Below are 283358 nucleotides of genomic sequence, written 5' to 3' on the forward strand. Positions count from 1 at the left end.
CCTGCCCACTGCCCACTGCGAGCTTCCAGCTGGCTGGGCGAGGGGCTGGGGGGGCAGCAGGGGCTGTGCAGGGCAGCTGCCTGGCTCTCTGCCCCTGCTGCTGGGGCTGTTGCCAGCATGGCTGCGTCCAGGCCTTGAGCTGGGTGCTGCTGTTCCCCCGGCTGCTGGCCCCGTCGCCGGATCACAGCTGCAATCCCGCTCAGGGTGGCACGTGCCACGCGCTGCAGCGTGTCCAGCACGGCGGGGCAGCAGCCTCTGGGGCGCTGCGGGGCAGCAGCTGTTGGCTGGTGGTGCCTGGGACCTGCCGGGGCAGGAGATGTGCTGTGCAGGTCCCTGACTACCTCTTCTGCTGCCCCTGCACAGATGATACAGGGACATTTGGGCCCTTCCTGGCCAGCAGGCTGAGGCTCCAGCAGGACCGGTATGAGGGAGGGCTTGACCCAGATGGTGTAGATTTTGACAACTTCCCCTTTCTTCTCTGCCAGCTCCTTGTTGTGGCTGTCTTCTTCCTGGGACAGCGGTTGGTGTGCATTTTCTTCCCTTCGGGACTCCCTGGAGACCTCTGGGAGCCCTGCCCACTGCCCAGTGAGAACTGACAGCTGGCTTGGCGAGGGGCTGAGGGGGCAGGCGTCCGGGCTCGGGGCCTGTGGCCTGATGTAAGGGCTGGTGAGGCACGGGCAAACTGGGGCACGGGCTGTCCGTGTGGGCGCTTGAAGGTCCCAGGGCTCTGACCATGCCTCACGTGGCATGGGCACGGGGAGCCTCTTTTCTCTACTCCTCCAGCTTTGGCCTCCGCTGCATTCTTCTTGGGGCAGCTCTAGGAGGCTGCAGATGTCTGAGAGCTCCTCAGACCAGGCCCCCTCCTTGCTCTCTGCCACTGGCAGCGCTGCCCCTGCTGCTGCCCCGGCCCACTGCCCACTGAGAGCTTCCGGATGGCTTGGGAAGGGGCTGGGGGGACAGTAGGGGCTTTGCAGGAAAGAGTCCTGCCTCTCTGACCCTGCTGCTGGGGATGTTCCTGCTGTCGCTACCTCCATACCTGGTTCTACCTCCCTCTGTGGCTCCGGCTCCTGGCCACGTCGCCGGATCCCAACCGCAAGCCTGCGCCGGGTGGCGCGTGCCACGCGCTGCAGTGTGTCCAGCACAGCGCGGCCGCAGCCTCTGGGGCTCTGTGGGGCAGCTCCCTGGCTCTCTGCCCCTGCCGCTCTCACCTGCTCAGCCACGGCAGCAGAAGAGGTGCTGTTCTCCTCTTCCTGCGCTGCTGCCTGCGTCTGCCAGTTGTCCACCTGTGGCGAGGAGGAGGAGGAGAAAGCGGTGTGAGATGGAGGCACTTGCCATGGCACGTCAGGCCTCTCCACGCCTGCAAGCCCAGCCCTGGCACCAAGGCAACTCCCTACTACCCCATCCTTCACCTTGTGCTTCCTCTGCCAGCTCGACAGCCACTTGCGTGGCTGCAAGTTGGTAAACTTCTTCATCTTCCACATCGTCCACGTCGGCTACTTCGTCTGCCGCTGAGGCCCCCGAGAGAGATGCTGCCTCCTGAGACAGAAGCTCTCCTGGGAGAAAGAGGGCACTCCAGGCCTCTGCCCTCCTTAAATAGCCTCCCGGGCAGGGCGGGGCCCCACACTGTCACAATGGCCTATGTGCCCAAGGAGGCCCTGCATCACAAAGGGCCCGGCAATGCGCTGCTGTCACAATGGGCCATTTCCCGGCACCCCTAGGACAGCAGCGTAGGGGGCACACAACTGGCTGCAGCTGGCTGGAACCAGTTGGAACCAACTGTGCCCGGCACAAGGCTGCCCCGCTTTCCCATCACAGACGCTCCAGCCGGCCCCAGCCAACAGCTCCCGCACGGCCTCGGTGCCCGCGGCCTCCCCAGAGTTCAGCCCTGTCTGCATCCAGCAGCTGGCGGTGCCACCACCCTGGGCAGCCAGCCGTGGCCACGGCATGTCCCAGGGTCAGAGAGACAAGTTACTATGTGTAGAATTGCCTTGCTAAGGTTTCGGGCTTGCCAACCAGCTCGCCCTTCTGTGCAGGACTGTCAATAAATCAAATCCCTCGACCGTATGTGTGGATCGGCCTCTCGCACGCAGCGGGAAAGAACCCGCTTTGGACAACAGGGGGGTCCTGGGCACTTGCTGGGGCAGGACATTTGCTGTGCAGCTCAGCATCTCTGCCCGCACTGCTGGGGTAACTGGGCCCTTTCTGGCAACCAGTGTAGGGGTTCAGCAACACCACCGGCTACAAGGGCCCAACCCAGACAGTGTGCCTTTGGCTGGCTTTCCTGCTTTCCTGAGTCAGCCCTTTCTCCTTGTTTCTTCCCCATGGGACAGGGCTTGCTCTGGGATTTTTTGCCCTTGGGACAGCTCTAGGAGCCTGGAGATGTCCCAGAGCCACTCGGATCAGGCCCCATCCTGAGTCTGTGCCACTGGCAGGACTGCCTCCGCTGCTGCCCCTGCCCACTGCCCACTGAGAGCTTCCAGTGGCCTTGGCGATGCTGGACTGGAGGTCCAGCAGGAAAAGTCGGGCCTTTGCCCTGATTGGAGGGCTTCTGAGAGGGAGAGCTGGGCCATCGACTGTGATGCTGCACCGTTGAAGGTCCCAGGGCTCTGCCCATGCCTGGCGCTGGAAGGAAACTCAGCTCCCCTCCTGCCCAGTGCTCCAGCTTGGGTGTGTGTTTTCTTCCCCTTGGGACAGCTCTAGCAGCATGGAGATGGGAACAAAGTAACTAGAGGGTAGAACATCCTAGCTATCAGTCCTAGATCCATGGGAGATCCACCTAACAAGAAGCCCCAGAGGGCAGAGCCACCACCACCAAAGAACCGCATGATGCTGCTTTTCTTTGCTCTGGCCTCCTGTGGTCGCTGCCGCCCCTCAGGCAGCGCTTCCAGGGTGCCAGCCATTCTGAGACTGGCTTAGGGGCTGCGGGGGCTGTGCTGTGGGGCAGTGCTCCCGGGCTGCTTTGGACTTCCAGCTGCTCCAGGCAGCAGCTCCAAGAGCCTCCAAAGGAGGCTCCAAGGGGCTGCATTGGGGCAGGGCATCCTTTCACCCTCCTGACATTCCACCTCTCCATTCCGCACACGTACGCACTTGAGTTGCTCTGAGCCAACACGAATAGAAGAATCCAGCGTCTCCCAGCTGCAACCCTGCTCAGGCTCACCCCTGCCCCGCGCTGCAGTGTGTCCAGTGCAGTGTGGCCGCAGCCTCTGAGGCGGTGCGGGGCAGCTGCCTGGCTCCCTGCCCCTGCTGCTCTCGTCTGCTGGCAGAAGGCAAGAGACTCTTGCGACTTTGCCCCCTTGGGTGCCTCGGCAGCGAGAGGCGCGCGGTGCTCCTCTGCCTCTGGAGCTCCTTGACTTCCTTAGGATAAACACAACTGAGCAAAGCACCAAAACATCAGTGTGTTGTTGACACCATTCTCATTCCAAATCCAAAATACAGCCCTCTAACGGCTCCTGAGAAGAAATTAACTCTGCCTTAGCTAAAACCAGGACCAAAGGGGAAATCACACCTGACAAATTTGGTGACTTTCTGAAACGGGGCTACATCAGTGGTGGCAACTAATCCAAATACTTTTGAAATGGTCTTAGAGATGTCCATCTCATTGCTAACAAAGCCAAGAGAACACACCACAACACCTCTGTATTTATTCTCCACCACCGGCACGCGTGGGACCCCGCTCTTAAGTCAGACGCTTGGACTGCGTTTGCACACAGCACCCGCAACTCTCCTTGACGGAGATGGCAATCTTGTCCTCTGGGAAGCCCCCTGGCAGATATTCCTATTCCTCTTCCCTTGCCAGAACCCTCCAAGAGAAACTGGAAGAGGACTTTGGATTTCAGAAAGAATATGAAGCAGCTCCAAAGCAGCTCAGGCTTTGCAGGCCCTTAAGTCAACTGTGGAAACTGCACCATGAATTTGGTCTTCAGGTGAAATGCAAACCAAGCTGGCTTTCTCGCCGGTAGGCAAGAGGGAGATGAAAAAGACCTAAACCAGGGGCAGGTTAAACCCATCCTCACAAGCCCAAGGGCTCAATTACCCGCTCTTGACACAGAGAAGAAAACAGCTTTTAGCAGACCTTGAGAAATGAGCACTGGCGGCCAGCAAGTGTGGATCAGACCCAGTGCAAGGACACGTGTCTCTCCAGTGACCAGAATCGGAGCCCATGTGACAAACAGCTTGCTGCAATTGCTTCACCCAACCAAAGCAGCAAATCTGACTGCAGACTAGAGAGGGGATCTGAGGGATGTGGGATGCCACCAGAAGCAGATCAAGGCCATCCCCGAAGCAGCAAGTTAGGAGCTGTCAGCCATAACAACAGCCTTTTGGGTCAAACAGCTGACTGCTCTTGCACAGCAGCTTATGGTATTGCATGATGCTGGTTGTCACTTTCCTGTTGCTTTGTAGAGAAGAAAGGTCCATCCTCACAGAACGTGCTCTACTAGGGCAAAGAGGGTATGGTAGAAAGCAAAACAGTCATGAGCTTGTTTTAGGATAAAACCAAAAAGTCTCATGAAACAGCAAATTACTCGTCAGTGTTTTGAAAGGGACCTACTCCATATGTGTGTGACTTAGAAAAGAGTAAGAAAGGGCAAAAGGTAAGAAAGAAGAGAAGAGAAGAAAAGCCAAAAGGAGAGGCAAGAACTTCAGGGAAAGGGCATCTCTTTAGTTGGTTGGGAGAAGAACTCCAATGAGCTTTCTCCTGACTTTCAAAGCAGCAGGCGCCCGGCCCTCTCCTCTGCGTTCCTCCTCGCCCTCTCTCCAGCACGCTGCCTCCCATCTGACAACGACGTCTGCACGCAACAGGCAACGGGGGCTTGCCCAGCAGCTTCAAAGCAGGCAGATGGCCCAACAGCCTGCCGCCCCTTCCCGTCAGCCCTCTCCGGCACCGCCGGCCGGGATCCCCCCACTCACAGGCCCAGCCCTGCATGGCCACACTGCCCCAGCCCGCAGCAGGACTTCCCCCTCCCGTCCACGCATCCCTCCCTCCGCCCCAGGCAGCGCCCTTCTCCTTCGCCCCACCCAACACACGCTGGCCCCAGCAACTAAAAGGCTTGGCTCTGCAGGACGCTTTTTTCCTCCCAAATGCAGGACTACGGTGTGACGAAAAGAACCAGCTCTGCATATTGGTCAAACCAGTAGTTTTATTTCAACAAAGGCTTCTAGATATCCTGTTGTAATTTAGCAGCGGCCCAGCCCCAGAAGGCACGTCTTCCAAGAACTCCTCCATATAAAATGGAGGGCAGCAACACACGAACATCAGGAGAGCCTGAAAAACAAACTTCTACTTCCAAGAAGGAAAGACCCACTCGGTGGCTGTTACCCAGCTGTGCTTACAGACGTCCCTGTGCTGCCTTCGGCCTCCAGGACAGCTCTATTGCACACGCACTTGCCAACGGACACAGCTCAGCTGCCTAAGGAACAAGTCCGAGCCCAACCGCTAAATATTTTTCTCTTTCAAAACACAAGCTTCCTGACACTTTTCTTGCAAAACCAATCTTTATTTGAAACTCTCACAAGTCTACCTGAAACACTAGGCTCTCCTAGGTCACCGCCCATGCTAAAGCACCGTTTGTAATTTTGGTCAGGAAACGGGAAGAGAAAGCATGAGACGGCCTTTACCTTGTACTTTGAAAGTCAAGTGGAGAGCACTGCTAACACCTATCCCTACTTTATCCTATGGAACTTAACTCGACTAATTCTTCCCTACCCCTACTTAAACCTACAGAACTTAAGGGGACTTATTCTCCTACTTCAGGGAATGGAAAGGACAGGTGGCCTGGGAGGATGGGGACAAGGGTAGGGAAGCTGGGGACAAGGGTGGGAAAGCCAAGGCCCGGCTCGGCTTGAGTCTGTCTCTTAAGGAGAACAGGAAGGGCTTCTACAGCTGTCTTGCTAAAGACAGACTAGGGATAAGGTGGGCCCTCTCCAGAAGGAACTGGCAGACGTGGCTATCATGCACAAAGAGAAGGCTGAGGCTCTTGAGGACTTCTGTGCTTCAGTCTTCGACAGCAAGTGCTCCAGCCACGCCGCCCAAGTGGAGAAAGGCAAAGGCAGGGACTGGCACAAGAAGAGCCTAAGTCCCCTGCAGCAGAGGATCAGGTTCGTGTCGGGAACCTGAATGTGCACAAGGGACCCACTGAGGTTCATCCACAGGTCCTGAGGGAGCTGGCAGACAAAGTTGCTAGGCCACTCTCCATGGTTTTGGAAAATCGTGGCAGTCAGGTGAAGTCCTCGCTGACCGGGAAAAGGGCAATCCAAACCAACAGACCAGCAGGACTGGCCCCAACACTGAGCCCTGGGTGACACCACTGGTGACCGGTCATCAGGTGGATGTCGTTGCGGTCACCGCCACACCCTGGGAGCCGCCATCCCGTCCCACCAGGCAGGGTCAGCGGAATGCCCTGCGCAGAGCCCGGAGCGCCCGCCCGAAGAGAGAGGGCCGCTGTGCTGAGACAGCTGTAGGTGAGGGCTCGACTTGCCAATGCTCAGTGCGTGGTCTGTCCCATGCCAGCAAGTCGTCCTCGCAGCAAGTGGCCCCCCTGACGGCCTGCAGTTCTTGGGATTTCTTCTTTGAGCTTTGTCTTGGTTGGAAAAAGGCCTTCTTCCTTCAAGTGCAGCTGCAGGTGGTAAGGACACGTCTCAGACTGCCCCCAGCAGCTCAGTCCGTAGAGGTGGAGGTGGATGTGCCTGATGAAGAGTCCCAGGGCTCTGCCCATGCCTCAGATGGGAAGGACACAGAGCTACTTGCTCCCCCGGTACTCCAGCTTTGGGCTGTGTTTTCTTGCCCCTGGCACCGCTCTAAGAGGCTGGAGATGTCCCAGAGACTCTCGTCCTCTGACCAGGCCCCCTCCTCAGTCAGTGGCAGGGGCAGGACCGTCTGCGCTGCTGCCCCTGCCCACTGCCCACTGCGAGCTTCCAGCTGGCTGGGCGAGGGGCTGGGGGGGCAGCAGGGGCTGTGCAGGGCAGCTGCCTGGCTCTCTGCCCCTGCTGCTGGGGTTGTTGCCAGCATGGCTGCGTCCAGGCCTTGAGCTGGGTGCTGCTGTTCCCCCGGCTGCTGGCCCCGTCGCCGGATCACAGCTGCAATCCCGCTCAGGGTGGCACGTGCCACGCGCTGCAGCGTGTCCAGCACGGCGGGGCAGCAGCCTCTGGGGCGCTGCGGGGCAGCAGCTGTTGGCTGGTGGTGCCTGGGACCTGCCGGGGCAGGAGATGTGCTGTGCAGGTCCCTGACTACCTCTTCTGCTGCCCCTGCACAGATGATACAGGGACATTTGGGCCCTTCCTGGCCAGCAGGCTGAGGCTCCAGCAGGACCGGTATGAGGGAGGGCTTGACCCAGATGGTGTAGATTTTGACAACTTCCCCTTTCTTCTCTGCCAGCTCCTTGTTGTGGCTGTCTTCTTCCTGGGACAGCGGTTGGTGTGCATTTTCTTCCCTTCGGGACTCCCTGGAGACCTCTGGGAGCCCTGCCCACTGCCCAGTGAGAACTGACAGCTGGCTTGGCGAGGGGCTGAGGGGGCAGGCGTCCGGGCTCGGGGCCTGTGGCCTGATGTAAGGGCTGGTGAGGCACGGGCAAACTGGGGCACGGGCTGTCCGTGTGGGCGCTTGAAGGTCCCAGGGCTCTGACCATGCCTCACGTGGCATGGGCACGGGGAGCCTCTTTTCTCTACTCCTCCAGCTTTGGCCTCCGCTGCATTCTTCTTGGGGCAGCTCTAGGAGGCTGCAGATGTCTGAGAGCTCCTCAGACCAGGCCCCCTCCTTGCTCTCTGCCACTGGCAGCGCTGCCCCTGCTGCTGCCCCGGCCCACTGCCCACTGAGAGCTTCCGGATGGCTTGGGAAGGGGCTGGGGGGACAGTAGGGGCTTTGCAGGAAAGAGTCCTGCCTCTCTGACCCTGCTGCTGGGGATGTTCCTGCTGTCGCTACCTCCATACCTGGTTCTACCTCCCTCTGTGGCTCCGGCTCCTGGCCACGTCGCCGGATCCCAACCGCAAGCCTGCGCCGGGTGGCGCGTGCCACGCGCTGCAGTGTGTCCAGCACAGCGCGGCCGCAGCCTCTGGGGCTCTGTGGGGCAGCTCCCTGGCTCTCTGCCCCTGCCGCTCTCACCTGCTCAGCCACGGCAGCAGAAGAGGTGCTGTTCTCCTCTTCCTGCGCTGCTGCCTGCGTCTGCCAGTTGTCCACCTGTGGCGAGGAGGAGGAGGAGAAAGCGGTGTGAGATGGAGGCACTTGCCATGGCACGTCAGGCCTCTCCACGCCTGCAAGCCCAGCCCTGGCACCAAGGCAACTCCCTACTACCCCATCCTTCACCTTGTGCTTCCTCTGCCAGCTCGACAGCCACTTGCGTGGCTGCAAGTTGGTAAACTTCTTCATCTTCCACATCGTCCACGTCGGCTACTTCGTCTGCCGCTGAGGCCCCCGAGAGAGATGCTGCCTCCTGAGACAGAAGCTCTCCTGGGAGAAAGAGGGCACTCCAGGCCTCTGCCCTCCTTAAATAGCCTCCCGGGCAGGGCGGGGCCCCACACTGTCACAATGGCCTATGTGCCCAAGGAGGCCCTGCATCACAAAGGGCCCGGCAATGCGCTGCTGTCACAATGGGCCATTTCCCGGCACCCCTAGGACAGCAGCGTAGGGGGCACACAACTGGCTGCAGCTGGCTGGAACCAGTTGGAACCAACTGTGCCCGGCACAAGGCTGCCCCGCTTTCCCATCACAGACGCTCCAGCCGGCCCCAGCCAACAGCTCCCGCACGGCCTCGGTGCCCGCGGCCTCCCCAGAGTTCAGCCCTGTCTGCATCCAGCAGCTGGCGGTGCCACCACCCTGGGCAGCCAGCCGTGGCCACGGCATGTCCCAGGGTCAGAGAGACAAGTTACTATGTGTAGAATTGCCTTGCTAAGGTTTCGGGCTTGCCAACCAGCTCGCCCTTCTGTGCAGGACTGTCAATAAATCAAATCCCTCGACCGTATGTGTGGATCGGCCTCTCGCACGCAGCGGGAAAGAACCCGCTTTGGACAACAGGGGGGTCCTGGGCACTTGCTGGGGCAGGACATTTGCTGTGCAGCTCAGCATCTCTGCCCGCACTGCTGGGGTAACTGGGCCCTTTCTGGCAACCAGTGTAGGGGTTCAGCAACACCACCGGCTACAAGGGCCCAACCCAGACAGTGTGCCTTTGGCTGGCTTTCCTGCTTTCCTGAGTCAGCCCTTTCTCCTTGTTTCTTCCCCATGGGACAGGGCTTGCTCTGGGATTTTTTGCCCTTGGGACAGCTCTAGGAGCCTGGAGATGTCCCAGAGCCACTCGGATCAGGCCCCATCCTGAGTCTGTGCCACTGGCAGGACTGCCTCCGCTGCTGCCCCTGCCCACTGCCCACTGAGAGCTTCCAGTGGCCTTGGCGATGCTGGACTGGAGGTCCAGCAGGAAAAGTCGGGCCTTTGCCCTGATTGGAGGGCTTCTGAGAGGGAGAGCTGGGCCATCGACTGTGATGCTGCACCGTTGAAGGTCCCAGGGCTCTGCCCATGCCTGGCGCTGGAAGGAAACTCAGCTCCCCTCCTGCCCAGTGCTCCAGCTTGGGTGTGTGTTTTCTTCCCCTTGGGACAGCTCTAGCAGCATGGAGATGGGAACAAAGTAACTAGAGGGTAGAACATCCTAGCTATCAGTCCTAGATCCATGGGAGATCCACCTAACAAGAAGCCCCAGAGGGCAGAGCCACCACCACCAAAGAACCGCATGATGCTGCTTTTCTTTGCTCTGGCCTCCTGTGGTCGCTGCCGCCCCTCAGGCAGCGCTTCCAGGGTGCCAGCCATTCTGAGACTGGCTTAGGGGCTGCGGGGGCTGTGCTGTGGGGCAGTGCTCCCGGGCTGCTTTGGACTTCCAGCTGCTCCAGGCAGCAGCTCCAAGAGCCTCCAAAGGAGGCTCCAAGGGGCTGCATTGGGGCAGGGCATCCTTTCACCCTCCTGACATTCCACCTCTCCATTCCGCACACGTACGCACTTGAGTTGCTCTGAGCCAACACGAATAGAAGAATCCAGCGTCTCCCAGCTGCAACCCTGCTCAGGCTCACCCCTGCCCCGCGCTGCAGTGTGTCCAGTGCAGTGTGGCCGCAGCCTCTGAGGCGGTGCGGGGCAGCTGCCTGGCTCCCTGCCCCTGCTGCTCTCGTCTGCTGGCAGAAGGCAAGAGACTCTTGCGACTTTGCCCCCTTGGGTGCCTCGGCAGCGAGAGGCGCGCGGTGCTCCTCTGCCTCTGGAGCTCCTTGACTTCCTTAGGATAAACACAACTGAGCAAAGCACCAAAACATCAGTGTGTTGTTGACACCATTCTCATTCCAAATCCAAAATACAGCCCTCTAACGGCTCCTGAGAAGAAATTAACTCTGCCTTAGCTAAAACCAGGACCAAAGGGGAAATCACACCTGACAAATTTGGTGACTTTCTGAAACGGGGCTACATCAGTGGTGGCAACTAATCCAAATACTTTTGAAATGGTCTTAGAGATGTCCATCTCATTGCTAACAAAGCCAAGAGAACACACCACAACACCTCTGTATTTATTCTCCACCACCGGCACGCGTGGGACCCCGCTCTTAAGTCAGACGCTTGGACTGCGTTTGCACACAGCACCCGCAACTCTCCTTGACGGAGATGGCAATCTTGTCCTCTGGGAAGCCCCCTGGCAGATATTCCTATTCCTCTTCCCTTGCCAGAACCCTCCAAGAGAAACTGGAAGAGGACTTTGGATTTCAGAAAGAATATGAAGCAGCTCCAAAGCAGCTCAGGCTTTGCAGGCCCTTAAGTCAACTGTGGAAACTGCACCATGAATTTGGTCTTCAGGTGAAATGCAAACCAAGCTGGCTTTCTCGCCGGTAGGCAAGAGGGAGATGAAAAAGACCTAAACCAGGGGCAGGTTAAACCCATCCTCACAAGCCCAAGGGCTCAATTACCCGCTCTTGACACAGAGAAGAAAACAGCTTTTAGCAGACCTTGAGAAATGAGCACTGGCGGCCAGCAAGTGTGGATCAGACCCAGTGCAAGGACACGTGTCTCTCCAGTGACCAGAATCGGAGCCCATGTGACAAACAGCTTGCTGCAATTGCTTCACCCAACCAAAGCAGCAAATCTGACTGCAGACTAGAGAGGGGATCTGAGGGATGTGGGATGCCACCAGAAGCAGATCAAGGCCATCCCCGAAGCAGCAAGTTAGGAGCTGTCAGCCATAACAACAGCCTTTTGGGTCAAACAGCTGACTGCTCTTGCACAGCAGCTTATGGTATTGCATGATGCTGGTTGTCACTTTCCTGTTGCTTTGTAGAGAAGAAAGGTCCATCCTCACAGAACGTGCTCTACTAGGGCAAAGAGGGTATGGTAGAAAGCAAAACAGTCATGAGCTTGTTTTAGGATAAAACCAAAAAGTCTCATGAAACAGCAAATTACTCGTCAGTGTTTTGAAAGGGACCTACTCCATATGTGTGTGACTTAGAAAAGAGTAAGAAAGGGCAAAAGGTAAGAAAGAAGAGAAGAGAAGAAAAGCCAAAAGGAGAGGCAAGAACTTCAGGGAAAGGGCATCTCTTTAGTTGGTTGGGAGAAGAACTCCAATGAGCTTTCTCCTGACTTTCAAAGCAGCAGGCGCCCGGCCCTCTCCTCTGCGTTCCTCCTCGCCCTCTCTCCAGCACGCTGCCTCCCATCTGACAACGACGTCTGCACGCAACAGGCAACGGGGGCTTGCCCAGCAGCTTCAAAGCAGGCAGATGGCCCAACAGCCTGCCGCCCCTTCCCGTCAGCCCTCTCCGGCACCGCCGGCCGGGATCCCCCCACTCACAGGCCCAGCCCTGCATGGCCACACTGCCCCAGCCCGCAGCAGGACTTCCCCCTCCCGTCCACGCATCCCTCCCTCCGCCCCAGGCAGCGCCCTTCTCCTTCGCCCCACCCAACACACGCTGGCCCCAGCAACTAAAAGGCTTGGCTCTGCAGGACGCTTTTTTCCTCCCAAATGCAGGACTACGGTGTGACGAAAAGAACCAGCTCTGCATATTGGTCAAACCAGTAGTTTTATTTCAACAAAGGCTTCTAGATATCCTGTTGTAATTTAGCAGCGGCCCAGCCCCAGAAGGCACGTCTTCCAAGAACTCCTCCATATAAAATGGAGGGCAGCAACACACGAACATCAGGAGAGCCTGAAAAACAAACTTCTACTTCCAAGAAGGAAAGACCCACTCGGTGGCTGTTACCCAGCTGTGCTTACAGACGTCCCTGTGCCGCCTTCGGCCTCCAGGACAGCTCTATTGCACACGCACTTGCCAACGGACACAGCTCAGCTGCCTAAGGAACAAGTCCGAGCCCAACCGCTAAATATTTTTCTCTTTCAAAACACAAGCTTCCTGACACTTTTCTTGCAAAACCAATCTTTATTTGAAACTCTCACAAGTCTACCTGAAACACTAGGCTCTCCTAGGTCACCGCCCATGCTAAAGCACCGTTTGTAATTTTGGTCAGGAAACGGGAAGAGAAAGCATGAGACGGCCTTTACCTTGTACTTTGAAAGTCAAGTGGAGAGCACTGCTAACACCTATCCCTACTTTATCCTATGGAACTTAACTCGACTAATTCTTCCCTACCCCTACTTAAACCTACAGAACTTAAGGGGACTTATTCTCCTACTTCAGGGAATGGAAAGGACAGGTGGCCTGGGAGGATGGGGACAAGGGTAGGGAAGCTGGGGACAAGGGTGGGAAAGCCAAGGCCCGGCTCGGCTTGAGTCTGTCTCTTAAGGAGAACAGGAAGGGCTTCTACAGCTGTCTTGCTAAAGACAGACTAGGGATAAGGTGGGCCCTCTCCAGAAGGAACTGGCAGACGTGGCTATCATGCACAAAGAGAAGGCTGAGGCTCTTGAGGACTTCTGTGCTTCAGTCTTCGACAGCAAGTGCTCCAGCCACGCCGCCCAAGTGGAGAAAGGCAAAGGCAGGGACTGGCACAAGAAGAGCCTAAGTCCCCTGCAGCAGAGGATCAGGTTCGTGTCGGGAACCTGAATGTGCACAAGGGACCCACTGAGGTTCATCCACAGGTCCTGAGGGAGCTGGCAGACAAAGTTGCTAGGCCACTCTCCATGGTTTTGGAAAATCGTGGCAGTCAGGTGAAGTCCTCGCTGACCGGGAAAAGGGCAATCCAAACCAACAGACCAGCAGGACTGGCCCCAACACTGAGCCCTGGGTGACACCACTGGTGACCGGTCATCAGGTGGATGTCGTTGCGGTCACCGCCACACCCTGGGAGCCGCCATCCCGTCCCACCAGGCAGGGTCAGCGGAATGCCCTGCGCAGAGCCCGGAGCGCCCGCCTGAAGAGAGAGGGCCGCTGTGCTGAGACAGCTGTAGGTGAGGGCTCGACTTGCCAATGCTCAGTGCGTGGTCTGTCCCATGCCAGCAAGTCGTCCTCGCAGCAAGTGGCCCCCCTGACGGCCTGCAGTTCTTGGGATTTCTTCTTTGAGCTTTGTCTGGGTTGGAAAAAGGCCTTCTTCCTTCAAGTGCAGCTGCAGGTGGTAAGGACACGTCTCAGACTGCCCCCAGCAGCTCAGTCCGTAGAGGTGGAGGTGGATGTGCCTGATGAAGAGTCCCAGGGCTCTGCCCATGCCTCAGATGGGAAGGACACAGAGCTACTTGCTCCCCCGGTACTCCAGCTTTGGGCTGTGTTTTCTTGCCCCTGGCACCGCTCTAAGAGGCTGGAGATGTCCCAGAGACTCTCGTCCTCTGACCAGGCCCCCTCCTCAGTCAGTGGCAGGGGCAGGACCGTCTGCGCTGCTGCCCCTGCCCACTGCCCACTGCGAGCTTCCAGCTGGCTGGGCGAGGGGCTGGGGGGGCAGCAGGGGCTGTGCAGGGCAGCTACCTGGCTCTCTGCCCCTGCTGCTGGGGCTGTTGCCAGCATGGCTGCGTCCAGGCCTTGAGCTGGGTGCTGCTGTTCCCCCGGCTGCTGGCCCCGTCGCCGGATCACAGCTGCAATCCTGCTCAGGGTGGCACGTGCCACGCGCTGCAGCGTGTCCAGCACGGCGGGGCAGCAGCCTCTGGGGCGCTGCGGGGCAGCAGCTGTTGGCTGGTGGTGCCTGGGACCTGCCGGGGCAGGAGATGTGCTGTGCAGGTCCCTGACTACCTCTTCTGCTGCCCCTGCACAGATGATACAGGGACATTTGGGCCCTTCCCGGCCAGCAGGCTGAGGCTCCAGCAGGACCGGTATGAGGGAGGGCTTGACCCAGATGGTGTAGATTTTGACGACTTCCCCTTTCTTCTCTGCCAGCTCCTTGTTGTGGCTGTCTTCTTCCTGGGACAGCGGTTGGTGTGCATTTTCTTCCCTTCGGGACTCCCTGGAGACCTCTGGGAGCCCTGCCCACTGCCCAGTGAGAACTGACAGCTGGCTTGGCGAGGGGCTGAGGGGGCAGGCGTCCGGGCTCGGGGCCTGTGGCCTGATGTAAGGGCTGGTGAGGCACGGGCAAACTGGGGCACGGGCTGTCCGTGTGGGCGCTTGAAGGTCCCAGGGCTCTGACCATGCCTCACGTGGCATGGGCACGGGGAGCCTCTTTTCTCTACTCCTCCAGCTTTGGCCTCCGCTGCATTCTTCTTGGGGCAGCTCTAGGAGGCTGCAGATGTCTGAGAGCTCCTCAGACCAGGCCCCCTCCTTGCTCTCTGCCACTGGCAGCGCTGCCCCTGCTGCTGCCCCGGCCCACTGCCCACTGAGAGCTTCCGGATGGCTTGGGAAGGGGCTGGGGGGACAGCAGGGGCTTTGCAGGAAAGAGTCCTGCCTCTCTGACCCTGCTGCTGGGGATGTTCCTGCTGTCGCTACCTCCATACCTGGTTCTACCTCCCTCTGTGGCTCCGGCTCCTGGCCACGTCGCCGGATCCCAACCGCAAGCCTGCGCCGGGTGGCGCGTGCCACGCGCTGCAGTGTGTCCAGCACAGCGCGGCCGCAGCCTCTGGGGCTCTGTGGGGCAGCTGCCTGGCTCTCTGCCCCTGCCGCTCTCACCTGCTCAGCCACGGCAGCAGAAGAGGTGCTGTTCTCCTCTTCCTGCGCTGCTGCCTGCGTCTGCCAGTTGTCCACCTGTGGCGAGGAGGAGGAGGAGAAGGCGGTGTGAGATGGAGGCACTTGCCATGGCACGTCAGGCCTCTCCACGCCTGCAAGCCCAGCCCTGGCACCAAGGCAGCTCTCCACTACCCCATCCTTCACCTTGTGATTCCTCTGCCAGCTCGACAGCCACTTGCGTGGCTGCAAGTTGGTAAACTTCTTCATCTTCCACATCGTCCACGTCGGCTACTTCGTCTGCCGCTGAGGCCCCCGAGAGAGATGCTGCCTCCTGAGACAGAAGCTCTCCTGGGAGAAAGAGGGCACTCCAGGCCTCTGCCCTCCTTAAATAGCCTCCCGGGCAGGGCGGGGCCCCGCACTGTCACAATGGCCTGTGTGCCCAAGGAGGCCCTGCATCACAAAGGGCCCGGCAATGCGCTGCTGTCACAATGGGCCATTTCCCGGCACCCCTAGGACAGCAGCGTAGGGGGCACACAACTGGCTGCAGCTGGCTGGAACCAGTTGGAACCAACTGTGCCCGGCACAAGGCTCCCCCGCTTTCCCATCACAGACGCTCCAGCCGGCCCCAGCCAACAGCTCCCGCACGGCCTCGGTGCCCGCGGCCTCCCCAGAGTTCAGCCCTGTCTGCATCCAGCAGCTGGCGGTGCCACCACCCTGGGCAGCCAGCCGTGGCCACGGCATGTCCCAGGGTCAGAGAGACAAGTTACTTGTGGGTAGAATTGCCTTCTTAAGAATAAGAAAGGGCAAATTTAAGAAAGAAGAGAAGAAAAGCCAAAAGCAGGGCCAAGAACTTAAGGGAAAGGGCATCTCTTTAGTTGGTTGGGAGAAGAACCCCAATGAGCTTTCTCCTGACTTTCAAAGCAGCAGGCGCCCGGCCCTCTCCTCTGCGTTCCTCCTCGCCCTCTCTCCAGCACGCTGCCTCCCATCTGACAACGACGTCTGCACGCAACAGGCAACGGGGCCTTGCCCAGCAGCTTCAAAGCAGGCAGATGGCCCAACAGCCTGCCGACCCTTCCAGCCAGCCCTCTCCGGCACCGCCGGCCGGGATCCTCCCACTCACAGGCCCAGCCCTGCATGGCCACACTGCCCCAGCCCGCAGCAGGACTTCCCCCTCCCGTCCACGCATCCCTCCCTCCGCCCCAGGCAGCGCCCTTCTCCTTCGCCCCACCCAACACACGCTGGCCCCAGCAACTAAAAGGCTTGGCTCTGCAGGAGGTTTTCCCCCAAAATTAAGGACTAGATCGTGATGAAAAGAACAAGTCCTTATGATTGGTCAAACCAAGACTTTTATTTCCACCTGTTAAGAAAACCCTTTGCTTACCAGCAGAGTCCAACACAGATGGGCAGACAGACTCGAATACAGTTAAATACAGGAAAAACTGAACTATATACAGCAAGACAGACATCTACATGTTATAAAGAGTTTTTTCCTGTATCTATGAGTTCTTGCCAATGCAAAACATTACTGGAACTCAAGTATATTAAGATTTTTTCCTTTTTTCCCCTTAAAAAGAAAGCATGTAATGAATTTCCTATTTTCTTCCATTTACTGAGGCATAATATTCATTTTGAGATGCACAAAATTTGTGGCACTTCACTGGGTACACAAAAGCTAAAAATGTTTTGTCTTGTTATTTTATAGTTTATGATATCTAAATTTCAATTAAATCTATTTATGGAGACACTAACTGTAAAGTGTTATTTACATGGAGGGAGTTGTGCAAAGTCATTTAGGCTATGGCTAGTACACTGTGAAAGATGCATGGTTAAGGAACTCACCCTCATCCCCAGAAGTAATCCCTTAAATCCTCTTTTGATCGTTTTTCTCATGGAGCAGTCACCCAAGGAAAACTGGCCATAATTTAGTATTATTTGTTTCTTAAGCTACTTGGAGAAAGCTGTTCCTGTGACCCTTAAGGGTCTTGACTGTTTTAATGTTGGATTTTTTCTTTTCACGCAGTTAATGCTTTAAGCATTGACTATCTGCTTTTTGGGACACAAATGCAGCCGTCACTGTCACCACACTACCCTACGACAGCCGTAGTCCTTGCCTGTAGTTTATATTACCAGTGGGAGCACACAGGAAGTGAATGTGTGTAACTTTGTAGGAGTCACTGTACTGCCACAATGCAGAAACTGCATATTCCTGCTAACAGTGCTGAACCAAAGCTATTCCAAACCAGGGTACTGCATTTCTTCAGACAGCCTTCACAGAACAAAACTCTGTATTACTATATCCAGAAACATCCATAAACATCCTCATTAAAAAAAAAAAAGAAAGAAATCAACTTTACTTTGGGTTGCAAACTTCAAGAAAGATCTTGAAACGGCTAATTACAAGAACTGCTGTAATTAAGGACTTCCTACAGATCCCTAGGACAGGTTAGCAAAGACACAGCCTACAGTTGTGCTGCACCAGGGCACAGAATGGTTCTTATAATGGTTTCCATAATCAACCAACTGCCAAAAGGTGTCCAAGGTTAATTCTGGACTTTTTCACAGATATGCCTACTGCAAATGTGGATCATAAAACACTGATTTTAATCATCTTGTCTACATAAACCTGTTTGTATCAGCTCATCTACATCAGCTTGCACATTTAGTAACAGACTTGAAGGATTTAGAACTGAGTTCTGGGGTGAAAAAAAAGTGACTTGATAACAGTACATAAACTGGTGTATTCCTGCCTTCTGAAATAGAGGAATTCTCTCTCCTAGGACATATACCCGCCTTCTCTTCTTTTTTAAAAATACACATTTAAAGAAAGCTGGGCAACCCTCAGGGCAAAGAGTGATTAAACTTGTCTCTCAAAAAGCTGTCAAGTTAACATTGCTACCAAACACCTTCTAAAGCCTCCGCTTCCTAAATCCATGGCAGTACGGTTCTTTAATTTTCAATCCTATGCACCAGGCTACAACCAGTCAGGTATCAGTGTAACAACCAGAGAGAACAGCAAAGCAAACACACTCAAAGCATTAAACAGGGAACAGCTGACACAGTAAGAAGACCTGCAGGTAGTTTGGTATTCACCTGACAAGAGGACAGCATACAGTTTGCTTCTTATTCATCACTAGGAAGCCTAGAGAAGTCTATATTCTCATTGGTTATTAGGAGAGAGTGTTACAGTACAGCAGTAAACCCAAGAGACCACCTCATCATGTCAGAAAATAAATTCAGTGTTTGGATTCAAATACAGGAATTCTTGGCAGTTAAAACAATCAAAGAAGTATTTTTACATTGTACATGTTGCAACGTTCCTACATATTTTAGATCTCACGGAGTTCATAAAAACATCTACATGTTCAAGCCTTCTGCTCAAAACACCTGACTGCCGGTCAACAGCAGGTTATTTTATTGCATAACCTTCATTGTCAATTTAAGCCTTGTTTATGAAAACACAAGCCATCACTACAGAACTTACTCTACTTGGGCAAAGACAACATGCAGGAAAGTAAGAGTCGTGAACTTCTTACAGGACAAAAACAAAAGTGTAATTAAATGATAAATTGCTAATCTGTCTTCTGAAAAGGAAACTGTTTCATATCTATATGTGATGGTGGGAATAATTTATAGAGTAAGAAAAAACAAAATATTCAGGCCCCCTCATTTTTTAGCATTAGAAAAAGTAGAAGAAAATTGATTAACTGCTTCCTTCCTGGTCTAGGCTGCTGGTCTAGTTTATAGACAGTCATTGATAAAACATTATAACAAGGAACATAAAAAGAAGCAGCTTGGACCATAAAAAAAGTTGTCTAGATACATACCAGTCGTTCTCCAAAAAAAAAACCAAAACAATTTTATTTGGATTTGTGCACAACCTGTTGCTCTTTAAATCTTCAAAGCACTGAAAACATGACATTTTCCCCCAAAATCCATTGAGACTGTCCTGAGAAGTAAAAGTACTCATATATAAATGGGATGATATTGTCTGTGAGTGAGTTTCTTCCTGCAGGTTGGGCAAGAGTTGGCATTCCTAAGGGAATCACGGAGGCACTGACTGCAGAAGACATGGCCACATTTTGTTGACACAATCAGTCGTCCACTTTGCACAATCTGGAAGAAAGGAAACCACAAGAGGCACTGGAAGTAAAGAATTCAACTTTGCTGGTCTCCTGACACCAGGCAAACAGGACTTGGATATCTGGAATTGTCTTTTACTCTTAGAATAATACGGAACTGAAAGATCTTTCAGTGCCATCCTGGCAAAAGTTTCTCCCTCTATCCATGCCACCAAGAAGTGACTTGGAGTGACAAGTTAGTATGAGCTTCAAAACAAGCTCTGTGCTTCAAGTCAGATCTCTGCAACATCCCAAACAGGCCAACTGAGTTGTGCAGCTCCCCCTCTGCCCCATTCTCCCTCCCAACAAGACAGAAAGGATGACAGCATGTGGACTCTTACCTCTGAGTAGACATCCATGCAAATGGGACAGCTAACAGTACCAGACGGCCTTGTGGCAGAGAGAACAGAACAAGAAAGAACATGCAGCCATTAATCTCACTGCATGTCGGGCGTTCCCGACACACAAAACGTCCCGTCACCATCTGAGCACAGACCAGCCATGACACATTTCTTTTGAAGATCCCCATGTATCTTTAGCTCCCTCAGTTTGTGGCATGTAATAAGGAGTTTGGGTCTCCTTGTTGTAAGGGAAAGGTTTTCACTAGGGGGAAGATGCAGTCAGTCACCCTGCTCTAGCACTAGAAGGGACAGCAGTCTCTAGCACTGGGCCATCAACAACATCAGAAACAGCTCTGTAACAAAAGCATCTACCTGTGCCTTGGAAACAAGTCATTCTAGAAAGGGAAGAGGCTGTCAGAAATTCAAATATCCCCTGTTCTAATTTAGCAACACACACATTCCAAGAACTTCTCCTTATAAAATGGAGGGCAGCAACACACGAACATCAGGAGATACCAAAAAACAAATTTCCACTTCCAAGAAGGAAAGACCCACTCTGTGGCTGTTACCCAGCTGTGCTTACAGCTGTGCCTTCAGCCTCCAGGACAGCTCTATTGCACACACACTTGCCAAAGGGATACAGCTCAGCTGCCTAAGGAACATGTCCTAGCCCAACTGCTAAATATTATTCTCTATTAGAAAGAGTTTCCTGCTGCTTTTCTTTTGAAACCAATCTCTATTTTAAACTTTCAGACCTCTACCTTAGACACTTGGCTTTATGTCACAGCTCATGCTAAATCACAGTTTGTAATTTATTAATCATAAGGAATAGAAAGCATAGGATAGCTTAAATTCAAGCAGGGAACCCTACAACATCTACCCCTTGTTTAACCTACAAAATTTAACTCCACTAATTCTCCCATTTTTACTCCTCAAATTCTTTAGGCAGCAGCTATAATAGCACCTCAGTAACAAATCATAATTAATGATAATCTTCTTAGAAGGAAGAGGAGTCCAACACTACAGATGGCTCTGGCAATCTCCAGCACCAGGGAGAACCTTTTTGTCAATGTTAAATGCTGCAGCAGTGAATTCTTTCAGCCTCACCTACACAGAGCAGGAAGGCACAGTCTTTAACAGAGAAGCCTGAGGCTGAAGAAACAAACTAATATTTTTCATATTATCCAATTAGTGGGATTTGTTCTCTGAAATACTTAACAACCAAAATTTAAACATCTATAAATCCACCATCAAAATGCACTATGAGTTAGAATAGTATAGGCCCTTTCAATGGAATATTTATGATCTGACACCCAGAAGTTCCATACTCAAGTTCTCTCTCACATTGCCTTTCAGTAATCCAAAAGGCTCAAAGCACACCAGCTTCATTAAATCCTGTACTTTTCCCCCTCCAAAGAACCACTTTAAAAAAAGTTTATACAACAATTCTTATGTCCTTTGTGTTCCCTAGTCACAGAAAACCCAAGTTCTCTTAATTAGTCTAACACAGTACAGCAGGACTTTACTGTTTCTCTGCACAATGGGGTCTTTACTGACTGAAACAGCAAGATCCCTATCTCACATGCAGACATGCCAGGGCTCCATAACATCCATGGGACAGAACAAGAACTGGCCATAAGAGCACAATCTCCACAATGGCCTTGCAAGGATACCTTGGGGAGGATGGCTGCTGCTTGGAGAAAGGCAGCAAGTGGCACAGTGTGCAAAACAAGCAGGGAATGCAGAAGCATTTTTACTGGAATTTGCCAGGCTGCTGCCTGCCAGCCTTGTGATATCAAACCTCATCGACACCAACAAAAGTATTTCCATATCTAAAATAACTACTAGAGCTTTGTATAAAAAGCAAATGCGATACATTGTGAGCTATGGCCTGTGACTAATCCCCCTTCCTTGCCATATCCCCACACTCATCTTTAAGGCTGTATACAAAGTTGTACATCTGTCTTGGGCTGGCTTTTCATCCTGAAGTGGAAATGGTATCATTTGATCATCATGCAACATGGGATGTTGTACTCATTGAAAGAGGGAACTAAGTGAAGGCTTCAAAGACAAGTCAGGTGATGGCCATACAAGTCAGTGCTGTCTGTATCAAAAGAAGCACAGCTCAATGTTTGGTAGGTCATGAGGCATACGTACTTAGTGCTTTCAGTTTCCTCTTCCAGTGCTCCCAGTTCTCGAGACACTTTTTCGGTCACATACACATCATTATCTCTTGTTTCATCTTCATCATCACTACTCAGTACACAGCTGTCCGACTGTCGCTGGCTTCTTAGTCTAAGATTTCTCCTTTGTCGTTGATTCTCTGCAATTTAATTTTTTAAGTTAGCTATACTATTATCTCTATCTGGAACTACCCTTGAAATGCAAGATTAGAAATAGTCTGTAAGGGTTCCTATTTTAAATGGACCATACTCAGCTGGGTTAAAAGCAACCTTAAACAAACTAGTTTCCTAAATATTAAGGCTGAACACGTCCAAATATTGTGAATATTTTGCTACGTACTGACAGAAAACATTTGCACTCCTCCCCCTACAAAGAGCTAAAATGCGACCTTAAAGATTCTCAGTGTCATATGTTTCATGTAATTACACCACCTGTGAATCAATTTCCCCTGTAAAAAGAAGATACCCCTCCCAGTCCCTGCTGACAGAAACTGCTACGATCCTATGGTGAGGAACTGCAACAGCTGCTGTGTGATAGGGAAGGGAGAAGACTGGAGTAAATTATCCCTGCAACTCCAGTGTCCATGTAAAAATAATCAAGCATTAATCAATTAAAATGACATAAAGAGTCACAAAATTAAAGTCCCTTCCTGTCTAAGTGATCAGCTACAACTTTTAATGTCAGTACTTTTCACTTGCTCTTGCTTCATTTAGAGCACAGAACAGATTACATTCTAGGTAAGCAGCTGACAACATACTAATGCATGTCCAATAATATAATCAGAACAAGGCTGACAGATATAAAGGATTAACTTCTTTAGACCTGTAACTATTTTAATATCTAAAGTAATAAAAAAACCAACTTGTTAATTAACACTTGTTAATACTACTCTCTACAAACTTTGAAGCATGTTAGAGTAGATAATGAAACTGAATACTATGACCACAAATCCCTTTCTCCTTAAGCTTCTTCACTGCAATACAGGTTAAACAAATCTTTTGATGTTTTCTTTTTTATTCAAAGCTGATATTCCAGTGCTAATTAAAATTATGGTCAACTTGGGGCTTAAAGAAATTCTATTTTTAGAAAGTAAGAAGCAATTAAAACAGCTTTGATGTATTTTATTTCAGGTACTTTCTACAAGCTCTGATAGTGACTATGAAACACAGACTGGATTCATTCTCTTAAGACACCAGCTAGATGCTTTATCAATATCCTTTGCCTTTTCCTAAATGCATTTTCAACTCATGCTGCTCAAGCTCATTGAAAAAGGCAAACAAAAATAATAAGTCCATTTAAGACAATTCCATTACCAATTTTAAAATGTCCACTCACCTTCAACAATCTTGCATCAATACATATGGGAAAGAAGAGAAAACAAAATACAATTAGACTTTGTTGTGCACCCCTGGTATTACATACAAACACCAGTTAAGCAAAGCAGTTACAACAAAACAAGCTAAGAATGGTAGGCTATTGCTCTTGTTTTGACTAAGAATGTTAAAAGTATTATATTAACTGCTGCTCTAAACAACCAAGTGGATGCTGATGGTTCTGTTCCCAGTGCTCCAATGGGGTAGAAATAAAGGCAGCTTATGAACCACCTGAGCCCCCTCCTCCCTGCTCCCCCATTTCAGTTCCATGATTTATGGTTTCAGGCTGGAGGTGATTCTTTCCCTCTTTCTCCCCAAACAGGCCGATTCAGCAGTGATGTCCATAAATGCTTCATATGAGAGCAGCTGCTGAAGGAAAAAAAAATAATCCCCAACCCACTGTTGTCTTTGGTGGAACTGGAGCAGGGACAGTGCAATTGTGAAGTTTGAGGCCTTTCCTTTGCAAAGGCTAAGGAACAACCCCATCAAGAAGTACCCCCATGCTATTCCTGCTGCTTGTTTCTGATTTGCGTAGCAGCAGTGGCATCCCAAATCTGAGAGGATAAACCACACTACTGGCTGGATCAAAGCTTTCAAAACAGCACTAAAGGAAAAAAAAAAAGTAGATTTTTTTAAGACTTGTTGGAGTAATGAGATAACTCGTTTGCACCCAGTCAGCTAAAGTTGTCCTTGGCATCTCTGACAGGAGTACCTCAAACCAATGCAGCAGCTAAACACTTCATATAAGAATAAGTCAAAGACTTACTCTTCTCTCTTGGCTTTTTCTTTAAATCACTAGGGATATTTGAAAAAATTCTTCACCAAAAGGATTGGCAAGCACTGGAAGAGGCTGCCTAGGACAGTGCTTGAGTCCCCATCCGTGGAAGTATTTTAAAGATATGTAGATGTCATGCTTAGGGACATGGTTTAGTTGTGGACTTGATGGTGCTGGGTGAATGGTTGGACTCAATCATCTTAAGAGGTTTTTTTCAACCTGAACAATTCTACAATTCTATCTTTGATATATCTAGAAAAGCTTCAACTATCTCTTTATGTTACACTACTCATGACTGATATATATTCATGTCGGGTTCTGGAGCAAAAAGTTATTTTATATTATCCTATCACTACCTGCAAGTGCACTTCCAGAGCAGCTTCTGTGTTATCTGTAACACAGGGCTTCCATGCACTGACAAGTCAGTTTTGAACTTAAAGTCAGGTTCTGTGAGGGAGCACAAGAGAAAACTCATTTGACTACAAGATTTAGACAAGTGTGCTGTTCACTACTTACCACAACGGAATCATTGTGAGTTAGATCAACGACCACAGGATCTGAAGATTCACATGTGAGATCTACTACTTCTTCACCAGCTGAAAAACAGAATGTTAGAATCAAGATCAGAGATTGCAGAGGAGTAAAATTGCCTGCCACTGTACAACAGGCCAAGGTTCAACCACGTTCTGTCCATTTTATCTATAAGAATGTGTCCAACACTTCACTCAAGTTTTGCCCTCAGCAGTCCACACAGAGCATTACCTGCCCTGTCTTCTGCAAGCTGCAATGCAAGGGGAACAGCAGCTGAGCTCCTCACACAGTTCTGTTGGATAATACAGCTTGTGGGAGGCACACAGCAACAGACAACTCATCTGACACAGCAGAATGTTCATCACACAGAAAAAAAATAATAACTTTAAAGTACCGTGCTGCACATGTTCCCTTCAAATGGGACACAACTAATGACAGAGCTTTTCTTATCTTTTTCAAACCTAGGAGTTCCCAAACTTAGTTTGCCACTCTCTGTAGTGGCAGCTGCAGTGACTCCCAGCTCACCAGAGTAGACTTCCAGATGTTTGAGCAGCTTTTGAGGACCTTTCCTATGCAACTCATCCATCACTAGTGGTAAATGTATCGTAGCTCAGTACTAAATCAAACCAGTTGTCAGTAGGCTTGTTATTTCAAGATGCCATACTAGGGGCTTCCATACTAGGTTTCCCTTCCTGTATAGTAAAGGGCCCAGGAACTAACATTTTCCAGGTTAAAACACACTTTCAGTTGAACACCAAGGCTCCAGAAGCAGTTTCTGTTCTTACCAAGTTCAAAAGAAAGCTTACCGCTTTCTTCAAGTTCGATTGGCTCTGCTTCTGACGCCATTTCTGCAGTGGAAGCCGTGAGCCTGTTTCTTTTTCGACCTTGCCTGGAATTAACTGCTCCTCCACGGCGCTTTCGTTGAGTCTAAGAGAGAACAAAGACTTAGCATTTTCTGTGTGAGCAATAGTAATGTGGCCCTCGATTTTGCAACACCAACGAAAGCACACAAGGATACAGACAACAGTCCTGGAATGACTGGGGCATTCATTGAATGGTGGTATGAGTTATTCCTACCTGAATGCATGGTATCCATGAAAAGACATCACCCCAGATCTCTTACCAGTTGCCTCATCAAGAAAAAGCCTATCATGATGGTTTGGAAATGAGAAGACTAGTTCACAATTTATCAGGTTTTTGCTCACATTGTAAGCATTTCTGAACTACTGCTAAAACCTAGAGGGATTCAAAATCTTCATTACCACTGAACATAAAGTTACATGAAGATTTAATATACTTATGTTCCTGTGTATTAGCTACAAACTCTTAAAATAATTTTCAGAAGTACCATGGAAAACATATTTCAAGAATCAGGATTGCATTGAGTAGTGAAATACTTACTGTGCTCATAGTGTTTCTTGATCTAAAACCACCGATCAAGAGGTACACACAACAAAAAAGTAATGGCAAGGAAGCTAAAACTATAAGTTCCTTGGATTCCTTTAAGTAGGTCACTGATAAAAAGTCCAGATTTTTCAGGGTCAGAGAACGATGTTCTTCCAAACCTATCAAAGAGAAGAGAGATTACCTATCTGCAACGCTTGTTCTCTTCAACACTCCTACTCCAAGACTCCCATTTCTGAGTCACCAGCTTCTGCCCAAAGCCAGAGGGGAGGGAAGTCCCAGAGTTCAGTATTTGAGCCTCAGACACCTGCAGCAGAGCCTGAAGCCTCAGTCATTGCTACCCATTAACTAAACACCAGAATAAGTGAATTTGACAGCAAACTAGAAGAATACTAAGGAATCCCAATGACACTGAACTGAAAAGCAACTGATTGACTCTCGAGGCAATGTCCGTGGGCAGCAATCACTGGGAATTGTGTCATAAGCAGCCATCTTCAGAGAACCAAAAACTCCAGATGAGCAGTTCTCTTCTCCAACCCACCTTCAGATTCCAGCAGCTGGGAGCCAAAGAGCTTGGGAGGAATCTAAAGCAAGTGGAGCAGAGAAATTTCAGTTTCAAAATACTTGCTGATGTGCAGGAGAACATGTGCTCCCCGTAGCTGCTCTGGTGCCTGCAGGTGTGTGTGCCCAGCTACCTGCCAAGGGGGAGAGGGGAAAAGCATAAAGGCAGCTCTGAGTAAGTGCCAGGGTACTGAAGGGTCCATCTCAGAGCTCGGCTGTGGTACAGTTACCACAGACCCAACACACAATGAGGAGCTGTGGGAGGGCGTGAGGGGAGACAGTGGAGGGGCCAGGAAAAAAACAATTATGTTAAACAAGAATTGCTGAATTGTCTTCCTGAGCTGACTTTGATTTTCACTGCAAAGACCAGCACACATGCTGTTAGCCTACTCACAGATGAGGAAACACTGAGACCATGCAGTGGGATATGGGATGGCACAGCACCAGTAGTCAATCCTAACTTTGAATTAAAGGAAATCTGACTGATCTTTTTCATTTTCAACTTACTCTCTCTATTTCATAAATCACTTTCTTAAGAGACCCGTTAACACTGAACTGTAATATTTTAAAACAAAACTTGAGAAAATGCTTGAGAAAAATGCTTACACTAAATTTGTTACTTATTACTAAGCCCAGAGATACATTTATGTATAGTTTTAAGCAACACATCACTCAGCAATTTTCTCACATTTTTTCATTTTAAAACTGGCACAAAAGCCACAATTAAAGTTGACACATCTTCCCCCTCTCCCCCCCAGCTGAATCATTTACTACATGCCAGATTTAATGCTCAGTGAGTCCACAGGCAGATTCTGGTCACAGTAGATCTCATTTTCAGAACTGTTATGTGTAACATCCCCTCCTACTGCGAACCTATTCAGTAACCAGTTCCTTTTAGGAATCTAAACTGACATGTACAGTTTTTCTGTCTCACCTGAAGACTAAGGCTCAGAGAAAGCTGGGAACTGACTTTGTCTCTTGCTCCCCCACTGCAGGACTCACCTACACATTCCTTTCCACAACATTCTGTGTCCAGGTAGTGTGAGCTCTCTCTGAACACTTCACACTGTTCTTAAGGTCTAGATTTTATTTCACTTGTTAAGAAAGAAAGCTTTTCTGCCAACCTTACCAACATCCTTGGGAAGAGCCTATTTGACTCACTTTACTGAGTTTCTGGGATAGAGGACAAGAACTTTTAAAACAAGACCATGCCTAATGATGCACTCATACAAAAAAACCCAAACCCAAAAGAACAGCAGGACTGTTCTGTGAGCACATTTTCTGTGTGCTATAGGAGTTCCTAGTTCCATACAATTATTATTCATGGGTTTGGAGGTTTTAGGAGACAAAGGGAAGAAGGAGGTGAAGGAGGAGGACACAGCACAGGGGATGAGGGATGGGGGCAAGGGAGAGAATCATCCCTAAGCCTGGCACATGTGCTGTTTCAAACTAATTTCTGAAAGACAAGCTACCATCTTCATCAACCAGGTACAAAGGAAATGAAAAATAACTTGGGCAAAGTAGTTTTCTGCACACAGCAAAAGAAACAATAGACAGCAACACATGAGGTACATTAGGAAGTTAGGACATTAGATTCTTTTAAAAGTTTTATTTCATCAAGAAAGTCAAGGATGTTTTCCTTGATTCTCCTCAGATATGGAATTGGAAAAAATATTTGGGATCTTAAAAAGCTGGGAAATGTTAGTTGGTACACACACCTGAGGATTACAAAGAAATTAACTTTATATAAGCTTATTTTTAATTACAGGTTCTTAGAACTGTTTTAAAACAGAACCTTTTGGAGCAACCTGATACACTGACAAAACTGCACTGATAAAAAAGAAGCTCATTGTATTCACCAGACAGCACAAGTTTGGATATAAAACACTCAGAAGGTTTTCCAAGACCTGGTGCTGTTAGGATTTAACACTAAATACAACCCAGTGCAATGGTTTGTTGACAAAGTATCTTTAGAAAGGGTTAAAAACATGGGATGAACACCTGGGATGACTCCAAACAAAAAACGTTGCACAGATTCTCTTTGGCCACAAGTGGCTTAAATTCCAAAGAAGAGCTAAAACAGAAGAAAAAATGAAGCCAACAAACAAACAAACTTATATTTTCAAAGTTATGGTGAAAAGAAAACCAAAGTAATACACAATAGAAGACCTGTTGTGCTAAGACCACCCTACTCACTTTAAATATCCACTTACTTCTTTAACAAGATATCAAGGAACAGATTATTTACAGGATTACTGTGAAATGTCTCAGAGGATCTAGTATCAGACCTCAATGGCAAGAGCAGACAGAACCACTTTTTGACTTAAATGACAGAGAGTATGATTGCTTTCTTTGTAATTAATGCAGAGAGTACATATGAGGCACAAACGTTCTACCTGCAATGGCTCAAATCTTAACTTCTTCAGGAGCTGCTTTGAAGAAGAAAGTTGAGAATTATACCCATAGGGAAGCTCATCACTGTAAAACTACCTCAAACTAAAGCACCATAGGCAGGCTCATCAGTATCAACACGACCCTTCTCAGGAGAGTCACGTTTACAAAGCAAATCAGACTACTGGAATTTATTAAGACTGCGGAAGTAGCCTCATGATCCAGCAACATTTCTGTTTTGCAAGAACAAACCTCTTCTGTGGAACTACAGATTTCCACATGTTCTTGGCTTACTTGGGAAACTTCACTGAACATTAACTACCTGAACTGTAAGAATGCATACTGAAAATAAAGCAAAGTTTGCCTCCTTAAATACACCACAGACCGAGTCCAGCAATGCACAGGAAATACACCACAGGTCAAGTCTAGTAATGCACAGGAACAGAGGCAAACACATTGCACATCAAGAGATACACTCATCAGTAAGAACTCCTCACAATTTTCAAAACATCAGGACCACTCAATTTAATAACACAATCTGCTACACAGGGCTGGAGAGGACGAGTTAAATGATAAGGCCCATACACTCCTCTTCCAGCAGCCACCATGGAACCACCCAGCACCCAGAGTGGCTGATACAAAGAGTTATGCATCAACCTCCTTCCCCTCAACCCCTACAAATCCAATGACTCACAGCTTCAGCTGGACTTTTTTTTTTCTTTTGTATGTGAAAACTTAGTAGATCAACTTAGGAAGCCAATAAATACTTTTAACTTTTACATACTTTTTATTGCACCACTGCAGGATGATAACAGCACCAGAAAAAGCCACTCCCCTTCCCCTTACAGGCAGAGCTCTGCACATGCAGTTATTGTTCCTATCATTTAGCTCTCCCAAGGGCTTAAGCAGTGTTGACCTCACAACAAACAGCATTTTAAAGACTATATCCACCAACTTTTCTCTGTACAGGTAGATACTCGAGAAAAATAAAGGTCAAGCCATTTAAAATAAGAATATTTACACCAGGAGTGGTAACTACCCCCATTCCTCATTTAAGTCTCCTGTTACATTTTTTCCTCCACAAGAAAATTAACACTTTCAATGAGTTCAAGTTGACCTAATTAAACATGTTTGAATTACCATCCAAAAATAATTGATTTTCTAGACAACATAAACTGAAAACTTTTTTGCACCACTCTGAAAACAAAGTCTTGGTCTCCCATGTCCTTAGCATGAATTGAGGCAAATTGTCTTAAGCAAGAAAAAGACATTTTCCTTACGTCTGACTAACACAAACAAGACTTTAGTTCATAATCACCCTAAACACAACAAATACACTGAAGTACCTGCTTGAAGGAAGCAATTATGTCAATCCAAACGTTGGAAATGTGCAAGGCACAGCCGACAAAACCAGTATACACTAAATATGTCAAAAGGGGTTATCCCATGCCTTTAAGACTTTGCTTCTTATTTCTACCCAAAATGTCTCTTTGTACTACTAACAACAGAAAACACAGTATCAAAGATGCAGCTGCATAACAGGATTTCCGTGGCCAGAAGATGCACATGCCAATCACAAAGCGCTAGTCTTAATTTTTATGTTTTTTATCACAGAGAACACTAATCTGATATTTTACTCTTACAAAGCTTCATATTCCTGTACTTCCAGTACCTGCAAAGATGCTCCCCTTTTCTCAGATGCCCTACAGCAACTTCAGTTGGAAGCAGAAGTTGAATCTATTATGTGTTACCCAAATTAGGTCAAACACTCCCACACTACAAAAGTTTGGTGAGAGGCACTATAAACAGAGTAACAGGAGAGATAACCAGCCAACCAGAGATACACCAGTCTGCCTGCTCCAAGCAGCCAGTTACATCTACAGACAAGCATGGCATGTTCACGATCAGCCTAAGAAAAACAAAACATTAAAACACCCACAGAACAGAACACAGCAAACCTTTCCATCAGTCAGATGTCCTATTTCAGAAACAGCAATGAAAGATGGACAATGGCCAGAAGAAAAGCTCCTCATTGCTCTTACCTGCACAAGTTTTTCTGAGAGGACACAGCTTACTTTCAACAGTCCCAAAAATCAGATACAAAGAAAGGAAAACAAAACCAGTTGAGTCTTTCCACATTCTGTAACCGAAGTGCAGAGGGGGAGCGCTGAGGCAGAAGAGAAACATTCCCCTCCCCTCCTCCTGTCATACCATACCGGGGGGGAGAGCGGCAACTTCACTCAGCTACATCCACTGAGCCCCTGCGGTTCCTCCGCGGGAGAGGAGACCCACCTTCCCAGGAACACAGGGCAGAGCCGGCGGGAGCCCCGCCGTGCCCGCACCTCGGCCCTGCCGGGCAGGGCAGGGCAGGGCAGGGCAGGGCAGGAGCGGTGGGGCCGCCCCGCGCCCCCCGGGCAGCGCCGCTCACGGCCCCGGAGCCCCCCGAGCCCGGGGGGGGAGCGGACCTGCCACGCGGCTCCCGGGCAGGGCCGCGCCCGGGGCAGGGGCTCGGGTACCGTCCCCAGGCCGGAGCGGCGCCGGCCCAGCCCCGCGCACCGGCAGGAGCGGCCGCATCGCCCCCGCTCCCCCCGCTGCGGCCAGGAACGCCTGCTTCCTCTTCCTCTTCCTCTTTCCCTTTCCCTTTCCCCTCTCCCTTTTCCCTCCCCCTTTCCGCTCCCGTTCCCCCGCTCACCTGCCGCCCGGGCTCTCTGGCGGGTGGGACGGGCCCGATACCACCACCGTCCCCCGGCCGAGCCCCCGGCCCGCCGCGCTCACCTCAGCGCCGGCCGGCAGCGCGCACGGCAGCGCCCGCCCCCTCCCGCCCGCCATTGGCGGAACTGCGGCCCCGCACCCTGCCGAGTGGTCGGCGCGCACGTCAATCAGGGAGGTTGACCGGTGGCCCCGCCTCTCCTCCGGCCGCAGGGCGTGCTGGGAGCTGTAGTTCCGCACGGGCGTGCGGCCTGTGCGGGGCTGTCGGGGCCCGTTGTCCCTTGTCGCTGTCCCTCGAAAGCTCTCCTCAGTCCCCGTGTTAGTTCGGCCCTGACCGCACTTTTGCTGTGTTCTGGGGTGCTGTTGTACCTGGAGATAGGGTGTGTGTGATCTCTGGGGTGCCCCTCATCCCCCTTCCCCTCCCCCCCCGCCAGTATTCTGTAAACGTTTCAGTCACAGAATCGATGAGGTTGGAAAAGACCTCTGAGATCATCGAGTCCAGCCTGTGACCGAGCACCACCTTGTCAATGAGACCATGGCACTGAGTGCCTCGTCCAGTCTGTCCTTAAACACCTCCAGGCATAGTGCCTCCACCACCCTGGGCAGCCCATTCCAATGTCTAATCACCCCTTCTGTGAAGAAATTATTTTTGTCAGAGTGTTTCCAACACACTGAGCAAAATTTATCAGAGCCATCAACGTGGGAGATCGTTACCTGTTGCCCATGGCATAATTACTCCAGATCCAGTGTGTAACTCATTATAAACAATGGCAGAGGTGTTTCAACTCACCTCACCTCACCTCACCATCAAAAAGGGGTTTTCCCAGCTGATTTACCTTAATGCAAGGACCATCTGTCTCTCCCTGGTTTCTTACTGCCCTGTGCCCAGCAACTGGGCCGTTTGTAGCTTTCCCTGGTGACTTCTCTTCTTCCCTGGGTGAAAAGTGCTGGAGGTCTGTACTGGGTATTTTTTTTGCTTGCCATTCCAACATAACTGTCTTTGGTTTCATTTAAACAAGAAAACGTCTGTCTCTCTGAGAGAAAACATCATGTTGTCTAGGGCAGGTTGCATTACCTGGCCTGGCACTCATGTTACTGGGGCTGATGTGGAAGAGGGAGCCAAATGCCACCCAGCAGTGACCATGCTACGTGAGCGGTGAGCACCCTGTGCCTGGTGCTTATCACAGGGCAAAACCCCCTGGTCTTCCTCAGGTCATCTGGGCTTTGTTACACCTCCTTACACCATAGTGGCATGTGAAGGCTTCTGTGGTCTGACCATTTACACTGGAATGAGAGATTTCTGGAATGTGCAGCTTTTGGCACTAGAAATGTTTCTTAATGAGTCTGTCACTATGATCAGACAGGTGAAACCTCTGTTGTTAGTTGGGGTTTTTTTGATAGATGATTTCAGAGTCAGCCTTGTTCACTTAGGCTCATCTTCTTGGCTGCAAATAGTGTAACAAATGTGTAAATGAATGAATCATGAATTATTCATCCACCTGTGTTTCCATGAAGCAAGGGTAGAGGCATTGCTTGCTCAATTATCTGTGAGTGGAAGAACCAGGTGCTGGCTGGTCCCTGCCACAGACACCAGGCAGCAGTCTGAGTAAAGCTGTGTGGCTCCAAAGCTCACCTGGCTCCAAGGGCATTACAGCTGCTTTTGTAATACAACACTAACAAGTCCCACCAGGCCTTTGATGGCTCTGCACTGGGTCACCTCAGGTTTTGGTGTACCCCACACTGCTAGAACAGGAATACTAGAGAAAGTGCTCTAGAAGGCAGGGCCAGATCCTGAATAGGATCTGCTGTGTCCAGCATCAATTTATATGCTTTTGTCAGGAGGAAGGTGGTGTTTTTTATGTTGTTCTGTGTATTCTGTTGCAAGGCCTGCCTTCACTGAAAAAATCAATAGCCTACATTGATATAAAAATGATGAATATATAGATATAAAAATAGGAATGTATTGTTATTTTCTTCAAAATACATTCTTTTATATTCCTCAAAACATTGAATCTGAAGATGACTTTATGCACCAGATCCTAAAGTAGCAATAGGGCTATTTGTGACTTCTGAAGGTAAAAATTCCACAGCTGGATTATTGAGATTCCTTTATTCCTCAGTCCTTTCATTTGAGAGCAGGGAAAATATGGAGAAGGAAATAGTTATGAATCAGCTTGATTGCAATTCAGTAAAAGTTTTGAAAACTTGGTCCAAAATGACAGGGGAAGAAGCTTGCAGTATGATGGGGGTTTGAAATTTCCACATGACTTCCCTATCTGCTTAATGATGCTTTTTTCTTGCATTTTTAAATTCTCTTGAAAATGTTTAAGAAGAACTATTTGGCTATGCAACATCCTAGACTGTGACTGTCAGCTGTTAATTGCTGGCTTCTGGAAAATCAAGGTGTTAGAGTCACCACTTAGCTTTGTTGCTCTGGAATACAGTGCAAAAGAATGCTGAACAACCACAAGGGAAGACAAACTCCCTGCCACCAAGGGTTTGTCATTTAAAGATATTACAATCCCTTACTTGACATGATGTCATAGTTCCCTTTTCTCTGTAGTTTTGTTTCTATGATTCCTTCTTTTCACTCAGCTGTGTTCCTTAACTCTTGTTATGGAGCATGAGCCCTACTTGCATTGCTTCTGTGGACTACTATAGCATTTACTTCGAGTGAAAAATACAACACATTTTATCAACTTGAGGGTTGTGGAAATGATCTTCACAGCTAGATGGCAACAAAAGAATTCCATTAGACTTCCTGCAATAAAAAGTGAGAAATGCAATGTTGTGAGAGCACTAGAAGCAGCTGCCTGACTCTAATGTCAGTGACAGTCTCCGTCAATTTAAATATTTGCAATAGCCATAATTAAACACTTAGTAACTGGCATTGAGTTAAAATGGAAATACATTACATAGCCTTACTGCTGTGTAGATTTTAATTCCGATTTATATCCTCCTTGGCTTTGTGCCTGGATAAGTCTTGTGATTTAAAGGCTGTTTTACACAGTATAGCAATTGTCATAGAGGGCAAATTATCTTCTAAGTGAGTAACAGAATTTTGACTTTTTCTGGAAGCAGCTCCCTAAAGAGATCAAACAATGTTATGTTCTCCTTCCACTGTTTAAATACTGAAGAGATTTACATCTGCAAATAGAGAGATGGTCTGCCTGGGTCACTGAATCTAGACACTGGCTCCTGGAGGCTATCACATCACCTAAACCTTCTAAACAGATTTTCCCTCATCCTCTAAAACCAGTGTTGAAACTGGTGATCCTCTTACGCGCAGTTACTGTCATGTAAGAAGACGTGTTAGAACCTTGGGCTGACTATGCCTTCTGAAAAGATGCATTTGTAAACAAATGTTCCTTGGGTTTTGCCCTCATTTTTATCCTTTTGGAAGATGAGTGTAGCAAACCATGGCATACTTTACAATACCAGAAATACAGGTCTCAACATTCTTACCCAGATATTTGCCATTCTGCTGTAGGATCTCTGATGATAAGGTTTCAGTTTCTTAAAGCTTTTGATTATACCAGAAAAAAATCATTATATTGTAATTATTCATTATATCATTATAAAATAATATAAAATAATAAAATTATAAAGAAACACACCCATTTTTATTCTATTGTGCTTGTAAGACCTATGTTTTTCTAATCACACTGTAAAGGTGAAATAAAGAATAAAACTCAACCTTGTAGTACATAGGTACGTTGGGAGATTTCCAGCAGGCCTGAATTGGTTCCAAGTGTATTTTACTGTATATCAGAGCGCAATATATAGGTTGTGGTTCCAATTCTTGCAGCCACACAGGCAGCCCTTTTCTGAGCTGCTTCTCTGGCCATGAAGCCATGTTGAAGGAGTTTGAACTGTCTTTCCTGAATCTCTTCCAGTTCTCTCCAATGGTTCCCTTCTGAAGAATCCTGCAGGAAAGACACACAGATGATCAGACTGTGGGTGATACAGTGGTCTCCTCTTCAGAGGATACACTGAATTTCTATTTGATCCTGCTGGCTGACAACCCGGTTTGTTTTCTAACATGATTGGGAAACTTGTCAACATCAAAGTAGGTGTGTGATGAACAGAAAGGGAACCTGAGCGGCTTGCCCAGTTTAAGATGACTTAAACACAGCTGCAACACTCCACAAAACCATGGGAATGATGAACTGTAATATACCTCGGGTGAGAGAGGGGGTAATCCCAGTTTGGGATGAGGTGTGTGATGGGAAGCTGGGAAAGACGAGAGTTAGAGAGAGGGTAAGAGGCTGTCTTGATGGGATAATAAGAGTGGGAAGGCAGGTGTAGTATGGGTGAGCCCTGCTCCGTGGTGGCAGAATGTGTGACAAGAAGGTGAGGTCAAGGCCGTGGCTGGAGAAACTGTTCCTGTGCAGGAAGCAGGGTGTTGCTATTGCCAGTCATGCATGGCACCATCTGCCTCTGCCCCCCTTGCCAGTGCTGGCAGTTGAGCAAAGGTCTGTGAACAGCAGGTCTATTGCAGAGCCTTTCTCCTTATGTAATAACCAGACCTTGCTTGGCATGATGCTGGTTTTCTGGGGGATAATCTTTAAGAGTCCTGCTTGCTTTTTACGCTCCATTTTTTTTTCTACAATCTTCCTCTGCAGGTTTAAAATGCGTTCATCTTTCATGGGCCTTTCACCAGACTGGGACTTTCTTTTCTTTTCTTCTTGCCTGCAAAATCAAAAAGAAGCAATGAGAAGGCAAAATAATATCATCCCACAGAATAAATCCATCTGAGCATATATTACCTTGATAATAATGAATTTGCTCTTGCTTCTGGGAACCAGCTAGACTCAAAACAGATGTAAATCATATAACCTGCATGTGGTATTTGCAACTTGCCTCTCGTTGTTTACACCATAGCATTACTAAACCATATAGAATAATTTTTTCCCACAGGATGCCATGATGACAATATCTGAAGTACTTCAAGCTTGACATGATATTCTTCAGAAAAAAACGTGCAGAACCTGAGATAATACTGCAGCACTTTGCTTGTGAAAGCTATGGAGTTTTCCTTATATGGTCATTAGTATTCATCCTGATCGCTGTATTCCTTGGCAAATGAAAGATATTCTTTTCTGTGTAATCCCAATGCCCAGACACAGAATCTCTGGGATGGTGATGATTAATTAAGGTTAGTTGCTCTAGGTGAGCATAAATTGATAGCAGCATGTGCAGCATAAAAGTAAGGCATAAGAGAGAGGTTTTTTGACAGTCTTCCTTTTTCCTCCCCTTCTATTGTAGTCACTTTTCTGTCCTCTGGAATTTACATTTGATCTGGTTTTGCTTACTTTCACACAACTGGCACAATTTAGTCACAACTTCTTCATGCAGGTTGCACCATGTTACGTAGTGACTCAACACCCAACTTTCTCATTTATTCAACATTGCACTGGAATTTGGCTTAGTATGATCAAATTGCAGAGTTAATATTCTATCATGATCAGCTGTGATTCTCTGGCCAAATTGAGAGCTAAAGGAAATGTCAGATCTTCCAAAGAATGCACAAAATTATATAACATATAATCAGGTTAGATCTGATGCAGCTGGTGGGGATAGTTTATAAAAGATCTTTTTATATAGTGCAGTGGTGCAACATTACAATTGCTTTTATTGGAAAGCAGATAAAGACTCCAAATGACCCAGAGCAGAGTGCACCGGGGCATTGTCCAGCTGATTCTGTAACTGTCATTCTGCCAGTGGCAGGACTAGTTTCAAAGACAAGATGCCTCTTGGAAATAAATGTTTTACAACTGAACTCTACCCTTATATCTTGGGTCTTACATCAAGTGTTTTCAGTATAAGACACACTCTCTTCAAGAAGCTGGCAGATGGGGAAGAAGGAAGAAGTTCCTTCTGAGGCTAAATCCACCAATTTGCCTTAAAAAAGTGTCTGTATTAAGACTCCAGGGATCCAAACACTTCTTTCATCTTGGGAGAGATGGCTTTTGCCTGCCTTGTTAGCTTCATCTTTGCTAACAGGAAACTCTCCATGACAGCAGATTTTCTTCAGAGCAGCCATTCCAGACTAGAGGGCCCAAAATCCTCAGGGAGTGGATGAAGGGGAGATATGACCTCTGCTACATTCTAAAATGTGACTGAACTCTAAATCAGGGACACAGTTTAGCTTGGCTTCTCATTTCCAGTTGCTTTCCTGAGACACTTCCCAAACCTCTCTGCTTCTTGTGTCATACTGTCTGGTTAGGATAACATTTCCTTATCCTCCTTAATACTGTGATATACTCTGCTACACTGAGATTAATTTTTAACACTATTCTGTAAATCTGAAAATTACGTACTATCACTTAATCTAATTAAGAACATGGTTTATTTCTACTTGCACTGTACCAAGGCATTGCATTCCAAAGGATATAGGAGAACATAACAGTAAGGTTTTATGTAAATACTTGATGATTAAATCTTGTCAGTGGGAATAAAAAACAAAACCTTTCCTTACGTGCAAATCCAGATTCTTGTAAATACAATTAAAGGAAATACAGCAAGAGGTTTAACATCATGAAGCAGCAGCAGCTGCTTCTGTATTAACATTGTAAATAGTTCCTTATCCCCAGAGTAATATTTGGTCCTCTTCTACAGGAAGTCATGTGCCAGTCATCTACACTATTCCAAAAAGCTGCCAATCCCATAGATTTTCAGATGCCACACCATATCATAATGGAAACTCCAAGAGGGGAAGGAATGAAAAACAAAATTTTAAAATTCTGGTTTTCTGTGATGGTCAGTTGAGAACTTTCACGACTCAAGACAGAAAAACCTCTTATGATCTCTGTCACCTCATATCACGTATTTCCGAAGGAAATATGGTAACAGCCAGTCAGAAAGGGCTAGTACATAGTTAGAAAAGTCCTATCCGGATTCAATATAAAATTACGTGATAATTTATGAAAAATCTTCTGTGTTTAAAAAATGGAGAATTTGAGGATTTGCACAGATGATTCCTCCTAGAAACTACATTTTGCTCTTCATTTACATTTTCAATCTCCATCTTTGCATCAAAAGTATAAAGAGATAGATGTATGACAGCTCTTAACTGACTCAATACTTGTAGGAGATAGAGTAAAAATGATGACTTTACCATTCTAGGGACCAGAATATCAACCTAAGCAGCTGAGACTGTATTTATAACCTCATCTTGCAAAATGGAGTCTTGTGCAATAAACACATTTTGTTAAAAAAAACCCAAACCAGGATTGCCTTATAGTGCAATAAACATTTTTTTGTTTCCTCATACTCTCAGTCTCCCTGTACTTCCCTCCTTGCCTTTTTCTGTCCTGCACCATATAATTCTTAGTTACTGCAGTAAGTAAAGTGAATGTATCTAACTGTTAACAGTTCACTTTTAAGGCAGTAATTATTTTGAAATTTAAGAACTCTACACTATTAGACTGATTACTATTTTGTATTAATGTGAGGGATTTAAGCACTCAAAATCTGACTCCTTTCCAAAATAATCAACTTATTAAGCACCTAATTTTAGGTGAGGAAGTGATTTTTATTCATAACAGTGTTTTCCTCATTTGAAATAAAGATTATGAGGGTGTATAATCAAAGTTCATTCACTGAATCACAGAATGGCTGAGGCTGAAAAGCACCTCTGGGGGTCATCTTGTCCAACCTGCTCAAGCAGAGCCACCTCGAGCTGGTTGCACAGGAATGTGTCCAGATGGCTTTTGAATGTCTCCAAGGATGGAGACTCCACAACCTCTCTGTACAACCTGTGCCAGTGCTTGGTCACCCTCACAGTAAAAAGTGTTTCCTGATGTTCCTCTTTTCCTTTCAATGGTCACCACTGAGAAGAGCCTGGCTTTGCTTTTTTAAATGTCTCTCTTCACATCTTATATTTCTGATCCATCATTGCTGATAAATCTCCTTCTGTTTGAATGCTAGTGAAGAACTCATTACCAGCGTAGGAAATGAGAAACTAAATCTTACTTCCTTACTGCAAACATACACAGGACTCTTTTATGAAGTATTTCTTAAATTTGTGAAATCAATGAAATCATGAGTATTGTGAAGTACCAAACCAAAGTCCCTTATATTGTTAATTATTCAGCTTTTTTTCATTATTCTAGGCTATATTTTTGAAGATCTGAAGGAACAACCACATACAGCCATAGCATAGCACTATTTTTTTCCCCCTCCATGTGCTGTTTGCCCCTTCCCTCAGTTCTGTGCTGTATCTCAGGGTTGTGCTGCTAGAGTGCCTTATGAGTTTTGAAGGATGGGCCTCCGTTCTCCAGTCCTCATCCAGAAAGCTTTTGAACCCCTAAATCAGACCTGGACACTCCAGGGAACACCTGCTTTAGGAAGTTTGTTCTACTTGGATAGGACCATCACAGCCATTCATCCATAACCCTCCCTTCTGCTTGTCCTCTTTCTCTTTCTCAGTAAATTAGCATGTTTTCAAACACACAGAAATCTGCTGGTGCTCAAGTTTGAAATCTGAGAACTCAAATGTTCATCCACTTCATATGCCAGTGCTGATTTTCAAACTGTGTGAAATTCTAGCAATTAAAGGGATGTCCTGCATATGAACTGCATTCATTGTTAAGTTTCTGCAAGCGCTCACAAAGCCACTGCTGTGATGGGTGTCACGGCTTGCAGTCTGTTAAAGGCCAATGTCTCAGTAATTTGTCATGTTCCATTTCCTGTTTTGTTAATATGACTCACCATAGGCCTGCTCAATGTGCTTCTTTTGTGTTGATGTCTGTCTGTTTGTTAATGACATTGAAAGGAACCTGTTTGATAGGGACCTGATTAAACTCCAGCGGACATTAAAGCACTTTTTTTAGCAAAGTTTAGCTGCCATACTTCAGCTGATTAGCAGTAGCCTTCAACATAATGCAATTTAAGATATAAACACCTAGTTTCATATTGATGCATAGGGCTAACTTATGAGGACCATTGGTAAGGTTTGCTATTCTATCCCTATAATGAATTAACTCTGTAAACATAAAAATTTGCTTTTTACATCTCCTGTGCAGCGTACCAAGAAAACAACCCAAACAATTAATCTCTCACACTGATTTGATCGATATTTCAGAATTCAAGATCTGCAAATAAGGTTTAATATACTAAGTCTATATTTTCTATAGAGAGGAATAAAAACTGCTTCAAAGTGTCTAACATTTGTAAATGCTATGGCCAGTGTGCCATATTTCTGTATTAACAGAAATAACACCAGAGATTTGGATTCTAGATGAAAATGCTTGAAATACACTCCTAAAGAACAACATTTTTTATATACTTTTTATAGGAGAGTCTTCCAAGTTTCATACATAGATTGCCTGGGAGCCATGAAAGGAAAATGTCTTACAACATCTATAATGAAACTTTATATTTTCTTTACTTGGAGAGCAAACAGAGCACATTAAAATTACTGTATTATTTATCATAAGTCTGACCAGAAGCTTGCAAATTTAGTGTTTAACTTCATTTGGATTCTACTATCTTTGGCATGCTGCTCTGTTCTAAAAAACATTTCAAATGACAGGACAAAAAAGTGAATCAAAGTTAGCTTCTCATTCAAGCATAGCTTATTTCAGGATCAGAACAGTTTTAGGTCTGAATTAAGCCAAAGAGTTTAAAGTTTAAAGGAACCCAGTGCAATACAAAATTCACAGACTGCACATCTAGCAGGACAGATGATTCTTTAAGCAGTTAATAGTGAAACAGGTTTCACGTAGTACACAAATTCTTAATGTCCAGTTTGTGTCTCTACTGGAAAGCAGTGGCTTGAGTTGCTCCCACAGGGTTTCACAATATTGAATGCTTAGCAATGAGGGTGTATTTCCAGCTCCAACTCCATTTCAAGTTCTTAAGTCTTAAAATCTTGTCTTGATATATGCCATAGAAAAGAGGGTCACTGATCTGTGCAGTCAATCCACTGCAGCCGCAGTTATTGATTCATTAAATTCATTAAACTATCTTCTTAAGTACTAACATACTAAAACCCAAGTCTTTGGAGATTAACTATCAGCAAAAAAACAAATTAGAGCTGAGACTAGTGTAAACTAGTTAAAGGAATACATCAGTACTGCCTTCTGTAATTGGGATTTAGAACTGGATGATTAATCAATAACATGAACTGAACTCTAAGAAGCCACCTTTGGCCATAAACATGAATCTAAGAAATGTCTGAAGACGTATATTTGTAGCTTGATAAAATATGTCTTCAGAATGTCAGCCTGAAATAAGTTTGCAAAATACATATAGCAAGACAAGGACTAACCTCTCAAAGCCACAAAAGGGAAAAGGTGAAAGACAACTTGCAAGAAAACAGTGGCAAATATTCCAGATGCAGTAAAAATGATGTAAGATGTGTGCCACATTTGATTCTTTTACACAGGCTCAGCTTTATTTGTAAATAGCTTTAACTTAGATTTTAAACCCTTTGTGGAAGGGACCTGTCTTCTGCATATGTGAGGCATCTATGTTAGTTATGGATCCTTGATGACAATGAATAATAAATATAATAATTAATAATAAATATGAATAATAAATGCAGAATTTTATCAGAGAGCCTGTAAGCAAAGAATTTCCTCTTTGATCTAGTGCCATATTTAATTTATAACTTATTATTGCTATCAGAAAATATTCTTCCTAAAGTATTTTTAACTTCTAGAATAAGGCCTGGCTTTTCACATTACAGATGATATTCAAGGAAGAAAGCTACAGCCTTAATATTGGTTTAGATGAAAACAAGAAACCACTTTAAGTGGTAAGCTAGAATGATTCTAATAACATCAAATTAGTTCTGATTAGCTGAAAAGGAACAGAAGAAAGGCAAAACTTCTTTCTAAATTTATATTATTGGCTCTGAATCCTGGGGCAATACTGTCAACACTAGCCTATGGAGTGTCTTCAACCATAAATGATGAAAAAGATTTGTTAAATCTGATGCAAATTATTTTCAAGAACAAAAAGGAAATCCTGTCCCCAGTGTAATCCTTGACAAAAGTCATACTGATTTACAAAAGGGCAGTATTTTGCTCTCTACTTGTTCTTCTCCTCAAGGGGCTGGCAAAATATTAACAAAGTCGCAATGTCTTAAATGTCACATGCTGTTTTATACTGACTTTAAAGCAGCTGCTCGTCCAAGTTCTGCTCTGAATTGGGAAATCTGGTCCAGTTTTTCTAGAATAAGTTGTTCCTTAGCTTGTTTTTCATGAATTATCTGGTCTCTCTTCTCTTCCTCTGCTGCCTTCTGTGCTTCTTTGAGTAGAGCGAGGCGTTCATGTAGTTCCACTATTGACATTTCACAAAATAAACCATGGCCACCAGTCTATAGAACACGAAATATACGTTTAAATAACACTGTAAATACCAAGGGGAGAGTAAATGAGTAAAACCAGAACATTTTGATTGTGTTCCAATGCATGCTGAATATATTCTGACGTCCAGAAATATAGGGATGGCCCTAAAGTTACTGGTATTTAAAAGCTGTTTTTAAAATGTAGAGCTTATCTCTTGTATGTGTGATCATAAAATATTTAAAGAAAAAGCATTGAAATATACAGAAGATTAATCATAAATACATTTGCTCTCCAAAAAAATTCTACTTGACTTTTAGTTTTAATTACACATTCAAATTTTAAAAATGTGCAAAACTACTTTTCTTTTTTAATGTGTAAAACTAGAACAGACTTTAAACTAAAAAATAGGTACCACCACAGGTAAATGAAATGATAAATGGTCATTTATCATTTATCATTGGTGGTGAATGGAAATAAATCCAGTTGGTGGCTGGTCACGAGTGGTGTTCCTCGGGGCTCAGTATTGGGGCTGGTCCTGTTTAACATCTTTATTGATGATCTGGACAAGGTGATCAAATGCATCCTCAGTCAGTTTGCAGATAGAATCATAGTATCATAAAATCAGCTGGGTTGGAAGGGACCTCTGAGATCATCAAGTCCAACCCTTGATCCACTACCTCTGTGGTTACTAGACCATGGCACTAAGCGCCACATCCAGTCTCATCTTAAAAACCTCCAGGGATGGAGAATCCACCACTTCCCTGGGCAGCCCATTCCAATGCTTGATTACCCTTTCTGTAAAGAATTTCTTCCTAATATCCAACCTAAACCTCCCCTGGCGCAGCTTAAGACCCTGCCCTCTTGTATTGCTGATAGTTGCCTGGGAGAAGAGACCAACCCCCACCTGGCTCCAACCTCCTGTCAGGGAGTTGTAGAGAGTGATGAGGTCTCCCCTGAGCCTCCTCCTCTCCAGGCTCAACAACCCCAGCTCCCTCAGCCTCTCCTCATAGGACTTGTACTCGAGTCCCTTCACCAGCCTTGTTGCTCTTCTCTGACCTGCTCCAGCATCTCAGTATCCTTCCTGATACCAAGTGGGGTGGGAGTGTTGATCTGCTGGGGGGCAGGAAGGCTCTGCAGAGGAATCTAGATCAGCTGGATCAGTGGTCTGAGGTTCAACAAGGCAAAGCCTTGTTTCGGTCACAACAACCCCCTGCAGTGCTGCAGGCTGGGGGGAAGTGGCTGGAAAGCTGCCTGGAGGAAAAGGACCTGGGGTCCAACAGTGGGTGAACATGAGTGTGTGTGCCCAGGTGGCCAAGAAGGCCAATGGCATCCTGGCCTGTTTCAGGAATAGTGTGGCCAGCAGGACCAGGGCAGCGATTGTCCCCCGTGCTGGGCACTGGTGAGGCCACACCTCAAGTACTGTGTCCAGTTCTGGGCCTCTCATTTCAAAGAGGACATTGAGGTGCTGGAGTGAGTCCAGAGAAGGGCAGCAGAGCTGGGGAAGGGTCTGGAGCACAAGTCTGATGAAGAGCGACTGAGAGAGCTGGCGGGGCTCAGCCTGGAGAAAAGGAGGGTCAGGGGGGACCTTATTGTCATCTACAACTTCCTGACAAGAGGTTGTAGTGAGGTGAGGGTTGGCTTCTTCTGCCATGTCTCAAGTGAAAGGATGAGAAGAAATGGCTTTAAGTTGTGTCAGAGGAGGTTCAGATTAGATATTAGAAAAACTTTTTTCACTGAAAGAGTGGTTAGGCATTGGAATAAGTTGCCTAGGGAGGTGGTGGAGTCACTGTCTCTGAAAGTGTTATTCTTCTTTCAGTGTAGATAAGAAAAATGGAAAAGTATTTTCAGCTAATCTAGTTCTGATTTAGTGGTAAGTTAACAGATTTCTGGATGTTGCCTAAGTCTGGGCATTACAAAGCCCAATCTCAGGCATATCAGTTGTTGTGCATCAACAGAAGTTTAGGATACAGTTCCTGTAGACTTAAACACATTCACACAAGTCATTTGCACAGTACATACGTAACAGCTCAGAAGGTTTTCGGTTCTCTTGACCATCTCTTTCATATACCTAAATGTTGACAGTTTTAAAAGCAAAGGAAATTTATTTTGCTAATTACCATGGCTATCACCACTGCAATATGAACAGCTATACCTCAGTCCAGTGTTTGTGTTCATTCAGTTCTTATCCAGGACTGACAAATCTTTGAATCTGTTAATATGGGTAGAACATCTTGTAATCACTTGCTAGTTTCTTTTTGTAAGATATAGGGAAACCCAGATTCTATGGGCAAAATTCAAAGAAGGTTCAAGGGAACTAAGTTTTCACTTACCATCAGAATATTGCTCTTGATAAAATTTTTTGGTTTATAACTTTGGGAAAGTTCCATTTCAAATCTAACCTTTGTGTTATGGGGTCACTTTGTACTTAATGCACCCAGACTGTGATATATCTGCATGCAATACACGATTCCTCTTAATGTGTGAAACATATACAGGACACATTTATGTAAAAACAGTAGTTCTGCTTTTTGAGTTTACCTCTGTTAAGTCAACAAACTTATGTCTGATGCCAGGTATAGACTCAAGAGCTCGTATTTGTTGAATTAGTTCATATCTTTTCTTAGCCTTCTCCTCCTCTTCTTTTAAAGCTTGCCGAAGAAGTTCTCCACTTTCTTCAGAAACTTGCTGAGCTGAAAGATAAGAATTAATCTCTGTTAGCTGGTTTCCTATTTTAACAAGTAGTCCATCTGGAGGAAAATTTATATGCATTTGTGAATAATGATAATAATACTGATCTGAAGGTACTTGAGGGAACAGTCTGGCATTGGTGGGAGGAATCATTAGAGAAACAAATGAGTACTTCCCACCTCCACTATCTATCCTTCTATTCAGCTCATAAATGGACTGTATACATACACAGGCACTTTGAATTACTGCTTTGTAGTTTCTGTTCTCATCTGTGCATACTATTTCATTATTTAATCAAAGGATATTATACAATAGAAAATATTCATAGTTTTTCAGGCTATGTATATCCTAGAAATCACTGAATTGCAAAGGCTGGTGGGCTCTGCTAGTCCATTTTGGAGTGGCTAACACTGTCTGCCTCAACCCTTACGGATATAAGTGTGGAGATACACAAGCAGAGAAAATTCTCCTCACCAAGATATGCCCAACTAGGGGCAGTCTGTTCATACAGTAGATGTTAAACATGGCATTGCATTGAAATATGTACAACCACGTCAGTGAAACAGCCTGGGCTTTATTAGCTAATGCATTAACTGAAGAATTTTCTTTAAGGATAATGGAGGATGAGTAACATTATTTCCCTTAATCACAACCACTGGTCTATCTTGGAGGTGTTACATCCTTCTCCCTTGTGATACTGTCCTTCTAGAAGATGGCTTTTCTTTAAATAGGTACAGTCTTCTTCTCTGGATGGCCTTCTCTGGAGAAGACAATAATCTTGAGCCATGATTCTTTCACAGCAGTTGCCAGGCAAAAATGATATGAATCACAAGAATCTGAGCTTCATGACTTGACAAAAAGTAGAGTCATTCACGAGTTACTTTTAGATGGAAGGAAATCTGGTTGCAGAACATTAGTGCTTTATTTCTCCCATTTAAACAAAGACTAAGTCCCATGATCAGTAGCTTAGAATTTCTGATCTATCCAGCTTATTCCTGGAATTCATATTCATACATTCATGGGAATGTACAGCCTGGATCTTTCCCTCAGTTTTACTTTCCCCTCTGTAAAAATTGTAATTGGCCCACTAAAAGAAAGATGAAGTAATTTGGGGACATTTAGCACCATCTCTCATTTTTCTGGCAATATATAAATACCTATCTGCTGTTTGTATTCCTGCAGCTTTGTTTTTACTTGCTTTACATTCTTGTGTCCTTCCATGACCTGCTCCGCCAGCTCTTTCATTTCTTTCTGTTCCTGTAGACGTTTCTCTGCCTGCTGGTGCATCAGCTCTGCTTTCTAAATTGCAAACAAAGAGGTGAACACAACTCCTGATGGCTGGTGACCCGAGTGCCTCAAATCATTGAAACAGGGCAAGGACAATTGGATTCAAACTATGACATCATCCACCAAAGTAGCAAAGGACATTGGCTGGGGACAAGAAAGAGACAGATTTAAGTTCCCTTCTTTGTTTTATTTACTCACAACTGCCCTCCCTGACATTTGTGCTGCTATTTTCCATGATTCCCTCCTACATGTTTCTAAAAGCAGACAAAAAGAGCCATTTCTAGATCTGGTTGTGAGATAGCAAGAGGTGTGGTAATCTAATATATAGCTGTTTATGTGCCTACATAACAGGATCTTCTTGGGCCTAAGCCGTAGCTCTGTAACACAGCCCACTTGTGGCTACCATGTTCCTTTCTTTATCAGAGGAAAGGAACAAGAAGCAGGAAAATGGATTTTCCCAGATTAGATTCCTTCCTGTTCTTTCTGGTTTAGATGTAATACCAGAGTTTTAAAGGGAGGAGGAAGGTCAGCAACAACAGCTCTTGGTGCCCAGTGTGTCTGGAGATCTGCATGTGGATGAAATACCCTGCTGGCATCTGTTGACAGGCAAAGGGAGCTACCTGGAATTGGCCAGCTTAGAGCAAGTCTTATTTGCACATCCCCAGATCTATTCATATTGAGGCATTTCTGTTAACAAATAGAACACATATGCTCTGAAATTACGTTGAACATAACAATTGCAATAATTTTGGAATGAGTGCGAGTGTCACACTATGATCAGTTGTACATAGTAGGGTTCACTGTAAATCCTTGCTACAGTCTGTCTAAACAAACATGAAGACTCAATGCCAAAAAAAGATTGAAAGATTTTACAGGGCAGAAAAGGAGTTCATTAAGCAAGTTTCCCTTTTGCAGCAGGGTCTTTATCAAAATTTTGTACATTTGCTGTCCCATCTTACGTTGCTGAGACACTGAAGAGAGACATCTGTGAGAGATGGTCAAGAAACAATTACTGGCCTACAGGGCATAGCAACATACTGGACTAATAGAAAAGCCTGTGACAGTGGCTATGAAAAGTTTTTAAAATCTATAGTATGTGTTGATTATTGATCACCTGTTTAGTTTATAGAAAATGTAAGGCAAATTTGGGAAAACAATGAAAAGATCTAGCAATGTTTTTGGGAAACTGATTTGCCAGATCAAAAACTGTGTGAAACTGTTTCTTGGCAAAAATACTCGGTTTTCCATATAGGTGGATCCAAAGAGGGTTCTCTGCCTGAGTTTTCCCTTAAGAGAGATCTAGGCATGTCAGATAATATGAAGTCAATTGAATTATAACAGTTGAAGAAAACAAATTCTTTCATATTTGTGGCTCTCATTTTAACAAGATAAAGAAATTAGTCCTATATTTTATCGATTTCATTGCAAATGGTGCTTTGTATCTCAGTATCTGTTCGAAAGGGATTTCCATAATGATGTGAATATAGGGGAGCATGCTTTAACCTTCTGCTTCTATTCAATTTACTTCTTAAGTGTTATCAATCAAATCAATCACTTGTACAAGTACTTTAATGTACAAGCACTGCTGCATCTGGAAGTTATAGCACTATTTTTCCTTTATTTGCAGACTTAAGTGAGTAAAGATGCTGCATAGAATTTTTACACCTTATAGGAGGTCTCATCTGTGGTGTGTTTTACACTGATTGAAAGTAAGCAAAATTTGAGCATCTCTGTATGCATTACCTCTTCCCTCAACAGATCAGCTTTCTTCTTGTTTTCTTGAATTACATTCTGACGGGCTAGAACTGCCTCTTCATGACTCAGTTTCCCTTGAAGCCTCCTACACTCTATTTCAGCCAGCTGTTCTTCCAAATCTTTTCCACGCATCTGTTTTTGCCATTCCAAGAATTCAGATGGGTCTCCAAACCCTTGTTCCAAATTTTCAATTCTACAAGAGAGAAAAGAAGAGCATACCATTCTAAGGATCTGGCTCTGCAGCCCTTCCTTGGTTCATAAAACATTTCCTGTAGTTTTTTGTGATAGGAAGGGTTTGATCTCTGCTGAGAAAAAGTTGGTCATTGCAAAGCCATTTGGCAGATATATTTTAATTCCAGTCTAAGAGGTGTTTCTACTATGAGGAATGCCTGAGAAAGCCAGACTGGAAGAAAGTACATGAGGGCACAGACCTGAAAGTTTTCAGTAAAAGAAAGCCCCAAGAGAGGGCAAACTTTAGCTACATATGGATTCTCATAAGGAACAGAGAGAATCAGGCTGAAGGTATGAACATTTTCTCAGAGGATTGCTTTCCTTACAGGTAGAAATAACAAATAACTTTTCTCTTTGGCAATCTTCTTGGCAACTTTAACACAGAGAACTAAAAACTTCTGCTTAATTCTGTTTCTGTTTTGCATTCTGTCAATTAAATAATATTGCTGTAATGAGGCAAAGAAGTATTCAGCTATTAAGCAAAGTCACATTCTTATTTTTTGTCCTCAGCTGAGAGAGAAAAGCATAGCAAAGCCCTGGGGCAGGCCCATCAAAGTCCTGCAGCAGAGGAGGGAATGAGCCAATAACTAGGGCAGAGACACAAACATGCAGTGAATTGCATCTTAACTGCTGGTCCCCAATGCATATATATGTGTGTGTATATATACATATCTATATATATCTGTTGTGTGTTAAATGCAGCTGAAGATTAAACTTATTAATGTAAAATAGTTACAGGGAAAATCTATTCTTTGCTGAGTAGAACAAATTCTGCCATCTAGAGTGAACAGTATCATATCTAATACAAAAGAGCCTCAATGTACATACATAGCTGATAACAGAACCTGAGTGATGTATAGTATCTTACTGCTGGAATCCTGATGCTTCTACTAAAACCTGAAAGGTTGAAAGACCAAGTCCAACCTTACACAGTCATTCCAGGACTTAAAATGCTAACAATATTTAGTACTTAACCTGGTAAGTCAGGTGGTTTAGAAGTAATACTAAATCAAGATGACATGATAGAGGTTTAATCTTTCTTAAAATTTTTAGTGAAAATGTTCTGTAATTGTAGTTACAGAATACAATCTGTAGTGGCCATCCAGGAGTCACCCTCTCCCTAGTAAACATCCTGTGAAAACCTATCCTGCTGAATAATGATTCCTTATGTCAGAGGAATCCTTATGTCAGGATTCCTTAGAGCCCTAAGTGCACCAAAAGGACCTGCAACCTCTTATTCCCACCCCACCACCACTGCCCAGGATTTAGTGCTTGTGTTCAAAGACAGCTCTGTTGCAGTGTGACCGTGTAACACGGGACTGGGCTGAGTGAAAAGAACTGTGTGAGGGAGAGCTGTGAAAAGTCCTGGTGTGTGTGGAGAGTTTCATCCCGGGAGACAAATTTAAGCCAGTGTTAAAAGCCTTGCCTAAGCTATGCTGCAGGTATGCCTGCACCCAGCCTAGGACCTTGTTGACTCTGCCTTGTTGACTTGGCTTCCTGGCTGGACCTCGGTCCTGACTCATCACTTTGGACTCATCCTGCAATCCCTGGGCCCTCAGCTGACCCTGCTGGCTGTCACTGGACCTGCTCCACTGCCTTGCAAGGGTAATATGGAACTGAGCTGCTGTCAGTGAGGACACTGTCCCTACAATGTCTTGCTGTCACCCTCAGCTCCTGGCTTATCTTGCCTAAAGGAGCAGCACATTCTTTGCCCACCATATCTTACTGTGATAGCAATGGACCGGTATTTTTACATACATATGAACAAGTTCAAGTATCAAACTTGGCATGTAGTTGACCACAATCATTGAAGAAAATGGAGATATATGAAATTATTTGGCTTATTACAGATGCACCTTTATGATGGACACAGCAATAGATGTGTATTTGGGTCATTATTTATTCTAGAGAATCAGAATAAACATAAAAGTGATCCCTGTTGGACTTTGCAAGTGGACTCTAACCAGAGTGCTGAATCAGAACACAGTCACACTGTACAGCATCTACAGAAAAACAATTACTTTAATGTAGACTTTTTTTTCAACCCAGTTCTCTCTTTATTTGTCAACCATCTTCATAGAGTAGCTTCCTAATGCTTACAACAGATTCATTAGTTTAGTTTACCTGTAATTTACTTAATTATTTTGAATGTGGTTAATTATCCCACATCCAGAGATGTGAAAAGTCGTTCTTGAAGGAGAGTGGTCATACCTCTTGAGCTCGTCTTCCATTTTCCTCTGATAGAGGGCACCCTCCCTCAAAATAGCTGCAGTGTTTAATTTAATGGGTATATTGTCAATCTGTCAGGAAAGGGAATGCATATACTGTTGTTAGTAATGTAAACCATAAAACAGAGTATAAAAACATTTCAGTGGGTTAAATAAATTGACCCAAGACAGCATAAATTTTGCTTAAAGCATTCATCTAGCATTAATCTGACATTCACAATGAAATTGCATGCTGTTCATAAACCACTCAAGCTGCTTAAGAAATCAGCAAAGTCCCCCAAGTGGATTATAAATTTGTAATCACTCCTGGACCATGTCAAATCCCATAGAATGTCTTCACTTCCCTTCATATCTTCCAGTGCTCACATACACAGTGCGAAGGGATTCCATCTGTTTTGGACAAAGACAATAAACTGCTTCTCTGAAAGACAGTCAGTTAACCAAAACCATTCAAGTAAAACATAAGCAGCATCTTTCATAGGAAGGTCTCAGAGGCAATTCATAAATAATCACAATTATAACTTGTATTTCCAAGACAACTGGCATCACCCATTGCCATATCCATTTTCTAGATAGAAGAAGTAAAGTACAGGTCTCAGTGACTTTCAGGCCTCATGGTGTAACTTGGACTAGACCCTGTGGCTGCTTTGTAGTTCTTCAAAGTATTGCCTTATTGACTACCAGACAACCTCTAAATACTGAGGGAGGAAGGGAACAACTTCTCTGCCAGCTAAAATTGTTCCCTGCACAAGTAGGCTATTCGGAAAAAATGGATCACCTTCACATACACATGTAAGAGACCTGACCTGAACCAGGGCAAAGCACTGCTGCTGGGGTAAAAACTGGGATCATTCCTGCAGAAAACAAAGCTTAATCACAACACATTAGACTTAAATCCAGACAAGTTCTGTGTTCAGAATTAAAACACGTACTTAAATTCCAAATTAAGAACTTAATGAGTGGCTGAGAAACAGATGCACAGAATCACTCAAGCTACATACTGCAAATACTGTATGCACAAATATGCACTGCAGTTTCCTGAAATACATGAGCTAACTGGAAAAAAGCATGTTTCATAATTTCTATTAATTAGGCAGGTTGAGAATAGAAAACACATTCCATCAGAAATTCACTAAGTAGAATTAAGATGTTTCTACGTAGGTGGCATATTTTAATGCACAAAAGTTAAATACCTGTCCGTTTCTTGACAAAATTGTGATAGCTTGAAGAATGTAGAAAAATACTCAAAACTAATGTATTTTATTTCTTTTGTTTGACCCACTATACTTACTCTTCTTAATGCCTAATGATGTTCTACCTTTTGGTCTGCTTCTCAACACATCTCAGAGTTTCTGCATTATATGAACAGTCACTTGCCAGACTGTATTTTAGGTACTCTACTGTGTAAAAAATGTAAATTTAGGCATTTTCTCTGACACATGTAGAAGTTTTCATATTTTTGGCAATTATCTATGTATACAGATTTCATGGTTGGTATTTACCAACTGTAATTTGGATAGAGAACTGAACTAAGAGTGATTATGGAAATACCTTTAGCTTCAGTTTTGCAGTTTATTGACCAGAAATATGACTGTATAACAGTGAAACAGAAATATGGCAATACAGTAAAAAATATCTAGGACTCCCAAGATATATGCAGGCAGGCATGAGTAAAATAACTGAATAGATTCTTCTATGTCATATAGTATCAGAGAAGTTCTGAATTTTACTCATTCTCTTCCTGTCATGAGATATGTTTCTTTTTTTTTAAGATGAGAAAATGGAAATAATTGGGAAAATTGCAGAACACTCTAGGTCTTGTAAAAAAAAAATTGTTTTCACTATTGCCACTTAATGAACACACCATAGCTCACCAAAACCAATAAATATGTAAAGAGCAAGGCCTGATATGAGCAAGAGGCAGACTGAGACAGAGTGATGATGCATTTGTACTGTCTCATTCTCCCACTGAAAAGGATGAATGGATACTTTAGGAGAGCAAGAGAAATAATTGCTGCTGCACATAATAAATGTGCCTGAAATGAAAAAAAAAATATTTAATATAGTGTGGGTGTTCTAAAAAGAGGAAAGGAAAATACTAGTTGGTTAAAACATTATATAATTTCATTAAGTTGAGGATAGGTTATAATCTTATTTGTATATCTTGGATAAACTTTCCTCTTGGGATTTGTCTACTCACAGAGTTGCACAGGCAGGAGGCAACAGGAACAGAAAGTATTTTAGAAGTCAATAACTATATGCCTATCTCTGCTTGAAAGTTACAGCAGCATCTTGAATATCACCTAACCAACCTTTAAGGCAAATGTGTTCAGACAAGATAAAACTGATTATGCTTCTAGAGGAGACACTAGCAGGTTTTAGAAGCGGCCCTGATCAATGCCAGAGGATGCCAGATCCATATTTTTTGTTATGCAATTTGGGCAGATGGTTTGACTCTCAGTAGTCCACATTAAGGTTTTATATTATCAGAAAAGGGAGTGGAATATACAGAGTTTTGAACTGAGCCCACATAATTACAGGTCATGTGTGTTTGGGTTAACTATGTAAATGTTTCCTGTTTTGGGGGGGGGGGGTTGCCTCTGTTTTGTGCAGAAGGAACTGAGATCTTACTACTTTCCTGTACTTTAAATGCTGCTGGACTATAAGCAAGCAGACTGAGTAGCTGATACTGTTATTAAAGATAACTCTGGTATGTGATAAATGCCAGATAGGCTTTAGAAATACTTGCCAGATGCCCAGTTCCCCAAATAGAGTCTTTTCAGGGTATATATGAGCTGTCCCTAAGTACACAGGCAGACCTGCTCACTAGATATTTGAGATCATGATACAAGCACAGTTTCCACCTTAAATTATTCTGCATATGAGCTTGAAACAAATGAAAGGTGACAGATTGAACAAATACAAGACTGAAGATCATCATAGTACAGTTATTGCAGAAACAGCAACGTGAGTTTTCATGTGTTACACCATTAAGGCTGAACAGCCCATTTTCCACGTTTACAATTCCCTGACCCTTGGAAATCCTAGAAGAGAAGCAATCAGTATAGTGGATTTCATAACCTCAGTATGCATCTGAAGGAAACAAGACAAACATCCAGCCTGATTGTATATTGTGTATCAGACAGTCATTAGCTGGAATGATTGCTCAGCATTCTTTAGGATCTCATTTGAAACAGTGATTTACTGATGCAAGATTCTTCTGTCCTTATGCTAAGTTCTCAGCCCAAGGGTTTACAATTCTTTTTTTCCTGGGGATGATTCCCAATTTTTACCATATTATGTAAAATCTTCTCCCTTTGTAACTGAAAACACTGTAAAGGCAATATGGCTACATGGTGCAACTGCACACAATTTACCTGTCAGAGCCCTCAGGGAACCAACAGGTTTTAATCACCCTGACCAGCCTCCCCTGGAACCTCCACTCACACCTTCTGCTCGCTGGTCTGGGAGCCCCACTAAAGCTCAGATATGGCCTTCAGTCCTTTCCCATTGTGCTGGGATTTTTTCCACTCCTGGCTGACTCTCCAGTTCTGTCTCCTGCTGTCATGGACACAGGTTGCTGTTGTAGCCTCATCTCCTGAATGGACTTCTAGGGCAGACTCCAGACCTGACCTGTTGCCTTGCTTTGCCAAAGGGTGACCTGCTGTCAGCGAACCTGTCACATCCTTCTCACGTTCAGATACTGTGTCCTGGTTGGTGAGGGCGCTGCCTGTGCTTTCATTACCTTTGGCTCCTTATTTCTCTTCCCTCATGGAGTAGCCACACTCCTGTTGCTCCCTGACCATTTCTTTGTGGATTGTTCATGGTGCATAGGACAAAATCTATGAGCCACAGACCAACCCATCCCATGCTCCTGGCCACAGACCTTAGTGTAAAAACATGGATTCCACGAGAGTTTGTGTCACCACAGGATTTGCATGTGTGTTTTTCACTCCAAAATTTTCAAGCACATCTGACATCAGTTCCTTAAAGGTTTCTCACCTTACTTTGGATCTTCTGAGCCCGGAATGATGGTTTACTCTTCATACTGTCATGTGTGCTCTGCAGTTCAAACCAAAGTATATGGTTTTCATTTCAGAAACAGATTTTCAATTATTCAGCAAAAAATATTAGATATTTATCAAAAATAACACTTGAATATTCATCTAGAGTAACAAATACATAGGGGACATATTTTGGAATTGTTATATCCACAAAAACTTGCTTTGTACACCCCATTTAGTGGGAAAATTTCAAATCAAATGACCACAGAAATGTAGGTCTAAATATTAACTAAAATTTATTGACTAAGATAATGGTAAAAAGTAAGTGATGCTGTTTGACTATGAAATATTACTTATATATATATTAATAAATTCAGCTTTAAACTGAAATAGATACTGGGAGGACAAAATAGAGTGTCAAAGCACACTTCATGAAATTATTAATTAGTGGTAGAATTCTACTGATGGTTACTAATTTAATTTTACCATGTTCACTATAGATAGTGATGTGAAACTGTCTGGTATCATGGGGATGAACACAGTGAATAGAATATGAAGCAGTGATGCTGAAATGCATATATTACATACACAGCTTAGTGACATAACTGCAAACTGGGAATCAACCAAAGCAAGAATTCTGTATGAGTGGGACTGTTATTCCCTCAGCTTGGTGACTCTGTGGCATAAAAGTTAATGGAAAAATAATAAGTGGATTTACAGAAATATTGCCAGTTTGGAGACTTGTTGGAGGAGTTTCACAGAAAGGCTGATTGTCTCATAATTAGGAGAATAATAAAGCAGCACCAGAAGAAAAGGGGGTTGTGCATTATGCATCCAAAGAGGCAAAGGTTGGTATATGGATGTGAAATGACAGTACAGCTATAAATCACACCACATAATTCCTAAGCCTGAGTAAATATAATTTTTCAGATACACTGAGATCTTTAAATACTCCAGTCGTTTTTCATCTTCATACTGGGGGATTTTTAGGTAAGGAAGTATTTTGTAGCATACCTCTCTCTTTTCAGGCTTCATGGTTGCACACCTGAACCGGTCAGTATTTGCTTTCAGGAGCAGATCCTGCAATTACAACAATTAACTTGAAGAGTGTGGTACATTTAAATTCTCTAAGAATAATTTTGTTTAAAAAGCCTTGCAGCCCTGACCACTATTTTCACAGAATATTCTGGGTTTGAAGGGACCCACAAGGATCATCAAGTCCAACTCATGAATGGCCCCTACTGGGATCAAACCCACAACCTTGGCATTAGCACTGTGCTCTAACCAACTAAGCTAATCTCAGGGTCTATTCCTTGAATCATAGAATGGCTTGGGTCATCTAGTTCCAGCCCCCCTGCCATGGACAGGGACACCTTTCCCTAGACCAGGTTGCTCAGAGCCAGATCCAGCCTGGCCTTGAACACTTCCAGGGATGGGGCATCTACAGTTTCTCTTAGCAACACGTGCCAGTGCCTTACCCCATTCACAGTAAAGAATTTCTTCCTAACAACTAATGAAAACCTACTCTCTTTCAGTTTGAAGCCATTCCCCCTTGCCCTGTCACTACATGGCCTTGTCAAAGGTTTCTCTTCATCTTTCTTGTGGGCTCCCTTCAGGTACTGGAAGGCCACAGTTAGGTCACCCCAAAGTCTTCTCTTCTCCAGGGTGAACAATCCCAATTCTCTCAGCCTTTCCTCATAGGAGAGGTGCTCCATCCCTCTCATCATCTTGGTGGTCCTGCTCTGGACTTGCTCCAACAGGTTGATGTCCTTCCTGTGCTGAGTTGGATGCAGCACTGCAGGAGGGGTCTCACCAGAGCAGAGTAGATGGGCAGAATCCCCTCCTTCTCTCTGCTGGCCACAGTTCTGCTGCTTTGGATACAGTCCAGGACACAGTTGGCTTTCTGAGCTGCAGGTGCACATGGCTGGCCCACGTCCAGCCTCTCATCCATCAGCACCCCCAAGTTCCTCTCAGCAGGGCTGCTCTCCATCTGTTCATCCCCCAGCCTCTGTTGATACGGGGGATTTGCCCCGACCCAGGTGCAGCACCTTGCACTTGGTCTCGTTAAGCCTCACAAGATTCCCATGGGCCCAATTCTTGAGCTTGTCAGGTCCATCTGGATGGCATTCCATCCTTCAGGAGTGTCAACTGCACCACTCAGCTTGGTGGCATCAGCAAATATGCTGAGGGTGCACTTGATCCCTTCATCTCTGTCGTTAACGAAGACATTAAATAACACTGGCCCCAAGACGGACCCTGAAAGCTTGACTTAGTATTTATATGAATTTTCATTCTTGATTAAAGACTTGAAGTAAGCAACTCTTGATTTTCTACACAGTTCTGCATGGTTGTATCCTCTGCACAGGGCATCAGGCCTTTGACAGGTCCATCTGTATGAAACATGTTGCTCATCCAGATTTCAACTTAAAAGCATCGTACTTATCCATGGCACATGAGTACCATTGGTAGTAACTGTTTCCACATAGCTGACAAACGATGGCTTTGTTTTTGAGTTACATTAGAAGATTATGATCAGGGGATCACAGCACCAGGGGTTGCTCCAATGGGCACACCTCTGGCAGTAATTCCCTCTGTCATTTTAAAGAGGGAAGCGCAGGCAACCATGTTTCCAGGTTTTGTACATTTCTTTTGGTTGTAAACCAAATTCCTAATCAGAGCTGTGAAACACAGACTAGATTTTTCTAATGGCTTTCTGGGCAGCAGCTGATGGCATCAGTGCTTCCATAACTGTCTGGAGTGTGGCTTCCAATGTTCTCACTCCTCACAGATGCTCAGACACAGTTCTTATAATGACAGCTACAGCTTCTGCAGAAATGCTACGAAACAAATGGCTTTTTTCATGCATATTTCTGTTAGGACCCATCATTTCAGCTTGCTTAGCAAACACTCAAGGGAACTGACCTTTGTGAATGCTTTGGATGCCTTTTATAACATTTCCAGAGGCGGCAAAAGCTGCTGTTATTGCAGCTATAATTTCTGCAGTGGTTTTCCTTTGTTTCTTGTATTCATGCATTTTCTCTACTGAAGAATGTGGCTGGTTGTAAAGTGATTTTATAGTTGCCATAGATTTTTGACAATTTAGGCACTGTGATATTTAGCTTTTCCTTCCCGGTTTTTCTAAGAAGTTTGTAATGTACAAATAAGCGCACAGACAAATAGAGATGTGCTTCATCAACAATAGGGAAATAACAAAAGAATAAAAAATTAATGTTTTATTGTTTTATAATGAAATATCAAGCATAGGTAGTGTGATGGGCCAGCAAAAGGAATGCAAAGTTTATCCCCCTAGAATCTATCCCACATTAAAGCACTTACTATGGTCTTGGAACAGAATCCAATGCCCCTTTGACAAGGACATGAGGAGAGCCCAGAACAGTGATGAATGGACTTGTACTGGCCAGTGAAAACCAGAGTCAGGCATTTTCAGAATGGAGGTGTGAGAGTACAGTTAAAAAGGAGTCACATGGCAATACCTTTTATCAAGCTTATACCATTATTTAATTGCATATGGTGACTGCAGTGTGGGGAGGGAGAAGGAAAGTGGAAATGGACATTAAATTAATTCCTTTCCAAGGAGAAGATGATAACAATCTGCTTTAACTATGACAGGAGCTAAATCATTGAACAAGATTCGTGTCAAAGTTTGGATAAAATAACTAGATCTGTTTGTTTTTCCAGGCCTCCCTTCTCCTGCTCTCTTAACACACAGACCGTGTACAAGCCAGGATGACTTCCTGCTCTCTCAGCTGCTGAAGGAAAGAGTATGAAGTCTGCACAAAAAGAGAAGTCAGAGTCTGCTGATATTTTAAAACAGTGGATGATGACATGGTTATTTATCATTTACTACAGAAAACAAAAATATTGAACATATTTTGTAATTTGAAGCCTTAATTAATAACCAAATACCTTAAATATCCACATTTCTTGTGGGAGTAAAAGAACCATCAAACTACTTCAAGCTTGAGAAGACAAGGAAGTAATCATGTTTCTGCTGCCTTATATGCCCACTTGCAAAATTTCTCATGTGGTACTTGTATAGTGACTAAAAGGTGTCACTTGCCTCAGACAATTAATAATAAAATAAAGAAGATGGGGAAAGGGTGCTAGAACAGAATAGAGGATACAAACTTCATGACTATAGAGAAAGAGCCACAAGGTGCAAAATTAGGTGCAAAAGCAGATACGTTTCAGATAAAGTTCTAAGACCTGTGAAGATGGAACAATACAGAAGAACAAGTTTAGAAGAAAGGAAGGAGTAGAACAAGAATATAATATACTTACGCTTGCTTTTTGGAAATTTTTATCTTTGATTTCCTCTAGTTGCTTTATTTCCTTTGGAGGTTTGTAGGTGCTTGGAGGAACCTACATTAAAAGAAAAAAAATCTCTAGAACATAGGATATAAAATATTCCAAGTGAAACATTCACTTTTACCATAGAACAGCAGCAATTATTTTTTAAATATTGATTCTTTTCTATTAGTGCCAGTGTAGAAGACAAGGATGGATTCCAATTAGCTGGAACTACCCAGGCTTTTCAGTCCTGTCTAATGTAATATTATCTCTGGTCAAATGAAAAAAAAATGTGAAACTAGTACAAGAAAGGCTAAAACAATAGTAAGTCCTATAGGCCCTATCAAAGGGGGAAAAATGTTGCCAGAATGGGAACAGTTCTGTTTGACATCTCATAAACTTCAGTTTCACAGCACTGACAGCCACATAGGGCAGCTGAATAAAGTTCAGCTGTGGAGCTCTCCGGCACCCTGTGTGGTAGTAGCAACAAGTTACAGGGACTCCAACGAAGTTCAGGGAAGAGAAATCCTCTGAAGTTTAATAAATACCCAGAAACTTCATTGTAACTGAGGAAGTTCTTGAGCTGAAATGGTGGGAGACTGAGAAGGCAGGTGGAGAAAGCAGCAACTGTGCTTGTCCCATCCCTCTGGTCTTCCCAGACATCTGTGTTTAGCCACTGCTGGAAAACACACACTGGGCAAAATGGGCCTTTGCTCTGGTTTACCATGGCTGTCCCAATGTCCTTGTAAGGGAAAACCACTGGAGGTATGGATTAAATGTTTGGAGGTTGAGGACTGAAAGGGCCCTCCTAGCATTAATCAAAGATTTGGGAAAGCATTCCCAGATCAGAAAGTGCTACAGCTAAAATGACCAGGAAGTGACTGTATGGCTGTCATAGGGATCAACAGGAGACTAGGGACTTTGGGGAGATTTCAAGATTTGCCTGAGCAACAAATTTTGACCAGAGCAAACTCTGAAAAAAGACTGAATGTCTCCTTCCTATGTGGGTGAGATAGTCTGACAGTTTAGTGGGCATCTGCTTAAATGTTTATCTTGCTAAAAATGTTCTAGATCAATTAGAAGTTACAAAATTAATTAAAGAATTAATGGGGGAAATGTATAGTCTGTATTGTACTGGAGATCAGTTTAGGGAACATGTGAATCCCATCTACCTTTATTGGACTGTATAAAGAGCTGTGCTTTCAAAAAGTCTTGAATCTGATGGACTGTGATTCTGTGACTTTCTACTGCCTTTACTATGTGACATCTTTGTCTGCAGCTACAATAAATGCACAAACAGAAGAAGCTAGCAATTAAATGCACTGGTGAGACTGCTCAAGTATTTTTGTGAGCTTTTTAAGTAAAGCAGAAATGAAAGTATTTCCCAGCAGTATCTAAGAATTTTTATTATGCTTTCATAGATGGAGAAATTAAAGCCCAGAGGATGTGCAAAGGGTTGCACATGCAGTGAGTATCAGTTTATTTCACTCTCCTTCCTAGTCATGTGCTTTACCTGCAAAACTGCACTTGTCTGCCAATGTAAGCTGGAAATCTCTCCTCAGAAACAGCTATGCTTATTCCAAGTAATTTAAGGAGGAGACTTTTCAATCAGCTTTGTTTCAAAAACGTTCTTAGCCTTGTAATTCAGCCCTCAGACACCATGGTATGAATACCAGGCAGACAGACAGGTAGACAGCAATTACCCAGCTGCTGGAAGAGGATAAGAGGTCACTGTAAGTAAATTGTAAATTCCAGCAACAGAGAGATCAAAAAGGCCAAACTGTACCTACTTAATCCAAATGTGAGAAAAGAGGGCTGGGAGTAAGACACCAACCTTGCTTCCCCTCTCCAGCCAGTGGTCAAGCTCACACAGGCTGTGTGGATATCCCTTAACCAGAGGTTTATTTTGGGAGTAGGTACCACAAGAAGTTTAAGGAAGAACAAAATTATTAATTGCTCTAAACTTTCATCACTCTTTTTTAAAAGTTATTGTTGTAAGGTGGACAAGGACAAGCTAATGCAATGCTATTGTATTAAGAGTTTCTATTTTTATACATATAAGATCATAAATCTATTGTTTGGTCTCTATATTTGCAAACAAAATCCTCTGTTTTGCTTAAATTATTTCACCCATTTAATTATTTTAAACAATCAGCAATTTCTTTCATGAAGCACAGCTGAAATAATAAGGAAAATATCTAAAAAATACATTAAATTTGGCTGAAAGATATTACAATAACATCCCAGTGCAGCCTTTTTGGTTTTTAAAATATATTATTGGTTTTTAGAAAATCTAAAAGTAAAATCATTGCGTAATCTTATTGTTCTGGTACAGTGCTGATACTAAAAGAATGGATTTTTTTTGTCACTCTAGGCCAAGATATCCAAGGAAGTTAAATGTGTCCAAATAATTTTGCATGTTATCAGGTTTAAGCACCTGTCTCTATTTGTCTCCTTTGAAAACTTCAAGGCAAAGCACTCCTTTGTAGAATTGTATTTATGAATGTGTGAGTGCATTTGTGCATACCTGTGTCTGCATCCATGTGCAAAGGCCAGTGGAAACAAGAATTTATGGTATTTAGACCAAATATTTAGAGTGAGTAGTTTCATTGTTAAATTTCAAAAATAAACTCTCACTTTACTGACTCTTGCCATCTGAGCTTGTCTTTTCAGTCTCCCTTCCTTTCAGGATGTGAAATGGTGATACTGATAACAATATGGCAAATTAAAGTGAAGCTTAATTTGCTGAGATAGGCACAGAAACGAGTACAACATGTGTCACTACTACACTATTGGTTTTAGATCCACACAAGCTTTAAATTTGCAGACCTGGCCAGAATGTAAACCAAATTTAGTATAATCCTAACTCCCCAAATGAACTTCACTAAATGCATCTGTGTTAACGCAAATTTATTCTAAGAGGGGCTGCACAGCATAAAGGTTCTAAAATGACAGCAACATGACTCATTCCTGTACTGATTAAGTAGTTATTAAATGCAGTTTTTCAGGGCCTGGTATTAAGCTATTTCAATGTAAAATCCCATTAACTGTATAACACAGTACCATTAAATTGCTCTGCCATCCTAAGATGTAAATGGTTTCTAAGAGCATTCAACACATGTATTATTTAAAACCTGAAGTGCTAATACAAGGTGGCAGATAATGCCCAAATCTATGATTTCCAAGCTCACTTCCCACTGCATTTGAATACAGATGGTTTTGGAGTCCTTATTAAGTTACTCACAGCAGCTTGATCCCAGATCCTGTTTGCTTTACCCCAGAGAGATAATTTAAAACCAGTTGTGGGTCTCTGATTTGTACCAGTGTAACTGAACCACAATCAGAGACAATCAGTAAAATAACAACTTAGTATTTCAAAGATACATCTACTCTCATTTGAGGATGAGCAATGAATTTAAACTGAAAAAACTTTAATTTCAGAGATTCAGCACTAATACAGTTAGAAAGGAATAAAATTCCACCCTCAAGGAGCTGCAAACCTGGAGTCCATCTCATTTCCAGTTAAATTGCTTTTCTGTTTATTTTAAAGAGAGTTCATCTACAAAAAATCTAAGTTAATAAAACATTTTCATTTCAATGTTCTTTTCTTACCTGCTTCGGTGCATTATCCAAAGCAAGCATCTTACAAAGCCAAGGACTATCAGAAACACTTGTATCAATGCTGCCATCAATTTATACCCATTTTGTAATTCTACCTCTGAAAGTCACAAAATGACTACAAGAACCAACCTTTTCCCTTTCCTCTGTTTGGGTTACCACTCGCTTACACAGCATTCACTGAAATGAAAAGAATTAGTTTGTCGGTGGATTTTTTAGAAATCTGACCTTCAATAACATAGATTATTGCCAAAGTCCTTTTTGATCTGTCAAAGGTTGTAGATTTTCTATTCTTACTTAAAAGAGGTTATTAACTCCCCTACCAAGATTTTGTGCACAAGCATACAAAAAATTTAGAGGTTTTCAAATCATAAATCAACTTACAGGTCGTCTTTTTTCCAGTACTGGAAGATATGTTGGCAGAGGTAGAGGAATGGCACGTGGTTTGGGCACAGTCAAATTAAATTCCTTTGGCTGAGTGACTTTAGAAGTCTTGACAGTGGTAGCACAATTATTTAATTTATTTGTGAGTTGTTCAATCAGTTGCTGGACTTTTGGCTGCCATCTTCAAACAAAAACAGAATTTTCAATTTTATTTTATTTTTTTTAATTTCATACAAACTTACACACTATTTGAGGTTGGCATGGGTGCAAATTCTGTAAGGCTTTCATTCATTCAATTTTGATAAAACTGGTCTATGAATCTGTATTCAGGATTTAGTTGCACTGTGTTACTTCACCTCTTGATAGGTGCTGGTCCATTCAGATTACTACTGGTGAAATAGCCACAGTTTTTACAGACTAAGAAACTATTCCTTGCTGCCAGTTCGTTTTGCAACAGGACCACACTATGAATCAGAAAAGCAGCTGTCATAAGCTAATTACACACTTAACACACTTAAATGAAGAGACTATGAACAAACAGTGGTCTGAATAATGTCACTTGTACCAACCAACAGAGCACACACAAATCAATCTCAAAGCACAGGCAGTTCTAGTAAAAAAGATAAAAAGATGTAAGGAGTTTGGTGAGTTAGCAAATGAACCCTCAGTGAACCCTGGGGGCAGCCAAGATTATTTTTAATCTGTGTTTGCATTTGGACTTGTATGAAGGTTCAAAATTCTTCCAAGGAATGACAGGAAGGGGCATATTAAAGGTAAGACACAAACAGTGTACTGTCATTACAGGAGGAGCCTTGCAAGTAACTTGTGCAAGTGATGAAGCTCCACTAAAATAAATAGGATTCTTTATATCAACATAATTGACATTAGAAAGAGGAACACAAAGACACATGTAAAAGAATTTCCACTACTGAACTGACTCATCAATGCATCCTCAGCCCCCTGAAGGAAGTTTCAAACGCAAGAACCAAGTCTGGTCTTTAACATTCTTGTATAACTTACATTTACCACTTCTAGGCAAAACGATTCATTGCACTGAGTGTAACTGACTGTGAAGGACAGCTCCAATAAACTGAGTGCTAATGAAACAAGCAATGGCCTAAGCATCTGCCTGCATGCATGTGTACATATAAAAACGGTGTGAATGTGGATGTGTACCTCTACCTCTACCTTTCTATCTGTATCTTTACAGTATTGTAAGCATATGTTGTAATTAGAGTCACTACACTGGAGTATTTTGAGTCAAATTCTGACTTCAAATATATCCATCCCTGTGGTTCCTGTAGAACTCAGTAAAATTCAGAGTAGTGCAAGCCAAATCTATGCTGTACATTTGCTGGAGTGCTCATAAACTGCACAGTATGAAAGGATTAATTCTAGTGTGACTCTGATATGACAGAACCAGATGCAAACTCTTTTTCAGCTGACATTGTTTGTAGCATGTTTTTGTCTAACAGTGCCTGCCATCATCTGGGTTAATCTATACTGTTCTGGACAAAAACAGTGAAAAAGTGACCCAGTAGGCTGCAGAGCTGGTGTTTGCCCATGGAACATGGAAATGTTCCAGTCTGGCAAGGGTACTGTTGCTACTCTATCACCACCTAACCAGTGTGTAGACACACCTGGCACCTCAGAGCGTTTAAGCTGTTAAATAATGCTGCAACTGTGTAAATAAATAATAATTTTAAAAGACTTGTTTACATGCTTATCTGATTTGCTCAGAAGGGATTTTACGACCATCGGCATAAACAAGTCTGTGCATAAAGCCAAACTCAGAGAAGTCAAACATCATTTTTTCAAATGCCTAATGTCACAGATGTTGAAGTGACTTATGAGGCATGACTCTAACTCGCTAAGATAATTTGAACCTTCTATCTTTTTTTTTTTCAGATTATGATTTTTGATATATTCAGGGGCACCAGGGAGTACATGTACAACAGCTGTGAAAGAACTTTTCTGTGACAGAACCTTCCCTCTGGGTAAGTAAAAGGGATTACTAAAGTCTCATGAAGACAAGAAGAGAGACTTCAACAGGAGAAACACTTTAACAGAAAACTCAGCTTTCAGGGTAAGCCTTCCCCAGCTTTTAAACTTTGAGCTGGCCAGAGACTACTAAGTTCTACTTACCTTAGCAGTGGATCAATCAAATTCTCTTTTACATACAGTGAATCGTAGAAGTGACTCCATTCATCTTTTATCCATGTGTTCAAATGCAATTTATTGAAGAAGAATCTAAGAAACTAATAATAAGTGGTTTATTTTAACTATGAATACTGAAGATATGGTGTACTTAAGACCACAAAAAGATAGCTGTTTCTATTACAGACACTGCTGAAGAGCTAGCTTGTATTTGAAATTATAATCATAGGTGCTCAGTATTTTTAGGTTCTTCTTAGTCGGTGCACACTCCCATGTCTTTCAGCCCTACTTTGTGAAACACCAATAGATACTAAAATATTTTAGTGGCAAAAAAATCATCTAGAGGCTACAGCATACAGATGTGTTGGTTCGTCTTTAATTTGCTTCAAACATTGTGAAAAAACAGTTTTTATTCAAGATTAATTACTACTGGAATACTCTGATTTTAGTATAATTTTACAATAGAGTTCCAGAGTTTAATATACCCAGAGTCAAGTTCTGATTACTTATTACTAGATGATCCATGGAGCCCAGAAACCTGTCAGGCCTGGCACTGCACCTGAATTACTTAAATTCTTTTCATCTCCCTGGGAACTGCGCAGGGAGAATTGCTGAAAACTATAGTAAATGTTATAGAATATATTTTCTTCTTTTATTGGAATATAATTATTTGTCATATTCTCATTAGACTAGAAGACTGAAATTTGGCACACTTATACATTGTATGGTTCTACATGCTGGAGGAATAGCAACTAACATTTGAACCTTTGTTTGCCACTGCAGTTCACCAGAAGGTCAAAAGCTTTTCTTTAAATCTTGAACTATTCAACTGGCGTTTTGAAACACTCTTGAAAAATGGCACTCAGATTCAGCCTGTATCACTTACAGCAATATAAATTCCAAATTTGAACATTAGTTCTTTCATTAAAATTCTTGGAAATGAAAGTACAAGCATCATGCTGAAACAGTCACAGTAAGAGAAAAAAGCACACTAAATAATTTTGATATCATGAGACATCCTGGGAAGCAGTGTGCAGTCATTCTGAGAAGCTTCCAGTGGAGACCTGCAGAGCTTAGTTTAGACTCAGCATCAGCCCCATCTTGAGTTGGTTTCTACAGAGCCATAAAGCTCTTTGTATTGAGTTTTTAGTTCTGCAAGACTACCAAGGAGCTTCTTAATTCAAATGCGGCTCCAGGCACAAGGTGCCTCAGAGCTCTGTGAATAATTCAGCTACAAACCATTCAGATTTGACTCAAGGTGTTTGCTGCAGATGTGCAACAGGTGTAGAAAGCCTTCTACTTGAAATCTATAGTCTTGATATGACCATTTCCAAGGAATTAACTTGTAAATTTAGCCTTATTTTCATCTATTGTGCTTTTGGTAGTCAAAAGACTAATCAATGTTGCAGACTAGAAGAATATTACCCCCTTGGATTCCCATTCTTGCCTAGAAACTACTGCTTCTCCCCAAAACTGCAGATGCTGGCTTATCAGCACATCACCCCAAAAAAGATCTTTCATCCCTAAAAGCATGACTATAAACTAAGTGTTGAATTGTCAAGAAGTTGGGTTTTTTGGTGCTGCCAGATTCCATGGAGTTTGCAAAGTATATGGTAAGGGATGCATTTCATCCCATCAGTCTTTGTCCAAGTCATTCATTGTCCTTATGGAGGATCTTCCTCTGTAGCACTTGCATATTGGATTAAATTTGTCCCGTAACATAGTAATTTGTACTTATGCAATGTATAAATAAAATGTCAGAAGTCTAGACAGAGTTCATACCCTCTACCAGAACAGAGGCACTTTATAGACACTATTTCTACCAGTCATTGTAACAAAATTTCACATCCATTATCCCAGCAGTTATGTGTGATTACAGACCCCGTGAACAGGTCCCCTGCTCCAGAACTCTTCCCACCTTACAGAAGGCCCTGACTACACAGAAAGTTTATAATAACCATGGTTTTAAACCCATCTAAACAAGTTTATAACAGAATGAATTGATCATGAGCTGATACACTTAAAATGAATCAGACCCTGAGATTTGAAGCTGGTTTCAAATTTCTAGATATTCAAAGAGCTCACAGAAGAAGCTGATGCAGAAATACTGCAGGTGGTGATTTGTAAATCCTCCAGTTTTCTTTCACTAACTTCCACTAAGTTAGACTCCTCCCACTCTGTTTCCCCCTCAGTATTCCTCTTTATAACTAGCCCACCCTAAGAAGCTTCATTCAATTTTCTACTTCAGTGGCATGTGAGACTACACCTCTGAATTGTTTCAGCTCTCCCTGACTCTCTGGCTCCTAAACATGTGCTGTAACTATCTTTTACAAAGTACAACTCAACTGCCACTTCCAAGATGAAGAGATGAAACAATAAAAAAGGCTCACAGTGATTTCTATCTGTTGTATTTAACAGCTGGCTGTTACCTCTTTGAGGCCTCCTACTGCAACACCAGTCCTGTACTGGTTATTAACATTTCTCCCTGTATTAAGACAAATGCGTAATCATGTGATTGACACATCTATGATGTACTCCTGGGGTACAGAGAATGGTTAGCTGTGTCATCAGATATCAATACTGTGACGTATTCTTTTGTACTGTTTTAGTCACAGTCCCCAAAGCACTGCTACAAGAAGTATATGCCACAATATGCATCATACTAGAGAATACTTGGAATGCAGCCCCGGAATGGTCATCGAGGCACTGCAGGGATTGCAAATGGCAATGCAGGATGACTGGACATCCTTTCTGACCAGAGCGTGTCTGAACCAAAAGTCCACAGTCTTAGTTTTGATAATCCCTATCACAGATGGTGAATGTTGGCAGAATAAGAGCCACGAAGCCATAGCACATTTCTTTTTTTTTTTTTTTTTAACAACAGAAACTTCTGTGTTTTGTGAACTGAATTGCTAGAACAAATCCCTTATATTTCTATTTGGTCTTTGGCCACATGTGACACAGGTGGCAAACCAAGTATCAGTGGCTGTTGCTTTTATAGCAGCAAAATGGGGCATCTCAGATTTCTATTTGGATTCTCTCAGCATCTGTCTCTTGAGAGAAGCCACTGGACAGACATTTTGGTAACAGCATTATTCTGCTTGCTCTTCTATCTTGAATGTTCCAAAAGTTTCACTACTCACAGAGCATGGTAACCAAGTTTCATTTCCCTTTTAGAAGTGGTGGAATTACACCACAGGGAATTATGAAATGAACTGTACCCATTTTTACTACTTTAATGTACTCTGGCTGTAGTAGGACACGTGTGTATAATTAAAGACTGGTTTTAATGCATTTTTCAGGTGGGCTGAATTAATACCTTGCTTTTGAGAATTTGAACATACCCTGCTAATATTCTTAATGCATTTTTACACAGTGGGATTGTACAGATTTCTGAAAAACAAATAAAAGGTGGGAAGTTTCCTCATTTGGTAATATCTTTACATCCATGTAAGCATTTGCAGAGCTGAAATGCTTATATTCACAATATATGCTCTTGACTCTTGATTTAAGGAAGTAACTGCAAGAAACAGCAGGTTCTGTTTCTCTCTATATATCAGCCACTTCCAGAGAACACTGTTACTGACCCAGCCAGGGCTGGTTTTACCTCCCATACACCATAAGGCTGATCTTGTCCTACTATTCCTACCTCATCATAATAGCTATTACAATGCCCAATTCTTATAGTGATATTCCTTTGAAGATCTCAGAAGTTCATTAGAACAGCTGTTAGAAGCAATCAGAACATGAAACAAAACAAAACAGGTTCTTAAATGCTAGAAACAAAACACTATGTATTTTGCATATTTTACAAGGCTATTAAGAAATTATAAAGCTATTTTCAGCTTCATATTGAATTTTTATTTCAATAGCATATTTTCTTTAATACACAAATCCTTAAATTTTAAAATAAATATAGAACAACAACATGTATGAGTAATAGAACACAAAAATAGGCTTGAGCTAGCAATGCATGGCTACTAAAGTTAGAAAATTGGATTTTATCCTATGGCTCTGTAATTATACAACCATAAAGAATTTTTGCATGTATTTTTAATATTACAAAATAAGAGCTTGTGATTTTCTGTTCAAGCAGATGAACATGTGTAAGTGAGGCAGCATTACTAGTCTGTCTGGATATTCTGCCTAAATGAACATATTTGAACTTGCATCAGACATAGGGAAACACTGCAACTTTGAGTTGAATGGATTCTGTCACACAGTCTTGTAAGAGAAAGGTCTTAAATCTCACACAGTTGATCACATTCACCTGAAGACTACTCCTTTGAGTAAGGTTCATCTGTGTGATTACGAAAATTCCATTCAGCCTGTGACGCACTGAATTTATTTTTTAATTACAGTAAATCTATCCTAGGTAAGTATATGTGAAAATTTTTTTAGTTATCTTAACTGAATGACACAATAGTCATCAGGCAAAATCTACAGGTCAGCATCCTGAAGGAGAATCTCAGATTTCTGATAACTTTTGTTGCTAAGGCTGCAGATCTGCCTTCTGCTGTTTTTGTCTCTGTTGCTGGGGGGACCAAATGCTGCTTCTAAATCCTCTGCTGCAGGTGCATTAATATCATGAACCATCACTTTGGAGACAAAGAACCTCTTCTAATGCAAGAGAAGAAAAACTAGGTACCATGGTGATGAAGATCTGATAAGATACTTAAGCAAAGTTACATCTAAAGGAAGAAAAAGCAGGTGCATACCATTGGAAAACGCAGCACTTTCCTATCAGAAGAGTTATTCCAGACAAGGAAAGAGAAATTATCTAAACTGGAACATCAGGGCACTGATGCTTAAGCCATATAAAGATAGGTGAATGGAATCAACAAGGGATAACTGGCAGAAGTGGGAAAATTGTGTTGCTAGCTGAACGAGCTCAAGATGCACCCAATCCAGTGGCTCGTGCCTAAGATGTTTACCAAAGAAGGGGCTGGGAGGGCATTTTAGACAGAGTGATTTGTCTGTCTACCAGATTATGATAATTCTTCCAGCCACTTCTCTGTTCTTTCTGATAGTTAATGAAATATATAATTTTTGTCTCTGAATGGAATTAATAAAAACCATTCCACACTAAGTCCATCTAAAACCAGACAACCTAACCTGCTCTCTCCCTACATCCTGCAAAGCAACTGTACTCGTTAAAGAGACACTGGCATCCACATGAACATTCAGAGTAATCACTACAAGGATAAACCTTAACCTTTTGACTATTAATTACTAAAATTTGCCTGTCTCTTTAATTCCATATTTGTTATTCAAACAGCGTGTTCAGACTATGCTTTGAAACATCTGGATGATCAAAGGTTACAGATGCTGTGTCACCAGTAATTTAATTTTTAGCCCATTTTCCTGGGAAAACAGGGCTTATGAGAAAGCATTGCCACTCAGTTTATCCCTCTGCCCCTCTTTACAACATAGCTTTTAGGATAATTAGCACTTTCAACCATTTTGAAAGAGAAGCAGAAGATATTTATATTGCTACAGATTTCATGAAAATTAGCAAACAAATAGTGGAGTGAACCCCAAATTCGTGACTCCAGAAAAGGAAAGGCAGGCAGAACTTTGTTGTCCCGCTTTCTATTTGGCAGCAGTTGTTTTGACAATTGCATGTTGTACTGGGGCAATAATAGCTCCAAGTAAGCCATTGTTTTTTGGAAAGGAGAAAAAGTGATGGAAGCACAATAGGCTTGACAATGAAAGTGGTAGTGGGTTGTTCGGAGGGAAAAAGAACACTGATCAGCAGGAACTGCAGGTTTCAATGCAGATTCATTGTGTATGGAAAAAACTTCTGCCTACAGCCAAGGAAGGAATGTGAGCAGAGGCAAGAGTAAGTGTGCAAGTTGGAGGGACAATTGCAAATCACATGAAGTGTAAATCGTGTGATTATTCTACCTTCTCAGATTATATAAAGTATATTTTAAATTGATCTTTGACTGAATATAAGAATCACCCCTTAAGTATAGAAATTTAAGGCGTTTGTGATAACAAAATACTAATTTAATTTCTGAATTTTAACAGCAAATAACACTAATTTCTCAATTTAAGATATTCTCAAAATTGAGAAAAGTCATCTGATTACTCAAACAAAATGAAGAGATAATTATTTTTTAAAATGTTTTGTACTTTCTTACCTTTTGCATTTTTGCAGTGTCTAAGGACTTCACAATTCTGCTGAAGTGCTGAAGACCAAGCTCTTCTAGTTGAAAAGTAGCCAGATAACAGATAACTATCAAAAGATACATACATTTAAAATGCAGCAGGCAATTCTAATAAACCTATACTCAGCATACTCTGGGGTTTAGACTGTCACTTTAATTTTAACAGTTTTGATAGTGATTTTTTTCAACATGCTCTATTTTTAATGTTTTCAGAGAGGATGGCTCTTATTATTCTGTTCCAAATCCACAGTTTATTATACATAACAACATCATACATAACAAAAATTTTAAACATAAAATTTCGTATTTATTTTACCGTTTTTCCCAAGTGACCACTTTGCCTAAAATGTTGTAATCTTTGGTTTTTTTTCTTGGAAATAAAATCAGGTTTTTAAATTGGGAAATTCCAAACCTCATTCTTGCACCCCTCTCTGACAAGTACACAGTTTGATGATCTTTGAGTTCTTTTCTAACCTAAATGATTTATGATTCTGTTCTATGATACAGAAAGAGGCACAGTCAGTACTGTGAAATTTTTGCAGACCTGTAAAGTTCATGGGCTTCTGTATCAGCCTGCATTTGTTCACTCAGGCTTCACTTGCACTGCAGTGTTTTAGCTGCCACCAAACAGTAAGGGTAAAATCAGTAAATTCTGACCAATGTGCTGCAGCCAGCTGAGTGTATTGTCAGGCTTCAATCTCATGTGCTTTAGTATAGCAACATATTTAAGCAGTCTTAGCAGAATATACATTTATCTCCTACAAGCTTTATTAAATTCAAATCTGCTCACACATAGCAACAGCCTTTATAAGCAGCTTTGATCATTTAAGTGTCATTGCAGCTTGGCAAAGGGAATCACAAGCAGCTTAAAAAAATGTAAGCCAATGACCTTAAACTCTCAACTTGTTGATAAAGGAAAATTTTCTGGGGCCTCCCCTCTGCCTATGATTAATGGAGGCTTTTGAGTGGACCAGTCCTGACAATCCAATTATAGCAACACTCAGTTTAAAGATATAATTTATGTGCCCCAGACAATGAAAAACATGGTCCTGGAGAAATGGAGACAATGAAGCATTACCATTTAGAATAAACTCAATACACTAATAATTTTTTCCTTGACAGTTTAGGTTTCCTTCTGTTTGTTGTTTGATTTAGATTTCTGTACTTTTCCAGATTGTGACAGAAGCAACCAGAATTGCCATTAAAAAATTGTAGCTTTTAAAACATAAAATGTAGATATATCTATATGTTTCCTGTAATTTTCCAACACTTTGAATTGACTTTCCAATATACCCACAAAGCATCTGAACATATCTGACTTAGAGGAGCAATGCCAGTGTGATTTGTGATTCCAGCTTATTTAGGGACTTAATAAATCAGCTTCAGAATGTGTGTATTAAATGCATAACATAAAAATATTTTTTAAATTTAATTTTAATGCACTTCCCAATGTCTGAAATAACTTTGGGAGTAGTAACTACCCTAATTAACTAGCTCATAGTATCAGATGCAGCTGTATTGGAACTGATTTTAACCAAGTAACTAACATTAGGAAACCAGTTGACTTCACTCGTGGAGACAGACAGAAGTCTGTTTATGTCATTGTGACAGTCAGGAATGAAGATACCCATGTATGGACAGAAACATCTGCCTATGGTGAGATGTGCTGTTCCTCAGCAGACAGAGCTTTGTTAGAGTTTTGTGTCTGAATGGCAGAGGTAATAGGTTGCATAGAAGAGAATAAAGGGAAATCAGTGAAGAACATTTTTTAAAGGGATGGTTAAATGTCTAAGATGCTTCTTCCAGCCAGTGATGCTTTTTCCACCTGCATCTTACCTGACTTTCTTAGGTAAAATTCCAGTTAACACCTGTAGGCATCCAGACTAAATAACAATTTCAAGTTTTAGACTTTACATTGTAAGGACATTGGAAAATGTCCTGTATTTCATACTGCACTAGGCACAATGACAATGCTCAGAATGTAATATAATACTAAGATCTGTGCTAGTAAAAAGATATTTTTTAAAGTTTTGTGGTAAACACATTTGGTGTTGTAAAAACAACTCACCTATGTAGAGATTACGCTCAGGAATCAGGCAGTATCTCCCATCCTCAGCATAAAAGGCATTGACTACAACATCCAATAAGGATTTATATTCTGTGCATCCTGCTAGTGTATCCAATACAAATTTTTCTTCTGTCATCTTAAGAGTCTATAGATACACAAAATTAATAATGATTAATGTATTCTGGAAAGAAAATGTTTGTTGTGTACAAAAAGTACAATAATTTTGAAGTAAGTTGAAAACAGGAATAATGAACAGCAGTGCCCTTGGTAGGGCTGATGCTCTTCTAATGCTGTCAAATATGGGCAGTCCCAGCAAACTAATGGCCCTTGTTAAGGAAAATGTGACCTTCCCCAGTGTTAAATGTTCAGTTTATCTGCTGACATACACAGTGAGTTAAAGCCCTTGACGTGTGAATGTCAGCAGTTAATGCAAGAAAATCTGAAGTCTCTGAGCTATGAGCAATGGTTAACTTAGGCAACTGTATGAGAAAGTTTCAGCAAAAGTTTGGTTTTCCCATAGGAAACCTGTCCTTTGTCAGCGAAGTCTGTGCTACTTAGGGAGACTAAACTGAGGGGAGAAGCTGAACAGGGATTATGGACAAGACTCTTAATTGTTCCTGAAACCTAAGTTTGGAGAATATGACTAATTTAAACAACTTGTGAGTGCCAGGATTCTTTTTAACGCAGACTGTTTCTTATCCAGCTATGCTCTAGGTCTCTTATAACATTCATGCAATACCACAAGAGAACATGAGAATCAGATGCTCACTGAACGCCTTTTGCATCCTACCACGTAATCCCTTTAAAAAGTTTGAAAGCTCCTGAACTTTACAAAGAGTTTCAGTCATAATAAATAATCTGTGGAATATCTGTTACTGTATGAGATAAACTTCTAGTATGAACCACCTTTAAACAGTGCAATAAAATCTGAGGCCCAGAACAGTTTATTACATGAATTGAAAAAGGGCAGCCATGCAATGACAAAATGACAAACAATAATGATCCTTTGATTTAAGGAGGTTAGACAAGAAGTCAAGAAGAAAGCTAAGTGCCTCTTCTGAAAACACATAGTCCACATTTGATATAAGATCTCTCCCACAGCTCTGAAATGTGGGAACAATTGAACTGCAATAATATATCAGATGAGAGGTTCACCTTGCCTAGGAGGCTCTCTGCTACCCTCTTGATCACTTTATTTCCCTAATGTGATTCATTTTTAGTTTAAGGGTATTATTAGAGGCTGCTGGATGGAACTGTGTGAGTTTTCTGATGTATGACACTATACAGGTCTTCGAGACCGAGCACATACCAGGCAAAACTTTAAAGTTACAGTTCTAATATTTAAATGTAAAAAATAATGGAGAAGTATTCAAAGTGTTATTTTCTCAGGTTGTCCTTCAGAGCAAGCATAAGTTTTTTCACTACTCCTGCTCAAAAGCCAGGTTTTATTCCTTCCAATTTGTGCATATCACCAGAAAAAAAACAGAGGAAAGAGACTGAATGCATCTGAAAATTTTCCAAAACCAAAAAAAACCACTGATGGGAAGCACTTGCTAAGCACTGAGAATTCTTGTGAGGCACAAGTCCATTCCAAATAAACCTTTTATGGATGAAGATTTATGGAAGTTCTTTCGTAAAACTAACAAAGAAAATCCAGAAATCTAAGCCCCCCCTAAATGATCAAATATACATATCCCAAATTTGATATGAGATATCGAAGAATTCACCACAAAAGGCAAAAGCAAACCTAAATAACTGAACTATAAAAGTGAGAGAGGATGCACTCCCAGTAGAAGTAGGATTGTGACATTTTTAATCTAAAATAGTTGGTCTCCTTGAGCAAACGCTCTTGTTCATGAACATATCAATCTGCAGAAAACAGCAGATCTGGAAATAAACAGAAAGTCCATAGTAAAACTGGTCAAGCTCATTGGAAACAAGCCCAAATAGAAACTCTCACAATTATCTCTGCTAGAAAGCTAGAATTTAAATTGTTTTCAAGATCTTTATTAGATTAGAATCTTTGCATTTGCCTTCTGTGTACTTTGATATGTCATACATGTATAAAGTGCTGCAGCAAACCTGTGCTTTTCAAAGGGACTTTGGAGAAATGGCCAAAAGTAGATAAACAGATGATACCACCAGTGCCCAAATCATATCTCCCATACAGTAGAGACTGCAGCATAAAAATACAATGGCATATTCACATTTATTCTACTTTTACTGCTCTGAGTTGACAAATCAGTCACAAGCTAAGTGTTAGAATAAACACAGAAGTAAGTGCTTACTCTTGCTTACTCCTTGAGCAAGAAAGTCCATAACCACTCCATGGCCTCAAGCCAAGCAACAAGGGTACAGGAAAGGCAGCCTGGAGACAGCTCTGCCCCAGAACATCAGTACTGATTGGTAATTCTGTCGACTACAGGCCAAAAAGTCTTACCATGAAATATAATCAGTCAAATATGCTTTCAACCACAAAAGGTACTGAATGTTCTCTTCCTACATGTAAAAATTGAGAATAGTTAAGCAGCCTGCAGCTGTGTCATCTGAGGAAGTGATCTCATCAAAACTCATAACCAACTAAACAAGACTGGGAAGGAGGAGTACTTGGATAGGAAATCTCAAAGGTGAGCCAGTTGTTGGTTAAGCCCTGTGGATAATCTAGTGAGTCAAAAACTGAGCCAGTGCTTTAAACCAGTTAGGATACTCTTTGCATAGAAAGTGCATTGTGTCCTCCACAAATTTCTTCAGGGATATTTAGAATTTATCTGTATATCTGAAATAATAACTGCTTTGGGAAAGGAATATGTTGGGTTGGTGCAATTTCTGGCACTAATTCCTAAATGTATTCTTTCTGTGTGGCTTTATGCTGCAATTTATGTCAGTGAGATGTATTTCAGAGTGGGACAAATGATCCTGAAACAGTACAATATGACAGATTGTATGTTTATAGCACCTGTTGCATGAGGTTTTCAAAACACTTTACTAACATTAATTGCATTTAATGAGATTCTTTTTGGCTACTATTACTCTCTAAATGCAGGAACTATGGCATGGAGCAGGTAAGAGATTTGCCCCAGGCAGCACTAAGTCATTGGTGCCAGCAAGAATAAATAAATGCTTATTTGTGAGCCTTTGATCTGTCCATCAGAGCAACTTCTTACCTTTTCAGGTATACTTTAACTCACGTATTTCTCTGAAACAACCAGCAGGTAGCTGTGTTTGCAAATATGTGTGAGCCTTTCAGCATGAGGAAGGCCAGATAATTTACAGGTCAAAGTAACACATGCAGCAATCATCTTCTGGTGCACTTAATATTGAAAATATTCAAAGACAAAACACATCTTTAATAGATACAAATATCTGACTGTGTTCTCTCTATGGCATTGCATTTAATCTTTTTCTGATTAATAAGTGTTTAAGTTGTAAAAAAAAAAAAAAAAGATTCTGCCTGAAATTATCGTTCAGGATAATGGGAAAAAGATGTGATTGTCTACTTATGTGCTGATTGGTGTTATCTCCCCCTTTTGAGAAATCCCTAATGCCCTTAGCCTGCTTCCACGGATATATTTTCCCTGCTCTCTGACACATACCTGTAGCTGTGAACACCTCAAGTTTCCTCAAGGAGAGAAGAGACTGTGTAAGAAGGTTTGTGTACACAACCAACTTCCAGCATGGGTTAGTACAAGAAATAGCACAAATTAAATGGAAAAGTATCTGCAAAATGAAAGCTTTGCCACCATGGTTGTATCATAATAAGGCTGGTTAGAAAAGGATGGGCGAGGAGAGAAAGAAAAGCTCTTGATTCTGGAGAGAAAGAGAGAAAGAAACATCAGTCATGCTCTCTGTTTGAAACTTCTAAGGCTAAGGATACAGTTTGAGGTGAAACAAACATTTTAGAAAGAAGACAATATTTGCTGAAAAGATAAAATAGCTTTCACCTCCTGAGAGAACCACGTAATAGTATGTAGTGAACCTCTCTACTTCTAGGCAGAATATGCACATTTTGCAGATACAGTCTGATCAGTTTATACTGCTTCAGATATCAGTGCTAGTCCTCTCCAAGTGTTTAATCAAAATGCTGTGGAAAAGAAAAAAAATATTCCTATTGACTTCATCGGGTTTTGAATCACTCACCAGTCTTCTTTCCATTTGAAGTCAGTAAAAATGCTTCCAATAATTTCAGTGGGGGAAAAAACTCCTTGGATCTTAGAATATAACTAGGATCCTGCTTCTACTATTCACAGTAGAATTTTCATCTTCAGGAGACAACACTGACCAGTGCTGTACCAAGAGGTACCATTAACATTATTTCCCCTTGTAGTTAATATTAAATCACATGAGCAGAGCACTGCAGAAAACTCAGATTCCATCCTTGCCTTAGGAAGATCCTAATCTGCATTTATGTCAGTAACTAATAATACAAATTAGACTTCTATAATTTAGTAGGATTTTTTTTTTCACCACACCTATCATTCTTGCCTTACATTATCTTCATATTTAAAACTAAATCTGTGACTTTTGACATTTGGGGATTTTACTCTGAGTAAAATCAGTTGAGTGGGCATGTGTGAGACACAGCTGAACCAGCACAAATGAGAACTATGAAGAGTTGTGCCAAATTACACCATGTTCTTGTGAAATGAAAAGCTTATAAACAGGCTCATCTTGCTATCAACATGGGAGGGATAAAGGAGCAAAACAGTGAATTTGGGGTGGCAGTTTTGATTTTACAGAACTAAGCTTTTCAGTAGCTGAGATGTAGAAAGGTCAATGTGATGGCTCTGATCCTGCAACTCTAATTGAAGCAAATAATTCCACTGCAAATAGAGTGAGTTATTTGCATAGAGAAAGGCACAAACATTGCATGGTAACTCCCGTGTTAAATCTGTCTCCTGTTATGGTAACAAAAGCTTGATCCTAACAGTCACGTGGAAGAACAATACCTGGGATGCTTCAGTTAATTACAAAACTTAATCTTCTTTCAAAATAAGCAGATGCAGTCCATTTCTAAAAAACAGTCTGATAAAACGATATCTTTATGTACAACATATACTGGATGAAACATCACTCTGGATATGGATCATTTTTTATAGATTTAATTGAAGAATGCTTAATAAAAAGATGGGAGTTTAGTACACAAGAATGAAGATATTATCTGGAGGGCATCAGTCTGATAAAAGGAGTATTAAAATGCATTTAGGATGATAAACAAAAAGTAATCTGGCTATTCAAATGAAGAACAACAGAAACAGAGATGTAAATTTGAATGTGAACACCAATAATTTCAGGATCTGAGATAAACTTAGGAATTACTTTAAGTTAAATGTGTTATTCAGGATAATTCAAATTGAATTCTGTTTTAATAGCAAAAACATTTAACTGGACTTATTAGTTTTTAGGAGGTTTGAGGGAATAACATGATTCTTCATGATTGAAGGTGAGGGCTTGTTTGTTGCAACTAGGAATCATCCATCATGTTGCTAATGAACCTATGTTCTTATTGAAAATATTTGCAGTCAAAAACAAGTCCAATATTATGTTATAAACATCATAAATTACAATACAGCAAACACAAAGATGGTAAATAACTGGATTACAACTCAAAGTGTAGTTTTCTTCCCGGAAGAAAATCAAGTCTGATCATTCGCTGAGAACAACAAACAGAAATTCTTTTTATGATGTAAAGTTCACATATAGCAGAAATAAAATGTAAGGAGTTTAACATAGAATCGCCACTAGACTGATTTTGATCATAACACTCTAATTAGAGGAAACTGTGTTATTCATCTTACTCTATTCAATAATTACAAATCCTTCCATATTTCATTTGTTTTTCTCTAAAAACAGGAGGCTAATAATCAGTGAGTTTTCCTACCTAACTCCACTTTTATGTAGAAGCCTGAACTAGGAATTGGAAGATAGGAACTGAGATTGGAACATGTCTTTCTTTCTTGCTTTCTGAGTGGCCTTGCAGAGATAATGTTCTCCCTTGACACATTGGTTTTAAACACTATTAACTACCTGCCACTCAGCAATTCTTTTATACATTTCCATCATACTAAAAGAACATTTTATCTTTAGATGTACAGTGGTTCAGACTGACCTGAACTACTGCCAGAGTAATGGTTTACTGCTCTTTAAAATTCACTTTCTGTTCCTTTAGCACTAATTTTCTGATTTCCTATTTGTATATTGAATCACTGGGTGGTGGCAAAGAGCAATGAGTGAAAAAGAAAAATGTATCCCAACAGTTATTTGATATGGTGTCTGCTTGATCTACCTCACTTACATAAATGCAGGGCAAGATGGGTGATTTTGCAAAGCAGTACACGGGGATTAGACACGCAGCCGTCGTTTCTGTAAATGGAGTGTGTAAAGCTAAATCCTACATACAGCCAGGAAAAAACATACCTCTTGACAGCAGTATCTAATGCCATCATTCCTCTGTAAATAAAGACAGCAAACTACTTATCTCATGTACACCAACATATGTACAGGGTAATGCTTCTGACTTCAGACAGGCTCTCCAGAATATACCCAGAAGCAGAGTGTATGCCCAAATGTTTGCAGGAGAGGTTTCTGTCTCAAAGCTTGAGACAAGATTTCCTACAGTGAGAATATGTGCAGGCGGGACACTGAACAGAATTACAAAGATGCATTCAGAAATAAAAATAATAATAATCAAGAGGCCGCTTCTGCTTCTCTTGAAGTTAATGGATACCCCCCCATGTTATTCAAGAGCAGTAAGACCAGAGTAACTCACATGGCCTGATACATGTAACTGATTTCTGACAGAAAGTTGTCAATTTTCAGGGTTTTAACTGACTATTTGGAAATATTAAGCAGTTTCAAATCAAATGCAGGGAAACAGCTAGGAATGTATTTTCAAAGTGGCACACAGGGGTCAGCAGTGCCTTACAAATTTGGCCATATGGTTTTCTTATGAAAATCCGTGCACATTTTGCCAAGTAAAAAACATCCATTTGCATGTGTTTAGTGTGAATTTACACTGTAGCAGTGAACTCCCCTGAAAATTCTGTGTGCCCTGACTGTGCCTAGCCCAGGGCAAGCAGAGCTTTCACTACAGTACAGGATGAGCCTGGGACAAGCTGTGCTGGGTCAGTCTGGGAGCTCACACTGACAGAAGAGAGCCTGTCTCACCTACCTGCTCTGTCATATCTGCCTCTTGTGGGCTGCAGCTTGCAGAGAGATATTTCTTACTCCATTTAGGAACAGTAGAGACTGGAACTGAATGTGCAAGAACTTTGAGATGAGTGGAACAAGACCAAAGAGCAAGCAGGACTTGCTGCACAGTGACAATAGCAATGGAATCAACCACTTGAAGAGATGGAACTGGGACAGGTTAAATAGAGACCTGAGCAAGCAAACCTGAGGGTAAGAGAAAGGACAGGGATAGAAAGATGACAGAGCTTGGAACAGAACTCAGTTTACCTTTTGCTTCCATCCCCCCAATATTTGGCTAGCAGAGTATTCCAAACCTCTACAGAACAGCCATTGTGCACTGCCAAAATATAAAAATTTCTACACAGTCTTAATGGAAGAGCAAAATGTATTATTTCACACAATCATGTATTTTGGCTTTTGTTTTACTTATATCCCTAACCTTACATACATCTAGAAGTAAAAAAAGAAAATCTTGCTGAAGGGTGACTATGCAAAGCTCTGGATTGTGTCACCTTTCAACAAAGACCAATTGTATTAGTTAATAAAAGATCTAATATCAATATCTACAAGTTCCTTCTTACTGTCATTTGCAAAGCAAGCATATTTTCACCCTAGGGCTTCAACCCATTGTATTTTATGCCTCTTTCTTTTTTTACATATTTATGTTGTACAGTCCTTCATTTTAAAATATATTTGCTTTCCTACTTTCACTTCTCTTCCTGTGCCTCCCTTGAACAGCCATTTTTACTGCCTTAATTTGCAAGGATTCCCACAAGAATGGTCTTATGCCGCTGGTAGATGGATGACAGGGATATTTGGATCAAGACAGATTGTGCCTTCCAGACTCACTCCCTTAGGACTACATCCAGCTTCCTTTCATAACATATTCACATTTATCATGTACACAAATAAGAAGCCTACACTTCGGTGGAGGATGCTGGCCTCTCTCTGTGACACTTCCTTCTTGTTGCTGTCAGCTCAATTTCAACAATGTGAAGACAAAACTTCAGCACTCTTATGCTATTTCTTTCCTCATTTATTGGTACTATTGCCACCCTGCTTGTCAGTCAAGCTCATAACCTCAGAGGTCATTTTTCACACAGATTACTCCCCAGGATATCATAACCAGTTTACGTGCACATCTTCTTCACTCTTTTTGAGCAGTAGGTTTCAAGTAGTATTCTCCTATTGCTTCAGAGCTAAAAATCTAAGGTAGTGTCTCAAAATATTCTATTTTATTCCAATAAACATCTCTTTCCTGAGTATAACTAACCCAGTCTTTAGTGAATCAACCATCTGTAATGCTATTGTTAAGTTTGTTCTGATAGTCCATTGATTTGACCCACTTACTCCACCTACCATCTCACAGTTGATTCTAGCACACAGAACTGAAGCTGCCTGTCAAGACGCTTCACAACTCAGTTCCATTCTGCCTATAATTTCTTACTTTTTACTGATGTCATCTCCCATTTCTGATCAGCCAAGGATGGCCATCTCCTCAGTTCATTTATTAGATTTCCAAAGAAGTAATTTTGTTTACTTTCAATCATACATACATTTATATTGCTCTTAAAACCTACTTTATTCTGACAAAGGTTTTGCTCTGCAAAATGTCATTTGCTCCTTGCTGTTCAGGTGAGAATGTGTGGCTGTCAGAGGCACTTATTTCCAGGATCTGCCACTTAACAAGACTGGCATCACAGTGGCTCCTACAGCCCCTGCTAGTGGAGTACTGAACTCCCTTGAACATATTTTGGAATGACTGTGTGTACTGTGTTTTTATTTGAGGGAAATAATCTAGCCCAAAATTGTTGGTTTCACCAGGAAAAAAACCAGAAAGCTAGACAATAGGCTAAGGAGCATATTTTATGTGGAATATCAACAGGTTATCAAAGAACTAAACAAGACACTTCAGATATTGCATTAAATGGACACAAAGACTATTAAAGATCCAAATACAATAAAGATCTGCAGTATGAATGAAACATACACTGTTGACAGTGACTGGAACCCGATTGCACTTTTAGGGGACGAAAAACCACTAACCAATTAGAAAAGTCTAACAGAACAGAAGATAGCAACTTGTAGAAAAGTCTGATATACTGCATATCTAATCAGTAAATAAATAAACATAGAGCTGCGTCTTGCAATTATTTAGATTTGTGCTCTTGGAATCTGACCCTCCTATTTTTGTCTGGTCAGTACACACCACGAGCTTTGCTATTTGTCAGGCTGCTGGCATGGGGTGTACAGGCACGGGCCAAGTCTGTGATTTAGAGTGATGGCATCATTCAGGATACAAACTGAAGGAAGTTTCTGCATGGGTCAGTTCATACTGGCTAATTGGTAAGTGGTCAAGCCTGGAAATCATGTGTACAAAAATGCTGCAATATTTTCAGGATCATATGCCTATTATGAAACAGAAAAGAAAGAAGTGAATTTTTCATGATGAATTATAATCACCCATTTGGTACTGAAATAAAGATGAATTTTATATAAACACATATATTACTTTTTACTTTCTTGGATTATTATTACTATTATGTAGTAAGCGATCTGAAACTATCCCAGAGATTTTGGCCTTAACTTTGGCATCAGCTATCCTCCTTTTTCTTCCCCTTTTAAAAGGATTTTTAATGAAAATTTAGATTCATGTTTCTGTAACGGAGTTACTGCTTCTTTTGTCTTTGTATCACCTTTCCTGGACTGAGAAGAACAATGATCTGAAGATTCATTTTTACAAGTGTTTACTTTGGCAGCAGTGGTAGCTGAATTTACCTGCTCTCAGCCCAGTGAAAAAAGGATTATTTTGAAACTGGATCAGTTCCCTGATGTAATTCAGCATATGAATGCACAAAGGGTTATGGCAGTACTACAAGGCAGGAAGGCAGAGGCAGAAACTAGGGGTCTGAGTGAAAACTGTTTAAGAAAGCAAGAACCCAAGGAATGTGTATAGAGCCACTGCCTCAGCCTCTGGTTTTCACATCACACCTCCATAATTTTATATTCTTGTACTCATTTGTGTTTATGCAAAATCAATGCAACAGACCATCTAACAGGAACAGAAATGGTTTAGACCTTATTGTCAGAAGTGGAAATGAGTACTGGAGCTACATGGCAGTGTGGAATCAGAGCTCCAACAATGTCATTTGATAACATATGGCAGTCTAAACAATATCACTGCCTTCCCTTAGTGATTTTCTAAAGCTGATTCAATCCAGAAGCTGCCTCAGCACAAGTCAGGGCGACACTGGGGATAAAGAGATGGGAAGAGGTGACAGACCATGGTCAGGAAAGGATGGGAACTGCTCCAGCCACTATAGCTACATACTGGCAAATCGTGGTCTGGTTACTTGCAGTATTTGATTAGAATCAGGGAGTTGATTTACTGCCACTTTCCTTCTATGCCACTGTTCTGATGGTCACTTATGTCCTCAGTGCAAGAGTACCTGATCCTGTGAGTCAGCTTCTGAACTGCATTCGTACATACAAATGGGTGGGGTTGTCAGAAACTTCTGTGTGGAAGGAAGAAAGGAATAAGAAACTACAGAACAGCTTAGTCAGAAGTGGAACAGAAGTTTTCTCTATCACTGTCAGATCCATTTTAGAAGGTTGTTACCTTCCTGTTTTTTGTTTTTATCCAAGCAGTTTTTTAACCATTCTGATCTTTACTGCCTTATTTTTTGGTGGTAACTGTAAGAAATTTGGACTTTACTCATGAATGAAAAATGTCACTGTAAGAAAAATCAATGAAAGTTACAACAACATGTTAGAAAAGAGACATCTTTATATTTTAAATCACATAGTAAAACAAAGTAAGCTATGTAAGATGAACTGACACTTAATATACCTGCAACATCACAGCTGATTCATTCAAGAAATCCTCCACGTTCTGATTTTCAGGGTTAAACTTGTCAAGCTGTTGCACTATTACTGCAATAAGTTCTCTATATCTGACCATCTTCACCATGGAGAATCCTATAAATACAGAAAACCTTTAATTTTTCATGCCCCCTTCAGTTGTGGCATAATGTATGTTGATAGGCTCATACAGAAGATACTGCAGTAACATAGAAGAGAACATTTAGGTCAAGCTTTCAAAATCACAGTTACTCAGAACAGCTAACAGGAGAAAGGAAAATACAGTACAAACATCAATAAAATAAAATACATATTTCTTACATATTTCAACAAAATTACATATTTCTTATTCTGTAAAAATCTTAAAATATCTTTAGGATGATACCTAAATGGTTAGGTATTTGACAAAAGTAACCTGTGCCAGGCTATTTGACAAAATATAACTAAAGGTAATACTAGAGAAAAGTATGAATTTTTGCCTATGTGCCATACAGGTCCTATTTAACACACTATTCTTTCCAGTGAGATGCAACAGAAAGCAAAATTTTAGTCTTAAATCTCATCACATATTGCTGTTAAAACCTAATTTTCCAAAACAAGAGAACAGGATGAGAGAGGAATTATAAGGAAGCAATGAGACAGTGTTGGTCAGTAACTGGGCCACAGTCACATCAGTTCTCTGGGTCACTGTCAAGGTTTCTGAAGGCTCAGCAGGTGGGTGCTTGTTATATTTGATGCTTTGTTTGTGAAATGACTGCATTCTGTCCATCTCAAATGATGTCTTACTCGTATGTCTGAGAATTTGTAGGAGTGGTTACCTTGATTTTAATGTTCACATGGCAAGAACTACAATGCATTTGTTCCTACTCGTGCACATGTGGTGGTGTATGAAAGACAAATGATAGCAATGATCAGGCCTGAAAGTCATTAATCTGGTTTAGCAATGGGAAAAAAAAAATGAGCACAAAAGTAATTTTCAGTGGTGAAAATAAAATAAGTTTTTGAAAATAGCTCTTGTATTTTATATATCATCATATTTTGATGCCAGAAAAGAATGCTTGATCAAGATGATTAATTCCCACTGTGGTAAAGATAATTAATTTCTTGCTTTAAAATGATATCATAACATTTCCAGATACAGTGGTTCTGTACTCTGCCTTTCAGCATTACCATACTCAATAAAAACTGCCTAAATAGCACTTCTAAAGTGCTGAAAAAAGAGTTTGTCTGTGATTATGTTCAATACAGGCATTCAGTTACTTGGTATGATCAACACAAAATGTCCAATTAAAAAAAATAGTCCCTCAAAACAGGGCTGGAACATGACAAGGGATGGCAAATACATAAAGAGGCACTACTGTTTCTCTGTCACAGGGGAGTTGCTGTTTCTCCACTCCTCTGAGAATCATTTGTTTCTCAGGTAAGAACCTGCCAAGCTTCTTACACTCACAAGGGATTCTGGATGAGCGAGAGAGAAATACCTCTGTACTTCAGGCTGAATCGTAATTCAGGCTCCAACAGATCTACCAGCAACAAATATTTTTTCTTCTGGCACAGCAGAAAGAAATTTGAGCTCTCATGCTCTGTACACGCTGATAGTCACTCCTCCCCCCCAAATAACAACAATTGAAACCAAAAACTGGAATACAAAAACTAAGATGTAGTAATGCTTTGAGATCTCTTGACATACACGAGTTCTTAACAGAATTTCACTTGCATTTAAACATGCTGCTATTACTATTGTCAATGTTTTAAAACATACACATTGGGAATAAAATGCTTTTGGTATGACATGCACCCTTGTTTCCACACAGTCGTTTAGGAGAATACTCTAATTGCTATGTATAAAAATTATATAAATTTATACGGGGTATAAAATGGCAGAAATTTTCTTTCATCATCAGCTGTAGATTTCAGTTAAAGGGAGGTGAGAACCTGATTTACCCTTTTCTTACAATGGAGCTTGGAGATATTTTGAAAGCAATTACATAGGATAAGATTATCCACAATTGTAGGGACTGGTTTCAATGACCTGAAAGATTCCTTCAGGTTTTACATTCGCTCCTACGCTCCTGGCCTAGAAAGACTGCGATTGCATTTCCTCTGATGAAAGCTGTCTTTAAAAAGAGCTGAACTAAGCCTCCCTGCAAAATTCAGTCAGATCAAGCAGCTACTGCTCAAAATGGAATGAGGTGTTTCTCAGCTGTGTGCTAGAAACAGGGCCACTAATCCAGGGTACGACTGTCCCGATGGTTTTCATACAGGGTACAGTTGCCCAGTGTTTACATCCTGACATTCTCATTTACTCTGGACTTCTCTGCATTGCTGAGTGTCACTCAGAGCAGTTCTGGGCACGGGGCCTCTTTTTAGCACATCCTTCCCTTAAGGAAGCAAGGCATCAGATGGAAAATGTTCACCCTGAGTATCTATAGTCCGGATCTTCATTTCAATTTGCATGAATGTCAGTGTTTTGCGTACTTATTGAAGGTGGTTTACTTGACATGACATGGCATTTTTAAACTATTGGCTTGTAGCACTTAACAATTAAATATTCATTGTACAAACCTTTTACAAATAAGTTGCATATTTACAAGGTGGGTTAACAAACGGACACCAAGGTTTCCTACTCATCCAAAATCTCAGATAGCAAAGCAACCCCCTCCACAGAGTAACACAGTCCCCATTGATCTTTTCTATTGCATTTATGAAAACATAATAAAAATGAACACTGAAAGAGGGCAGGTTTAGATTAGATATTAGGGAGAAACTCTTTAATGTGAGGGTGGTGAGGGCACTAGCACAGGCTGCCCAGAGAAGCTGTGGCTGCTCCATCCCTGGAAGTGTCCAAGGCCAGGCTAAATGGGGCTTGGAGCGACCTGGTCTAGTGGAAGGTGTCCCTGCCCATGGGCTGGGCTGGATGGGCTTTAAGGTCCCTCCGAACCCAAACCATTCTGTGAATCTGTGATTACATGATAATAAAAAAGTGAAGGAGCCATGAGCCTGCCCAGAGCTCCCGTCACTCTCACACATCAGGGACTGTACCCGCTTTTCTTTCCGGAGGGGTCACGTACGGCCACAGCTGCCTTGCACCGGCGCTCCAAGCTGCCCCCGCTGCTCCCTGTCCTGTCCCTGGCTGTTCCCGCTGCTCCCGGCGCTCCGTTCCCGGCTGCCCGCGCTGCTCCCTGTCCTGTCCCTAGCTGTTCCCGGTGCTCCCTGTCCCGTCCCTGGCCGAACCCTGTGCTCCCGTTCCCGGCTCGCCCGGTGCTCCCTTTCCCGTCCCTGGCTGTTCGCTGCTCTCGCAGTCGCGTTCCCAGTTGCTCTCAGCAGCTCGCGCCGTTGCCAGGGGCGCGCGAGGGATGCTGGGAGCTGTAGTCCTGCCGCGCCCTCCTCAGCGCTGAGGGACGGCGCGACCGGGGGCGCGGAACTACCCACGCGGGGGAAACAAGATGGCGGCATTTGTTTGCCGCCGTTGCCAAGCGTCTCGTTCCGCGCCTCCTCGGTTTGCGCTCACGAGCAGCCAGCGGCCGGTCAGCCGCCAGTTGCCGGTGCATGGGAAGCGCGGACGGGCACGAACAGAGTCTGCGATCCCCCGAGTGGACGCGCGCAGACCAGCCCACAGAGAAGACTACAAGAGACCACAAGGGACTGCGAGTCCCGGCATCCCCCGCGCCAGGGCGTGGCCCGCGAGGCGCGCGGCTCGCCCGCCCCCCGCCGCGTGTTACGCAAATGAGCGGCCTGGTGGGCGGGGCCGCCACCCGATTGGGTGGGGAGGGGAGGGCACGGGGGCGGTACCGCGCATGCGCGGAGGGGGTGGCGCTGTCGCCGGCCGCGCAATGTTTTGGGGGCGGTCGGGGCGGCGCGGAGCGCGCGGAGCTGCCGCTCGGTCCCTGCGCTGAGGGAGCGCCCGCGGCCGCTACCGCGCCTGGAGCGGCCAAACAGCAGGAGACCATCCGGCGGAGCCTCCCGGAGAGGGGCAGGGCTCGCCCCCGGTCCCCCGAGCGGCTCGGGCGGGCAGCCGGCACCCCCCGTGGCAGCGGCGGCGGCGGGGTGTCAGCGGCCGCGGTGATGATGAACAGGTTCAGAAAGTGGCTCTACAAACCCAAGGCAAGTTGGTTGTGAGGAGGAGCTGCCGCCGCCGCCCGGCGCCTCTCTCCGGGGTCACCTCAACCCGCGGGCGCGGGTCGGGACGCGGGTCCCGGCGGATCCCGCCGCGGGTCCCTCCGCGCCGGTGCCGCCGCCGCAGGAGCCGCGCGGGGCGAGCGGAGCCCGCGGGCGCTCGGACGGTCCCGCCGGGCGCGCTCGGTGTCGGGGCTGCGGGAGCGGCGGTGTGAGCGTCTCGCCCGCTGCGGCGGGGGGATGACAAAGCAGAGCGGGAGCCGCGGTGCGGGTCCGGCCCGGCGGGAGCGCGGCCGGGCGGGCTCGGGGCTCTCCCCGCACCGCGGGGCTGCCGGCGGTGCCCGGCCCTGCCCCGTGCGCTGCGCGGAGCCCGGACCAGGGAGACGTGCGGGCGCTCCCGCGGTGCCGGTAACGCTGCCTGGGTGCGCACCCGAGAACTTTTTTAAGTTAAGGAGATTTATTGAACGGTGCTTTCTGTAGGTGTGTTATTTTCTGCCCTTCTCGCTTTGAAATTCTTGGAAGAAATCCAAGAATCGCAGTTTGCTTTGTAATGAAATTACCATCTTCTGGCACGAGTTAAGTAACAACTGTCTGGAGAGTGATCTTGTCTCGCATGTGATGTTCGGGTTGTAAATGAAGGGCATTGCTGGTTTTGAACATCTAGAGCATCCTTTTATTGTCCAGACATCACAGCAGTCAGTATAGTTATTCACTTTATCAAGTATCTAATTTCATTTTTGTCCCTGTTTGTCGCTATCGCCCATTTTTTCCTTATGCTTTAATTTCAGTAATGATGTTAAGTCGCAGTTTTCTGAGCAAAGTCTCAGATTTTTCTCAGTAAATCTCCTGTGTACTCACTCCTTTTGGCTGAATTACGCCCAGTGTGTTGCAGTTTAAAAAAAGAAAAAAAAACTCTAGGCAATTCTGCAGAATAAAAGTTCGTATTGTGCTGGCTTTATGGATTTTGTATGTAGTCATAATTCTGGGTACTGCTGAAGAATACATACTGTCTGATGTTGCTGTTGCCGCTAATAGCTGAAAGGAAAATAATGTAGAGATTAAGTAACTGAAAATACAGTAACAAATTGTAGGTAGCTTTCATTAAACTTTGTTATTTGTTTTTGGTTTATACCAGGGAAAAAATGAGAGGAACAGTTAATGAACAGAAAGAAATACTGGTATTCTTAAATGCAGAAGAAATCATTGCAAAAATCGCTTCTGTCACTGCTTTTTTTAACCAGAACTCATTAGATTTCATGTTATTTTTCTTTCCAATGGAGATTTCATCTTTTTGTGATAAAATTTACATATTAATATACTGTCTCGTTGTTGTATGATGTGTGTTCAGCATTCAGGGTCTGTATCAAACAATGTATCATTATACTTCTATGAGACCTCTCTGGTGAAGGAACTTTTCAAGCCTGTTGCATGACACTGGACCTCATAAATCAATGACATCTATTACTGTTAGTTTAAAACCAGCACCAGGTCCTTTTTGTTGCATATTTATGCTTTCTTTGCCAACGGTTTTTGTTAGTTTCAGTGGCTTCCTGGGTAATTTTTGTTTGGTATTCAGAATGGGCTGCTGGCGAACTGTAGTAGCTTCAGAAACAGGCATTTTTCCTGGTGTCCCTATTGAATCGGTGTGGGTAGTGTCATTAAATCCAAAGAAGTTTGAATAGCACTTCTCTGATAGACTGTAAGATGGAGGAGCTCACATTTGGAGGCTGTACCTTTCCTGGTTGGACTACTTGCTTTTGTATTGGGTCAAGGAATCCTTAGGATTCCTTCCCTAAGGTTAATGGGTTCCATAGGCTGTTTTGAATATACTGTATTTTGAAGATGACTTTCCTGAATATTTATTCTTTTGGGGGTTATCACCACTCATGACTGATGTTACTTACTTGTAATCCTCTGTTAGGTACTAAGCATGATACATTATATCAGTTAGATTTTGCTACTCCCAGTGATGGGGAATGCTGCTTCTGAAGCATTCCAGATCCTACTGTCGTATAATAGGACTCGTGCATGGCAGCAGATTTTGGTGGCGCTGGGCATTTGGCCTACAGCTTTGGTGGCCATTCAGAGAGACTTTTGAAGGCAGTGGGGGATGACATCAGAGTGCAGCAAATTCACAGTGCAACCTGCTCAGAAACCTGAATATGTGCTTTAGTTTAATCCCAAGGGAACTGTTTCATAATTCATCCCCCAAAAACCCCAACCCCAAAATATGTAAATTAATTCAGTTTAATCTTTGTAAATGGTGGAGATGGGGAAACAGAGCAGAACAGATAGTGCATAACAAGATGGAATCACAAAACTCTCAGGATAATCATCAGTTCCTGTAAGATGCAGGGACCTGCATCGAGGCAGGGATATTTACTTGGTAACTGCTGCATCTGTTTGAACATACCAAGAATGGGAGAGAAAATGTGGGTGTAGGAGGTGGAAAGTCTTGACTAATGTTGCGAGCTTGTCACGGGAACAGCACGGCTCTCCTAGATCCTGGTGCAGTCTTCCTGTCCAGCTCTATTCCTCAGGTATGCTGATATGCCAGATTTTAATAAACTGGATCAAATGCCGGGGTGGAGGTAACCGGAGAATGAAATAAATAGCAGAGACATGATCTGTAGAGCTGGTAGGGCGCAGACTGTTAACTGATGTATTGGAGACAGAGCAGAGATGGGATTTTGTTTCCAGCCTCCTGTGCCACATCGATTGTTTTTTAATTTTTAAAATGTTGTCTGTCAGATGTGTTTTGCTTTGAGGGCCTGTGGATTCAAGGTGTGAAGTTTTTGGAGGGAGGTAGGTGTTTGCTTTTGAACCAGGAGAAAACGGGTGATTTGAAGCAATAGCGTTCTTGAATTGCAGCACGTTGCTGGAACAACAGTTGCTCTGTTTGACCTGGGGGACACACTGCAGGCTTCCCAGGCACTGCCACCTTCCTGAGACAAAGGATGATCCCTTCTAAATCAAAATACTTGTCTGTATGCACAGATATGATAGAAGTATTTCCTGTCAGTTCAGGGAATTTCTTATCTTGTACCGTCTGCTGCTGGAGCATTCCACAGGTGTCCGGTCAGAACATGCTCCCAGACAGATCTGAGCATCCAGTAAAAATACGAAACTGGACTGGTTCTGCAGAGTTTTGAAATGCATTTGATATCCAAAGAATTTAGAATAATTTCTGTGAATGTTGCAGCTTAAATCTGTAGACTGGCTTGAAAAATGCGTGGGTAACTAGCTCACAGGGATACCTGCTTTGAATTGAGCTCATATTGTACTGGTATTTTGAAAGACCTGTTTAGTGTTTGATGGGGGAAAAAAAAGGTCTGTCTCTAACCACAACTTGAATATGCTTTTAATCTGCTTAGCATAACAGACCGAAACATCTTCAGTGTATGTTTATTTTTCATACTTATTTTTTCCCAAAATATTGCTTGCTTTGGATTTACATCTCTGAATAAATTTTTACCTGGGGGACAAAAGCCAGGGACTTTTTTTTTTTATGAGACCTTACCTTCTTTTTTGCTATTTCAATTTGCATTCATTAACCTATTTATTTGCTCCTAGTTTCTTTCACTTTGTATATGTGAACTTCTAGCAGAAAATGTTAAAGAATGTCTTATGTTCCTGTAATTCACTCAGAATTCATAGTTATTGGTAGTAAAGATAGTGCTTTGTGAATGCACTGCCCCAGTTAAAGGGTGCTCCCAAGGCTTGCATAAAGCCTGGAGGTTTTGTAGTTGTGTTTTTTAACACCTCTCTCCTCAAAGACTGACCGAAGTGCAGCTGTGCCCTTAGTGCCTGTTTTGAATAAAAGCCAGCCTAACTCCCATGGAGATGTGAAGGCAGATTTAAGGAAATGGCCCCAACTTGTAGCTCGGAGTGAACACTTAGTGACAAGTGGGTACTCAGCAGAGCTCTTTCACGCCCCTCAGGGACTGTGCATCATCTCCCCCTGGAGCGCTTGAGGTGCTGAGTATTGTAGTTGTTTCCTTCCTGGGCGTTTGTTTTGAAATACTGGTCATTGGTTTCTTTTCTTAAATCTGACCATTGCTTTCTGCAGCTGGATTAGCAGATGCATCTTCAAGACAAGAGGTTCTTGCTGCCCGTTAATGTGTCTGCAGTGGTGCTCTGTGATCGGAAATAACATTTAAGGATAAGTGGAATGGCAGGTTCTTGGAGAAGGCTTGTTTCTGGGTTTGTGCACAGTACCTTTCTCTTACTATTTTAGGGATCTTCTTAGCTACATTTATATGAAAGTAAGCCATAGGTAGTAATAATTGTTGCTAATAATAGTTGCTAAAGGACTTTGAGCAATAGATAGGTATGCTAATTACAAAAAAAGGCTTAAAACAATAGATAGTAAGTGGGTATCTTGGAAGATCTCAACGCAAGTAAGGTGAAGAGAGCATGCCTAGGGGATCAAGAGCAATCACCTAAAGTAGAAAAGTGAAAGCCAGTGGCAAACCCCCCAAACAATGAGATTACCTTATGTACAGCTTTTAATGTTCAACACTCATCTAGGATTTTTTACTTTTTTTTAATACTTCTCCTTGTGCAAAGTAATGCAGGAAGTGCTAGAGGTCATCTTTCTCAGCAGTGTTGTCAGGGTTGCTTAATGGCAGAGCTGACTCGAAGTAAAAGATGGAAAATACAATAGGAAATAGTTAAAACTGATTTTTTTTTTACAGTAAGAGAAGAAACTTGTTTGTAGGATTTTTTGGTAGGAAAACTTTGTAAGGAGGAAAAGAGTAAGAGATCTTTAAAGATGAATAGAAGTTTGAACTTTAGAAGAGTGGAAGATAGTAAAAAATTACACAGTCAACTGTGCTTAACATACTGCAAAAAGCATTTTTAAAATTGGGCCAATAGAATGAGATGCATGAAGAATTATTTTAAGCAGTGTTTTGATAGATGGAAACGGTCAGAAATGAAAAGGACAAAGCTGCTGGAATAACCAAGCAACTGTTGATACTGATTTTGGGAGAGTGGATGAAAAAGGAAGGATGATTTACCAGTGATAGATGGAAAGCAGCTAACATCTTAATTCAGGTCTGATTTCAAAATCTTAAACTTGAAGGGTTGCTCTTCACAAAAGAGAACTAGAACGAGTTTAGTCTTGGGAAAAATGTCTTAGAATGAAGAGTGAAAGAAGAGGTAAATGCTATTTATAACTTAAAAGGTTCTCTTGACTGGTGCCATACAGTATTCAAAGCCTTTGGGCACAGCAGTTTGGGAGCAAAATGTATTATTTAATGCAATATTTATATTAACAACTAATGACTTTACAAGACAGAAGATTGAGGAGTTTCTCTTAGTTGGAGAAAGAGCTTTTACTGGGTATTTGAAAGGCACTGTTTTAATGATCAGATCTTTGATCTCGGTTATCTGCATAATTATTCTCGTTGCCCCTCTCTGTTTAGAGACTGCAGCTATTTAACTACATTAATCAGTGTTATTGATAACAGTCCTGAGGAAGGCAACTTATAAATCATCATGCATTATTCAGAGTTTTGCATACTGAATTGCTTCATTTTAGAAGCACCATCTAGTGGTTTGAACACAAGTGTGGGAACTAATAATTCTTCGCTGATGGATTGTAGCACTGCAGCTAAATGAAGACAATTACCTGCAGTCATATTGTTTCTTAGCCTTGGTTTTACCTGTGTCTGAAGAGGGGAAGTAGGTAATTATTGCAGTTGTCTATTAAGGGAATTGCTTGGCTGTTTTTAATTACTCTGTTGTGGAATACATACACACCTTGTAAAATTATTTTTGATGCAGATTGCTGTGAGCAGAGTCATTGTATATCAGATGACAGGTCCACCTAGCCTGATGTGATGTCTGGTGGTTATCTCTGTCCTGTGGCAGATGCCTAGGGAAAAACAATGAGATGAATAGAAACTGATATTTCTTCTGGGCTTTTTTTTTAAAGCTTATGGTAGTCTGCAGCTTAGGAGTTTGCTGAGCTACAGATTGTACCCTTATAATTCAAAAGCTCATGAAGACTTCTCCTTAAAATGACTAATAATTTTTCAATTCATTTATACTTCTGGTCTCAGTAATGACTACTGGCTTCTCAATGCTTAAAGTTGAGTTTGATCCCACTGAGGCAGGCATTTTCATTAGAAACTTTTTCAAACAGCCAGTGGTGTCACCTGTTGTGTCCCTTGTCCTGCAGACTATCTTCTGGTCTTTCTCTTGGAAACTTGATTTGGATGTTTTAGATTCTGTTCCTCTACTTCCACAATGTGGTGGTACTTAACAGAATCTAGAAAAACTTGCTTCTTAAAGATTACAGTGCACTCTTCCTAGGTTGTTTTAGAGGAATGACAAAACAAAAACAACTCACCTAAAATATCCTCAGCATTGGATGGCAGAAGAATATTTTCTTCCTGAACTAACTGAAAAATAGTGAAAATGCTGTTGATGTGCTTCATGTAACTGCTTTAGTAGTTATGATGATCTACTTTCCTGGCAGTTGTGCTAGCAACGTTTATTTAAATTAATTCAGTAAAACTATTTTTAAATAATGGTGTTAAAAATAAATAATTGAAGGCTGTGTATGTTTGCTTGGCTCATGTTTAAAGACAGACCCACCTTCATGGTGCATGTGAAAGAGCAAGTTCCTCCAGCTTGGTCATTTAACTGGAGGATGCTGCTGGAGTCTGTCTGACCTGTTTTCAGCTGAATCTTTGTTTTCATCTTGAAAGTACACGATATTCCAAATATTTATTGTACTTAAAATGCCAAGTCTGGGATCGTTGGTGTCATGGCCATATGCCTCCTGCTTGCCTTCAGGAAGTGAGATGCTGCATTCCATGCTAGCTGAGGCTGTTGAATCCTGTAAACTGGAGCTCTCCCTAAGTCAGCTAAAAGCAGAGCACTTAGCCTGTGTCTGGTGGACAGCTCAGTGTAATAGAATATGATTTTCCTTTGAGGCAGTGTCAGCTGCCTGCTATTTGAAAACAGGTGAGTGACAAAGACTGTAATGCATTTTCTAGAGGTCTAAATTTAGGATATAGGAAAGAGCAAGGTTTTTTGGGAGGCAGAATGTTTGGATAACTCAGAGATGCAGCATTCCCATCTCAGTACAGCTTACTGCTGTAACTGGAAGGTCTTACTCTTATTTATTTATTTTGATTATGTGGGTCAGACTTATTACATCCTGTCTGAGTATTTCTGTTCTACCCTGAAGGCAGTAGGAGTTTCTTTCTTGTCTCCCCAGTAGTCAGTGACTTTTTTGCATTACTTCCTCAGGCTTCTGGCCTGACAATTCCTCTCTCTGATCCTATCAATGGTGGTTCTTAGTCTGATTCCTCTACATTCACCGCCCTCTCCTCCCTGTACTATTATCACTTTTGATCGCCCTGAAAAGCTGATGGACAGGAAGTGAATTAGGAAACAGGATTCTGCAGTGAGGTTGGGGAATTGTGTAAGAATCTACAGCAAGGGGAGTGGACCTCTGAGCACATCACCTAGGGACTGCCTCTGCTCTGCTCTGTCCTGGTAGGCCATACTCTTATGTTTCTTCCCTCTCAGGGTCTTTACTCACACTTGAAAGCCATTCAGAATGAATAATGTAAGAGTGGGCATCAGGTCGGTTCCAGCTGTACCACTCTGGGTGAATGAATGAAAAGAAAGCAAATGGGGGAAAGGACACTGGAGAAGGCAGGTGAAGAAGGTGGGGTTGACAAAAACACTTGGCATAAAAATGTAAGACAAATAATTTGAGGGAGGAAAAAGGGAGGATGACTCTTGTAGTCTTTCAAAATGCCTGCTATTTATTTTGAAGTGGAACACAGATTAATTTAAATTGGGGTGATGTTTATGCTGGAATGTGTTAATACCTGCCTTCAAATGGCACTTTGATCTCTGAGAATTATAGGTGGTTGAAGCTAAACTAACCGGATGCTCAGGGTGTTCTGCATTTCTGCTTTGCATTCTTCTAATTCTCACCTTCCTTTTAAAGTAGGAAATGTTTCCTGACGTTCTGAAGTTCTTCAGATGTTCAAAACCCTGGTTTATTCAGGTTATTGTTTCCTGCCATGAAAGGAGCTGAGCACGAAAGGGGTCTTGTGTGTTTGTCTATAAGTGGCTTTTGGATGTTTGTCATCTAATAAGCTTCTTTAGGAATGGTATGGGCTGTCATATTAATGTTTTTCTCTAATTCTGCTTCTGTAAGCACCAATCTCCAGGCAGAAATTTCTCCTTGCTGTCTTGGTCCGGTTGCTGAAGTTTTTGTGCTCTTACCATGCAAATGAGAACATATCAGCCTTCTTCTTATAAAACCCTCCACATTTCTCAAAGGACTGTCTGCTATTACTTTATTTCAAGATTCATATATATACACAGAGTGCCTGCATTGCTAAACATTTAGTGGGGTTTTTTTAAATATTTTTTTATAAAGCTGGATGAGTGTGCCTGATCTGATCAACAGCCCTACAAAAATATCTTGATACAATAGAAGTCATGTCTTTTTATGGTGCAATATGGACAGAAGCCCTTGTAGAATAAGGAACAGTTAATATGATGTAAGAAATAGGCAAAAATGTACAAGGCCTTCATATCTCATCTGGCACCCATGATTTGTTTTGCTTTGTATTTTAAGGAATCTTGCAGGTCCTCACTGAGGCGTAAGAGATGAAGTGGGACTGGTAACTGGGCGTTTCTGTGTCCCTTGGTGATGAGTGGTGCATGTTCCTCCTGGAACATGGTGATTACATGAGTGCAGGTCCTGGAAGGACGTGTGGTGCCACGGGCGAAACACGCTCTGTTCCTGCAAGTGAACCCACAGGCCCTGTTGTGTGGCTGTAAAATGTGAGGTTTGCACTGATTTTTCTGTAAGTCTGCTTCTGCTTCATGCAGGTATTCCTGGTGGTGAGTTTGGATGGATCTGGAGGTTTGTAGGTTGTAGTGGGTTCTTTCAAGGAATGGTCTTCCTGTGCACTGCAGAGTTACCTGAGGGTTTTTTTGTGTAAAGTTGAGCATAAGAATGTTATGTCACGATCAGCAGCAAATAACTGGAAGTGGGGAGGTTAGTTGATGTGCCTTGTGTTAAAAAGTGCATATTATGTACTGACAGGTTCTCACTGGTGTAATTGTTACTTTGACTAATTTCTTGATATTGAAGTGATTATTGAACATGTTGTTGAGAATTTATGTGTTCATGTTGGAGAATCTGATTTCAGGTATTGTGGTGATATTTTGAAGTTACTGTGTAGAAGAGTGTTTTTTGGTTTGTTTGTTTGTTTGTTTTAGTTTTACTGTATTTTGATAATTTCTTTGCTAACAGTTTTGTTGAAGCAGTTGACTGAATGTATTTGAGGAAGATATTATATCCACAGCAAATATTCTCATTTTCAGTAAGACTGGTTTTTGATTTTGTGGTTGGGTTTTTTTAATTGCAGTTCTTTTTTTTTTTTTCCTAGATTATGTCATACCTCTGTGTCCAAAACTTTTGTTCACTGCTTGCAGTGCCCTCTGTTTCCCTAACATTACTTCCACCTAGATTTTTTTGGTGGTGTTTTGTGCATAATTGCGGACTTGATACAAATTTTTTCCCCTCTTGATTTCAGTCAAGATACTTGACAAATACTAGACCTGATACTTGTGGTGACAGTAGGAAGACAGGGACTGAAGTAGAAAGGTAATAGGTTTTTTTTCTCTTCACTTCTCTCACTAGAAGAGACAAGCAAGCATTTATCTTTGTTTTAGAGCCTATATTCTATTGACACTTTAATGTTTTTATCTAGTTATTTTTAAAGTTATATTTTCTCAATTGACCACGCTATTGCATTTGACAATTAGTTTCTTTAAGAAAGCCTTAGCCTTAGGTTGTAACTGTTTTTCAGTTCATTTCTTCTTTTCCTATTGCAGTTTGAGAGTAACTGTTCTGCACTTTCATAGTAGGCAGTTTTGTGTACAGTTGAGAACAAGAAACAAGGAAGTTAATGTTAAAATAACTTACCTCTGAATTTAAAGTATTTTTAGATACAGAACTGGGATGCAACTTTTTCAAAAATGAATGCATCTTTTAAAGCCATGACATTCTTTTCAGTGTGAAAAAATTAGAACAGTTTTTCTTCTGTATTATAAATGTTCTGTTAATTTCTTAGTGTAATATATGTGTATATATATGTGTGTGTGTATATTATATATATATGATCTCCTGTTCTGATGTTAACAAATCAGTGGTGGTGAATTGAAGGTGCCTAGTTGTTTATTTCCTGCGTGAAGCAAAGAGGTTGTCCATTGCTTAATTTCATCTGGCTTCCTATGACTTGACCAGTGCATAATAAGCTTTTTGATTAGTTTTGAAAAAAATGTCTGATAGATATAAATTCATACTTTTTGAGAAATCATAAACCGTGTAAGACTGTCATAAAGAATGCTTCATGAGTGATCCTGAAGAGTTAATAGGTGACAACCTTTCTCATAGAAACATTAGTTTTACTGTAAGAAAGCTAAGCACAATTTTTGCTTAAGCCCAGAGTCATTTGTTAGCAGTCAGGTCAAGCATTGAAATGTTGTGAGGTTGGTTCCAGTTCTTTTTATAGTTATTTTTCCATATATATATATATATATATATATATATATATATATATATATATATATATATATATATATCCTAGTGTGCCTGCATGTTGTGTGTGATCCAAAACCTGTGTATCATCTGTGCATCTTTCAAATACAAATAGTCATTCTTCCTATCACTGAAATGGGGAACTGAGGCATGAAGGTGAGATGAGGTTATTTAGTGCACTTAAATGTAAGCCAATAGCCAAACTAGCCAGAAGAGCTTAATTTGGGGGTTTCTCAACCATTTTATTCCTCATTTGCCACTTCTTTCTATCCACTACTTTATATGAGATTATTTTTCCTTTTAGATTACCCTGCAATAACATTTTACCAGCTGAAGCAATGGACCAGATTGTATGTACTTTGCTATTCAAAGATTGGAGTGCAACTTACTGTTGCCATATGTTTAGATTCAGTGTCCAACTCTTGCTTACAAATGAGAACATATGGGAGATAGGTAATGGTGATTTTCAACTGTTAATTAGTCATCTTTAAACCGATGCCTCACTAGCCATCCCTCCAGTCACTTCTGTCTTTCTCATCTCCCCCTCGTGGTAAAATCGCTGGTTTATGTTGACTTGCAAAGCTCTGGGTGGGGGAAAAAAAGGTTTCCTTCTACTGAAATGCTTCTGTAGTTTGGAGGGGGAGAGTGTTTTCCAAGTCAGCAGACATTGGTGAGTCTTCAACGCACAAAGTACAGAAAACCCATTTCACTGAGGTGTGGGATATTTTCCTTACAGATGTTATATTCTGTTTGGTTTGTGTGAAATCAAGTTGCTGATGTGCTAAATGTTGCATAGTAAAACAGGAATTAGAAGTTCCTCTTAATGCTGGCACTTGTGAGGTGTGTAGGTTTTACAGAGTTGGATAAAAATATTATCACTGATGACTGATCTTAACCTTTGAACCTGTTAATTACAAACTCATGATAGGATGTGGTTTTTGGTTACCCTGTATCACACTCTGGTTACTTAACTATGTTATTACATACTGTTTGACTCCCTTCTTTTACTGCTTATTAGGCAACTTTTCTGTTATAATGACCTAATACTTCTGTAAAGTGAGATATGGTCAAATGAATTAGTGCAGTAGTGATCCCTTCAGAGCAAAGGGAGATGTATTCTCTTGTCTCCAGTTTTCAGGATATCTGACTCCTATCAAGAGTTTCTGTCTGCTCCCCTTGTGAATTTTAAATCAACCAGGACAGTACAGAAAGTGCAGGAATGCTGCTGGTGCTCAGCTGGTGCTTCAGCTTGTGGCCATGTGCTCGTGTCTTAACTCCCCGCTGTTGGAAATTGTGTGGCTGCATCTTGCACTGGATCAGCTTTCTAACACAGGTGGGAACTAACTTGCTTTGTGTATATAATTTTGCAGTCAGTTCTCAGCTTACAGGAGGAGAGGGGCAGCATGAGTGCCTTTGGTGGCAATGTGGTCTTTATATTACCTTGTACCAACTATGGAGTTGCATCTTCAGTGTCTTTAGTGCTTGTGCCTTAAGTTTATTCTTAATATTAAGACTGGTGAAATAAAACACTAACCCAGACTGCACCTATTCTATTGCTCTTTCTTTTGTATGAGAGGTGCTAATTTCTTAAATGAAGAGGCCAGTCTGGAACCCATGTGAAGTTATGTGGGACTAAGAGTTGAAGTTCTGATTCAATTCTTTAGCATAAAACAGGCTCACCCAAAGTTATTTTTAGGTGACATTAAGGCTCAGACAGTGTATAAAATGTTAATGCAAGTAATCTTGCAGTGACAGAGACACAGATAGCATGTGCTGGAAGCAAAGCTCTGCAGAAGTAGTGAGGCAAGACAGTGAGCTATATAAAGGGCAGGGTTTTTGTTCTTGGACTACATGCTGCTTTGAGCTAGCTGTTCTTACCAAAAAGAGCCGTGAAGTATTTGGTTAATGCTCTGTTGTGAGTTTGGCATATCTGTTCTCTGTTTCAAGTTCCATATATGAATTGTCAAACCTAGAACTTGCTAATTGGGTCTTGGAGCCAGTAGATGGAAGGATCAGCTAAGTACACTATTTAAACATTAAAAAAATTAATTTAAAATGCTTTAAAAGCATATCCTTTCTTTAATTTTCATCAGCTGGCTCAGAATTAATATATTGAAATGACAGTATTGTCTGATACTGTAATATTTTTCACTGTGTGCTCACTGGAATGAGATTTAAAAAACTGTAAGAAAGAGGAGAATACAAATCCTTATTAAATTTACTTTTAGCCAAAATAATTTTTTCTAATTATTCTACACTTTGCCTACTTTGAAAACTAGCAAATAAAACTTCTCCATAGCTAAATTGAAAAGTAAGATGTGGGATACACAAGCAGAGGTATTCTTACTTTCTAGATTGCTGCCCCCACCTTTTGAGCACGACCTGCACAAGTCACTGCATTCTGCCCTCAGTGACACTGCACCACTTTGTAGAGGTGTTGAGTGGTTACAAAAAGAGCTGAAAGCTTTGCTGCTTTGGAGGAGCTACTCTTAAAGCAGCAGAAGCTGCTTCTGGGGAGGTTACTTGCTTAAGCAACTTGAAAGCAACATGGGTGATGATATTACATGATGTGTTTCCGTATCTGTGTGTCTGCTTTCCCCCTTCCCCAGTCCATTAGATCCATGTGGAGCAATTTGGTGTTTCATATCTTACGTGCAGGAAAAAGGCAGCATTATGGAGAAATGCTGCCTTCCTGATGTTATTCCCACTGATAACACCTTCTGTTGGAGGAGGGGAAAAAGAGGGTTTTTTTGTGATTCGTGTCACTTTTCTCTCATGATAAAAGAAAGTGTTAGGGGAAGTCTATTCTTAACCTGCCTCCAAAATTATTTCCAAATTCTAATTACTTCTGAAAAATCAATGAGGGATTTGCTGAGGAATATGGGGATTGAATAGAAACTGTCTATAAGCGGTGTTGGAGCACCCTCTGCAGCCTCATAATAATATTTAAATGAGCTTTGTACATTTCTGGTGATACATTAAATGGAATGAATAATCACAAAGAAAAATTAAGTATCCAGGTGCTTTATGCTGTTATACAGGCTCATCAAGGTACAGTAGTAGATCCTTAGGGAAGATAATTAATTAGCATGTTGTAGACCTTTTGTGTCTATTATGCTACTGTACCTCTCCTGAAAAGAAAACTCTCAGCAGTTGCTGTAGGTTCACTGAAGTTCAGACTGAAAAGTAAAGAATAGCATGTCCAGTGGGAGAGGTGTGAGAATTAGTTCTGTGTGATAGGCAAGTTATAAAGCTATTTAACAAACTGGGGAGAAAAGCTTAAAAAGTATTCCCTTTTGAACTGCCAGTTTACTGCCTTATAATCTCAAGTTTCCAAAGTTGGGTAACCTACAAGTCATTTCAGGGCTCCGTGTTCAGCAACAGGCTAATCACTGGTGTCATGCTGGGATATTGGCTCAGGTCAGATTGGGAAAGCGTGTGGCCAAATGTATTTCCAATGCTGTGGGCTTTTTGCAAACATCTGAGTTTCTTCTAATTTGCTGTTGAACAGCCTGCCCTCCTTAAATGATGAGCCACACTGGTTGCAGAATAGCAAGTTGTAAGGCATGTAAGGCTACACAGTTGAGCAAGGAACAACATGTGACTTGTTTTCATAGGTAAATGCTGTTCTTAATGTTCAACAGTAATTTAATTTTTGTTTATAATGTCTTAAGTCAATGACACTTCTTGTGTATCAGGATCATGTCAAGCCTTCTTTTTGTTCCTTCAGTGTGTTCAGAATAATTTAATGATAACTGATGGTAGCTAATGAAGCACATGGGAATTCTCTGCTATGTCCATGTGGAATTGCCTGGCTTTGGGTGATATTAATACATCACGTCCTTTTGCACATGATAGATGGATTTGTAGCTATGCATAATCACAGAATTGTAGAGAGGAGGAGGTTGAAAGGGACCTGTTAAAATTGCCTAATCCATCCCCCTTGCTTTCTCAGGACCATGTCTAGTCAGGTTTTGAATGCCTCCAAGGATGGAGACTCCACAACCTCTCTGGGCAGCCTGTGCCAATGCTCAGTCACCCTCAGAGTAAAAATGCACTTCTTGATGTTCAGATGGAGTTTCCTTTATTTTAGTTTGTATCTGTACCTCTCACTTGGGTATCACTGTGACAAGTGTGCCTGAGCCTTCTTTCCACCCTCCCATCAGGTATTTATACACACTGATCAGATCCACTCCAAGCCTCCTCTTTTCCAGGCTGAGCAGTTCCAGCTCTGTCTGTCCTAGTATGACAGATATTCCAACACCTGAATCATTAGCGGCCCTTTGCACTCTGTCCAGTATGTTCATGCAGTTCTTTACCAGGAGGTCCAGAATTGGAGTCAGCATTCCAGGTGTCTCTCTAGCCCTGACTGGAAAGGCAGGCTAACCTCCAACGTGTGGCACCTAGTGCAGCCCAAGATGCTGACCTATGGTGCAAGAGCCCATTGCTGGTCTGTTCTTCAAATTTGGTAAAAGTGCTTTCACCATCTCTCTGCACAACCTACCTGCCTTTGTAAGTACTTCCCTTCCAACTCCCAAAGCCAATCTTAACCAACCTGACAGCACTGACACATTTCTCACCCTCTGCCTCGTTCCCACTGCTTCCCCAGCTTTGGCTATGGCATTTGTTGGAGCCCTTGCTGAGCTGACTCAGCCTAGAAGAACAGTTTGGAGGTTTGTGAGGAGAACTGAATTGACCTCTTTTCCACTCTTCTCCCTGCCCCTTGGAAAGCTTCCCCCCCAGATATGCTGATTAAATCAGTTTGACAGTGAGAGGCCAGATGAGCTGTAGTCACCTAAAAACTGAGTGCTAGCCAGCCAGGTATGCAGGAATGGGGGTGGAGGATTGAGAGAAATGGGATTACTCTTGGCAACAGCAACTCATTAAAGTTCATCAGCGAAATTGAGTCTGTTGTAATATTGGGGAAATGAACATTTCCAAGCCAATGGGTTCACAAACTTCTTACAGAGCACAATTAAAACCCTCACATTCTTCCTTATTGAATGAGATTGCCTTAGGTCAAAAGCAGAAGTTGAGATTTGAGAGAGAACCTAAATACACATGAACTAACTAAAGCAGTGAAATTAATATATTTTCTTTTTATGTTTAAAAAAGTCAGAAAATAAAAAGGCCAGTTGTTTTCTGCAGGTCCTTTATTGAGGAAGGACAGGTTTTGACAGTTAACTTTTCATGTTCAATGACTGATACTTGGTTATTGAACCATACACCTTGTGAAAGTGTTGATTCTGTTTCATTCTAAGTCTTCTTGCCAGGTTTATGTGTGGGTGCATGGTGTGGGTGTTTTTTTATGATGAGCATAAGGAATCATAGGTTTTGGTGGGGAAAATTCATCTGGGAAAATAGCTTTTTTTAAACAGAAGCTTTGACTCGGGGTATTTTGAATATAGCTGCATTTGCTGATTTAGGTTTTGATTTGCTTTGGCAGGCTATTTTTAGAAAAGTCTCTAAAGAAAGTTTTCTCTGAAGAGAAAGTTATGGCTCCCTTTCTGTAGTGAAAGTAGCTGAAGTCCAGAGTGACACTGTTTATTCTTAGTGTTGTAGTAGAGGTTTCAAGAAGGTCCTAAGTCAGTGAAGGCATGAAAGAATTGAGCCTTTTGCAGGTAATTCCTTTAGAGATGATGGGATGTGAGGAGAGCCTGGGGCAGGGCTGCTGCTTCCTCTGCCAGTGTCCTGTTCCATGTCTGTGTGCTGCTGTCACACCTTGAACAGCCTTATTTTCTAAAACCATAAAGCTTTAAAACAAAACCATATCTCCTTTTTCTGTCTTTCCATTAGCAACCAGTCTGAGAGTATTTGTAGTTATGTAGGCTTTACAAGAGTTGCAGAGACAGAGGAATATTGCCTCCTTTTTCTAAGGGAAGAGGCATTGCCAAGCTATTCAAGGGCTAACTTTAGCCTAGTGAAGCTTGTCTGCTTCCCACATCAAGGAAGTGAAAGACATTTCTGCGGGAGACAGTCTGTAGCATCTGTAGCTAGTTTTTAGTGTGACTTGCCACCTAGAAGAGCTCTTCTCTCTTATTCTTTCTCCTGTCTCCTAAGCAAGGCAAGTCACATTCCTGGAAGTCTAGCTTCTGTGAATACCCCTCTTGGAACTCCTAAAGGGAGCTGGCGAGTCTGCTTTCAGCATTTGAAGTAGTATTGTTTTCTCCCTAAGAGGTACTTCTGAGTTTTGCACGTAAAATAATTATTTAAAATTTCAGAGACATCAAAGAATGGAAATGAATCATAGCAATCAGTTGTATATTCTATATAGGATTCCTTCAGTTTCTGACCTTTTCTAAAGTCATGTTCTTCTGTAAGAAAAAAACACAAATAAGCCTGAAAGACACTAGAGGATAATGTTCACAATACTGATCACGTTATTTTAGTCTGTTTTTCTCTTTCGACTTAGTCCTTTTCTGTCATGAGAACAGCATCAGGTACCCTGAATCTTTGTTTTAAAGGTATAATGGCTTCCAAGAATAAAAAGACAACTCATTAGAAGAGCTTTTAGGTGAGATTTGCCACAACTTGGTTTGAGTGCTTTCATACAACTTTTGTAAATAGAATCTTTGTTGGTGCCAGAGTGGTGCTAATGGTAGTAACTGTCTCAAGGTGAAATCCAGTTATTGTTTCAGAAAATTCCCACTTTGTATGGCTGATTTTTTGTTTGTTTAGGAACTAGAAAATATTGCATCTGTTTTAAGGTAACTTCTTGGTTTAGTTGGATGGTTGAAAGAAAGTAACTTTCCAGGATTAGAATGTTATATTTTAATGTTGTATTTAAAAACATGAAATTACAATTTTTTAATTTTTTAATAATACTGAACTGCAAAATCAAATGCCAAATTATATTCTATTAGTAAGTATAATTTGGTTGTTAATTTTGCCGTGTCTGCAGAGAAAGTTTGAGAAAGGATCTTTATCTTTGTTTTCTGTCTTTATGCATTTTTTCTTACCTGAACTACAGAATCACAGAATGGCTGAGGTGGGAAGGGATCTCTGGTAGTCATCTGGTCCAACCCCAGTGCTCAAACAGGGCCATCTAGAGCCAGTTGAGTGGGACTGTGTCCAGGTGCTTTTTGAGTATCTCCAAGGATGGAGATTCCACCACCTCTCTGGGTAACCTGCACCAGTGCTCAGTCACCCTCACAGTAAAACAGTGTCTCCTGATGTTCAGAGGGAGCCTCCTGTGTTTCACTTTGTGCCCATTGCCTCTGATCCTGACATGGGAGCCTCTGGAAAAAGCCTGACTCTGTCCTCTATGCTCCCTCTCTTCACATATTTATAGGCATTGATGAAACCCCCCTTGTTCTCTTCTTCACGCTGAGCAGTCCCTCCTCTCTCGGCCTTTTCTAATTAAAAATGTTTGTGACAGATTCTTCTTAATACCAGCACTAGCCAAAATAGCTTTTTTGAGAAAGATAGTTAGGGTTGTCAGGCCCCATTTATCACGTTCTTGATTGTCATCTCTCAGCAGAGGAGAGGTGTTGCTGTAGTATGGCTGTCATTATAGCATGAATATTGAGTTGCTTTGGGTTAAAGTAGTAAGCAGGATTTTCTTGGGCATGTCCTGGGGTTTATAGCCCTCAACATCTTAATTTCCATTGCGTGTGTTGGTTTGGCTAAAAGGTACCAAGGGTCTGCCAGCCTATTGCACTGACTTTTTTGATCATTGTCTGAGTAGATGAATGTCACATAAAAGGCACTTTTAGACATGACCAGCTCAAGACTCCTGGACAATTTAGACCTTTTCCTAAAAACAAAGGGACCTGAAATTGTATTGATTTCAATATTTTACAGTACTTTGCATTCATGTATCTCAAGTGTAAACCTTGAGGGTAAAATAACCACCCTGGGCAATAATTAGATTACACAAAGTACCTGCATTAGCCCTTGTTGTATCCCCACTGTCTCACTCTTCTGGACATCACCAATGTTTGAGTTTTAACTGATATTTCTAGCAGCTTTTTCTAAAGAGTTGGTGAACTCAAGCAAAAGGTCTTGTAAGAATGGAGCACTAAACTTGATTTACAGCTTGAAGTAACAATATGGTAAGGCAGAGCCCTTGGTTTGTCATATGAAAGATGCAGATGTTTGCTTCTTAGATATGAATTAATTTGATTATTGGTACTACTCCTAAATTTGAATACCTGTGGGTGCTGCTTCACTTCTGCTTTTCCCTTTGTTAAATTTGGGGTAAATGTAGTTCTGTTTATATTTAGGAATATCTTTTATCTACCTTGTTCATAAGTTTAATATTTTCCTGAACTGCTTTAAAATTGGTCAGATCAGCCCTTCTTAATGAATTCAGTTTCTTCAAAATCATGGCACATTCCTTTCTTCTAGCAAGACTAGATTTGCCCTGATTTAGCACTAGATTAACATTCTCTTGGGCTAAACAATTGAAAAAGAAATATGTATTTAATCAGAGTGATGACCTGGTCTTCTTCCAAGTCAAAGGGAATTCTTGTCATTCACTTCACTTGAAGGTAAAATTTCATACCCAGCTTTTGGAAGGTATTACCTGGGCTAAGACTTTGCGACATTTTTTTTTTTTTTCCTCCACTGACCAAACTTTCTCCAGTGTGACGAGGAGAAGATCAGTGACAGAAAAAAATATCTGAAAATGTAGTTACAGTAGTAACTTATCTTTTCTTATAAGTGGGTATAGACATGCCTAATTAATGTTTTATTTCTTAAAAAAAAAAAGTAAATTGTGTGACCTACCTGCCCTGTGACTGACATTTTGGTAGCTTTTCTGTCCTTTATTTGGCACCCCTGACACAGATCACAGAAGTATTTGGTGCAACCAGTTGAAGGACTTTGCAACTTCATGGCATCAGGTAGAGTTGCTGTGATGTGCAGAAACAGCTTCAGTTAATCTCAAAGGCGTTTTCTAATAATTGCCCATCTAAATCACCTTAGCTAATTCTTAATTAGATAATTAATTTATAAAATCACTTAGTACAAAAACTGAATGCACATCTTAAGTGGCGATGACTGTGTGTTGACAACTGAGCATGAAATACATCTGAACTAGTTCAGCAAGTAATAATACTTTTAATAAAATATCGTCATTGTTTTCTTACTATCTGGAGTATGCAGTTTGAGCTGAAAAGCACTGTTGACCATCACCAATTGTCTGAATAAATGTCTCTACAAAGAAACTTTCCTAACTTGTGAAAATAAACAATTTGAATGTCTAACAACAATTTGCTTACATAATTTGTATGTTCTGCTTGTTAATATATAAATTGCAAAAATGCTTCCTAGTTGCAACTTGTCAGTTTTAGCATGGATTTTCACTTATTAGAATTATTGAAAGTAGTTATGCACCTTCAAGCGTGGACTTGAATGCAAGGGAACTGGGTAACTGTTGGAAACGTAGCTGAAAATGTGATCTTAAACCACTTTTTCCAGTCTTACAATTTCGCATTTTAAGTGAAGGTTTTAGTAGGCTTTAGGGATGTGTTTTAATACAAGTATAATGCAGCAGGTAGAAACTTGAATGTCTCATTAGTATTTCAACAACACAAGTCTCTTATTAGGCATTGTAAATCAAAACTGAGTTTTAAAACTATAACCTCACTGAAAATCAGTCAGATGTGTTTGGAGATTGGTTTCTTATTGTCTTTCTTTTATTTGAGATGTTTCCAGCAATTCCATTTGAATGTTTCCAGGTTCACAAGCAAGTGAATCTTTGCTTGAAGTTGTTTTTGCTTGGAATGGGTACAGGTAGCAAAGACTGCAGGGAATTTGATACAGGTTTCTTGTGTTGCTTTGAGACTTTACCAGGTTTGTTGTATTTCTTGAAAGTTTTAACATTACTGATTTCCAAGTATAGAGATTGTCGTGGGTGAGAATTGCATAAACAGCATAACCTAGCAACCTCTGTAATGCACTGCTTAAACAGTATACAGTAGAGTTGGGTAATTTAAGGTTTGTGAGTGCCTAAACTTCCCAGGAAACTGATTACTACTAAAATCTCCTGAAATTCTTCTTTTTCTTAAATGCTTAGCTGAGCAGCAGATGGAGATAAAGAGTACTCATAAATTGTGTCCTTTTTTCCTAGGGTTTTTCTTTTCTATCTGTTTCCATAGGCAGCACAGATTTTTATGGCTGGTTAGGATCAAAGTCCTGATACATGGGCAGCACTAAAGGCCACCTGTTGATAAGGTCAGTCTGTGGGGAATGTATTTGTGTTACTTTCTCATCCTGTATGATGACTTCTATTATCAAATAAAAGAAACTAAAGCATCAGCACTCCATTTCCCTAAATCCTTCAGTTGCAATCCTCTTTCTCCCTCATTGTTTTCCTTTGGAGAAACAAGTTTGAAGTTTGTTGATATCTTCTGAATCTTCAAACTAAGATCTACAAAGCTTCATTATAGGTCTGACTGGGCCTCCAAACCCCCAAATTTGCTGCCACTATAGATAGATATGCAAGATATCAGAGGACTAAAATTGCACTTTATTTTCTAATGTTTCAGGGACCACAGTATACCAGAAATTTTCAAGCACATAGACACTGTAAACTTGCAGCAAATGTGATGATAGATGATCAATGTATCAATCTAGTGGAAGTGATTTGGTCACAGTGAGGTGCATCATGAAGTACATGTAGTATGCTAAACTGCTAATACTTGGTTCTGTCCACTGAATGACCTTTTTTTTGCTGGAAAAAGCACTCTAGTGTTGTTTAGAACATGTGCTGTTGAAATGTGCACTGTTCTGGGCTGCTTACTGAAAGGTCTGCATTTGCTGTTGGTACCTACAGCTGGGCAATCCACCTGAAAACTAGCTGGAAATGCTACAGCTTGTCTGTATCAGGTGAGACTCTTAGAGTTGCCACATGATCCCTACATGCATTATTCTGATCTTGAAAGGATTCGTAGCTTCTTTTTAAAGGTGTGTTCTTCAACATCAAGTCTTTTATGCTCGTTGGTTTTCTTTAGCAAAGAGCTCCAAAGCCAGTGTTGTGACAGGGTTTAAAACCACTGAGTTTGTACATGGGACTAGAAATCAGAAATTCTTGAACACTGGAGCTGGGTTTCAAAACAGATTTTGCTGGTTGTAGGCAAGTTACACAGAATCACTAACTCATGTATGGGGGTGATGTTCAAGCACTTGCAGGAAGATAGTTTGCTAATCCTACCTCTGAGTAAAACTGATATGAGAATTTTTCATAGAATAGGTTTCAGTAGAAAAAAAAAAGTAAAAAGGAGTTTTATTGAGATATGTGGGCACATTTTTTATTTTTCTTGATGCCTTTTGACTTAGTTCTCTTGGAATTCTCTGCCCTTTATGGGCAGCACTAGTGCTGCCTTTCTCCTGTCAGCAGTGACACGCTGCAACCAGCACACGATGAGACTGAATGACGGGAGCCAAGCCTTGCAGGAGGACACAATCCTTCATTTGCAGTAACTCCTACCTGCCATTTTCATGTTGTGAAGAGAATCTTTTGCTTTGTTCAGCAATAGCTTAAAGGCTCGTTTGGGGTTTGAATGGGAAGGTTTTGGTAGTGGGGGGGCCTACAGGGGTGGCTTCTGTGAGAAGCTGCCAGCAGCTTCCCTAATGTCTGACAAAGCTGACATCAGCCAGCTCCAAGATGTTCCCACTGCTGGCCAAAGGTGAGCCCATCAGTGATGGTGGTAATGCCTCTGGGATAACGTGTTTGAGAAAGGGGAAAAGTTGCTGCACAACAGCAGCAGTAGCTACAGAAGTGACAATACATGAGCGAAACAATTTTACAGACACCAAGGTCAGTGAGGAAGGAGGGGGAGGAGGTGCTTCAGGTGCCAGAGCAGAGATGCCCCTGCAGCCTGTGGTAAAGACCATGGTGAGGCAGCTGTTCCTGCAGGCCATGGAGGGTTTACCGAAGAATTTAAAGAATTTACCTAAGACATTATAAATTAAATTAGTATTGCAAAGTTCTGCAGTAGGTTTTCTGATATGGCGTAACTTTTAAAGAAGAGTAGTAAGGTTCATTCTGTAATTCGGAATTTTGAATCCATAATGTGCTAGCTATATCTATTTTATTTAAATCAGAACAAACTGAATAAGCTGGGTGTTGAAGTACCAAATTGTACGTGTTGATGGACTACAGAGTGAGGTCTGCCTCTTGTAGAGCTTATCCCTAGTTCTTTGGTGGGTATTATTACAGCTCTGTTGGGTAGGAATCTCTCAGATCTCTTCTTGTGTACCAAGGACCTTGAGTTCAGTGCTTGGTATGACACTGGTCGTTTTAGACGATGAGAAGTGACGTTGCTGGGTTGCTGCACTGAAATAAGTAGTGCCCATCTTGCTGAGTGGAGTCTGGAGCTGGGTCACATCATCGCAGGCAGTTGCCCGGTGGTTTAACAGTGCTGCCTAGTGGAAGGAAGCTGAACTCCTGCGTCAGCAAGTTCCAGTTTGGGATGTTATGTTGGCTAATGCTCGCGTGGTTGTTCAGGATAGGGGCGAGTAGGTGTTTCTATGTGGATAAGTGTTACAAACTGTAGGGTTTTTATCTTCAGACATATTTAGAATTCCTGTTCCTAAGGCAGTACCGGAGTCTTAAGTTCATCATGTCTATTTAACCTTATTGTATTTTTATCTTCCCTGCACCTCCCGTCTCTCTAGTGATGTTGCAGTTGAACTGTGCTGGAACTGAAGTTGCAAAGCAAAAAGGGGGTGAGGGTTGAGGAAGAAACCAAGAAAGAAAAAAGTGAACAGGAATGTTTCTTAAACTGTTACTAATTTTGAAATTATAAATTCACATTAGAATGCAGAGAGGCATGATGGGCATCTTGGCTAGCTTTCTACCTATGTTCTGGTTATAATACAAGATTATAATGTCTGCATAAGTTAAAACAAACAGAAAACCTCAAAAACCCAGCCCCCCCAAAATTTTACTGCTAGAAATGTGAGGATCTCCTTGTAAAATTTGCTGCAGTCAACATACTGAACATAAGTATTTGTGTACTTATATTTACTGCCATTCAGAGCAATTTTATATATATATTCATAACTTGTTATTTTTGGTGGGGTTACTTTTGCATGACTGATGGCATGCTTTATTCACAAGGTGTCAGAGCTTAGCTTTGATATGTACTAGCTCTTGATGGGTTTTCACTTGTTTTGGCTAAATTGCAAAAGAAGCTTGAATGTGAAATACAATAATATTTGACCAAAAACCCACCTGTCGATTTTACATTGGTAAATTACAAATTAAATAATCAACGCTAGTTAACAACACTGTATTTCATCACAAAATGGCAGGTTCTTGAAAAAAGCAATTTTTTCATAGCCGAGAATATCACATGGCATTTGTGATGGCCTTACCAGAAATCATGTGAAAACAGCTGAGAAATATAATAGCTTAATTTTCAAAATAGACTAAGCAGAAACAAGAATAAAGCTGCTTCTGCAGTGTAGAGCACCATCAGTATTTATCAGAGATGATCCCAAATACAGAGATGACATTTTTAGCTTTTGTTTCAGGGATAAAAGGCAAGACCTTTCTAGATTGTGATCTTGGAAATCATGAGAGGAATGGTGACCTTTTGCCAATTGGGTGTATTCCTCTTAAGGAAGGAAAAAGATGAAGATGTGGTAGATCTCCTTGGGTGTTTGTACTGCTACTATATACTTCTAAAATGATTCCTGGTGGAGAATAAATTCAGACAGTTGTGCCTCACTAGTGCTGCTTCTCTGTTCTGAATCATTACATGCAGAGATGCACTTGGTGTACAAACTGGTCCCTCTCATGGCAAAAGACAACAGAAATAGTTCCCTAGGAAAGAAAATGCTGTTGTTTTCTGTTGAGATTTACTACTTCTAGTGGAACACTAGCACTCATGCTGCATCACCCAGTTCGGGGGGTTCGGGATGATCCATGGCCTTGTCTGCTTTTCCCTGGCAGGGCTGTTTCACTTGGTCTGGGCATCCTTTCACTTTCTCATTGTTTGGAAATAACCATCCAAATTTTTGCTTTTCTCTTGTGACTTCCTGGGTTGTATTTATTTATAGATTTGTATGTGCATCAACATAGGTGTACACATTTATGTGTACCCATATATTGACTATATTGTTAGAGTTTTGTGACAAAGTAGTACTTCGAAGTTGTGACATATGCTTGAGATGGAATATCTGTTTGAGAGATTTTTCCAAACCTAACAGGACTATTGCAGCAGTGGCTTTTTAGTGTGTGTGTGTGTGTGTGTGTGTGTGTAAGTGCTTGTAACTGGATGAGAAAGCATTTCACATGGATGAAGCTGCCATGAGCCGAGAAGGAATAATCATTTCCTCAGCAAGAATAACTTTCAATTTTTTTTCTCTGTTCAAATGAAAGGGTTTCTTCTCCTGATTTTCTTTAGGGCCAAGTAATACCAACAGGCTGCTGCACATCACAGTGTCCAACAGTTCTAGTAACAGTGAAGTTACTTAGTTGAACTGTCTTCTGTTGAGTGAATCCTCACCTCTGATGGCCTGACTTTTGCCACTGGCAAAGAGCGTACACTGAACTTTCAAACCCTCTCTTCCCCCTCCCTCCCGCCTTTTTGTTACAGGTCATGGAATCAGACCACAAATTCACTCTAAAAAGCCTGGAAAAGAAATTAACAAAGATACAACATTAACATTTCACTGGTGACTGTTTTTCTAGCCTTTTTTTTTTTTTTTTTGCAAGCTTAAAAAATAACAAGTCTGGCAAGTATTTGCCTTTTGAGCTACAGGAGATGCATGTATTGTTTAGAAGTTTTCACTTTGCTTCTGGAGCTTATGCTCTCATGACTGTCAAAGTTTCAGCTTGCTGTTGGGAACCTTTCATTAGAAGCAACACAGGAGAAACCACTTTAGGGTTTATTCGTGACTTAAAAGAATGTGGCTTGTGGCGGTGTGTTGGAGGCTTTGAAGTGGTGACTCATATTGTGCATCATCAGTATCAGGAAAGAGTGCTTTATATAACATTGATTTTTGTATCTTGGTTAAAAATTTCAGACAAGTAGACTACATTTAGAAACAGTGAATGTGGTGTTTGAAGAAACACCAAGTTGGAAGTTTGAATGATGCACATTACAAGTAACTTGAATAAGCAACTTTGCAACAGGACAAATTGGGATTTCATGTATTTATTCCAGCTTTGACTATTATAACCAATTTGTACTTTCATGATTATTATAATTTTGGAATGGTCTAAGTACAAAATGATGGTCTATGAGATGTTATGCCAGATTCTGTACTGGATTTATCATGACTGTTACAGTGACCACCTTTTCCTTAGCTTTCTGTATAGCATGAATAGCATAAAACTTGATCAGCTGGAGCTCTTTTGTGAATAACACGCTCTGTAAGACAGAGAAAATAAATGTTTTAATTGTGTAGTTGCCTCCACTGAAACTCTGACATAGCCCCTACTATACAGGAGATTTGGGTATCATCGGTATACTGCATCAACAGAAGGGCTGTTCTGTTTTATTCTCCCTTTAGCCTTGTGTATACTTTGTTTTTAATAAACAACATAGCTGTGATCAAATAAACCCAAAGCATCCAACCTCAAACAAAAAAAACCCCAACCCTGGAAAAATTTGTGAAGTTGTCTACCACTTTCATGCTGTAAAAAAAAGTACAACACGAGAGTGAATAAAAACTTGTAGAATCCTGAAGCTGTCTCTTGGATGTGTTCAAGAAGTTTGTAAAGAAACTCTTGCCAGTTCCAAGGAGACGTAGGAGCGTAGGCAGGAATTTAATGGCCTGAAAGGGAATTTATGCTCTGTGGTATAATGTCTATACCTGTACTTTTCCTGTCTTTCATTTATCTGCAGTTAATATGATGGTTAATAAGGACTCACAGGAACAAGTTCTAAAATAAAAATAGGTTGCATTATAGCTGTAAAAGTATTTAAATCTGTTTGATCTGATTGGTGAGAAGTCACATATTTGGAGTATTTCCTGTGGTTTGTTTGAGCATTTTTTTGGACTTCCCACCTTTACTCACACGAGCATTTAAGTTCTGATGCTTGAGAGAAGATCATGCAAGGTATTATCTCATGCTTTTCTTTGCACTTTTGATCTTGGAAGTCAGGTGTGCCAGTTAAACCTTCCTCTGCATCTTCTTCTGGTTTTGGCTTCCATGTCACCACTTGAAGCCTTGTGCTGCATAAGGATTCAGAGGATTAAAAAATTATTATTGATACAAAATGCTTATAATCTTAATTTTTTTTTTTTGGAGGAAAATTTCTCATTTTCAAGAGAAGTGAATTTACAAACCCCCTCATTTTAGAAGATGAGTCTGCAGTAGAAATAAGGAGGTATACAAAATACCTGAAGTCAAATGGTCTTTTTCAGGATTGATGTTCGCCTGCTGTGTTTATTTTTTGTGTGCAAGCTTCAGGGAAGAATGAAGTAGTTCTTTATTCTTCTCTTTCCTTAGTGGTCTGATTTAGTAGGCTGTGCTCATTAGGTAAGAGAGAAGTTGCAATCTCTTTATAAAATTCTATTTTGTGTATTGAGACTTGAATTTGGAGTACAAATGAATGCAATTATATTTGAAGAATTGAATCCTCTTTCTTGTGCTTTCCTAATGTACTTCAGAGGAATTATGTTTTAAATTGCATCCTATTGATTAAAACCTATGCAGTATGTCTCCTGAAAGGCTTTCATATCTACAGGTGAAGGCGAACCTAATCTCCAGTGGCAAACTGAAATGGAGGGTACAGCACTTGATAAAAGCTGAGCTGAGGTTGTAACCTGCATCTCTTAACCCAGTCTTACTCAGTAGCTGCTCTTCTGTGTTGACTGACAATCTCACCTCCTCTGTGGGTTCACTGATGAACGAACTTTCTGTAGCTAAAATCTTGTGTGTTGCTCGATAAGAAAAAGCTCTTTGATAAGAAAATCTCCTTGCCTTGGAATGTCTTGTTCAAATCTCATGGTGAATTCTGTGAAGAACATTAGGCTTTTTTTGGAAGATACACATTGAAATTAATTACAGCAATCTCTCTACAATAGTGTTGCACTGTATGATCTTTTTCATTACATCTGTTTTTATGGTTACCTTTTTAATGGATGCAGTGTTTTGAATATTGAAAAAGAGGTAAGTACAAAAAAATTGACCCTCGTTTTAGGAAGCAGGCTGGTGAAAGTTTGCAGACTCAGTACTTTTTGAAGTCTGGACAAATAGAATTATGGTTCCATTGCAAGTATTCAAAACAATATTATTTTGAATCATTCTGAGACAATATAATATACAGAATGGATTGCAAGTGGTTTTTTCCCCCCCTTGTCTTTCTGAAAACTGGCAATGGTCATTTTATCAGGAAATGAGAAGCTTTCTGAATGCTTGCTTCTATATTTGCTTTTGTTTATAAACAACTGTGACAGGGTCTGGAAAGGGAACTTTTGGTCCAGTGAATAGGCAAGGGGATGACAAAGGATTGTTAAAATCTAGGTATATTAGGGTATTACATGTCTGCCTTTTTCTTAAAGATCATATTCTTTAGATGTAAGTCTTCATTGTGCTATGAAATAAAGCCCTCTTAAAGATATTAAAAGCTAGCTATCAAAAAATAGAGGCTTCTTAAGTCACCTCTTCTGAAAACCTTTGCTTGATGTGTTGAGGCTTCCACTTTTCTTTATTCCTTTATCAGTTAAAGGTAGTTCTCTGAAGTATTATTTGGGAGCTCATTCTCATGCTGATATATATTAAATTTTGCATTGTGGCAAAATAATTTGTGCTAGTTATTGTTTAAAGGGTTTAAATTTCATAGAAACATCTGTAAGGGAGATGGAATGTTTAACAGAAATAACACCCTAAAAGTGAACCTTGAAATGTGGTTTTAGTAAAGTCCAGGTGCCAGGCAGGTTCTCCCTTGCAGGTGCAATGTGACTATGAAAGTTGCAAAATACTGTGAATATTGCTGTGCAACACAGCTTCAGAGTAGCTTCTGTTCTGTGCTTTTTAAAAGCACACAGTTCCAGTAAGTTGTCATAAAATCATCATAGCCAGCAATAAGCTGGAGATGTTTGTGGAGCAATTTGCTTGTCTCTTGGCTTTCCCAGAGGTGGATATTAACATGCCAGACTTCATCTTTCACAGTTCAGAATTACGACTGACTAGAACTGCTTGTATTATTTTACATTTCAAGATTGTTCTTTGTGAGAAAAGGTTATTTTTTTTTCTCACTTGCTTTAACATAACTGAACTCTTTCTATTTAAATCTTTTTGGGGAATGAGGAATATTGCTTATTGTGTCTGAAAAATATTGATTTGCAAGCTTGCTCTGGAGAGCTGTGATAAATTGAAAACATCAGTATTATAATGGAAATATTCCTGAAATTCCCTTAATGCTAGAAGATAGTGTGGTAGGTACTTTATAGTGCAAGGTAGTGTTGGTCTTTTTGAACAGTCCAACTTTTCTAATGCTAAAATGATTTTATGTCTTCTGTGTTTTTCTGTATGTGGCTCCTGATAGTACATAGCTTCCTGTATTCACCTCTAAAGGAACTAGTGGTATTCTTATCTGCAAAGCTCTATTTTCTGAAGTTTAGCCTTGAAGGCATTTTAAAAATAAACTTGGCACACTACACCCAACTATAAGGAGAAAATTTCACTGTATTAAAAAACGCCCTCTTGTCTTACAGCTTTTTTTCTTTTTACTCTTCTGTTTATTTAACAGTCACTGAAAAGATGCAGTTAAGTTGCTTGATAGTTGATTGTAGGTGAAATGCTGGAGAGGGCCTGTTCTGCATGAGAACGTGGTGCTGACACACCTGTGTCCTGGGAAGAGGGTGAGTGAACAAACTCACTACACTAAAATTCTCTTAAGCATTTCAGTTCAAATTCAACATGTGTCCAGTACCTCCCGGTGTTTTTCTGCATTAGCTCTTGCTTACCATGTTTCTTGGTCATTCTTTGGATAGTCCCACCATCCATCCTGATTTTTATCCTCAGTTCTCCCTGCTGTGCCATTTCAGACTCTGAGTAGACTTTGCCCCTAATCTGTGTCTCTCTTGCAAATGCTTTTGCCTTTGGATCAGTGTGGTACAGCCTTCTTATAAAACACTTTAAACAGACTGCTGGTCATATTTTTCTCTTAATTCAGCACTTTCATTGACTGCCCCAAATGTTATTTTCCATTTGGATTCATGTGGTCACTCAGAGTAATACCTGGATTGGTTACTGTGAGTATACTTGGCACTGTTTTCCACTGCCTCCCTCTTTTCTGTCATAACACACACATAAGTTATTTCCTTCATTTTCTTTGTTTTCCTGCTGAGCCACTTACCCCACCTAACTCCAACATATGTAGGAGGTTTTGTTTAATATTGAAAGGTCAGCTCTCTGCAGTCGGACAGTGATACCCAGCTTTTGTTCTTTGCTTTCCTCTCTGCTGCTCCCTGACAAAAACTCCTTGTTGTTTTTTTTTTTTCTCCTGCAGTGTAAACATAAAAACCTTGGCTATAGCTAACCTGCTTCTGGGATTAATTAGCATGCTAGGCATAGCTTGCTCCCCAATTTATATGTGAAAATCCTAAAGCTCTTTCACTCTCCAAATATTCAGAAAGTTCAGATCAATGTACAAGAGCCCTGAGGTGGATGGTAGGTTGGGAGAGAAAAGGACATCCTGGAGAGGTCAGAGATGAGCACAAGTACTGTTGGCCTGGAAAGGGAATTTATTCTGTGTTTTTATAACCAGTTATAAAACATCACCCGAGCGACGTTCAGGGCAGAGGAAATGCTGCAGTTGCTGGTAGATCTTTTGAGTAAAAGAGGAGACCTTGCTTGTTCTGCCTATTTCCTTTTCTTTAAATAAACACAAAACCCTTGTGAAACCCAGGTGTCTGAGTAGGAACTTCATGAAGTTTTGCGTTTGTGGTGGGGGTTGGTTGGTTTGTTTGTTCTCTTTCTTTGAAACAGTAAGATTCTGTAGCATCTTGTGTCGTACTGGTAATACTGGTATTAAGATACCACCATTATGGTAGTTCATAGAAGACACACACTTTGTCCCAGTAATTTTGTTTAATACTACTTCAAAGGAACCAAACAGAGGGCTTTGCAGTATTGCCAGTATGTTGATTTGCACCAAAGATGATGATAGATGGTGGTAGTTAATCATCATGTTTCATGTATAGGCAAGAGTTTAGGTTTTGTGATGGATAAATAACACAAATCACAAGTTCCCATCAGGATTTTATTCATGAAGTCTAAACCTAAAGGTAGCAAAGCAGAGCAGCTGAGGATGAGCTCTGTGTGTACACTGCAGACCATTGATTCTGAATATCCTTATCCCTGGTTATTCTGTGCAGCACACCTGTATTTAACTGAGAAATATCTTCCAAAGATTTTTTTGGTGGTTTCTGTTTCCTCACTCAGCCACTGCTGCCACCAGTCCCTGTAAACCTAGTATAGAATTTCTAAATCCAGCAGCAAGATGGCTTGGAGGAAGTGAGTCCCCTTTTCTAATCTTGAATGAGTTATTATCTAATCTTGAATGAGTTATTATTTGTGAGAGTTACTGGTTTTGTGGAGTTTAATATTTCAATTATCTTGCTTTGGGATGATGTTTGAATAATCTGTTTGTAACCCTCTAAGGCAACGTATAAAAACATATTTATTTTAATTTTATTTAGATATAAATGAAAGAAGATCAAAACTTGTACATTGTAGGTACAACTGAAGTATTACATTGCATGTAGCTGCCATTAGGGGAAAATGTGCCATTTAAATCTTACTTTGCTGAAGAGCCTTGTAATATGAGTTCTGGTTTCTTTTCATTTGGTGTTTAAGACAATTATAACTTGTGTTTTTGCTGAGCAGGATTGAACGCTGCCCGTTGTGACTTTAGTTGTTTCTCAGCATCAGTACAGGCCTGGTTCTTAGGTCAGCTGAAGATAAAAAATAGATTCAGTGCAAACCTGTGAAGAATAGTGGAAAAAATTAGTTTGTCAATATCTGCTATATTAGAGGGAAAGCTTTGGATGCTATTTTTATTTTTACTGTGGGACTTGAAGGCTGTATTGTTTCCCATGGCACTCTAACAGAAAAAAATTGAGTTGAAGGTGAATGATATTCAGAAGAGTATTCTCCAGGGCTTCAATGCATGGCAGTCACAGGTTAAATTAGATGATTCTTATCTTAGTGTGAAATCACTCCTGTGTCCCTCTGATAATCTATCAATTCTACTTTTCTTCAAGCTGTCAGTAAGATTGGATAAGTCTTTCCTTTTATATTTTAAATGGTATAAGTAAAATTTAGCTAGTTTTCCTTTACTCAAATACCAATTCGAGAGTATGTATGAAGTTTTCAATTACAAACTGTCCCTTTGATGCCAAAGTAAAACCAAAGAAGGATATTCAGAACAATGATGGAGCAACCTCTTAAATGTCACATAATCTTAGAAAAATAAAAGGTAAGAACAAACAAGAGCAATAAAAGTTGATGGACTTTTGCAGTTTTTGCAAGATGATGCTTGACTTGTTTTAGAGTGACAGGGAAGGTAATTACTGCATGCAGGTTCCTTCTGAGCATGTTGCCTGTCACTAGGCATTTGTATTTTGGAAGCTGTGGTTTGAACACCTCACTTCACCCTGTCACTGCAGCACAGTGCAAAAGCTGTAGCAGCCTCCTGCAGTAATGGAACATGGCTCTGTCAATGCTTGGAAAGCACCAGGAAATAAATAGGAAGTCAGAATGTGTATCTGAAAAGTACTTTATTACATAGTTCTTGTAATTAATGTTGCCAGACCTGTTCTGCTGCACTTGTCAACAGCCCAGCCTTGCAGGGGTCTCCTTCAGTTCCTTGCCCAGCTCTTCCCAGATCTCCTGGCACTGAGCTGCTTCCACAGAGCAGCGTTTGTAGATTTTCCAGGCTCCCCGTGTTACGCATTTTTGAATATCAGGTTCACACTGCACTGCTCTCCTGTTTGGCTGGGCTGTGCTATCTGTTCCTCTCCCAGACCTTGTGTGATGCCAACCAGTGCATCTGACACAAAGGGTGCAGTGCAGGGCAGGGGCAGTCCTACTGTGGCAGCTCCCAGGGGGCCCAGAGACTCCGAGTCTTTCCCAGGTATCATCCCTCGACTGTCATGCAGCCTAACATGTGACATCACACATAAAAACAGAAGGCAGTTGAAGATTGTGTGATTTATAATTTTTTTCTTGACTTCAATCTTGCATGACTTGGCAGCCTTTTGGAAGAAGGCAGAAAAAAGGGAAAATGTAGTTAAATCTATTCTAGAGAAGAAAAAATGTGATAGATGAACACTGTTTTCGAGTTCTCAAAACATGCGACTGCGTATGTTTAGGCAAAATTTTGCTCAAGACTTACTTTGTAGCTCAGGAATTCATGTTTTGAGATTTTATTTTTTAATGCAACGTGTTCAAACCCATGTTACTTGTACTTATTGCCAGAAAAATCTTCTTGAGTTTTCTTCTTGATCTTGAAAGAGTTGATACTTTTATTCTCTTCTTGAAAGACTCTGGCATTCTTTTAAGTAATAAAACCAGACTGGTTTTCTTGTTTATTTATTTTTATCTTTCTGCTTTCTCCAGGATTTAAAACATCTTCTAGAATTTCCTTGTAAAATTCCACTTTTACCTCCTTGGACCTCTGCTTATCTCCATTGGAGCTTATAATCCTTTTTCACTCTCTCTCTCATGTAGTTTTGATTGTTTTAATATGATTTTTATTCTCGTTCCCTTAAGAGCAAAATAAACCTTGAAAAGACAGGTGAAATCTGTGGGAAGGCTCGGGGTATGAACCTAATGAACAACAGCACCTAAAATCTAATTTGTGTTGTCCTTTTTCCTTCTACCTTTTAGCTCTCTCTGTTTTTTCCTGTGAATTTGCGTTGTGAAGTCCTCAGAGGAGAATCAGTTCAGTTTTGCAAAGTGATGAAGCCCTCCCCATGTTTTCAATCTGATGTAATGTTAGAAGAGACAGTTACAACTTCTTCAGTGAAAAAATAATAAGCCCTAATACTTTGGTATGGGACAGTTAAGTTGTGCCTCTCATTTCTTTGGTAAACTTCAAGGAGCACCTGCTTTATGCTTATTGCAAGCTTTGATTTCTTTGATTTAATGTTAAAAGCAGTTCTTGCTTTACAGCTGTTCCAGACTGCCTTATTTTGCTGGGCTGGAACTTTGGGGAGTGCTTGGCTTGCTGCCTGGTTTTCAGCAGCTTGTCAGGGACAGATGTTGTGCTGTCTCCTTCTGAGTATTTTAAAGCTGCTCAAGTGAATTCTTCAGACAGCACTTATAAATCCACATGGAGGCTTTTGAAGGCCAATAATTTAAACTGTAAGGCTAAAAATTTAAAAGCTTAAATGGCATATTTGACATGCTATTCAGTGACAATGTGCACAAAAAATCAGAATCAGCATTTGCCAGTCTAAAAATACATTTAGAAAAAAATAAATACAAATACAAATTCTATTAAACTCTGGTAAATATTCTCGTTTCATATTATTACATAATTAACTCTTCAGTGAGGAGCATGTTGCTCTACTTCGTACTGAGTCTGTGAGATATAACTTTGAATATTCATGTTTTAAGCATGCAAGTGTTTGTCATAGATTCACTATGCCTGGTTCACATAATTCCAGATTCATGTACATACTTGAAAAGGTAAAATGATTTGCACATCCATAACTACTGGGAGAAATTTGGAATATAAATCAAGTCTGACGGCGACGTCAGTCAAAAAAACCTGTCAGTGTTTCATGTAATTACAACTTTGAAAATGCAAGCCTGGAGTGTATTTGTTTAAAAATTGCTCAGGTCTACTGTTCTATACCATACTGGCATAAGGATAATTTCTAACCAGTAGTAAGAATTCTAGTTATTACTGGACTAAAGGAAATTTCAAAGAGGACAAAATGTTATGGTTTTTTAAAAATTTTCTATAAAAAACTTTCTGAGGACACTAAGTTGAACACAAGTGTGCTTGATAATAAATTTTTTCTCAATCTTTTGTATTTTGCTAATCTAGAGAAACTGCTGTGTGAGAGAAGGGATAAGATGTATAAGGAGGAATTCTCAACAGCTGGTGGCTTAACGAATGGAAAATTTCACTGGAACAATTTAGTACCAAAATTGGCTAGAAATATGTTCCTGCTCCATCTCTCATCCTTCTATTTTACTTTAATGACATGTACCATCCTGATACATCTGTTTTATTCTGGGGGTGTGTTGTGGTGTGTCAGCCACTAAAACAAGGCTCTTGTCAAGATTGAAAGGACCAAACCATTTAAGCTAATGGAAGTGCAGAGGCTCCAAGAGAACAGGAAATACTTTCATTAGAAGTTACAGCTTGGGTTTGCTTTTCTTTCCTCAGTATGCTGCTTGAATACATCTTCTTTTCTGTAGTTGTCCCTTTCTCTTATATTTTTTTCCATGATAAGAGGTATAGGGATTTTGTGTAAATGTGCTGGATGTTCTTCAGTGTCCAGAGAGGCCGTAGGAAAAGAAGACAGAGATCTCAGCTATCCTTTATTTAGCTTTTTGCTTGTGAATAAGCATGAAGAATGATCCTCAAGTTGAACTAAACTGAGTAATAGGAATTTTTATTGTCTGTTGTCCCTTTAAAGGGGATTTAAAGGTGTTTAGGCTTTTTAAAATGCATTTATCCTCACAGCAGTTCTGTTAGTGGGCTTTTATTGCCACTGTTGTCCATGAATAACTGATTTATGAAGCAATACAATATTTTTAGTTGCCTAGTAGTGAGTTCTGGCACAGTGCATTGGAAGTGCAAGGTTAAACTTACTAAGGAGTGATCTGGAAGTTCAGCAGCAACTTATACAGATGCCAGAGGATATGGTAGCCTGCAAACAAAATAAGCTGTTAATCACATATTTGCACTGAATTAGCCTCTTTCTGTATGACCATGGTTTATTTCATTTATTATTGTTTCATTATACCCAAGATTTAAGTCTGTATTCTCAAATACTGAATACTTAATAGCTTAGGAATGAGATGTAGATATTTTTGTAATTGAAATATGGTAATAATGGTATTGATGCGTGAGGTGAAAGAAATCTTGCTTCCTATATCATAACTATTATTTTCTAATTTCTGTGATAATATGAATAAATTTATCCAGTTAACATGTTCCTTGTAGAGCTGAGGAGGGAGATGTGGAATGTTTAATCTTTTTGTGTTCATTTGGTTTGTTGGTGTTTTATGGGCTTTTTTTTGTTTTGGTGGTGTTTTGGGGTTTTTGGTATATTGTTTTTCTTAATGTCTGTGATGTGCTTGGGAGTCACAGGATACAGAGTGGATGTTTAGAGGACTTTGGCACTGCTTGTACCCCAGTGCTGGAGGAAGCAGGCTGGGGTACCCGGCCTCCTCTGGTGGCAGTATGGCAGAATGTGCAATAGATCTACCTTGTTTCACTTCTTAGTATGTTTTTTTTTGCTTTGTAGAACTCTGTGGCATTTATATAGCTCTTATCTTTCTGTGTACAAACTCAGCTCTGGGGCTATGCTGTTAGATCTGTGAAGATTTGTCTCTTCTGTGTAACCTGTAACCTTTGTAGTACCTGTGGAGTTTGTAGGCAGGCAGCGCCAGGATGATGATCTGTTGTTACGGACTACAGGGTGTATCTTCATCTCCTTCAGATTTTTCTTTATCTCTGCCAGATTTTTAAGCACACGAATGAAATTTGAATTGTCTGTTCTAATTTATACATAACAAAGTTACTAATCTGTTTTGTACATAAGTAGAAAGTTACAAATCTGATTTCATCGGTTTGAGTCATCCTTCACTCATTTCCTGATTTCCCTGAAGAAATCCCTTTCCCTTACGTCCTCCTTTCTGCCTTCAAACGTGTACAATTGCAAATGATGTTGACGCACAATGAGATGTATTAATGCAGCGGGACGTTTTCCTTTCCAAATGTAATCCATGCTGAATAATGAAAAGCACAGGCTGATCTCATTTGTGATAGATGTGGTGTTAGCAAAAGATCATTTCTTTTGCTGTCCTTGATGGAAATTAGGCTGTCAAAGATACTTGCTGTCCATGTGTTAGCAGATGGGTTTCCTTGGCGTTAAGTGTCACCAAGTTTTATTATGGTAATGGCTCAAGGAAGAAATTGTGGAGAATGGGTTGTCATTAGCTAAGCGGAATTTAACAAAGAAAAAGCATCCTGACAAAGTTCATTTAGAGCGATATTCCATCATCTTATAGTTTGTCATCTTTAGGGTTTCACAGTTCTCTGGAAGAAAATAAGAAATACAAAGGTACATTATAAAAAAGTAGGAGCCTCCTCTTGTTCATGATCTTTAATGTTTATCATAGTGAAACCTGCTTAAAGTTGTTTAATTTGCGCAGTAGATAGTTGGTAGTTTTTATTAAAGAATTCTCTTCCAAATCCACTTCAGTTAAAAGTTCTGGGAATCAGCTATATGCTAACTGATTGCAAAATTCTGAATGTAAATGTTGTGGTTTAGCTTGAATATTAGCAATAGTGTGATTCATATGAAATTTGAGTCTCTCTCAGATTTGTAGTAAAATGTTCATTAATTCTGATCTCAGATGGTGTGTAAAGTTCTTCCAAGTTTTATGTTTAATTTTTTGTATTAACTTATGAGAACAGTCACAATAAGGGGACTCTTTTTAAAATACATGCAAAACTCTGAGTTTGAATGTTACAGATGGTTGAGTGTCTGCATTCCTCCTGTCATGAAGCAAGCATTAACACAGGCTTCAGTACTGAAGTTCAGAATATCTTCTACTCAACAGATCCTTTGGGATAGTAACTGCATTCAGGGTACTTGAATAACAGAATGGTTTAAAGTAACCTGTGCTTAACCAAGTATGACTGAATGTGTACATCAGATTTGTCAAATTTGTACATCATCCATCCAAGAAATGCCTCTGCAAACTTTTTTTTAGCATTTTGAGTGCAGCACCAATGAGTACCTAAACTGGCAACCAGATGAATACATATTTGGAGTACCTTTGCTGCCCAGAGGAGAAGCACTGATCCAAAAAATACAAGTGATAGGATTGGAAGGAATGAATAATGAAAACTTTACTAAGGAGTATCTTGTGTTCCTCTCCTTTGCTTTCTATTTAGTAATGCCTAAGTATCTTGTGATGACTTTGTATAGCTTTTTGTTGTTCTTTTGTTTTGTTTTTAAGCTAACCAGGCAACAACTCCTCCAACCAAACAAACTGCACACATTGCAAATCACAGGTCACTCCTGTGAGCCTGCTTTTTCTCTCAACGCCTGCCTGTGCTCTTCATGGTCCTCTGGTCTGTGGTAGGCAGGACATGAAGTGACTTCAAGAATCTGTCACTGACTTTTAGCTAAGGAAGTTATGCACAATTAACATATTAAAGTTTCTGAAAATTCCTGTAAAGGTGGGGAGACCCTTTTAAAGGTATTCATCCCCTTCTATTTTTCTGTAATTTTGTAGTCAGGATCTGAAGAAACAAATCTTACATTGGTACTTGGAACCTCAGAGAAATCTTGTAATAACTCTGAGCCTGGCTGGAGTTAGGAAGTTGTCTGTCTGCACAGCAGCCTGTGTGGGGCTGTGTGTCACACTGGTGGCTAAAACAGTGCTGGAGAGTTGGCTGGGGCTGGGCAAGAGGTTGTGAGGGGACACAGCCAGGACAGTGACCTCAGCTGACCAAAGGGATATTATATTCCATGCCTATGGTGCTGTGCTCAGTAGTGAAAGCTCAAGGAAAGGAGGAACAAGGGGGAGGATGTTTCTGATTATGATACTTGTCTTCACAAGGGTTACCTGTGCTTCCCAGGAAGCCACTGGACATCTGCCTGCTGATGGGGAGCAGTGAATGGATTCCTTTTTGCTGTTCTTATTAAACTGTCACTGTCTTGATCCATGAGGCTTTTTGCCTTCCTTCTATTTTCCCCGCATTTCATGGGAGAAGGGTAGTGGATAAAAGGCTGGGGGGGTGTTTGGTAGCTGCCTGGAATGAACCCACTTGAAGCTCTTTCACTGAGGACTGGTACTGACAGGCTCCAAAAGTCATTGCAGATGGAGGATGAATGTGAGGCCAGACCTGTGTTATGAAGTAAGAGGACCTAGTCTGTTGCTCAGAGGGGGGGATTTACCAAGAGAGTTGCAAGATAAAGGATGCAGAAGCATCTTTAAGAGGTTGGTGTTGCTGGGTAGGATGCATGTGATAGAAACCAGTATGTGTACCATGCTCTCCAACCAAGCCCTAGTCCTGATCAGGCTGGTGGGGCTGAAGGTGCAAGACAGGCTTTAAAACTAAGTTCACTGTCTCTCTGGGGAAAAAAAAACAAACAAAAAAACCCCAAACAAACAAACACCAACAAAAACCCCCAACCAAACAAAAAAAACCCACACAAAAAACCAGGTGAGGCTTTGTTCATTTGGTTGGTTTTGGTTTCTTGAGAGCAATTTTGATGCTAGTGGTATCTGCTGTTGCTTTTTGAAAGGGTTTATGTCTTGGGCAGATGTGACTTGGTGACTATCAGACTATTCTTGTGCTCAGCTGAATGGGTAAACTTTTGGAGAGACTGCGTGCCATGATTTGGAATTTGTATCTTTTGGAATATTGCATCTTTGTAACCTGTATTTACAGAGTGAGAGTTACAGAATGGAATATTTCTGTATTGACTTGTCAGTGGAGGGTATTATTAATTACAGAGTAGCTCTTGTGAGCAAATTGATATAATCTGACTGTGGAGCTCTTCTTCTGCATGGGTAAACAGCTGCATTAAGCTATAAACAGAGATGTATCGGGCCTTCTTCTTTAACATGGGAAAAATTAAAAGTTAAAGTTGGTGAGCAGGTTCAACAGTAAATAAAATGACTAGGCCATCAGATAAATGTTTAATGCAGAATGCACTTCATCTTCATCATTCAGTATCTTAACACCTAAGATAAATAGGATACTTGATGCATTTTAGTGTCCTGTTCAAACTCTCTTTAAAATGAACCAGATGTGGCTTCATCAGTTTTTCCTTGAGGGATTTTTGGTATCAGGTTGCTACATATCAGAATAATTAGAGATGTATGCTCAGTGAAGTTAAAATTGTATATTTACAAGATGTAAATGCAGTTCTATAGTCATGAAGTCCAGGAACTAAATAGCTGAATTAATCTGGCAGAAGCAAAGTCAGGAGAAATTACTGATAGCAAGAAAAGGAAGTCTGAAGTTCACTTGTTTGATTTAGCTTTATGCAGCCTGTTACTGTTTGGCAAACAGGATGGTTACAAGGCTCTAATGAGCCATGGGAAGGGCTGAGAGTTATACAGAACTAATCTGCTCATCAAATAATTCCAGAATAGCTAAACAACATCATCAACATTCTTCTTCTGTTTCTGCTATTTACTGTCAATACCTTTTACATATTGATGACAAGATACACTTTTCAATCTGTGATCTGGCAGGTTTATTAATGTCATAATTATTATTTTTTTAAAGGTCCATGTAATGAGAGCACCTTAGGATGCTGTGTAGAATGTTAATAGCCAACCCTGAAAAATAGCTTAGATTGTTGAATGAATTGTCCCACCTGTCCTTTGTCTTTCTCTTTCAAAATGGTCTTTATGCCATCAGTCAACATTAGGTCTCCTTCTCTTGAAGAGTTCTGCCCGAGACTCCATTGTGACCTGCTTTGAGAGACTGTATCTTCAGATTTGTAATTTAGTTTAGAATGAGTTCTACAAAATGTCATGTCAGTGGATTTGAATGTTATGCTCGAAGTTGAAACCCTTTGAAATGCACAGTAAATACCTAAACTCTACTTGACACCTTAGGAAGGTACAAGAAGCAAGTACCTACTGGTATAAAGAAGCTTTATTTTGCTCATATAAATATAGTGGTAGAAAAATCTTAGGTGTAAGAATTAAGACACTGTGAGAATCAGTTGCAAAGTATATGAAAAATTTTATACTTAAGAACATGGTCCATCCTAAAGAATGTTAAAGGAACCTTTACATTTAATGATGCATCAATACACGTGGTCACTCTTCTCAAAATGCAGCAGTCTGTTTTCCCTCCTACTGTTTCTTCTCCTTGCAGAAGTATTATTTCAGCTTAGTAGGAAAACAGTGTTTTTCCAAACTTCATGACTTTGTTTTAAAAATATTTTATTAGTTTGTGGTTTACTGTATACAGATAAAAATAATAAAATGCTTTTTGTGTCATATTTTTAACTTGAAAGGTTTTAAAAGATCACGTGCATTTATGCCATACGGCTGAATTTCTAATTATGTAAGGGTTTCTGAATTCTAATTATAGAGTGGCTTTATGGATGCTGTACAAACATGCAAGAAGACACTCGTGTTGGCTGTCCAGTTTGAGACTTGGAGCTGCATTTTATCTTGATTCAGCCCCTTTTAACACAACTCCTGGGAGCTTTAGATAAGGTGTGAGCTTTCAGGCTCTCAGCATTCTGTGCTGTAGCTGGTAATTGTGCTGTTTGACCACTAGCAGGATGCTTAATAATTTTGTGCTGTTATTGTTGAAATTTGATAGATCCACTTTTTCTTTAAACTGAGACCTTTTAGATATCAGAAGTGAAAAATATTATTTTTTGAGCTTTCATTATGTAGATACTCTTCATTTTCTGAGTTGGTTTTTTTTGTTTGTTTTTAGAACTTTAAAGTCATTAACTGATTGCAACAGAACTCATTACAGCTTTGCTCATTTAGTGTGTTCCCAGGGAAAAAAAGCAAATTGCTGCTCCTGTGTTCAGCTGCAGTTCAGTGTGTATTAAACTCTGCCTCACCCCCTGTGCTATTCTGAGCTTCTGCATGCAGACAAGTGCTGAGTTCAGCCAGGAACACCAGCAAAGCCTTGATGTCCTGGGGATGTTGTCTGCGCTGTGATGAAATCAAACACCTTGCTGTTTCAACAAATACCAGAAAAAAAACATACAAGTAGTTTGGGGGGGGCTTAAAGGGAAGATTTGGGCTGGTACAGTGTATGGCCTGCAATCTGGCTAACACAAACTGGGCAGAGGACATTTTTGTCAGTATGACTTGCACTTTTATTACAGGAATTGGCAAAGGCCAGACTATAAATTCTGTGTTAGAATTACTGTTTGTATCCCTTCTGACTCCACTTCCAGCCTAGAACTCCACCACTGGGTGTTTGTTACTTAGAGCCACAACTGAGGAACTTTCTTGTAGTAGGGTTGTAGTGGCTGTGACTGAACTGTGCTCCTGGATTGCTTTAGGTCCCCCAGCAAATGAATAAGGTGTGTTCATAGACACAGCAAAGCTCACTCCTAAGGTGGTTAAATGAGTTGATTTGAATGTGGGGATAGGAGTTTCTTCATTACAGAATCTTTTCCCAGGTGTTCTGGAGTACTCCTATGGTGGCTGTAGGTTTCTGTGACTTCTAATATGAGGGTTTTGTGTTTATTAGCATTTTGCTAAACATTTTTAGATGGGAATTGGTTTTGTTTGCAGAGTGTTTCTTCCATGAGCTTTCAGAAAGAGAACTTAAGTGCTGCAAAACACCCCACGCGAGTATTGAATCCTGAGATTTGATTTTTATGGTCAAATGCCAAATATCCTGTGGTCAGGTAATTAGATTAAATGTTCTTCAGTACTCCATGTACCTGGCAGTGATTATGTCATATTCACAGGTAAAAGCAAACAAGTGATGAGTCATGTGATAGGAGCTAAATACATGTATTTCGACAGTCTGTTCTATTATAAATGTTATTTAGCATCTAAAATACTTAACTTTGTAGTCCATTTTTATAAAAGTTGTCATACCTAGAAGGTAGTATTGTATATGCTTTTAACTGTTCCACTTGAATGTGGAAATATTCTGTTTATGGCAGTTTGAGAGGCAGAATTAGTTAAATCAAGCTAAACAATGAGTTTGGTCTTTGTAGTACAGTGAAATATTTTCAGCAGGTCTGGTGTTTTTCTGGAAAGTATGATGAGAGTTGTCTGACTGAAGAGCTAAGATTGGCATAAATACCTTTCAAGTTCTCTTTGAATAGATACAAGATACAGATGCCTTTTGGGGTAGATAATCATGTACTGTGCATCCTTTTGCTATAGTATTATGTGATTTGGCTTTTCTGTTTGTACCCAAGGGAAAGATTTTAATAGTAAATTAAACCAGTGGTATGTTCTGCAGTCTTTAGCCAGGCTTCCCAAAGCAGGTGTGGTTTGGGGGAGGTGGATATTTATGCTCCGTGATTTAGTGGGATCCAGTGGACGTGCACCTGGAAGTGATACACAGTGAGAAACAAGCCTCTAAATTTACTGCAGCAGGGAATATAAACTCCCTGACTGGCTGAGAGCGTAGCACTGAGGAGCTGCTATTTCTTTGCTGTCGCTGTGGGTGTGTTTTCGGGAGCTGCAGCCCGGCGAGTGGCTGCCGGCAGCTCCAGTGCGAGGGGATTGTGTCATGTTGCCGACAAAAGCTTTGCTGTGCGACCACATGACTGCGGCATCCAGAAATAATCACATAATCTTGCTGCTAGAGGGCCTGCATTAGACTCACAGCAGAACTCTCTATTTGGAGCCTAACTGATCTTTTCTTTATTTGGTTTTTTTGTTTGTTTGTTTTTTTGGTTTTTTTTAGCTGAAGATGGAAGGAACTTTTTAAATGCACCAGGCCCCTTATACTACTTGTCTGTTCTTTAGCTGCCAGATGTTGTAGGAAGTGAGTTGTATATTTAAAAATAATTGAAATTGTACAAATGCATAATAATTTTTTTAAAAATGGAGTTTTGCTTTAGAGGGAGGATGGTAAAATTAAAAATAATTCCAGGTTATTGCTTGTGAAAAATAATGTATCTGGGAATAGTTGCAGATAACTGAATTTCCATTTTGTTCCCAGGGTTATGTTTTTTACTTCTAGTGGCATTTCTGAAAATCTCAATAATTCTCTTATGCAACCACTTGCAGCAATAATACGCTCTGAAAAAACAGGAGAGACCCAGTGAAGGCCAGGAGAGAATTTAATGCTTTAAACAGGGAAATCTACTGAGCAACCGGGTGCAGTGAAAGGTGCCCCTGCCCACAGCAGGGGGGTTGGACCAGATGTCCTTTTAAGATCCCTTCCAACCCAGCTTGTTCTATGATTCTGTGAAGTGTTAATATGTTCAAACTTAACCTGTTCTGAGAGGATTGCTCTACCTTTACTACTTATCTTTCCTATTTAGATGGCAAAGGGAGGAAGGTACTATTTGTAAAATCTACCAGGTTTTTATGTGAAGTCGTTCGGTTTTTTGTTGTTTTTTTTTTTTTTTTTTTTAGAGACTGAATGTAATGTTATGTAATTGTAAAAGACATATATGGGTTTGGTTGGGAGTTTTTTAGTTCTGTATTTAGCTTGTCAGCTTACTTTCCCTGTTGTATGCAACATTTAGGAGGCTGTTGGGAAGGGATGCTTTAGCTTTTGTCGGGGGTAGGTTTCTCTTATCAATAGGGATTATAAAGACAGGCAGTTCTCCTGCCTCATGTAATCAAAAAAAGCAGGGAGGGAGACTGGCTGCCCAAAACTTGGCTGTGTAAAGGCTGAAAGTTGTTCTGCAAGTCTTGCATGTTCAGCTGAAGGGGAAAAATAGTTATAATGTAAGGCTGGTTAGAGCTGCCAGTTTTATGTGGTAAAGTCTTACCAGTTGATTGATGTAAATCAGTATCTTCTGTCTTGGGTGGATTTTCTGATTATTGGCATCTCAGTTGCCCTTGTCAAACATGCACTTTTGAATGTTTGCTACTTGAACCACCCAGCCACTCTTGAACGATGCTCTATAACAAGCAATGTAGTTATTGAAGTGTTGTGTGGCATATGGAGCTGTGACTTCCTAGGTGTCATATTATAATGTTGTTACTTGCTGCTCTGGCTTTAAGCTTCAACTCTACTCTTGTGAGATGCCACCTGGAGCACTGCATCCAGCTCTGGGATCCCTGGCATAGGAAGGAGATGGACCCGTTGGAGCAGGTCTAGAGGAGGCCTCATGATGATCCCAGGGCTGGATCACCTCTGCTGTGGAGACAGGCTGAGAGGTGGAGTTGTTCAGCTTTGAGAAGATAATACTCCAGGGACACCTTACTGCAGCCTTAAAGTACATGAAGGGGGCCTGTAAGAAATATGGGGACAGACTTTTTAGCAGGGCCTGTTATAGAACAAGGGGTAATGCTCTTAGGCATTTAGGTTGGGTATAAGGAATAAATTATTTACTGTGAGGGTGATGAAACACTGGAACAGGTTTCATCCATGGAGGTTGTGGATACCCCATCCCTGGAAACATTCAAAGGCAGATTGGACAGGGCTCTTAGCAGTCTGATCTGGTTGAAGATGTCCCTCCTCACTGCAGAGGAATTGGGCTAGATGATCTTTAAAGTCCCCTTCCAAACCAAATGATTCTATGATTCTAGTAAAAGTGTAGAAGATCAGCTTCCCCATTCATTTTCAGTTCCCTGTAATGTCTTCACTGAACTGAACTCTGAAGCTGCTTTTTTTTCAGGCCCCTCTTTTAATGATAAAGGCAAGTTAGGAATAACTTTTGATGCTACCAAATTATGCAATAGCTGGTGTGTGTAACTGTTATTTTTATGCTTTTTGCTGTCCTCCCCATATTCAGTAGTACCAAGAGTCTCATTTTAGAGTTGTAGTCTTCTTAGGAAGAAAGGTACATACATAAAGATAGTAGTGCAGTAAACTGTAGATGTCAGTGCCTTCTTAGAACCTCTTTTCTTTCAGTGTACAGACCATTACAATGTGTGTGTAGAGTTTCAGATGTAATGGGCTTTAAAATATGAAATATAGCTCTTCTCTTGTATGAAATGATTGCTGTATACATGAAAAATTATTTCAGCAAAGCTTGCTGGGCTTTTTTAACTTGGCTCACAAGTAATAAAAGTGCCAGATGACAAGAAAAATCTTGTGAACAGGTGTTCACAATTTTTTTTATTTGAAAGCTTTCTTACAGTAACAGTAGCCTTTCTTACTGCTTATTCATGAATTTTTTTTACAAGTATTTATTGTTTGAGATTATAAAAAGTTATGGTAGCAATACCTTTTAAGCTCACTGAAGGGTTACCATATTCATTCGAAACCTAACTGAGGCTGAAGTTTCAGATTTAGTGTTTCAGCCTTAGTTATATAAAAAAAGCTGAATTTCCTCAGCTGCAATAGTTTCAAGCTTTGTAACTTCAAGCAGGGTTGAACTTTGGAATTTAACTTAGATTAAGCCCTACAGGCTCTGTGAAAGGGGGAGTATTGTAGTGATGGTGCTGTGTGTGGGGGGGTGTGAGCTCTGTTAGGGAAGGGTGCAAAAAGCCTCCCACTAGTTTGGAGTAATTTAATTTTAAATTATCATAGAATCATAAAATCTTTTATCCAGGAATCTCCAAGTGCTCTATAAACACTTATGGCTTCATTCTCACAGTGTTCTTTCGTATTTGCAATAAGGGAGTGCTGTGGGAGTGAAATGTTACCTTAATTTTCCGCATGTGAGATGGGCATGTTATGGGTCTAGCACAACAAATGTTCATGATGACATGAGAGCGTGAGTCACAGTGTAGACCACAGTTTTATTAAACTTAATCATACAGTTGCAGGTGAAAATTAAAGGCCATAATCATATTGTTAAAGGCCTAGAACTGTTCCATAGTCACAGAGGGATTCAGTACTAGTGTTGGTAGCAGATACTCATACAGCAGTCAGCAGCATTGCCAGGCCCAAAGCTCATAGTTTTTCTCATCATTCACCAGACATGAAAGTTAAAATAGGATTAAGAACAGGAAGATCCATTCCTTTTTTTAATCCATTTGTTGGCTCATTCTGCTTTTTCATCTTATTTTGATTTTTTAATACTATTTTGTACAGCTTCTGAGTCATCAAAAGGTTTGTAAAATGGCTTTTAAAGAGCTTCGGTGTTTAATCACTTAAATACAAGTTAGCAAACGGAAAGAAACACAGAGAAAACAAACTATTGAATGATGCTACAAATCTCAGCTGCAAGAGTTAAGAGGATGCAAGTTCTGCTGTTTCCTTGGGCGGCCTCCTTGTTTGTCTGTTACCTTTTTTTTTTCCCCTTGTCTTATTTAATCAACATAGTTTTCAGCTTACTGCTTCTTTGTATCATGGTTCCTCACCAAAATGTCACCAGCCCAGCAGTGCTTCAGGTTACAATCTGTATCACATCAGCTGCCTTAAACTGTGGCTGGAGTTCCTGGTTTTTGCTGGTACCTGCCCAACACTGCCATTTAATAACGGACTTGTAAAAAGCATAGAACTTGATGTGGAAACATTTACTATGTTTTCATGATTTTATTTTTTTTCCCCAAAAAATGAAGCTGGGTGGAATAACAATTTCATTTCAAAAAGAAATCATTAGAGTAAGTTTCTTGGAGACAGGGTTTCAGCAAAGGGGAGGTTGTGTGTAATAAATCTGAGAACTGTGAAATGCAGTAGTTTATAACCAAGCTTTTATGAAAGGAGTAAAGAATAAGAAAACTTCCCATCAAATAGCTTTGATGGAAAGGATCTGCTTTTCCTTAGAGGCACATGAACACTTCTGTACAAACATGGAAAGCCAATACAACTGCAAAGACTTCTTGTTTGGATACCTTCTTTGTTGTGTTGGTGGTGTTTTCTATAGTCCTCATGCTGCATCAGCAGTTGTGTATCTGGCAAGATCTGTAAAGTTGACTCAAGTGAAGAATTCAAGAAAGGAGAAAGACATACCAATGCTGCAGAACATGAAAAAAACCCATAGATCTTTGTCTGGGATTTCAATGGAAATTTTCTTAGGTGTAGCCAGGATTGTTTTCAAGAGGAAAAAGTTACTTGTGAAGCTTGAATTTATTCAGTTACTTACATAGTTGGCATACCATTTTTTTTGTAAATAATTGAGGAAATTGGTTTGAAACATTGTAAAGATAAGTTGTGAATTTGTTTGGTTCCGTTCTTCCACTTTGGCTGGATAGTGACACCTCTAGATGAATCTGAAAGTAAGTTTTATAACATGACAACAACTTGAAAAAATTAGCAAAACACAGGTTGGATTATAACTTCTTTTTTCAGGTTTGAATTTTGGCTCCTTTTCTGCCCTGAAAGCTTATTTTCCAAATGTGTATACAGACTTCTGTTACAGTTTTGCCCAAAATATTTTCTTCTTAATTCCTGCTGTATAGTCACATTGCTCAGAATAAAGTCCAAGGTTCTTCTGCTTTCACCTGCAGTGAGGAGAATGGGATTTTCCAGTTCTGCAGTGTCAGTTCTCAATTTCATTGGTGTCTGTGCTAAAAATGCAAATTTCTTAGAATATTTGTTGTCTTGAAGGTTCATTTCAATTCAGATATGTGATCATGAACCGAGATTATTGTGCATTAAATTACCACACATTAAGTGTGGAAGCCTGCCTCTTACCTCATTTTCCTGAGTCATGGTTTTTATTTTGTGCTTTGAAGCATGTAACAAATGCTACTGCAAAACACTCAGTATGATTGCTAATAAGTTGTGCAAATGCTGCTCACTCCAGGGGTAGAATAACCAAGGTGTCGGGTTCACAGTGTTGCTTTCTGCTGGTTTATGCAGGCCTTGCCCAGGTCTTCCTATGGGGTCACAGTCCAGCTGTGGCTGCTCAGAGGGCTCTGGTGACATTAGGCTGAAAAGGCATCATTTCTCTCTGAAGGCACTCCTAGACTTGTCCCTGCTTAAACAGGATTTGTGCATTGTGTGTCTTCGGCTTATCTCAGAGTTGGTGTGTGATGGTCCTTTGAGTCATGAAGTTTTTCTTATATAGAGATAAAAAAAGACTTAATGGTTTCTGTACTTTGTATGCTACAGTCATTTGTCTTGATTTCTTGTGTTTTTTATTCAATTTTTAGTCTGCAAGTAAAAACCTGTCTTAACTGTCAGTGTGTATTTCAAGATATTTCTATTTACATTGTCTGTGATATAAACAATATGCAGCAGCATCCTTTCAGTTTCCTCTTAGCAGAGGATGTCAGTAAAGATTGGGCTGCTAAAACAGACACTTATTTTTCTTAATTGTCTTTGTTATTTGCTGGAGAGAGCCAACCACTGCTGTCCCCCCTCTGCACCCCTTCTCTGTATTTCAGTATGAACATATTTACAGAGTATTTGTGACAAACTTCTGGAAGAAACCTTGAGGCTCAAGAGTGCTCATTGATATCCTGAGCACCCCAGAGAGGCTTCTTGGCTATCATTAGTCACTGGAAGATGCATCTTCCTCAGCACACACCTTCCTACACCTTCCTCCCATCCCCTACGGTGTCGACATCTCTGTTTCAGTTTGAAGTGTCCCTTCTGGTAGATCCTGTAGGTTACCAGGCAGGCTCAATGCAAACTCCTAACTGAGGCTGATCTGTTTAGCTTGTTACTGACTCTAGGTTTGAGACAAAGCACAGAAAGAAGTGACATGAGAGATGCCTGTGTGAGAGCACTGCGGGGAGGGGGGAAGAGATTCACCTTTCTTTCCATAATACCAAAAGTAAGGGGTGTTGTATGAAGAAGTGTTTGCAGTATTTTCAGGAAGCAACTGGATAAGTGGAGTAAGTGAAGTCCTAGACACCACTCTGGTTACGAAGGTTGCTTAGCTACAGGTGGTGCTTGCCAGATTCCAGCTGTCCTCTAGGCTTTGGGTGTCTGATCCACACCTGGAAATGGGACCCTGGAATAGAGAGACACTTAGTCCTTGTGGGACTTGTGTTCCTTACAGGATCGAGGGTTGTCCATCACACTTGGAGTGGGAACACACTTGGGTTCTCACTTACAATGCTTTAAAACAATCTGTCAGCTTACAGCTTGGAGTGAACTTGTGAAGATGCTGAAGTTGTTTGCAGAGTTCTTGCTGGAGTAATTCTCAGGTATTAGTTGCAGTTGATGCTACACATAATGGGTGCATAGCAATACTGGAGAGAGCCTGTTAGCAGTGTATGTGTTTTTTCTTCCCTTGCTGTGTGATCTGAATTCTGAGGTTGATGAGTGCCCTTGGATGCCGTGCTTAGAGTGCCTCTGAAAAACTGTGGCTGGTTTGTTGGCAGTTTTATCTCAATACCAAAGTAATTATTTTGGGCTTAAAGAATAACCTTCAGATTTGCTATTATAACACTTCTGTGTGTTACAATAGTAATATATAGCACTACTATAGATAGCATTACTTTAAATTTGCAAAATGCTAGATGCTTTCTGATTAAAAGAGCAACTCGTACTGTCTTTTTGTGTTCTATAACTTGCTTGTCATCAGTGAACCTATGAGCTTGACATCAAGCATGAACTAAATGCTGGAGGAATACAATGGTTTTTTTGAGTTCTGGAGCAGTTTGGGTAAAAGCAGAGGTGACAATTCTAGGTTGTCTTTTTAGGCATGTTCTCTGTTGAATGGTGAAGGAGTAACACGCCTGAAGCCACTTGACATAGAAGTCAATTCAAATAATTCCTTGTTGCTCTGCAACAAGTTGTTGTGAAGACTACACCTACAACCAGAAGCCAACTTCTGAAAACAGAATGTCATATTAAGTCTGACAGTGTTCTTAGACTTTGTGTTTACATGTCATAGAGAAAAAATGGTGTTTCTGAAAAGGGGGTGCATAACAGCAAAACTGAATACCTGAGCAAGTAGACAAGGATTTCAACCAGTATTACAGGAAGACAAGGGAGGAAAAGCAGCATGGAGCTGATGCCTTGTACAGGTCTGCTGAGCCAGTCTCTTTCCTTCTCTTTATTGGGGTTCTTCCTTCTGGCTTTTTATTTTTTTAAATGCTTGCTGTGAAGCTGAAGTCTTGAAACTAGAGATGGTTTCTCAGAATGATTTGGGAGCACTGCAGCGTAACCAGATCATGATGAAGCCGTCTTGGAACTACAGTAATATAAATATTATATTAAGGTTGGTTATTAAACTGTAGAAAGGGACAGAGCAGTTTGTTGAAAACTGTAATTACTTAGGTTATTGCCAAGCTGGAATGAAGGTAGTTGTTTTGCAATAACCAAAAGATGGAAGATAAGTAGTTTGAGCAGCAACATAAAACCTGTGAATGCCCACTGTTTGGCTATTAAGAATTTCTTGTCAAATGTGTTGAGAATTATTTTTATTGCCAGTGACTCACAGTCACTCGCTCAAGGTGCCACTGAAAAATGAGATGTTGCAAAAAATTGCTTTATATATGTGAGATAAATAGGATAAGCAAAGAGTTAAGGAAAAGTTTTATTTCAACTTTGTAAGAGACATTCTGTTTTATCAGTTCATTATCAGAAATCAGTTCAATCTGTCAGTTTGGTGCTTTATGTGAACTTTTCCAATGGCAACCAGCAAAAATTTTTTCCCCTTGTATATAAATCACTAAATCTGTCAAAGTCTGCCTTCAGCCTGGCTGTTCATCCATATGCTGCAGAATGCTGAAAGAACGGGAATGCAGCTATTTCTTAGACAGAACTATTTTACTGTGCTCTGGAATGCTGGATGTGGAAGCTAATTAGCATTTTTTTGAAATTTCTTTGTAGTTTATTATTACTCAGTGCAAAATTTCACCTGGGTATATGCAAACAAGTTCATATTTATCTTGGTAGGGTGGTATGATGTCTGAATGGCAATGGCTCACAATAAAAACCAGGATGGGTTCATTTTCTAGCATCTTACAAAACAGTTTCTCGAAGCAATTTAACCTTTTCTGTGTGAAGCAGTCACTGGGGAACCTTCTGTGTATTTCTACATTATAATCTGTTCTTACACATAAAGCAACTTTAAACATTTTTTTTTTCCCCAGTATGCTGCAGAGGTTCAGTAGTTTGTTTTTAAATGGAGACAGAATAATCATAACAGCTCTTCGTGGGTTTAGAAACCACATGTCAAGGCTCTCTGAAATGTCTAGCTGCCCTAATACTTGTATTTGAACTTCTGCTGGTGCAGATGTGAACTGTGATGGATTAGTGGGTCATCTCGTTCTCTAAAATTATTTTGTAGCTATCATATTAGAAATTTATGTGTTAAAATAATTCAACTTTTTATGGCCATGTGCACTGTAATGAGAATCTGCTAAGATGTTGACTTTAAGGAAAAACAATTTGGACCACTGAAAGAATAAACCTGAATGTGTGTGAAAGGTTTGTTTCCTGTAGAGCTCACACATTTCTCTTTTCTTCTCAGTGATCTGAATTTGCTGCACTGTGACTTGCCATCATATCCAGGAGACTTAGTGATTTCAAGGCATTAGGAAAAATAAATCCATCACTGTATACCTCATGAATGCATCCTGCAATATGTTATCACTAAAACTACTTACACTTAGTACAAATAGTTAAATTCCACTGATTAGATTATTTTTTCTCCTCAGAATGGGAAGTGTCCTATTCACTTTTCTGTCCTTCTCACAATCAAAACAACATATGTTGTAATTGCTGATTTCTTGATGAATTCATAGTAATAATCATGAACTGTTGGTTGTTGTTTTGCTTGATACAAGAACATTGCTTTTGTCTTGAATGAGGTACTGCCAATGTACAAGTAAGGATTAGGTTTTATGGAATGTGTTTAGTGTATTCAGTGAAGTTGTATTACAGGCAGAGTGGAGTTTTAATCCAAGGTTTTTCCAGCAGTCATCAGAAAAAACCTGACAGATAGTTCTTACTCTGTCCCAATAGTAGATGTAATTTTCAGGAGACTCTTCTTTCTCTGCCATTTTCTCTCTGTAGCACATCTGTCTCCCCTAGCAAGTGACTACTGATTTTTCTTGCAATTAGCTTTGATTCTTTACATTTTACCTGTTTTTCTGGGTGTTAGTTTTTTGTTTGTTTGTGTTTTGTTTGTTTGGATAAGCCAAACCTCTTAATCTGCATGTAATTTTGGAGCCATCAGGTAGTGATGCTGATGTCAACTTTTCCATTTAAGCCTGATAATATTTTTCTGAGTGGAAATAACATGTCAGCAGAGGGCTGCCTCAGCAGCCTGATCCTAGAGGACAAATGGGAAAATCAGGCAACAAGAGCCTCCATGAATGAACACATCTTGTACTTCAGAAGTATTTTGTAATAGCTAAACCATCTGCTGCATAGAACTGAAAAATTTTGAAGGCAACGTCTGCATCTGTTGGTTCCAGGCAACACTTAGCCCTTGCAGAATTGGTCTTTTTACTTTGTGCTCATAGTCTGATGTGGGGCTGGGCAGCCTTTCTCTTGCAGAGGTGTAATGTCTTAAGATACTGCTCCTCAAAACTAGACCAGATTCTTAATGGCCAGTTTTCAGGGGAATATGCCATGATTTTCCCGTACCAAACTTTGTTTTTCCTTTGGACTACTTGGCATTTTGCTTTTTCCTCTCTCTTCCTGGGGTGCTGTGGCTGCTTATGCCTAAGTGAATTTTTTCTTGGCACGAGCTGACAGACAAACCTAAGAAATAGTCTGAAAAAACTGCTACTTTTGACTCTCTTCCCAGCTTGCAACTACACTGATTTTATGAATGGAGAAAAAAAATTCTCAGAGCATGGTTATTCCAGTCTAGGTGGAGTTTCTGCCTAGGCTGAGTAAGGGTCTAGGAACCTCTGAATGGACTTAGTAAGTCATGTGGCAATGTGATTCAATAAACTACCAACTTAGGAGACCCAGACAAATTTAATTCCTCACTACCAAGAATGTATATTCATGTCTTCAAGATATATAAAAGAATATTAGTGACTGAGATGGTAAATTAGTGATAGACTGTGACTGAGAACTAAGAGCTATGTGGAGCGTGGAATCCAGACTTCTTTTGGTTGAAGGGAAAGGGGCGCCCCGTGTTCTTTAAACAACCAAAGTACAGATACTTAAATTTTAACAGTACCCTGTCCACTGTCCTATGTCAGTAATGCTCTGACTCAATTCTCTCCCAATGAACATCTCAGTTATCAGTTCCTGTACAAGACATGAATGGAAGGCCAGTTTTTTTGAGTATGTAATGTTTTGATTAGGTTTTATTTTGTGGGATTGTGCAAGCTGCTCTCTCTGGTTAGGCCTGTGTCTCCCTACAGAGTCAATTTGTATCTTTCTCACTTGTTTGTTTTGAGCCTTTCTAGTGATTTTGAGATAATTGGATCTAATAGTACAAAGCTTGATAAAACCATATGTAGTGACATGTGATGGAAAATGAAGAGAACTGTACTAGATTTTGGGTTGTTTGAGGTTTTCTAAATCGCAAATTGTTGTTTCATCCAGCTAAAATGTTGCCAGGGCCTTAGACCAACCTCATGTCACTGAGGTCTTACTCATCTGTCTGTGCTGAAGAGCATCCTGGTATGATGAGTGATTTGAACTTCATGTCTGTGCTGTAGGATTTCCAACCCCCAGCTGTGGGCTGGCAAGGAGAGGGTTATATTCGATATGCACATACCTTATGCACAAACCCCTTTCTCATAATCCGATACAGAATACCATGTTTTATTATGGTTTTGTTGCTAGACATGCTAGAAACAAAACAGCCTTGGGGATAATAGCAGGTTTTTGGGTGAATATTCTAAACTTGGCTAGGTGACTGTGAATACAGAAAATCAGCTTCGAGTACGACTCTAGGTTTTGGCCTGATTTTCAAAATAGACACAGAGAAAATACATGTTTGAAATCACTTCTTGTGTCAAGTGCCTTAAGTGTCTGGTTTTTCTTATTCCCTCTCACACAAATGTGATGTTTTGGTTCCCATCCTCAGTTGGCATGTTGCTTTTCATGCACTGTTGCTGTCATGATAAGGACTGTTAAATGACTTACTCCAGCGAGTGTTTTTTGTTGGAGGTATCCTGCGGTATTTTACATTGTTGTAATTTTTTGCCTTTATGGCACAAATGCCCTGCTTCTTTGAGGAGGAGCAGTGTCCTCTGTATTGGTGGGGTGAGGAAGGTTGGAATATAAAAGAATGGTGTTGTAGAAAGACTTGGAGGTACAATGCAGGCAGATGCACTTTGTACACAGGGGGGGAGATGGTTCAGGGAGCGAGGCAGGCCAGTCTGCCAAACCACATTTGTGTGTGCTGCAGCTGCACGTAGGCTAGTTCTGTCTGGCTTCTGGCAGCCTGAGAGACTTTGGGGTGTTCCAGAGCTTGAGTGAAAAGCTCACTTTGTATAATTTCAACTGGTTTGCTCTAGTGTTACTGTGGAGCAGTAAGTTTTCATGATAACAGTGTTTTGAGTCCAATGTTTTTTGATTGAGTGGGTTAGTTAAGGGTAATGTCAGTTCCCAAATTGCAGTCTCCTGTATTGAGTGGTGCTTGTGGTGAGGTACATTAAGGCAAGGCTTTACTGTAGCATCATCCCTTGCAAGTCAGAATAAATTCCTCAGCTCGTGAAATGAAATGTATGAGAGTCGTGTTGTCTTCTACATTCCATTGCTGAAGTGTGTAGCTGTGCTCTGCTGGAGAGTTTTCCCATCTGTCACAGAGGAATATGCAGAGAGGAATTTTGAATCAGTCTTGGCCTGAGCAGAATGAAGAGAAAAGGAACTTTTCTCTTTGAATTCTAATTTTTCTTTTTCAGATTTTTTCCCTGCAGTATATCTTGCTCCAAGTGCTGTACATTTTTTTTTATGTAACAATTTGTTCGGAGAAAAATTGTGTAAGAGAAGGTTCTCCCATTTGTTCTCTTTTGGGAATCACAAGGCTTTGGTGGGATACCTGGAATAACTGGGCTGAGTGCAGGTCCAGTGTGGCAGGAGCACAGAGCCACATATGTACTGCAGGAGAGGAATGAATGGCACCCTGGTGATGGTGGGGTGACAGACCACAGCCTCATTAGGCTCCTTTGCAGAAATTTGGGGTGTATAAAACAAGTTCTCTATGTGCCCATCTGCTCTTCACAAATGCTAACAACTTCATGGTAAGAAACATATATAATAACTAGAAAGTGTAGCAGACTCCTGGTTTATGTTTTGCATAATAAAATTATTTCCTGGGAAATAAAGATGTTCATAATAGCTCTGCTGGTAATTTAGCAAGTCTCACTTCATGGGTAATTTCATTTTTCCTTCATGGAATAAAGTAACTTGCATAGCTTTCTTAAAATTTTCCCTTTTCTAATACAATTTTATATATACAAGGTCTGTTAATGTAATTTTTGTAATTCAAGTTGCCTCATTTACAGAATCACAGAATAGTTAATGGTTGGAAGGAGCCTCTGGAGGTCATTCAGTCCAACCCCTCTGCCAAGGCAGGGTCACCTGGAGCAGATGACAAGTGGGTTTGGAATGTCTCCAGAGAGGGGGATTCCACGACCTCCCTGGGCAGCTGTTCCAGTGCTCAGCCACCCTCAAAGTAAAGAAGTCCTTCCTCATGTTGAGGTGGAGCTTCTTGTTTTGTAGTTTATGGCCGTTACTCCTTGTCCTGTCACTGGGCCCCACTGAAAAGAGTCTGGCACTGCAGGATTTATCTTGTTAGGAGGCCTGCATTTGTCATAGCTTTAGAATTTGGCTTTATGATTTGATGCTCAGAAGTTACCAGTGAGAAGAGCTGGGTTTACTGTGGAACTTCAAGATGCTTTCCAAACAGGAAAGGTTTGTATCAGGTTTATAAATCCATATTTTATATCTTTGTTTCCTATATCTGCCCTGTTCTCAACAGTATTACTGGATTTGGCTTCTATCTTAACATGAGTGCTTTTGTTTGTGGCGTTTTTGTATCCTGTACTTCAGATTTTTATTGCCTTCCTCATTGCAGCACTTAAGCATTCAGTGATGTGTTAAACAGTGACCACTGTATTTCACATGTGGATTTTGTATAATTTAAATGCAGAGCTGCCTGTCTCAAACTGATCTTTCTGAAACAATCTGCATTCATATACCACCTGGGACTTTTCGCCATAATTTTTTGACAGGTTATTTTGCTGAATATGGAAGAAATAGATAAATGCATGTCCCCCAAATGAGTCATTGTGTTGTAATCAGTCGGTCCTTTTGCCACCTTACTGTAATTACACACCCCACACCCCTCTGGGTAAGGCACTTTCTTTGGCTGAGGTTGTACTGGGACATGACTGGTCCTTGGGCTGCTCTAGGTAGTAACGTGAAGAATCGAGCAGTAGCTGCTTGGAGAATAAAAGTGTAATGCCAGCTTGATTTACATTTCTCTTTTCAGTCCATTTCAAAAATGTAATTGTGTTTTGCTGAATATAAATAATCTTCAACGTCCCTTCAAAATACATGCATTTCTCCAGATTTCATCAGTTCCAAGTTTTATATTCTATTGCCTGTCATCTCCAATTGATAAATTTTGGAGTTCCTTTTTCTCTCAAACAAACAAACAAAAAAATAAATGATTAAAAATTGTTTCTCAACACATGCTTTAATTATGGATATTAGTCATGATTTTGAATGGCATTTGTATTCACAGCGCAATTTTGGGATGTGGTAACATCATCTCTGAAGTTAATGTGTCTTCCTGAACAGAGCCTTTAATTGGATGTATTCTAATTTAACCTAATTTGTAATGATTTTCTATGTATATCATTGATACTTAAAAAGAATATAAAAATTATATAAAGGAAAACAAATAGCAAGTACAAAAAAATCTGAGTTATAGTATATTGGTGCATATATTTGCAGTTTAAAAAAATCTCCATCAGTCTTCACAACATTTTCTCTGAAAGGAAGTGCTATATTTTACCTATAACTTGGTAAGGAAAAGCAGTGTAGCTTTAGAAGTTGTAAAATATTCAGTACATGAGGAAAATGTTGCCTGACTAGATAAGATAACTGCTTGGATGAATAACTGAAAACATTTTACTGTAAGACTTTTCAATTAATTGCTTTGACTGTGTTTGCAAGTTGCAACAAAAGTGTAAAATATGGGTGTCCTTTAAGTATTTCTCCACAGTTGCTTGGGTCACATATATTAAAAGCAGGGGTTTTATGTTTAATAATGCATTGAGATTTTTTTTTTTAGATCATCATTGGTACTCCCTGAAGCTCTGCAGGCATTTTGTCTGCAGGCTTGCCTGTGTCATAGAGGCTGGGTTTTGAAAACTAAAGCAAAGCTGTGGCTCAGGTGTGGTATAACTGCTGCTGGAGGGAGCAAAACTGAAAAGGCTACAGGTGCTGGAGCTAAATTCGGTTCAAGGCAGTTTGTCCCTGAGGTAGCAAGTAAGGGCAAAAAAAGATTTTTATTTCAGTAGGTTTGAACCGATGTCTCTCGCCTTCAGAAGGAAATTGTACTATTATGCTCCTGGCAAATCTAGAGGGGTCTGGAGGTCTCATCTTTGAACCTTTGAATGGAACAACAAAGTTGTTGGGCTGGAGGGACACTTATCTGGTTTAGGCAAGACTGCAGTGGGAAAGTACTTCCAAGTTCTAACCTCTACTTTGCAATTGTTACAGAGAACAGAAAGGCTAGAGCACAGAAAAACTGAGGGATTTACTGAGAGGAAGACTGCCAAGGGTTATTCTTGCCTATTTGGGAGCAAATTCCCATGTTTTAGACAAGTAATGTGATCATGTGACTGTAGGTTAGACAGCTGTGCAAGTCAGGCAGCTGTATAAGTAAGGCTACAACTGTTACCAACTGTTTTCAGAGCAGTCTTGAAATTAAGGGGAATAATTAAGAATTTGGATTTCAGAAATGTCAGGAAAATTCCGACACTTTGATTTTATGTTGATTATTCAGAGAAAAATATGCACTGTTTCACAATTGAAAAGCAATTAATAGCTTTGATCCAGGACTTGCATGTGTGCTGAACCTTCTGTCAAATGCAGTATTCATAGTGAAACCAGTTAAATTGTTTAACCTGTTATGGGATTGAAATACAAGCTATAGCTACTCCAGCAAGTGTTCTTTAAGGCTTTGGAAGCACTTGAAGTCTCTACCCCATTACTTGTGAGAAGTTAAGAGGCTTCCTTTGCTTTTGGTCTGGTCCCTAATCAGTGTTCATTTCTGGAGCCTGACTGGGGGATGTGGAGCCTGTGTAGAGCAGGGGTGGTAGAGAAGATAGTTCAGCTGAGCTGGAAGGTAAAGTTTACTACTGTCTGCTGATAAAGGCCTGCAGTGGGTGTTCACATTGAAACTGAAGTGAATTATACTTTTATGAGTTAGTATTTTTGCATTACTTAAGCATGCTTCATTTTTCAAACATCACTTTTCTGTTTCTTTTTGTGGTGGCTCCAATGTAGTGTTGGTTTTGGATACTATTATGAAACATAACAAAGGAAAACTAGTTTGAATCATGTTCTTGCCAAAGCATTGTAAATATTACAGTAAGCATTACTGGTAATGCATTTCCTTGCTTTTAACAGCAGTTCTGCAATTAATGCCTTTGCCTCTTTTTGTCCTTTAGCATACTGTAGAAATACTTGGCAACCAGAAGTTTGCAGAATGCATTTGGGGAAAGCCTGAACATGTAGTTATAATGTGAGTGATATTGCTGATCAATAGAGTAATAGGCTATAGGGAGTATGTGTAATAGCTTTTCTGAAAGCTGTCGTTGGGAATATGGGAAAAGTGTCCATTCATTAAATAGGTATGTTGTTTATTTATATTTACCAAAACAGGCAGGAAACAGGTCTGAGAAATTGATCTTGCCAGTAGAAACAGTATGTGTTTCTTGTTTTATTTTTCCTCTCAATAAATTAATAGAACTGTTCATCTTAGGAAAATATAAGCCAGAAAAGCATTCATGGTTGTATTTAACTTCTGCATAGTTTTTGCACATTCTGTGTCTGTGATTTAAGAGGAACTTGTTGGGTGTGGGGAATAGCTGAAGTCTGATAGTTTATTCAGCATGTATGCTGATGAGGAGAAATGGTCAAACTTGAACTGTGTGCTGAGCTAGCACAGAAAACAGGAATAGCTGTACAAACCCATTTGTCTCCCAGGAGAGGTTTTCTCTGTGACCGGGAGACCAAGGACAGACCTTGAGGATATTGTCTGAAAAGACCTGGGAATGCCTAATTGAGCAAAAAATATTCAATTCAGCGGGGAGTGGGAGCAGGGATGCATGGAAGCCTTCTGCCATGCACTACCATGTAGTCAGTCTCCTGTCTTCCAGCAAATATATTCTTTTCATACACTTGAATATATTTTATTGTTGTTGGACTGTTTCAGAAGTTTTAAACATAGTTTGAAGTACTCTGTGGTCCTGCTGTTGGTCTGTCTGGTTTCTTTCCCCTTCCTCTCTTCTCACTCATGTTCTGGTAATTTTCAAAGCCACTATTTATGCTCAAGTGTGCTTGGAAAAAGGATGCTAATCACAGTATCAAGACATTAAAAGCAGTGAAGTTCCTGAAAGTTCCCTAAAATTTCAAGTACGTCTCTACCTAAAAGGAGGTGGTGACTTTCTCCAAAGAGAGTGATGATAAATGCCTGAGATCAAGGACTATCTGGAGTGTGTTCCTTATTAGACATGAATGAATCCCCACAGGTGGGTGCTGTGGTAAGCATGGGACAAACATCCATGGAAGCTTGCTGTTATCTGGAAGACAGAGTAGGAAACACAAGTTGACTGATGATGGCACTTGGAAAGCTACTTGTTTATCTGATTTAGCTGAAATAGTGGAAATAAGATCAAAAGATTTACTTATGCAAACATTCATTTGAAGTTACTGTCAGAAGGCAGAAGCTGGGAAAAGTTTCTGTGCTGAGGGCTGTAAGAGCAGTTTCTTTCATCGTTGGTTTTGAACAGATGCGTTTCGGAACAAAGTTTTGATGAAATCTTTTTGTTGCAATGATTGATTGTTCTACTGATATGATGCCAAGGTAGTTAAATCCTGAACATCTGGCAAGGTGCTCAGCCTGAGCTTATCGAAGGCCTCCTACAAGGCAAATGAGGTTATCTATGAGCAACTTCACACAGATGACTGTTCTTTTCTTAAAATATGATATGGAACACCTCAGACTCACCATAAGTAAGTTTGCTGAGGCAAAGAAAAATAAAGATGCACTGTGAATATAAAAAACCTTAGAAATGTGCTATGCCTGAGAACAACTATGGAGCAACTCTTTTATAATCAGCAGGCTTGAACTTGCTGGGTCAGGTTTCCCTGTTGTTAGAGTTTTGTCTGTTCCCTGATTAACTAAGATGTGTATTTTATGATCCAGAAGTAAAATTGTGTATATGGCAGGTTGTTCAAAATGGGTTGATACTGAACAGCAAGGCAGAATTGGTGATTTACCAGGTCTGCTAAGCATGAGCAAAATACTGGAACTATAGACCCAGGAGGGGAAAAAATAATTTAGGAATGTGCGTGCTAAAAGATGACAGAACCAAAAAAAGTCTTCAAAGCAGTCATTTAGCTGCATAAACTGGTTATTTGAGGTTATTTTTTTTTATTTTGTTGTTTGTCTGATTCTGAAAGGAAAAAAGGTTCTAGAGCAGAGTAATAACTAGAGAGAAATTACCATGGAAGACATGTCCAATAAGAGGTCATTGTTTGCCCAAGTGTTTAGGAGTTGTTATAAATATTTAGACACATCCATTAAACATGGTATAATATAACTAGAGTGGGTTAAAAGTCTTCTAATGCAGAGTCGTGAAGACATGTAGTGTAGCAAGTTGGTTTGCATTGCTGGAGGAAAAATAGCTGGGTGCCACTTCCAAATGGCACAGGATTCCTCTGCGTGAGGGAGGGGCTGCAGAGCTGGAATTGGAGGTAATTGATGAACAAGCTCAGGGAGCTAAATTGGCTGTTTTCCTCTTGATAGGTAACAAATCACTAAAAGCACTGCAGAACCTTATTTTGTTTGAAGAGATGCTTAGTTAAATGTTTAAATACAAAAATCTAGACAAATCTGAAACAAACTGCATAAAAGCATTTAAAAAAACCCAAACCCAAAACATTTAGAGAGTGATTTGTACATTTCAATATGTATCCTGACAAGCTGAATTTGCTGTTTCTAAGTAAATATTTGTTCTTTAAACTCAGTGTTCTTGCAGCAGCTGCGAATGAAATGTGATTATCTTAAGGTCAAACTCTGAGATATTAGCTGCTGGAGGAGGCTTTTGGTAAGTGTTTCTTAAGTTCAGTGGGGTGGGCTGACCTTGGCTGGCTGCCAGGTGTCCACCCAGCCACTCTCATTCCCCTTTGCAACAGGCCAGGGCAAGAAAATAGGATGAAAAAGCTTGAGAGTCAGGATAAAGACAGGGAGGTCACTCACCAGTTGCCATCACAAGCAAAACAGATCCAACTTGGAGAAGGTTGATTTCTTGCTAATTAAAAATAGCCTACCATAGGCTAGACAAGGAGGCAGCCTTGCAGGTTACCCACTCTTCACGTGGAAGAACTGGCTGCTCCATCACTTCAGTACAGCAAAACCCCTTTCTCTCCTGCAGTCTGTCTGTCTTTCCTAGAAATCAAAGCTGTGGTTCAGCTGCAGGGCACTCCTGTTCCACCGAGTACATGTCCAAAAGCTTCACTAATATGTATTCAGCATATGCTTATGTGCTTCCCCCAGAAAATATGGATTTGAGCACATGCTTTTCTAGATTAGTATTATAAACACTCAAAAATAGAAACTCTGTACACTGACTTAATCTGTCATGAGTGAAAACCAACTGCGTGACAGTCTCAAATATTTGGAATTCTAGTTCAGCATTACTGTTATCAGATTTTGCTTTTTAAGGGGTTGGAATTATACCCAGTGTAGGGGAAATTGGAAAAACTCACTTCCCCTGAATTTTATTGTCCAGTAAATCATTATCTCACTGGGGTTTTTTGGTGCCTTTGGTTGTTGTTGTTATTTTGGTGTTTTGGGGGCTTTTTTGCTTAAGGTGCTGCTAGCATTTTATTGTGTTAACAAGCTGTTCACCTGCCTTTCTTGCTTGTGTAATGACATTCTGTGGATAAACACAGAGCAGCTGGCAAAGCTTTAGCCAGGCTGTAGCTTTTTTTCACTGTGCTTGTTTTTTATGTATCCTCGTGATCAATAACCAATTGTTGTCTTCGTCTGAGTCCTTTTTTTTTTTTTTAATGCATGAGCAACACCAATTTAAGACTTAATTGCATTGTACAATATATGACTGAGGAAATTTTTTTCCTTTTTTTTCCTCTAACAGATAGCACTTCAGGTAGACAGTAGATTAAATGGAAAAAAATCCCCAAACTAAATAAAAACCCAAACCCAAACAACTCCCTCCAAAACAACTGTGTTCTTGGAGCAGCAGAGTTCCTCTTTCATTTGGTATGAACAAGTATTTTTGCTGCTAAAGATTTTGGCATTTAACTGTCAGAAGTTTTGACTCACCTGCCTGTTAGAGAATGATTGTTTCTTCTTGCTATTTATCAACATTTGGAAATCAATGAAAAATTCAAAGGGCCTGTCCAAAGGAAGGATATGAATACACTTCCTTACATGTGAGGTGAAAAATAGCAGATGTAACAACTTGCTGGTGTCCCTTTCTGAAGAAATACCTTAAATCTTTGGACTGTGTTGTGTGCCAGTTAAACCTGCTATTGCAGCTGTGACTGGTGTAGAAAGTTTTCAGTTGGCTAAGTTTCTGTCACTGTAAGCGTGTTACTTTTTCACACTGGCAATGAATAAACTTTGGACTTTGTGCCTAAATCCTATCACTTTTGAACAACAATTTTTTTCCTTCCAATAGTGTTATGTAAGTCTTAGTTACATTTAGTTAGCTCGAAACTACTTACATGCAATATCATTTGTAAGCTTTAAAAACACTGAGTTGCCTCATCAGCGGCTTTATTTAAATTGCTTAAGGACCTAATTCTGCCTTGTGCACAGAGCACGTTGTCAACTTGTACAATGACTTGTTTTTCAAAACAGAAGCAGCATTCTCTGTACACTGCAGAGTAGAAGCAAATTTCTAACCTATAACTTTTCTGAATTCCCATCCTAAGGGGGATGTGCTTCCACTTGGGAAGTCTCTTTTCTGATTTCTGTGTTGTGCAGTAGTTGTTCATATTTGGGACTGTCTGATAATGCCAGCACTTATTTTAGGGAATGGAGATTTTGAGGTTGATCCTGTGCTTCTTTACTTTCCCCGAAAATATAGTAGGCAACAGATTTAGACTGAGAACAACCAGGTCTTCAGTAATAGAGACACTAACACCACTGTTACAACCCACCTCTGAGGCAGGGTAACTGAGATTGCTGTTAATGAAACCCTTGGGTGAATTAGAGTAAAACGACACTGAATAACCAGGGTATGTATGAGGCAGACTTATTTTAAAACAGTTTAATTGCAGCGGAACGGAGGTATGTGGACATTTTGGTTCTTTTCTACAAAAGTATAAAAATACCATGAAGAAAACATGGAAGGAGAAGAGAGAAGGAAAGGATAAAATTAGGTAGTGGAGAGGAAAGGTATCACCACCCATGAATCCATTGATGAGACTTGATCATTGCTGTTTTGCTGTAGTGGTGATTGCAGGCTTCATCTCTTGGAGTGGGGCCTGTGAAATAAAAGTTCATCGGGTTATTTCCATTAAAGTTGGCATGGGAATGCCTGGAGCCCTCGCAAGGGAGGGGATTCTTTGTATCTGATGCAGTGTTATGGGGCATGCACATATTTCTGATGGAGAGTTCCCAAAAAGAATCAGGAGGTGCTTTGGGGTTCTTGGTGGCCTGGAACCCCCTCTGTTGGTCTTGCCCACTCCTTGACCCCACTTCTGCTCTTGCACTGCATTTTGTGTGGTCCCCATGGACCTAAACAGGAAAACTGGCTCCAGAAAGGTGCTGCCCTACCTTTGTACAGCCCCCATTTCCAGGCACATCCTGTTCTATTCTTGACCATTTTGAGTGGTCATCAGTGTTTGAGACATAGCAGTGCACTAACTCCTTACTGTCCAGGCTTCTAAAAACACCTTTCCCTTACCAAAGGGAGAATAAGGGAAGCTGTGTAGATGCAAGACAGTTCCACTGATGTGAATGTGATGCCCTTTCTCTAAAACTTTTCAGCTGTTAGAGCTGTAGCAGAATAGAAATGGGTGAGCAGGCAATTTAACCTGAAGGGTTAAAGGTTGTGTCATGTGGCCCTGCAGCAGTTAAAAATATTGCACGTGGACTGTCACCAAATATTGTCCCGTGATTGTGAAGGCATTTCATAGAATGTGTAATAAAATACATGTATTTGCGTAAAATGCACCTTTTACCAAGTACTACTTGAAAAGTTACCCAGTAGATGTGGGTTTACTTTGTGCCCTTGTCAAAAAGCAATCTGAATTTACCATCAGCAAAGGCATATAATTAATGCTTTTCTGTATAGTTTCTTTCCATGGCGATCAAGTCAGGGTTTCTGAGCGTGTGGGAGAGACATAAATGCTTAGTGCTGGAAAAGTGCCAGTGAACAAAGGGAGATCTGGAGCCTTTCATCTAGGGTCCATGGATTTTATTTCAAACAGGGTTGGGGGTTAGCTATTTTTCTGAAGCCTTTAGATCAGCAATTCAAAAATGATGAATATTATTTTCCAGAGGACAACTGACAGGCATCAGAAGATGGTGCTATCACTGGCTGTGATCTTGCTCATCTGCATGGTTCCATTGCTTAAGTCTGTTCTTTGGCTTATTTAGGATGATCGTGTTTTCGTTTGGTGGTGGTGGCTCTGTTCCTGCTGGGATCTCAGTAAAAGAAAAAGCCTGTACAATATTTCTGCTTCCATAGAAAGGATCACAGAAACCTGGGGGAAATGTTGCCTTTAATGTTCAAATTATGGGCTGCTATCAGTTACATTTGTAAGATGACGCACATTTTATGTGCCTCAAAAAGAGGCAGTATTGATATTTGAAAACCGCTGTGAAAAATCATGCAAAAGGTGCTTGTGGTTTTGTTTCAAAAGGAGGAAATCTCCTGGAGAACCACCCTTGTTTCTGGAAATGTGATTTTTCAAGGTGATTCTTAAATTCCAGAATTACTCTGTGGTTTGAGATTGTTCTGTCAGCACCCTGGCTTCTCATTGGTAGTATATTTTTGGTCTTTGTCCTATGTTGGGAAGTCTGTGCTAGAATTCTTCCTCTCCCAGTTAGTTGTCACATTTTTTTAGTGACAATTTCTGGTTTTGGTCTACCAAGTTGTTTACAAGATGTGAGAATAGCATCTTTTCTTCTGATAACATGCAATAAATAATTTTATAAACGTGTTGTTTTTCCAGTAGCCTGTATCTAACAGGTCTCTTAATTTAAAGATGTTTTCTTCTTACCATTCTTTTACAGTCCATTAAAATCCTATTTGAAAAATCAGATCAGCATTCATTATGCAACAAATTGAACTAAGCTAATCCTAGTCACTGATCATTGATAGGACTCCATGGGCAAAGCCAGAATGTAGCCAGTCCAATAGTTAATACAACTTTTTTTATGGGACAGTTTTATACAGACCTTGTGGATGGCAGGCAGGCATCTTCTGATTTCAGTATCGAACCTAATGAGTGGTACTTAATAAAATGTAAAAATAATTAAAATACTTATTCAGGGAGTGATCACTAATGAAGAAAAAAGATGTATTATATGACATGGCTAAATGTCATTATATGACATGGCTAAATGTTTTGTTTGGTTGTTTGTTTTTTTCTTTAAAGCAATGCTTTCAAATCTGGAGAATATTCTCCAGTGGTGTGGTAAATTCTGTGCTGGCAGTAGGGATACACAGGATAACCTGGGCCACTGGTTGGGCTGAATCCCTTTGAATGTTAGATATAGAATATACAGAGGTGTTAGACAGAAGAAATGCAGGATGCATTTGTAGAATGAGACTCCTACCTGGGCAGCTCATACTCAGGAGGGTGTTGGGATGATAACAGACAACAATATCACCACATAAGAGAAACTTCCACACAACCCAACAAAAATTCTCCCCCAAAATCCCAAAGCCATATGTGCAACCTAGAGTTTTGATGTGTTTAAAGGGGCAGTCAGTGGATACAGAAATAGGCAAATAAAAGGTAGTGCAAATACTTGATGTGGTAGTTGAAAAAGGCAAAATGAGCAGTGTGTAGAAGTTGCAGTCTAGCAAAGCAAAACAAGAAATTAGATGCGTTAATTCGATGTTTAATGTGATTATTTCCTGAAACAAACTACCCAGATAAGTGGTCAGTTCTCTGTTAAGTGTTTTCAAATTATGTGTTTCTGTTAATTTGAGCAACTATGGATGCAAATTGCTAATTCCTATTCTGTCAAAGAATAGTAAGGAATTTGGATGAAATTAGTTGAACTATATTTTGCATAAGCTGAAAGTAGAAATTGGCATGGAATATGGCTCCTGTATCTCCTATTTTCTGCTACCAGTTGGATTAAATTGAATTGATGAAGTTGTGGTTTTTGCTTTAAATGACCCCCTCTGAAGAGATTTAGAGTTGCATGCAGTTTCAGCTTGCCAGGGACCACGTATGATTGACACAATTAATCAAAGATCACGCTACTAATCCACACCAAACATAACACAGTTGAGAGAACTCAATTAAAACTTCTGTTTCTCCAATTGAAAAAATCAGCCACGTGGGAGCTAAGTATCTCAGGCTTACTTGTTTTGCTTGAGACTAGTCTTAATAAATTGCCTTATTTTGCTTCTGCAGTGCAATTTAGATGCTTATAAATCAGCAGTCACGCTTTGCCACAATTCCACACACAAAATCCTGCATCTTTGATGAATAACCTTGTATGGAAGGTTTCAATGGTTGTAGATAAATGCTGAAAGAAAATGTAAAATTCAGAAATAATAAAAATAATTGGGCAGGGAATATTTAAAGAAATGCTTTAGGCATTAATGCCTGACTTTATAAATACAGAAATTTAGAAGTAAACAACATTAAATTTAGTAGTTCAACTATAGACTCTCCCTGTTATTATAATTAATTTTGAATTTTGTTTGTTTCCCTGATCATATATCACAAGCTTTATCCTTCTCCCTGGGCACCTTTACACCAAGGCTATAGTGAAGACATTATTCAAGACTGTAGATTTTTGACAGCTTATACTTATGGTACTGAAGCTGCTTAATAAAAGACAATGTTGAACAGATTAAGAGGAAGAAGCTTGAGTGAAAAGGCTCTCTATTTTATAGACAGTTGCCAATTAAAGAACAAAATAGAAAAAAAAAAACCCTACCACTTTCATTACTGCATTTCAGCTGCTGAAAAGATATTTAATTTCTGATTTGCCTCAGAATTTAGGGGGTGTAAAGTAGTGCTGTAGGAAGCTGCTAGGCAGTGTGATGGCTCACAACAGTGTTAAAGGTGTAAATTCTCTACATTCACATACAAGCAAGGCATAGAGGAGCAGGAATGGGTGCCTCTATTGTCAGGGAGGATTGTTGTTGTCTCATTAAATCGCTGACTGAGAACCAATTCAACTCATAACTCTGAGGGCATATGTAGCATTGCTTATAAGACTAAACCTTTTCCATGAGTCCTATGGCAATAAAATGCTTGCATTGATTAACCCCTTGATCCTGTCAAGTGTGGAGGGTATTTACTGTTCTCTTCAAAAGGTCCTTTTCAGGGACTAAATAGCTGTGCAGGTTTAAATACTCACGTACTGTGAATGCCTGAAAGGATTCCTCTGTGGGGGTCTGTATTCTAAAGACTAAAATATGGAGGTTAACAGTGTGTTGTATTTCAGATTGGAAAGATTATGGTTCACAGCATATACATCATTATACCCTCAGTGTTATTGTCCTTTGCCATTTGTTGCACATGGTGCTGATGTCTTTTCAAGTGATATTATCTTCTGGTTTGCTGTTGACTAATTTCTTCACTGTATTGCAATTGTTTCTGTTGGTACATGTTGTGCTCTAATATGCTTATCTTGTTCATCTTCACTAGTTGTCATTTAAAATGTAATTGGTAATTACATTTCTTGGTAATTTCTATGCTTTTTCTGTTTCTTTAGCTTATAAAATCAATGTTTTGACTTTACCCAACAGTTTTCTTTACCTGGAAGTTCTTACCTATGTTATTTTTTTCCCAATATTTGAGGTGCTATGAATTGTTTTCATGCAGCTTGGCCTTTGTTTTTACTGTTTCTATGCCTAGGCTAGTCTTTCTTAAAAGCATTTTTGAGTTGTTTCATTCTTCAGTGCATTAAGAATCAATTGCAGATACTTTACAGCTATTTGTTTTCTGTTGTATCAGGCATTTTTTTCTTTCATCTAGAGACAACTAATTCTAATTCCCAGTCTACAGTTAGTGTAGTCTTAATGTTTCTTACACTGTGATTAAAAACTCTTTTCATTTTATACACATGTCCCACAAATCTTGTGTATGTCATACTGACTACTTCTTTAGAATAATAAGAGGTTGTGTTTATCGCAGCCCGTGAATCTTTCACCAGTTTGGTGGCATCTACAAAAAGCTACTCCCTCTCTCCTCCCACTTGTATCTCTACTCTCTTTGAACAGTCAAAATTCCTATCTCCTGCTTTCACACACACTAATCCCTTATTTTTTAAATATTTTGATAAAAGCTTTCATAAGCATCAGAATTGCTAGCTGTTAATATTTAAAAATCCTTCTGTGGTGTAAACCATTATTATTAATATTTCTCAATATTTTTGAGGAGACATTCCTTTATTCTTCTGTTCTTTCTGTTCTAATTTCTGTTTTGTCTTAGTGTGGCCAAAAATCCATTTTGATAATTCTGTTCTTTGCCACTTGAAAGACTCGTGGCATAGTTTTCTCTCTCTAATGCCTTGTTTAGTCATATTATTATTTGTTTTGTGAAGTCTTGACATCTAATTGGCCCTGGTAGATTCAGTACCTTTCCCTTCTGTGGCTTCATTCTTGTGATCCTCAAAGTGGGTATTCTGACCAGCTAGCACTGTTCATCATGCTGCCAAGGTTACCACATTGTTTGAGAGATTATTCCATTTTTTGGTAGATTTGGGAGGGAAATGGTTGCTTTGTTTTTACTTGGAAAGCAACTGAAGTCTACTTTAGTTTAGTAAATAAAACTTGTGATTCAGTTGTTTGCTCCTCCAGATAATTATGCCACAAGTAGTGAGAATGCCAGGGTGGTTTCAGAGATTACCAGGGGTTGAGTAATGTCCCACGTTTGTTACGTGAGACTTTTTTTTTTCTTCGAGGTAGAAAAAATTTCAAAGTATGGGTAAATATCTCAAGATCATTCTTTTCCTTGCTGCCACGATATGGCTTAAATGTTAAAAAAAAAATCACAATAAATACAACCAGCTGAAGTGGGTGGGGTTTTTTTGCAAAAATAATGTAATATTGTCTATGTCTCCAATACAGAGAACAGACCCACAGCTCCTTGCTCAGTTCTACTATGCTGATGAGGAACTAAATCAAGTAGCAGCTGAACTGGACAGTTTGGATGGAAGAAAAGACCCACAGAGATGTACACTGCTGGTCAACCAGTTTCGCTCTTGTCAGGTAATCAAAATGACACCTTCCTGATTTCATTGACATTTGTATGTTCATCTAATCTACACTATTACCTATCATATTAATTTTTAATAAATGAACTTCCAAAAGGAACCTTTGCCTGTCCTTACTTTAAAGGGTATATTTTTGAAAACACTGTCCATAAGTTAAACTTATTTTCTCTCCCAGTCACACCCAAGAAAACCCCTTTAAACCAAAGTAGGTTCAAGTACAGAGTACACCATGCTCAGGTGATAAGAGGTTTTCTGCACAAAAAGTAAACTCTTGCAGTCACCTCAGGACAATTTTAAGTGGAAAGACCATAGTAATAAAGATTCATTAACATCTCCACCGAGTTAAAAATTGTGCAGTCAAGTGTAAAGAATGTATTTTGATTCACCCTTACTAGAATTTCTTCCTGTTATTACTAATAAAATGTACCAAACTTCATTATGTGGAAAAATTTCATCACTAATCATATTAAGATGAGTTTCAAGATAAGTGCCCTGATCATTGTAGGAAATGTTCACATTAAGTTAGCTGAGCCTGTTAAAAAGGAAAATAGTCAGGTGCTGTGTGCTTGCTTGTAGGAAAACTAAATTTTAGAAGTGCAGCTTTTTGAAAAGCACTTACAGAGAAAGAGTTGACAGTCAATGTATTGTTATGTCAGAAACAATTTTAATACTTCTGTCAACTTTGAATATCTTCACAGTTTCCTACTGCACTGTCCCTAGAGAAAAATGTGGAGTTTAAGGTTTTACCAAACTGGAAGCCATAAGTTTAGTAAGAGTCAAAATGCAGTGACTTGGAGGGAAAAACGTGCAGGTGAGAGTGACCTTGAAAGGTCATTGACTTGAGTCCTCTGTGTGATGGGTCAGCTCTGTGTAAATCACCCTTCCCAAATATTTGTCTGACCTGTTCTTAGAAACCTCTAGTAATGGATATTCCACAAACTTTCTTGTCAAATTCTTTCTAGATTGGCTTTTTCAGGAAAGGTTTTCTTTTCTCATAATAAGGGTAGATGAAAAATATCATCATGCAAGACAGTCTCCTTCCTTGTTGGTTGTTTTATCCCTGCTGATGACAGTTGATTCCCTGTTTCTCTGCAGGTGCACAGGCTTTCTGATTTATTTCTCATAGGATAGACAGACCTGAGGAGCTGTTCTGTTCAAAAAGTAGCTTCTCTGAATGTTTCACCTGCAGGACTGCGAGAAATGCAGACTCTGAGAGCATCTTGGTCAGTTCGCTTGACTTGCTCTATAGTGACTCACCACCTTGTGACTCTTATTACCTTCTGATGTCTGGTAATTTCTTTTCATTTGTCAAACAGATTGTTTTAGTAACAGCAATCTGTTGCTAGATCTGAAAGAAAAGATGGAGATTTTTTTTTTTTGTCGTGTAGCTATTTCTGTAATTTGTCATTTTCGAAGTTCTGCAGAATAGGTCAGATCATCGTCAAATGTCATGTCCAAAACAACACTGCTAATTAGGATTTATGCTATTTTGTAGCAGTTTGTGTAAAAGCAGTGGTTTGGGGTTTCTTCTTTTAAGAATTTGTCCTGTAAATGCCAAATAAGAGAAGGAACAGTATTTTAATAAGGATTCAGAATGTATTTGCTAATCAAACATTGCATGGTAGGAGGACAAATTGGTTTTAGCCTAAGGTATGGTGGAGTTTGAGAACAATAGAGAACAAACAGCCAGCCCTGGGGTCAGAATGGTTGTAGTGGAAGGTTGTGCATGTGAAAGTAGGGTAGCAGCTGCACTGTGCAATAACTCCGTGATGTCTCCAACAATAGTCAGGCAATTCTGAGACCTCTTATTTAGAGATGTGCACTTCTGACTCTTCAGGTGTCTTGAAGAGACACTCTGAGAAGTGTCTTGTGACCACAAAACATAGTTAACCAGACTCCCACTCTTTGTATTACTTTTTTTCCTGTTGCGTCCTTGTTTTTCATGTATTATTAGGTTTTCCAGATCATTCCTAATTCTTACCTCCATGAATTTGAGAGGCATAGTATTTCAGTCAGATTTTAATGTTTTCTAGGGACAAAGACTTCTAAAATCCCATGTCCTTCTGTCTTTGCATCTGGTTTTGAAATTCATTGTTCCTGGGTTGCTTATTTTCAGGTGGTTTACTCATAATGTCTACTGGATTAACAGATGATGATTATTATTATTATTAAATGTTATTATTATGAAATTTTATCTTATCAACTAGAGAAAGGAAATGTCTTTAAATTAGTGTGATTTTTTTTTTTCTTTTAAAGACCAACAAGTCTTACAAACTGGAATTCTTTTTGGAGAGACGTTGGATATTATGCTGAATCTTAACCGTATCTGAAGGGCTAAGTTGTATAACTTTGCCTCTGTCTTCAACTTACAATAGTAGTGTTAAAGATCTCCAAATTTATTATACTGTGTGAACGGACTCAGACAAACAAGCAGGTCTTTGCCTAAAGAGTGCAGTGCTTTACAGTGGACATATTTAATGTTTTCTGTCTTATCAAAACTGGCAGTATTAGTCAAGGCAAATTGAAGGTATGGTGCATTGTGGTATTCCCATGGGATGTGCAGAGAACTTCAGTCTTGAAGACTGTTGATATTTCCTTAGTAAAGAAACTTGCAATTCTAAAAGCTGTCTTACACTGTTTTGTCTTAGCACTATTTGGTGATAAGAATCACACTGTTAACAGTTAAATTAATATTTCAGAATTTCTGAAGATCTTGCTACTTGGATTTCAAATGCTGTGGGTTGACTGTACAGCAGGATGCTGTGTAGCATGTATGTATGAATAAGAATCAGGGTAATGGTTTTCAAAGCTTTACTTTCCATTTACACAATAATGTCATGTAACACTGTTTTCCAGTTACAGTAGCCTATTATAAAAATTACATCCCTGGTTTTGCTTTGATTTTTGTATGTCAGTGGTAAAATATTGTAAGAGCAAAACATATCTATCAATACAGTATCTTGCATTTGTTGTATAGTTAATACCTATTCAACAGAATAAAACACTTCTTTCTCTAGTGGTTTCATTTAAAATTAATAACTAAAGTGTGCAAAGATGCATGATGAAAAGCTGTGTAAGTTTTTCTTAAAAGAACAAAAGGTAGGTAGAATGTCATACTGGTTTATTGAACTTGATTGATGATAATAGAAGGAAAGTACTTCGTGTTTTCCTTAAGCAAAATATCTCTGCATTAGTACATCTCGAGTAATATGCAGTGCTGGTTCATCTGACGGGGTTTTTTCCCTACAACACAAATCATTGCAGTATTTTTGTATTAGTGGTGTAATAAGGTGTCCTTTCTGTGCTACTCGCAACATCCCATGGTATTGAATTTCATAAAAAGTGATGGGGCTTCATGTACCCTTTTGAATAATTCACTTATGCATTTGTGATCATTGCCTAAAGTAATTTGCTTTGACCATTGCTGTTTTCACATTGATTAATATTTTGTTAGTTGAGCTGATAAACTGGTTTAAAATAATTTCTCAGCTATCTAAATGGGGTTAGGTTTATTGTTATGTGTTGCAGAACTTGATTGGTTTGGTTTAAGAGTAAAGAGAAAAAAACAAAACCCTGTGTTTCTAACTCAGAGATTTGTTAGGACTTTACAGGTAATGAACCTGAGCATAAGTACTTTGCATTGTGAAAATGTTTTCAGGATCACAGTACTTGCTTGCTGCTTCAGTACACTGGGAATTACTTCTTTCTGTACAGTAGTGAGGTCTCAGAATAGCATATGAGTCAGTTCCCAGCAAGGTTTTATCAACATTATTCCTGCAGATTGTATCTCAGCAATGTGTAACTTGATCTGCAGAAGTGCACAGGGAAGGAATTTGCCCCATCAGGGCACTGACCTGAAGCAAACCATAGACTTTCCTTTCCTGGCTGTGCTGCCCGTTGGACTGTACCACAGAATAGTAAAATGAGGAATTCATAATATTTGTGAAACATGAGTGTTTCTGGCTCACTGGTAGGAGTGATGGACACTGCATTGACTTGTAGCATATTATACTGACTTCACTCCTTTCCTGTTACTTGCCTGCTTGGAAAGCATCTCTTGAACTACTGCAATTGGCAGCCCACCATTTTCAAGTCAGCTATTAGCAGTTTGTTTGCTTTAATATTAGGCTTTAAAATGTAGCATATAGTGGACTGCTTCTTGTATAGGTCACTCCTCCATATAGTGGTGGAAAGCAGACACCTATAATTCTGAAGCTCATTCTCTGTCATAGCACAAGTAAACGTTGCTGACGAGTCAGAGCCCTTAGAGAAAGCTACACATATCTGTGCTGTGTTGTCCCTTGTCTGTCTCAATTTCTGTAGCAATATAGAATGTAAAATACATGGTGAATATTATAAAAAATGCTGTTTCAACCAGACTTTTCTCCAAATTTCTCCAAGCTCAATTTGACAACTGAAAGCATCAGTATGAAATAAGTTGGGATAAGAATGTCAATGGAAACAAAGCTTTGCCCTTCAGTTTTTCATCCACCAATACCTCCGGGTCCTGTATTGCAGGGCTGGTCTCAATCCACTCATTGCCCAGTCCATATTGTTATTGAGGATTTCCCCAACACAGGGCAGGACCTTGCACTTGGCCTTGTTCAATCAAAATCAAAGTTTTAATGTAAAAAGAAAATATATGCCCTTCATCTTTGAAATACACTTTTTATGTATCTTAAAACCTTAGAAATGTTATTTGCTTTTGGAAGATGGAGATGGATGGATAAGACAAGTCTAGAAGGGGGAAAAGCTCTTCATCTGATACTGTTTAGTGTCTCGTTGAAGCAGTGATCATGTTTGATAATGGGTCACTTTAGGAGGTGGTTACCAATTTCAGCCTGATACTGGGAAAGCAGTCCAGTTGTCTTTCATCTCAGCTTGCACCATGTACGTGATGTATTATTTTTTTTTAATTAAAAAACCAAACCCAACAACAACAAAAAATCCCACAGAAACCTAATCCCAAAGAAACAAGACCTTTAACACAACACCACTACATACAACACTGAAATTGTTGTAGGGTTTGCAAAATGCCAGCAGTGGAGGACAACCATGACTGAGCTGCAGTGAATTCTGTCATAGAGCATGTGTGGATTTCTCTGTAGTGGGAAATGGAAAGGCTCTTCAGTGTGTGACATTTGAATTTTTTTATTATATATATTTAAAAATAAATAAAAATTGATGTAGCATGAAATGACAACACAGGTGGTAATCAATAATGCACAAGGGTGAAACTGAAGCTACATTGACAAGTTGCTAAATAATGAAAAGGGAACTTATCTTTGTATACAAAACACAATTAATTTTTTATCAGCGAAAAAAGGAATGTGATTATATTATGTTAAATGGTGCATGCTGGGGAAGCCATAGGTTGTTACTAAAAGGAATGTGATGCAAGATTAAACTGTACTGTTTGCTCAGGATGACCACATTCATTGCATGCAAACTTATATGGAAAACCACTGGTTCTGGTGGAAAATGAGGTAATCATCCGTATAAAACATGAGGTGAGAAGAGGAGAGCAAAATTAATATTTTATCTGTACTTCAATTAGAACAGTAATTTTTTTTGGTCACAAGTTTTATTCAGATTAACAAATACAGCATTTTATTCTTTGTGAGAGAGAACCCAGATATAGAAGGCTCTTAATTTCTGTGGTATTAAAGTCTTCTAGAATTTCGTTTTAAAAAATAAGATGTTTCATTTCTTAATGCATGATCACCTGCCCTAGATCATACTTTTTACTTTAAGAATAATTGACATGTTGGTACCTTGATTCAATATTGACATGGTGGACCTGAGACACACTGGTGTAATTCCCAGAGCATTTGAAGGCTAAATCAGGACAAGGGAGCCCAGGTCATTTTAAGCCTGACTTTTCTCAGCATTTGTGGAGTATGAGACTACACCAGATCCAGTTCTGTAGGAATAAATGTAATGTGACGTGTTTGACTATCAGGAGCTTTGTAGTTCTTCCACATTCTTCAGCAGTGCCATCAGAGGATTGCTGTCAGCTCTGCCCTAGTGTGATTTGCTAGATTTCAATTAATTTTTTTTTTACTGTTGCAAAGGATAAATTCAAGTATCAGCCACTGAATTGTTTGTGTAGTCTCACGACTTAAATATGCTGCAGTTTGCCTTCTTTCCTCCATGTGCACATGGCAGCATCATGCTAGCAAGATTAACAATACATGCAAATTATTTTTTTGGTGATGTTTCTGTACTTGGGGATTAAGTCTGTTTTCTTCTGTTAGAAGCTTTTTCACTTAATCATATAAGAAATTCCCTTTTAGTTTTTCTTTAATGCTGGAGAAGTATGATAAGGAAGACAAGAAGGCAAGTTATTAATTTTTTTAAGACAGTTCTTGGCAGTGGAATTTAATTTTCATTGTGACCTTACCCTACTTGAAAGTTGAAGGCTGTTTTTTAATGTGAAATAATTAAATTCATAATAATGGATTATTATGAAGAATATTTTGTGGAGTACTGTGCAACATTGTTTTCTCATGTGTCAGGTCATCATAAGGAAGTTTTCAATAAACAAAATCATAGGACCATAGAATGGAATATCGTGAGTTGGAGGGGACCCACAAGGATCATAGAAGAAAGACCGACTCCTGGCCCTCCACAGCGCACCCCTAAGAGTTACACCATGTGCCTGAGAGCATTGTCCATACACTTCTTGAATTCTGACAGGCTTGTTGCTGTGACCACTTCCCTGGGGAGCTTTTCCAGTGTCCAGCCATCCTCTAGATGAAGAACCTTTTCCTAATATCTGGCCTAAACCTCTCCTGACACAGCTTCATGCTGTTCTCTCTGGTTCTATCCCTGGTAACCACAGAGAAGAGATCAGTGCCTGCCCCTCCACATCCTCTCATGAGGAAGCTGTAGACCACAATGAGGTCTCCCCTCTCATCCTCCCAGGACAACATCCTCATCATTTGTTTGTCCCTTAATCCTTACCCAGAGGCTCTCAACCGTGCCATTGCCAACTGCAAGCTACGTTCATTCCAGCCCCTCCATCACATACAACACCACCCCTGCCTCACCTGCCCTGCCTGTCCCTCCTGGAGAGCCTGTAACCATCCATCATGGCACACCAGTCATGGGGATTGTTCCACCACGTTTTGCTTATGCCAGTGTTGATATATCTCTAGGACTGGGCCAAGGCTTCAAGCTCCTCTTGATGGTTCCTCATGCTGCACCTTTAGATGAAGACCTTTCAATGTTTATCTACATATATAAACACTGGACACAACTAGGAGTTCTACATAGTACAAAGAGGGATTACAAAATATTTGGGAGTTTGAGAGAATAGAATCATTTCAGACTGCCCTATTGTTACTATTAGTGTATAATTTAACAGTAAACTAGTTGAATGGCTGGAGTTCAAGGTGATGGGAAGAAAGTAAATTGTTACCCTTTAGGGTAGCTTGTTCAGTCATTGCAGCTTTATAATTAGAGAGAAGGAGAAGCTTAGATACTTCGGTCATAACTCCAAGTTCCTTTTCTGGTGTTGAGATGCACTGGCTGTCTTCTGCCTCCATCTTACCCTTTGGAAAAGAATTTGTGTTAGGTCGTTGCTGCACAGTGTTCTTGGTGAGAAATAATGCAGGCTTTAAGACAGTAAATAAAAAAAATATTCCTTTTTGAAAGTATACATGTATTAGCAAGCTGGTTTTGCTTCAAAGAAGTTTGAAATGATTGATATGAAAACAGCTTGTGATAAGGACAACTTTGATGTTGGAGAGCAGGCTTCAGATGGTAGGCTTTGCTACTGCGTGCTTTTGCACTACTTGCACACATGAAAAGTTCCCATTTTAAAGGCTTTGGAAAATATGTACTTGTGTGAAATGAATTACGCAGAAAATGTGCTGTTGGTTAAGAAAGCTTACCTTTTTGCTTCTTCTGCTGGATTTCCATTAGTGCTATTTTTTCAACACTTTGGACAGCAGCAGTATAACCCCAAGTACGCGGTTCTTCGCACTGCGAAGCAAATGAAGCCAACTGCTTCCTTACATGCTGATACTGCTCTTTGTTCTGTATTTCCAAATTTAATTAAAAAGATGTAGTGCTCTTGATACTGCCATACAATGCATACAATATAAATTCTTGCCCTGAGAACACATTTTCAGTTCACTGGAGTTCTCAAGGTTTCTGTGCCTGAAGATTACTTACACAAACACCAAGCAACAGTTACTTGTATTCCTTGATTTCTCAATTGCCCTGGAGTATCTGTAACTACTGTTAAAGTTGTTGCTCTTCCACTTACATAGTGCTCATAATAAAACAGTGTAATAGTTCATGTAGAAGTGTTAAGTGATGATCATCTCCAGGCTGCAGAGCTTGTTGAATTGATTTGTGCAACTGAGGCACTGAGCTGAGCGGCCTTCTTGATGTAAGCTCTTGTAATTTTTGCTTTAGAATTGCTCTGATGCTGTGAGAAGGTCTTTTTTTGGGGGTGGGTTTTTTGTTTGGGTTTTTTTTTAGGTATGATGCAGACATAAATAAGGATGAGTTCTAGCAGGCTTGCAGAGTCATGTCTGCTTTTGATTGATGTGATAACTGGGATTTAAAAGTATTTGCAATTTTCACACATTGGTACCAACCTCTGGCCTCAGTGGCAGCCTTGTTTATTATTTGCACTATTGTCCTCCATAGGGATTTTGCAAATTTGACTAAAATAAATTAACCCTGTAGCTGAAATGTGAAGACTTTTCTCAGTAGATCTAATTAATAATATATTTGTGGTTGTCTGGCTTATTCTGCTATGCAAATAAGAGGCCAGAAGTAAAACATATTTTATAATTGAGAAAAGGAAATTATGAGGGGATTCCTCAACAAGAAAAGCAGCATTTTCTTGATGTAAATTTTTAGGAGAACCTTAAATCATTCATTTAGAATACAGAGACAGTAGAAACTATTAGAGGCTTGAACAATTGTAGAATAAAAGTCTCCAAAGATTTTGGCTCTGCAGTTTTGAGTTGAACTCTTGTTGGATGTAATTGGTGATATAATTTCACATTGGCCTTTCTTTGCCTTTTGTTTATAGCTGCAAAATTTCAGCATAACTCAATTAATTCTGTAATCAGTGAAATCAGGTTTTTCATTTGTATTTAATGCTAAGTGTGTTCTTTCTCTCCTAGTAGATAAAGGCTTTTAAATCTACCATTGGTGGGTTTTATAACTGTATTAATGGAAATGTATTAATGGAAATGCATAGGGTGATTTCAGAAGAAAATATCCATGTAAATTTGAGTGGTTTTGGTTACAGTCCTGTGATAGCCTCAGCAGCTGTGCATGTGGATTGCCCAGTCTTTGATTCAAGCAAGCCCTTGGGCAGTTGGTAGCAATGTTATAAATGTTTTAGTTTCAGTAAATCTCTTAACTTTATTGCTTGGATATGTAGTTGAGTATGGGCAAACAAGATAAATAAATTTTGATTTTATAAAAAAATCCCAACCTGTTCAAATGTGTATTTCTGTGTTACCACACGTAGTTCCTTAGGCATTATTCCATGGTCTTTTGGCAGTGTCAGTCTAAAAGTTTTTCATTCCAAATTTACATTATTCTTGTTCCTATTCCCACACTTAAGCATGGCATCCCTCAAAGCACAGCTCTGAGAGATCAGTGGATTTATAGATCCTTATCCATGGCCAGTTTAAGCTGGTCGGCTTTATACCTCTGGGAAACACTTCTTCAGCTGTGCTGATGCACGGCTTTGCTGTACTGATGCACGGCTTTGCTGTACTGATGCACGGCTTTGCAGAGCCATTCTGTGAACTTGAGCAGTGAAAGGACCTGGGTTGCTGTGGATCACTGCACTGAAACCATTCCCACGTGCCCCTGGTACAAAGTAAGCTCAGAGTGCTGGTGACACAGCCTGTGACAGCCCAGAGGTGGGACAGAAGCTGCAAAGAAAGTGAGATAAGGGGCCGAGTTCTCAAATTGGCCTTGCTGCCAAATGCTGACACCGCAGATTGACCTGACGCCTGTCTGTGATGAAAAGTGGCTTTCTGTTTCAGGTGTAAAAGAAACTTATCTGAAGGTGTCTCCTATTATCTGATAAGTTTAAGTGGTATGAGAATAAGGAATCCCTAGGGGAAAATAATATGCCCTTTCATTCAGTGCTTTATCTGAATTGTATCCTTGCTGAAGAGAAGCAATTTTTACAAAGAAAGTCAGCATCGATGGGCATCCCTTGATGAAAAAGGTATCTGTGAAGAGCTGTTAAAGAACTCAGAGGACAGTGCTGTAGTGGATTGGCAATGAGTTATCTGAGAAATACTAATTGTATCATTAACATTCTTGACAAGAGCAAACTGGGAGTATGTACCATAATCACTGTGAACAATGAGGCAGTTCAGAGGTGCCATGTTTTCATGTTTGATTGCATCTGTCCACTGAAGAACATTTTCTTGTAGAATTAGGCAGAAATAGATCTCATTAAAGGAGACAAATTAGCCAAAACTGTAGGAAACTCCCTGCTGGATTCTGAAGCCTAATGATTGGTTAGAAGTTAGCCAGAATCTATTCCTGATGTTATTTTGTTAATTGATATAGCAGTTAAACAGTGTGGATTGCACCAGGAGTACTTTTAGCTAAAGTGATGGCCAAGTCTTTCTTGCCTGCTTAATTTGCATCTCTCGAGACATTATATTAGTTATGTTAGTAGAGGTCAGTGAAGGAGACAAGGGAAGAAGTTGACTGAAAGAAACTTTCATGTTCCCAAAGTTTAGAAACTGTAGCAGACAAAGATATTTTTTAAGAGTAGAGGGAAGAGGTAAAAACAAAAAGCAGATTCTCCAACCCATTCAGTTGTGTGGGAACACTTGGACGTTACTCATTGATCTGTGGTGAGGAGGGAAGCGTGCTCGTTTTCTGAATTGTATCTGTTTCTGAGGCTTTTTCTGAAATAGAACTGGTGGACTCTAGAAAAATTCTCATAAGTTCTATATTTAAGAGACTTTATGCAGATGTAGGAAAGGCAGAAATTTGTGCCAGAAGGATTAGGCAGTTGACTGACAGGAGAGTGAGCTAAGCCTTATTCAAAGAAAATTATTCTTTTTTATGCAATGTCTTCTAATTTAATTTAGGTGGGGACAGTGCCAGTTTAATAAAGAAAGTGAAACTCAGGAAAGCCTTTCTAAAGTGATGATGTCAAGATTAAGCTTTAATCAGAGACAATGCACATTTCTACTGTACTTTTTATCTATCATAATAGAGCTTGTAAATTTGAGTGGTTTTCCTCTAGAGTTTCATCTCCAGTTCAGTTGGTTTATAACTGATTGCACCATTTGTCATTTCATTACTCGTAGTAATGATTACTTGTGTGAGTTGTGCTCCAGCAGATGTCTTCTCTGTGCTGCCTGACATCTTCACACAGTTGGTGTCAGGTACTTGTTTGCTATTTGGGTGTGCCATTGAGTGAAAGCTTGTAACATTTATTTCACAGACAGGCAGACTTGTCAACCCTTTCATATGTTTTCACCATACTTCACTGTAAATGAAGGAAATTAATTTGAATGTAATTGTTCTAAGTACACTAAATAACCTGTAAGTATCAGAAGAGTTGATTTTAGTCTGTTAGACTTGGGCCAAAAATAGAGATTTTAAATTTACCTTTTCCCACCCAATAATGTCAAGTGACCAATGGAATGTTATAGTTGGGTAGAAGACAAATGTGCAGAATTAAACATTTCTAATCAGAAAATAAAATAATTAATTGCATCTTTTTAAATCTTGTCTGTTTAGCAGCTTTTCTTCATCATTGTTGGGAAACTTTTGGTCACTATAGAATAATTAGCATGATGACTAGAAAATATAAAATGCTTGACTGTAAGTCAAGCCATCAATACAACTCCATCAACTAACAGGAATTTTATTTCCTATCTGTGTTTCATGTTTGATCTTATGTAGGGAGTAATTAATATTGTAAGATATTTTTTCTTTGAAAAAAAGGATCCCAGTAGTGTTTAGTACTGTAGTTGTAAATTGTAGTTTCCCATGTTAACAAGTTTTTTCATGTGTTTCCACTTGCTCATATGGATCAAGTAGGTCATTCTGAGAAACTGCCTGTTATCTAAGACTGTGGACAGAGTGGAATGAAAATGCTGTGCACTGCAGGTCAGGGAATTAATTTAGAGCAGAGAACCATAGGGAAGAAAGCTGGCTCCATGCCAGCTCTGCACAGTGTTTTGAGGATGCAGGATGTTTTCACTTTGCAGCAGGGGAAGGCAAGGCAAAGATGGCAGTAATTCATGATTACATCTCCTTCATTCTGCCCTCTGTGAATGGGGATTCCTCTTTTATTTGCTGAGAGTTGTTGTTGCAAGACTGGGGCAGTACAGAATTTAGATTCCTAGAGATCCAAGTTGCCTTTTCATGGTGAATTTTGGTACTACTCTGTAGTGATAGGTTAAACTAGGAGCTACTTCCCAAAATTCATACGTGGAACAATCCGAAGTTACTTTAGAAAGTGGAGCATCAGAGCTGCACCCTCGATAAGTTTGCAGATGACACCAAGTGGAGTGGGAGAGTTGATCTGCTGGAGGGCAGGAAGGCTCTGCAGAGGGATCTGGACAGGCTGGATCAAGGGCTCAAGGCCAATGGTCTGAGGTTCAGCAAGGCCGAGTGCCAGGTCCTGCCCTTGGGACACAACAACCCCCTGCAGTGCTACAGGCTGGGGGCAGAGTGGCTGGAAAGCTGCCCAGTGGGAAAGGACCTGGGGGTGCTGGTCAACAGCAGCTGAACATGACCCAGAGCATGCCCAGGTGGCCAAGAAGGCCAATGGCATCCTGGCTTGTGTCAGAAATAGTGTGGCTGAGCACAGATTTTGTGAGGAGTGGCTGAGGGAACTGGGTTTTCTTAATCTGGAGAAAAGGAGACTCAAGGGGGGACCTTACTGCTCTCTAGAACTACCTGACAGGAGGCTGAAGTGTGGTGGAGGTCTGTCTTTTCTGCCAAGTAACAAGTGACAGGACAAGAGGAAAGGCCTCAAGTTGCACCAGGGAGGTTTAGGTTTGATACGAGGAAAACTTCCTTCATGAAAATGGGTATGAAGCATTGGAACAGGCTGTCCAATGCAGTGGCTGACTCACTGTACCTGGAGGGATTTAAAAGGCTTGTAGATGTGACACCTGGTCACATGGTTTACTGGTGAACTTGGCAGTGCTGGGTTAACAGTTGGACTTGATGATCTGAAAGATCTTTTCCAACCTAGATGATTCTATGATGCTGTGTTGCCAGTGGGAAAGTCAATTAGCTGATGAAGCAAAAAGAGTCTGAAAGCACCTTTGGAATCTGTGAAAGATGGACTGGAGGGAAAGCCATAGAACTCTCTGCTGCCTGTGGAGAAACTTGGCATGTGGAATAGCTGTCTGGAGAGACCCTGCTGGGTTCTGGAGCCGGGACTTCTGTGTGTCCTTTGAAATCCTGTTTGTTACATCAGAGAGTAGGACACCTTATAATGGGTTTCTTCTATTAATGAAAGTAACCCATAAAAACTTGAATACTAGCTAATTGCTTTAATTACAATAAGATCTTTCTTAATGTTTGGCATTAATTTGTGTTCATCAGTGGCTTCTCTTGGTCATAGTGGCTCAGAGGTGACCTCATCACCGTCTATAACTACCTGAAGGGAAGTTCTAGCCAGGTGGGGGTTGGTCTCTTCTCTCAGGCACTCAGCAATAGGACAAGGGGGCACGGGCTTAAGCTCCACCAGGGGAAATTTAAGTTGGATATCAGGAGAAAATTCTTTACAGAGAGAGTGATCAGGCATTGGAATGGGCTGCCCAGAGAGGTGGTGGATTCACCATCCCTGGAGATTTTTAAACGCAGATTGGACGTGGCACTGAGTGCCATGATCTAGTAAATGGACTGGATTTGGACCAAGGGTTGGACTTGATGATCTCGGAGGTCTTTTCCAACCCAATCGATTCTATGATTCTATAACATGATGTTGAAGGAGTTCTGCAAGAAAAAATGTGAAGGACATTTAAATGAAGAGGCTAAAATGCCATCTTTTAAGCTCCTGGAGATACTATCACAGACTGTGTTGCCTTGGCTAGATTTTACTGATAATTCAAAAATGGATATTAAAGAGGTACTGAACATTAATTCCTCAAAGGAAGTTATATTCCTTTGAAGAAATCTTGCAAAAGGCCTCAGAAAAGTTGTATTAAATTTAATGGAGTGGAAGAGCAGCATAAATGTTATCAAGGACATGTACAGAAGGGTAGATAAGTCTGCCTTTTGTTGATCTAAATGTATGTTTTATAGTATAAGTAAGATGAATTTATTGGCATTTTTTTAGTACCTATTCTGGAAGCTAATACAGCAATTGATGTTACCTTTATGCTCTGATAATTGAGTATATGGCCAATTACTGCCAGGCCAAAAATAAACCAACTTTTTGTCCTCTGCTGTGGCTAACTACATACATTGTCTCACTACCACTCATTATCTTTCCTATCTAAATGAAATATAAGTGCTCTCTGTTATGTGAAACACTGAGCTGTGTTTTCCAGGAAATGGAGAAGTTGGAGTAAATCCCAAAGCAGAATCTCTGCAGCAGCTGCCTGTTGTGCTTCTGTAAAGCCTCGACAGAGCATCTGAACCGAAACTGTGCACATCCCGGTGTGCAAATAAACCAGAAGATAACACATAAAGCCACCAAAGGATACATTAAAATCCGGAGGCTTTTATGTAGAAAGATGGATCAAGTGAAAGATTTACTACTTCAATTCCAAGTAATTGATTTTTGTTGCTTAAATTAGAGCAAAATTTCAGTGCTACCACGTATCCAAACCCATTCGTTATTAGCTTACAAAGCAGAATGCTGTAATTAAATAAATTGAATGTTTCTTAAAGCTCTTCTAAAGAAAAGACTAATTTGCTTACAATGTCTTGGATAGTCTGTCTAAACTGGCTGGCATCCTTCCAGTTTCAAAGCAGCTGAAATTTGAAATTATTATGGGAGCAAATATTCCAGATTTCTTATTGAAGTTGCTCTGCTCTGGGTGCCATAAGAAGAATGGAAGAGGGAAGGAAAGAGATGGAGAATTGTTGATTTGGGGTTTTTTTCTGTAGGAGGATAAAATAAACCTTGTAGAACAGCAGAGAAGCTGGGAAATTGCACATTTTAAAACAGCAAAAGCAATTCACGTTGTAGAAATCTTTCAGCATTCGTACACTGTATAGCAAAGTTCCATCAACTGTTCTTTCCTTAATCTTCCAGCATCCCCACTAGACTGTGCAGGAAAAGATGGCCATCTTTTTAATTGGCTTTTTCTCTTAGCTTTTTGACAGAATGACCAGCTGCCCATGTGAAGCCAGATAACTCTTTACAAACAGCTGGTACTGGAGGTGGAGCTGTTGGGATTTGTCTCCATTGGGAAGCATACATTAAAATTCTAATTACCTGCGGTTTAACTTACTAGTACTGCACATGCTAAAAATAGTTTTATTTAAAAAAAAACCTGACTCAAAGTTTGGCAGGTGTGGAGATGTGTTGGTAGATCTTGGGTGCTCTGGAGCAGAGACATCTAGAGATTATAGGAATGTTGAAGAAATGAGGAAGAATATTAAATGTCATTTAGGTGGTAAACAAATGATATACTGAAAAATTAGTATTATTGTAAAAAGTTGAATTATCTTCATTATGTTCTGTTGCCTTTAGTTGCAATATTTGATTTAAATGCATTAAGGTATAACGTTTCATGATGTTTGTAATAATTATCTCCTGAGATGATTTAGGCAGCATCTTAGTACTTTTTAACAGGTGTAATGATTAGAGAAACAGAACAAAAACATGGAACAGTTGCTTACTGGGTAAGGGTCCTCTTGGTTTACTTCATTTGCATAAAATGTTCATTGATATATCAGGAATTTTGAGTATGTATGGAGGTGATTATGAAAGGGAAATTTAGTCTGTCTTGTAACTGCTGTCAAATAAGATTGCATTTAAAAAATAATCCATTAAAGTAAAATAAAATTTAAGGAGCAAAGCTTTTCAATATAGCTTTTCATCCTATTCTGTATAGCTTTTTAGAAGAAAAGCAAGAGAAAAATTGCATTTCCCCATATTGAAGTTTGGTGGCAAGTAAAATAAATTGGAATATCTTGTCCTAAAATAAAATGTAATTGGATTATTTCAAATCTGATATATGTAATCGGATTTGAATAGAATTTTTCTCAGAGTTCCCTGCCTTAATATTTCTTGGTATTTCTCGAAACTTTTGTAAAATTTAACTGTTAGGATTACTTTTTACCACTGTATCTCTCCAATGTTAAAAGGTCTTTGCTAACTTTTGTTAATTGTCTGAAAACAGGAATCTGGCTTTTTCATCCTAATGAAAAAGACCAACTTGTATTACTCTGGTGATAAAGTGGGAGCTGCAGGCAAAGCATCTGGTCTTAAAATAGATCAGTAATAACTGATTTAAAATACATCATGAGTGACTCATGCCCTTCTACAGTTTAAATGGTTTTTTATCCTTGGTTTCATTCTTTGCTCTGTAACTTTGGGTAGGAGCTAAGTAGTTTAGGAGTTGTTTTTCTTATGGGACCTGCTTTGAAAATATTTTGGTTCCCCAGCTGGACCTAGCTAAATAACAGTGAGAGAGGTATACTCAATACCACCAATTAAGAAATGGAAGGAAGGGAGCATTTGATTTTCAGATTTGTTTCTAGAGGAGGTGGTTGAATATTATATGCACCAGTGTCTTTTAAACATATGGGGTGTTGTTTGTTTGTTTTTAACAACTTTATTGAAATGAAACTTATCTCATTACAGCCTTGCAAAAAATACTTTAATGTAAAAATGTTTTAATTGTTAATACATCAAGTACCTTATACCAATGTTTAATAAATATTGCCAGTGGTTAATTTATTCATTTATTTTGGTTGAAGACAACTGTGATTACAGCATTAATGTTTAGATTATTTTGTAGCAACAGCAGTTGCAGCACTCTGCACAGAAATTGCAGAAGATGTGAATAATTTCTTGTAGTTAAGTAGGTTTTGTCTTTCTCCATGGGGAACACACTAACAGGGCAGATTTCTTCAAAATTCCTGGCTTCTATTATTCTTTACGTGCAAAGGAAAATAAAACAGTGGGGTGTAGACTTAAAGCAATTCTGTTTGTTAAACAGTTTTGTACAGACAGATTTGGTTGTATTTGCTTGAAAAATATTTTAAATAGAACATGATTTCTGTAAATAGTGGAAGAAGCATGAGACAGACAAAATGTCTTTAATGAAAGCACTCAGCCTTTTTCGTGCTCTCAATCTACCTTTATTATGTTAATCAAATTCCATGTGGTTCCCAGCAGGGGTATGTGAAAATTATCTTTTCAAATAAATGAATACAGATTATTTACTGCATATCAAGAAACTACTTACAGGTCTTTGATCGTTGTCCTGGTGCAGATGTAGATCAGAGCAATTATTAACACTCTGACTTGTGCAGTGTCCTCTTATCCTCCTGGATGTCTGGGTGATGAGGTGGCAGGTAAATGTGCCAGCCCTTGCCCACTGGGGACTCAAGTGTGGAAACTGCCTGCTTTAGATTCCTAGGATGTGTTTAAGTCTGTTCAACCACAATGGTGCCAGTATAACCCAGTTTCTAGCAACTTCAGGGTAATCTGTCAGGTGCTCTTTTTGGGAATAACAAAGTGCACATCATTGGGGCTGGTGAGGGGAAATGGAAGAAGCATAATTTACTTGTACTTCTAGTTTATGTACTGATATTTTGGAGATAAATGGCTGAAGTACTAACGAGTTCTTTAAATCGTGCCTTCTCATTAGAAGTCCCAGTAAAGTAGTCGAAGGTAAATGCAATTAATCTGAGAAACAGTTTCTAGGAAAATTAGGAAGGTTGAAGTTTGGTACTCTTCTTTCTGTGCAATCTTATTTTCTGTTTTCTCTGTGTGTATGAAGACCATGAGAGTTAAATACTGCATTTTCTATCTAACTTAATTAATTGGTGCCTCACTAATAAATCCTATTAAAAGTTTAAAAAAATGTTGTGAGTTTTCTTTGGGAACAGTATACATCTATCCTATATTTTGCTTCAGGATAATGTTTTGAACATCATAAATCAGATCATGGATGAATGCATTCCACACGAACGGGCCAACCGAGACTTTTGTGTTAAGTTTCCTGAGGAAATCCGCCATGACAACCTTGCAGGACAGCTTTGGTTTGGAGCAGAGGTAAGTCTGTCATATTTCTGTTGCTTGGGGTTAATAGACACTTTTTTTTTGGTGGCATGAAGCCACCACAAGCCACATCTTGAGACTTTTCTGAAAATTTTAAATATAATTACAGAGCAAAGTAAATATCTGTGAGAACTTTCTGTGGGCGCTCAGTGGAAGGGAATTCTTTAAGGTTTAGGCTTTGGTTGAGCTAACAGCAATTTATTTTCATAATTGTGTGCTGTCATTATGACCACCTCTTAAAAACTATTCTTAGCATCTGATAAATACTCTAGATTTTTGGTTGTTTTTTTTTTTTTTTAATCCTGATGGGCCATCTTGTGTCTCATGTTTTGAAAATCTTAGAAACAAAAGTATATTAGGGAATTCTATCAGTATAAAAGTTAATCTCCAACAAATACAAGTGCATGCTCTCACTTGATTTTAATGGCTGTGTTATGCTGTAACTCATACTAAATGTATGTAACTTTGAGCTGTCATTTGTTGCACATCATTTGCTTGTTTCATGTGCATGCTAAAAATATAATGGTTCCTGTGCAAAACAATGAAGTCCACTTCTCTTAATTGGTTTTTCTCAAAGACTTGCTTCTACAGCAATCTGTAGGAACAAGACATTGTTTTAGTGAATAAGCTTTAATTATTTTAACTAAGGGAAGTCTGAAGTGTCAGAAAAAAGGAGGTGTTATGCAAGATATTTATTCATTAGTACTGATGTCTGTTGGCTAAAATGAAAAATAAATCATTGTGGCATTTTTAGTGATAAACCTAATGTCTTCAGTTCTGCTGGCCTGAGGGAGACTTAAGGCTTCATGGATTTTTGAGACTTAAAGGGGGCAGTAGTCTAGACATCTCACTACACTACAGCACATTATGGTGCTGTTTTCAGCTTTGCCTCTCCTGTATTTAAAGCAATCCTTGGGCTCCCGTTATTATCCATTCTTTTCTCTACCAGTTCCTCTTTTCTTTTTCAAGTGCACATTCTCCATGAAGAGTTCCTGTCTTGTTCAGTCCAGTGTGCCTCCTTATGTTCTGCTTCTGAAACTTGCTTTTCACAGTTGTTAATTGTAGGCTCCTCTGAGTCAGGGAAGTCTCAGGTAGAATTTACAAAATTAATTTGGTATGTCAGTGGTTTGCAACCCTGTCCTCAGCAAAAACCACAGCAGTTTTGCTTCTCATTATCATGTGTCAGTCACTGCCATCATCCAGGTGGCACCATCGTGTGTTTTTGACTGCTGTGTTGGCTGGGGTCATTTTTGTACAACCATCCATTACGAATCCCGGTGAATCCCATCACCTTTTCTTACTCTAAGGGACTAACAAACTGGGATTACAACAGTGAACACACAGGGAAAGTGCCAGCCAGTGTAGTGGCGTCTTGCATTGTGGAAGATGCTTGAGGGAATCACTGAGGCAGTATTTTTTAACAGAAAAAACACCTCTCCCTTTATTCACTGTGTTATATAAGCTAATGCCTTTGCTCTTCCCAAATCAAACTTTTACTGTCTCCAAATCTAACCATCAGGCTGGAGACACCTGTTGGTTTCAGCAAAAGTAACATATGCAGTGATGATGTAATGCTAACTCCTACTGCTGTAGGCACTGTCCTCCTGTAAATTCATGTAGCAAGAAGACTGTGTGGACTTTGAGAATACACTTGTGTCCTTGTCAGTGCAATCACTGAGTTATCAGACTGAGAGTACCTATCAACAGGTAGGACTTGCCTTATCCATACTTTCCCACAAATACTGCTTTGACTCCTCTGAGTGCCCTTAAAACACAAATCAATGCATCAGGCTGCTGAGAAGGGGCTGGGATTGCAGGTTCTCCTTACAGAGCTGTAGAAATACCTCCCATCCTCAGGAGCACAGGAGAGAGGGGAGGGATACAGCTGCAAGTGGAGATTAAAAAAAGTGAGGGGACTAGAACCACCTTATATATTTTCATTTAATAAAAATATTTCCATTAATACAGCAGTATGATTTATAGCGGTGCTCATTGTCTTCCAAATGTATCCATAAAGGAGTAAAGCCAACAGTTGTTTTTAACATCAGGATTTTTGAAAAGTTTTATTAATGTGTTACAGTAAAAATCTACTTTTAATGTCTTTGTCAGCTGGTCAGAAGGAGTCTGTGTATAATGCCTGGGGCAAGAAGTCTCTTAAATAGCTGCTTTCCAGACACTGAAAGGGAAGAATCACTCAGTGACCTGGTTTTTATATTCTTTCCTGTAAAATATAATCACTATTTCTGTGGGAAGCAGAATACTGGTGTAACTGGCTCTGTGCTCTGATAGCCGGTGTAACTAGTTTTGTTGTAAAAGACATCACAGTTGCAGACTTTCTGTTCTTTCTATTAGGAATACATTTATTTTACAAAATGGAGCAGTCTAACCTGAATCAGAACAGGCCATGGATCACAATTTTGCTGGATTCACATTCCTTTAATGCAGGCAATCCTTGTGTACATGGAGTATATATTCTGCCAGTGCTTATTGCCTAACTAGTGGAAGAATAGCTTTAAGTTCTTCTGTCAGCACTTCTTGCACTTGAACCTCCCCCCATTCTCACATTTCCTTGGCTGAGCTGCTCCCTAACCTTTTACATGAAAGCTTATGACTCTTGACATACCAGTCTTAAATCTTTCACTTGTTTAATAATTTGCAGCCAACTGGGGCTAATTACTGCCCTTGTTCAAAGTATTAAATAGCACATCTTGTGCTTTGTTTTTAAATACAAAAGTAACTTTGTAAAAACTAATATTTTTATCTCTTCATGTATCTCACAGTGTTTGGCTGCTGGTTCCATTATTATGAATCGTGAAATTGAGAGTATGGCTATGAGGCCGTTGGCCAAGGATCTGACCCGAAGCCTAGAGGAAGTCAGAAACATCATTCGTGACCAGGCCTTAAGGGATTTGAACCTCTACACAGAAAAAATGAAAGACTCACTCAAGCATTTTGATGTCCTTTTTGCTGAGTTTGAATTAAGGTAAAAGAGCTGAAGTAAGTGGGTTGTGAGCGTTGGCTTGACCACTGCAGCTGTTGTGTGGCTTGTTGGTTTTTGGAAGTTGGCTGTTTTGTTCTGGTTTTGCTTAATGGAAAAAGTATAATTTTTTTATCATGGTGTTTGAATTCTTTAGTAATTTGTTGTATTGTTAGATTTTTCCTTTCAGTGTAGCAATAATGAAAAGAAAACTAAATAGCTTTTTAGCAATCAACATTTGCTCTCTCCAGCTAAACTATAATCTTCAATTTGCATACTGGCATATGGCATTTGAGGGAGAATTTCCAAGACACAAAGGGAAACCATAAATCTCTTCTCTTAATGTTTTCTTTGTCATAGAAAAGGCAACAAATATGAGATGTTTAAAAAGAAAAGAATGATAGCAAATATTCTAGAGACTATGAGGTTTTGTTCTCTTGTGCTTAGAGATACAGGCAAGATGCACCCAGTGAATTTAACAAGGCAAATTGAATTCTGCTGAAGGAAGTGTTTTTACATAAGCAATAATTAAACACAGGAACTCATTGATTTGAAAACTTGAGACTGAAAAATGACTTGGAGGTTTATAGCAAAAATAAAAATAACTGCTTTTGGGGTGAGAAAAGTAACTGCTTTTTGCATCAAAGGTCACATTGACCAAGTCTTGTGTTGTCCTTCAGAGTTTAAGCCAGCTACCTGCCTGTGTGTTAGATGCTTGTGATGCTGGCCATGGACAAGATAATGAGCAAGATTATTTATGGACCTAATATAGTACAGTCATTCCTGACTTCAGTAGAACATGTTTCTTAGAACTGAGTAGTCTTTTAAATTTTCTTGGGAATAACCTGTCTTGTCTCCCATTACTCTTTTCCCTTCCTCAATACACATATTCCCTTGAATTATTTTATTCAGGTAAGCAATCTTTTTCTGGTTAGAAAGAACATTATTATTCTGTTACATTGAAAAACATTTTAATTGAAAACATTGCCTGAAAAAGTGCTTTTAAGTGTGGTTTTGAGTGCAGACACCGATGACAATCATTAACTGATTCTTGGCAGTGCCTGTGCAGTTTCTGGCCTGTCAGTACCAACTCTATGCATGTAGCATTTTTCTTTACAATTGTTTTGCAATCAGCTTCTTCCCTTTCTGTGTTAATTGTATTCCAGAAATGACCAATTAAGTAGTACAGTGACAGAAACCCACTTAACTTTTACCCGTGTTTCTTCCCTTGTTCAATTAGTGCTTCTGTAGGTAATTGCATGTAGAAATGAGGCCAAAACTGAAGTGTCATATATTGTCTTCTGTGGGTAACTGAAATGTCACTAATGTAATTTCAGGTAAAACCTTTCTAGATAAAATGTTTGCTTTAGTGAGTTTCTTAAGGAAATGCAGAGTAAACTACTCGGTCTTCAAGATGTGGCAATGAAGATCCTTCTAGGACCAACCTCCCTGTACCCCTCAGTATGGAGTTCTAATAGCTGAATGTGTGTAATTATATTGCTGAATTACTACTGAATTTACTACTGAATTCCACTGCCTCAGTCTGCAATGAGAAATTTGGCTGTATTTCTTATAGATTCTTACACTGTACAGTTTTCATAGTGAATGCTGTCAAAATAAATACAAAATAGTACGGGAAAGGTTAGGTTTCTAAGAAGATTTGTCCTAGGTTTGGGTTCATTTGTAATCTTTTTTGTTAAGGCATGTAAAACAGTGGTATGTTATCTTCTTTGTAGTTATGTGTCGGCCATGGTACCTGTGAAGTCTCCAAAAGAATACTATGTCCAGCAAGAGGTAATCGTACTGTTCTGTGAAACTGTGGAGAGGTAAGTTAAGGGCTAGATCTGAGCTTTTATAGAAATACTTTTATTGTTGTCTTGAAGAAAAACAAAACACCTGGTATTTTGCTTTTCTAGTAAGTATCCAAGTACAAAATTAAAAAGTATTAAGCATGTTTGCCAGGCACAAGCCTGTGCTTTTTTGTTTTCTAGATAAAAAAAAACACACGGAAGTTAATAATCCAACAATAACAATATTGTTCGTATGCCTAGTTATAGATATATATGTAAGCTAGAGCTGTTTAAGGCATCAAGACTTAATGATATTTCATGCAAGAATACATGGGGAGGTGATTCAAATAGTTGTTAACCTCTAGTAATTATCATAAAGAACTGGTAAAAGCTCTTTAAAGTCTTACAGGACTGGAGCTTGACTCTATATGTATGAAGAGATGATGAAAAAAATGGAATTCATAAGTTCTTTCAGAAGCATAAGGTGCAAAGAAAAGTGTGAATTTGAAATGTACTCTGTTGAACAACATTTTTTTTCCCTCTTGTGACAGATTAACTAGCCTAGCAGGTGGGCAGTAGAGGGGAACAGCAGGTGAAATACTCAGCGTTAGTGGGATTTTGAACAGTGCAGCACTGTTCTTAAGAGGAAACTAGTGAACCTTATTCTGAGTGGAATTATTAGACTTCAGTTGACTGTAAAACACCCTTGGAATAAGTGTGTTTTACTGTCACATGAGGAGAACTTGTGAAGCCGACCCTGGGTCTGGTGCGGTCAACCCTTTCATTAAGGAATGGAGGAGGACAGGGCACACTGCCACTATCTGTAGATGACACCAGGATCAGAGGTGTTTCAGGCACTTTGAAAGACAGGATTACAATTCAAAAAAGGTCGCAAGTAGGAGGAATTACCTTCCATCAGTCAGATTGCTGCTACATGTACACATATTCAGCTACTACATATACATGGCCAGCGGAGAGCCACAGAGATGATAAGAGGTCTGGAACATCTCTCCTGTGAGGAGCTGGGCCTGCTGAGTCTGGAGAAGGGAAGACTGAGAGGGGATCTCATCAATACCTATAAGTGTCTGAAAGTCAGGTATCGAGAGGACTCTTTTTGGTGATGCCCAGGGACAGGACAAGGAGCAATGACCATAAACTAAAACACAGGAAGTTCCACCTCAACATGAGGAAGAATTTCTTTACTTTTAAGGTGTCAGAGCACTGGAACAGGCTGCCCAGAGAGGTCATGGAGTCTCCCTCTCTGGAGACATTCCAAACCCACCTGGATGTGTTCCTGTGTAACCTGCTCTGGTCGAGCCTGCTTTGGCAAGGTGGTTGGACTGGATGACCCCCAGAGGTCCCTTCCAACCCTGACTATTCTGTGATTTTGTATTTGCCCAGTAAGAGGAATAAGATGGGTTTTCATTTGCAGTTTCAGATAATCTGGCAGTGGGCTGTAGGAAGGAACAGGGCATGGGAGTGGGCCACAGTCTGATGTGTCCATCTACTGTTGGTACCAAACAGGGCTGGCTCTGTGTTGCGTTCTGTCCACCACCAGCAGTATTGGCCAGGCGAGTGCTGACAAGGAATAAGAAAAAGTTATTTCCATTCTTTTGGGGACCAAAAGCAGGGCTAGTGTGTGGTTTTAAGTGTTACCTTAAGCACAGATATGGACATATCAGAGAGGAAATTCGAGGATGGTATGAAACTTGAGGAAATTGGGAAATTGTGAAGAAACCTGGAAAACGTAGCCACGTAAAAATTCTAATCAGATTGGGGTTTAGTCTAGAAGGGACTTAAGACGTTTGAGAAGCTATTTGAGGACAACAAAGCTTCCCCCAAATATTAAATCACAGAATCACAGAATATTCTGAGTTGGAAAGGACCTGCAAGGAGCATTGAATCCAGCTCCTCAGTGAACGGCCCGTACAGGGAGTGAACCCCTCGAGACTTCAGTAATAGTCACTGTGTAGAACTGTGTTGGGTTTGTGTTGTTTTTTTTTTTAATTTAGGGGGGATTGGCCTACATGATTTGAGCAATTTGTATTTGAAAATTAAACCAAATACATTCTCCTATTTCCCATTACTTCAGAAATGTTTCTCTTAGTTGAAAAACTCTCAGTAGTGGTTTTCAGCAACAAGCTGAAGCTTGACTTGACATAGTAAAAGAAAAAAAGGGAACGTGGCATAAAACTAAATTTGGGGTTGAATTACTGTAAAAGCATTAAGGGATTTTTTTTCTTACATTAATTTTTTCTTATGCTATTTTTTTAAAGTAAGACTAAAGCAGTCTATATATATAGAGTACATATAAGACTATATACATATGACTACATATACACATAGACATATGTATATATGTCTATATACATATAAGACTATATACATAGTTTAGATTGTACAAAAATAGTTCAGAAGGTAAATACTATCAGTTTGGTTTGGCTTATAACAATTTTTTCAATTTTTTTTCCTAGTGAAATGTATTCTTCAAGAGTTTGATCTCTTACTAAATCATTTTATTCTTCTGCTTAGAGCCTTAAGGCTTGGATACCTCACTCAAGATATGATAGATGACTATGAACCAGCTTTAATGTTTACAATTCCAAGATTAGCCATTGTATGGTAAGTAATTTTTTAACTATTCTCCATTCTGCCTCATTTAAAGGTTTATTGAAGATTTGAAAAAACACGTTCGGAATTTTGACATATTTTCTTTCACCTGAGTTTACTTGTACTTTCTTTAAAAAAAGTTAATGAGGAGGATTATGTTTTAAATTAGTACAAATGATTACCAGTTTCATGTAGAATATCAAGACCAAAAAAAATGTTAGATCTCTAAATATAGAAAGCAGGAACAATTGATCAGACATCCTCCAGCAAAATTTATAAATTAGGAACATCAGTCTTTGGAATGTCATGTTCTCAGAAATATTTTTTGAAAGCACATATTTTGTGTCACTCAAAAATAGTATGACTTCAGGATACAAGTCTTGAAAACCAAAAGTATTCAGTAAGATTTATGTATTTTTCTCAATGACTCTGGGTTCAAAAGAAGTTATCATGGCAAACTGCATTGGAACCACTGAGTTAGGTAGGCTTAATTCTCTTCAAGGAAAGTATTAACATGTGTAACTTTTGTGTAGATTTCTGTCCTGTTTTGACCACTTAAGACAACTAAATTGTAACAATGTTTTCGCTTCATGCAGTTTTTGCAATATTGAACAAATCAGACGCATTTTTCATAATAGTCTTTGTGACTTACTAAGACAACAGCTTCTCTAGAGTAAAGCCAGCATATTTTTAATATTTTACCATTGTGAATGTTTTAAAGTTAGCTAATATAAATAGTACAATTGAGGAGAATAAGAAACCTCAAATCCCGAGCATAATACTCTTCTCCTCAGGAAATCCCTGTGGCTTGTTTTTCCTGTTAAATAGGATATTGTCTGTAACTGTCATTCTAAAAATAATAACAGTAATAATCTGATTACTGAAAGACAACAGGAATGTGAGAACTCAATTTGAAGCTGCTGCAAGACACAGTGAAGAGGAACACATCATGACTAAATGGAAAACCAAGGGCTCTCTGGAAAATTGACCAAATCTATCCCAAATTACAAAGAAGGATAGAGAAGGAGAAGAGAAAAAGTTAACTGCTCCTAATTATCCAGTGATTTGAAAATAAATCAAATCAATCACTTCCATGTGAAGTTCCAGAGCAAAACTACACCATCCAGATGCAGTGTTGTCTGGAAGAAACTTCAACCTTTCATTTGGACTGTGAATGGAGAAACCTGTAAAGCCAAAATGGATGCAATACACGGTTGTCAGGTTGTGGCTCTGTGTCCTCATGAGAAGGAAGGATCCGGGCAAGGAGAAGTGCTGGATCCACTCAGTCTTTTCAGAAATACTTTTCAGGGTCATTTTTGTCTAAGGTTTCTTTTCAGACATCAGTTTATCATCCTCATGTTATACAGTGCATGTTGTCTGTTATCTCAACAGTTGTTGGTGCACTTTGAACCACATAGGAAGTATAAAGACACACTTTTTCACAATTTTTAGTTCTTTCCATGCTACAACTATATTCAGAACTCTTTCAAATCTTATATGTGTAGAGAAGCCATTTCATAACCTTTTTTATTTTGTAGTGCTCTAGCCCATTTCTATCTGTTTTAATTTCTTCTGAGAGTAAAGCTCTGTAAAGCAAACTATAACTGAAACCCAAAGGAACAGTGACTTTGCATCAGGTAGAAGTTAGATGAGAGCAGCCTCAAGCTTCCACTGAGCAAAGCAGTAATATTTGTTTAGGCAAAACCTAAGACATGAGTCAGCAATAACTGCATCACTTCATGGCAGCCTGCTTGTTGAAGCTTGAGAAGCATATTAAAAAAAAAAAAAGCATCCCTGGTAACAGGATGGATTGGTCTTAAGCCACCAAAAAAAAAGGTGACTTGCAAAAGAAGCAACTTTCCTCTCTCTCATCTCTTCTTCCCCTGCTCCTGCCCTCAAAATCCTAATTACCTTGGTTTTTTTTTTAATACTTAATTGGAGTTCATAGAACTGGTGACATCAGCTTTGCCTCTATGTCTTTGGTTGCCCAGGGTGCTTGCCAGGGAACAACTGAGGAGCAAAGAGACTTTGACAGTCTTGTCAGCCAAGGATCCCTTGTTACTCTGGGTGATTTGGATGCTGGATAGCTTGCTGAAGCAACATGTATTTTGAGTTTAGGAAAAGAAACATACATTTGAAATACCTTGAGTAACAGAGCACTGACTCCAAGGGAAGGAAGAGGAAAATGGCCTGGGAAAAAGAAAACCTATGTAATCTTGAGTGTGAGAATGTGTGATCCATTTGCCTTTGAGAAACATGCACTGTTTTTGCAGTGGGCAGAGGATTAAACAGTTTTAAGTAGAGTGGTTCCTGGTGTGGGCAGAATCCACTCTCTGACACAGTTTGGTACAATGCAGCAGATATGGTGAAGAAGGTGAATTTTGTTTAATCCCTGACACACAGACTGGTTTGGGCAGTAGTGATTTGGTCAGGAGGACCCATTGAGATATCTTACAGTGAAGTGCATGGAGGCTCTCAGGATTGTGAACTAACCTTTCCAGGGAAATTTCTACAAGTGCTGAGTTGATTTAGAAGGATGGTATTATCAAGAAGGGTTTTATGTGATTTAGAAAATCTGTTTTCTTTTTTTGTCATATGTCAATACCCGGTTATATTTACCTCAGAGACAGAAAAACAGGAGCTCAGGAGTCAGCTATCTTGCCTAGAAGTTTTTCAGACTGAAAAGGAAAAGCCATTTCAGTCTCTCAATTAGTGGACTTTCCCCAACTTCCTTGATAATAGGTTTCTTTTGGGTTTTTTAATCAGTCAGCTGCAGCAATGAAATAAATGTATGTTCTTTCATTGCTTTTTCTGCCATGTTTAAGGAGGGGTGGACAGAGGGGAAGGGAACTTTTCCCTGTAACCATCTAATTCTAACTGTGGGTGAATAAGACAAAAATACGATAACAAGATGTAACTTAAATATAGTTCTAATGTTTATGTACAATTGCTTTTCTGACTTTATTCAGTTGTTGCTCTGTGTAATGAAATTCTCATTTTTGTGTGTGTTCATGCATGTGTTTGAATTACAGTGGCCTTGTTGTCTACTCTGAGGGACCATTAAACTTGGACCATAAACCAGAAGATATGTCTGAACTCTTCAGACCTTTTCACACTTTGCTAAGAAAAATAAGGCAAGTAATAAAAGATAGTTGTAACTGCATCTCTTCTGAATTGAAAATCAGAGGCCTGAAAAAGAACTCATAAATGCTTAAAAAAGTGTATTTGTTTGCTAAGTTAACCATAAGCTGCATTTTCCTCTCATCAGCCTGATATACCCATGAAATAACTAAATGTAGTTTTTCATTTCACAGTAGTTTTCAGAACTTTTAATCTCTGTGATAGTTTCTTTTTTCCTGAGTATCATTTTATTGCATTTCAGATCTTCTTATGGTTGGATGATGCCTGAAATGGTAAAGTTAGAGTTTATATTTGGGAGATTCTGTTTCTAATTAGCATCAGTGTTACTGTTAGTTAGGCTTATTACATTTTCTCATTACGTTGTGATGCAATACTCAGATAGTTGTTAACCTAATAGAAACGACTACCAGTTTTTCATGTTGTGGATCTGTTTTTACAGGATGGATCACTTTATATATACCTCTTTCCACAGTACTTCAGTCTTGGTTACCATTGGAGATGTGGGCTCTGGCTCAAGTATAAAGAGTATTAAAATATTTTTTTCTTAGCTGAGGTCTTCAGAAATCTTTAGAAGATTTCTACTTTGGAGAAATTAAGCTGAATCTTTAAAGAATCTCTACATCCTGGTTTTTTATATCCACCCTTCGGGTGTAAAAAAAAGTTTTCTGAATCTGTAAACCCTATTATTTTCTTAGAATTCAAATTTATATACCAACTGCAAATTTTGTTCCTGGAAATCTGCAGAGATAATTTGACAGGGTTTGTGGTTTTTTGTGTCCAATTTTCACCTGTTTATTGCCTTCCCTGAATATCACAATGACAGTTTGATGTAAGAATACTTTTCACATAGTTTATCCAGATTAATCTCCTCCTGTCCATTAGAGATGAAGCATCTCCTGAGGGAGAATGTAAACTCTGTCAGGGGTGGTTCAGAGGGGACCTGTTTCTGAAGTTAGCTTTTATGGGTATATAGACCACATCCTCTTGTGTCCCTTGAAGATTTGCTAGTATTTCTGTCTAGAAGTCTTATTTTTAGGTACATTTGTGATATTCATATTGAAATTTGAGAATTAAAATAGACAAATCAACATGTTTGGTTTGTTGGGATTTTTTGAGTGATTATGATTTTATTAAACATTGAGTAAAAGCACAGCAACATGAATTGAGGAGCAAAACCTAAGTTATAAGGGAAAAAGACTTTATTCATACCAAAACTTAAAAAGTCCATGAAATTTACATTAAAATACCCTATTCCCAATATATGGCTATCACAGATATTTTCACCAGCATTCCACTGACTGACCAAAGCCAAAAGGATATGTAAAAGCTAATATACTTCTAATCTCTACTCTCTGCTTACTCCTTATATTTCACAACATGGAAAATGAAAATCAATGAAGTCAGTTTATTGCTCTGTCCATTTAATTTTCAGTTACTGTGAACTTAGTTCTGGGGTTGAAAAGAGATTAGTAAAATGCTTGTTTGTTCAATAACTGCAATTTTTAATGCAAACTTTAAAAAATGAAAAGGCTCTTTCATATTCAGTTTTGGAAAAAGTTCTGATATACTTTAAGACTTATATTTAATCTGTCAAGGGAACATTGAGAAATGTGATTTCAGTTGTCTAGGAAACAAAGTTTGCAAAGTGTTCTTAGTGAGATAGCATCTATCAGAGCAAAAATTCAAGCAAAAAGTAATGAGAAATTCCATCTCTGGCAGTCTCTGAATTGAAGGAACTCAAATATTGGCAAGAACTGGGCTCAAAAAAAAATAATATATATATATATATAACTATATTCCTTTAGTAATATTCTTGAATGAAAAATACACTGAGTGAAAATAACAATGAGATACAAATTAGTGTGGTGTTTATATAGGGTAACTGAATTACTTTTAAAAGTACCTGAGATGTCTAGATTTTTTTTTCTTATCACAGATTTTTTTAACTCATCAGACTACAATTCCTACTCTGTGAGAATGTTCACAGAAACACATAAAGGAAGATGGAACCGAGATACTTGATATCAATATTTGTGCTCCCCAGAAGAGGAGGAGTATTTTTTCCTGGAGTCTTTCTCCAGTCTCCATCACCAATAGTTAAGGCATGAAAATAGATTCAGTAGTCCTCTGTTAAAATAGTTGAATCTTGTACTGCAGTTGTGTGCCTGTTGTAAGAACAGAGAATATCTTATAGCAGAATATGATCACATCCCAGTGAATTTCTCTGTAAAGTTCTATAGCTTTTTAGCCAACTAAGTATTTTAACTCATGGAGTAACATCAAATACACAGCTGATTATTTTGTAGGATTACAGGTAATTAATTTTAAACTGTATTATCCTAAAATATCCGTAAGGCAAAGATAAGTACTGTATTTAATTATGTGGATCCACATAATTAAATCAGAAGTAGCAGAGAAGAATACCTATTAGCTAGGAAAATTTTTGTTTCCTATTGGTGGCTGACAACTTGGAAAACAATAGAGATTATTGAGACTCTCTGAGCAAAAGCTGTAAAGGTTCTTGCTTAGATTTTGGTAAGGTCGAGCAGCAAATTACAGCTTTGAATGTTTTAATTAATATCTAAGCCAGGTGCTTGTGTTGACTTCGATTTTGGATGTAAGACATTAGCGTTGGTGTTTTATACATGTAGCAATGCATAATTATATAGTAGTGTTATCTCTGTTCCTTTGAAATGGAGACATTTGAACCATTTCTGCCAAACTACTGCAACCTGCTTAGGAACTACTGGTATATGCTTAGATATTTAACTTAAATGCCTGTGACACTGAACATGCTTGTGATACAAGTATTATCTATACAATATATATACATGTAAGACTGCTGTACAGAGATTTTCAGAGAGAATTTTGCAGTACTCCTTAATTCTGCCCTATTTCAGAGCTCTTTGCTTGCCTGGTGCTTCTTTCTGGACCGTTACAAGTGATTGCAGGGCCCCTATGGATTTTGGTGGTGCAGAATCAAGCAGATTGCAGATCAAGTGGTGCAGAATCAGAGGATCATGCCATTTTAAGTACATGGAGGCCTTTCTGTCTCATTGACTAGAAATCCAGTGCAATATGCATGCTGTCAGTGTGTTAAACCATTGGGAGGGGGAAGTGTGAAATTTATATTCTTTTGAAGTGTGCGCAGTGACTGGGGGGAAACTGGTTAGGTTTTCCAAGGTGGATGTGCCCAAAACCTTTATTTGATTTAAAACTTTCTCAGTAAAGGAGTACCAGTGCTATTTGTTATAGATCAGTTTTGGTTTCTCAGTGTTGATTTATCTGACCAGATCTGCGGACTTTGGAGTGCAGGAGCAGGAGGGTGCATGTGGCATCATGTACCTGCATCATGCTCTTACAGTGGCAGCTCCATAAAGACAGCTGGTTGTGCTCTGCTCAGAGCATGAACTGAAGCACAGGCTGGCAATATCAACGATGCTGTTCTCTGAAAACAAGCCAATTTAAAATTCTAGTCAGAATAGGAGCAAAGTTAATGGAGGAGGCTTGAGGAATGCGCAAGATTAGGGGGTTTGTGGCCCTGTCCTCTATTTAGACAGTTTTGTCTTTAAATGGACATCTGGCCTCAGATCTTTGAAGAAGTAATTTCTGCACCCTGGATATTGGCAGTAGAGTAAAATATGTTGATTAGTTTTGCAACAGGCAAAGTAAATTTCTACTACTGCTTGTAACAAGCAGAGCACGTCTGAAGAACTTGCTTTGTTTTTCTGCCAGTAGCTGGAACCACTGAAAGAAAAATGCTCCTCGTGTTTTGAAAGCTAGATTGCCTTCCTGTGATACGATGCCAAAAAGAGTAAAAGCAGGTGAAACCTCAACATGCACTATTTTAAATTCAGTGTTTTCTAAAGCCTCTCTGAGAAGAAGCACACTGCTGCTGTCAGGGTGGATTGCAGAAGCTCTTTTTACTTGTGGCTTCTGAATAATGGAAGCAGAGGGAGAAGTTCTTTTTTTGCTTATGAGCACAATGAGTTAAAAGTGCTTCAGCAGAAAGGAAATGAACTGTTGAAATAGCTACAGTTTAGTTAAACTTACAATTTACTAATGATGCCTGATGTTTAGTATTTTAGTGAGATTTTATATCTCCTTCTGCATACTGGTTGACATTCTTTTTGTTCTCAATATCTACATAGGTATTTTAAAATATGGCATGTTTCTAATGCTGGCAGTGAATCCTGTATAAACAAATATATTGTGTATCTAAAAGGTAACTGTTAATCAAACATTTGTCACCTTTAAAACTGGCTGGTGAATCTAGGGAATTTTTAAGCAGAGAAGTGAAGATAATTGCCTGGACCTCTTTTAGAACAAGCTGTATTTGTTAACAGCAAAATTTCCAGTGTTTGAATTGGGAAAATGAGCGTATTTCCTTTGAATTTAAAGCAGGATTACTTCTCTACTGAAATTACAGGGCTGGTAGACTACCACATATAATTCAACTGGTTATGTTATTCTTTCAGGCAGTGTGGATCTGATTCGCCTAAAAAGGACTGTCAGCTGATTTCATTGATTATTATTATTATTTTTAATCAGTCTTTATATACTACCCTCAAAACTGCACACAATTAATCTTAAATTTTGAGGTGGTGGTATTGGCAGAAATAGAGTTCATCATTCAAGTCAGTGAATCCAGCCAGTATAAAGTAAACATGTGTTTCCAGGGCTTATTTTATAATGAATGTGTGAAACCTGTATTGAATAGGTCTGAGCAGCCTTTTGAAAGGAAGCAGAGCAGCTCTGGGCACCGGGGAATCCTGGGTGCTGCCATGTGGTGTTCTGGAGACTGAACAGAACCCCAAACTAGGTGCTGCAAGTCAGAAGATTCAATCTTAGATTTTCCCTGGGCCCATTTCATCATTCCCAGTTATGCTGATGAGCTTGGATGGAAAGCAAATTCCTTTGAATGTTGCTTGTATAGTCTGTGTTTGTAATAGTTGCTCATTCTTATCTCATGTGTTGAGAAGGGTGTGTGACTGTGGTGTGTGGAGGAGCGTAGCTGATGTTTAAGCAGTTGACTGTTGGTCAGTTCCTGATGCACACCTTCTGACCCATGCAAGCAAAGTTCTCTGAGGATTATCAAACACAAGGATGCCACCTTGGTTCAGAAATCCCTGAGCTACAGGCTGTTGGCAGCCGGTAGGATGCACTCACTCAGCAGACATCACTGTGTATCTGTCCTGTGCTTATGCTCTTCCTTAGGATCTGTGATCAGAGCCAGGCTTCTCTACGTGATGGACCTTGGCCTGACACAAACTATCTGATATTTTTAGCATCCTTGCATAGGTGAGGGACAAGCTTAACCCCTTCCCTGTTACATTTGTGTGCTTACTTGTTTGTTGCAGTTTTTTTTTTTAATTTAAAATCCCAACTGTTTTTAAAATCCCACATAACCTCATTTATGCTTAAAAAATCCTACACCACAATGTTTCTGTAAAAACTAACAAAGTGAAAATTCATAATACAAAGCCTCATGGCAACAATCATGTTATTCTATATTTTTATTCATTCTGTTGGTATAGTTATCTCAAAAATAAACAATAGTAATGCTGCCTTAAAACTTAAGCCATTCTCTATCAGTTTGTTTTTAAGATGATGTTAAAATACTTAATCTCTTACAGACTCCGATTACCGTTTAAATACAAGATCTGAGTAAGAAGATGGTATCATTACATACTGTTTAGACAAAAGAAAGGAATGTATAGGTATTTAAAATTATCTAGTGTGCCAGGTAGCAATACTGGTTTATAGCTCTGTTAGGTAAATGGTATTTTTTTAAGGGGAAGATATGATGGTGCAATTGTTCTTATAAGATATTTCTTCTGGAGGCTTAGAAATTTTTTTATAATACTCATCATAAAGCAAGATTTAAAAACTAAGTATGTTAATTGTGTGGAATGTATATAACCATAACTTTATTCTGACTTAAGCTTGCTTATCTCCACTGTTAGTTTTTTTTAAATTGTAGGTAGCTGATACACAAGTCAGATACTAGTGATGTATTTTTGAGCTGTTTGAAAAACTGATAGTACTTGCAAAAAAAATTTGGTCTGTGAGTTAACAAATTAAGAATGCAAACCATTGATTGGAAATCAAGATGTGAGATATGTTGAATGTTTCTTTCAGGTTTTCTAGTCCTCTTGTTTAGACTTAATTCTTCTAAAATGTGCATATTATTATTATTATTGTGGTGCCAGCTGTATGTCAACTGCTAGCAAATGATTCCTAAACACATGAGGAATAATAGACTCCTGCCCTCTGTTGAGCAGGTCTTGCTTTTCCCACCCATTCATTTATGCTAAAATACACTTACTGGTCTTTGAAAATGTTGACAGCAGTTCTTGACAGAGAATACATTTATATATGGCTTCTTATTGAGAGGGATAGCATAAGTGAAACTCAGGTCTAAAATTAAGTGCTGCTGTGTCTGTGGATTTGTTTTGAAGTTATAAAGCACTTAAAACACTTTGTTTTCAGGTGTTCATAGTCTTAAACTGCAATACTGAGGATTCTTGGTAACACTGGAGATGCTGCATGTCTCTTGAAAACACAGTTTGCTGAGTAGCTAAATGTTTGCTTCTAGACCTGCCTGATTTTTAACATCATGCAGAAGCTTAATTCCTTAATGACCGAGTGTTGTGGTTTAACCCCAGCTGACAACTCAGCCCCTCACAGCCACTCCTCCCCCCCCCCAGTGGGCTTGGGGAGAGAATCAGAAGAGTAAAAGTGAGAAAACTCATGGGTTGAGGTAAATACAGTTTAATAGGTAAAGCAAAAGCCACATACACAAGCAAAGCAGAACAAGGAATTAATTCACCACTTCCCATGGGCAGGCAGGTGCTCAGCCATCCCCAGGACAGCAGGGCTCCATCACACATAGTGGTGACTTGGGAAGACAAATGCCACCACTCCAAACATCCCCCAGTCCTCCTTCTTCCCTCAGCTTTATATAGTGAGCATGATGCCATGTGATCTGGGATATCCCTGAGTCAGTTGGGATCAGCTGTGTCCCCTCCCAATTCCTTGTGCACCTCAAACCTCCTCACTGGTGGGCGGTACAAGAAGCAGAAAGGTCTTGGCTCTGTGAGCCCTGCTCAGCAATAACAAAGCCATCCCTGGCTTATCAGACTGTTTTCATCACAAATCCAGAGCACAGCCCCATAGTAGCCACTGTGAAGAAAATTAACTCTATCCCAGCCAAACCTGAACACTGAGCTAAGTGTTCAAGGCAGGAAAGAGCCAACTTCTAATCCCTGTGAGGGATTAATTTCAGTGAGCGGGCTTCCAGATATCCGTGTTCTATATGTGATATTACTATTTTTAATTAATTCTTTTATCTGACAGTATAATGCTGTGAAACTCCTGCAGTACTCCTGTGCAGAATATTTTCCAGAATCTAGTTGAAGGATGGCAAATTGGTTTGCTAATTAAAGTCAAATTTGTGAATTAAAAAATTGAAATGACCAAATGTATCTAACTGTGGGTGACATTTTCACTCTAAGTAGATGGGGAGGGGGAAAGTTCCATTTTTGTGTGTGTTTTGGTTTATTTGGGGGCTTCACTGCAAGCATGTTTATCATTTGATACCCTACGTTTGCATGACTAATCTCAAATTCAGGCATCAGCAGTCACGTGTTCTGAATATGAATGCCAAATGCACTTTGAGTTACACAGTTGAAAGTACTCTGTGCCCTCAAGTTCTGGGTTTCTGCACTAACAGTAAAAGCTTTTTAAAAATCTGTAACATCAGTGCCAAGTGATGTGTGTATTTCTTCATTTTCAGGGATCTTCTTCAGACACTAACTGAGGATGAACTGCACACACTGGAACGTAACCTCTGCATCTCTCAAGATGTAGATTTTCCTGTCAGAGCAGATCCTGAAGTACCCTCTGTCATTACACCAGTCTTAACTGCGACTTTGCCTCCTAAGGAACTTTCAGCAAAAGCTGAGAACACAGAGGCTGAGCTGGCTTGTTCGATGCAGTATGATGAACAGGAGCTGGAACAGCTGAACAGGATGGTACACAGAGTCGGAGATGAAATGTCTTCTCTGCTTTCCCCTCCAAGCATCTGTCAGTCTCCAGCTCACAGACCTACCCTAAGAAATAGTTCTAGTACAGAAGCTTCACCGACACGGCACCATCTTGACAACTTAACCGATGAAGAGGACAGAGTGTTTTTTATGGATGACCTAGATGGAGCAGGAGAAGCTCTTGCTGGGTTGGATTCAGTAAGTGATACTTTTGCTTGGGTGAATAACCCTTGTCATGATTCAAAACAGAACCTGCAATATAGAGATGCTTTGCTGTATGAGAATGGCCATCAGACAGAGGAAACTTTGCTTTTAAAAGATGCTGAAAGTGACTTAAGCAATAATAACAATGTTGAAGATGGAAAGCAGATGTCTGACATTTCAGTTCCAAATTCGTGCAGCTGTCTGGAAGGTCCGGACTCACAGTTATACCTCAATGGCTGGGATGCGTATGGTGATGATGCAGAAACAGCAGAAGTGATTGCTCACAGGACAGGGGGAATGAAAATATCTGCTACTGTAATATTCAATCCTAAATCTCCCTCTAGCTCAGAATCCCCAGTAACAACTCCAGAAGCAGCTATTAGTTGTGTTCCTGGATCCGCTCATCCATTAGCAAATGAGGAGGTGGATGAATCCCATAAACTCAGTATAGCTACCACAAACTGTCTAATTAATTCCTGTGTGTGTTGTGGCAGCTGTGAAGACAGCAGGGAGGACGGTGTTGAAGGTTTAAAGACTAAACATTCTGCAGGAGGTGTTGTAAATGCTTCGTACACATTAGTGAAGTCTAAGGAACTGGACCATGTAGATAACTTGGACAGTTCAGTCCCTGCACAGGAAACATTAAAACCTGAAACTTCTGCTTTGTTAGCAGAAAGAGACTTTGGCAGTGAAGAGCAAAAACTGCCAATCTCCTCTAAGTGCCTGGCACATTCCTCAGGTTCACAGGTAGGAGCAGAAAGTGACTCACAAGGAGAAGCAGAAAGCATCTCAAATCAGCAGAAGTGGGAGAAGAGAAAACAGCTATGTGAGAAAAAAACGGACTACAATGAAGATGCTAGTAGTGAAAGGATGGCAAAGGAAGATGTAAAGTCAAGATCTAGTTCAAGGTAAGAGCAACTTGCTGTCTTGGTAGTAATTTGCATGTACATAAGTTCCTGTATCCTTGTACTGTAGTGATTGGTGTATTATTAATTTTGATTTTGAAGATAATAGTGTGTTGCAGAATTAAGGAATTTATCCATATAATTTTTTAATGCAGATAGCTTTTTACTGGACTTCAGCTGTTCTGCAAAACATTTGGAGGTCATCTGAATTTTAATCCTCTAATGTCTCTATATCATTGAAATCAATGTTACATTACCTGCTTAATGTATCCAAGAGGGCATTGCTGCTAAATGGTACCTGGATCATTATTTCCATTGTACTTTGCTGTTTTATAGGAAAAGTGTGTCTGGCAGATACTAAAAAGTTAACTTCTGCATCACTGAATGGGATTACATTGGAATCTAAACACATTTTACCTTAGCTTCATTTGTGAGAATGGGGTTAATCTGATCATGGGCATGAGCATATTTGTGAATGTCTGTGCTGAAGGAGCCTAACAGAGTGCAGAAGAGCCTTTTAAACCTATTGGACCATTTCAGCCAAAGTTGATAAAAGAATAGTAGTCATGGATTAAGGTTCTGCAAATTTAATGACTATAAGGAACTTGATAACAGTGAGATAATAATACTTGTATTATAGAAAATGCCATGCTTCAGCTCAACTTTGATTAGACATTAGGGATGTTACACACATCAGTAGAAAACCTGACTTTGCTTTGGTTTACTGTTTTCGAGGATAACCTGTTTTGTATGAGTAATGACCTCAGTTTCCCTGAAGTATTAATATCGTGAAGCAGAGGAAAGAAATTAGAGATAAATTATTGTTGTTTCCTATATTTCTGTGACAGCTTTCTTTGTGTGTGTGTGATGCAGGATCTCTCATTTTGTTATGTTTACAGAGTTCACATAACACAGTGGAGGTAGCTTGAATCGTGAAACATAACAATATAAAGGCTGCAGAAATAAACATTTGTTTAATAACATACCAATTAAATTATGAAATATATTACTGGTAATGGAAATAGAATCAAGAGTTCTTTGGCCTGAAGTTAATTCCTATTACAGGTAAAATACAACTTAGTGTGCACAAAGCTCAAACTTTTGAGAAGGAATTTTATCTTTCTGATTATTCTGACTATTTGCTATGTTAGGTTTGCAAGCAAGGTCATATTCAAGGCCTTACAACAGGGTTTCTGAATGGACTTAAGAAGTAATTCACAAATCCCTTTGACATTTCATGATTTTGCAACACTTCAAATGGAATATTGCTTAAAAGTAATTACTGTATATTTAATTAGTTTCCTGATGAATCCTACATCATTTACTAAACTCTGACAGTTTATCTACTAATTTTTGCCTTGGGTAGGATATTAAATGAAATTTGTGAGAACAAATCTGCAAAATATAATGAAATTATATATATATATGTCAGCTACTTTTTCAGCCTCCCATGTTTTGTGAATGTAATAACTTCTCCACTGATTTGTCCAGCTTCTATTAATAGTGTTTAAAAACTTTATCTGAGAATTGTCCTTTTACAGAGAGTTCTGTAAGTCTGTGTTCCTCTGTGTCCTTTTGTTTGCTTCTGGTTCCTGTCTGGCCTTTCCCACCTGTTGTGGTTTTGTAGAACCTAAGTCACATTTTATCTATGTGGTTACTTTTTCAGATTGGAAAACTCACAGCCTGTTTGATGAGAAGTTGTCCAGACATTGACCATACCTTTGATCCTGCATTTTCTCTTGCTCCAAACTGTTTTCAATTATACAATTTCCTCTTAGCAATTAGTGAATCAGAACTACATTTACTCAAGATATGAGCAAACCATGGATGTGCACAGTGGCATAATTATTTTCTGTTGTTTTTCAATGGTTTTCAGTGTTTGACTTTGGATTTTTTGCCAAGTGGTGTGCTGATGTTCTTTTTGAAGTTATCTGTTAAAGCCCCAAGATGTTGCTCGTGACCTCAGAGGCTGTCATTCTATATCTGACGTTAAAATGGTTCTCCACATGTTTACCAGTTGAGTTGTACCATTTTATTACCTGTTATTCAGACTTAAAGATCCTGAGCAGTTCTTCAGTCTGTTCTAGTTATCACCCTGAATAATTTTGCCTTGGTAGCAACCTTTCAGACCTCGTTGCTCTCCCTTTTTTGCGGACTGTACATGAAAACAAAACTCCCAGGGTGCTGAAGAACTTCTGCAGTGATATCTCACTCTTCTGAAAAGTGCTTGTGTGTTAGCTTCTCCCTATTTGTGGTTAAGAACCATTTATCCATTTTGGGCCCTTCCCTCTTACACTGTAGCTCCTTAGTTTTCTTAAAAGCCTTTAGTGAGTTATTTTGACAGGACCTATTTGGAAATCCAGAAGCTTGACAGCTGAATCACCATTCTTCACAAGCTTCTTGACCCATTCACAGAGCTCCCAAGAGGTTCCCTCTGCAGAAGTCACGTTACTTCTTCCCAGACAGACCTTCATATTGTTGTCTACTTATTTTAGTTTTGATGTATTCTGTTAAGTTGCTTGGTATGAAAATCAGGCTCACAGAACCAGAGTTGTTTGAATCTCCATGGAGTCCTTTTTATTTTTAGAGATTACCACCTTTAGACTCTAAGCATCAAGAAAGTTTTAAAAGAGAGGTTAATAATTCATCTCATTCATTCTTGAGTTCTCCTAAAACTCTTGGATGAGTATTTCTGAATATTTTGTTAACAAATTAGTGGGATTTGTCTGTTTTCCCCATAGCCTCTACCACAGTTACTTTGCTGATTACTTCTAATTATCTGTATTTGTTACTGAGACTTCAGTACATCTAATATTAATTGACAAGTATTCCACCTTCGCAGCAGTAAAGAAGTATGGATGGAGTTGTTTTGTTACTAGATTGCTGATGCTTTATTTGGAAGCATTCTAATATTAACTCCTTCGGTATATTCTGTGAAAGATGGAGATGCAGGGGATCTACTGAGTACTAGATTAAGAAATTATATATGTATAGGTCTTAGTTTTTTCTTATAGATACCTATATGTAGATTTGGTTCTTGCCTCTGAATCACTAGTCATGTTATCAGTAAAAGAGAGAATTCAGTTATAAAACAGAACTTTGTGAACCTTTCCTTACTCATGCTGCCTGGGCAGTGACTAATCACTGTTTTTTGATGGTATTCTTAAATTGGAAGATCAAATTAGGCTTCTGTGACTGCTGCCTATTAAATGCTTATGAATGCCAACTTAACCATAGAGGAAATGTTGCAGACAGTAGATTATTTTCAGAATGATGGCCCATTAGCTAGAACAATAAGCAGTCTAATTCACATGGAATAGATGCAGGATAGGCTCATTCATCAAACTGATAAATGTATTTACTTTCTAGTTACTGTAAGTCACCAACTAGAAGAAAATTTCCCTTGTCGGAATCAAGCAACTGTCAAATGTGTATGTTGTGCCACAAACTGCTTGTTTTGGTAGATCTGTTGTTATACTATACAATATGACTTTATACGTATAATGTCCCTTATCCAGACTGGTTTACCATAATAATCCTTATATATCTGAAATAGCTGGTATTTCAGGCTGCTTTGTCTAGCCTCAAAACTCAGTGGAGTTTAAAATAGCATCCACAGCTTCTCTGAGGTGAGTGCCTCACCACCTCACAGTAAAGAATTTCTTCCTAACATCTAATCAAAACCTACTCTCAGTTTGAAGGCATTCCCCCTTGTCCTGTCACTCCAGGTCCTTGTAAAATGTCCCGCTCCATGTTTCTTGTGGGCTCCCTTCAGGGAGTGGAAGTCCCCAATTAGGTCTCCCTAATTGTTCTCCAGGGTGGACAATCCCAGTTCTCTCAGCCTGTCTTCACAGGAGAAGTGCTCCATCCCTCTGATCATCTTGGTGACTCACCTCTGGACTTGTCATGCAGATGAATGTTCTTCCTGTCCTGAGGACCCCAGAGCTGGATGCAGGATTCCAGGTGGAGTCTCAACAGAGTGGAGTAGAGGGGCAGAATCTCCTCCCACGCTCTGCTGGCCACACTGCTTTTGATACAGCCCAGGATATGTTTGGCTTTCAGGGCTGGCCGAGTCATGTCCAGCCTCTCGTCCACCAGCACCCCCAAGTCCTTCTCAGCAGGGCTGCTCTTGATCTGTTCATCCCCCAGCCTGGATTGATACCAGGGGTTGCTCTGACCCAGGTGCAGCACCTTGCACTTGGCTGTGTTAAATCTCATGAGATTCCCATGGGCCATTTCTTGAGCTTGTCCAGGTCCCCCTGGATGCCATTCCATCCTTCAGGAGTGTCAACAGCACCACTCAGCTTGGTGTCAGCAAATATGCTGAGGGTGCACTTGATCCCCTCATCTCTGTCATTAATGAAGACATTAAATTACACTGGCCCCAAGATGGACCCCTGAGGGACATCACTTGTCACTGATGTCCATCAGGACTGAGCTACTGACCACTGGATTTGACTGTCCAGCCTATTTCTCATCCATCTAACAGTCACATTGAGTGCATCTCTCTCCAATTTAGAGTGAAGGATGCTGTGGGGGACGGTGTCAAAGGCTTTACAGAAGTCCAGATAAATTACATCTGTAGCCCATCCCTTGTCCACTGACAAGTAGTCACTCTGTCATAGAAGGCCATCACTGGGTATTGATATGTCTTCACTACTTTGTTTTTTAAGCCACAACTGACATTGTCTTTCCCTGTTATTTGCTTGTAAGTATTTAAAAGATACGGAACACCAACAGCTCAAGAGTTTTGGGCAGCACTGTTAATGAGATGCAAATACGAGAAAAGCACTAGCAAAGATGTAGTTAGTATGTGATCTGCTGAAGGGACAATGTGAGAAATAAAGGCTGTCATGTAGTGAAACAAACTGTTAAAGGGGGAAAGTCATGTAAGAATAGAACAGAAGATGATAAAACTATGACAAAGCACCATTTGGTGTTTTGAGGTAAAAAAGGATATAAGTTAACATGAAAACCAAGCTTTAAATCTGTATCTACCGTTCCTTGTTTTTCAACTGGAAGCAAACTATACAGATTTTTTGTTTACATGCCCATTCTGTTGTAGTATTCTTCCTGCTTTTTCCCAGTGGAAAGAAAATTACAAGGAGTGAAGTTTTTTTTGGTGTGTGCTTTATAAATATTTGGCTTTCTGTTCTTTCCAGAGTTGAAGAGTCCTTGTCAAACTGCTAATGTTTTATGAAGTTTAACAACTTGTGTCATATTGTCACACAATGCTGGTGTTTTCATGTTTTAGTCTTAAATACCTGGTTCTGTTGCATGTTTGTTTATCTACATGCTGACTTCAAAACTGTTCTGATGTTAAAAAAAACCAGATAATTAAGTGCAGTTCCTCTCGTTTCCACTGCAGGTCTGTTGTGTCTAGCTTAAATTTTACAATTTTTTTTCCCCCATTTGCCTTGATCTGTTTGAATGTACTTATGATGAAGCCTTTTACAGTGCACTCGAAAACTGGCAAAAGGAGCTGAAATTGGTAGTGAGGAGAATTTCTCATCTTGACACCTCCTGCAAGCTCTAGCTGTGTCCATCGGCTGTTAGATGCTGGCGCTGTTTGCATTTACTTGTGGGGACTTAAAAAATAGAATATTTTGCCATATGCTTTTGCAGTGTAAGGAGGAGGAATGAGGCATTCTTGGAAAAGCATGTTTTGCTATTTGTTGATCGGTATTGCCATCGTAGAATAAGGTGAATAATTTATTCTTCTCTAGCCTGGTGTTCAAGTTGTCACATTTCTTAGTCTTGCAATTCTGTAATCTTTAAATTGTATATACTGTACAATATTTATACATTACAATAGTATATATTGTAATATGTTTAAAATTGTATTTCCTCAGCATATTAGAATAACTGTGGAAAAAGATGAACACCTGTTGTTTCTAATTTTGATTGGTTTGGCTTGTATTTCTTTTTTCAATCCTTGGCAACATGTGACGTGCATATTTTCAGTACAATAACTTTAAGATAAGTTATTCCACCTTTATAAATGCCGTTTGTATTTTGGGGATGGCTAGAATTTGTTAAAAAAACCCAATTCACAAGAATTACCTTTCTTGTCTCTTAGTTTCTAGTATATGATTCTACAAGTACTCCTTTATCAAAACTAAATTAATCAATATTTCAATGTAAAGTAACTTGATTAAATGTCTTAAATTCATGCTTTTCTATAATAGTCCCAGCATGGTAAGACTTAAGAAAATTGTGTATGTTTTTACATTAAAAAGTTGCCTTTTCCTTGAAAAAATAATGGACAGCTGTGCAAGTTCATGTAAACAAAAATATGATTGCGTAGTGTCTTGTACTGATTAATCTTTTAACTAGCTATTAAGGAGAAAGAAAACTTCTCATGACCAAAAAGAAAATAGCAGTAGATTGGGAACCAAACATCAGCCTTTCTACTGCAAAACTTCCCTTAAGTAATCATTTATCTGGCTGTTGATAAAAATTCTTTGTTTCCCTTTTGGTGTTCTGTTTTGTGTCTGTGCAACTAGCCAAATTCAGATTCAGTATAAATGATTTTTTTTCAGTCCCTCCTCCCCTTCTTTATAACAACACAAATCTCATATTAGAAGTGGCAGTGTTTTACCCTGTCTGTTGAACACAGGTTTTGTGTTGCCCAATAACATGGGTGCTGTTACGAAGCCTTGGTGTGCAAATAGGTGTCAGTGTTTTATACCAGCTTCCCTTTTACTAGGTTCATATGTCAGTTGAACCAACAGAGAACCATATTAGCTCTCAACATGCAGATTTCCAAACTGAGTATAAGAGGTAAAACAGAGTTGTAAAAGATACCTTTTGAGGGGATTTGGTGTGACACATGAGGCTTTATAGTTAGCCTTCCTGTAGTGAGCTGGTCAGAGAAGACCTGTGCCAATTAACTGTTGTAACATGGACTGTAATTGTAACTCATAATAGCCTTCATGAAGAAACCATCCTCTGAAACAAACTGAGGTTTAATTAAATGTAAAGGACTAGAAACACATTCTAGTAGAAAAAAGTAGAAACCAGAATAAAATAAATGTGACTTTCAGTTTGGTTTCCTTAGATTAGTTACAAAAAGTGGCCAAGAGCTCTAAATATAGGGTTCCTTAGTTTGGTCTGCCAGTATTCCATGAAGAGGCAGCCACATCACCTCATGTCACTTTGTTCTGTTGCCTCAAATCTTTATTCTGTATTTTCATCAGAAGTGCTGAGGAATTACGTTTTGATGAGCATGAATAGTGGTTTTATCCAGTGTTAGAATGTAATTTTAAAAATAGCAGTGCAAGCATTTAAGACCTACAAATGAAACAAACTTCTGCCACCTCACACAGTTCAAGCAGTCCTATGAGCCCAAGTCAAACACAGCATTAATTGCAATGACCATGATGTGGTGAAGTTCAGGTCGCCTGGGGGCTGATATGGGAAGAAAGGGTTAGCTGCTGTCAGCTGCAGCATGTGGCTGTATGCAGGTGTCTTCTCTGATAATTGTGCTAATGAACATGCATGCTGAGCTATCATCAGTTGATAATGGGATTCTTGAGTTGGGAAAAACAGGTCAATTCACCTCAGGATCTACCAGCATCTTAGAAAAGCTGAGGGAATCTTCAGGCGGACAGCAATAAGTAGAAAATTCTATAAAGAGTTATCTTGAGTCTGTGTGTACGAGAGGGAAAGCAGTATGTCACAGGAGACTGTTTTTATTTGGCTGATTGGTTTTTGGTGGGTTTTTTTTTAAAAAGCTAGTTAGTATAACACTGAGAAAGTATAAAACAGTTATCATTATTGGATTCCCATTTCTTGGTACTGAATAAATGCAGAATTTCTCATCTGAAGAGATACAGCCTGAATATGAATGAGAAATAAACATTGTAAATCATAAATACTATTTCCTGTACAAAAATTCAATCTCTGTTGATACACAGGAGTGATAAAAACATTTACACATTGTAATTGCCTAAACAACACATCATTTATTGTAACAAACTAATGTCTGTGAGCGTGGCTTGTGTCAGGTGTGTCCAAGCAGTTTACATTGCCAAATGATGACTGACCAGATGGATATCTAATCCTGATATCAGCAAATCACTCAGCATGGTCAGGTTTGTGCACCAAGTGAAGGATGGAGTAGTGGAAAATGAAGATTTTTATAAAGCAATTTAGAATGGCAAACAGTGTTAAGACAAGGCTTAAAAAAGCTGAGATGGTGGAAATGATGAGAAATTATACTCCTGGCAACTGGTTAGAGGTGAGAGAAGATTCAAATGAGAGGAAAAGAAGTATGGAGAAGAGATGAGGTAAGGCTTCCTATCTCTTCAGAAGATATCTGTGAAGATGAACAGAAAGGTAGGATTGAGATCATTGACAATGCAAGTGGTGTGGGCCATTATGTTTAGAGGTTACTCATTAAGTTTACGTACTATTAAGGTCCTTTATTGTTTTGTCTTCTGGCTCAGACTGTCCACTCCACAGAATTACCTGACAGTGGAAAGTGATTTCGTGACTTGGGACAAATATTCACAGTAAATAATATCTGCTCTTAACTCTAGGGTGGTGGTTGGTTTGGTTTGTTTTAGCCTAGAGCATTTAACTCCCAAAAAAAGTGGGAGAACTTCCAGTTCTTTGGAAAAGTGTAAGCCCTTTGGGCTGCATGTAAGAGCTGGAAACCTCAAATTCTTTAAAACAAAAAAATAGAGAAAACTAGAACCTGAGAAAATTGGATTTAAGTTCTTAAATAGTCACTATTGGTAACTGAGATATTTTGACTGGATTTCAAATATATCAGGCAGAGCTTCACAGAAAGCACAGAAGGACAGCAAACCTGACATTTTTCAGATAAAAATGGTGCTCCTGAAATCAGCTGGCAGGACTGTTAACACTGGAAAAATCTGGAAATGGTGGGGAGGTGAGAGAGCATAAAAGAAGGTGCTGAGTTTGCTAGTTGTTCTCGTTTCCTGATTCTGCTTTCAAAGATTACTTTATTTTGAACAATACATGTCATATTTGCAAGGCAGCTTCTCCTGCTGTTGCAGAAAGAGTGATGGGCTTCACTCGCAAGACAGAAGCAACAATATATATAAATGCTACTGGACAATGACTTAACAAAATTCAATGGTAAATGTGACAGTGGTTTAATAAGATTTGATGCCAAGGTACATTTCAGTATTTAGTGCATAGAGAACAGAGGGGGGTGAGACAAAACTGCCAGGGAGACCCTTTCATTGAGTCAGGAGGTTCAGAGAACACCCCCTTCAGGGAAGATTTCTCAGAGAGGAGTCTGGGTTGCAGCTGGCTCCAGACTTAATCCTGGTCTTGGTCAATAATTTATGTCTAAAGGATTATATATGTGCAGTCAGTCTTTTTGTCACTTAGCTAATATTTCAACATTTCTACATACTTATTCCCAGTTCACTTACTGAGTATCTGATATGATAAGGATTCTCTCAGCCTTGAGGAGTAACCTTGGGAGGCATCCCCACTCAAGGGGAGGTCCTGGCATGCAGCTTGCTGCCATGCAGGAGAGCTCAGTGTGCCCTGGACTGTCCACTATTTATGAGCTAAGATGATTGACTAATAGTCATATTTACATACCAGTTTTACTTTATTTGGTGCATGCTCCACTACCCCTCAGCTGCTGAGAAAGATTTGTGGCCCTTGGCTGCTGTGTTATCTGTCTCCCCAGAGCCCAGTGTGGGTGCAGCCATCACGACTGCCATTTTTGGCCACTGCTTAAAGAGAGAAGGGGGGGTGAGCACACCACCACACCTGCCCAATCATGGTGTGAAATTACATGCTAATGGTTTTTTTAATATCACTTAGCTGCCATAAAACAGATAGTAAAAGTACATTTTAGTAGCGTGACCGTATTGTAAGATTGGATGGGTAAAGGTGATGAGCTATAAAAGAGTAAGCCTTTGTTTAAATGCATATATCTCTTCATAATGAGCAGAATTAGCAAGGGAAATTACATAAAACGAATGAAAGTTAAATAGATTTTTGTTCAAGTCTGATAAAATTATTTTCCGGTTGTGAAGTCTCTCCTTTCAACTAAAGCATGGTACACTTGGGATTTATTTTCAAATTGGCAATCAGAAATGAGAAACATGAAGGGGTACATTTTCTGAGTGATTAGTGGGAGGTATGCAAACAAATCCTATTATTTCTTAGTGGGATTAGAGCACATACCTTCCATACACTGCTTTGAAGAATTCCCTCTAAGCATTCTTCCAGACTTCTAGCTGAAAAAATAGCTACAATAGTAAATTTGGTAAAAGAGAAGAGATTGGAATGTAGCTGGTTTGCATATGCCTAAAAAGCAAAAGAGCATAAAAAAATTTGCTAGTAATTGTGGGTAAGTAAGGTGAAATAACTCTGACCTATATAACTACCTCTCCTTTAACTAGAGATGTTTCTTAGGTTTCTCTTTGCATTGTCCAAAGATTTCTGTTGACTGAACATTTGAGTTCAGCAGGCTTGAATGAATCTTCTGCACCGCCTAGAGCCAATACAGCTTTGATATCTCTGCTCAGGATTATGTATTTTCTTATTTAGTATAATTTATTTTTTTTCAGCTTGTGGAATTTCCAGTAGCTGAGCAGTAAATTGTTACTGAAACAAAAAATTGGTCTTTACAAGATAGTTTTGTAGTACTTATGAAACTATTTTTATTCCTCTAATCCTAGTTTATGTTGATAATATGATGTAAGATCTAAAATGATCTGTTATTTAAAGGCTTTTTATTAGTCTTGGGATGCCAGAGACAAGTTCTGTACCATTCATTTAAATTATTCATATCCTTTACTCAGTAGCTGGATTAGTGGATTTCCACTAATGAAGTGTCAGTGGTTTGCCATGGGACTGCTCCTTCCTGCTTATCTGTTGATTTAAAGCACAAAATTTGAGGTACATATATGGCAGTTATAGGGACTGAGCAAACTTAGGGTGAGGGGTAGGTGTATTATCTTCAGCTCCATCAACAAAGAGTCAGCTTTCTGCTTTCTAACAGACTTTTTCCTTCCAAGGGGAAGGGAACATAGGTCAAATTTGTCACAATGTTCAGAAGTTTTTTAAATGTATGGTTTAGTGTATCTTGGCCTGAAACTCATGGTGACTTTATGAACTTTGAGTTTTGTTATATCTTCATTATAAGGTTATACAACACTTAGCAGCATGGGCATGCTATTCCCTCCATCTCTGATGAAAATGTAAGATGCTTGATTCTTTCTCGAATGTTTTAACTGTACGGCATGAATTACATTGAAGATTTTTTTAAGGTGTGTGCCCACTGATTTTGCCGAATTTTCTGTCCTTTTGGGAAGAAAACAGAATAGGTTTGTATCATTTTCTGAAGAGCAAAAACGCAACTGCCAGTTTATTCTTATTTCTGTATGATCCATGACAAGCCGTGAGTTATCGCAGTGCTGTTTTTACCTTTGTTGGCTTCAGCAGTTCATTTTGTTTCCGTATGTTTTTTCAGTTCTCAGGATGGCTTACGTGATTCCCCCCTCAGCTCCATCTCCAGCAGTGACTATGAGAGTGTTTCTGTCACTACATGTAGTCTCTCCAGCATATACGCTCTGAGGTAATAACATCACTTTGCAGTCAGATTTGGCGGATGGTATTGACGTACGCTCGGTTAAAAATTTTCATTGAATTAATCAAGTGACAGCAACACTTCTGAGTATTCTTCCTTTTGGACAACAGGTGCCTTTTTGTTTTGGTTTGGTTTTGTTTTTACCCAGCAGCTTTCTTCAGTGCTGTGACAACTGAGAGGCAACTATTTATGGAAAAGTTTTAATGCATACAGGAATCAATTACATATGTCCACGATCTCGCTTTTAGTTGTCCATATGGCATTTCTTTGGAGACACTTCGGGTCATAGCTTGAAAAGTAACAAATGCTTTTCTTAGCTAGGCCTTGGCTTTCTAGAAAACATGTTTTTCCCATTTTGTTTTGCCTGGTAAAATGAAGTTAGTGAAACAAGGGAGCGTTCCAGTTAATAATACTTCAGCTTCCACCGTGTTGTCGGCCAAAATTGGTAAGAATACTAGTTTATATTCTCATCTTCTGAAACTGCATGAGAGTTTTAACTTTAGTTTTGTTCAAAGCATTTAATGAGAATAATAGAGGAATAAAGTTTAGGGCAGAAAAATGTCACTAAAGCATAAATGTGAGTTCTTTACTTTTTTTTGGTGTTTGTGTAACATATATCTATGTGATGTATTGCATACACTGTATATGCAAGAACGTTTTTACTCTGGTACAGACAGTTTGAAATACAAATACTTCAGCTGATGTAGATCTTCCTCCACTGCCTCTTGTGCCTTCTTTTTTCATCTGTTCGTCTCTACCCAGCACTTCATTTGAACTTTAGGAGTTCTAAATTTTGCCTAGGTTTGGGGATAAAAAGAGAAGGTAAAATGGCTTTTCTAATAGTGATAGATGAAATATTAAAAATAATAATTGTGGGTTTTTTAGGCTGTATCTGTCTTCAAGCTCAATTTTTTTTGAGTTTTGTATTTTTTAAATAAGGACAGAAAGATGCAACAAAAACTGGTTTTCATTGTTTTAATTTTGAAATAGATTTCCTTTCGACTGTTCTTCGAACAAAACCCAATTTACCTGCATGCAACAGCTGCCCTATTCTAAATACATCAAACACTTCCACACAACGTTGTCTGAACGGGTGGCAGAAGTAACCTCATTTACTTTTCAGGAATAACTGGAGCACTGAGAATAAGTCTTCATTAGGTGCACCACCTCTTTTCAAGGCCTTACTGTACTGCCTTCATATGTTAGCATTGCAGTTGCCACTTTATTGATGCTTAGGTAAATTAAAGTTTGATTTATAAGGCAGTATTTGTACATGTTCCTTTGTGCTGTTGTCCACTGAACTATAGCATTGTATCATCCCTGGGTGATTTGGCAAAATCTAAGTTGCCTGTTTTTCTGCATCTGAGTGATATTACTGGAGATCTAGTAGTTTGTGGTCCAGTAAAACAAAACAGCTGCCTGCTTGACTATAATGATAGGAATTTCCCCTTTTGAAATACTTAGTTTGAAAAAAATTTAAACTCCTTTTAATGACTTATTTTAATGAAATAAAAGGAAAAAAAAGTTCAGAAGTCTAACTGCTTCACAGTAGTATGTTCCTAGATCTTTGTGCATAGAAATGTAATATTCAGTACATCTATTTGTATTATATTTTAGGATACATTATTTTTAAAGGGCTTTCCTCTTCTTTTATGTTTTTTTACCTAAAGAGTTTTATTTGCCTATTAAACAATTTCTCTAGAGTTGCATTATTTGTTTACTACAACAAGCATGTTCCTTGCAAACACAGTCTCTAAAATGCTTTTTTCTGACATAGCTGTCTCTGTGATGCATATCCAGAATAATACCTAAATTGTTTTTTGTTTCATTTTCTTCTGAAATATGCGATTTTAACATACTTAATGTCTTGCTATTTTCACTTAACAACAATTAGAAATTATATGTAACATTTTCAGTTTTGTCTGAAAAGTAATGGAGTAAACATAGAATTCTTGAAATACATTTATGTAGCCTTCCAGCCTCCTGTGAAACATAAGCAACCCCTTTGTGCCAGTAAATAGTCAGTATCCATTTTCCAAATGGAGAACCAGGGAGAAAATTCTCACTCCTTGGATCTCAGAACACCATTCAACCCATGGGTTGTTGTTTGCCATTTTCGATTTTACTGGGAGGAAAAACCTGTCAGGACTGTAAGGAGCCATTTGGGACCAGTTAAAGAGGCTGTTTCAAGTCAGCCTGTGATTTACTGCCTTGGACATTTTCAATCATCAACCAACGCTGTGTAATTTTTTTAGAGCTATATTTATCCCACCTAATTTTAGGCACCAAACTCCTAAATTTGGAGTTCCTGAAGGTTCCCTGTTTAGTCACTGGAGAAAAGCAGAAACCTCGGCTAAATGTGTAATTAATTTGTTGAATTGCATCTAGATTGAAGATTTTCAGTCTTAAATGAGAATCATGGTTGCATACTTAGATTGCTTACTGTTCACACAGTAATTTGAAAAACAGTTGTAAACTTTGCTCAAGGTTACTAGAGCACAAATTAGGGAAGAAATAAAGGTACGGAGGGCTTCTCAAATGGTTTTGCTAAGGAAAGGTTGATGATTTCACTGGCACCTGATCTGTGTAGAAGGTTCCGCTTTCTAGTCTCAGAGGTCTGATGGTTAAAACTTCAGCCCAGTTCAGAAGATAATTTTTTGTAAAATGTTCATTAAGCAGTATCCAGACTTGAGATGCCCCCACCAGTAGTCAGCTTTCTTAGCAAAGAATAAATGTGTTCTGTGTATTTCAGAAAGTCTCAGAGAAACTGTGTTTTTATGCAGACTTCGAAGACTATGCACAAGTCTTTTGTACATCAGTGACTTGAGTGAAAATTGCCCTACAGCAGGGAAGTGGCAATAGATCCATTGATATACCAGCTCCAGGAAAAAAAAAATCCACCCAGTTTTTCCTTTTTAATGTTTTCTTTCCATAAATGTTATTTTGAGAACCATTTTTAGTATCACTATAACTTACTAAATCGTAAAACAGGCAGGTAATAAAATACATCTCTGAAATCTTATCCATTTCAGTGCTTGAAGTAGTGAAGTCAGTGATTTTTAAAAATAAACTGCAGGAATTTGTCAGCTTTCAGCATGTTTGGATTATTGGACAAGATCCTGACAATAGCCATTACTTTGAGTGGAAACCTAAGTGAACCTAATCTGTTAACAGAATGAGAGGACTTACGTTCATTCTTTAAGCATATCAAGTTCTTTGAAAGACTGGAGCTAGAAAATGCAAGAAAAGTGTTGCTTTGGGATTGATGAGGAAAAATAAATGAGACAACAGAAGAACAAGGTAGTTGCAATTAGCTGATTTCAAAACGTCATTGAAGTTCTTGGTGTAAGAGTGCAAGGGAGGAAGAAATACTAATGAATTCTGTATTCAAACATTTGCCTGCTAGAGTAGATGGTAAACCCTATTTCTTCATTTTGAGGTTATGACAAGCCAATAAATGACAACTTTAAATATAAATAATAACTTTTAAAACTAATCCTGATGATACACTAGATGCCTTCTGTAGTCAACAAGTATCTGTTTTTTTCTTTATTTATTTAGATATGTCTTTGCAGCTTAAATATTGGGGGTCTGTGGTACGTTTTTCTATTGTTTTAAGTATTTACAAAAATTTGTTGTGAAGTTTTAGCCTGTTTATGGTCTGTAAAAGGAAGCATCTGCAATGAATTGTGACTCAAATTTATGCCAAAACAGCAAGACTGCCAGCAATTAGAGTGGGATATTTATCTGGCTGTTTCAGTTAGAATACCTGTATTTGTGTACAGGCAGGTAGATCCCAAGGTCATTGGCTTGTTGAATATAGTTGAAGCATATGGCTTACTTTATGTGTATTTTGAGTATATCCCTATTAGTATAAAGACACATGTGAAACAAGGCAGGGAAGGTTATTGTGGTATTTAGAATACGAAATCTCTTATATTTAAGAACTGAAATTGTAGTTACCTGCTGCAGAAATAGATGGTTTTTTGCAGGAAGCTGTTTGAAGGTACCTTACCAGTCAGTTCATGGAATCATGAAACAGCCCAGGTTGGAAAGGACCTCAGAAGATCATCTGGTCCAACTTTTTGTGGAAAAGTAAGCTGAGATAGGATTATCTAGCACCTTGTCCAGTTGCATCTTAAAAACCTCCAGCCATGAGGACTCTTCCACATCCCAAGCGAGTTTTTTTCAGGGATTGACTGTTCTTAGTGTAAAGTATTTTTTTGTTTTATCAAGATGAAACGTCTCCCATTGCAACTTCTCCTCTCTATGTGGCATCTTGAGAAGGGTCTGTCCTCTTTATAGCCACTCTTTACATACTGCTGTACTGTGGTGAGGTCCCCTGGAGCCTTCTCTTCTCCAGGAAATAAAATACCCAACTCCTTCAGTCTCTTCTTGTAGGATAGGTTCTCCATCATCTTCATGGTCCTCCTTTGGATGATCTACTGTCTGTGTCTTTTCTTGAACTGTGGGGATGAGAACTGGACGCAAGTAGTACTCCAGTTACAAGCACTTGGTAGATTGGGATGGTCACATCTCCCATCTCTGCTAGTGGTGCCCCTGTGGTGCATCCCAGCATCTGATTTGCCTTCACTGCTGCAGCAGCTTCACTGCTGACTCCTGTTGTCCACCGGGACCCCCAGGTCCCCTTCAGCAAGGGATCCCAGCCTGTCCCGGGCTCTTTGGTGCTGTCACTGCTGCAGGGAATTACACTTGTCTCTGTTGAACTCCACACTGTTCTTGCCAGCTCACTCTTCCAGCCTGTCCTGGTCTGAGAGGTGGCTTTCCCTGCTGGCACGTCCACCCCACCACCCAGGGTCAGCCAACCTGGCGATGGTGCTCGCAGTCTCATCATCCAGATGGTTCATGGTGGTCATGAACAGCGTGGGCCCAGTGTCCACCCCTGGGGATTCCCACTCGAGGCAGGCTGCCAGCATGAGTATAGACCACTGGTCAGCACTCCCTGAGTGTGAGCTGTCAACCAGTTTCTTGCCCAGCTGACAGATCAAGCAAAATTCTTAGGGGTGGACAGTTTCTTACAAAAACAGGTTTTATTTCAGTGCCTCAAAAATTATACAAGAAGGAAAAAGAACTTGGTAATTTGCCAGAACTGTGAATTATAGTAGGAGAATTGAGTTCTTTCATCTCATGGTACAGAATTTATGCTATCAAAGCTACAGCACAATGCCCTAGGTTTCAGCAGAGATCACAACTACTCTGGGGATCTTGTAGATGATAGCATGGAGGACAACAAATACATTAACAATGTATTTGAACTGAAGTGTCAGTCTACCCGATCAGCTCTGTCTTCAGTTTTCCTGTCTCGCACTGTTACTGTTGTTAACCTGGTCAGGTTATATTTGAAGCTATGCAAACTGGCAGATTAATTCTGCATTAATGTTTGGTACTGTCATTTTTGTTTTGATCAGTACATTACTGTAGATTTTCTTTCCCCTCTTATTTTCTGTCGAGCTTTATTTTGTGGAGAGACTGCTCATAATCTGAAAAAGGCTGTTAGTAATGGCTTTACATGTACCGTATTGGAATCATGGAAATAAAGAGCTCAGTGAAAAGATTTGTGGGAAGAGAAAGGGGTTTTATACCTTGAGCAGATCTGACTTGACTCCCAGTATAGATGCTCTTCCTGCCTAATGATTTTGAACTGCAAACTGTCTGTGTATGTCTTAGGCACTGAAGGTCTGTGCTGTTTTGTACAGCTCTGTCGCTCATGCAGTGTGAGGGCACTATTAATACAGCCATAAACAGGCTGCTGCATACAGCCTTCTTGTTTTGCTTCTAAATCCCTTGCCCCAACAACCAGCTGAGCAGTACTAGCAAAACAAAAAAGTCAGTGTTGATGAGGTCTGTCAGCTTTTGCTTATGATTTTAGTCAGTGAGACATATGTGACTGAAGCAGATGTCTCTAGGTTTTCACCGCCAGGATTCTTCTTGATGTGTTTCATGCCCATCTTGTTCTTCACCCCGCAAGACAAAAAAAAAATTAAATCTCCAAATGGTGCAGCATTTTCTAAGCTACAGTGTTCCTTTCTAGGATATTCTACATGGTATTTTATATTTTATGCTTATCTCTGTCTTTAGTAACAAGTAACTGTTGCAGATTTTATCCTCTCAAGGAATATCCCAGGCACCTTGTGTAAGCTACTTGTTAACAAGTGCTTCTTCCAGTGAGAAGGTGAAAATTCAGTTGTTTCAAGTTTTTTGGTCTTTCTCTATTAAAATAATAGACTTCATATTTTAGAGGTGTTAAAATGTTTTACGTGGTTGAAGTAAATATAGAATATACTGCTCTCCATGTAAATCAAGTAAAATAGGATAGTATTTTAAGCTGACTAGCATCAGTGGCAGAGGCAATAAGACTGTTCAAGCAAAATTGGTAGACACCCTAAAATTTGCCATTTGGGGGCTATATTCCAAGTGGCATATCAAACATATTGTCTGGCTGGAGACTGACACAAAGTGATCATAATAGGTCTGTGTTCTTGTTTCTGCATAGCTTAGTTGTAATTTTCATTTTTAGTAATTTGGCCACAATTATAATCATGTTCATTTTAGTGACGTGAAAAAAATCTGTTGTTGAATGTCACTTGGTGTTTCCTGTGATACTAATAGAACAAAATTACTGGCTTTCAGAAATTAGATTTTATTTTACAGATTAGTGGTTTTTTTCCCCAGTAAAACCCTTTGAATAGCATGTTTGGGAGTATTGAGATTATGTGTAATTAAAATCACTATAGTAACTGCAGTTTTGCAGAGTTTTTGACAATGCCTACAGATACATTGTAAAATCACAATTAGATTGGAGGAAAAAAGAGGATTTCCTCATAGCGGCATTGAAGGTGGAAAATGAAGAGAAAGCTTTCTTTTCTAATTAAAATTTTAAGGCTCCACCTAATACTTTAATTAGCTTTTCTCAGCTTTGACTCCCACGTCTGGATATGGAATTCCTATGGGATTCTCTTAAACCTTATGATGCTTTAATGCTTCTGCTGCTTGTTCCGTATTATTTTTTGAGGGAACTGATGGAAGAAATGTGAAAATATTGTGCTAATAAATTTCCCTATCCCTCAGAGTTCCTCTTACTGGAGAATGTTTTTCAAGGCTGCTTTTCCATCTCTGTTTCTGCCTCACACAGGAGTTGCAACTCGAGAGTGTATCTGCAGGAATTGGATGCTAAATTAATTCACTTGTTACGATGCCATGCAGAATAGTGGCTTATGTATTGCAGAGGATGTTGCTGAAAAGCTGTATGAAGTTATTCTTTGCCCCTGAAAGTATTAGTATCAGGTATCCAGGTTCTGCCTGTCCTGTGTCAAGTTCTGGGTAAAGAGTAAAAGCTGGAACTGGTGGTTTTCTATCCCTGTATCGGATACCAGGGCTGATATTCCATACCATTTTGTCATAAGTGCTATATACTATTTGTGGTTTTCACTTTCAGTTTTTCCAGTTCAGGATATATTTTTGCAGTTTAAATATTTCTGTGCTCTAATTTAATTTTATGTATCCTTTTGCAGTGTGAGTGAACATTTGAGAGCTTTAAATGTATGTTTGATTGCAAGGAAGTGTTAGAAAACAATATCATGGTGGAATTGAAAAAAATCGTAGTAGAACCTAAGCAATATTCTAACCTCTTGTTTTTTCAGTTCTGTTTTTTCTTGAATTTCACAATAACTTTAACTTTTATCCATTTATGGTTTAAATTTTAAGTAAAGCAGTAAATGTGGTACCTTGCAAGTGTCTAACATTCATTTGATGGTTAGAAAGCAGCTGTGTTGATTACTAATGCTTAAGTTATTTGTTCATATGCACACTTACAGAAATTTTATCTATAATGACCAAAACAGCTATCTGGGAGAAAGCACTGTAAAAGTTGATAAATTTTGCACTGGCAGTGTTGTTTATTTTAACTCCCATTTGAAATACTGACTTTTGCATTCATCTGAAAACCCAGTCTAGAGTGGTAATGAGTTTGAATAAGCCAGTTATCTAGAGTTTCTTATAATGGATCTGTTTAGCAAGATGCTGCTTTAACATCTGCTGTGGTTTTTGCAGTCCAAATGAGAAATGCTCTGGAGTTTGAGGTTGGAAGAGCTGAGGAAAGATGCAAGAAGATGTTCTTCCAACAGAGTGGGCAGCTGCAGAAGCTGCCAGGGTATGGAGCAGAAGTTATTGATATTGATTTTGAATTCAACCATCTTCAATGCTCAGGACTTTTTCCTGGCTGAAAGTATCATTTGGGACACATGGATAATCCTGTTAGGCAAATTCCTTATTTTAATTAGCCAGCCAGGGGCAACAGAAGTGAAGAACGGGCTTCTGCAAATCTCACTGTATATGGAAAGTAATTCCCCCTACTGAGGAATTCAAAAGGTTGACAGCAGATGGGGCTTCTAGCACATGTCCTACTGTGAATGGAACTGGGCATTACTAATACATGTGATAATACTGTTGTCTAGTCAAGTCCAGTTCCTTTGGTGATTTCTAGCTAGAGGGATTTGCATGCAGTTATATTATTTGTTTCTCAAGATAAAGTTCTGAAACCTTGGACATGTTTTCAGGGTGGGTTGGTGGGGGCCCCCCCTCCCCCCTTTAGCCTTTTCTCTTAAAACAAAGGGAAAATACCTAAGGGATTAAATTTTAAAACTCTATTGACTTCATAAAATATTAGGGTTTAAAAGTCAGGAAATAAAGTTCTGCATTAAAGCTTTTTTTAGTCTGCTTTAAATGTAGCTTCTGGGGTTGTTCCTTAAAACATAGTCTTTGGCTAAATAAATATATGCTATTACCCAAATAATAAGACATGTCTGGCTTGGGTTTAAATGACTCTAAAATTGATTTCTAGCCACCCTCTTCACTTAAAATAATTGTAAGAACCCATGACTTTCACAGGTTTTTTTCCAACCATATCAAAACTAGCACCTTAGAAACCAGCAAGTTCTAGCCTATTGTTTATTGTGTTTCTTCTGAGAGAATCCAAAAAGAAACACTAGAGGTACTGCACAAAATAGGATGGGAGGTAGTATTTTTTTTATACAGAGTTACATTTCTCTTACCTAAACCTGTATAATTTTCCTCTTGTCGTTCTTCATGTGTGCAACCTTTGTCTTTTTCCAGCTATTGTGTTTGTTCCTTTACATGGCCTTTGAAGTTTATTGTTTGTTATTTTTAGCAAACTGGAACCCCAAGTTGACTGCAGCCTTGTGAAGTAGAAAAGTAAGAGTAATAGTTTGGCTGACAGGTTAGTGGTGAGATTTCCAGTTACAGCCTATACAAATAAAAGTGGGAGCAATGTACCACTTACTGTGCAAACAATAACATTTTGGTTTCTTTTTTTTTTTCTTATTTACCATAAGTATGAAAAAATTCAAATGGGAGAGAACCTTAAGGGTCGTAAATGGGATAAAAAGTGTTTGTTATTGATGTTGTACACAGAGCATAAGGTGGACATTATGCTAAGTTCTGTATGGGCCAAAATAAAAGCCGTGGAGCTCATGGGGTTGTTTAGCCTGGAGAAGAGGAGGCTCAGAGGTGACCTCATCACCATCTATAACTACCTGAAGGGAAGTTCTAGCCAGGTGGGGGTTGGTCTCTTCTCTCAGGCACTCAGCAATAGGACAAGGGGGCACGGGCTTAAGCTCCACCAGGGGAAATTTAAGTTGGATATCAGGAGAAAATTCTTTACAGAGAGAGTGATCAGGCATTGGAATGGGCTGCCCAGAGAGGTGGTGGATTCACCATCCCTGGAGATTTTTAAACGCAGATTGGACGTGGCACTGAGTGCCATGATCTAGTAAATGGACTGGATTTGGACCAAGGGTTGGACTCGATGATCTCGGAGGTCTTTTCCAACCCAATCGATTCTATGATTCTATGATTCTTTGGAAATATGTTTCAAGAAATAGTGTAAGAACTAGAATCTTCTAAATGTACTGATGTATATAGGGAAATTCATGTACCCGATATATACCTACATATGTATATTTTTAGTTATTCAAAACATGTGGCATTAAATAATGGACATGAGAGATTTGTTAGGGCCAATTAGTGCAAATTAATTGATGTCTTTTAAGTCCAAGGAACTGCATTGTCTGATAATTTTTAGGTAGTCTCTCATCTATTTTTAAATGAACTCTAATTTATATTAAAGAATCGGGCTACTGTCCCTTTGTAAAAACTTTCAACATGGTTTATAACTGTAATGTCCTTCTGTGGAGGACATTAGAAGGTGAGAAATCACAAAACCTTTTGCAAAGTTTTGTTTTAGGGATTTCCTTACTGTAGAAGTTGCCTCACCTGCTACTATACAGCTCATATCAACCTGTCCTGAAGAGCAGCTCGGTCTCAAAATGCATCTCTGGGTGATCCTCTGCATCACAGTAGTACCATTTAATACATAAGATTTTGAATTCACTGAAGTGGATTCACAAGCTTTGATTTCACACTACATCAGGAAGGTGTTACCTGTTTTATTGCAAATAGTTGTCCTGCTTCTGCCTGTGCTTGTGTAGTTTGCTGGAGATTTCCAGAGCAAACTGAATAGGAATCCCTGGTGTCACAGGTATTTATATAATATAACTGGTAAGGGTATATACTGAATTCTGTAGTAAATTCTTTTCTAGTAAATATTTGTATTATTGTTCACAGAACTTCTAAGAGTTTTGCTCTTAAACTTGGTCGGCATGAGTTTGGCTGAAACTTGAGCCCTCTCTGTTTAAAGGCACCACCGACAGTCTTTGGAAATCTATTCCTGAGAATTATTTGTAATTGAAGACCTTGCCTGAAATCAGAGACCAAAAGAGTGGTCTTACTTTCCTTTTAAATTTGGTGACATAATTGTGTCACATATTTCTGTTGAAGCTTGATGACCTTTAAGGTCCCTTTCCAACCCTAACCATTCTCCAATTCTACAGTAGTAGTAGAATGAATATGTTGGGTTTTCTCCTTTGCAAGTAGTGACCACCTATTGCTTTTGATCTGAGATTTTGAAGGACAAAGAAACAAAACTGAACCACTTTTTTAAAAAAAGTTTTTTTGAATTTGTTTGAAAACATGATCATTCCGTTGATTTTTTTTATTCAACATATTTGATACATAGAGCTTTTAAATTCTTTTTATCTGTCACTGCTGTATATTTAATACATTCTTTAAGATACTCTGAAGGTATGTTTGTTAGTAGTGAGAGATTCTTTCAGAGAATCTCATATATTCTGCATTTGTTCAGAACAGGTTTCAGGTTTAAAGAACCAAACATTTCTAGACAAATTTGGAAGGAGAGGTCTATGAGTGGTTACAGCTTTCTACAGCTCTTGACTTTTTTTTGAGCACAAATGTAAAATATTTAAGTTTGGACCAATTTTCAATCAATTTACTTTGGTTGTTTTGTTTTAGACTTAACTGCTTTTGCTGTTCTTGGATGAGTGTCAATGACCAACAAAAGCCTTACAGTATCACAGGTGTCTGACCACTTCTGAAAATGTCAGTCATAACCTTGCTCCACAGTCCTGTTTTCCATTGTGTATGTGTACTACTACTTAACCTGGCTCACAAGTATCCTTTGGAATGTAAAAGCTGTAAGTCAAACTGTTTTCACAGGTGAAAGATGATATTGCATACAGTTACATTATTGACTTCTGTTTCCTTGTACATATTTGACTAAATTTCACAGTCAAGCCTTGAGACCAGGCAACGGTTCTAGAGATACATCTTGAAAGGGTTGAAAGAGTCTTAATAAACTCTTTTAACATTAAAAAGGAAGCGTAATTTTAAAATGGGTATATGCTAGCCAAGTTTAAGCAAAAAGCTAATCCGTTCTATCTACCAAAGGGTACCTGTTCCTTTATAAAGTATAAGCAGGTTTACTGTTTGCAATCAACCTTTGATATAAAATCTTATTTCTTTATGTTCATCTTCAGATGTGTTAACTTTGCAATGTTTTTACAGTTTGAAAAAGAAATATATTATAAGCATTGTGTATATGATAAACATTTCACAAGGGGAGTTCCATGCATATTTTGGTCTTATCTCTTCAATTCCTTGGATAATTCAGGGTTCCCTTCAAGAAAAAAGTTGAGAGAATGACGACTTGTCTCTAGTATAGTATGGCTGTTTGTATTCTGCAGTGAGACTCGATTCTGCAGATGCTGTTTTTGAAACATTACAGATTGGAGTGTAGTCTGACATTAATAAAATGCTTCCTGCACATGTGGTATCAGCTTGGAATGTTGAGCCAAATTACGCATGTTAGGTAAGCCACATAGGAAAGGTATTCCTTATAGAACTGGAAAAAAAAAAGGTAAATTGAACTGTGGCAGATCAAATTTCAGGTTTGTTTTATGTAATATCAATTTAAAAAATTATGAGAAATCTATTTGCACAGATGCAATCATTACTGTTTGGGATATCCTGTTAGGAAAAAACCTGTCTGTTTTGCTGTTTATGTGAAACAGTTGCAGTGTTTCTGTTCTTACAGTATTTCTAACTGTCTCTACAATATTAATTTTTTTTGCTACATTCTTTTACAGTAAGATGTGTTTTAAAGTAAAGAACAGATGGTAATTAGTCATTCTTTGAAGTCACTTTTGTCTAAATCTGACTTGGTTGTGTTAATAAAGGCAGAGTAATTGTTTTTAACTCCATGGTAATTATTAAGTCCAGTTTTAAATTATTCTGGAGCATTCACGTCTTTCTTTGCAGTGGCACAAGCAATCTCAAGTAGAAAATATCCTTTTTTCTGAACCTTCTGTATTTGGATATTGTACTTTACATGTGACTGTGCCTATGAACATGTCTTATAAATGTGAGTGTGCATACATGCTACCCATCCATCTCACAGTGCTGAAGCAATTTGTATGTGCTCTGTGCTACGGATTTTGAGGCCAAAACAGTTCCAGCCAGTCTTGTGGTGACATGACCAGTCTTAATGACACAACCACAGAATCTAACAGAGTAGTCTGGTACAGAAGTGGGTCAAACCACATTTCTTGGGGGGGAGTAGGTGAAACTGCATTCCTCCCATTTGGAAGAGTCTCCAAAAGGCAAAAATTATTATTAAAATTGGTCAGAATTGTGGAATGAGCCTCTCTTCCTTTCTGCAAAATGGGAAAGGACCAAGTAGTTTATGTTCTTGAAAAGCACTCTTCACAGCTCTCTGCCCACTTAACACCTGACTTTGAAATATTTCCTCAACTGTGATTTGGAGGGAAGAGTCATCCTTGAATCAGCCCCTGCTTTCTCTTGCTCTAAGGTTTTTGTGTATCAGGAGTTTCAACAGGACCATTGTAACTAACATAGGCTGCATTTGGCTCTTTCAGGAGCTCCATGCAATTTATGATACAAGTGTGTATATCACTAAGAAAAATTCTTTTAAAAAACAAGAAAAAATAGAGCCTATTTGGCCATGTTACAAGGCAGACTCCTTCATCTGCATATGAGAGCATTTGTGGGAAGAGGCAATCCTCTAACTGCACACCACTGCAAGTCAGGAGTTGTTTCCTGGCTCTCACTACCTTTCAGCTTACGCCTTCATAAGCCGTGTTCTTACATGACCTCTTCATTGTCTTGAACACAGACCTTTCCACACTGACAGGCTTGCTATTATAATAGATATATTATATCCCCTGCGAAAAAAAACAAAAATTGAAAGAGAGAATTCTCACTCAGTTCTCAGTGTCTTTAATAAACCCAGTCAGTCATGGTGCTGCCAGAACTGTAAACAGAGAAATAACATCTCTTTACAAGGATTTTCTTTTGTTAGTAGCAATAGATCATGTGAACCAAATGAGTCTCCTGCAAGCCTGCTTTTTACTCTGTGTTTGAAAGAATGGGAACCCAGTTAAGGTACTCGTGCTACACATCTTCTATTGATATTTCTATCAATAGCTAATCTCCAGTACTTATTTATTTTCAGTTTTGTTTTTCCTAGGGCTTTTAAGATTGCATGGCCTAATAACTTTTTTTTTTTTACATTTCAAAGGGTTACATGTGGAGCCTACAGGTAGAATTTCAAAACTATATTCTATAAAATTTTGTTACTAGTAATTATAAATGTTACTTTTGTGTCTTATCTTGAAATAATTGTTCATGCATACTGCAATAGGTATGGAATCTGCAAGGTGGTGAATGTTTCTGCACTTGATAAAAGCAGATTGAAATGTGTTAGAAATTACTTCTTTTGTTATACATGCTATTATGCAGTTAGTAACTTTTTTTTTTTTAACACATAGTTGCCTGCAGAGTAAGGAGTGCTGGAGTTTTGGAGAGCGAAAGTATGATTATAAGTAAGATAGTCCAGGTTTTTGTGATAACTGGCAATATGAATTTTTTTCCAGTATGTGTAGAAAAATTGTTTACTGTTCTTTCTGTCCTGGAATGTAGTAGAGTAAGAAGACTTGTGTCTCCTTTGGTCAGCACAGTGAATCCTTAGGGCTTCAGTGTAATTACATCCTTCACTCCCTTTACTCCCATTTAAGGGTTTTTAAGGGCAAAGTGCTACTTTTCCCCTAAGTACTTCCTTTTTAAAGAAGTCATCTTGATTCACAAATACTTTATGTAATTCCTGATTTGAAGATTCCTACCAAATGTTCCCTGTGGTCTGAGGTTCTTTCAAACTTCTTTTCCGTAAGAGGAAAATGGCAAGGGGGGTTGGGGTGCAAAGGTTTGGGAATGCCTGGCATCTAGTTTTTAAAAGAAAATTTAAATTTTGGGTAGACATTTGGTGAACACATTTTAATCTCTTTAGAGTTGATGAGCCATTCTTTTACAATAGTTTGACATTTCAGCAATTTCTACTGTTATATTTGTAAGGGGACTAATCTACCTCTGTGCTGTGTAAATTGTATTTTATCACTCTTCTTTCCACTTTTTTTGGTAAGGTTATTTTTAGATTCTATTCTTGCTATTTTAAGGTAACATAATTCAGAATTTCCTTTTTTTTCCACATTAATTTCAACATTAATAAATTTCTAAGTTGACTTCAGAACTGACCTTCACATTTTTAGGTTGATATTCCCCTTCAGGATTTTTGGTGGAGTTATGTTCTCAGGACTGAGCTTTTAGAAGATAATGTGAAAAATGGCACAGCACTTTGTCATAGCTAAGGAAAAAAGCAATAAAATACGGACAAGTGATTTTATGCTTAAAATTTTTTTGCAGCTGTGTCACACAGTGAAAGTCAAATGTGATGGTGGTTGGTTGTGTGCTTGATTAACTTCAACAAGAATTTACAGCAATTAGTTCCGGTTTGCTGTAGAGTCTTGCCTGAGTCATAAATCCTTTAGGATTTGCTGAACATCCTGAACAACTGAGTGAAGATTTTCATTACTTTCCTTTACACTGTTTTTTTTTTCTCCAACAGCAGTTTAATGACAAGTTCTTGTTCATCTGATGACATCGATCAGGAAGAAATCCAGCTTGCTTTGCAGGCTGCTAAAATTGCCACACGAGAGAAGATCAGATCTAGATTTCATGGCAGTAATGATCTTATTCACCGCCTTTTTGTCTGTATCTCAGGTATGAGAGTCACCTTTCGTTTTGAATTTATAAACTATTCCTTTCCTTTTTTCTTTTTTTGGTGCACATAAAGTTATGGTAGAAAGGACTAGAGATGCAGTTGCAGGAAGACTGTTTTTGGGGCCTGAGTTGCAGTCTGGTCTAGAAGGACCTGTTACCTGATGGGAACTTACAGAATCAGAGACGCAAACATTTTAGATCTGTAGTTTGGACAGAGTTTGGGCGTGTCTCAGGTTTGACTTCAAAGTGCTTTCTTTTTCATGGAGATGTCCTATTGTGTTCAAGGAATGAAATTTGATGCAGCAGTTCTAATCTCATGCAAAAGGAATCTCTCAGTATTTCCTGCCAAAGGATAAGGAAGATATGTATTGACTTGCTGGTAGCATAAAGACCAGAATGTAATCTGGCCATTACGGAGAATTAGTTAAATTAAATGTTCAATTTTTATTCCTAACATGAGCAAGTAATCCCCTAAAAATAAATGAAGCCACCACTAGTAGCAACAGGCAAATTTAAGAATTTTTTTAAGGATGGTGTAGTAATCTAGTAATGGTTTACTCATTTTCTTGGACTCCTAAGGTGTTGCTGACCAGCTGCAGACAAACTATGCTAGTGATCTGAGAAGTATCCTAAAGACTTTGTTTGAAGTTATGGCAACCAAACCTGAAACAGAAGACAAGGAAAAGCAGAAGAAAGGTAAAGAGATCTATAGTAAATTTCTGCTGATAGCCCAATAGGGATCCCTGAACTATTTGACAAGAATTCCCTTAACATACTGTTATCTTTTTGACAGGACTCACTGTACAGTGATTTGACCTAAGTTTAAAAGAAGTCATGGAAATAGACTGTAAACAGGTTGAAATCACTGCAAGTATAGGTACACAGGAGTATGTCTTAAGGCAAATACTGAAGAGTAAAGCCTTCAGAGTGCACCTGCTGTTTCCATATTCCTACGTGTATTCCGGTGTGTTACCAAAGAGCAGACTATAAGATGAGAATGAGAATTTGGCTTCAAAATAGAAAAATATCTGCATTTTAATTCTAGATAATTAAAATAATGGAACCAGAACAAGATCATGAGCCAGTGAAAGATTTTTTTTTTTTCTCTGTGACCATTTTGATTATTTCTTTTTCAAAGTGGCAAGTCTGCTAACTTATCTAAAAATAACCATGTCATCTCAGCAAGACTGCAATTACCTTTGTCCTTTGTTATGATTAGAACTATCAGCATCTGAAGGTGATCAGAGCTCTTTTTTTTTCCCCACTTCCTTTCCTCCTGATGGAAAACTTTTCCTTTCTCTTAGTTTCGTTTAAAAGCATTGATGATTGTATGTGACATGCTTGGTTAAAAGTTGGATCAAGTTAGCAGAAAAACCTCCAATCCAACCCAACTCTGCAGTGGGATAATGCACAACATGCATTACAGTTCTCTATTACTTGTGGTTGAAATTTCCAGAACAGTTCTATGGTGGCAGCATGTCATGATGCGAAGAGACTGGTTTTTTCATTGTTAAAAAAAAAAAAATAGGGTTAGACAGAATCCAGAAAGAGAATAGAAGAGCTCCTGAAGATTCAAATAAGAGTAATAAAGAAACTGGAGCTGTAAGGAATTATCATTGGGAAATATATATTAGTCAATAGTACTTGGCTGTATATAATTTTTAATGGATAGACTCTTGCATTAAAAAAGAAGACGTTGACAAAAGTAAGCATGAACAAAATGAGCAAATAAAAGTCAGGGACTTTTGGAATGACGTTTCTCTTTGATACATATGATTTGATGTGTGCTATTCACCTAGGGAATGTGTCATTGTTCTCATAATCTACTTCTTTAAAAGGATCCAATTTAAGAATTGGCAAATAAAGTGTAGGATGCAGCTAAACTACTGCATCCTACAGTATGCAGGAAGTAAGAGGACTGCATGTCCTGTAATAGCAGCATGTTTCATTTCTGTCATCATTCCAAAGAAGAATAGAGGAGACTTTTAAATCACTGTTTGTGTCAGGGTAAAGAAAAAGCAAGAAGTCTAAGAAGGTACACAGAGGTGCTACTGTAGTCTAATCCCAGAAGTTCTAACATGAACCTTTCAAGTGAAAATTGGAAAAATGTGAATGAGTACTTTTGAATTGTTTTACAGTTAATCATGGTTTAAGGAATGCAGCATTGGAAGACTGTGCTTTATGTCAAGAAAGTATATCATCCTCAGAACTTGCAGCAAAAGCCAGAGATGGGGACTTTGAAGGTACTTTCTTCTTTCTACGAATTAAAATGAGACAACACTGGATAAAAAAAATGATCATTAAAATAAAAAGTCTTTTAACGTTTGGCTCTGGAAAGTGAGTATAAAATGTTGTCATAGTATGTTTTAGAGACAAAGTCAGATGATAAACTGAGCATGTTTCTTTCAGGTTTTTTTCCCACAGCTTCATGAAACTCTTATCTCCAAATTTTCATATTCAGTGTGAATTCCTCTGTATCAGTGGAGAAAGGGTCTGTATAGTAAAGGCTTTAATACAGCAGTGCATCTGACAAGTTTCTGAGGGCTGAGTGAGTTGGAAAGCCCTAAGTAAGGTCTCCTCAGCCAAATCTGAAGAGGTTTTTTATATCATTTGCTATATGTGGAAGTGCTGCTTTTTCTCATGGTAGAATTACCTTTCATATTCTCTTTACTTTTGTCTTTGATCAAAATATTTCGGTTAATATTTTCATATTCTTCACCATATTACTTCAAAGAAAAAGGTAGTATTAGGTAAGTCTGCTGAGGTTGCTCAAATCTCACTGAGTACACGGTAAGAGTGAAGAAAAGAGCATATGTAAGTATCAAAGTTTTGGTTGGATTCAAGCACTGAAAACTCACAAGTTGTTTCTCTTTTTTAATCCGAGCTGCTTCAGAGTTGTTATGAACTAAAGCCCTGTTATGGCAAACACAGTATAAAAAATGGATTAAAAGATATCCGAGCACTTGCAGTCAAAGAATAAGAAAAGAGAAAGTAGATGTATGAGATGGAGCAAACAAGAAAGCAATCAGCTTTGATCTTCAAGGCTAAGTGGTGGTTTCAGCACACCAGGAGACCAATTATCAGAGCAGTAATATCTCTGTGGTCAAGTGAGAAATACAAGACAACCGTCAACTGTGAAACTGTATCTGAGCTTCCCAGAAATTCAAGTGTGCAGTAATTTCCCTGTGCTTTAAAACTTTGATATATTGTTATATATTTATCCACATACACTGCTGTCCTTCCAGTGAGAGGTTTGGAATGTGGGATGACTGAGAACTGAGTGATAAGCAGTGTGTGTCTCTGCCTGTATGCGGAGGGTGGTGGCCAACAGAAAAGAAATATTGGTTCATGTCATTTGTAATAAAGATCAGAAATCACAGGGGGAAGAAAAGACCTCTTAAAGATTAGATTTTAGAGTAATACTACATATTTATAACTTATTTCGTGCTTACATAAAACCCATGGTTTGCTTGCTTACCCTTCTTCTGAAGCTGCAGGCTAAAGGATCTAATCTATTTAGAACAGTAGGGCTAATTCATGTAGAAATATTATCTCTTCTGGAGGAAGATGATTTGGAGGCAGATAAAGAACTATTCACTAGTCATTTTAATTGATTTTTCTATTGTGCTGTAATTCAGAATGTCACAGAAGGTGCAGTAAAGAACAAATCTTTAGGCAAAATCCTTACCATGTATAGGCTGTATTGGAAAAGAATGCAAGAGATTATTGATTCTCTACCATTTCAAATCATAGTCTTTTGTTTTGAATCGATGCCTGATGCTGTCAGTGAATTTGACTTACGGGACTTGAACTGCAGGATGCTAAATAACCTTTTTGCAGTGGATGTACATTTTGTCACAGCAAAGTCACTTCACTTCCCTGGCATGTTATTCAGCTTTTAGGGTTCTTTGGGCTTTCATGGCAGCTTCTATTGGCACGGGGAGTGTTTTATGTTTGGAGAAGTGCAGCCTATGACTTGGGATGTTATTTATTGAAGTAGAGGAGAATGGTCTGGGTACTTAGGTGATGTTATGGCCATGTGGGAGTGTGGTAAAGGGGAATATTTGGAGTTACAAGAGCCCCTGCAGCACCCAGGCAGTGTCAATCAATTATGTCCCTGCCCTAAGTGAATAGTAAAACTCAATCTGTGATATTAATAGCATATGCAGATAACTACAACAAAACCAGCCCTTGCCTGCACCCTTGTTCTGAAATAGCAGGTGTTTTACATGTGCCTGTATGGTAGAAAGCAGAGCCTCGTGGGATAACCAAGTCCCTTCAGAATAAGCAGACATGGATGCCAGAATGAGCACTTTGTGCCAGTGTTTTCCCATGTTAACACATCCTCTAAAGAGCCAGTTAGCCAGTGGTCCTGCAGGGACTCTGCTTTTGGTAGCTGCACTGCCTCACTGGGAGGCTTGGGCATGTCTTCATCAGTCTCCTTGCAGGCTTTCTCTGGGAGCCTTCCTTGGCTGGTGTGTAAGTGATTATGCTGTAAATATCTGCTTGTACAAACCACTACATCCCTTCTGACTGTGTAAACTATTGAGTATAGTCCACTGTTACTTGGCCTTCAGACTTGCTGAGGGACAGGAATTTTCTGTATCCCAAAGAGACAAAGTGTGCTGGGGAGAAGGGAGATGAGCTCCATATTCCAAATCAGAACAAGTCACAGAAGATCTGCAAAAAGGGATATCCAAAGTGGGTTGATTCGTTGAATTTGAGGAAACTGTAGAAACACCCGTTCTATCCCCTCGCTTCCAATACATTCCAGCCCCCTGTTCCTCAAGGTCACTGTAACGCTGTACAGAACTTGTTTCTGCTGAGGCAGCATTGTTAGCTAATGGCATACGTGGTTTTGCTATCCCTAAGGCATTCAGCATGAGGCATAAACTTGCAGCAGGATTTTCGTCTTGGCAGCCATGTGCCTTTACCCCTTGTAACACCTCCCCTACATATGTCATTTTTGCTGGCCACTGTGGAAGGAACAGCCCCTCACTTTGAGTGATGTTTGGGTAGAGGTGGAAGATGTCTAGTGGTTAAGGCAACCTTTGCTGCGTGAACATGGGTGCCCTGTTTCTTGCAGCAAGCCTGATGGGTTTGTCCTCCAGGCCAAATCTGGGCCACGGGCCACCAAGAAGAGTGCAGGAGTCAGCGCGGTTATCCCTGTAAATGGATTCAGCACAAAGTCTGAGAGCATTGCACCAATCTGTTGACATCATTGCACCAAAATTAATTACATCTTTTTTTTGTACATAATTTCTGTACCTCAGGTCACTCAATTATTTCAACTGAAAGTGAAAACAATTTAAAGCGAAGGAGCACATGAGTAGCTCCTCCCTTCTGCCATTGTGGCAGAACAGGAGCATGTATCAAACTGAGAAGGTCCAGAAAGCTGCCTGCCAGGAAGGCTCTTTCCAATTATCAAGTAAATTCCTCCAACCAAAAGTACTGAATGTTTAAGATTGTATTCAATCAATGGTAATAAAAAAAAAAAAGGAAAGCAAGCCCAGCAACCTGAACAAATAAATGGTTTTAAGATTCTACTGAAGGTTTCAGCATCTACTCAGATTATGAAGATGAATCACTTGTTTTGTCAGATTTCTCATTCCAATTGTATATAAAACCCACCAGCTGGTCTGGGTCGTAAAACAAATATGAATGTTTATTATGAACCAGCTGACAGTGGCAAGGGTATAAGAGTTAAATCCTATGACCTTCTGAAGGTTGAAATAAAATAAACTACAGATTAATTGGCATTCCAAAACAAAAGCATTCGAAAATACAGATGAGCCTGTGGCATCTATGTTCATCTTTGCTGTCCTAAAGCTCCAAGATTTTTTGCAGGGAAACATATGCATGTATACTTCATAGAGTATAAAAAGCACTTTATATTTATAGGGAGAGAGAATATAAAACAAATAAATTTATATTTTCCTAGAGTATAGGTTTCATTTATGCAATATTCCATAAATAATTTGTAAGTATAGTACAGTTTCTTGCCCTGGTTGTATGATGGAGGTGATGGCCAGTGGAGGCAATGTGTTGTAAATAAACTCAAAGCAAATCATAGTGGCAGATGCTCAGAAGAAAGCAGGTTGGGCTCTTTGCTGTCAGTGGTGTTTGCTCTGCATTGCAGTAACAGCAGAAGGGGCCTGTGTCCTGGGAACTTTTACGGTACTACCTTTCTCCCTCATGCCCTGGTGAGCTACGAGCCAGCACAGGTTTTTGGGAAGCTCCTGATCTCCAGCTTGGACAAACCACTGGTAGATAATAAACTGACCAAAAAGTTTGCAGGGGACTGAGAATGGGCAGCATGGGTCACACACAACTGAAACAGAACCTCCACATTTGAAAATAAAATAATAAGTAATAAAACTACTCTTAGTTAACCTAGTATAAATGCATCCCTGCCAGGACAGAGCTGTGTCATTCTTAATATGTAGTACAGTTTTAAAAAAACCAATCATTGGGGAAGTAGAAGTTTGATGTCTTTCTGCCATTTATGCATCTGGGATCATGTTTCTAGACCCAAAAGAAAACTTGCTTTTTATTTGCCAGCAGATTCCCATTTATATACATAGATGTACACAGAGCAACTTCTTAATTTTTTGTCTTCATAAGTATTTTTATGTTTTATTAATTTTTAAATGTTATCTAGCATAAGTCCCTGCTCACCGTATTTGGGAGCATTATGTTTATCCTTGTGAGCTTGGTGATTTTAATAGTGAGCTTTAGCAAATCTGAGTTTTGACCATACATGTATTTTGGAGTTATTTATTACTCAGGAGGATTGATCTGTTGCGATTGGGGGAATGTGCACATTTTTAATTATTCATTTCATGAAGTTAAAGGCAGGCTAAGAAAACGAGTTACACTTCTTGTCTAAGAAAAAGCAAGAAACTTAGAAATCTGAAGATTTTTCTCAAGGAAACCAGAAAGCATTATGAAGCTGTTGGTATTCCATGAAAATACTTCCTATAGCATCTCATCTCTCTCTGCAACCATACGTGCATTTTCATTCCTTATCCCTTTAGCATCTGCACAGAAGTGCCTTGCTTGCTACCACCTAGTTATAACTCCAGACATAATGGATTTGCTGTGGCTGCCAGTACAAATACCTGTTTGTGCCAAGTGGTGTTAGCATCTGTTTGCTGCACAACAGCACACTATTTCACCCTGATCCCTTTGCAGCCCACCCCTTCAGTCTAGTCACAAGTCCCTACTACTCCCCAGCCAGCAGCGCAAGCACAATTCAGCAGTTTATAGTCCCAGGGCTCAAGATCTTGTTCTTGTTGCAGTCAGGGTCAAGAAAACCCACTCATGCTCCTGTATGAGCAGAATCTACTCACCGTGACTCTAGAATTAGCTGTCAGCCCTAACTGAATACTTCAGGGTTTTTGTTGTCTTCTACGCACCTTGGGTAACTCTTATTATTTTTAATAATGACCAGCAACACTTTCTAAGTGAAACAAGTTAAATTGTTGCCACAGTGGCCAAACATGTTCTGTCCATGTGACTTTTTACTTTTCCCTTACTCGGCAGCTCTGCTTACACTGTGCGAGAGAAGAACCTAGCATCAAGTTTCCATATGGAGGCAATGTTTTATAATCAACTGAACATATTTAATCATGCATGCAGAATTACAGGATTTTTACGGGTTTTAGGTTGTAGTGCAATAATTTGATCTGACTTGTGTTTTAAGAATTTGCTCAGAGCTTTTTTCCCTTCTCAAAGACTATCCCTCTTTGTTGGCAGTGTGTGGAGCTTGTTGAGACTTCCTTGCAGTACTTAGGGGAAAACATCCCAGATGTTGATAAGCACAGGCTTATTCAGCTCCATAATCTCATAACTGGGATTTTGATTAGGTTTGAAAATTTTTGTCCTGAAAATACATGTATTGAGTGTTCTGGTATGTCATATGTAGATCTACATTATCAGATTTTTTCTATTCTGTAATGGTTGCGGCTCTTACAAAGAAGACTCCAGGTAGTGGTTATATGGAAGATCCAAGACTCTGGTCCATGTGATTTAAAGTAAAAATTTGAACCATATCTCAGTTGAAGTCAGTGTTTTCTATAAGAGTTGTTCCATTTTTTGTAAATAATTATTTTGCCCAAAGAACTAGTTGCTGATCATGTACTAGGACAGAGTGTACACAGGACATCATCATTCAAGGTCATGTTAAGTCGGGCAGAGCAGAGGCTCGAGCCCAGGTTTGCAAAGCTCCATGCTTTGGTGAAAGCTTTCCAGATTTGGACTGAAATTCCATCTTAAGAAATCTATTTGACAAGAGCTGAGGCTGAGAAGCCTGTACCTCTTTTCTCCCTCACCCCCAAAATTTCCATCAAATAATATTGTTTAAGCAGAAAATTTATAGAAAAAATTTCAACCTGGCTGTAATCAACACTGAGCAAGGGTAAAGATTACTTTGGTACAATTGCCTTGCTTGGCAGTTGAGTGAGGAATAAAGTCAAGTCATCCTAGTTTTCTACTTTCCATGCTTAAAACTGTGAGAATTTACAATTCCTGCTTTCATCAGAAGAGCTACAGCAAGCCCATCTGACCCTGTTTTCAGCTGGGAGGGTAATGCACTGTGACGGCTGCAGCGGTGTAAGTTCCACAGGCTGCTGTAGGAACAGCCCTCCTTAGGTTAGTTTGGCAGAGGTATAATCGGGGGTTTGCATGGTGTGCTCTGTAATCTAATACACATCAGTGCAGGAGGAGCTTTCAGCTGGAGTCCTACATTAGGAATACTTGATAAAAACAAAAGATGTAAGAAAGGGTATTTTCTCCGAATTGTCTGGCCCTAATACAAACACCACCACAAGATTGGGGTTTAGCAGCTGATCTTCAACAGAGCTGTGGTATGCATGTTTCTGATTTGTTTTCTACCAGAGTATAGATTTGCTAGACTAGGCCTTCTGTAAGCCTCAACAACCTTTAGGATTGTTTACCTCCCTCCCCCCGCTCTCTTGTGTCTCAGCACCACTAAACGGACTTTAAGTTTTCTGACCTAATGTTGTTTCAATGCACACCATTGATGGATCCAGGTCCAGGCTCTCTTCCTCTTGTGTTCTGAGGCAGGGAAATGTTCTCCTTGGTTTTCTAAGATTAGATTGGCCTGCATTAAGACTATTGCACATACTTAAGCAAAATTAATTCATGTGTGCTTTTTGACAGTTTACAGTGTCTGTGATTTTTTTTCATCATGACTACGGTTTGCTTAAAGCTTCAGCATCTGGGATTTATGTGACTTTTAACTTCAAGAGCAGAAAACACTTTTAGCTGATGAGGTGGCATAGACATGTAAAGGTGAATTCTAAAAGCTACAGCATAACATTAATAAAAAGACAATAAAATTTCTTGATTTATGAGAAATTTTAATGCAAGATTTTTGACTACTTTAGAGCTGGGAATACTGTTTCTCCTTTTTAAATGTCTTTTTCAGTCTTCACACTATTTAATTTTATCTTGTGCCTTTTCTTTAAACTTGTTTCATATTCATTTAAATACTTGTTTCTCTTCCTTTCTCTCTTTTTTCTGTGCATGCTTTTAATATTTTCTTCTAAAATTTATTTCTGTACTCTGTCTCATTAATCCCTTCCTTCCCTTCCTCCTCCTCTTTGATGTTTGTGCTATGGACTTCATCCGTTTCCCAGCAGACTTCTGCAAACTCTCATTGCATGATAAAGCAGTGGGCCAATTAGCCCATGAACAAGGTTTTCCCCGTTCCTTGTCCAAATCCCCGAAGCACAGGCAGATAATGCTTTAGAGACTGGATGTTTCTATTTGCTGCAGCATACAGAGCTAATGGAGCAGCGTAGCCTGGAGAAGGACTATAATATAAAAAGCTTGTGGATGCAGTGCTGCTGGCCCTGCTTCCAGCACATCTTCAGGCTCATGCTTGGGGTTTAATTTGTGTAAGGCACTCTGCTCCTCACATTGAAGCTTTATCCCCTCTTGAGAGTGCTCTTCAGAGAATATTTCAAAAACCTGTTCTATAAAAAGCCCAGTGACTCAATCGCTAATACATGTAAGTCAGAAAGGCTGCTCCCAAGGTTGAACGAGATGAGGCTGGTGAAGGGGACCAAGGAGTGGGATCCCAATTGCTGTAGGGGCTTGCATGGACTCAGAGAGACAAAGTCATTCAGGACTTCATCTACCCTGCCAGGGTGAGCACTTTGGCTCCAATCCAGGATTGCATTTAACTTCTGAGTGCTTGCTCTCAAAACTCTGTGTTCAGTGTAAGGACTTCTTCCGTCACAACTGGAAGCAAAGACATCGGGGTAATGCCCCAAAGTTCCTTATTTCAAATGTCATTTCAAGGCTGCACCACTGTATGACTTCGTGCAAGACATTTCTCCCATGATTTGTCCCCGCACACTGACTGGCTGTAGCTGGGTGATGAGGATTAAAGCAATTACATTTGTACAGCGTTTTGAATGTTAAAAGCCGTTACATAACCAAGTGTTACTATTTGGGGGTGTGCTGCAGTGCAGCAGATCTTGGTGCGAGCAGTTGGGGTGTTGGGAGGGCACTAAAACCCTGAGGCAACAGGGCACGGGGCTGGCTGTGGAGCCCCGTCAAAGGGCCTTACTGCTGATGAGTCACTGTCTGGGGAAAAATGTGCCCTTTAGCTCACTCTGCTGATGCATTAATTTAGTGAATCAGCTGATGTGACACCAACGTGGAGGCAGAGAGAGCCCCTCTACTGTGGGAGAATGCTCTGTAGAGAGGGTTGTGCTGTTTCTATACACCAAGTACCACTAAGTTATGAATTATTTTTAATGCAGTTATAAAAACAAAGTTTGCAGATTAATTCATCTATCAGTCAAGTAATTCTGTAACCATGGACTGTGGATTATATGATTGTTATGAGTCATTATTTATCAAAATTTGCTGTTTCTCATGGTTTGGGGTGTTTTGCAATTATTCTTTTTATTTACCATGGAGACAAATTCATGCACAATCAATTAAAAAATAACTTTTTCTGCGTTGCATTTCAAGGGCAACAACAGGAGAAAAAAGTGGGGTTGGAGGGAAAGGAAGGAAAAAAACCCCTGCCCTTCCACCCAAAAAAACCCAAAACATACAAACAACCCACAACACAACCCCCAAAAAAACCCAAAAGATAAACAGCTGATAAGAAAGCTGCTTTCTGTTGATGAGCTCCAGGGTCTTTGTGGTGGGATTGCATTACCTTATAATGTGTCTGGACTAATTGTGATCTGAGGGAGGGAGAGATTATGGCTCTTGCTGCCACAGAAGTTGCAGATCCTACAAGCATGCTGCAGTGTGTACAAAAAGGGCCTGTGTTTTGTGGCTTTTCTGTGAATATTAAAATTAGTAGCTAGCTGAACATGGTAGCCCACACTACAATACATTTGATAAAGCACTGGTAGGCATCTACCAAATCTACTTCCACCAGCTCTTCAGAGGGAGACCTGGTGGCACAGAGCCTCAATAGCTGCCTAAATTCTGCTGTCTTCAAAATCAGTGAGAATCAACGGATAGTTAAATCCCTGGAAATATAATCTATGTAGTCTAATGGCAAGTTTTAAATAGCAATATTGTTATTGGTTCATTTTTTTGGTTTTTTGTTTTGGATATATGTGAAAAGCATCCTGGTTGGAGAACATAAGGATGCTCCAAGGTCAACAGGCTTGCCATGGTTAGAGATCAGAGATTTCTGTAAAAGTGATACAAAGTTGTCAAAATCAACATCATAAACTGTTATTAGTAGTAAGTTTCACTGGGCAAGCTACATGTAGTAGCTAGGGAGGTTGCAGAGAAGGAAAAGAATTGGAAAGGAAAATTTCTTGGCTTCACTGTTACTAATGCTTAGACTTAAGCTGGCAGTCCTTGCTGCTGAAGGAAAGCCTGCCTTTGAAGTAGGAATTTGTAGCCTTGTGTCCCCACAGAATGTTTTCTGGTGAATTGTTCCCAGGGATGAGGTGAAGCCTTCTATGTGCAATCCCCTTTTTTTCACCACATCGGTCATTTCTCTGCACACAGACTTCTGATTTTGTTTGCTGGCCCTGTAGTTGTAACCTTTATCAGACAGTTTGTTCACAAAGTGAAGGATTACTTCCTTAAACTTGTTCAACTTCTAAAATAGTTTAGAGGAGCCCATGAAAGCTGAGTGAAATTCTAAGTTTTCTTTGTTTTTATTAATCTGCTTTTTGAGCATTTCCTGCATTGAATGCTATATCCTTTGTACTTTTAATTTGACAAATGTTGCAATTTGACAAAGATGTGAAAACTGGTCATGGTTATTTTTGAACAAAACAGTGGAATTTTCATTTAATTATCTTCTTTCTGCCTGTAGCTGTAGCCCTCTTGACCTCTGCATTAACTGCACCATATATTTTGTTGTTTGAGAATACATTTCTTGAGGCAGGGATTTTGCTTGTCAGGTTTATAAATCAGCAATTGCATGGCTTGCAAGCTGTAAGTAATACTCTGAGGCAAACTGCATGCAGTGAACTTGGGTAAACACATCCAGCAGTTCATGTTCACTGTGTCCATGGATTTCCTTCTGGATAGAACTTGCTTTGCCCTCCATTAGATTTTTGCCACCTTAATTAAGCAATCAACTATATTATTTCTACACTTGTAATTCTGGACTCTCCGAGGTCATGTCAGCCTGTCGTGAGCAGAAGCAGCTCAGCAGAAGTGAGCCTGACACCTTCTGCTTTGCCAAAACCAAATCATTTCCCTGCTTGGCTTTTATGAGAGGTTAGAGAGCTCACAGGAGACATAAACAACTGAAACATGCTGTTCGTGATAATGGGCGAATTCTTTCTCTGCTAAGTCTTGCACACTCGATTTTGTGGTTTTGCCGTAGTTACTGGTGACTTCCAGTAAGAGTCCTAATAATTTAGCAGATGGTAATCAGGCTCTGGGTTTATTACCTGTGGAGTTGCTTGTCTAATTGCAGAAAAGCAGTCGGCCTTTCTGTAGGGAGGGCTGAAGAGGCTGGGAGTGATCTCTGCTCTAAGCTTGTTTTGATGGCGAGTTGCATTGACCAAAATACCTGTGATCCAGCTCTGCTTTAATAGTCCCTTGTCTTCATACTTTATTTTGCTTATCTTCTTTTCCCTGCTATGTGCATTTATGTAAGATATATTTTGTAAGTCCAAAGCTGCTGTGCACTGTTTCAGTGCCTGCTGTGCTCTGCCCAGAGGTGGGTGCCTGGCAGAGATGGGGGGAGTGGAGCCCTCCTAGGCATCGTGAATTCACCCAGCTGCTGTTTGCAAAGCACCTTGAGAAACAGAGATGAAAGCAGCTGCTGTTATATTTTACTCTCCCTACTTCCTTGAGGATCTGGTAATCACATGTTTGATTTTATTCCCTTTTGATTTATGTTCCCTTTTGTTGCTGTGCTTCTGACAGATCCTCCTGACTGGGTTCCAGATGAGGTCTGCAGCTACTGCACTGCATGCAAGGCTCCTTTCACAGTCATTCGCAGGAAGCACCACTGTCGGAGCTGTGGCAAGGTAATGACTCAGACACGTGAGAAACTATCCACCAAACAGAACAGCAAATTCATATGTACCACAGAAACTCGGCTGCACAGCAAAATGTGTGAGCTTGGCCAGGGCTTTCAAGTCACAAGTGGTTTCGTGTATCTTGGCTGCCAACTCTCAGCTTACCTTTAGAAAGGCTTGGGGAGCATTTTGACTTTTATACAGCAATAAACATTTGTCTGCTAAAGGCAGAATTCCCTGTTGAGATCCTAGAACACCCCCCACCCAAATGCAGAATCACTCTGAACGACTGCTGCAAGCTTTAACGAGCCTGCACTGCCAGAGGTGATGCACGCTCAGCTCAGCTGCAGGGACAGTGTGTCCCTTTGCCTTCTTTCCAAACCTTTGCAGCATCACTGTGGTCTGTAGGGCTGCAGCTTTGCAAGTTTGTGGGGGAGGAAGAGGGAGGGAGGGAGAAAAAAAAAAGTCACGTAGCTCAGGAAGCAGAAATCTGCAATCCCGTTTCACTCGCTTGCTCTTGTACAAGTTAAAAGGAAGAGGATAGTGAAGCTGCTTTCATTAACCTTGTAGTGGACTTGCTGGAGTAGGGACTCGGGAGATATTCGCAAATATTCCCTTAGTCTTTCTTTAAAACCAGTGGAGAGAAACGATTCTTCGCATCTCTGGTGGAGCTGCTTTCCCCTGTGACCTGCCGAGCTGGACAGGCCTGCCTTGGCTACTGTCAGTGCTGGGGCACCGGCATCAGAGAGGTTGGGCATGGCCAGAAAAACTGGTCACTGGGCTAGGAATTGCCTTTAGAGGCTTTTCACTTGCTGTGCTGAGGAGGGTGGTGGTGCCAACACATGAAAGCCCAACACATACAATCTTCTCTCCCCTGTCTTGAAATCAGTTTTGTCCCATCCTGTTCTTCAAAGGAACTGAAGTGAAATCTCCCTCTTGTTTTTCAGATCTTCTGTTCCCGCTGTTCCTCCCACTCTGCTCCATTACCTCGTTATGGTCAGATGAAGCCTGTCCGTGTTTGCACTCACTGTTACATGTTCCATGTCACTCCTTTCTATAGTGACAGAGCCGGTATCTGACATATTAAACTACTGGTGTGTCTTCTGGAGTCTTACACGGACTGATATATTTGACCTAAGCCAAGAATTAACTTGAAAGAGGGACCCCATGAGGGCACGTAGGCTTTGACATCCATTATTATAAATTTTGTACAGACAGTTTTTATTGCATTTTACTAAGCTGCTAAAGGGAAGTATGAAGCGTCTGCAGCTCTAAGGCTACAGTACAGTCTTCCATAAATTTATAACATTAATGTTACGATGCCATATGCAGAACAAATGCACTGTGTGGAAGGAAATAGGGCTCAGAGAATGGAACAAGCATTGCTGCTTATCTCACATGCTAGGAACAGAGTAGCCGGTTAACTAGTCCATCCCAGCGATCAGTCCCAAAGCTCGGACACTCCCGTGCCCACTGGAATTCCATCATGGCTGTGGGTATCAGCGCTCTCCCTCCTGCTGCTGTTTTTCCCACTACTAGATTTTTGCTACCTATGCTAGGATTAATTAAAGCAAATCTATTTCAAATCCACATCCAATATTTACAAAGGCAGAATTTTCTGTGAATCCCATAGGAGAGTCCTGAAGGACTGAAGGTCCTGGAGCAGAATATTTCTGTTGCCTTTCATTTACCAAGCAATAACTCCAAGTTGTCTTCTAAAAATTTTTACAACTTCCAGTTCCATATTTTGGACTTTTGGAAGTATTTATAATCTGAACTATTGATGCTAAATCCTGTTAATAAATGACACAGAGCTTTGGTTTCTATATCAGCATTTAAAACGTAACAAACTTCAGAGGAAATGGTTACCAAATAAATGAATTAATATTAAAATAGATATTTTTTAAAGACTTTGGCAGCAAAATTCAGTAAATGTTACAAATTATTTCTCCCATAATGAGTTTTTTAAATGGTTTTAAAAAGGCAAATGTGTAATGAGATATCCAAAAGGTCCTACAGAATGGTCAGCCAGAGAAGGGTACTTGTTGTCCACATTTGGCAGAGTAACCATGTAAAATATTGCATACTGTTACTTCACTCATGCTAACAACTCAGAAGACATTTGTATTTATTTGAAACACCAGGGAATAATTTTTATCTCCACTCGGAGAGGAAAGAAATAAGACTCACGTGGATTCATGCTATGATTTTGCACAAACTATTTGCAGTAAGAGCTCCCTGAGCACTGAGGTTTCAAAGGTATTTGGACATGCTTTGAGTTGGCCACATGAAAAGCAAGACGGTGTGTGCTGTGGTTACAGAGGAAACGAGATCAAGAGCTCTTTGCTGTGTCCCCTTTCCTGACTCGTGGTGTTACACACTGTGTTTCAAGGTGATAAATACAAAAAAGGATGAGGAAGTTGTTTGCGGTATCACGCTCGAGAAAGGTCATCATTCAAAATGATAAAGCAAAACTGGCCAGTGTTGATTTTTTTTTTTTTAAATATAATTTATTTATTTTGTGGGGACATTCCCTTTGTTCAATGTTCAGTGTTAATGAGCCATATAAGGGTACAGCAGTTCGGCACTACTGTCGTTTTGAATCAGATGAAACAGCTTCACTTAGTTTACGTGTAATGCACAAGCCTTATGATGCTGTTTGTAGACAATGTCAGCTATTATGTGTTATTCTCACCTTATTTATATTTTTTACTATTATTACTTCCCTGAAATCCTTCTCATGAAATCCTTGAGTTGGAGTGTCTGCATTCACCAGAGTTCGGAGAGGCGTGGGGTTGCATGATCGGTGGGAGATGGGTAATGTGGTGCGAGCAATGATACTTATTCAGGCTTAAATCTCAGGCTTCACATTGCAATGATTATTGCAGTTTTATTTTTAGGAAAAAAAAAAAAACACAACAAATTTAATGCTTCTTTTATAGGATAAAAAAAATTGCAACAAACTTCAATTGTGAAATAAATATGCACAAAAAGTTGCTTCTGTGGAAAAAATCTTATTTAATGGACTGAATATTTATTTAAGCTTGTTTTTATTTTGTAAATGCTGTAATTCAGAATCATTTCCATAAATATGATATTTAAAGATCTCAAACACTATAGTTTCTTATGTAAATACAGACTCCTATTTCTCTTACTGAAAAGCACAATGACTATATCAATACTAATATACATTTGCCTCAAGGAAGACTTTCATCTTGTAATCTCTTCAGATAATTAAAGTGTCAGGACTTTCTACTTCCATGTGCTGGATTGCTCTTTCATTTCGGGGTATGTTTACATGGAGTGACAGCTGCCATCCTGTCAAACAAACCGGCCTCAAGTCTTTCTCACTTTGCAAGTAACATGAAAGAAAGGAGTTTACAAAATTGAAAATGGAAGTACAGAGAAGGGGGTGGTAAATCAAACCTGGAGTACCAGCCTGTCACTTAGCATTGCCTTGTGCTATCTCTCGCCACCGGCTGAAAATCTCCCTTCCCGAAATATCTTGTGTCAACGGGCACTTCACACATCAGGCACATTTGATCTGCCTGTGTCACATCTGAATAATATTTTCTGTGGGGAACACAAATCTGCAATGAAAACGGCACTCCTTGCATCTATTTGCACAGTTATCCTTGGGAAGCATAAATGCCCAGAGCTGCTTTGTTCTGCTCCTTGTATGAGATACAGCTGTTAAAGGTTTTATGAGAATTAATTTTCATTTCCAGAGGACTTAATGCATGGCTTTGGGATGCAATTTCACCAAACAAAAACCATGTTACAGCTCCATGACATTAGGATCTCGGCTTCAGTGGTGCAACAATGGGAAAACTTTATGGGAAGCCTGCACACAAGTGTAAGATTGCATTTGAATTAATATACATAATATTTATGGACAAATAATGCTGCCTTAAGGTGTGTATGAATAAATGAACAGTAGAAATTTATCCTAAAGGGACATTTTAATAAAAAAGGGGATTTCTTTTCTCCAGAACACAATGTGTTCCACAGCAGTTTTCCTGTTGGGGATACTGCAATGGGAGTGAGTGGGCTAATAAGGTAAGAGCAACATTGGCAGAGGTGGCAGTAATTCACCTGCTGCTGGACTCTCTCATGTGGTAGGTTCCTTCTGAATCACAGCTGTTTTCGGGGGGGGAAATAATTACAGTAAACTCCGAAGTGATCCTTTCTGGGTCTGTACAGCATTTTCTGCTCTGTCTGGGTTTGTAAACGCAGATGGATATCGAAGCTCCCTCTGCAGTGAAAGGAACTTCAATAAAGTATCTCTGCTTCCAGGCAATACCCCTGTCCAGAACGCTCAAATATACTTAAAAGCTGTCCCACAGCATCTCAGTGAGGAGGAACCTGGGTGGAAGTGATGGGTGAGGAATGACCTTTGTGTGCCTTATCTAACCTGAGAGGAAGGAGCAGGAAGTGGGCTGTGTGCCCATGTGGTTGTGCCTGCACAGGAGCGGGGAGATGGGAAAGATGTGGAAGCAGGAGATTGACTGTAGGAAAGCTTCAAACACAGCCCCATCACAGTCCTGCCTGGGAGCTGGAGGAAACCACCAGTGCTCTCAGTGTCTCGCTGAACTCACTGTCAGTTCATGCACAGTCAAAGCTGCTGGGGCTGCATCCTCCAGTTTCCGTGGCAACCCCCGATAGCATCTCCCCACCAGTGCCAAGACTGCAGCACTCTGTTCCTGCACAGGCAGGCACAGAGGGTTCTGCTTTCTGCTTTGTCAGAGGGACTGTGACGGCTCAAACATCTTTATTTGTAACAGGTTTATGCTGCAAAGTCGAGTGCTTACTGTGAACCCTTATTTTCTAATGATAGCATTTTACTGAATTATACTTTATTTATGTTGTTTGTCTGGAAGAAGAAATCCCTGTGGGCATCCTTTTGACTATTTCTGAGGGGTTTTTTAGCTCTTTTTCCTTCTCCTCTTTCCCCCTTTACCCCACCACATCACGCAGCTTTCAGTTTCTACTGTGTATAAACTAGACTTATTCTGTGGCCTCCTTGGGTATCTTGCAGATAGTGAAATATTAGACAACTCAAGGAGTTTTCATCTCTGTTACTTCCTTGTACCTGCAGGAACATCCTGCCACATGGCTGCCTGAGCTGCCATGGGTCTTGCACCACGTTGTTTAAAGTTCTGCAGTATTCCTTTACTTGATGAAGGAAAAAGGATGGATCCTGATTCCCAGGTTTAATAGCTGTTAGTAAATAATAGATAATGCCAAGACTGATTTTTTTCATTTGACTCTTTTTTCCCTTTGCTCTTAAACCAAAAAATGGCAAAATATTAGGCCAGAAGGATGAAGGAAGAGAAGACTTGTTATAGCAGATCTGGAAGTGTGAAGATGATGTTTTAATGAAGTAATTGGTTTTCTTTGAAAACAAGCTGTAACTGCATGTGCTAAGAATGCTGGGGCTCATGCATAAAACAAACTGGGCAATTAGTCTTTCATGAACTCGCTTCATTTCTTGTTTTCACTAAACATGAAGGCTCTGAAGTGTAAAGTATGATTTTCCCTCATGTTTCACTCAAAGGTATGAAGTTGATTTGTCTTCTCAGTTTTTCTCTGCCACCACCCTGCTTGGGCTCTGACTGAGCCTCTCTACAAAAGAGAGTATTCTGCATCCAAAGTGCTGTATCAACAATGGGGTCTCCAGGCCTCCAACCCCTGAGGAGCAGTGAGGGCTGCCTGTGGTCACAAGGTGACTGCAAAGGGGCTGCTGCTCATGTCCAGCTGCTCTGAGCAGTGCTGCCATCTGCCCCTTCTCATAGCACGAGATGTCTGACACAGCTGGGATGTGAGGGAATGTGCCTGAGAATGGTGCAGCCAGCAAGCACTGAGCTTGTAACTACCTCAGATACTACAGAGATTTTATTTTCTGAAAGTAACCCCGTGCCAGGCACTTACACCACTTAAGCAAGCACTAAACTCATGTCTTGCTCTAGAAAGTCTTATTTACATGTTTTTGCACTTTTACATAGTTCTTCACAGGGCAGTAAAACACTGCTGTTACCACCATGACATTTTATTCACTGAGTTAATAAAAAAGAAAGAAAATATCAGCAGGGAGGGTGTTAGAGGTGACTGCTTTCTAGGTAATATTTCAGCAGTGGACAGCTTTCAGGTTTTTAGCTGGAATTAGGCTGTGGTTCCAAGGGGCTTGTCAGTATGGTGGAAGATGATGAGAAGAAATAGTCCTGAATTGCATTTGTGCTGGTAATTTCTCTCTGGTGATGTGCTGTAAAACGTGCTAAAAATATCCATCTTTCTTAGAAGATGTGTCTGAAAATGATGGTTAAGTGCCTCAGCCTTTTTGGACAGTTTGGAGAAAGTTGTCCCTCATCCTTCCAGGGCTGGAACAGTGGCTCCACCAAGGGCTGTCCCAGTCAGGTCTTGGCCAGGAGAAGTCACCTGTCTGGTATATTAAGAGCAGAGATTGTCCTGACTTTTTTTACTGAAGGACCTGTATTGTGCCATCTTCCTCTGTGTCTGGGGAGCCTCTGAGATCAAATTTTGAGCCACTTGATAGATATTTTTTTTTGGCCAAGACAGTTTGTGGTTGTTGCTTCACTAACAGCTTTTCTGTTTATTATGCAGAGTAAAGCCTGCTGGTTTCGGGTTGTTTTGGGTTTTTAAATTGATTTCACTTTCTTTGGTTTATCTCCAGAAAGCTGGGAATTAATAATTGAAGATATAAACAGAAAAATAATCCCTTCTTCAACTTCATAAATACATTTAAAAGAAACTACCCTGTGATCCCTTGGCTCTCAAGCACTGGGAGATGGTACAGGAAAAACTGAACATCAAGTAGTTCAAAAGTCCTGGTTTGGTCTCTGAACCATCTGCTTTTGTCTAGGAGGACTTGTAGCTACTGGAAAGAGAAATATGGATCGTGATCTCTTGGGGAAATAGTCTCTCTAGTGGGGAACAAAAATTAAAGGTTTGAGCCAGTGATTGTAACTTCTCTTTGTCTAGAAATAACTCTCAGTAATTAAAAAAAAAAAAAAAAAAAGGAAATTGCTATACTCCCCATGTAAGGAAGCTCTGTTCAAATAAGAAAATTCAACTAATTTGGTCCAAGTGTGTTGGACCAGAATATAGAGCTACCAGAAATTCATTTGTTGACCCATTTTAAACCCTCTAATTGACACATTTTTGAGAGTTTCTTACCAGACAGAACATCAACCTTGCTTGGGGATCAGTAGGAAAACCTTGCCTGGCTGTCCTCATGAAAGGCAGTTTTCTCTGTCATGTTTGCTCCTCACATTCTGCTTTTGCCTTTTCTCTTATTTTTTTCTCATTAAAGGAATGATACTGGAGTTAGAGTCTAAACTGAGTCTCAGGGAAAATGCTTCCATATTTCCTTCCTGTAGGGAGTATTTGAAACATGGCTGTGTCTAGTGTCTGTCTCAAAAATGTGTGTTGTGAAAACCTGAGCATGCAGACTTGCATCCAGCTGCCTCCATGCAATTTTTGTCTCATACTGGGATGAAAGTGAAGTAGATGCTGCAGTAAAGAATCTGAAAATCAGGCTGGTGTAAAGTGTGAAAGCTTAAAGGCATCTTAGCAAGAGACTCTTGATGGTACTTACTAAAAATGCCGAAGTAGAGAGCCAGCCTCTGTCAGGAGCCCACAGGTGATGCAGCCCTGAGTTGGGGACCTTGGACCTGGCCAGCCTAGAAGGTGAGAGCCTGAGGGACACTGCCTAAAGGGATTTCCCCCCCCCCATTGTTTTGCCAAAAGCAACTCCCAGGAGGGGAATGCAAGGCACTGTCTTACCTACTGCATTGAGGGTATTTTCAAGGAGCTTGGAGAAAAATCCATTGGGTGTGCTGCCTCTCTATTCCCACCCAGTGTTACAAAAATCCTGTTCCTTGGCAGGTACAAGGGACAGAGATGCTGTTGTCTTTTTGGTTGTTGGTTTTATTTTTTCTTTTCTCTGTTTGCTTGCTGCAGTAAGAAATGAAAAGAAAAAAGGAGTGTTCACTTTTTGAAAATCTCAAATTCCCATTCATGCAACAAATAATTCTCATAAAGTGATCTAATTACATAGTGCAAGTAAATACAAATCACTAAATAATATTAGGTTGGTTTTAAATAGAAAAAAAAAAAAACACATTAACCCCAAATCAAGCAATTACAAAAGTGCTTCCTCTGAGAACAAACTGCTCGGAAGCCATGGAGAACACCAGTGCTGTGTGATAAAACCCTCTGCCCCATGTGCCACTCCTGGAGGCTTTCCAGTGTCTTCCCAAGGTTCAGATGTTGTCACATCATTGGCTGCCAGAGGAAGTTGGCTCTTGCCAAATCATATCTTCTTGGCTGCTCTGTGCTCTTGTGCTGCCGGGGTTCAGCACTGGCAGCTCCAGCAGCCTCTGCAGGGTTGCATTTATTTGTGATATTTATAAAAGGGCTTAAGCACCTGGCAAAAGGGAAGATGCAGCTGAATGGGGGAAGGTGTTGAGCGAGCGTCCTGCTAAAAGTGCTTCTGGTGTGTTTTGCTGTGAGGGAAAAGCCATGGGAAGTGACTAAGGGATTGGAAATCTCTGGATTTACCATCTACTGAATGTATCAAAGAGAAGACTAATTGCAACCCCCATCAGTACCCTGTAAATGCCCACACTTAGTGCACAGGTCTGCTAAGCTGGGCTCCTCTGCCCACCTGGCAGGGCTCTGAGGGGAACCAATGGCCAGCAGTTGAGCCAACTTGAACAAATGCACTTAAGAAAGAAGAGGCTGATTCTCCTGTGGATAACCAGCTGTTGAACAGTGAGCTAAGAGGTGTGATGGACTCTCTACCTACGATCACAAGTATTTCTAACACCACATCAGGTGCTCCCTGCAGGCACAGCAGTTCAGCCACCCATGCTGGGACTAAGGCAGAGGTGAGCACTCAGTGGGGCTGTCCTGCACCAGAGGTCAGGGTCCTGGTGGTTTCAAGTTTATTAATGGATTCAGGAATTACCAAGAAGAGGAATTTCTCTGTGGGCTGATGTGCAGGTGGGATACAGGAAGCCACTCAGCGCTCTCCAACTCCCCAGTTCACCCTGGAGTTAATCCTACAACAGGGCTGGAGTCACACTGACACTGGACTGTTACAAGCAGCAGGGAAAGAAAGGTAACGGATTAAACACAAGGAAGAGGGAACAGGGAGGAATGCACTGCCATTTAGGAGCCCAGTGTCTAATGGAGGGGGAGGAAAATCCCCGACCACAAAAATCTCCCAATGTGCAGTTTATAATCAGCTAAAGGAATCACTTCCCAGTTTTCCAGCAGCAGTTCTCCTGTCCTTGTGAGCTGGCTGTGATTTCGTGCAGCACTCACCAACACTGGTGTCATGCTGAAAGCATCGCTCCTGCACCCGGCCCAGCTGGGCTGTGGGTACCATCAGTGTGCCACAGGTGGACACTGAGCAGGGCTGGGCATGTAGAATCACTGTTTTCCCAAACCCTACCTGCATCTAGAGAAGAAATGATCCTTCTGCTTTGTTTTCCTTCACAACTGCTGGCCACAGAGCAGGGAGCTTGTTTGCCTGAGGAGCGGGGCATGGAACACAGTGGCCAACCCTGCACGGACAGTGCAGGTACAACAGAAGATGTAAGTAAATATCTTACACCAAAGGGATTTATTCATATTCTTGCCCAGCAGAGCACATCAGCCATGAAGGACTGGAGGGGGGAGCCAGGCCTTTCCTCTGCCCAAGAATGAGAAGGGGCTGTTGGCCCCCCTGCCACTTCTGCCGAGTCCCTGTCCCAGTCCATCCCTTCAGACACGTTCAGGATGAAGGGACTGTTGTGAGCATTTGTTGGGCATCCCCAGAGCAGTGGCATTGCAACACTGTCACGGTGGAGTCCGTAGGATTTTGTACAGTACCTCCATCCTCAACCCTGCACAATGCACAGTGCCCCTGATATTTCCCTGCTAACCACGGTACCAGCATGCTGACGTGCCATCACACTGCTGTAGGGATGTTATCTCCATCCTACAGAAGAGCTTATTAAAATACTCAGGGACACAAGATCGGATTGTCCTGTCCTGCTATTTCAAACATCCACAAATAATCCCTTTCACAGATCACTTATACCTCATCACAGAGTTAAGTGCAGTTCTTTTTACTGTACTCAGGCTTTAATATTCTCAGTAGACGAAACGTTTTAGAGATGCTGAAGTCTCCAGACTCTGATGTTTTAGTGACCCTTTGAAGCTTAACCATGGATCTCAGGAGTCAGTTGTCCCTGTTCCTCCTGCATGGCAGGGGACCTTTTTCTCCCTGCCTGTCACCTGGAGCCTTATCTAGAGATGTGTCTGGTGGGAAGAAGAGAGCTTGTGGGAAATGTCTATGCTGTTGTAAAAGGGTGTTGTGCCATGTAAACTGAGGCTCGGGGTGGCTCTGGGCTTCAGCTTGAAAATCACAGTTTTTCCTGGTCCTCTGAAAGTGATTGGTGTCTTCCAGGTTCCCTTTCCCTTTGGCAGGTTGTCCTCATCATAAAACCAGTCTCTCGGCTTCATTTGGCTTGTTTAAACATCCCAGACCTGCTGAATGCATCAAGCACAGGCACCAGTGGTCATGGACCTCAGAAGACTAAATTCTGCTCTCATCTCCATCATTCCCATCTGGGCCTACAGCTCCATCTCAGCAGGTATTTATCAACACCATGGGGCAGCTCAGCTCATGGGGGTGCTGAGCACTGGCTCACTGGTGTGGTATCAGCACACCTGAAATAGCAGAGGATATCTAAAATCTGCTCCCAGGGAGTGTCTGGGGAGCAGAGTCACCGTGCCAGGCTGGAGGGTGTGGGTCACGGCTGCAGTCTGGAATATGATGTTTGTGTCTTGACATCAGTCTCTTCTCTGGGTAAACGAAGCAGAGATTGATTGGTTTGTTTTGCTTAGGTGGTAATGAAGCAGTTAATTGCACTCAGTAATTGCTGGCTCTGCCCAGCTGCTCAGGGAAGCATCCTAGAGGCTTGCCCCATGGATCCCAGGCTGTGAAAGCACATCCGAGCCATCAGCCAATTCCCGGGCCGCTCAGCTTTCCCAGCTCCCTTGCTGGATTGTTTTGTTCTTTCCAAACGCATGTTTTATCTCCCCGTTTCACCAGCCCTCTGTGCTAAATGTTGTGTGCAGCGATTTGCAGCAGGAGAGGTGTCAGCGTGGGCTCCTCCTGGGGGCTGTGAGCACCGGAGCTGCTGGCACAGCACCGCGCTCGGGTGGCCCCGGACCCGCGGGAGCACTGGTTGTGCTGCCGAGTCAGTGTGTTATTGCTGCGGGCTGTGATTCCTACCCCGGCTTCTCGCTGTTCCCGGGTGTTTCGGTGTGCAAAGGCTCTGCTCTGCCGTGACTGATCTGCACGAGCCCTTCCAAGTCTGCCAAAACAAAATATTTCTAAAATATTTCCCTTCTTTACCACCTTCACCCATAGCCCCGTGTCCCCCTGCTCTGCTGGGGCATAAACTGCTGTATTGCATCCAACAGCTACCAGTCTTATTTCTGTTTCTTTTGTAGTTTCTCCACTGGGACCACTGAGTATTTTTAAGGCCTGTCCTGGCATCCTACAGTCATCTTGCAGCAAAACAAACATCTCGTATTTAAAATGCAGCAAAGCTATTCTTTCCAATTCTTCTTGACAAATCGTAATTTCTCCTCCTTGAATGTCCCGGCAGCACGGGGCAGGGAGCAGACAGCGCTTCCACAAACCAGGCTGCTCTACCTGCTGTCACAGCACCGGGCTCTGGCTGTGCCGAGTCATTAGACTTTTAGGTCAAGTGCTTGAGCTGCGTGGAAGCCGATTGTGTTGGGGGGGGGTTGAGTACCGAGTCCTTCCGTCCCCTGCTTAGCTGTCACGCAGGAGCGTTAAAGCCAATGTACAGCGCAATATTTGGGTCAAATGTAAGCGGTTCAAGTGCTGAAAGCTTTCCCACCTGGCAGACTAGCAGGGATCACGCTCTCCTCCTGGAGCCCCGTCACCGGCGCGGCTGCGGATAGCTGGCACTGCTGGTGGCGGGGTCTGGCGACAGCGCCAGCGCCTGGGAGCGCCCGGACCGCCGGGATGGCACCGGGGGAGGTCCCGGCTCCGCTGCGCTCCCGCCTCGAGCGAGAAGGTCTATAACATTTGCAATGCTCCGTGAACCCCTAGGAGCCCACGAGCTGCAGCGTGAAGCCGCCGAGCCTGGCGGGGAGGGAGCAGCTCCCCTGGGTGGGGTAAGAGCAGCAATTCGGGTTTTCATGTCCAGCCCCTCTGGGACAGAACCCAGCGACGCTTGTCCCCCGTGCTCAGGCACCGCTCCCGGCCGCATCCCGCGGCTCCGTCGCTCCCGGAGGTGCTGGATTTGGCCCTGGAAGCAGCGGGTCCCGCTGGCCCGGGCGGGCGAGGCGCAGTCTCGGTGTGACCCCGTGCGGCCGCCGGGCGCAGTGCGGGGCGGGGGGAGCGGCCCCGGGGATGCGGGAGACAGGGGGACATTTCCCGAATGCTGCAGCTGCCAGCCCGTTGCAGCCCTATTAAAAAAAAAAAAAAAAAAAAAACACAAACAAGAAACCCAGCCAAACAAACAAAAAAAACCCACTACCCACCAAAACACCCAAACCTCTTCTTCTCTTGGGAGTATTCAGGCGCTGGGCTGTTCTGATGCCCTGATCACTCCCGGCTGGCTCAGCGCCGGGCTGTCAGTGCCTGACAGAGCTCAGCCTTCGCCTGGGTCTTCCTGAAGCCCCTTAGCCCGTGCACACACGAGTGGATGTTGAGTGGGTGCCTCTCCACCGCCGGGGCTCCAGCACTGTCTGCCCTGCTCCAAGTGCTATGGAAACGGCAGCAAGCCCCATAAGCAGCCAGGCCTCCAGATCCCCTTGGAATTGCAGCTGGATGTGAGGGGCGGTTTAGTGTTTTCCCATTCTCGAGAAGTCTTGAAATGGAGCTCAGTAGTTGAGGTTGTACAGGCAAGTCTCAGTGCCCAAAGAGATGCTCTTATGTGTCCATGGCCTGGCTGTGCGCAGAGCCAGTGGCATGTGGGGCTGCCTCATCCCTTTTCTGGCTGCATAAGGGCGAGGGCAAGAGCTTTGTGGTTCACCTTCTCAGAGATGACAGCTGTGCCCACCTGGGCTGATGTGGGAGCCTGCTGGAGGCTTCGGGCTGAAAAATCTACTCAGCCACTGGAAAGACCCGAGCAGCTTGTGAACATCTGCTCCTGCAGCAGCACATCCAAGGCAAGTGTCGGAAGCGTGTGGACCAGGACAGCCTGAGCTGGTGCTGCTCCTGTGGTGTGACAGCTGAGAACAGAAACCAGCTCTGAGTGATTTGCATTTCAGTCCTCTGAGGCTTAACGTAGAGTCTGGAGAGTGCAGAAGTGTGTCTGCTGTGCTGTCCTTGACAGGGCTGTGTTTAATGTCCTCCCTTGGGGTGGGAAGCAGGAGGAAGCTCTGCTTTTCTGCTGCCCTGCCACAAACTATTGGTCTAGGGCTGTTTTCCCTACAGGTTTCTCTTCCTGCACTTGCCAGGGTCTGCCTCATGGTTTTTGGTAAGCACCTTCAGGGAGCAGTAGGGCAAGAGGTTTCTTGTGGGGGGCTTCCCTGGCCCAGCAAGGAGCAGTAGCCATGCAGAACTGTCCATCCCTGTGCATGATACTTGTGATCATCTTTGCATAGTTTCTACCCAAACTCAGTGAGGCATTTTACACCCGTCCCATAAAAACACCACCGCATGGCTGGGTGATACCAGGAGAAACTGGCAGGATGGGACTTCTCGGAAGAATGACATTCCCAGGCCTCCCAAGGCTTGTTTGTTAATTTATGCTGACAAGTATTTACAAAAATTTTCCACACATCCAGCCCAGAACGTCCTGCTGTCTCCGAATGTGCCATACGGCGCAGAGCTCGGCTTCTGCTCCAGAAGCATCTGTGCCACTGGGCACAACACGTGGGACCAATGTGGGACCCTGAAAACCTGGTGAGCAGCTGACATGGCAGAGCAGGGCCAGACTGCTCCACAGGGCTCCCGCACGCCACTGATTAAACACCTCAGCTCTTCCTTCCCCTCCACTTGGAAATCTCACTGTGAACTTGACTTAAAGCCTCCCTCTGGGTTTGCAAACTTGGAGAAAAATTTCTTTCTTTGAGAGATGAGTTTTCCTTGCCAAGAAGGTTTTAATAACTCACCATGAAATTTATAGCGTTTAAATTTAAACCACACGTGGGAAAGTGGAGCTGTAACAGTTTAATCCAATTTAACCTTGAGCGATCCGTTCCGCAGCGCTCAGGCAGACAGTTCACACCACAAGCAAAATTCCTCTGTGGGGTGGCAGACAGCAGCTCTCTCATCATGTCTGTCCTTCTGCAAGCACAGACGACCAAGGCTGGCCACCTATGTCCCTTTTTCATTCTCCTGCAGGTCTCCCCTTGGAAATAGCAGGACTCTGATGCTGCTCAGAGTTGGGCATTCTCCTAGAAGGAACCTGAGATAAGTCTTGTTCTAGCAGTCATGTTTTCCTTACTATGCTAAAGAATATCCTTTTCATGTCCCAGTTGCATGCCACCTCCTTTTCCTGTCCCATCAAAAGAGTAGGACACTTTTCAGGGGTGATCATATAAATGCACCTCGTTGGGAAAGCAATTTGCTGGGAATCTGTCCAAGGAGAGGAGGTGGGAAAGTTTCATTGACAAGATACGCTATAGATTGCTAAAAACAAACAAAAAAGGCACCACTGAGCTACATTACAGCACAAAGAAAAGAGCGGGGTTGCTTCTGAGCAGCGCTGAAGACTTAATGATTTAAAGAGTTGTTCAAGTGTCCCTAGCAGCCAGCACAGCAGGCAGGTTTGTGTCACTGGGGAGGTGAAGCAACACATGCCAAGAAGTCCTGACCTGCACAGCGTCATCCCATCTGTGGATAAATGGTCTCTTGATGCTGGTAGAGACTGTTGTAGGGCAGTGTAGCTCTCTGTAGACAGCAGTGGAGGAAACCTCATCATGGCATAAAACTGAGATGCTGCCTTATAGCAATTGTATCCTGTGAGTGCAATGCTCAGGAGACCACCACAACTGCTGCTGCTATCTCGAGAATGACATTGCATTGGAGTTTTACAGCCGTGGGCTCTGCAGCCATCCATGATCAGGGAGAGTTGGACAAATCATGGCTCCCAGCCAGTTCTGCCGCTGGGTGGTCCAATGTGGTGACACTGAGCAGAACTGGGAGAGCTCTGTTGTGCTGAGATCCCCTGACTTCCAGGGTTTCGTCAGCTTGCTCATATACTTTGGTGTTTACCTGAGCAGCTCTCCTGGGCAATCAGAAGCTCCTGTATTATGTAAATGGGCACTTCCATTTGTGTCTAAAGGAAACTCAGGTGACAGTTGTGCTGATGGTCTGTGCTCCTCTCCAAAGCACCAAGGCCACACCCGTTGGTTCACAGAAATGCAATGGTTACAAGTTATGATTAGCTCGCATTTAGCAGCTAAATGTGGAAAGTTGGGTTTCCATTGACCCGCTTTATCTTTACATTGTATACATTCACAGCAGTTGTGGCTGTTCTGGTAACAACAACTACCCCGCTTAGCTCTCTGTTACAGTCCATAGCGGGCTGTGCCTGTTGGAAATGGGCAGATGTGATGATTTTCTGGGATGACCAGGTGGAGAATAGAAATCCAGGCTAGAACTGTCACAACTGATTTGAACCTTGGAGGAACTGCATGAATGGCAGTGCTGTTTCTGATCCAGCTGTGTTTGCTGTGCTTCTGTACAACTACCCTTGGTGCTGCCCTTCTTGGAGATGTCTCACCAAAAAATGGGTAATAGCAAATTCTACTTTTCAGACTCTTATCCTTCTCCCTTGAGCTTGTGCATTTACCAGGACATCATCCAATAATTTGCTTTGGTGATACTTTTGTGTGTTTGTTCTGTTTCTGGAGAGAGGGAACTCATCAGCTACATATTTTTTAGATGCATTAGATGTGATGTGGTGAAACCAGAAATGGGTTTCATGCCATGTTCCCAGCTGGGTAGTTTCCCAGGGAGGTTGGCTGCTCCCTGTGCAGCTCAAGTTGGAAACTTTGGGGTGGCAGAAACAGAAAATATTCCTAAAACCGGATTCCCTTCCAGCTTGCCAGGTATGCCAGGCTGACTCACCAAGGCGGAGGTTTCCAGAATGACTAATGACTAAGTAGGCATTGATTTTTGCCTGTCTAATAGGACACGTCTTACAAAGTCTCCAGTTTCCAGACTGGGTGGGGTGCTTGCCCTTTGAAAATCATGTATTGTGTATCGAGTTGACTGTCCCAAAAAAGAAACCAGGTAAGTGTGTCAGTCTAGGCTCTGGGCTGCCAACAGTCATGTAAGGTGCTGAGGCAGCTACTAAAGCTGCCCTCGTGAGCTCCTGTGCTTCATCACTGGCATGAGCAGGGCCTCAGTTACAGACTAGACTTCTCAAAGCTTTGTGGCCTCAGGTAAACGGTTAAGACATTCCCTAAAATGGAGTTTTCTTCCATTTTTTTCCCCTCTTAAGGGTAATATTTGTTCTTCTATTGCCACCTTTCTGCTCTTGATAAGCATATACAATTCCACATGCTTAGGCCTGGCTGCTCAGCGAGGCTTGAAGTTGCTCTCTATCAGTAGCTCCATATCAGCTTCACAGGAGACTAGGGCAGACCCTGAGGCTATTGTGAGAACAAGGGCATTGCAACATTCTGTGTTATTTCTCATCGTGGCTGTGACTGTTTATTCCTGAATCAGTGTAATGGAAGAAACACAGAAGTTAATTGGACGTATTCTGACACAGAACTCTCCATTGGGCACCCGGATGACAGTGGCTTCACACTTGATCCAGGCTGAGGTATCCAAATGATGCAGGAGTGGGGACAGCCCAGCTCTGGTTTGTAAATCTGCCAAGCGAATCCTCTGCCCTACACAAAGTTATGTCCCCTAAAGAGCACTGCACCCAGTAGGTGTGAGGAGATGTGGCTTTGGGTTCTTTTTGGCCTTTCTTGTATTCTGCTTCATTAGGCTCCGAAACTGCATCGCACTGTGTGTGTGTAATCTCCTGCTCCTTGGTGACAGGCACCAGTGCAGATGCAGCACGTCATCCCTGCTCCCTGCTGTTTCCAAGGGCACAGCAGGGCTGGGCTGCCAAAGACCTGCTGGACACCCTCCTGGGAGATGCACCAAGAGGCAGGTAGTATTCCAGCCCCATCTGAGGGCTCATGTTCCACTTGTGAGGTAGGTCTGTGGGGCCAGGTGCTGCTCCTGGTTTAACCCTCCCTTGGGGCATTCAGGGACAGCTTCTTGGCCTCAAAACACAGGATTGTCTCCCTGTGGAGAAGAAGAGGGAGCTGCTACTATAGCCCAAGAAAGGCTTTTTCTGCTCCTTCTCTCAGCTTGTAGTCACCCCTGCAAACGGATGTCTGTTGAACTCGAAGGTCAGGTTCTTTACAGATGCTTTAAAGCTAATTTTTCGTGGGTGAGGGCCACAGGGAGAGTCACTAAGGACTGCTGATATCAAAGGCATCCAAGTAGCCTTGATAAATACAACTGTGATCAAACAAAGCAGCGCTTTGTGGTCTGTGCACTGCATCAGCTGCTTATCAAACTCACCTTTTCTTGGGAATAAAACTCTAGTCTCAGGCAATGAAGAAGGGAGAGAGCATTCGGCTTTTAAGAAGCAGACTTCAGAGACTGCATCCTCAAATTTTCTGCCATTTAAAATGTTTCCCTAAGGTTTTACTGCATGTAAATGAAATGATAATTACAATATTTTAATCCAATTAGCTCCCTTCATGATCTGGCAGGTGCAAATTGGAGATGGATCAAACTTCTTCTTACTGTGGATTATGCCTGGAGCCTCCTTAAAGCTGCCGTCTGGCCCTGTGTGTACACGCTGTACAACGCGTGTTACAGGGGGACTGCAGTGAGGTCCTAAATTATGTATAGCATATGAATTATTGCTGAAATGCATCACTAAGACTTCACTCATCGAACATTTCCAGCTCCATGCGAGCAGCATGGGGAAAGCAAAGTATTTGCCTGTGGCATGGGCAAGGTTTTCATTTGCATGGATTTAAACAGTGTGTGTCACTGTCAGAGTCACAGGTCACCTGGAGTTAATACATTCCCCTGTATCTTGAAGAAAATGTATTTTGCAAGCTTTCATCTGATTAGCATGGAAATTACACTGGGATTTCTTGTGAAAATGGGGACAGAGATGAAAAAAAAGTATCTTGATGTGTTATTTAAAAAGAGAAAACTCTTTGAAGGCCAGTGCAGCTGCCCTTTCTGAAGTACATCTCCAGCTCATGTCTGGGAGAGCATCCCCTCTTCCTCCTGCCCTGCAAAACCCAGAGCAGCAAGCCCACCCTTTGCAAGGGCAGTGCCAGGGCAATGAGTATGGCCTAGGCTGGCAGCAACCTATGGAGGACATTTTCACACTGGTTTTCATAACACCTGTAGGTATGACTAAGATAAAATTGGTAGAAAACTGCCTGTTAAAACCTCTGCTCTGGAGAGTTTGAATAGCAGGAGGGTTTTTGCCCCACAGTGCTGTCCTGATGTGGCTGTATCACCCCAGGGACCCCACACTGCACTGAAAGGATGAAGGAGTTGTCTCTCAACAAAACCCAGTGGGGTGGTTTCGACAGCATTACTTTATTCTAGAAATAAAATTACACCTTTTCTTTTACTGTTTTATTTTATTTTATGGAAATGACTGCCTTTGCTGAGAAATTGCTAAACCTCCAGATCAGCCAAGTTAAATGACACAACCATCCTTTGAACATACTGGTCTGCACTGGCTGGGCACCTGCCTTCACTGCATGGATGTGATGAAGGATAACTTCCTTATCTTTGACCTATTTTGAATGGAGAAATACGATTTATTTTGCCATTTATGTTCTGATTTCTCCTTGGAGGACTGCTGCCAGTCTGTGCTGAATGAAAGGTCTTATGGGATGGGAAATCTTCATTCCTTTTAAAAGAAGGACTCAGTAAATATATTTCAGAATAAGGTTTCTTTTGATACTTGCTTTTCAAATCCCTATGTGTCTGTATACCTCCATAATCTTCCATCTTCAGAGAGGTGCAAAGGGAATATAAAACTGCCTCTTCTTTAGCACCAAGACCCCAACTGCAAAGACAGTGCTCATCAGTGACAGGGGAGGAACCAGGCCCAGGGAGATGCTGGAGCTGAGCTGTGAGGAGCGAGCCACAAATCATGTGAAATAATAATTTTTAAGAAATGTTTTCAAGCAACCTGGAGAAAATTAGTTTTGTACTGTAACAATCTGTGAACATAAGGGGATACAATCCTGCTGGCAGTGATTTACTCTGATGGTGGGCATAGAGATACTGCTGCTTGGTGTGAGACAGGACTGTGTGTTGAGGTGAGTGAGGAAGAGGTGTGTGTTTGCACAAGAGCTGTACCACCAGCACGAGCAGTGGAGATGCTGCATAAACCCTGGGACAGATGGGAAGAACTGTATACCTTAAAGGCTCTATGTAAGATTACTGCACAGCAGAACTCTGCACACAGGAATGTACATTAAGACAGGAGTGAAGTAGCAGCTGGAAAGGATGTTTTGGTGGGCAAAGGGCACTCTTTAATGCTCTGTGGTGCAATATGGTCCTACCTCTCATTTCCAGGGGATGGGAAATACTGTCACCTTGAGCTGAGGCTGAGATGGGGAGAATCTATTTGACCTTGCTTCCCCATTTAATACAGGCATCAGACTGACTCCTGCTGATCTGTGTTTGGAGTCCTCAACTGCCCCACAAGGTTGGTTGGTTCCAGTTCAGCTCTTGATCTCCACATTAATTTTTCACCCTGAAAGCACAGAACACAAGAAGCAGAAGCCTTGGCAAACTGAGGACACCCACCTGGGGAGAGGGAAAATTTCACGAGGTTGTAGAAACCAGAGTCAACAAAACTAGGAGCAAGGCAAGGGGCAGGGGTGATGAAAGGTAAGATTTGCTCTGGGTAAGGCAAGTAAAATAATCACATTTGAGACCATAACCAGTTTAGTGAATTTACTTGATGGCCGCCTATAAATTCATGTCCTTAATAATTTATATTGGAAAATGAAAATTAGGCAGGTTTGGGGAATACTTTCCATCACCCTCCCCCCCATTTTTTGCTAACATAATGGTGATCTATCCCAGGCCTCCTGCTGTAAGAGTCTTAGGAGAGGGGTTCAAACAGCCTCTCCTCTGGCAATGGGTCCCTGTGGAGTCATGTTAACTGTGAGATTTGAGGGAAAACTTGTACTCATCCATATTTTGGGAATGAGGGAATAAATCTTCTCTTTGGGCAAACAAAGAAGTGACCACTCATTTGTTTGCAAGGTGATGGCTTGCTGCACCTCTGCTCATTTGGAGCATCTCTTTACAGACAGTGCCCAAAATGTCACCTATGGGGTAAGGCACAGCCCAGAAAGTGTGAAGGTATCAGGCTCCATCTTCCCCATGTTGCACATGAAACAAAAATGGTGGTGTTTCCATGAACCCTGGAAATCCCACACTCCGACTTGCCTTTTCTCTACATAAATTATTTAAGAAATAAAAATGAACCCCCAGAGCCATATTTCTGTGGGAGCAGCCTTTGCTGGGAGTGGCTGCACAGGTGCATCTCCCAGTGATGCCCCTTGAACGGCAGAGTCTGATGGTGACTTTCTGGTGGGACATGAATGTTTGAAGGGTTTCTCATTCCTGTCGCACACCTCCTGTGTTCTCCCTCATTCCTGTCACAGAACTCCTGTGTTCTCCTGGGAGGCTTCCTCCTTTGCTTGTCCCTCCCGTTACTGCTGCTGAACTGCACTTCCAGGTATCGCAAAAGGACACAGCTGTGGTCACAGAGGTGGAGAAAACACCCCGGCCACCACGCCAAGTGAGGTGGCAGGAGCAGCAAGCCCCACCACAGTTCCCCTCCACCTCCTCGCTCTGCTGGAACGTCATGCAAAAAAAAAAAAAACAAAACCAAGAAAAAAAAAAAGAGCTGCTCTGTGCACGGCAAAACTTAATCATCCCCCAGCCTGGGCAGGAGAGGGGGTGTGAGCTGGAAGTCATTATATGCTGATGGGGCAAATTTCTGGGTACTTGGCTGCCTCTTTCTTTTCTGCCTTGCCCCTGACTTCTCAGGAAATCTGCAGCAGTTTGACGTTTTCGAGGCTGTTTCCTCTTGCTCAAACCGCCCGACGTGGGGCTCTGAGGCGGCACCGATGTGCTCCCTGCCCTGTCGCAACCCCGCTGTGCTCCCTGCCCGTCCTCACGGGAACCCCTGGGAAACACCGAGACGGCTGCAAGAGTCGTGCTGGAAAGGAAAACACAGTCTGGTACTGACCGGAGAGGATCAGTGAGGGATGAGAGGGTTTGTGAGGTGCTCAAGGGAACTGGTGAAGACGGAAGTGCTTTAGGTCCTTGTTTATTTGTTACATCAGTGGGGAGGTGGGAGTTTGGGTCCTGTCTGAACCTGGCCTTGGAGAGAAAATCCTTGAGAGTGCTCTGGCTGAGTTTAGGAGTAAATAACCACTCTTCTTCTTTATTAAATCCTTAACCCCAAAGCAGCCTCTAGCATAGAGCTTTTGCTTAACCAAGGTGCCAAAATTGCCATCTCCCGGCTGCATAAATGTCCAGTGGGACCGGTCAGACGTCTCTGGAGCCGCAGTCACCTCACACAGGCACTTCCTTCTCTCCACTGACTATGTAGGAAAACTGGGGTGCCTCCAGGTGGCAGCCCTGTCCACTCTAAACAGGGGTTTGTTTTTCCCTTGAGATGGTAAGGAAATATCGGTAGTGGAATTAACTTGGGATTCAGTCCACCTTAGCATGGTGGTAGGACAGTGCTGGGTGTGCTAGTGGTGATGCTCCTGCTTTTGTACAATGGTCCAGCACCTGCAGGAGTCCTCCTAAACCAGAAGATGTGGGCTTTGGGCTCTGCCAGCTCACAGGCAGGGGTGGAGGATTGCAGGATTGACCCTGCAGCCTCCACAGCAGCCGCAGTCCTGCCCAGGACCAGGCTAACAAGAATCATGGGGGTAGAAAGATGAGCATGAAACCAAGCACAGGCCTTAGTCATTGCAGCATTCAATGGACTGGGTACAGATCAGAACCTGGAAATATAACATAAAAATGTAATTAGGTAAAAAAACCCAAACCACCACCACCAAGAAGTGTAGACTGGAGTCCTGCATGGAAGTGACTGCCACCAGCATCAAAAAGCTGCCTTCTGGCACTGGGTAGTAAAGTCACCCTCTACCTGTTTCTGTCCTTGGGCACCCCTGACAGCTACTGGGGAGAGAGGTGGAAAGCTCAGGCTGCAGGCACCTCTGCTCCATCAGCATTCACGTGGTTCTTGGTAAGAAGTCAAAAATCTGTGGGTAGCAACTGAGAGGCTCTTTGCAAAATTTGAGCTTGATCTCTTTGTGGATCAAATCAACAGCACCTTGAGGGGCTTTTTAAAGGGGTTTAAAATAGCAATAAACCACTTACAAGTTGACAGCAGTAATGAAACTTGGGTGTTCCCAAAATTTGCAGCTCAGTTTCTATTCCCAAAAGAAGGATAAAAATCTAAATGTTTTGTGGGTCTAGCTAGCTTATTGCTCACAGGTGCTTAATTCAGGAAAATGCTCTGCTTTCTGACCAGAAATGAGACCTGTAGGCCGAGCAGGCAGAATTTGAAATTTTGCTTTAATGCAGTGAAAAAGCAGCACAAAGCTGCTGTCTGAATCTGAGTTAGCCTAAGGAGAAAAGTTCCTTTATTTATACTTTTAATTAAGGATGAGTTTTTGTTTCTGTCACAATGCACAGAATTATTTCTAAATCATATTTGAGACTTACAACAGAAGAGGTTAACTCATACTGTGAACTCATGCACCCAAGGGAGCTCTGCATTAATGTGGCATTTAAGTGGGGAGATCAAAGCTCTGATACCAAATGAAATGCTAGTAACAGTTTCACACAAACAAAAACCTTCAAGAAATTTCAGTGGAAGATGCTGGAACCGAGGAATGACTGTGGATGGGGAAAAGGTGGCTCCATCCAGTGCTGAATTTATGTGGTGGTCAGAGCAGGGCTGACAGTAGCAAATTACTCACTGATAGTTTGGGTGCATCGGCCATGGTCGAGGGTGTAATGTCCCATCTGAGAAGCTGCAGGGCAGAAGCAGAGGCAGCACTCTGCTAACCTGTACCATCTACTCCCAAGTTCACTGATGAAAACAAATGCTGAGATGTCTTCCTGTAGTTTGGATTTTTCAGTTTCCCAGCTTGCACAGGGAGCCTCCTGATTCTTTTCTCACATTGTACCCTGCTAAGTAGTTCAAGGAAGCTTCTCTACATAGCAGCTTTTCCTTTTTTCCCCTTTTTAACTAGAAAGCAGCCCAATTCCTAATGTTCCCATCCAGACATCAGTTCTGCTTCTGGTAGTAAAAGTCAAATTCTTTGAACAATCCAGAATTTCATTGTCTTTCTCTCATTTCATGCTGTTTTGCTAAAAAAAAATAATAAAGCAAACAAACAAACATCTAAAAGAAAAAACACCTTATTACAGAGAGACACTGTACCTTTTCAAGGCCTGCATATCTATCTTACAGCAATATTTTCCTAACTCCACAGCTGTGATCAAGTCAATAACTTGTAAGGGTAGAATGAGACCTCTAATTAAGCAAGAACTGTAGAAAAGATTTAAGTGGGATCTGCAGAGTTGACCTGTCCTTTTTCAAATGCCAAGTTTATATACGTGACCGTGCATTTCAAATGGGTCAAGAGAGCTTGGTTGTAAGTACCCAACACATTGCTGTGAATTAATATTTAATCAAATGTACAACATAGGGCTGAATATTAAAGCTTACCTTTGATTTTTACTTCCGTGGTTTTCTTGGGTTTCTAAACCCCTCTGAAAATACTTCAGTATTTCATAATAGTATTACTCATACAATATGTTTCTTAGCTGTGATTAAAGCAAGTGAGAATGTAAATCTACAAAGGGAAATCTAAGCATGACCTCATCAGCATAAAGTATGTGGGAGACTAATTTAGTTACATCCCTATTAGTAATGACAAATCAAATTGTTCCTCCTTTTAAATCACTAATACAGCAAGGTTTTGCAACTCAGCACATAGCACGCACGATAAATCAGTTCAGTCTGTACACAAACACCGAAGGCTGCTTCAAATCTGGGTTCATTTCTGATTCCAAACTATTTCAGTGCAGCTCAGGTGAACCACCCTGGTTCCCTTAACACCTGGAAAGAAAAAAAAAATTAGTTAATCTCTACCCCCATGCACTGTATATCAAGCACTCAACATTTATAACCCTGCAGCTGATTGCTTAGCAACGTCTTTGGGAGGAATGGCTCACCTGATGTGCCATCGGGCGCTCTTCTGTTGCAGGGGAAGAGGACGGATGAAATGAGGTCAGGCAGAGTAATCTTACCCTGTGCCGAGCGGTGTTCGCTCCGCTCTGTAATGAAATTAATCAAGGTCATTAATTTGATCCTTTTTTATTGTTATAATTTGAAACTATAATTCGAGGTGGCTCAAAGAGGCACAGTCATACCTGTAATTATACGTTTGTATAATTACATTTATATTTTAAGGTAAACATTTTCATGTATTGCTGTAAATAGACAACGTATGATAGAGAAAAATGTCATACTGCTTTCAGCTAGAGCTGCATGACTGAAAACATGGACTGTAAATGGGATGGGGGAGATACTGAAATCCACCAGTTGTGTGCTGTTTAATTTGGTTTTATGTGAGTGTTTCATGTATCTTACCTCTTCAAGTTAAAACTAAGCCTAAACCCCTACACAGGCCCAAAATCAAAGGCTAGGGCAATTGAAAAAGACACAGAATTGCTGTTTAGTCACATTAACCTTTAAAAATTGCAGAGCCAAGGCACAAAGACTGTCCTCATCTGGCAAAGCTCTAGGAGCTCATGGTGGCTGAAGAAGCACGTGCCAGAGTCACCTCCAGGCTGTGACAGTGGCGGGTGAGCAGTGAGGGACCAGCTGCCGATCCTGCGGGTGATGGTGAGGAAAAATTGCATTGCCTGTTCTGTGTTTAACGTCTCACTCGGTGAGACCACGGTGGGGGTATGAAAGCTCTTTTTGTCTGCCCAGCCAATTTGGATGCCTCCGTTTCCCCCCAGGCTCTGCTCACCGGCTGTCTCCGTGGCATGCATATGAGTTCCCTCCTGTCTCTGCTCTGGAGCAAACCAACTGGTTTCTCCCAAGGAGAAACCTCGACACGACTGACAGGGATTTTTTCCAGCATTGCCCAGACAGAAGAACCTGGCATGAGCTGGACCAGACTCTACTCTGAGCAGTCCTCCAGCCATCCCAGGAGTCCTTGTGCCCACCAACCTCCATGCTGCACTGTAGAACCCAAAATGCCTTCACACTCTGCTGAAAAGCATCATGCTGGCAGGCTGCCACCCAGTCCTTTCATCATCTGGAGAATTTCAAGCCTAGAGAAAAAGTCCCCAGTACAATAGTTATTGACCCAGGGTCCGTGGGGCTCTGCAGGGAGCTCAGAGGAGACCCAGGCCAAGTTCTGCACACCACGAAGGTAACCACTGCCCTTCAGAGAGTGCTGGTCCTTGGCGGTGTGGACACAAGCCAGCCCGTAGCAAAGAGCAATGGTTAATGGTGCCTCCCAGGCATTTTCCACAACGGCAGCAAACACACAGCCTTTGCCAAGTAGCCAACACTCAGCATTTCTTTTCTTCTCCCTAAAATTGTTTCTGGACTTTGCAAACCTCCTCTTCCCTGTGGCTCAATGCTCTGGCACCAAAGCAGTGGGGACTCCCTGGAGCTGTAAAAGTGGGTGACACACAAGCAGGTGATGCAGCAGGTCTGTGAAGACAAATCTCCAGAAGCAGGATGAGGACACCAAGTGTGGGGAGCCCAGAATGAAGGAATCTTGTGAAGGAACAAGAGAAAATACAGTGACCTTGCTGAAAGAGAACAGCTCAGAAATTAATACCAGCTCTACTCCATTTTGGAGGGAATCTCTTGAAGCATGCAAGAAATCTGGCAATTTACGTTAAATAGTTGAAAACATCGAGATGTTTTTAGTGTAGTAAAAATTGAATTCACAGATTTAGTGAGAAAGGTTCCTGAGTTCTTTATTTACGAATAACCTTGATGCAGCTACCACCAATTTCCTCCTCAGAAAACCAGTGCCAAAACTGGGAGCTGAACTCTTGAGGGCACAGTTGACATTGCCCTCGGGTACCTGGCTCAGCTCTCAGCAAATAGATGTTCTCCATTTCTCAGATGTACTTACCTCATAGTACATATATAATGTTTGCAACCAAACATTTGTCTATACTTGGCTTGTTCTCTTCTCTGTTTAAACACACACACCTGAGAAGAGTCATGAACAATTCACAGAGAAGCTGATCATCCATCTCCAGCAGCAGCAAAAGCATTTATAGAAAATGCTCTAGTACATCTCTGCAAAATGAATACCTGAACGTGGATTTGTAAACGATGAACTACAATTGAATGACAAAGGACCAGGCAGGCACTGCATGAACAAGCCACACAGAACCTCAAGGCCCAGCCATCAGGTCAGTGTGCCTTATTTTAGCTCACCACAAGTTTTAGAAGCGGTGTGGTATTTTTACACCCTTCATTTTCCAGCTTCTCATTTAAGATGGTTTTATACAAGACCTGTTGTGACAATACTTGCTCACCTCCAGATTTAAAAAAAAAAAAAAAGAATTAGCTTCTCAAGTTTTTTCAATTTGAGGACCAAAAGCCAAAGGTCATTATTGAAAATTTGGGCTGTGGAAACAATATGAGGGCTGGGAGACAGGGGCCATAAAACACCGTGCTCTTCATGCAAATACTTAATCCAGTAGGAAACCAACCAGGTACCTTTTGGGGCTGGTTTCTCAAATAGGGCAGGGGATTTTTTTTAAGCAATCCAGGAATATTCTGTTAAATTCAGCAAGTATGACTAAGATGGGTGCAAGTTCATTTTGACTTCTTTAGTCCCTTCACTTGCTGTGTTGTCTCAGGATCCTTCAGAGAATGCACCCCTCCTCCAAAGAGTTTTGTAAATCTGTAGAGCCAAGTGACAGGGAACTGGACTTGATCAGGTGAAACTGGCTTTTTCTGCCTCGTTTCATACAAATTCTGGGCTGGCTGGCGTGAGATCAGTGGCTTTACTGGCATGACCTCCAAAACTGAACACCCCACACTTTCCTGGCCACTCTTACACTTTTTCAGCATCTGTAGTAACAACATAGAGCAGCAACCTTGGCTGTTTGAACAGAAGTCTCCCCTGTGCAGTCTGTTATTAAATTCTCTTACGTCTTTATTAGATATTAGATGTGATGAAAGAAGGTGATGTCTCCAGGGAAATCTTGCTTGAGGTACGGGGATGGGATGTTAATAGACTGGGGAAGATGGAAAGTCTCCAAGTGTAATGATCTTGTAATGTCCCCATGAGAGTATTAAGATCCAGATATCTTTTTTTTTTTCCTCCACAAAGGAAAAGCATTTGAGGTGTATATAAACAAGGTACTTAGCTCTTCCCTACCCAATACTGCTCACTTCTGTTTTAAAGATGATTTTGGTGTCTTTTTTTAAATTATTTTTATTATTTTGCCCTGCAATCTGCATCCTTTTTATCTCACTTATTGGTACAACCGATGACTTCTCCTTTCCATGTGACAGTTTCATTTCAGAGAAAAATGGCAAAATCTCTGCAGAATCAGCATTTTAAAAAAAATGTTGATTAAACAAGAGAGGGGAGGATGGATGCAGACTGCAGGACTAAACCCTGAGGAGCTGGTAAGCAAGTGCCAGGATCATGGCAGAGATCTGCCTGAGGCAGGAGGCAAATCCAGGGGCCCAGGTAAAGAAATAAATAGGTAAAATATCACATTGTGTTTACATTTGTATACCTGAATTTAAAAAAGCATTAAAATAGAGGTAGGGTTGAAAAGACATGGTTTGAATTACTCACAGGCAGGTGCTAAAATGCTCAGGAAATGCAGAGATATGGTTAAACCTATATGATCAGGAGTGTTGTGGTTATATTTGAAGGATGGCCTGAAAGATGCTACTGGGATAAACATTAGACAGCGGCCCTTATTCTTGTCTGGGATATATTTGAGAATTAAAGTAAATTAAAGCACCCTACAAATTTAAACTGGGTTTTTATTTTATTAAATAAAGGAAGGTGGGGGAAAGAAATCTTAAAGACCCCTTTAAAGTCATTCTTAGCTGTAAATTGTTTGGAAATTTGTGGCTATTTATAATCAGGAATGTATTCTGCCCTGCAAGTGCCGCAGTCTGATGAAGGATGTGCTCTGCCTTCAGTATATGACAGAAAAAGGATCTTCTCTGTCAGTGGAAGCCAAAGTTGCATGGGATGAGGACAGCTGGTTCTGAAAGAGAAGTCCATGTGCTCCTGGATCCCAGCTTGCACCATCTTGTCACAGTTTCAGGTCTGGCTCCAGTTTGCTCTCTGTAAGCAGGTTTCTCTTGGGTCTCTCTGTCCGGCTGGATGCACTCACAGGACACCACGCACAGACCTTCTTTTTTGGGAAAGCAAACTGAAGCACAGTGTGCTCCAAGAATACATCTACATTGCAGCTGCATTATTATCTGGCACTCAGGCTCTTCTGAGCTCAGGGGTCAGATGCAGCTGCTCGTTGGCTGCACAAAAACCTGCGCCTTTATGAGGAAGGTGTGTTGTCGTTGGCTGGACGGGTTGTGTTTCTTGGATTGCCTCAAAAATAGTTTTCTGCTTTAATAGACTTGAGTGGCTGATGATCTTAACATTTGCTCTAATTGCTGTTTAACTTCAGAGCTGGTTTAATGTGTGTAGCAGTAGTAGTTACAAAGAAAGTGCTCTACCGGAATCTAAATAATTAAAAAAAAAAAATCCAAAACCTTTATGTGTACAGGGAGAGATTGAAACGTGGAGACCTTTTTAGGCTCTGAGTTTAAAACAGTGTAATCACAGAAAAAAACCAAAATTTGCCATCAGGGTAAGAGAGGTGGTGTCCTGCAAACCAGAATCACAGAATAGTTTGGGTTGGAAAAGACCTTAAAGATCATGTAGTTTTATTGTTACAGTTTATTATGATGATGATTAAGAACTGATGTAGGATATAGATTAAGTTCTACTAAAACCCATAATATTTTATCTATTTTTTTCCAAAAAGGAGAGGGAACAGCTCTGATGTATGTGACCAACGTACTTACCCAGCACAGAACCATATGCAGACAAGTCTTCATAGCCTGTCCAGGCTGCAGGTAAGACAATAACCAAAATCCAGCTAATAAACAACTGGAAATTTAAGATTTTTGCTTAAGGAAACGTATATGCCCAGAAGGTCGGCTGGGGAACACAAAAAACCCAACTACAAAAACATCATAGACGCTCTACAGTGACATAATTGTGTGACTTAGCAACAGGGCTCCCACGGGCAATAAGGAATGCATCCAAGTGAACCCGTGATTTATTGCTGCAAACCCTGGCATGGACACAGAGAGACCTGTGCTCCTGCAAACAACAGGCAGCTCTGCAAATCTTGTCGTCTTCTAGGAAATCACTCTTATGTCACATCAAAACCCCTTCCTTATTCCCCATACCACAAGTCAGCGGAGGCCAGAGGGTGAATGGGGGCACTGCTCTCCATCAGAGCAGTCTGTGCCTGCTGGGGCTAAACTGAGCTATGATCCTGCCCTTTGGGGAAGCAGAGGAGTTTGGGCTGATCTCAGCTTGGCTTACATCTTTTTGCACTACCAAATATGTGTATTCAAATCTTCTATACTCACCCTCACAGTAAAGAACTTCTTCCTAACACGTAATCTAAACCTGCTTTCCTGTCAGTTTGAAGTTGTACCCCTTGTCCTCTCCTTGACCTGTTGTCAAAAGTCCCTCTCCAGCTTTCCTATAGGCCCCTTTTGACAGTTTTTTTTTATGTCTTGGGACATGTATCTGTATTTGCAAATTATTTTCCCTGAGAAATGACTGAGGGCCTCTAGATACAGTTATTCTCTAAAATCAGTGACAGTTTTGAGCCATCACCACCTCCATCCCAATTGTAACTGAGCTGCCCTGCAGTGGCTGAATACAACCAGGAATTAAAATACTGTGTTTGGGGTTTTTTTGGTGTCTTTTTGGCTTATTTTTGGTTGGTTGTTGTGGGGTTTATTTAATTCTTACTGTGAAGCACTGAGATATTATGACTTTCCGTCTTTGTGTTCAAACTAATGCTAAGGGATTCATTCAGTGAATGGTACCAAATATTTGTTCAGGATGGGAATCTCCAGCCCTACTTTGGTTGAAAGATTTTCTTCTGTGCAATCCTGACTGATGGAGTTTTCCTATCCCTTTGTAAAAAGCAGATTTTCATGCTGTTGTTTCAATGAGGCTTGAAGGTTTTACATCCCTGGGGCCATTGTGTAGCTGCTGGAGCTCTGCTCTGCTGGCAAACCTTCTTTGCTTAGAGGTTATTAATACTTTCTTCATTAGTAATTTAACATTGCAAAGTAAAAACTGCTTATATCAGCCCTGGACTCACTGGAGATAAGTTTGTGAATGTAAAACATTATCATGTCATGATGATGAGCAGGTAGCAAATGCTCTCTGCTCCCCGACAAGCAGTTGCACGTTGTCCAGCTTTTTTATCAGCCTAGTTTCAGGTTATCAGCCCAAAAAGTCCTTCATCACAGCATTTAAAATCCTTTTGCTTTGTCACCCAACAGCCTCCCCTGATCTATGTGCGTCTGTACAAGTGTTAATATGGTGACTCGTATAAAGGTGCCCGTGAGTTAAGAGAGAAATATTTACCTACCCTTCAGATGCCAAACTCATCCTAGGTGGAAGAACTGCCTTCTTTTCAGCTTGCTCTGATCTGTGTTTACCTCACATGGGCTCACCAAAACCTGTTAGCAGGGACCATCAGGTCAGGGATGGACCCACAGCCTCTCTGCCTTTCTGTGGGTAGGACAGACCAGCGTGAGCAAGTGTTTCCATTTCACCACTGGTGTGCCTGATGTTCTGACATATCTCGGGCAGTGCAACATCTGCAACCCCAGAGCAAGCACCCACACCTTTCCACAGATGTACCTCATTAAGTCTGAGAACACTGATTGCTTAGGCTGAGTGGGGAGGATAAGGCACCCTTTTGCTTGGGAACTCTAGAAATGTTACACTTTGGGGCTGTGCAAACTGAGAACTGTGTAAAAGTAACAGATAAATTATCCCCTAAGTTATTTACGAATGGGCTCAGAAGTAGGGCTACAGCCAACCTTTGCATTAGATGGGAACAGCTGCATACAGCATAGCCTCCAAATTTCCATAGAAACTTGGATCAGCCATAGATTTTGTATCATTTTGTAAACGTTTTAATTATTATACTAAAATACTGTTCTGTGGGGATTGCAGTACTAAAGCCAAGGCTCCATGGAAGCCACATTTTAAAAGCAGTTTCCCTAGACCATATTTTAAGAAAAGCAAAGCTGGTTTAGGATTAAGGTTTCTGATAGATTTGATTTTTTTTCTCCATGCTACTGCATGCACTCTTTTAAATAAATAAACTCCCACCGAGCTTGCTACTCCAGTGGGACTGGATTGAACTTCCCAGGCATGTATGAATTATAAAGTCAGATATATGTTCCTGCAGAGAGGAGAGTTACTTGCAGAAACCACCTCCTGGTGCACGTAGCCTGCCTTGGTCACTTGAAAAATAAAGCCCTGGGTGCGTGCGGGTGCAAGGAGCCGGCGCCGCGCCCCGACGGGAACCAGCCCTGCATTGCCCCACACGGACGTGTCGCTCCCTGCAGTGTCGCAACCCTGTGCGTTGTGGCCGAGGCGATGGCCCTGCAGATTGCAACAGGGGCTGACAGGATGTGGCTTCTGCGTGCGCGGCGGCGCCGATGTTTACAGGAGCAGGTACCGAAGTGGAAGCGGAGTCCGGCAGGCGGCCCTGGGAGATCTGGTTAGATCAAAGGCTTTCCCACGGTGAGGGTTCCCAGTGCGGCGGCAACTCGCCTCGCGTGGCAGCGGTGAGCGTGTCACCGTGTCTGTGCCATCTCCCAGCATCGCCGCCTGGCCCAGCGCAGCTCGGCTGGAGGGCTTTCCTTGACTCGGCTTTGGTAACGCAGCCCGAGGATCCACGCTGCGGGAATGGGTGATGCTTGATGCCACAGGTGTATATATAGGTTGTCCCAGCGTGGTGTGGACAGGGGTGTGAAGATGCCCTGTGCAGCTCGGAGCCTGCCCACAGCCAGCCCTGCCTGCCGAGAGGGGCCGCAGTGCCGTGGGTCCAGCAGCGGCTGCGGCCACTAACGCTACCCTGTCAATGCTCTGCTCCTGTCAGGCTCCTCTCCCTGCCCTTTCCCTTCCCGTCTCCCATGGACATAAGGCCCTAAGAATCAAACCTATCCATGTGCTCCGTGATGTGTCCCTTAAATAACAAATATCCTAGGACAGAGTTGGTCGGCACTCACGGGGTGAAGCTTTTTTTCCTTTTGCAGGGGAAGGTTTGTTTGCCTTTTACTGCTGAGTGGGTGGGCAAAGGAGGAGCTGAGCACCAAATCTGTTGCTTCTTACAGGCCTTGGGGTTTATGTGTTTTCTCTATAAAAATGCTGTGTTTTCTGCCCTGCACTACAAGTAGCAGAGACGCCAGCGGGTGGGGGACGGTGCAGCCCGGCAGTCGCATTGTGTTCCCACACAGCTTAAGTCAACTGAAGGTATTTGCCCAAGCCCAGCAAACTGTGAATCAGAACACAGCTCCTAACAAAACAGAAATCCTCCTTGCTCATGCTTTGCTAGTCATTGATTGAGGCAGAGTGATGAAATACTCGGCCCTTCTCACCCTGATAAGCACTTTATTTTTAGACTGCCTTTAGCATTGCCTTGGCAGCTGGTCCAGCAGGCTGGGCTGTTGCCTCTGGCTCCCGATGAACACACAGACCCCACTGGACTGTCACTGAGCCCTTCCAGCTCCTAATTTACACTCCAGGACAACATGTCACTGCAAAACATTTGCTTTGTCATGCTTTCATCTGCGTCTCACCTGCTGCTGCTGTGCTGCATCAAGCCCTGACTTTTTGCAGGAACAGTTTTTCTGGTCAGCTCAGCGAAACACATCCTATGTCTCCACGTTTCTCCAATTCCTTCCAGCAAACCGAATATTTTAGGGCACTTCAGGGTAATTTGTTAAGACAAGAAAATGCCTTGCAGGATGCTGTTGTGTGCAGAGGCAACCGCGTGTGCAGTGCCCCTGAGCTCTGCCTGTGGTGACAGAAACCAGCCGGACGCGTGTGCCTGGCTGACAAGGCTCTGAGTGAATGCTTGGGTGTCTGCTCTGGGTATCCCAGGTGATCCCAGCATGTCCCAGCCATGGGACTCACATCAGCACACGGGGACTGTTCCCCAAAGCTGCCACCAGCTACAGGTCCCCATCTTCTCCAGCTTCAGATGCTTTGGGGTTTTTTTGGGCTGAGGTGTGATAACAACACCAGGGATGGGAAGCATTGGGACCAGTGTTTATTCTGCTTGGAAATGCTGATGCTTTCAGAAATGAATTCTCTTGTAGAAATGCTTTGAATTGGACAAAATTTAAATAAACTAAAATTGCTTCAGTTTTCTTACTATATTTTGGAATTTACTATGTTTTGCTTCAATGTTTTTCAGCCTTATAGAAAAAGATAATTTATGATTTTTAAAGGCCTACATCAGAATTCATAGACACCAAACACTTTGATCTACCTGGTGTGAAACAATTTTGGAATTGCAATCCATGACAAATTTATTACCTACTTCGAAGTAGCAAACAAATTCTAAAATTGCAGATTTTTCCCATAAAACAAAAAACCCCCACCCATCTCCCTCTCAGCTCACCATTCTGAATGAAATATGTAGCTTAGTTCCCTTAGAAATACAGAACTATACTTATGACCTAGTGGTCCCTTTTGCCCTATGTCTCAGCCTGCTGGATTTACATGTGGGATTTCTTAACGTGTCAGGTTGACTGACCATGTGTTGGGCAGATGCTTTGCACTGGGGCAATAAATCAGGGAGTTTTGGGACCCGGCAGATTTCCCATGCCTGTACCTGCCCCCTGCACAGACCGTTTCCACCTCCTGGCATTTCCCCGATGGCATGGCCATCCCATCTGCTGATCCTTCGGAGTGTTTTGAGGTGTATGCCAGCCTGCAGAATCCTGTAAGCAGCTGAAAAGGACCTCAAATCCACGCAGACAAACTTTCCCAACAGGAACAAAGGCGCAATACCTTAAAGGTGTTTAGTTGCAGCTTCTTCATTAAGCAAAGGTGAGGAGAGCGAATCTACCTTGTAAAGCACTCCCGCTTTCTCCCAAGAGCTGTTCCCTCTTTCCCTGCCATAGCTGGCCTTTCTCCTCCCTCTTCTTTGCTGGTAATTAGATGTCAGACTACAAAGCTGCTGGCGGTCGGGCTCTCAGCTGCCTCGCTGCACACCGCGTGCACTGGGAATCGTGCTCGTAATTATTATTATTATTATTCTAGTAGCATCTAGAGGGCTCAGACACTGTGGCAGGCATTTTGCAGGCATGTAGGAAAATGTAAATCCTTCCCCTGTGGATGTGCAATCGAAAGCAAGTTTCAACAAGCGGGAGGCGAAATTAGAAGGAAGGGCTGGGGATGGGTGGCCAAACCGACCACCACCGCTCTCCCTTTGAAGCCTTTGGATAAGGCTGATAAATGGAAATGCGCTCCATAAAAAGTCACTAAGTGTTTTAAAATGTTAGGGTATTTACAAACTTTATTTATTTATTTAGCTGTATAGTTTTGAATGGCTTTGAAGTCCTGTTTGCTGAAGTCACTTGGGCAACTAAAGCCCCAGTGACTTTCAGGGAGATGGGAGCTCCTGGATCCCCTTCCTGCTGTAAGAAGCAGCATGTTTATTACTCTTTCATCTAAAGATTTCTGAATACTGCATCTAGGGTCAAATGTTTTTGAGTTGATATGCAAGGGGAGAAGAGGATGAGGGTAATGCATCAAAAAAAGAACACCAAAATTTTACCTAAAATTGTCCATTTATATGGCATCTATGACTTTTTTCAAAGGTAAATGAAATACCAGTAAATTTATACCAGTAAATTTATACCAGTAAAATATGAGTTCAGGTGCCAGTGATTTTGATGCTTTAGATGTGTTTACATTTCAGCCTGGATAGACCTCTGCTCAGTTTATTTCTTTAGAGGTGTTCAGGGGGAAGATCACCAGTTTTAGCTGTTCATGAATCTCTAAGGACAAAGTTCATTAATGCAGCGTCCTCAGTCAGCCACCGTGTTGTGTCCCTGTGATCGGTGCCATTATGCAATGCCAATGTGCCAGAAATCCCTGTCAGTGTCCAGGATGGATGACCAGGAGGGGGTAACCCATGCCAGGCCACAACTGAACAAGAACCAAGGTATTTCCTAAGCATGGTCTGTAACTCTCTCACAGAGATCAAAGTTAATGTGTGGACAGGTAAAAAAAACCAACCAAAAACCAAAATATCTTTGGAAAAATCACCATTCAGGGTCTGTTTTGGATAGTGGTTGTTCAAGGAGCCATAACGTGGTCCTTTTTTCACAAGGGGAGATATTTGTGCATGTCCTCTTCATGTGCTGATGCCTGAAACCTTACGGTTGAAGATGCAATGCTGTAAAATCACAGGAAGTGGAAATAAGTTGATCTCAGTAGGTGAGTATTTTTCATGTGACTAAAAGTATGACGTGAGGGCTTTGCAAAACTGTAATCCTGAAAAGCTAAAGTGCTTTCATTCAGAGGCAGTAAATAAGAATTTTTAACTTAGTTTTTATCATGGATAAAGGGCTGGTGTGCCCCAAAGACAGCGAGCCAAGGGAGCAGAAGCAGAAGGAGGAGCATTTGCAAATTTGGCTTCAGTAAATTGTTCCTTAAATTCAATGAGTCATGATTTTTTTTTTGTTGCATGTGTCTCTGTGTATAAACTCCAGCCCAGCCAGAAAAATATCCCTTGGCCATTCGTGAGAGCTAGTAATGGTTTCCTAAGGATTAATTTCTCCTAAAAGATACCGTCTGCATTCCTTTGGAAGATGCCCTCCCACAGGCCCTCTCTTACAGCGCTGCACTAAAAATAGTGCTCAGAGCTTTGTTGCGACAGCCCCATGTTGCAATTTTTATGGTTAGGTAGGTGAAGTCTCTTCAATTCAGCCAGCTCGATTCACTTAAATTTGCATGATAATGTGGTTAATTATCCATGTATTTCAAGTGAATAATGATTTCACAAAAAGATAAGACAAGGTCCTGGTTTTCTTTCCTTATGTTTTAAAAATGCGCATAGAGTTTGCATAATTAAAATGTATTTTATCTGGGATGGAAATTCACATCTATTGTAGGTTGAAGTGCAAGCTCCTCTGCATGCTGGGATGCCATCCTCCAGCCCACGATCCGTGTGCAGGGATGCTGACCTGCAGCTGATCGTGTGCAGGAATGGTGTCCTCCCACCAATCCATGTGCAGGAATGGTGTCCTCCCACCAATCCATGTGCAGGAATGGTGTTCTCCTACCAATCCAGGTGCAGGAATGGCGTCCTCCCACCGATCCGTGTGCAGGGATGGTGTGTGGGGATGGCATCCTCCATCATCAGATCAGCAGATCTGACTCACCGTGGCTTTGCTGCCATGTCAGTGCTGACCAAAGGGAGTTGCTGGGCATATGACTCCAGCCTGTTCTAATAATCACTGCAGAAGGCTGTGCAGAAGGAGCTGCCACCTGGCTCCTCCATGGCTTTGCTGCAGGGTGTCAGGAGTGCTTGGGAAGGGTAGCAGCCCATCCACGCAGAGAGGAGCCCCTTCCTCTTATCTCCACACAGATAAAGTGGCTGGTGTCGAAGGGCACTTCCTCATGAGCTGCTGCCATCAGCAAATCTGGTTGGTCTTGGTGGCAGTTTTAGTCCTTGACCTTTTCCTGTGGTCTGTGCAGATGCAGAAAGTGGGGCAGGCTGGAGCTCCGTGATGGAAGTGAGTGCCCACGATGGGGATGGGGTCTGCAGCACCAGGTGTCCCACAGTCACTGCAGATGTTTAGCCCATGTGTAACCATGCACCCCCAGAGCAGGGCCCTGTCTTGGAGATCCCCAAAACCCTTCCTGGCCAAAGGAACAATAGACAACAGCAGGTATTTTTCCACCCACCTTTCCTTACATCTCTTTTTCAGTAAATTAGCCCAGTTTTTCAGAAGATGTAAGGCACTCAGTCTCTTCTGGGTGAGAAAAGAAGCATCTTTTTTCCATTTTAAAAAAGACCTCGTTGAAATAGGACTGTGCCCCTGCTTTTCTATTGTCTGGCTTGATATGAAGCAGTCTTCTTGCCCCTTCTCCAGAATACAGACAAGGTGGCCAAGGACAGGGAAGCACTCCCTGTGCTTTTGTGGGAGCAGGGTGATGCCTAGTCCAGATGCCAGGTAGAAAGTTAATGAGATTAATGACATTGGGGAACTGAAACTACAGCCTGTGAAAGGGAAAGGATCATCTCTGCTGCTCCCTTTACACTGTTGACTTTGTTTGCTCTGCATGAATGGTTACTGGGCTCGCATGTGGTCAGGTAAAAAATGTCTCCTGGCCCTTCAAGATGAGAAAACTCATGTGGTGTTAAAAGTAGGTTGTGAGGGAGTTCAAGATGCATCCCATCCCCTGGGAGAGGGAAATGATGCTCCTCCAACTGGGACCTGAGCAGTGCACAGCACCCCAATGTATCCGAGACATGTGTAGCTCCAAGTCTGCTAGTGTTTGAACCAATGTTAATTAAAGCATTTTAATGAGGATGTTTTGAGAACTGTGTGTTAGTCTGTGCATGCCCTTAGTGAAATATTAAACATCTCTGCCCTTTCAGCAGCATCCTCCTCCCCAAAAGGTCTTCCTGCAAATGGAGTTTGACACTCCTGATAATTTCAGAGCTAAAGAAACCCAGAGAAATACCCTTCTACAAAAATCTTAATGTGATCTTTGATGTTGCAGTCAAAGGAGCACATGCCAGAAAATGTTTTGCTGTCTTCACTTCATCCTCTGGTTGTGTTTGTTGTTGTTTTCCCATGTCAGGCGCGACATGAAGCAGCTGATTAACTCATTAGGCAAGAGCATCAAAGCACAGGGCGAGAGCGTGAAATCTGCTCCTGCATCCTCCAGCCACTCCTCACAGCTCAGGGGCTTCTGCAGGGCTCGACTAAGGTACAAAAAGCCATCTCAGTTACTCGTGAACAGAAGCATGCTCTGTCTTTCTCAAGCCCTGTCTCCACGCTCGGGGACCGTGGCTGTGCCAGAGCATCTCAGGATCCATCCGAGGGCACAGCCCAAGCTCCAACCTCTGTGTTCATCATCCAGTGGATAGAGGTAGACCCACAGTGTGGTCCCCTCCCCAAAAAAAACACCCCATACCCTATGCCACGAGCTTCTCAGGGCCACATTGTATGAAAGTCCCCTGCAGAGAAACACAGCCATGGGACAGTGAGGGAAAGTGCCACATGGTGCCGCTCCAGGTTGAAAGGCCAAACACCACTTGGTGGACAGGTGATACAGAGAGCACATACACAGATTTTGAAATCTGCTCCTAACTATTCAGCTTGCTGGAGTTGAAGGAGCAACTGCTAATGTTTAGTTTTCTCTTGCAGATTCAGCTCAGGTGGATTTCTGCTCAAGGCAGCAGTTTGCACTCGAGTGCTGCTGCCTTGGGTTGAAGGCTTCCAAGGTGTTTCCTCCCCTAAGTGATGTGCTCTGTAGCAGTGTAGCTGTCACCCCACCTTGAAAAGACCAGCAGTGCCCCAGATCTTGTTGGTGGAGGGTAAGTTGATCTATCTGTTATCTGTGTACACCTGCAGCCCTTCAAAAGCAGAGGATTAGCAAATAGTTTGTTGCACTCATGGTAAAATCTTGCAGACCTGAGTGTCTATGCAAGCCCTACAGATTTGGCACAGAAGCACAGCAAGCCCATTGTCTCCTAGGAATGTTCCTGCACAGGAGACATCCAAGACATCACCAGAAGATACTTGTCAGGTATCCAACGTGGTTCTTGTTTTCCAACTCCTCTTACTTTTACCTTGAAGTCATGGCCTTTTGCCCACTCTCCACCTCCAACATACACCTCTGTTTACACGCCACCAGCTTCTGCCTCCTCCTTGCTCGCTCGCCTTGACCCAGTGTCTTGGCCCCAGATGGGTGAAGCAACAGGACAGAGCCGGGTCTGCCCAGGGGCCTCACCAAACCTTACTTTGGCATTAACAGCCACCTAACACTTCTGACACCCAGTAGGTGTTAAGTGTCCACCCCATCCACAACAGCTGTGTTTCACCTGACTTCCTTGACCGCCTCTTCTAATGGAAATTGCCACAGCCCCACGGGGTTTCAAGGCAGCCCAACACCATCTTGCAGCTACACACACAGGAGCCTGATGAGCTGAAGAGCAGTAAGTGTTTATTGGCAATACTGCATTCAGCTCCATTATGCATGGCACTGCCACAAAGGAAAAAGACCAGATTTTGCACCTGCTGAGCTAAAAAGGATTCACAGATTAGCTCCTTGTTTTTCTCTAAGAGCACAGGTCTTTGCAAGGAGGCTGCTCGCACAGGCAGCACTGTGGGATTGAAACTGATCCTGGAAAACTCCTCAGAAAGTTGATGGGTTGGTAGCGTAACTAATGGCAAAACGAAGGAGAGGAGCCTGGCAGAATTAATGTACTTTTACATGGCTGAATCTCCTGATTCACAGCCCTGGCAGTGGTGTCACTGCTGAGCTCCTGGTTCTCCAGCAATTCCCTCTCCCCTGTAGCCCAACCGACCTGTGGCTCATTTTGCACTGAGCAAAAAAATCAAATGCAGAGGCCCTTTGTTTTGCAAATTTGGTAACACAAACAGGCCTATTTGCAAACATCACTGTGCACTTGCACACCCACCACAAGGTTTGTTAGCATCTGAAGCCCTCTCCTGTCAGGATGCTCCAGGGAAGGAGATGTAAGGAGACATAATCCCAAAATGAAGTCATGTGAGGAAATGGTTATGTTTTCTTCTGTTTACATAAGGAGCTGCCACAGTGCTCCTGAGAAACAGATATCCAGCAGCAAGCCGCAGGCAGTGTGAGATGACAGATACATGTTTAAATAATGTCTTTATTCCAGTTCAGCTGAAAAAATAATTACTGAATTTGGGTCTTAAGCCAAGAAGTACCTTTGTTTCTGAGTGCTCATTGATTAAAACAACTTGTGCTTTCAGCTGGGTTCTGATAGAGACATTACATTACTCTTCACAGAGAGTATTAAAATAAAATCTGTCTTTGGGAGGAGAGAGTAATTTAGAGAGTGACCTCTATGTTTCTTGAGATTTGAAGAATTTCACCCAGCCTAGAGAAGCTCCTACTTTTAAACTCAGGGATTTCTGCTAGAACAGGAAGTTTCTCTTGCATTGTTACCCAGCAAAACGAGCTCTGGATTATATTTAGCTCCATTCATTCAGCACAATGAAAAGTAAGACTCCAGCCAATTTCCTCAAGCAAGTTTATTAATAAGCACTAGTTGTTTAATGGCTGGTCATTTCTAGGTGACTGGGGAAGATGACATGCAGCACGAGGTTCCCAGTGGATTTGACCACAGGAAGCACTTTATAACCTGTGCTGAGTACATGTGCAAGCCTGGCAGCCTGAACATTGTCCCAGGTACAACTTGCTAGTCACTCTTGCTTGGCCCATGCTTCACTGGAGCTTCATCAAGGGCTGTTGAGTAGCTTTTAAGCTAGAGCTAAATAATCTTTCAGGGGGTCCAGACTTGAGGCAGCTCTGTGTAACATTACTAATGCTGCAGCTGCTGAGCTGGAGGAAGCCACACTCACTGCAGATAAAGCAATCACAGCAATCACAGCAAAGACTCCCAGCATATGAGAGCATGTGTTGTAGCTTGGGTCAGCCAGTGGGGCTGACTGTAAATCCTGGCTTCATCCATTGCTTTCTGTGTATCTAAACACAAATTGCTAGGGGTGTGTCTCTGCTAAGGGGTAGATAACAGACTTCAGGTAACCACCTGAAGTGGTTATACATGACAAACTTCATGACCCTTAACTTTTCATCTGTTTTGCTGGCTCTCACTTGGTTTCAAAGTCTCTGTTGTCTGTTTAGGGTGTGCTGAGCTCAAAATATCTCCTGGATGTGCTCAGCTAATTTAGATGATGTGACTTGAAGTTCAGGTTTGCCCTAAAGGAGTGAGATCCCTTCCACCCACCTCCATTTGTAGTCATCAAGGGGAGAGGTCTGGAGCTGTGTCCCTGTAACATTTTCAGCAGTGGGATATACCTCCCTTGAGGTCTCAAGCAAAATTCAGGCTATATGATGCCTTGGCTTTGCTTGGACCAGAAAAACTAGTTGCTTTCCTCCCACTGGGGGTGATGGTGGGGAAAGGAGTGGAGGCAATCTCTGTGGTTCTGCAAAAGCAAAGTACAGCAACCTGTGACCATCCTCTCTCAGTCTAGGAGACATTGTAGGATGCCTTTGCAGGCTATGGGTGCTAGGGACAAAAGGACCCAGCAAGCAATGTGTGTCAAACACAAACCATCACTGCTGGGTGTCAAATGTAGAGGAAGGAGTATTGTTAGTCTTAACTTCTCCCTACAAACTGTAGATGTCCATGTACAAGAAAGAAAAATTTTGTGGTACACCAGTCCTGGGAGGGTGGTGGTCAGCATGGTCATGGATCCTTTACTGGAACAGCTGGAGCAGTTGTTCCCTCAGTGCCCATCATGTCAGCAATCCTGGCACTGAGCATTCCCAAAGCTCAGCAGTTTGCACCTTTCCACCTATAAACCCTGGCATCGCTGCAAGGCACATGTTTCAATTCAATCTGCAAGATCTCAGCCAAAAGGACAGTTGAGACTGTGTACCATCAGAGCATGGCATCTTCAAACCAGGTACAGAGGAGGCAGGTAAGGCCACCTAAGCCAGCCAAACATATAAAAGCAATAAAATACTAAGCCACAGGATTCCTTCAGATTCTAGCCATTTTTATGTGTATGGTTGGCACTGCTCTGTTATTCCTGCCAAGCACTCAATTAGCACTTGAGTTAATAAGATGTTTTAATGGCTGTTAAATTAATCTCTTACATTAAACAGAAATCTCTGAAATTAAACTCTGACACTGCTTTCCAGTGTTTTCCAAGGGAAAGATATTCTTTCAGCCCAATTCCTATGTTATCGTTGCCACTAATTATTTGTGTTTATTCTCTTTACTACGCTTATTTGATTTCATTTGAAATTAGATGCAGTGATAGGGGATGTAATTTGGTATTTTTCTCCAATGTGCTGAATAGATGAGGATTAGAGCTCCAGAGCTATGAGAAAATGAGTCTTCATAAGCATTTGTTCAAACAGAAATCACAGAGCCTTTTTGAGGACTGTCACAGCCCCTTTGATTTTCTCTTCATCAGTGCTTTTGCGAGTTTGTTCACAGAAAGCTTTGCCAAAGTGAAAGTATTGCTAAGAGACATGGAAGCATGTACTAGCCCAGGAATACCTGTGAAAATGTTTGGACTGACCTGCACCATGGCTGATTTTTTTCTGGTGGTCTGACAGTGACCCAGGCAGGAAAAAACCCCAATATTTTGGGTGTTAGCTCATCAGTTATTTAAAATAGCTGATGTACTATAAATAGAGGGACAACATCAAGTAAAAGCGACAGGCAAGATGTCCCAAACCCCAGGGATTTAGAATTGTTTCATCCAGAAAAATTAATGGAACAGAAGAAAATACTGGCCTGTAGTCAGTTCATAGTTCTGCCCCAGCTGGGATACCAGGAATGACAGTGTCCCAACCTGGCTGGGAGTGGGGTTGGTGCAGGACTGGGTAGTCACAGGTCTCGGTCTGCAGTATCTCCCTGGCTTCACTCAAACTGATGATTCTGCTGTGAGTGGAATAGCCTAGGGCTGGAGCTGTGCTGAGAGAAATGAAAAGCTTTCATAAAATTATGTCATGTGCTGAATGTGCCAGCCTGTCATGTAATAATAGCTAAAACTTTCTGTAATTAAAACAAGTAGCTAGTTATGGTGTCTGACTACGATCAAAGCTCTTTTGTCTGCTTTGGCAGTTGGCACATGTGAAAGATTTTGGCTTACATGGAAAATACTGTTGTGGTTTTTCTCTTGGTTTTAAATGGCAAGAAACATACATCTTGGATTATCCCTAAACTGAAAGAAAACAGTAACGGGAAACTGAAAACGAGAATGTCCATGATGTAAAATGTCTACGATTTCTGGCAGAGGCAGCTCCTCTAGCCAGCCATCGTGCCTTTGGAGCACTTGACCAGTTGCTATGATGCAAATGGTTGAATCATATAATTTTATATTTTCTGCAGAGATGGGAATACAGCTCTTGAGAACATTCCCAAATATCCCACACTGCCTTTTAAAATAGGAATTGCTTTTGCATAACAAATATTTGTCTGAATAGTGACAAACCAGTTGTCTCCCATTAGAGGATTTTTTCATTACTTGGATTGTAATTGTTTTGAAACATTTTATGGATGAAAGATACCTTTTTGTTCATGAGAGAAACCATCATTATTTTTCCATATTCAGGTCTGGTATTTGTATTATAAAATAAAGGCCTTGGTGAGTAAATATAAGCTGCTCTTAAATTTCTGTATATCTTTAAAAAAAACTCAACCAAACTAATCCAGAATTCCTTTTGCATCTCTGAAAACATCTACTACTGTTTAGAAAGTCTCTGGGAGGATAAATATGAAGTAGGTTTACAAAAAAACCCAGATATCAACTGATTGGTTGAGGAACAATAGCCAATAATACAATGTTTTAAACATTATATTAAGCAACAAAACATAACTGAGGGATGTGTCCATTAGAGTGTATTTCTGAGCATCTGAATTTTTCCACCTCTTCCCCTGAAGTTCTGAGGAACATTGTGTAAAGATTTGCTTCTCCCACACCATGTGTGCAATCATGTCTTTTTGTGTTTCCTGTAGTTGAAAATTCTGTTCTGTAAAAGCAGTGGGCACAAGATGAATATTCCCCCAAATTCAGCTATGTTTGATGTGGGTTGTCTTCTTACCTTGGTCATGGCTGGAAGAATGGGTTCTATTTTCGAGTGTCCCTCTGCATGTCAGTGTGCCTACACCCTGCTGCTTCTGACCAGAGATTTTTCCACCTTTGCAGCTTATCAGAGATGACTGGAAGGCTTCATTCCTTCTTATTTGGATATCTGGCCAGTGAACTGATCTTCAGTAATCTTGAGCCAGTTCTGCTTCAGAGGGCAGGACTTCACTGTGAAGGGTCAGAGGCCACCTCTTCAGTCTGTGCAGTCCTTGGAGCAACTCCAACTCCATGGCTGGTGTTTTTGGGCCAGATTGCAGAGCATGCAGGACCCACTGGTCCCTGGAGGTTTAGCCAACAACTATTGCCAAATCCTGCTGACCTCTGTGAGGATCTCCAGATGTTTGTATTTTGGTAATGTCCCATGTCAGACTGCACCTTCTCCGATTGTAATCTTCGTTCCATATAGTGCTGTCTACAAAATGACCCAGTCTCATTTCCTCTTGGGTGTGTGACAATCGCTCTTCTGGTATATGAGGAGGAGATGCTTCCCAAGCATAGAGACAGCCATCCAGGATGCTCATGTGGGCATTTCAGTAGCACAAGATCTTTGGTCAGTACAGATGCAAACCTTCAGCTCAAACATGATGAACCACAGCACCGTGCAGGCTGCAGGCAAAGGTGTCATTAACATATCCAGGGACATTGCCTCCAGGTGACTACGGACAGTATTGCCATCATGTGCAATCACAAGCAATGTGCTGTGACATTCCCCCATCCGTGACCGGAAGCTGTTGACCTATGGAGCTTTCCTATTAGATTAATTTATCCACAGCTCACCTTCAGTGAGTGCTTTTAATAGACAACCTGGCTGATCTACCTTTCACAGAAAATGAGCACTGGCATCTCGTAGACTCGTTTCTTGAACTGAAGACATTTGGAAAGAAACATTTACTGCAGATGCCAATGCAGAAGAGTTGAACCTGCCATCCTCAAAAAGGGCGTCAAAGGTCATGGCTGGACTTGGTTTTGCTCCTGTGCTTGGTCTGATTGCCTGAATGTGGCCACCTTGTTCCTATTACTGGGATTTCAATTGCCTGTTTCAAAGACCCCTGTGGAATGCCACCTCCCTTTGCTGCTTTTCCTGTTCAGAGCTCTTGAGCCAGGCTTATCCCTGGCTCCTCATGGCATTCACACCATCCAGCTCTCTCCGTTAGGACATGCCTATTCCCTGCCACAAAGGAGCTTTCCACCAGTAGCAGAAAGGGACAAGAACCATTTACCTGGCACGATACACTTGACTTTCAGTTGGTGATCTTACATGCTGAAGGTGAAAGACTTCACACTCTGCTGTAGCTCAGTCAGGGTCCACATACAGCCTGAAATGGATGGAGCATTGATATTTTTACATCCCTCCTTCCTGAGATCTCATAAATTGTGATGGATATTATCCCTTTGTCTATGGTACAGGCAAGAAGGAAGGCTCCCTCACCAAAATTCCCATCATACTGGGTTTTGTCTACTCATTGTGTGAACGTGCATGTTGACTATTCACATACCTCTACCCTTGCTTACCATAACCAGCCTCTTTTTGCATACATCAGGCTTCTGTGGAGTTCTTTTGAGTCCTCAGGGATTCATTCCACTTAACGATAAAACAAAAGATCTGCATTACTACTATTGTAGCTTGAAGTGTTTCTCAATATTGTATTGTCTCACACCGGGATATGGTTAAGTAGGATGGGAGCTGTATTTCGAGCTGGGCATGGGAAAACTAGATGGTAATTTGCATGGCTGCACAAGGTACAAGAATCCACTGTGCAGTTTAGTACTTTCTCAAGCTGAGAAACTCTAGAGGAGAAAAGTTCCCTGAAAACCAAAGGCTGAAAAAATGTTGCTATTTTACACCATTTAAATTCTAATGCATAGTTAGGGTTACACAGTTCTAGTGGGCAGAACTAGGAAGATGGTACTGCTTTCTATATTGACACTTTTCTTGCTGGAATGCAGCATATATTTTTTTCATTTATATTTGTATATGTGTGTAAATGCAGACATAGGTAAGTACATACATATGTGTTTATATACACACATGCATGGCCTGGTGGACCTGCCTAGGTCTGCACAAGTTCTATTTGAATTCTTCTATTAACTTTAACTTTCTGTGCTGATTAATGGCCCTTTTACAGTAGAAGCTTCAACTCAAGACATCAAGGACCATCAGCTGTCCTCAGAGCCCTTGGGTTTTCATGCAAAACTTCTACTTAAAA

General features: G+C 41.0%; 5 protein-coding genes and 1 long non-coding RNA gene across 17 annotated transcripts in view; 2 read left to right on the forward strand and 4 right to left on the reverse strand.

The window, feature by feature from the left end:
* The window catches only part of LOC135413530 (uncharacterized), a 3363-nt gene extending 1769 nt beyond the window's left edge, over positions 1 to 1594 (reverse strand). Inside the window, exons 1-2 of the mRNA XM_064653392.1 lie at positions 1410 to 1594; positions 1 to 1283 (exon numbers count right to left, since the gene is read on the reverse strand). The exon at positions 1 to 1283 is cut by the window's left edge and continues 1769 nt beyond it. Coding sequence (XP_064509462.1) covers positions 1 to 1283; positions 1410 to 1481 — 1355 coding nt within the window. The 5' untranslated portion in view covers positions 1482 to 1594. The remainder of the gene's footprint in view (positions 1284 to 1409) is intronic.
* Positions 1595 to 13542: 11948 nt separating this feature from the next.
* On the reverse strand, positions 13543 to 15772 carry LOC135413773 (uncharacterized). The gene is made up of 2 exons (XM_064653914.1): positions 15184 to 15772; positions 13543 to 15057 (listed from the first exon to the last, which is right to left on the reverse strand). Exons 1-2 carry the CDS (start codon positions 15253 to 15255, stop codon positions 13543 to 13545), a joined length of 1587 nt encoding a protein of 528 aa, XP_064509984.1. The 5' UTR covers positions 15256 to 15772.
* A 530-nt stretch (positions 15773 to 16302) lies between these two features.
* RNF4 (ring finger protein 4) lies at positions 16303 to 31689 on the reverse strand. Of its 2 annotated transcripts, XM_064653399.1 has the most exons (9): positions 31350 to 31689; positions 30700 to 30731; positions 25703 to 25866; positions 25108 to 25228; positions 24287 to 24366; positions 22958 to 22967; positions 21596 to 21761; positions 19439 to 19487; positions 16303 to 19092 (listed from the first exon to the last, which is right to left on the reverse strand). In XM_064653399.1, exons 1-9 carry the CDS (start codon positions 31484 to 31486, stop codon positions 18943 to 18945), a joined length of 909 nt encoding a protein of 302 aa, XP_064509469.1. In that variant the 5' UTR covers positions 31487 to 31689; the 3' UTR covers positions 16303 to 18942. The 2 variants fall into 2 exon arrangements, with proteins under 2 accessions (XP_064509469.1, XP_064509468.1); XM_064653398.1 differs by lacking the exon at positions 22958 to 22967 and having other exon boundaries at positions 21596 to 21752; positions 24268 to 24366; positions 31350 to 31501.
* LOC135413534 (uncharacterized) lies at positions 21641 to 25810 on the forward strand. Its single transcript, XR_010430268.1, has 2 exons — positions 21641 to 21752; positions 24268 to 25810. It is a non-coding gene; the product is annotated as an uncharacterized LOC135413534 (long non-coding RNA).
* Positions 31690 to 33307: 1618 nt separating the features above from the next.
* On the reverse strand, positions 33308 to 88090 carry CFAP99 (cilia and flagella associated protein 99). Of its 6 annotated transcripts, none has more exons than XR_010430266.1 (17): positions 87691 to 88090; positions 84609 to 84736; positions 73571 to 73715; positions 71476 to 71570; positions 65318 to 65430; positions 63173 to 63353; positions 59162 to 59242; positions 55874 to 55939; positions 54858 to 54917; positions 50839 to 50927; positions 48385 to 48589; positions 46512 to 46653; positions 45205 to 45356; positions 42490 to 42695; positions 35896 to 36058; positions 35064 to 35292; positions 33308 to 34127 (listed from the first exon to the last, which is right to left on the reverse strand). XR_010430266.1 is itself a non-coding variant. In XM_064653397.1 (17 exons), the coding sequence occupies exons 3-17, from the start codon at positions 84726 to 84728 to the stop codon at positions 35125 to 35127; spliced, it is 1986 nt and encodes a 661-aa protein (XP_064509467.1). In that variant the 5' UTR covers positions 84729 to 84736; positions 86564 to 86581; positions 87662 to 87783; the 3' UTR covers positions 34968 to 35124. The 6 variants fall into 6 exon arrangements, 5 of the variants coding, with proteins under 5 accessions (XP_064509467.1, XP_064509463.1, XP_064509466.1 ...); XM_064653397.1 differs by lacking the exon at positions 33308 to 34127 and adding an exon at positions 86564 to 86581 and having other exon boundaries at positions 34968 to 35292; positions 87662 to 87783; XM_064653393.1 differs by lacking the exon at positions 33308 to 34127 and having other exon boundaries at positions 34968 to 35292.
* A 345-nt stretch (positions 88091 to 88435) lies between these two features.
* Positions 88436 to 240298, forward strand: ZFYVE28 (zinc finger FYVE-type containing 28). 6 transcript variants are annotated; one of them, XM_064653400.1, is made up of 15 exons: positions 88438 to 88723; positions 158395 to 158535; positions 176620 to 176757; positions 179544 to 179746; positions 181477 to 181566; positions 184063 to 184152; positions 187173 to 187274; positions 195080 to 196441; positions 207909 to 208013; positions 222016 to 222036; positions 223396 to 223550; positions 224130 to 224246; positions 225689 to 225793; positions 236949 to 237052; positions 237991 to 240298. In XM_064653400.1, exons 1-15 carry the CDS (start codon positions 88685 to 88687, stop codon positions 238120 to 238122), a joined length of 2904 nt encoding a protein of 967 aa, XP_064509470.1. In that variant the 5' UTR covers positions 88438 to 88684; the 3' UTR covers positions 238123 to 240298. The 6 variants fall into 6 exon arrangements, with proteins under 6 accessions (XP_064509475.1, XP_064509470.1, XP_064509472.1 ...); XM_064653402.1 differs by lacking the exon at positions 222016 to 222036 and having other exon boundaries at positions 223399 to 223550; XM_064653401.1 differs by lacking the exon at positions 222016 to 222036 and having other exon boundaries at positions 88439 to 88723.
* Positions 240299 to 283358: the final 43060 nt, after the last annotated feature.

The sequence above is a fragment of the Pseudopipra pipra genome, chromosome 4 (assembly GCF_036250125.1).
Source record: "Pseudopipra pipra isolate bDixPip1 chromosome 4, bDixPip1.hap1, whole genome shotgun sequence".
In the NCBI taxonomy this organism is placed as follows: domain Eukaryota; kingdom Metazoa; phylum Chordata; class Aves; order Passeriformes; family Pipridae; genus Pseudopipra; species Pseudopipra pipra.

What these genes read in the sequence shown, in the direction of transcription:
- CFAP99 (XM_064653393.1), bottom strand. Translation starts at nt 88,075, where the DNA reads ATGCCGCCATCTTGTTTCCCCCGCGTGGGTAGTTCCGCGCCCCCGGTC. An exon ending in AGTTTGTTGACTTAACAGAG is followed by an intron (nt 42,696 to 45,204) that starts GTAAACTCAAAA and finishes CGTGTTCTATAG; the next exon opens with ACTGGTGGCCATGGTTTATT. An exon ending in GGACGAGCAGCTGCTTTAAA is followed by an intron (nt 36,059 to 42,489) that starts GTCAGTATAAAA and finishes TTGATTTTGCAG; the next exon opens with GCAAGAAGAAAAGAAAAGAA.
- ZFYVE28 (XM_064653400.1), top strand. Translation starts at nt 88,685, where the DNA reads ATGATGAACAGGTTCAGAAAGTGGCTCTACAAACCCAAG. An exon ending in AGCTTTGGTTTGGAGCAGAG is followed by an intron (nt 176,758 to 179,543) that starts GTAAGTCTGTCA and finishes TGTATCTCACAG; the next exon opens with TGTTTGGCTGCTGGTTCCAT. An exon ending in CCAAGATTAGCCATTGTATG is followed by an intron (nt 184,153 to 187,172) that starts GTAAGTAATTTT and finishes TTTGAATTACAG; the next exon opens with TGGCCTTGTTGTCTACTCTG.
- LOC135413773 (XM_064653914.1), bottom strand. Translation starts at nt 15,255, where the DNA reads ATGTGGAAGATGAAGAAGTTTACCAACTTGCAGCCACGCAAGTGGCTG. An exon ending in GCTGGCAGAGGAATCACAAG is followed by an intron (nt 15,058 to 15,183) that starts GTGAAGGATGGG and finishes TCCTCGCCACAG; the next exon opens with GTGGACAACTGGCAGACGCA.
- RNF4 (XM_064653399.1), bottom strand. Translation starts at nt 31,486, where the DNA reads ATGGCGGGCGGGAGGGGGCGGGCGCTGCCGTGCGCGCTGCCGGCCGGC. An exon ending in TCTCAGAAAAACTTGTGCAG is followed by an intron (nt 25,867 to 30,699) that starts GTAAGAGCAATG and finishes TCTCTTTGATAG; the next exon opens with GTTTGGAAGAACATCGTTCT. An exon ending in CAAGAAACACTATGAGCACA is followed by an intron (nt 25,229 to 25,702) that starts GTAAGTATTTCA and finishes GTTCTCTCTTAG; the next exon opens with ACTCAACGAAAGCGCCGTGG.